The sequence below is a fragment of the Erpetoichthys calabaricus genome, chromosome 6, assembly GCF_900747795.2.
Source record: "Erpetoichthys calabaricus chromosome 6, fErpCal1.3, whole genome shotgun sequence".
In the NCBI taxonomy this organism is placed as follows: Eukaryota; Metazoa; Chordata; class Cladistia; order Polypteriformes; family Polypteridae; genus Erpetoichthys; species Erpetoichthys calabaricus.
In genome coordinates, this window is record NC_041399.2 from 73,234,187 (window position 1) to 73,522,544 (window position 288,358).

Below are 288,358 nucleotides of genomic sequence, written 5' to 3' on the forward strand. Positions count from 1 at the left end.
TAAAAGATTTTCCATCTTAAAATGCTTTCTAAGTTGGTTCCATATTCTGAGTGAGTAAAGCACAATTGGGTTATTAGTATATTTGCGATAACTTGCATTTATTGGAGCACAGAGCAGGGAGTATAAAGAAGTACTACAGGATTTTACTTCTATTGCAAACCAAGCCTGTGTATGTTCATTTTTTTGTGTGCAGGTTTTTATGGCTTGTATGTTTGCTGCCCAGTAATAAAACTGAAAGTTAGGTAAAACCATGCCACCTTCTGCCTGAGCTCTTTGTAGGGTCGCTCTTCAGATATGTGGGTGTTTTGAGTTCCAAATGAATGAGGTTATTGTTGAATCTAATTGCTTAAAAAATGATTTATTGATGTATATTGGAATGTTTTGAAATAAAAAAAGAAGTTTAGGAAGGATATTCATCTTAACAACGTTAATTCTTCCGGCTAGAGAGAGATGACCATCTATGCAAGTCTTGCTTAATTTTTTCCATACAGACGGCAAAATTTTGTTGATAAAGAGCTTTATGTTTACTTGTGATATTTACCCCTAGGTATTTAAACTGATCTGCTATGGTAAAAGGTAGGGTGTCCAATCTAATATTATATGCTTGTGAATTCACTGGAAAGAGTATACTTTTATTCAGATTAATTCTGAGACCAGATATCTTTTGAAATTCTGTGAGTGCTGTTAAAACTGCAGGCACAGTGTTTTCTGGGTCTGATATATATAAAACCATATCATCTGCATAAAGAGAATTTTTCTGTTCCAGTCCTTCTCTGATAATCCCCTTTATCTGATAAGAAGTTTGACATTGAACCACTAGCGGTTCAATGGCGATTGCAAACAGCAGTGGTGACAAAGGACATCCTTGTCTGGTACCACGTTGTAGCTTAAAGTAGTCTGAACAAATGTTGTTAATACAAACTAAAGCTTCTGGATTGGTATACAGTAGTTTGATCCATGCACAAATATTCTGGCCAAACCCAAATTTCTCCAATGCAGTGAAAAGGTAGTTCCATTCAATCATATCAACTGCTTTTTCTGCATCTAATGATAGTAATATCTCTGGGGTGTTTGATTTTGCTGGTGAATATATTACATTAAACAGGCATCGGAGATTGGAAGATAGGTGTCGGCCTTAAATAAATCCAGTTTGATCCTGTGATATTACTGAGGGCAGCACTTTCTCCATCCTTCTAGCTAGAATTTTTGAGAGTATCTTAACATCATTATTCAGGAGTGAAATTGGTCTGTATGATGCACATTGTAACAAGTCCTTATTTTGTTTAGGAAAGACGGTGATTAATGATTGACGAAATGTTTGAGGTAGTATTTGGTTGTCTCTAGCTTCTGTAAATGTTGCCAATAAAAGGGGAGCTAGTTGAGTGGAGAATTTCTTATAAAATTCTACGGTGTAACCATCAGGTGCTGATTTCACGCTTTGAAGTGACTTTATAGCATTTAGTATTTCTGATAGCACCAGAGGTTTATCCAGTTCCTCCGCACTAAAAGTATCTATTAGATATTGTGTGTTGTCTTCTTTGAACTCAGTAGAATATAAGGATTTATCATAATCTCTAAATGCGTGCATTATATTTTTATGGTCAATGATTTCTTCTCCATTCGTGTTGGTGATTGCTGGTATTGCATTGCAAACTTCTTGTTTGTGAATTTGTTGAGGTAAAAGCTTATTAGCTTTTTCTCCGTGTTCATAGTAATGATGTCTTGACTTATAAATAAGTTGTTCAGTTTCTTTAGTTGTCAAGATGTTGAGTTCTGTATGCAGGGCCTGCCTTTTCCTATGAAGAGCCTCACTTGGACGCCTGGCTTGTTCTTCATCTATTCTAGTAATTTCGCTTCTTAGATCTGACAATTTCTTGGTTTCTAATTTATTTCTGTGGGAAAGATATGAAATAATCTGTCCTCTTAAGAAGGCCTTTAGAGTTTCCCAGAGTGTTCCTGCAGAAACCTCTGAGGGTGTGTTTGTCTCTAGGAAGAAGCTTATTTGTTTGGATATAAATTCTGTGCAGTTCTCATCTGCTAATAGAAGAGGGTTAAGACACCATCTGCGAGGTGAGTGTGAGGGGCTTAATGATTTTAGCTCCAAGACTAGAGGGGCATGGTCGGAGATAACAATTGTGTCGTATTTGCACGATTTAATCGTAGGCAGGAAATTATTATCTATAAAAAAAATAATCAATTCTTGAGTAGCTATGATGCAGTGGTGAGTAGAATGAATATGTTCTTGAGTTTGGGATAAGAAACCTCCTTCCTGTTCTGATCTTCCATTTCAATACACCAGCTTTAGTCCTATATACTGTACCCATTAAACTTAATACTCTTACAAAATGCTTCCTCCACTAGTGACTTATTAATTGAATTAAAGTTATTGCCCTATAACCAATATTATGGTACTCTTCATATACTAAAAGAAAGATTTATCTGCTAGAATAGTTAACCTTATTAGTTCAGCTTCATATAGTTTGAAAACAGCTGCTTTCGGGTGACATACAGTACCTATATTTTGATTGATAGCTGTCTGTACTGTTAATCTAAGATTCCTGAATGTACAGAACAGGAGTTGTAATCCCACCCATCCTAAGCAGCAGATGTCAGTGAACACAACGATGCATACTGTACATATCACACATGCTAGGCAAATCTGAAAGAATTTGTTCTCAAATACAGAAAGTGGCTTTAGGAATTATAGTCACTCCTGTGAAGCCCAAAGCCTGAATTAGTCACAGACCACAAAATACAAGGAACAATTGAACACCCAAGGATGGCTGGAACCCCCTTTGCAGCTGCTAGGTTACTGTAATGGTTGTCAACATTAGGGACCTTTAAAATATTAAAAAGCCAGTGTTAAGTTATTTACAAAGAATGAGAATTACAGCACATCTTATCTGTTGCCATCACTTGAAAAATTATCCATTACCAGTCATGAACTACAGTATTATGTATATGCGAAAGCCAGCAAGAAAAGGCCAGAGTCCAGGGTATTGCATTGCTATTGTCTGAAGCTTGTAAAGATGAGAGCCAGTGTCCCAGTGTTTGAGAAAACCATCATAATGAAAATGTTCTGCCCTCAAAACTTTTAAAATTCATTATGTTATATCAAATGGCAAATAGGCAAAGGGATCAAGTGAAATCTCAAACAAATTACCAAAAGACAATATGTGAAGCAGCAATGTTTTTTAAACTATACTTAATTTTTTGAATATATCTGAAAATAAAATATTTTTCTTTTTTTCTATTTTTTAAATTATAATGAATGCAAACAATACAAACTAATTGCTAAATGCATAGTATAACAATGTACTGTACAACAAATTACATTTTCAGCAGTGTTAAATGTAGAAAGTTTAAAAGTAACCGAGTACACAGTAAAGTACACTGGATTGTAGGCAAAAACATATGTTAATTAGTCACACTGGTCTGCAAAAATGAATTATTTTTTTCACTACTGTCAAAGATATTAGGTGTTCTTGATTGACTTGACAATGTTGAATTCAAAACTAGCAACAAAATTGCTCTATCATGTCCAGTTTTTGAGAGATTAAGTTTTTTTAGAGAACAAAATATGTTTTAAAAATTATTTAGACTTGAAAAAATTGCACATGTCATTGTGTTTCAATATAATTATTACTTACAAAAAGTAGTCACTTGGCCATTTTTTTTCTTTTGTAATCCTCTCCAGGTGTTTCATGGTGGAAAGACCCCCAGACATCTGCTAACATAGACTTGCTCAACTTTCCACTATAATGCGCCTCCATTTGAGCGACGTCTCGGTGGAAGCTCTCCCCACGTTCGTCACAGACGGCTCCCATGATCTTGGGGAAAAAATCTAGAAGAGAGTGTAGAGAATGGATTTTTAAAGATGTGCTGCACCCAAGTGCTAAGTAGAAAGTGAAAACTCTTCAACTAGTTCCTAGTAGTTTTCTATCTTTGTATTCCCAAGAAAATTGTGGCACAGATTTCTTTTTCAGTTAAGGAAGGGTGTGATTTCTTTTACTGTTTGCTTACTTGTTAATTAGGATAATGGATGGATCACTCAAACGTAGACATTTCTCTACAAAACATTTAAACAACAACTTTCTTTCTTCTGGGCAATGAAAAAGCATCTTTCTAACCTTCTAAATATAAGAGAAAAAAATGCAAACTGAAAGTAAAAATTATGTGGCAAATACTCGATTTTGGGTTGTTTTCACCTTAATTAATGTTAAGAATGAGGAAGATTGCCTTTTTCCAGCTCAAATAATACTTCAAATAACATTCTAAGAATGACCAATACTAATACCATAAGTAAAACAACTTACTTTAAAAATAAACATTTTTTTTCAATACAACATTTTTCACTGAATCCAGTATCTCTTGAAAATGATTTATAACAGAGAAATTCCACTTTCATAAATGGATTCAGCACATCTAAATCTATGAAGTACACTGTTTTTTTATGTGGAGTGATTTTGGTACAGACCATAGCAACTAATCATATTTATATAGTAACTTTATTTCTAGAGGGTCAATGTCTGTGACATACTGAATAAAAATGTTTTACTGTAATTTTGCAGTCTTCTTTCATCCAAGGAGGCTTTGTGTAGGACTAAATAGATTCAGAAAATTCAAGCAAGAGGAATTTGTTTTTTGAGCCGTTAAATGCTACATGAAGTTTACATGAGCATACTGAATGCTGCCCTGTGTTTTGCTTGTTTTACCTGGCCAGTGTAAGAGTTTCCACCAGTCCTTACATTAACAGAAAAACAAAGTATATGGCCACTCAAAGAAGTCCAATGCATATCAGCTCTGACAAATCTAGATGCATTGTCAGATCAAAAAAAAAGCAAAAAGAAAGTTATATCCTATAACAAAAACAAAACCTTTGTGTTTGGGAAAAACAAAATTCCAAACATCCGCTTAGGGACTGACTTCAAAGTTAATTAGCTGGGCACTTTCAATAAAAGAGCTAAGTGGAAACAAAGGAAGGGGGACCGAACCTAACTCTGCATCAGGGTTTGCTTTGCAATGTTTCCTGAACTTTGAGGACTTGCCTAATATAATTAGTCCTCAACGTCATTCCTCAGTGCGCAAGTATTCTAAAATATTAGACAGTGTGAGGCTGGCTGACTACATGACTTCTGAACTGTTAGAATTATGTCTTGTAACAAAATGGAAGCAACACTATAGATCAAGGTCACAAAGACCTGAATGTTGCCTTCAAAAAGTTAATCCAAGTGATTGAAGATAACTTTTGATAATTAGAAAGCAAGTTCTTTTCGTGGTACAGTTCCTGATGAGATAAAATAGAAAAAAATTAAAATACTTAACTGACAAAAGTAGAACTTAAAAAAATGTAAGATGATTTACAAGAGAAAGAACAATTCTTGAATGTGACACTTTTCAAATAGATATGTGAGCAGCATTTTCTCCAATGATGATAAATGAAAGTTAAAATGTACCATGCAGACGTAACCAGTAATTTTGGAGGACCACTGCAGTTGTTTGAATAAGTCAAAGTTTTCATATAATGAACATTCTAGGCTGGAGAAGCCACAATCAATCAACTGCAGTACGCTTTAACTATTTACACCTGGTGAAACCCTCTCCACATCCGTTCCCAGTTCCTGTAATCATTCCTCCAGACTCATCATGGCCTCTACTGCAGCAGCAGCAACTTCCTGATCACAAGGAAGAGGACTCAATATCTTCTGCCTGTGATCTGACTATTACCTACAACAAAGACAGTTTCTGTCTTACAAATGTTCAAGACCTTCATCATTATTAGTCCTCCTTTACATCATTGTAGATCTTTTAAATCTGTTGCATAACATTCTATGGCAATGTAATGACTCCAAAAGGTGTATATCATATTATTTGTGTGCCTTTTTTGTGTCCTAAAAATTATTTTTGGAACTCTTTTATTTATTCTTCTTCTATGTTGTGAACTGTAGGGAGCATATTTTTATGTTATTCCCAAATCCAAATAATAACAAAGGAAACCAAAAGATAAGAACAAGAAGGGATACATTATTAGGGAAAAGTAATGAGAAATTGAACATTTAAAAACAGAAGAAAAATGCAAACATTACAAAGACAGAATGTCTCACAGAAACCACCTATCAGTAGTCAAATCAGTTTTATTTTGTATAGTGCCCTTCACAGAGTATAGGGTCAGAGCACTGTTAAAAAAAAAAAAACTCTCACAGGTGAAATACAAATATGTGAAGTATTACATTTTGATATACTTCATTATCATGTGTAACATCTGACCTTCTTTCCACAAGTACAAAACATTCCCTGCTCACTTTCCTTTATATAACTCAGTGGTATCCTCTTTTACATCCTAGATTCTTTTCCTTCAGCCAGTTGAACCCTTTCCAATAATTCACCTTATTCAAAATCCACTTGCCCTGTGGGCAAAAGGAACGTTTTAAGCCCTAGCCAGTAAGTACTTCCAGGTATGTCTCCAGAATCGGTTCTGCATCAGTTCTGCTCTGTATCTTTATGTGTACTAATTCTGTATTTAGTAATATGCTAAATTTATAATTGCATTTCACCTGAGATCTTGTCACAGCACTCTGCAACAGTAATCACTGAAGATCATTATACAAAAATAAACTGCACTTTGTTGAGTAATTTTTGGCAATGATACTTTTTATTTTTACACTAGCATATTTCTTATAAATACAATTTAGCTCTGTTACATTTATGTCACCCTCATTACAATTAAATGTGAAAAAAGTACAGTACATTTATTTTTTTAATTTCCTCAATTCTCTCCTACCATGAACAACTAGCAAGAACTCCATACCATCAAATCTTGTATTCTGCGGATATCATTGGTTGTTTTTAGCGATCAGTTAGTTTTTTTGCTTCTAGTATTGATAGACAATAATGAATCTCTATTGCTTTTGATTACTTATTCTGTAGATTTTATTGACAATAATTGGCTGTAAGTCACAGATGACCCACTAGTTTTCAGCAAGATGCAACTTTGACCATTCTTTGAAAAAGAAGTTCTCAAACACATGCTACCTGTTATTTGCATGATCCAGCTAAGTTATGGCACATTGTGGCATACAGTGTGATGTTTGTACTGGGAGCACAGAGAAATGTAGAGAGCTCTAGGTGTTTCAGAGAGTTTTTTTTCTTTTCCTCAAACTCTGGCCATAAGTTGCTGCAGAACACATGAGGGTCAAGAAAATGTCCAATGAGAAGGTCCACAGAACAGCATACCAGGACTACTCCTTTCATTCACATGACCTGAGAAACCCCTTTAAAAGAGCAACCTAAGAAGAGGAAAGTAGTTCACCTCCAGCTTCAACTAGAGTAGAAACTGTTGTGGAATCAAGCCTATAATGACCTGGGCAACCATCTTTGGCTAAAAAACAAGACTTTTGGAAAGTCTGAATACTAACTTGAGAGACTATAAGAAGCCTGGTAGGCTAGTTTTAAACTGCTTCATTTTATTAACAAGGGATAGCCTAACTGTGGAGTTTCTTTTTGTTCTATTGGCTACAGCACCCCCACAAGGTGGCATTAATTAGAAAATTACAGCCATGGGGAATTTGCCAAGTAACATGAATGAACATGCCTGGGGCCTAATGTATAAACAATGCGTATGCACAAAAATGTTACGTACACCCATTTCCGCGCTCACATCGTGATGTATAAAAACTAAACTTGACGTAAAGCCATGCACATTTTCATGCCAGTTCAATCCCTGCCGTAAACAAGTTCTCCGCTCGGTTTTGCAAACTGGCATCACCCAGCATCAAAGCAGTGATACTGTTTCTGTGTGGTTTCCCTTTATTTTTTAGATTCACATCCCTGACACGGCTTTATCAAATGCACTGAAATTAACCGCATATCATTTATTAGTTTAAGGCATCTGATTGTAATCAACCCGTAACCATATAATGGTGCACAGAATGGCCAAACTATTCCAAATACTATAGCTGCTTTAGTGTTGTTACTCTCGGTGCACCGCTGAGTATTTAACCCACCATATCTGAGTGTGGAATCACAGCTGTACAGCAGCTGATCGAATTATCGGAATACAGCATCTAGCACACGCTGTCTCAGCCATGCGCACAGTTTACTTTAACTTCGCCCATACAGTACGATAAATGCTTTAGAGCCTTTCCTGTAGGGACCTCACGCTTCCGAAACAGTTTCATCCCAAGTGTTCTAAACACGCTCAATTAGTCCATCAAGTGTTCCTTGTAGAACTGTTTGTACTTATAAGTACAATCACTTCACTGTAAACTTGCATTCCAGTTATAATATTGCACAACCTGAGCCACTTTATAAAGCACGTATTTACTTATGAAGACGACTGGCTTCTAAGACGATTTAGATTTCCAAGCGCTATCTTCTTGAAGCTATTGATATCATTTTTAAGATGAAATGCAGTAAAGCATGTTTATTACATTATACAGATAAGTTTTAAAATTCATTAAAATAATGTATATTGTTAATAATTAAACATGTGAGGACATGGTGGACAGTGGCACTGACGAGACTGGCGCCCCGTTCAGGGATTGTTCCTGCCGTGTTCTATATGCTTGCTGGGATTGGTGCGACCCTGGATGCATAGATGGAAGGAGTAATTAAACATGTACTATGAAGATATTTCAATATTTCATAAAACTTTTGAAGAATCTGCATTCTAAGCTTACAGATGGCTTGGCATCTATTACACAGCTGATCGTGTGGCGATTGGTTACTTGGAGAAAGAAAAGGAAGGACAGGAATTGGAGGTTAGTACATTTGAGAGAGACAGTACTGCTGCAGTAAATTATTTCATTGAAGGTCGTGCACAGTGCAGCAAGCATGTTGCAGGAGGCTGTAACAATCTCTGGACTGGGCACCAGCTCATCGCTAATACTGCACCACCATGTCCCCATGTTTAATACATGCTTTAATTCCTATCATTATGAAAATGATATCAAGTATACATTTAATATTTAAATTGTTCAGAGAGCTGTAATATCATGAATTTAATGTATTCTGTGTCCTGTTTAAGAAGCACATAGTGATTCACACACATAGAGCACTTAAAAGAATACATAGAAAGAAGCATGTAACCTGCTACTTTAGTTACGATGTGATCTGAGAAACTAGTAAATTAAGCGATTTTAAGATGAAGCTTATGACGTTCTACTTTAATGACACAGTGGTGCAGTGGTAGTGCTGCTGCCTCGCAGTAAGGAGACCCAGGTTCACTTCCCGGGTCCCCCCTGCGTGGAGTTTGCATGTTCTCCCTGTGTCTGCATGGGTTTCCTCTGGGTGCTTCGGTTTCCTCCCACAGTCCAAAGACATGTAGGTTAGGTGCATTGGCGATCCTAAATTGTCCCTGGTGTGTGTATGTGTGTGCCCAGCAGTGGGCTGGTGCCCTGCCCGGGGTTTGTTCCTGCCTTGCACCCTGTGCTGGCTGAGATTGGCACCAGCAGAAACCCCCATGACCCTGTGTTAGGATATAGCAGGTAGGACAATAACTGACTGACTTTAATGACAAAATAAACTATGTGATTAAAAGTGGAAATTTCGAGACTAAAGTTGACATTTGGACATTTTTTCAACTGTGTCCCTATTTTGTCGTTCTTTTCTCTGTACCCTAATACGCTTCCATATGACACTCAGACGGTGGGCTATGACTTGCCTTTTCATGGCGACTATGATATCTGACCACTTCTTAGTTATTTTGGGCACTTTGTGACTTTCTGAACTTGAACTTTCAAGTTTCTCCACCACTCTATTACTCGATCAACTTCCTTTTGTTGTTTATATCACTGCTGAAATCAACAAATAGTATGATTTTCCTTGTCTCCACTTGGTATTCGCTGAAATTCTTCTTTTTCCCCATGTTTTTGCCATTGTCTTTTCACAGAACACAAAACATAAGGGGCTATTTATTTGCATATTCAAAGAGACATAATTCTAGGAGTAGTCTGAAAGGGGCGGCAGGCACATGCATGAGTGTTACATTTCATGCAAACCAAGATTTATGTAGCCGAAGAACGTGGAAATTGGCGTGCGCACTGATTTATGCATCTGAATTTTTTTGTGTGTACGCACAGTTCCGCTTTTGTCCGTACGCCATGTTTAACTGTGAATTCCACACACGGCGTTATGCATGAGGCCCCTGATCTCAAATTTTGAGTTTAGAATGAAAATAAGAAAAACAGAGTACTGTATGTCACGTGTTGTCATCTTTGCAAACCAAAAGAAGTAGAAATTTAAGACTATGGAAACTCTGCCATCAGCTTATGAATACATGTAGCTGTGATTGTTTATCTTCTGTTATGTAGCTAACTTCTCAAATTATTTTCTACACAGATATCAACCTCTTTTTGCTTTCTGAATAGCACTTCAGTGTCAACAATAGCCCTGGAATATCACAGATTCACAGGCTTTGCTAGTTGCAAAGTCAATGAAAGTAACCACCTGAGTTTGTTGTACTAAATAAATTACCCTGTATGATTATGATTATTATTATTAAATAAGCTTTGACTGATCAAGTGAAAGGTGATCAGAGCATAGTATCTAGCTATTAGATGGCAACAAAAGGTTAATCTTGTCAATCTTTGTCAAGTTTGACTTGCTTGTATGGAATGTTACTTGCTTGTAATAAATTCAACAAAATGTTAAAAAAAATGTAATTACTGTATATTATTTCACAAAGGTATTTCCTGCTTGCCACCAGTAGCATTGTACATGGTTTTGTCTTCTAGAGACAGATAGAGAGAGATTAAACAAAACATGGGGCATGCTGTCAATGCACTTAATTGCCCCAATGTTAATCATACATATTCAGTTTTAATCAAGAGTTTTAGTACATATGTTTTAACATCGGCAAAGCAGTAGTGCCATTTCTACATCACACTGCTAGGAGCTCAGGTTTGACTGCTTAGTCAGAGTATTTGCACAATCTCCCCGTATGTGTGGACTGATTAGTATGAGTAAGTGTAACTTTTATAATTGGAAATAGGAAATGTGTCAGTAATTAATTTCAATTCCCTATATATATATATATATATATATTTATATATATATTACTACACAGTTTAGGGACACAGGGAGAAACCCTGCAGGACAGGGCACCAGTGTTTCACAGGACACAAGAACACACACATACCTAAGCAGGAAAGAGATTCAGCAAAGCAGCTCTGGGCAATCCAGTAACAGAAACTTTAAAGAATATAATCTTAGTTTTAATTCAGAATCTTACTTCAGATAATATTTTGAAACAAGGTGTCTTAGTGGAACAATGGCTAGTATTCATGTCTCAAAACATCAGGGACTCAGGTTTAATTTTGAGCTTTCTAAATGTATTGCCTTGAGGTGTTTGCACAGGTTGATTACTATGTGTGTGGGTGTCCTGTGAAATACAGGGCCTTTTTCCAGCACTGTTTCTTGCCCCAGGATTTTTGGAGAGCAAACTTGCATGCAACCAGTAGCACCACATGCATGAGAACTTCTGCTCTATGAGAAGACATCCTATAATATACATATAATTACTATATTTTTTACACAGAAGTACATTTTTACAGAATTATTTTGACATAAGTATTTTTAAAGCAACAGTACTTTTACTTGATTAAAAGTATTGCCTACTCTATCTCTGGACACCCTACATATGAATTTAAGTAACTAACTTTAAAGTCTTAAAAGTTTTTTTTACTACTTAATGACACCTAAGAATTGGTTAAAAGAATAAAGATTATTGCTTTAATAAAGACTGTTTTGAAATGTAATATCTGTAATTGTATGTATATGTATGATCTCATTCTTCTGTTCAGTTATAAATTCAGGGACCATTGGATGAGCATGGGAAGAGGCACAAGATCAGTGTGAACACAATGGGGTATTTTATGCTTTATTTAAATGTAATGGACTAATTTAACACAATGTTAAAATAAATATATTATTATATTATTACATACATTTTGAATTCATAAATGAACCCAGAAAACAACTGATGCACCAGTTTGGTGAAATTGCAACATTTAATGAACAGTTACTGAAAAATAAACTTTCAAAAATAATTTCAGATTAGGGATTCCTTAGCCTAGAACCAGTCGTTTTGTTACTAGGTTTGGAACATACTGTAAAACCAAAAAAATGGCACACTGAATACACTTCTAGAAGCCTTTAAAGTAATTCCAAGATTGTTTTCAGAAAGGAACAAAAGATGACTTCACTACATATATTTGCGCGCACACCAAGATTTCAATTAATAGCTTTTTTTTTGAGGTACAATTCACAATTTTATTATATGGCACAAGCTTAGTATACACAAATATAAATATAACTAAGAATTCTTGTGCACAATGGACAAGGAGCACATATAACCAGATTACCATGCTTAGATTGTACACAGATAGAAAAGTGTTCAGGTTCATACAACAGTCATTCTCCTTAATTATCCTTCTTTAGCTGTCAAGGTCAAATATGTCCACCAGTGCTCTTCATCAAACATACATGCTATTTAGTCCCAAACAGTCAGTCTCTAACGCAGCTCTCTCTCTGACTGACTCTGACTAACTCAGTTTTCTCTCAGTCTCTCTCTCTCATTCACTCACATGGAACATGTTTATTTGAGAGTTATTACAAATATGAGTTATTTGTTATTATTATTTACTACTTTTATATTTTATTGTTTATTTTGTGATGTTACTGTGGAACCATTTTTTGAATATTGTTGCCATTTTAAGTTAATTTACAATGCTGTGGCAATGTTATTTTTGACAGTGATGATCACTTCAAGTTACATTTCCATCCATCCATCCCTTATGCAACCTGCGATATCCTAACTACAGGGTCACAGGGGGTCTGCTGGAGCAAATCCCAGCCAACACTGGGCGCAAGGCAGAAAACAAACCCCGGGCAGGGGGCCAGCCCACCACAGGTTACATTTTCATGGCAACATTCAATGTAATTATGTAATCTTGTTTAAGAGGTAAAATTTGGGATTAAAACACAAATAAATCTTCATCAATGCACATAGCTAAATAATGAAAGCTAATCTTGCTCTTACTATAATTTTTTGCATCACGTATTGAATTTTGATAATCGGTCTTTCATGTGCTTTCTTGGTTTTTGACCCCTTGCTACTCTAAGGACCATTCTTTTTATTTTACCCTTTTTGTTCTGAACTAATTTCCAGGTCTAGAAAAATTCTAATCGCAGTGCTTCGGATAAGCATTTCCTCCTTGCTCGCAACATCTGTGAGTCATCATTTTCAAATACTGGTTGGTCCTTATACTGGATTAAGCGGAATTTAATAAATGATTGAATAATTTGCTGTCATGGATAAAATTTCCATGTTATGCAGATGACTCACAAATGTATATTCTTACTAAACCTTCCTTTACATTACCCTTTACTGATTTGATTTTCTATAAAAAAAATGAATGACTTGATGGCAGCTAAATTTCTGAAGCATAATGGTGAAACAACTAAGATTCTTCTTAATGCCACACCAAACATCTTGAGGAAGGTTAAAAGTTTAGACAATCTTCCAGGTTTTGTTACATCTCCCTCTATAGACGTGAGGATTCTTGATGTTACTGCATATTTCATATTTTCTTCTGAATCTCACATCAAACACATCACTTGGACATATTTCTTTCATGTAAAAACATATCCAAGCTAAGTTCTTAATTGACAGAAGTGCTGCAAAAAAGCCTATACATCATTTGTTACATCCCACGTAAGTTATTATAATGGTGTTCTATTTGGTGTTTCATTCCAGAAAATTAGGAGACCACAGTACATATGGAATTACATGCTATAATCCATACCATCACAAGATCTGGGTGACATTTTGGTCAACATCTGCATTGATTTCAGGTACATTTCAAATACAGAAGATTATTTAACTTACTTTTAAACTAATACCTACTTGTGTTTGTTTTCTCAGTCATTTATACAAATCATCGCATTCATGCTCAAGCTCCATCTTCCTTTGTATACTTACACCATACTTCACTCAAGGGGTGACAGAGAATTTACTTTTACTGGTCCAATTCCACAGAGTGCATGGCCGTTTAATATGTGTGCCAATAAAAACTTAAGTTCCTTTAAGTGGCACCTCAAACGTCTTTGTCCTAATTGGTGCATTTCGCATCTTTAATTTTTTATAGTTTAATTACATATGTACTATGACATTCCCAAACCCACTTAATCCAATTTAGGATCACAGAGGACCAATGTCTGTGCCGGCAGCACTGGGTATAAACCAGCACAAGTCTTTCTCAGAGCCCAGGACTGCCTGGACTGTGTAAACTGGGGCATGTTTAGACACTCCTGGAAGTGTATTCAAATATCATAACAAGATTCATCAAAAAATGTGTGGATGACTTTGTACCAATGAAAACAATTCAGATATTTCCTAATAAGATACTGTGCGTCACCAGCACCCAGCGGTGTATTTTGAAATGGTGATATGGAAACATACAAGAAATGTAGTGGAGAAAAGTACTCATAGACACCAAGTATAGCAGGGGCCAGGGTTAAGCAAGTCAGTAGCTTTTATCCTCAAACATGTCGGAGGTTCACTGGTTATAGGGTTCTCAAGTTTCAAGGTGTGCTAACACCTTTTATAATTGTTTTGATTATACTGTAATGAAATAGAGAAACAATTAATTGTATGTACAATTGACCATGGATCTTACAGGGGTTTACTTTACCCAAGGAGGCTGCTGACTGGAGTTTTTGTTTTATTTTCCTCTGTTGTCAACTGTCCATAGTTCAATAATTACTTAGTGGGCACATACTGTTGAATTCCATTAATGTTAATCAGTTTCTACTTTATTTCTGTGTGTTTTATCAGATCTGCGTATTTATGTGCACTAATTATGTATTTAGTAATTTGAAAAGCCTATACTTTCATTATACCCAAGAACCTGTCACAGCACTCTGTGTCTGCACTCAGTGAAGAATGCTGTACAAAAGTAAACTGAACTGAACTAGGAGTTTTGCTCCTTTTTTCTGGAAACTTCTGAAAAAAAGAACTTTCTCTCATTTCTCCAGAGTCCATGAAATTCCTTCTAAGAGACACAACACAACAGTGACAACAAATAAGTAAGAATGTATAATATAGAACATATAAATATGAAAAGCAAGCACTCTAACACAATAATAATATTTAAACATATATATTGTATATGAAAGCATAATCTTTAATAAACAGGTTATGTATATTCATGCCAAGCGTATTAAATACACACACCACAGTGTCATATTGAATACTGATTCAACTTCCCTGCTGCCTACAGGGGTTTACAATAAAGCGGTGTAATATTTTGACAGTTAAAATCTCAAAGAAAACAATACATTAATCTCTAAAAATGTACAAATATGGCATTGATTTACTCAAAAATGAAGTTTAAAAACTCAACTTTCAAAGCACAGTCAACATAATTTAAACAGAAAGCTATAGCCTTATTATATGTATATTAACCAGACAAATCTAATTTTGTCATTTTCAATTTTTAAACTTAATATTCATTATCATGGTGGCCTCACAGTAAGGAGACCAGAGTCTGCATGTTCTCTTTGTGTCTGCGTGGGTTTCCACCGGGTGCTCAGGTTTCCTTACACAGTCTAAAGATGTGCAGGCTAGGTAGATTGGTGACACTAAATTGGCCCTAGAGTGTGTGTGGTGTGTTCATATGTATGAGTGGGTTCCCCTATAATAAACTGGTGTTCTGTCCAGGGGAGTATTCCTACCTCATACCTATGCTTTCTGGGAATGGTTCCAGCTCAGTATGAAGAATACCTGGAACTGGAAGATCTCTTCTACAGATTATTATAGGAACACCTTCCTGATTATGCTAGTGACTGGAACATTCACAGCATCTATATATACAGTGTATATATAATACAAAGTTTACTTACTCATTCACTCACTCATAAACAAAAGCATTATTTCCCGTTCAGTTAAAAAGCTAAAATTTGGCAGGATGGCACATCTAGGCCAGTAGGTATTTGCTAAGAAAGTACATTTCAATATGTACAATATTTAGGGGTTAAACCCGACATTAGAAAAACTAAATACCCCAAAATCTCAAAAATGCTTTAAATGTTTTGATTAAAATTTGGCATTGATTAAATAGGGGCATATAGTTAATGCAAATGAATGCCAAAAGAAGAGTGCCAGTTTTCATCTCACATCTGCAAAGATATGACTGTTAAATGACTATATAGATTTGAAACCAGTTCCTGTTTGGCGTTTCCACATTCTCCCTCAATCTGCATGTGTTTTTTTTTATCTATAAGGATTCTAGCTATCCCTGTTTTTTTGTGGAATCACATGACAATCTGTTCCAATTCAAACATGTGCATTGTGGTAACTGCTGACAGCCATCTGGGATCCAAGTTACAGAGGCACTTAAAATCCTTTAACACTGTGAGCTCCTATGTTAACTCCTATGCATGTGTGTGCATAGAAGGACTGCCTCTAAACACTGCGAGCCGAGTATTTCCTGGTGGTGTGAACTCTCTCTCTTTCTCAGTTCCTACCTTGTTGTACCCCACTGCCACTGTACTCTACCAGTCCATCATACACATCCTGCTGAAAACGCCAAGTATTTTGTTTTGTCTTGGGATCTGCCACAATCTGCCCCAGTTTAGAAATTTAAACTAAATTAACTTCTGACAGTTACCTGGAAATCCACAACTTCTGGATTACAAATGCCCTCCGATGCAGCTCCTTTTACATCATGAACGAATACAAGAACTCCTATGCTTGTGCATGAAGGGTGCCTCTAAGCCCAGCAGCTAAGCTCTCTCTCACTTAGCCTTTTTGAATAGCACTGCCAATACATTCTTCCACAACAAGGATACTCAGGTTAGGCTGTACTGGTGACTTCAAATTGATCCCATTTTAAATGTGGACTTGAATGTCAGTATGCTTTCTAATGAACTGGCACATTGTCCATGGTTGGCCCCTGCACCTTCCGCCCAATGACCCTAAATTCAAAAAAGAAGACTTTAATAAGATTTACCATTGCTGTCTGTTAGTATGAAGTATTACTAAATCGAGGAAAATGTGTTTAACATAAATAAGAAAGGTTTCCCTTGATTGTCTTCTTTCATTCTGCACAAAAGAGTTTTGATTTAGTGTAAGCCTTAGGAATAATTCCCTTTAATTAAATCCATGTGCATAATGCAAACCTATCACTGCAAAGAATAACCCTTTAACAAGAATCAGAAGAAGTCTGTACAGTCTATCCTACATATGTGAACTTTAGTGAATTAATAAATTGTAGTAAATAAGGATCTAAGATTGCAGAATTCTCAACGCATTCCGTTTCAAACTATTCTACAGTGGAATTCTCACATTAAAGAACAAATGAATACCTTCTTATTTACATTATTTTATTATTCAAAGTACAAAATATTTATGCTAAACGAAAAGTTTTCGTATTTGCTGAGCCTTTCATCTCATCACACACATGCCACTGAATAGAATATCAGCAATGATTGTCTGAAAATGTTCAACGTGAGGAGGCAGGGCAGTCCAGGAGGTTTGTAAATTAAATTCCAACACTCTCATGCAATCAGACTGATGGCCTACATTCGGAGCTCCATCAGCTCCTCATCAGCCAAGTTGAATGTTAGTAACTCAACATGTTTCTCATTATGCCTTGGTTACAATCTGGATTGTTTAAAAAAGGTTTTTACCTCCACATCACAAATTCACTTGCAGAGAATAGTATTTACAAATGTAATCTGTATAGACTTTGTCATTTTCTCTTTTAATAAAACTACATACAATACAGCATATATGTTAGTTTGTATGTATTCATTTAAGGACTCAGGATTATTAGTTATAGAACTTTCAGGACACCTACTCCCTAATGTAAGCTATTCTAATGTAACATCTACATAGACCAATGAAGATATTCTGGGACATTTAACCAGAAAAAGAAGTACAACACAAATTATTAAAATTGAAAGCAGTAATTGTGCAGAAAATATACAGTAGATCTTATTCTCTAACCACAAACATGCAAAAAATTAAATAAATAATGACCATTTAATAAAAGAGATTATAAACTAAAACACTAAGCTTCCAGCTGTATGTGCAAAAATAGACTGTTGATCCTGTCTAGAAAGGGTGTTGTAACTATATTATGAGGCATTTCTAAAGTGGAGCTCAAAGGAACAGGTTAATTTTAACTCTCATTTCCATTGACCTTCACTTAAAAAACTGCAACCGCCATCTGATCACATTTTCCATCCTCCTGGCCAGATTAGCACAATGCTGGTGGTAACAGACTGAATGGGATGACCAGATTTCCCTATCACTAGGAAACAATCCTCATATCCTACTAGGGAAATCTCAAGTGCATGCAGACCATCTGAGAGATTTAAGCCCTTACTGAATCTAGACAAGGTCAGGGCTGGAATTATAATATTTTGGCCAATGTCCCAGTCTATCCCGCCACCCTCCCCTTACAGGTCTCAGAAATAATGGTTTAGTGATAAATGGCCAGTTAGGTATACAAAATGAGATGCTGTTCATCGCCATGGACAACAGATGTTAGCAGTAGCAGGATGCTGTACAAGAGCCTATTTCAGGGAAAAATGACTGAAGAGATTGCAGGGATACCTGGGGCCACTAGGAGGAGCTCTGGTAGTATGGCTCCAGGAATTTATCTGAGCCAAGTACAGCCCTAAAATGGTGCTGGGCTAGCATTTAAAAGGATCTCCTAATCATTGTCATGGTTTTGTCAGGATTATTAATTTTTTCTTGCATTTATCCTATGAAAGTTTATTACCATAATTCAAAAAATGTATCTTAATTTTACAGACGAATTGCATTATTTTGCATAATTATTACATTATTTCACAAAAGTATTGTTATGTCACAATATTTATTACACTATCTTGCATTAATAATTGTATTATTATGCAAAAGATATTGCCTGATGTTGTTGGTATCATCATGCACACGAGTGCTCTAAATGTCCTGTGACAGCTAGTGAGGGATAGACTAAGAATGGGCATGACATGCAATCAACAAAGAAGAACTGAACAAAAGTCATAACTATAAATTAAATCCTGCCTGAACTGACAAGTAAATATAGGATCACAGAGCCAGTAATTATCTTAGTAGCACTGAATGTAACACATGAAGAAACATGGAGGACTGTACGCCTGTCCTTTGCAGGGCACAATCACAAAGCCATGCAGAAAAGAGAGTGCTTTGTGTAGTCCACTAACAGAAACATTTAAATAAGTATCTGTTTATTATTTTTTACTTATTTTCTATAGCTATCTTGAAACAATATAAACTGGGGGATAGTGGTCATACCATTAAACATTCAAGGGCTGAGGGTGGGGATAGACACGAAGATGGATATTATTTACTTAACAGCACATAAAGGACTAAATGTTTTTTGTTCAGATGTATTCCTAACACATTTGCAGCATTCAAAGATCTTGCCTGCTGGTGCTGATAAGATTTTGCAGGCACATGGAGAGATAGGTTAAGAACACATGTAGCATGCAATCAACTAACATTCACAAGGGGAATGTGCAAACCCCATGCAGACCCTAGAGTCTTGAGTCAGGAATGCTAGCTCTGCATTACCACTCTTCTGATGTTAAAGCATAAGTACTACATTTACTAAACTTTAATCTGATTAAAATTAAATGTACAGTATGCCTATAACTTTTGCTCAGTTATTGTCACTTGACTGCAAGCTACATTCTTCCTTAACCTCTCCCTCCATGTACATGCCCAATGTTACCGGCAGCAGTAGGTGCCTTCTTGACTTACACTCAGTGGGGCTGCAATGATCACGGACTCCCTGTGACTCTAAACTGTGCCAATTCAATTTACCCCTCACTACATGCAGGATTAAATGTATCAGGAGCACACGTGTGCACAATGATACTGACCACAGCGGAAAATATCTTTTGTGTAATAATGCAATACTTCTGGAGTAGCAAAAATAAGCCCCCATACATTTTCACACATTAATGCTTTGTTAATTCAGCTGTTCTTTAATTTTGTCATTGTGATTGTGCTGTTTTGATGTGGAATTTTGGCAGAAACATTGTCTTTTCACATTTGGTTTTTAAGTTTTGTATGATTCCTATTCTAGTGACTGCCACATGGTCACTAACACACATTTTTGGTTAGTGATTTATTTTTTTAATGAAGAGACTTTTAGATAGTCAGAACTTTTATTTGTATTTTTAAGTCTGATTTTTGCTTCTCATTTTGAGGCATGATGCAAAATTTTGATCCTAATAGTTTTTATCCTATGTCTGCTTTTGGATCTCTCTAAAACCAGATTAATTTCCTGCTCTTTTGTCATATCTTTTCTCACATTTCTCAGCTCCTAGAAGCTCATTACAGACACAGGCAAGACTAGCTTAGAAGAGGAGAGACGATATGGCAAGAGTGTGTCTGACAGGGAGAAAGAGAGGCCAAAGACATGGTGGAAGGTAAAAACGGATGTACATTATGTGTGGTGAGTGTTACATTTGAGTGCTAGTGAACTGCTCATCCCACGAGGATAATGAGGGACACTGCAGTGTATAGGTAGGCCCAGAGGGGTTCTAGTCTTTTTGTGTTCATGTGCAATTAGCATTCCTTGTGTTGACCTATCCTTGGTTTATTTTTTGTTTAAATTAAATCCATTTTCTTTTTACCTGGATCTCCTTAATTATTATAGGTTCAGACTCCATAACCTATCATAGAAAGTAAGCTCTACCCCCTTCTGAAACACTGCAATGAACAAGTTCACAAGTAAAATGAAACTACAATTTTATAAATTAATAACTACATAATATATATGCATGAAGATACAGATTTGTTTAAACACAGAGTGAATCAATAAATTTCCAAATCTGACAATTAATATTATCATTGAACTATGGCCAGTGACAATGGTGGGGAGGAAAACAAAACTCAATTCAGCAGCATCCGTAGAGAAAATAAACCTCTGGGGGTCTACAGTCAATTATACTGTAAGGTCAAAAGACAAAGCCAGACAAATTCACAACCCACAAAACCTAGGCCAATTGGTCAGCCACCCCTTTCCTGAGCATTCTACAGTGTAAGTCAATACTGGGTCATCTAATATTATGAGATAATATTCCATATGTTGATTTCAAGGTTCAAAACCTCAAATGTCTTTCTTTTGGACAGGAAAACAGCTTAAACGTAGAGCAGCAGCACTAAGTACCACAGCAGAGCACCATGAAGTGAAAAAGAACAGAGAAGGTTTAGTAACTGTTTATATTTATTGTATTATATTTTTATACAAATGACTAAAAAACAGAGATAAAATATGTACAGTTAATCAGCAGCTCTAATCAGCGTATGCTAAACTAAAGTAATAAACCTTCAGTCATGATTTAAAAGAGGAGACTGAAGGATCATCTCTTACTGTATGTAAGCAGGCAGATCATTCCATAGCTTTAGGGCCCTGTAACTAAAGGCTCAGCCTCCCACTGTTCTTTTATTGATCCTTGGAATCTTTAGTAGGTCAGCATCTTCTTTAAGTAATGATAAGTTCAGATAGGTAAACAGGGCCTTAGTGAATTAAAGCTTTACATGTAAAAATGAGAATTTTGAGGTCTGCCCTAAGCTTAACTGGAAGCTGGTGTAAAGAATTAATGACAGCAGTTATGTGGTTGTACTTTCTACTTCTTGTAATGATTCTTGCAGTGCATTTTGAATTAACTGACATTGCACAAAGAATGGTTTGAAAAGCCTGTGAATAACACATGTATGAAGTCAATCCTACTAGAAATAAAGGCATGAATGTATTTCTTAGTATCCTCCAAATTTGGGAAACCATCTTGATTTTCCACATTTTTAAAATAGAAAAAAAGGCTTTGGATTGTTTTGTAATATGTGTTTTAAAAGACATTCTACAGTAAAAAAAAATCCCTAAGTAGCATTTTGATTTAATAAACATTAATAAAATTAATGTTTGGAATAACAGATTGAATGTGATAAAATATTGTTGTATTCATAGCTCAGAAACAAAATGAGAGAATCAAAACAGAGTGCTGAGAATCAAAACAGAAAAAGGCATATAAGGATGCAAAATATAGCAATGTGCTGTTAATACATTAAAAGAGTCGCTTCTGAGTTAAAACTAACTCCTTCATTGGCCTCTGGGGTTTAATGTAGTGAGCCAGAAGCAGCAAGGCTGCACTGGTAGAATGGAAAATTAGGCCACTTGTCATCTGGCAGGCAAGCACCTGAACTGCGGGTGAAATGAAAAGGCTGCACTCTCTCTGCTCTGGGTGTTAATGCTTACCTTTGTGAAGCCCTGAGGGTGTCTCCTAATCACACGTGCTTGAAAGTAAACACAAAGTTATCATCCATCTAATATTTCAATTCATTGACACAAATAATTAAGTGTATTATGTGAGAAAAATCATTTGGAATAAAAGTTTTAAACATAAGGGCCCTTTGATGGACTGGTACCTCATCCACAGTTGGCTTCTTCCTTGTTCTCGGTGCTTTCATGGTTGACTCTGGCACCCCTGTGATACTGATATAAATTAACCAACTTTGAGAATGTTATGTTGTATATGCAATTCATGCACATTAACTCCATAGGAGTGGGTTGGCCTGCTATTAGGCCAAGAGGAAGGTTTAGGATGGTTAAAGATAAGTTACTACTGAGTGAAAATAGCAGTTCTCATGTACATCAAAATCAAGAGTCTTGAATGTCATAGATTCTGAAGAAACAAATTAAATACAAAAGTGTAAATGAATGCCATGTTGAAATAGTTTTATGAAAATAAAGAAAAAAATATGTATAGATTTTAATTTTACCAGCAAATATATTTTCTTAATTACATTTAATTTTCAAATACAGTTAATGTTAGGCCTGGATTAAGATTAGCCCTTAAAGTTGTAATGTTTCTTATAAAATCACTCTTTAACACCAATATCATGAAACAAAATTAAAATTATATGTAGTAGTTTATATTTGGTAAATAGTCGACTTACTCTTAACAGACATGAGTATTGTTATCAGTCATTAAATATCTGGCAATAAGCCTCCTGAAACTCCAAAGAATGGAAGCCATTGAATTTGAGTGAACTAAAGTTCAGAACAAGGAATGACTATAAATCCCAGCATAATGGTGCCAGATAACTCAAAGGGTGCAATGTGGAAAGCAATATAAGTATGAACAAAAAAGAAATAACACTCAGACAAATGCCTACTGACTTTTACAAAAAGGAAAAAATACCATTCTACTAGGAATGTATTATTTATTGTGTTTTACTAAAATGTGTGCTATCAGGTGAGTATAGTTCTTTCCTAAAATATTTCCTCAAATTTAATATGTGAGGAATATTAGGCAGGTTTGCATTATGATTGCTGCAGGTCAATCTCCCCCTTAACTTTACATGCAAGTCATCATGCTTCAAAGGTCAGAAGCAGAGTGAAAATATGAGTAACTAAGGCTGATGCGCACTATAACAATAAATTATCCTAGTCCTTCTATTTCTAAACCTGTCTATTTTATTACGTGATTACAGAGTGCTAGTGACTGTGCTTGGGTGCAAAGCAGTAACCATCCCTGGATAGGATACTTACCAACTGAAGAGCTCACTTGCATTCACAAACACACAAGCAAAATGTATGATTTGGGATGTGGAATTATAGTATATGGAGAAATCCAATGCCAAATCCAGACACACTGTAACAAAGCTCAGAATAGAACTCAGATTCCTAGAGCTGTGAAATACCAATGCTAGCGATTGCATTGCTAATGCTAAGTAAGGTAGCATACACTATATTTTAATAATGAATACTTGTGACATCTAATTTATTCTCTTTTATTTTTGAACCCATTGTATCCAATTCAGGGCCACAGAGGAATGGATCCTATTTCAGCAACACTGGAATCAATAACCAACACCAGAAACGGCACCCACCAATCCATTGCAGGAGCCTCTTAGTATTGCAACATCTGTAGAAAAGACCTCAGAGGAACGAGGTGCTCAGGTGCATGTGGACTATCAGAAGGGGTAGAGCCTTTTGGAGATGCTGGACAAAAGAGGGGCCTGTGCAGACTTTGAAAGTAAGATGTGAGGGTTGCAGAGAAAGAACACTTACTGCAAATACTTCAGAGATGCATCTCTACTGCTGAAATCAATTGGTATGGGTGAGTGGCCACTGGTGACTATTAGGAATGATCCTGTTTTGGATCAGCGAGCAGAGATTGTACTGTCTCAGACCCCAAGTAAGCGGTGTGAAGTGGAGTAAGCAGAGAACAAAGCAGATGACAGTGCATATATTTACATTGAAGGAGACATGTAAGGTCAGGGTGGCAGCAGCAGTGTCGGTGGACAGCTGAGAAAGGAAGCTGCAACAGTTCTCTTTTGGTCCTCCTGCCACCAACATTGCCTGAATGCTGTCTCTAAAACACAATCTCTTGGTCATTAAACGTATGTCAGGAGTAGGAAAGGAATTGATTAATAACCCACAGTCAAGGACCGGTTGTGCACTAATCTTGGTGGCTATCGAATGGAGATGTATCCCTCAATCACATTCACAATGGCCTGCATCAGGCTAGGTCACCTGGAAAGGACGACAGGGAGACATCAATCAGTGCTCTTCCTCTCTAGTCATCACAGCCTAAAGTGAGCCATTGTGTAGTGAGACAAAAAATAACCTGCTGCACTGGGTGCAATGCAAGAGCCATAATTACTGTATAAGAGATGGCAACCTATCGAAGGACGCACTCGTTCACACAATACCCACACAGTAGTTGATTTAATCCAATTGTGGATTTACAGATAGCCTGGCAGCACTAGGCACAAGGCAGCATGAGGTGCAACAACAGGGCACACACACTTTTCCTCATACAGGGCCAAATTAGACTTACAACACAGTATGAAACATAGTGGCACAGGGGTTGCAGTTTATTCATGGACCACTTGCAGTTTGTCTGTTATCCCTTTGTCTAAGAGATGTTTCTACCATATAATCCAATCTAGCTTATATGGTCTGGACACATGCTGCCTTGGTTAATTGGTGTCTCATAATGGCCTGGTGTGAGAGTACCCAGTGATGGACTGCCACCCACCGGCAAGGGTCTGTTTCTGCTACCTTGTGCCCAGTGCTGCTAGGACTAGCTTTGCCTTCCAGTGTACCACACATGGCATTAAACTGTTATAGTAAATAAATAGTAAATAAAATAAAAATAGTAAATAAAATTTATAACACATTATTAAGATGCTATTTACAACAATCTCACGAGAAGCTTAAAACTGTTATTAACTGTTGATTTATTGGAGAATAATCTGCAGATAAATATAGGTACCTAATAATAAAGTATTGCTGAATAATTTTTAAGTGAAAAAATTTGATATTGTCTAGAAAAGAAAATGGTAATGAAGGTATTACATTGCATTTAAATAGAATTTAACGTTCTCAAACCTACTTAATCCAATTCATGGCTGATGTGGACTGCAGCCTATTCTCTGCCTCACTGAACCTAAGGCAGGAACTAAACTCGGACTGAGCACCAGCACATTGTAGTGCCAACTTATGCACAGACACACGCCTTCACATGGTGTTCAATTCAGAATTATCAATTATCCTAACGCGCAAATCTTTGGGAAAGTGAGAGGCAACCAGTTACATGCACTGAACACCCACACACCAGGAGAACTTGCAAACTCCACACAGACAAGGAAAGGGGATAACCACTGCGGCAATCACACTTTTAAGAAAATAAATTAGGAGACCTTCAGACAATACTAAAATAAACAGTCAAATTTAATGATTTTAGAACTTTCTGATGCTTGTTAAACTTCCATCCATCCATCCATTTTCCAACCCGCTGAATCCGAACACAGAGTCACGGGGGTCTGCTGGAGCCAATCCCAGCCAACACAGGGCACAAGGCAGGAACCAATCCCGGGCAGGGTGCCAACCCACCGCAGGACACACACAAACACACCCACACACCAAGCACACACTAGGGCCAATTTAGAATCGCCAATCCACCTAACCTGCATGTCTTTGGACTGTGGGAGGAAACCCACGCAGACACGGGGAGAACATGCAAACTCCACGCAGGGAGTTGTTAAACTTTGTGAATTGCAAACATTATTTTAATAAGATGTGTTATTAATAGTAATTAATTAACCTTAATATCATAAGTAATTCGAATTCTTTTTAATGAATTTAATGATAAAAAAAAAACTAAAATTATGTTGTGGTAACTTTAGTCAAATTTGTTGTGTTTCTCCCAGTCTTCCCTTGAAACAGGATTTCTGATTTCCCACCCACTTAATATGTCTGCGCAAGTTCATGGCACATGGTTTTGCAAGTTGAACACACTGACTGTAGTGCAGAAACACTCGCTTAAAGTGAGGATTGCTTTATGCACAAGCTTTCTTATTTTCAAAGCAATGTCTGTATACAGGCTTTGGATTGTGATATAACGGATAAAGGTTTTATGTTGATGTCACAATATAACTTGGAAATGCTAGCAAAAAATGAGACAAAACTATGTGGAACACTTTAAATGTGTGAAATGTCATCCTAAAAACATAACAATATTGATATTTATATTTACAAAGTTTATAATATATAAATGAGTGACACAGAAGCACTGCTGCCAGAGTCAGTGTGAGTTTCTTCCAAAAGTCCAAAGATATGCAGGCTAGGTGAATTGGCATTGATAAATGTACCCGTGTGTGTATGTGTGTGTGTCCAAGGGTTGTTCCTGCCTGTCTTGGTTGTTTGTCAGAATAGGCTCCAGCTGCTCTGTGACCCTGCCCCAGATTACTAAAACACCCTTAAACATTGAGAAAGAAGCACTTTGGAACAACTAGCTTTTGTGTAGCCAACTTAAAAACTTGGGGTTATACTCCTAATTATTAAGTACAGTGAAATTAAAAACACTTTTAAAGTTAAGGAAAAGATTATTCACTTTACTCATTGCAATGTGTTGGATCTACTTAATTGTAACAGAAGTTCACATTACTCATAAAGCTAGCTGCAAACTTTTTTTCTTGATCTGAAGCATTTATTTTACAGTGCGTGTCGCCTTTTTAAAATGTATATATTTACCTATTTAATCCTTTTTTTAATTTTAATTGTTCGAAAGGAAAATCCTATACAAAACTACATTCAATAAAAATACTTTAGCCGATATGTAATTGCTGTAAAAAAAAATAAAGCCGACGTACTTATTCTTGTCCGTCTTAGCTTAACTGAGTGACAGGCAGGTGAATGCGCCCACATAAAAGAAAAATGACATGAAATAAATATCGAAATTAAAAAAGAAAGCAGTAATACATAAAAGATGTCTAGTTTTAGTCCAGCCAACAAATCCAAAGCCAGCAGCAGTCCTGGCGCTCGTCCAATACGCTCCCTTATAAACTTCACTGCGTGCAGGCGAGCGCAACAGGATTTGTGATTTCGTGATTTCAGTCCGGTCTGTAACTGGGCAATGGAATCCCACAACCACTAAAGCCACCTACACTGGAAGCCCCACACAGTCTCTTCCTGAAGTGTTTAATGTCTAATCCCTTGCGCCAACTTCAGATTCGGATTTCAACAGTGGAAATCTTTCATCAGTTTGATGGAAAGCTGCGAGTCCCCACCCCAAGCCCTCCTCCTCCTCCTCCCCCTCTTCCTCCTCCTCCTCCCGAGGAGCTTCATGTGGGTCTATGTGAATATGAGCCGTGAGGGATCACACACAGAAAGAAATACAAAAGGATCGGGACACGCAGAAGAGGTCGTGTAAACAAGAATGTCGTGTCAGAGTGGCAGTGCCGCACACGCGTAGCTCGGTACGGCCGAGAGGCGCTAACTGCCTGTGCCTGAGGCTTCCTTGGATTTAACATCACTGCTATTTGGACGAACGCTGTGCGTGAATAAAATCGCGCGGACTTCAAAGAAACTTTTAAAAGTGTCAGCTGCTCGATTCGTGAAACGAATGCTACGATAGCTTAGCGAGTCCTGTGGACCTTGAATACCTCTGGCGGGTTGGTCTTTGGCAAAGCGACCTTCTCGTCCTTTAATTCTGGAAGAGCAGTTCGTGTAAAGACAGTACGTTATCTGTCGCTTTGGTGTTCTCTCAAAAATAAGGTCTTCGGCGTGTTTTGTTGTACAGAACTCCCAGAGCTGCTGTCAAGTGCTTTCCCGAGGGATTCTCCAGGAGGCGCAGCGAGGTTATATATTAACTCGGGAAAAGCGACGTGCCGCCCGTACAGTAGAACGGACAGCCAGTGTTTGGAAACGGCGAGAACCATAATAGGATTTTTAAAATGTTACCTTCTTCCTCGCGGTGGATTTGCAACTATTTTGTCGTATTTATACTTGTCATCTATGGTAAGCGTCCTTTTACACTTTACTTTCTTAAGATCATAGCACGAATTTACATTGTGACTAAACGAGGGTGCGTGCGCGTGAGCTTGCTGTGTTCTGTCATTTGTATCATCTTTAGTTGTTTCCCTGCATCCGATGCGACAGGGAGAGACACCGGCTACCCGCCACCCCGTAATGGAATAAACGCTCAGATAATGGGATGACATACTTATGAATTCTATTTATGTATTATGAGAGCAGCAAGTTGGCAGTGTTATGTTACCTTTTCCCTACTGTATATATCTTAAATCAAATCCCAGCCTGAGCGCAGTCTGTGTGTTCATGTGAGTTTTCGGCGCTTACCGAGTTCTCCACAATCTCAAGGACAGCTGCTTAGGTTGGCTGGTGACATTAAACTGACCCAGTAATTTGGTCTTTACCGGGCCAACGCAAATGGATTAATGCAAATTATGAGTAAAAATATGATGGAAGAAAGAGGTCACGGATGAGTTCTGCTGTGATCCTGTTAAATGAAGGCAGAGCTATGCTCAGGCTCTCTGCGACCCTGAAGTTGAAATGTTGAGTTTGTGATATCAATGGTTGAAAGAATAAGTACATACACGTAACCTGACTATCCAATGGTTATCGACTGCAGCGAGGCAGACGCCATAGCACCTTGCCTTGTTGAAAGCAGGCATGATGTCGGGCTGACTCGCAGCAGTAAGTCCAGCTGTTGGTCCCCGGGTTTAATGTGTCTGCAAAACTGCCTTTTAAGTATTAGACGCTGCACGCATTGTCTATCTGCAGCCATGAACTGGAAGATCTTAAGTTCAGAAAATGTGAAGAAAAATAGCTGCGGTAATCTAAAATTATACAGTGTGACTGTTAGAGAGAGAAAAAAAGAAATACATCCATGTAAACACGACTGAACACAAATTCGTAGTTTAGTTAAATATTCACGAAAAAGATAATGTGTTAACCAAAGTCAACGTTTACAGTTTACCATGCTTTTTAAAAATGAACAGGTAATTGCCCTGGCGTATTAGGTAACTGCTAGTATTGCACGAATGAAAATGGTAACTGAAAATTAAAAGCACCTGAAACGTCCGTGAAATTAGCAATAGGAATATAAGAAAGATGATATTTGTTAAAAAAATGTCACATGCCTTCTTGTTCATATAGTTCATAGCTCAGTTAAAAGTAATGCACTAATATAGCGTCTTTGTCAATAGATCGCATCAGACGGTTTAGTAGCAGTTACACAATTCATATTTTTCTCTTTGTTAGCCCAAGAGATTGATAAAACAAGTCGATTAACCTAATCATTTTCAACTGTAGTAGCACGGCAAGGAAGAAATAAAATGCATTAACTAGTAGAGTGAAAGCAAAAAAAAAAAAAACTGCAAATAAATATAAATACGCACACAAACACATAGAAACCTAGAAAGGATTCGGTAAAGCGTTCATCCCCCACAAATTTTGTTGGTATTGTATATAAAAGTGCCTGTATTGAAAGTTAATACCGCGATCATTGATTGTTATTTTACAATTGAATGACCAAGAAAAAAAAGAGCACAATTGGCTGATCAGGTTTATTTGCAGAGGTACAGCAATCGGATAAACCAAAGAAGCTCTCAGTTAATGTAAGAATATTAACTGTAAATAGTATGCCTACGTCACAAAACAATTAGCATTCCACCTTTGAGCAAGAACGTGAGGTTAGTGGAGCAAAACACAGGCTTTCCGCGATCGCTTGGTGCGTTGCCAGTTTCATGGGGCGCATTGAGTAATGCGCTGGCAAAATTGCCAGGATAAATGAATTAGATGCTTTGCACGACTTATTGTGTGGGAAATGAAAAGTGCACGTTTTCGGAACAATTTCTCAGCATTATTATTATTCAAGGGTGAACTCCTGTGTATGCTTTCCATAAAGTTGTCAGTCAAGTAAAGCACTTTTATACGCAAAAGGGACAGGCAATCACGCACGATTAGCCATGGATATATTACACAGATCATGTACAGCAAGACGCCAAGATACTGTACCCAAGTGAATTTGTGACAACATGAGAAAGATTCGTAGATAAGCGGTGAAGCTGGAACATATTCAATCAACCATTGCTGTACTTCTTTTTGTTTTAAGAAACATCTACCACTCTTTCAATTTCACATCCGCCTGGTCTAATGAGGGATCGCATCTGCAAGGTAAAAACTCAACCCTTGAGCAAGTTCCAGTCCATCGCATGCACGCACACTCACGCACACAATCTATCTAGACCTACTCATATAACGGTTACTTGCTAATAATTATCGTTTTCTAGCATATATACGTTTGAAGAATAACTTTAGTGCTTCCGTGCTGTAGTTACGTATTCTCGCCGCAGTCTAGCAGAAACAGAGCATGTACTCCCAAGCACCAAGTGCCCAAAGATATTAGGCAGCCGTAAGCCTAAAGTGTCATTTTCACTTTTAGCACTTCACAGCAGTGACTATACGTACAACGGATAGCCCCTATTCTGAAGTACTAGGTCCATTCATTGATAAGTGTAATCTTTTAGAAGCAACGATATCATCGGTGTAGCGCTTAGAATTATTATTTTATTCCGCTTCTTGTTTATAATATTAATTGAAGTGTTGTGATATCTGCTGACACCGTAACAGGCTGGCCAAGGAACAGCGCATACATATCTTAAAATTAAAATATGCGTATGTATAGCTTTATTGGTGTAAACGTACCGTGGCCCACTGATCGACGTATTTACATTATTACATATATTTATTTATACCATTAACTGATAAGATACGTGGTTCCGAGCGCCTAAACGACAGGGTCAAGTGGGTTTAGGATTTGCATGCATAGTTATTATTGTTGTTCTCATTAAGATACTCACAGTTGCCATACAAATAAACACGCGGTTAAATTATACACTTGACTGAAACATCTGGTTACTAAATACTGTACATGCAAGCATTATTCTTTTGTAGTTTAAAGTGTGCATTTCATTCACATTTCGTTGGAAAGTAACGTCAGTTTTGTCCTAGTCTTTCTCTTCCAAATGCTGCTTGGTCCAGGATTCTAAACTGTTAACTGCATTTGAATTTTAACTAATATGTTTTTTCTGTACCCACAGTCACTTTCTTCTTATTTTTAGTCTTAGGATTCTTCTCCTTTAAACCTTTTAATTAGGGTAAGAACAACAGTTATTTGGACGCACCCCTTCAGTCTAAAGTGTCTCTTGAGTAGATTGAAGAAATCAAGATGCCTTTGAACTTTACATATGATACAGAAAAACAGTAAGCAGGAGAAGTAAACATTACAATAAAACCAGCATCAAACATATTAACTTAGTTATTTTTAGAAAAGGATTTCTGAAATGTAATTTCAAGACGTATTCAAGATGTCTTATTGCTTATAATGAGGAAGGACAATTTAAGACACGCTGCCTTTTAGTTTTGTTTAATTTAAGCACTTGACAATCCGGCTTGTTCAACTGAACATGTAGCCTTCAATTAACTCTTCCTTTGGTCTTAAAACCAGAGCTCAGTCCTGGTTGTCCCTGATCTTACATGGCAGCAGCAGTTAATTGATTTCATTGCAACTAATCTCCTAATCAGAGGAATATGGCACAGGTAACACATGCTTAATTCGAAATATTTCCCCATATGTAACCATCGAATTTTGCCTTGTGGCTAATACTTCAAAGATAGGTTGTGGCCCGTCATGACCTTAAATGGATTAAGCTTGTTTGAAAATGGATGGATGCTTTCCATTTGTGGATTCAAAACTTAAATTATTCAAGACGTGTAATAACTACAAGGAAATGTAGTGCAAATAATGTCTTTCATACTGTTTTTCATATTTCCTTTGATCTTGTTTTATTTTAAACCGAGTGGCACAATTTTTAGTACTTCTGCCTCACATTTTTCGAGACCAAGGCTCAGATTTTACAGTATACAGTATGTTCATCAGATGTCCATGCGGGATTCCTCTTTGTACTCCAGTTTCCTTGCACTTTCAAAGTAAATTGGTCTGCTATAATGGAGTGTGGATGTGTGTGCAAATATACCACCAATTAATCCTGGGTGTTTTCCTTATACATTCTGTGCTCCATGTCTTGCAGATAAGCTGTGTCTTCCCTAGTAATGGGTAAGACAGATTCAGAAAATGGATAGATGCCCTTTATTGACTATGAGAAAAGCAGTCAGTCTTCAAGGAATATGTTTATGTTCATGTGCATTTGAGTCAGTAAACCTTTCAGAAATTGATTTGGTCTTATTACTGATTTTAACGGATATACTGCAGCAAAAGTAGACATGATCAATCCAAAAAAGCTGCATTTTATTCCAGCTGAAATAACCATCAAAAACTAAGATAACATCAAATGAGCTTCCTGCTTACTCACATTTGTTTTGAGTTATTTTCATGTAGGTCTTTTAACCAACACTAGCATGACACTTGTCTGTGTCCAGTTTAATTAGTTTCTGAACTTTTTGGAATATCTGCCTAGAAGAATACAACACAAGTGACATCATTGTAATGCATTGTAATGTGTTTTGGTGTTTTGCAAAAGCTCACAAATAACATAACAATAATGTAAACTTCATATGAAGCAGTGAAGTTCAGGTGAGTAGACACATTTTAACATGTTAGTCAGTACACAATATTCATTCTACTACATGTTAACCAGAAGTGATCTCGCCATAAAACCTGCAGTCAGTATATCTCACTGTGCTTGACCAGCCATCAATTATAGAGACAGAATTTATCCATTTATCTATTATGTCTACAGATTTGTCTGGTAAACTGTTCCAGCAAAAGATGTAAAACAAGTACCCAAGCTCTACATTTGTAAATATGGACACTTTAACACCACAGTCTTTATAGTGTGGCATAAACAAGTCAATAAAAAATATTGGGAAAGAACAACAGTCACCAGATAAAACTGTGCAAATATGCAGACAGCATACAAACTACACATAGAAAAAGGTTGGTGTATAGGTGTGCCTTGACTGCAGCACTGTCAGAATTTATAAATGTAACTACTTAGACATGTTATGGAGACCATTAAATAGGTGACACAGATTTTGTGCAAAACATGTAAGAAAAAAGGGTTAGTATTAAAACAGTTAACATCACAAAATAGACTCAATAATTTTCATTATTGCAATGAAAATGTACACGTTTGCACTCTCCAGGGCTGCCAAACCTAGCAAATAAACTGTGAATTACTTGCACTTTTCAAGTCTTAATCTATTGAAGGCAGTGGCCAGCTGATGTGCTTTATCTGAGCAAATACTTTGGTTTGATCAGACAAATTTAACTGCAGATTTGTAATGTCAAAAAAATCTTTTTTACTTGAATAAGCCAATGGTTTACACACTTTCAAAGTCCGCAGTAATCATTACAAATTTCAAGACAAATACTATGATTCAATTCTTTATAAACATTCCAGGTGCACATACTGTAAAACTATTTATAAGAACTGGCATTTTTCTTTTTTGTAATCCTTACTTGCTCATTCCCTGAGTATCTTGTGTTTTTATTCGGTATCTAGAACACACCTGAATTTGCAAAGCACATATCAAAATGTAAGTTAGGTTTGAATGAAAATGAACACAGCAAGTCATTAAATATTGTATGGCCAGCATTTCATTTGTAAGTCATTAACTGATAAATAAAATAGGCAAAAATAAATCATTACATAGTGTTTAAAACTGTTAAGATAACCCTGGAATTTTTTAATTGTATTATGATACCACTTGTTAAAGAGAGTCTTACAAACCACTAGTCATATCAGATGATGGACTAAAGCCTAAAAGATTGTTTGAACGCTCATTTATTAATAGGATTTTTGTAAAACCCGTAGAATCCAAATGTGTACAGTAGTGCTTCAAACAGATATAAATGGGATGTGTGCTCTATTAAAAAATAAAATTAGAAATATATATATAAACTGTAGCTACATTTCTTTAATGTGTCTCTTTCTGGAAATTTCCTGAATTGTCCCATTACCGAAAAGGCAAAGGTTGAAACACTGAGTATAACCAGTAACATGAACAATTTCACAGTCTAAGTGGAACACTTAGCTTGAAATTTTACTATAGGTTTGAAAGTAACAGAAAAAAATCATACAAGGTGAAGAGAAAATTTCATAAAACACAGCAAAATACATTTCTCTATGACAGGGATTCCCAAATTCAATCCTGGGGACCCACTGTGGCTGCAGGTTTTTGTTCCGACCAACTTCTGTTTTTCATTGGACTCTTTGCCTAATTAAGTGAGTCATTAATTCCTAGTTTCTGTGTTTTGGAGTTAATGTAGAAATTACAAACTAAGTTTGGAAGATTTTTATTTAAATGTAATAAGCAGTTATATGGGGAATATGTATTTTTTGTTTCAGTCGTTAACAGTATTTTCAACCTAATTTTCATTCTGCTTTTCCAGGTGTTCTGGTTATTTAATTTATTATTTACTAATTAGCGAGTCTGACACTGAAGTCATTGCTGCTTTCATCATCCTGGGTGTCTGCTGTCTGGTTGTTAATGGTCACTATTAGGGTTTAATGAAGGGAGCAAAGTACACAGGAAAAAGGGAAAATAATAGGAAAACAACAAAAGAGAGTTAACCATTTATAGCTTGAGAAGAAACAGAAATATTTCTGTCTTATAAATGTATATAAATCCATTCATCCGTTCCCAAACCAGATTAATCCAATTCATACTCTTTGTGTGTGTGTTGAATAGATCGATATAGTAATTGCTGTTCTATAAATACAATGTTTCTTTAAAAAAGATGCGGGAGGGATTTGAACTATCATATAAAATTAACCTAAAGTAATAAACCTTTTCTAACAAAGGATCTAACAAAGCTGCATCGTTTGGCAGTAACATTTTGTGCTTCCCTTACTTACAGAGGTGAGTCATGCAAACACAAAGCCACTTTGATTAGATCATGCAAAGCATGTAAAAGTGAAAGCAGGTGTATTCCTACAGTATGCTATGTCAATCACAGGCTTGTGCTGAAGCTTGTGGATACATACCTCTTCTGTTACTCACTGCATACGTACTAATAATCACATAAAACTCTTTTTACATTGAACAATATGCATATGCTATTTTCATTTCAGCATGAGATGGAGCAAGGAACAGAAGATTTGGACACTAGTCCATTGCAAGACATCTTACCCAGAAAAATTCTGATGATGATGATGATAATAATACAAGATAGAATGTGCAGACAGGGTGGTTAAGCTAATGAACTTTGAACCCTGAAATTGTGAATTCAGTTCCAGCATCTGACGCTGTTTGACTTTAAACAAGTCACTTCCTCTGCCTGTGCTCCAATTGGAAAAATAAGAGAAATGGAGCCAATTTTGTCTCTGAAATGATGGATAAAGGTGTTATCCAAATAAGTAAATAAATAAGATGTGCTTGTCCATGGCCAGAAAATTAGGACTATCTTTGTGAAAACACTTATTTTGCAAACATGTAAATTCCACAGAGAAAGTATCTGCACAGAAACTGACCCATCATTATAAGGGGAAAATTCTTCTTGCTACATCTCTGTCACCATCATAGCACAATAAATATTAATGGCACAGCTGGTCCCCTTAACATATGATACCAATGCAGACTAAGAATAAACTGTGCCATACCACAGTCAATTACACAAGAGTTAAGTTATAAAATGGGCAAAACACAAACCATAAAGAAAACAAACAGCAGCCTCATTCAGATTCACTTGGATGGCTGCTTTAGCTATAAAGGAAACTGTAATGATCTCTTTTTGACTATACCAATTGTTCCTCTTAACTTTATCAATCTCTTTTCACATTGCTCTTGCTACATTCAAAGTTTTAGCACTTAGAGAACCTACCAACGTCTGTGGGAACTAGCCCATTACATACACAGCAGGTCCAGAGGACCATCTTCTTTGTTATGATAAAGTTCATGTAAGGCTCATCTCAGTCAAGAAATTTGTTTTTGATTACTGTCATCACTTATTGTTATTAGGGTATAAGTAGCACAAAGTTTGTTTTTGTATAATAAAACAAACACAAATATACAACATAAGGACAACAGCAATGATCACTCCGCAAAAACTACAGTCATCAATCTTAAAAAAAACACTTTGATGTACTGTATATTACTTTCAGAATTTCAATTATATAAATCAAGGATACAGTCAAAGCAGCACTATGAATGAGTTTGAGGCTCATTTTTAGAAGTCCATCCAGGCATACTATGCATAGGAAGTAAAACAATAAATCTAATGTATGGTCATACTGTAAAATTTAAGTACAGGCATCTGTGAGTAGACGCCCTTGTTGACATTTTGTGGTGTAAAGGAGCATGGCACACAGACGAGACACATATCCATTTTCTTTGCAGAAAGAAACTAACTGCCTAGTGACATTTCTGAGGATACTTTAATTAAATACAAATCAGTACCCGAAGGGTGGGATTATTCACTTATCAATAATTTGCATCCATCCTTAAGCAGCAGCCTAACAACTCTTTTCCTGACATTTAACGCAGCATGATAAATATAGCACACTAAAATTTTCATTCAAGGTTTCAAGATTATGTTCCATTTATTTGTTTATTTCTTTGGTAGCCCACATTTACATTTATTCTTTGCATTTTGTATAGGTCTTGTGGAGTGTGCCATGTTACGCAGTCCAGAAAATCGAGGAAATCCTTTATCTCTACAAAAACATGCAGGAAGGATGCCAAAGGACTCTCACTGCCATCACATGTTAAAGCATCTTCACAATGGTGCCCGGATCACAGTACAGATGCCCCCAAACATTGAGGGCCACTGGGTTTCTACAAGGTAAGAAGAGCCCACATGGAAGGAGCTATCATTTGTAAGCTGATGTAAACATGCAGCTGAATGAGGATTATATAGGATATAATTATTGTAATGATCTAACTGGTCTTCAGTTTGTTTATGCATTTTGTTTTTACATAGGACTAAAAGAGTATTTTAAGAAGACTTTAAGGACAATAGTTCAATGAAAATAATGCACTGAATAGAAGCAGTGTAAATGCGGATTGTATGCGAATACAGATAAGACACATTAGCCATTTAGGTATGAATATCAAAAGTAATGGACTTTTGAATACAAAAGATGTCTTCTCATTTTATGTCATTGACTTATATCCATACTCCTCAAGTTCAGTCTATGTGATGCATTGTGTATAATTATAGTTTTGACTACTGAATAATTTAGTTAATTAAAATAAGAGTTTTTGAGTGGACTTTTTAGTTTTATTATTGTTACTCATGAAACAAAAAGATATGCATCTGAATTAAAAAAAAAGAATGAGTGGAGCACAACATTGATTGCTAAAGATTGGTTTATGATTTTTGTGGTTGTGATGAATCTGCAGAGCATCACTGTTGAAAACCACAGAGAAAAGCCTAAAGAGGGTCCAATAGCTCAGTTAATTAAATGAAGTATGGCCATTTGAGAATTTGGTCCAGTTTTAAAACTAACATTCTTCTAATTGGAGAGTCTACCTTGTTTTTTGCCAATTTACCAATATTTTCTTGTCTTTTGGGCTATTGTACACTTGCACATCCAGTATACGGGCTAATAACCCCATTAAGAAATCAAAGGATACCTTTCAGGTCCAACAGCCTATGAGCACAGTCTCCAACTGAATTCCTTTTTAATTTATGCTGTCATTTATAATAAGGTTGGCACAGTAGTTAGTGCAGCTACCACTCTTATCTTTCAGTTTAGTCAGTGTGTGTGTACATACATTGTCTGTGTTAATTTGGGTATATTATAATACTCTCTTTGTCTACTATACCTCAAAAATAATAATTTTAGATTAATTGTCAACTCAGAATTGCCTAGGTATCAGTAAGTTTGAGTGTGTGTGAGGGCTAGATTGAACCAACAAACGTTGTGGTGCACACTAGGGCCTGTCAAATCAAATTCATTTGAATATAATTCATATTTATTTAATAAAAGATCTTATTCAAAGGCACAAACTGACATTCATTTGTAAAAGTACAGTTGTTTATTTTACCTGCACTAATTCTTGCAACGAGTTACTCTACAACAACATTTATTTATATAGCACATTTTCATACAAATGATGTAGCTCAAAGTGCTTTACATAATGGAGAAAGAGAAAAAAGTCTAAATAAATAAGAAAATAGAATTAGGGAACACTAATTGACATAGAATAAAAGTATGGTCCAATGGCCAGGGAGGACAGAAAAAACAAAAATTAATAAAATCTGCAGGGGTTCCAGGCCACGAGACCGCCCAGCGCCCTCTAGGCATTCTACCTAACATAAATGACCTCAATCAGTCCTCATTATATTCAGGGTTCACATGGAAGATGATGACGGTCATGTGGACTTCTGGCCTTTAATCCATCAATGTAGGGACATCACGGTGCTTTGATCAGGTGGTGGTGGCACAGATCACCACCACAGAAAACCAGAAAAAGAACAGAAGAGAAAGTAGGGGTTAGTATGGATTACAGAGCCACCAGGAACGATATCGATAATTAAATGCATATACAGAGTATCAGGATTAAACTAAAATGAAGCTATGAGAAAGCCATGTTAAAATAATGAGTTTTTAGCAGTTTTTTGAAGTGCTCCACAGTATTAGCCTGGCGAATTTCTCTCGGTAAACTATTCCAGATTTTAAGTGCATAACAGCAGAAGGCTGCCTCGCCACTTCTAGATATGCTGTGCAAAGCTGCAGTGTTTTATCAGTCAGTTTTGCACTTTACTTCCCTGATTAGCCTATTCGTAATTTTAACAAATATTATACAAAATATATAGCCAGACCACTTCACGATGTTTTTTTTCTTTTGTTTTGTTTTTTAAAACCATCCCACTGCTCTACACTACAAGTGTACTCAGAGCAGTTTTCCTAAACTATTCTCCGGTACCCTTAAAGTATCATTTTGTATCTGATTCTATCCCATTCACTCTTAAACCTCAGAACCCAGAATATTACTGCACATGTAAAGAAGAAAAAAAGTAGATAGATTGTTTGGACCCTGACTTGATACTGTGACAATGTCGCTTTACTTGGTGAATTCAAAGGTGCTCACTAGATTATATTCTGAATTTATTGTCCCTGCCTCTACACACTGGACCCCTCCAAAATAATACAAGTCCGTCTTCATCCTCATGTCTTCACTTTCATATTGCTTGCTATTCTCAACATGTTGTTGTCTTACTTAATAACTTGTATTCCTCCTGATCCTTATCAGGACAGCAAGCTATAAAAGCAGCCACAAAAAGGAGTTTAAATCCTTACAAGCCACACAGACTGGCACCACACTTTGCTACAGCCATCCATCCATTATCTAACCCGCTGTGTCCTAACTACAGGGTCACAGGGGTCTGCTGGAGGCAATCCCAGCCAACACAGGGCGCAAGGCAGGAAACAAACCCTGGGCAGGGCACCAGCCCACCGCAGACTTTGCTACATTATTTTTAATTTTATCAAAGCATTAAGTGCATATGACAATGTTGCACGGGTCTCATCTGTATCACTCAGTTGGTGTCCTGCACTAAAAACATATTGTAACATGTCTTGCTGCTGCTGTGAGGAATTTGAAGCAAGGCTGGGGTAGAGGACAAGGGAAGCATCTTTTGTTAAGGCACAGGAAACCTCCATAGTTAGAGTTGAGTAACTGGGGTGAGGGATAGTGCTTTTGTGCCCAACAGGTACAGCAGTTTAAGATTTACCTAGCCATACCAGCACCTAGCCATCAGTGCTAGACTGAAAACAAGATGTCAGTGCAGATGCTTTCCTTTTATAGGGTGCAGCTGCTCTGGAATTTGATGGCTCTTATATACTGTATAAAGAACATTGTCTGCCTGTTTATAACTGAAGACATTAATATTAATAGTTTTATGTCAAATATGTCCACTTTTCTTACTGCCTTTATGCCTAGCATTAAGTATATGAAAACTTTTGATGAATGTAACCTGCAACCAGTTATCAGAACAGAATTCAATATTACTTTTAAAAAAAGGCGCATTTAAAAAAGATTATTTTGTGGAGCCAGATAAAATAATGTAAAACATAGAATTTTGAAGGAATTTATGATGAACCAAGACCAGATGGTCAGAAGGAATGCATTGCCTCATAGTGTCGCATCGTGCAGATACAAATTCCTCCACACCAGATGTACCAAAGCCCTGCCCCTAATAAAGACACAATTCAAACACAGGAGGTTTGTCCTTATCCCTGGTCCATCTATCTAAAATAGGTCTGTTCTTTTAGATAAGTTGTACATATGGGAGCTGCCAAGGGTTTCTTTGTATTTTAGCATACTTTTGTAATTCTAAGATAGAAATCTATAAGGTAAATGACAATACATCAGGACAAAGGAGTGCACACACGTTACCTTATTTTTGTGTGTATCCCCTGCATTTCAGCTAGTCAACTAGGTTTTTCACAACACTACATGGAATAAGCCTTGTCAGAACACATACATTGATAAACATTAAGAAGAAACCTTGTAAATGTCCACCTGCATTAAATGGGCAATGAATACAATATCTTAAGAGTAAATCAGGTCGTAAAACACCATTTCCTTGTGTTTATTAACATGGCTTAATCTGGTGCAGTTTCCCGCAAAACATTTAGTCCAAAGTCATTATAAAAGTGGTTATTCCAGTATTTCTGTCTGTGGCATTTTAATAAAACTGATCCCCGAAAATGTGATCCATCCAGTCTCTTTAAGCTTGCACAGAAATGTACTATTATTATGATTATTGTCATTTTTATTGCTAAGGTTAAGCACCTTACTAATAATTTGAACTTCAGACATGCAATGTTTTATTTAAACCTGTCCCGGCCATTTCCATCCATCCATCCATCCATGTTCCATACCTGCTCTTTCTATTTCAGGTTCACTTGGACAGAAGCTTAACCCAGGGGTATGAGCTGAGGCAGGAACCAACCCAGATTGCATATGCCAGTTCATTACAGGGCACACACACACAGCCCCAACCATTTACACTAGACCAATTTAGAGCCATCGGTTAAGCTAATTTGCACACCTTTGGATGTAGGAGGACAATTCTACGTAGCTGGAGAAAACTCAAAGGCCTCGGGAAGAATGTGTAAATTCCAAACAGATGTAGGTTGGCCTGGTCTCCAGGAGCTAAAATTCAGTTGCACTAAACAGTGTGCCTCCTTTCTTTCCACTATAATATTTGCCTTTTAATCCTCTTTTAATATTAAGTTATGGAAATAATTGTTTCTGTGAAAATTACCTTAAACTGTAAAGAGTATTAAGGAAGTTGAATTAAAGATGACAGTGCTGCACATTTTTATAGGACAACAAATAAAACATTTGTACATTTCAGACTGTGCTGCCTTCTCTGTAAAAAAGCAACTAACAGTTATGTGCTATGTAAAATTCACAAAAGGAAAACCTTTCTGACAAGGCAAAAATATAGTCGCATAATGAGAGTTTCAAACTTAACATGGACTGTAAAGTAAAATATTTAAACAAGCAATAATACTTGAAATTCATTAAAATTAGTTTAGTTAGAGGCCACTAAGTCACTCCAACCCAAATAAAAGTGCTAAAACAAATCAAAGAGCTGCTCATAGAACCAAAGACACAGGGAGATATTAACAAAAGGAGAAAACAGAAATCAAAGGAAAGCAAAGTGTAATAGGTTGACAGGTATGCAAAAGGTTCCCAGGGTTGGAGAGGGCTAAGCAGTGCCACGGGCCAGAGGATGGGACCTTCTGACAGCAAAAGTTAAAGGAAGATCCCACACCGATGCCTTAAGCATCCTTTAAGCCAGTGCCATATTACATGATATCTATTTGGGTGGAATCTCAAACTTGGCAACTGCAGTTAGTGATCTTGATGCAAGAGCATGTTAGTTTAGGCAACTAGAGGTTTAAGAGAAACTTTGGAAGATGACCAATAGTGTGTCTGTGGTGCTTAGGCCAAGTGGGTACACCACCACAGCTGTTAGATAGGAACTAGACAGTGTGATATCAAGCCTAGTTCTTCCTTTGATCATATTCTCTTGAGTTTATTTTAAATACTTTTGAATATTGTGACAATCTTGGTTCTGGGTCAAGGTTGCACTTGTGTCTTATAAAAAATGATGAAAAGTTTACAAATACTAAACTTCTTGTAAAAGTCTCAGTGAAAATAATAGAAGCAGGTGATGTGTACAATATGGGTGAGTAAGAAAATCACAGTTCTATACTTACTTGGTAATTATGTGTTTACAATAAGAATATTATAAAAATTGAGAACTAAAATATGTTAATATCATAAATAATATTTTTGGATGCATTGCAGGCAATAAGTACACTTAAAGGGAAATTTTGCAAATATTATTGCGTTTGACTTTAGCTGTTCTCATATGTGTAAAGGCTTGCAAACAGTCAACTCTGATTTGCTTTTGTTCAGGATATACTAATCTCAACAATTCTGTTCCTTTCTTTGCAGTTGTGAAGTGAGACCAGGCCCTGAATTTATTACCAGGTCATACAAATTCTATCACAACAATACTTTTGAAGCATACCAGTTTTACTATGGAGATAATCACTGCACAACTCCTAGGTATACATTAGTGATTCGGGGAAAGCTGCGTCTACGCCAGGCATCTTGGATCATTCGGGGAGGCACTGAAGCCGACTACCAGCTACATCGAATCCAGATAATCTGTCACAGTGAAACTGTGGTTAAAGAGATTAGCCAGAGACTGAACCGTAGTTGCCGTGGTGTGGTGACTCGGGATGAACCCTGGAAGCCGAATGTTAGCTACGACCTGTGGACTGAGGACATGGGTTGTGATTGCTCACGGGCCCTCAATTTTGCAATGCATGAGCTGCAATTGATGCGTGTTGAGAAGCAGTACCTACATCACAACTTAGACAACCTTGTGGAGGAACTGTTTTTGGGGGATATACACACTGAGCCAGCTCAAAGGATGTATTACAGGCCTTCAAGCTACCAGGCAGCCTTACAGAATGCAAAGGTAAGGCATTCTTTCTATATAAATGCTATTTTCTTTATATTTCTCATGATAATATTCATTTGTGTAAGTTGATCCCTGCTTCAGGAAGGGAGCTTTCCGAGATTTAACAATAACTGTCTTTTTGTCAAGGCTATTTATCCATTTATCGATTTTCTGAATAAGATACCATGTTGAGAAGCAAATAGGCACCTTTGCTAAAATGAACTTTTAAGTGTCAGGAATATATAATTGATTAGTTTAATTGGTTGGTTCTTTCTCTCTAAACTTTAATTTCCATTTGTTTTCACAATGGTCAGGAAAGATTCTGACACTTTCATTTTGTTCTGATGTGTTATTCATTTGTACTTTTTTTTTTTAACTGTTCTCAGCGTTTTTCAATGGTCACTGCCATTTTGTGGACATGACACGTTGCAAAGCTTTGTAGTGCACATCATAAAACAAAGCAATGCACATAACAAAGCATCCAAACTTTACCCACTTGAAAGAAAAACTTAGAGTGTAGTGCTCAAAATAAAAAAAACAAGAATGAAAGCATAGGGAAATATAAAGCCAGTTTTGACTCATGTCTTTTGTTTTGTGACTTTGATTTTGATTCATTCTTAATAATGTTAAGGAAAGCTACCGTATATAATAATTTCTATGTACCAGCTTTGCTGATGTTCCCAACTACTTGCAAACTCTACCACTCACAAAATACTTTCCTTCCTAGGGACTCCCAGCTTTTACCATTGAACACGCGAGTCTGAAGCTTAATATGGCTGAAACACAATAAAATAATTAAAACATAACAACACATCCATATCCATTATGCACAGATTGTCTACACTTCACTTACAAATGACAGTTGCTTGGTAATTGCAGTTACCCGGAAGACACATGAGGTCCTTATAAAGTCATTACCAGCAAATCTAAACTGATTCTTCACCTCTTGTTGCTAAACCATTTTGATCTCTCAGGTCCTTTCTCTGTCTTTTCTCTTTCTTTTTTTTAACTTTCCCTTCCATTTTACTTAACTCTGTGATTTTGTTTGTGCTTTTCTTATCTTATATCAGATGATATTTGGTATTAGATCTTTTTGCCTATTTTTGAATTTGTAGTTGCACACTAGTTTAATATAGTTTTGCCATGATCAGATTAATGATCTTTGCTCTCCTTGACCATGTCTCCTAAAGTGCTGCTTTTAAAAATGCTTCAGGCAACTTTCAATATCCAATGTTCAGCCAACAGTAACTGTAAAAGAGGTGATAAACATCCATATTGAGCTACACTGAGAGCACAGAGATGAGAGGAAATTATGAACTGCATACTTGAAATGATGTTTTACAGGGAGAGCTAAAGGCAGAATTGCATAAGGTTAGTTAAACCCATTAGTGACCCTGATTAGCCAGGTAACGGAAAAAGTTGTATCAAGATTGTGTGGTTATTTACTAGTTCAGTAATATTCAAATAAAATCATTTCACTGAATGCAATAGGCTATGTAAGTTGCCATTAGCCATTGGTTAAGATTTGTTAAGGTAGTTTTTAATATTTGACAGTATAGAATATTGGGTTGATGGCTCAGACAATGGTTGGATGGATAAAAATGAAAAATTTTATTTACATAAGGAGGTATATTATTTATTTATTTGTGGTAACGTTTAACTGAAGCTGAATATATTATAATTAGGAGTGTGCCTCATCATTACCTCAGTTATTAGCACCCTGGAAGCTTTCAGAATAAGCCCTGTTGATAGAGTCATCAATGTCAAATTTTTATTCAAAGGGAGTATGCACCAACATCATGTAGGGAGGGAAAGAAGTCAATAATGGCATACAAAGAGGAATCATTTTCTTCAGTTCAAAATGGATAGAGTCCACACATTCTTTAATACTGACATGGTCTGTGTTGTTTTACTCAATTCTGGAAATTAAAGGCAAAGCTAAACACAGTATAATATCATAACATTAAGTCATCAAGTATTTGATACTAGCAAAATTAGTTGGCTGTTACTGGAAGAAACTTTTAGCTTCAATTTCAATGAATGAAATTTTGGTGCCTCTATTGTGAAACGTTATTCATGATGAAAATAGTATTTGTGGCTTGCAAGAGGGAAATTTTCCATATGTCCTGCGAAAATTAAAAATGCTATAAAATAACATGTACAAATGCTTAAACGTATTTGAAAAGTACCTTGGCTTTTAATGCATATACGTTAGTCTTTGAAAAGTAGACGTAAAGTAAAAATGTCTGAGTCCCAACCCTGCTGATTTTTTTCATATTCAAAATGGTTCGTGACAGTTGGTGTCATGGATGAACCAGGGCCTGTTCAGACACAAGGAGGGATTTACACTGGCCTAAATGCTATATCAATCACAGGACTTTAATGGATTATATTCAATTCAATTCAGTTTACTTTTGTTTAGTGTTCTTCGCTGAATGCAGGCTCAGGACTCTGTGACAATTTCAGGTGAAATGCAAATACAAACTTTACAAAATATTAATTACATAATCTGTACACTTAAAGAGATAGATTTGTTTTGAAAAGGAAGGAAAACAAAGCAGTTTGAAACTGATTAACATACATGAAGCCCAGCAACATCTGTTCATTAATTAATTGCTGAACAATGCCCATTTGACAACAGAGGTAGTAATTATTTTTGCTCCAAATAACGTTACATAGAATAGTGGAAAACATTTGCATAACAAAGTATAATGTCATGTAAAACTCTTGTGGTAATTTGAATAAATAACATTTTTACAACCTCAAGTGTCCTAGTCTTGTACTTGCAGTCCTATCTCAGTTTGTAAGTTGAGGAAAATGCTTTTCTAGTTGAAAGCGTTTATTTCTTGTTTCAGGCTTTTATTAGCCTGGGACAATTGATTCAATTCATATTATTACAAGATTCAGTTACATTATAAATATTCACACCAGGCATAAATTACATATTGCGTTACTTGGCTGGCAGGGAGTGGCTGGGTCAGAACAAGCACAGAAATGGCGCCCTACAAGAATAGCATGGGTGCCAGTGTGAGTAAGCAGCCACCAGGCACATATGCTTAAAGGGTGCCCTGGAAACAATTACTCTGTGGGCACGAACATAAAAATTTACAAAAGATTATGGGGGTCCATCAGATGACTCGAAGAAGTACAAAAGATTTGTAGATGGCAACAATGGTGTACTTCTGGAAATAAATGAGCTCCCACTGCGTATTATATTGGGATGGCAACATGGGATCAGCTATGGGTGCATCTCCTCTTAATTAGTAATTGGGGATAACAAGGATAACTAAAGACACCAGAGGGAGCTCTTAGGGTGTCTTTAGGATTTAAAAATGTTGTACCTGACCTTAGAAATGGTTCCAACGATTGCCACAGAAGTAATTTCTGGGTGGTATTGAAAGACTGCTTTCTGACATGTGTCTAATATGCTTAGACTTAAGAGGTAAGTTGGGGCAAGGGTCCATCTAGCAAGGAGCTAGTGAGACCAGAGTGTTGACAGACAGGTTGAGAGGCAAATGGGAGAGAACTATGGGTCTTGATGCAATTAATGTAATTGGGTAGTAAAATGACAACATCTGCTAGTTATGGACCAAACCTACAATAGTCAGACCCTTTAATCAGTCAGCCTCCCATTGATCATTCACCAGTAGTATGTTTTGATAAATAAATCCACCAATTCTGATCAAAAGATTGACTTTAGTATATGTTGTATCTCATTAGAGTGGCACAAAGAAGTGAATACCATTTCAAAATATATTTGAGTTATGAAAATTATTTAAAAAGATTCCTTTAGGAAATTAAGAACACTTGAATTTTTAAGATAATGTGTACAAAATCTCAGGATTTATTGTCATACTATACTTTAATAGGAACTAACAGGAACCTATGTCAGGACCATGTGTAGCTTCACAAGCATTAGCATAGCTAAACCTGTATTTCAGAGAGCATTACATTGCAACAGTTTCAACATCTGCTGCACAGGTGCAGGGAGTGGAGGAGCTGGAGGGGCCAGTCCTCCTTTTCTTTCTTTTATTTGCGGGGAAAAGGGATGTTGATTTGTGTTAATTTCAATGTGGAGCCACTTTATATCTTATGTGAGAGTGTTCAACATTTGGAATTAGAACTGAATAACAACTAATCGAATAATGCAGATCAGCAACCAGTGAGGCACTGCTGTTGTTCAGGAAGTGTGTAGATAAAAAGTTTTAGAGCTTTCATGTATAATTTAAATACAGATACCAATGCTGTATTTAATTGAAATTGTTTTTGTATTAAGCCCTAGAAGCCTAGGATATAAACATATTTTACATATCTTTTAAGACATTCAACTTCAGTGCAATCATTTGACCTTGGATAGGTACTGGCATCATTTCATTATGTCAGTTTCTGAAAAATTTCACCAGACATATCACACACAGAGATTAGTGGACCCCCCTCACCTCCTCTTTATCTACATAAAAAGAAGGATGACATCTGCTGATCCCAATGAATTTAGCCAACTGTCAAACAGATAAAATCAAACTGCTTAATGCATGGAGCAATATCAAAGTTTATTAATCCAATGTGTTGAGTCAGTTTAAAATATTTTCATTTTTTAAGTGCATATTTTAATGTATGTGAACTTCAATTCTCAATTTATACTAAACACATGGATATCTTTTAAAAGAAAGGAAAACACATTATAAATGAGAAGGTTTGTTTTATATTTTTTTCATGTTTGCTTTCTCAGCCCCACATTTTCACTCTAATAATGTTGATCTCCTGAATTCCATTAGCTCTTGTCCTGCTGGTACTTCTGTTTTACAAAACATGTCTATTCTTTCCAAAAGTATTAAATTTCTATCCAGTATCTTTTATCCAAACTACGTGACAACACGGATTAAAATATAAAAATGTTTAAGGAAGGAAGAGGTGCACATTTCATGTATGTTCTTAAATCTCTGAAACAAGCATGGATAAATATATAATTATAAGTGTATAATCAAACTTACCAAGGCTTAAGTTAAGCAATCATTTTTTATTTGCTCCAAATCTATGCATTACAGAAAAAAATATAATATAACAACCAAACATATATTTCAGAAAAACAAAATGTAATGATTTAAAAAGTCTATTCAATCAGAAATACAATCAATCCCACATATAACAAAACAATTAAGATTTGCAATCGTAAACCCCACTAAAACCCCCAACCTCAGCCAAAATTAAAACATGGAATGAATGTAAATCCTACACTAGCTAACTAGTAGGAAAAAATATTTTCCCAAAAAGGCTTTAATTTTGGACAGTGTCAAAACATATGCCCAAGTCAGGCCAGGGCTACCTGGCATTGTTCACAACTAGGGTGCTCACCCTGATATATTTTAGATTATTTTAATTGTAATTTTGATAAGTGTGTCAGGTAAATGGTTATCTGCTGAATTACAATATCAAGGTTTTACACAAATTTAAGAAAAATGAATGTTGTGAATTCCACTCCTTTCCTGAGATAGGTCTATTAATGAGTACCATAATAATATTTAGAGATGTCATGATACTGAATGGGCGGCACGGTGGCGCAGTGGTAGCGCTGCTGCCTTGCAGTTAGGAGACCTGGGTTCGCTTCCCGGGTCCTCCCTGCGTGGAGTTTGCATGTTCTCCCCGTGTCTGCATGGGTTTCCTCTGGGCGCTCCAGTTTCCTCCCACAGTCTAAAGACATGCAGGTTAGGTGGATTGACGATTCTAAATTGGCCCTAGTGTGTGCTTGGTGTTTGTGTGTGTCCTGCGGTGGGTTGGCACCCTGCCCGGGATTGGTTCTTGCAGACCCCCATGACCCTGTGTTTGGATTCAGCGGGTTGGAAAATGGATGGATGATACTGAATTTTTTGTATTTGATACCAATACCTGTGAATTTTACAATATACCTTTTGATACCATGGCAAAAAAAGAAATTCTATTCAATGGTTTTTATACAAATACCTCCATTACTGAAGTGAACAATATTGTGCCTTTTCTGTAATATACCATAATATAAAATATACAAATACTGTCAGTAACAACAGCTTTAAATTACTGTTATATCCATCAAGTAGTTACTCAGCTTTTCATTTAGGTAAATAAGTATTGGCATTCATAAATATCAAAATACAATGTAAGCCTTAAATGTTACTGTGTGTCAGAGATGGGGATACCCCCATTGTAATAACAAATGGGGAATTTGTAATCTTGGGGGGATATTCAGGATAGGGTTTATAAAAAACAGCAGATATATCATGAACTGCCAGATTTATCTAAGCATGTGCACATTCTAAATTTATTCTCTGACATTTTCTGTCTTATCTAACTGAAAAAAAACTTAAAAGCCATACTATGTATAAAAATTCAAATATTATTATGTACTATTGAATTAGTGAATTCCAAGATAATTCCAGATACTTCAATTTCAACAATCTCTTCAAAGTGTTTTTTGTAATAACATGTTTTTAAAGTTTGGTTTGTCAGTGAACCACTCTTGTTAGGTTTGAGACATCTTCTATTGTAAGATTTTAGATTGGCATCATTAGCGGGTTAAAATAATATTACTAAAGGGTAATATTTAAGAGATTAGTCAAATTAAATTCAAATTTCAGAAACTCATTGTTCTTTAATTTTCCAAATCAGTCTGTCCTTTTTACCATTGCTCTTAATTTTAAAGCTTCCTCTGTGAAATAATTTTTGTCAGTTTTACATTAATCCTTGGGCGGCACGGTGGCGCAGTGGGTAGCGCTGCTGCCTTGCAGTTGGGGGACCTGGAGACCTGGGTTCGCTTCCCGGGTCCTCCCTGCGTGGAGTTTGCATGTTCTCCCCGTGTCTGTGTGGGTTTCCTCCAGGCGCTCCGGTTTCCTCCCACAGTCCAAAGACATGCAGGTTAGGTGGATTGGCGATTCTAAATTGGCCCTAGTGTGTGCTTGGTGTGTGGGTGTGTTTGTGTGTGTCCTGCGGTGGGTTGGCACCCTGCCCAGGATTGGTTTCCTGCCTTGTGCCCTGTGTTGGCTGGGATTGGCTCCAGCAGTCCCCCGTGACCTTGTGTTCGGATTCAGTGGGTTGGAAAATGGATGGATGGACATTAATCCTTTATTTCAGAACTCCGGTTAAACAGTCTTTGTTTTACTGCTTTCAAGATTTTTTATGTGAATGATCAGACTTTGTTACTTCCTATGCCTGTGTACAAATTCAGAATTTGAAAATTACTTGGACTGTTTTTACCTGTATACAATAATTTATAACTATGAGACAACATTACATTCTTCAATGAACCATTCAAATATATGATGTGTGCTTTTATTTATGGATTATACTAACAAATATTAGTTTACCTTAAAAAGACAAATGAATGACACAAACTTAGCATTTGCAGATTTTGTATTTAGCCATGAAGTATGCTGTTTTATTTGTCCTGCTAACTGTGTGTTCCTGTGATTACGGGTCCCTGTTAATACAGTACATGTCATTTTAATAGGCAGATGTCTCTTGTCCTTCAAAGTATTAAATACTAAGTAATTTTTGTTTTGATATTAACAAATGATTCAACTCATGTCATCACTGTTGTAAACAAGCCAAATAGCCACTTTGTTTTATGATTGTTGTCTCAATGTTTACTTGCTGCAACTATTCTTAGTGCTGACAGTCCTCCCACATCCCACAGTCCTATATGCTTAACTATGGATGCATGTGAGGTCTCCCTCCTCCACAACTCTGAATTTTATACTCCTGTTAGAAAATGGATGGATGTGTTCATTACAGTCAGAGAATGAATGCAAAGCCTTCATTCATACATCTGGACTGTGTAGGACTCTATTAAAAGTAATTAATCTTGTTATCTTTTCACCTACCCTTACAAATGTGTGGACAATATGATTACACCTTATCTTATCGGTAACATTATTTTGCTGTCAAAGCTTGCACAAATCTGTTTTTGAACTAATTCCATAATGGGGTAAAAGTGGCAGTAAATACCAAATAATTTGTACTGAAGTATTGGTTCTTATGACATTTGATAAAGTTTAGAAATGCTGACAATAATCTCCTTACAATTTAAAATATTTTCAAGCATAGGCATTGGTGGTGGGTTAAGAAAGTTAGGTGACTTTTTTTTTTTTTACAAAGTACCTAATTTTGGAAAAGAAAGTAAGTGCTTTAAAAGAATTCCATACTTAAAACAGAGCTGATCAAAAGATGCAAACATATTATCAATATAAAGATCTATTAAGGTGAAAATGCCTAGTACCTTTGAAGACTTAAATGCTAAATAATTGACAGAGGGCTGTAAATCAAAGTTATTCTGTAATGAAGCAGTAGACAGCAATGTCTTTCCCTTGAGGCATTTTTTACATTGATCCACAATTTCATTGAGTGGAGCACTATCTGATCATTAGTAAATTCATGATAATTGTTAATGACCTTAGCACAAACAAAAGCATACAGTGGGGAATTTCTACAAGAGTTTCTTTCCATTTCTAACAAATCAGGTGCATACTCAGCACTAACTTCTTTCCATTATAAATTATGAATATTATTAAATAAAGCCTTATATGTAGGCTTTTTGTTTTCCATATAAATGATCCGATAATGGACTTGAGCTTTTGAAAAAAAAAAGATTTAGTAAATGTTATAGGAATAATGTGAAATAGTAATAAAAATTTTACATTTAAAAATTTAAATTTGAACTATATTAACTCCGGCCAGTAGAGAGAGATGAAGCGTTAACCATCTATTAACATCTTCTTTAGTGCTTTCCATCAAATTGCCAACATTGTGCTTGAAAAGATCTTTAAGCTTCCTTGTCGCTGTAACTCCCAAATACTTGAACTGTTCTTTAAGAGTCGGTGGAAAGCCTTCTAATATATTATTACTATTCGAAATTAATTCTAAATCCAGAGACCTTGTAAAAGTAATTTAATACATTTGTTGAGATACATGTGGGTCAATGATGAACAGAATCATATTGTTCATGTGAAAAGCTATTCCTTCCCTTATAATTCCCAGTATTTCTGAGTGTTGATGAAGAAAAAAGGCTAGTGTTTCAATAGCAGTTGTAAATAATTTTGGAGATAGTGGGCACCCTTGTCTGGTTCCATGTTCTAATCTGAAATAATAGGAGTTTATATTGTTTATTCACACAGAAGCTTCTGACCTTGAGTAAAGTAATTTAATCCAGGTGACAAACCTAAATTTTCAGAAACTAAAGAGATAAAACCAGTCAACTTTGTCAAAAGCTTTTTCTGCATCTGGAGACACTAAAACGTCTGGGATCCCCATTGCTAAGAGAATGTACAGTACATTCAACAGGCGATGAACATTTCGGAATAGGAATGGAATATTAAGATTTTGTTTAGCTTTATTGTTCTAATGCTTTAATACTGATGATATTATAAATACAGTGCATTTATATGTATTATTTTGAAAATGGAGTTAGGCCATATCCTGTCAGAAACATGTACAGTGCAGGAACAATGTCTGAAAGGAGAAGCAGCAGTACATTAATGAGCAAACAAATTAATCACACCCTTACCAATTTTCTTGGTGGCGCAGTGGTAGTGCTGCTGCCTCGCAGTTAGGAGACCTGGGTTCGCTTCCCGGATCATCCTTGGGTGGAGTTTGCCTGTTCTCCCCGTGTCTGCATGGGTTTCCTCCGGGTACTCTGGTTTCCTTCCACAGTCCAAAGATATGCAGGTTAGGTGCACTGGCGATCCTAAATTGTCCCTAGTGTGTGCTTGGTGTGTGGGTGTGTGCCCTGCGGTGGGCTAGTGCCCTGCTGGGGTTTGTTCCTGCCTTGCGCCCTGTGTTGGCTGGGATTGGCTCCAGGAGACCCCCATGACCATGTTAGGATATAGCAGGTTGGACAATGACTGACTGACTGACTGACCAATTTTCTTTCCTAGCCAAGAACAGTGTGTCTTTTGAATGTCTGAAGTAAACTAGAGTTCCTGAAAGAATACTATGTAAGCATATCCAAATATTTAAATTTCACTTTAGTTTCATTCAAGATAACTTCCCAACTCTTCTTGTTACTGACCTTTTTTCTGGTCAGCCTTTGTTTGTTTCAACAAACTTTCCAATTGTGAGTTGACCCATGTAAGTAATAAGAAGAGTATTGTATGTGGAATTTATCATTTGACAAGCAATGCAGAACAATCCAAACACCTAACTTCTGCTTGGCATTTTTTTTAATCACTTATCATACAATTTTCCCAACAACTGACTGAACAACAACAACATTTATTTATAGAGAGCCTTTTCATACACAGAATCTAGTTCAAATGTAGTTTAAAATTCTCTCCCTATACATATTTGAAGTAAGTTATTAATATTCGGTCTGTAATGTTTCTTCTAAAACCTGTATTAGTATATTCTTATCACTTAATTAGGAGAATGATAAATTTTAGTATGTAACTAAACACCTGGGTTTAAAAAAATGAGAACGGTACCCCAGGTAGTTGTAGTGTGAAGTCATCTGTTTACTAAGTCTTGGATTTAAATAGGCAATCCAACTGTGTGCGAAGCTTTCCGCAGTGTAGCTACTGCCATGTAGTTGTACATTATTTGTCAATCAATCATCTACTGTATTTACAGAACCTCTTCACATGAATTGCTTTTAGAATCTGGAACAAATGACTCAGTTATTTAATTGATGTGGAAATTTAATTCACTGAAGGAGACAGTAAGACATCACATCAGTTCTCAATGAAGACAATAAATCTGATGGCGCAAACAGTTTCTAGTCATTTAAAAAAAAAAAATGATAGTCCTAATAATCATTTCAAGTTATTTGTACAGTAAGCTATCTGAAGAAAAGAAAATGCTTTTAAAAGTACATATACTTAAATATTAAGATTACTTTTATAGCACTATTGTGTTTTATTTCTGTCTTTTGTTTTCACTTTGCTCCTTCTTGGTGTTCTTAGTAGTAAGCACTACTGCCTCATATCTCTAGGAGATTAGTTTAAAGTCCCATTCTGGTCACTGAAAGCAGAATTTTCACATCCTACCTGTGTATATGTGTGTTTTTCTCCAATATCCAACATCTGATGGAGTAATAGCCAGCTCTTTGTGTGTGTGTGTGTGTGTGTGTGTGTGAGAGAGAATGTGCCTGAAAATGGACTGATGAAACTTGGCAGAGCTGGTGCTTACTGTACACACTAAATTGGGTTAAGAAGGTTAAAAAACTCAGCCATAGATGATAAATGAATACTTCCCCCCGGCCACGTAACATTGTTTTCTTAACCAGGAAGTGATTTCTTAGTAAATGTAAGAACATTTTAATATTACTTTGTTTTAATACCTCAGGATTTCGTAGAGAGAGCCTTTACAAAAACAAAAAAAACAACAACACACGTCTCTGTAAACTGTATTAGTTTTCTTCACTGAAGTATTATTTTCAACTTTAATAAACAAGTGCTTTATAGTAATTGATGAACAAGGAACAAATCATCCTTGTCTACCTGATTTTTTAGACACTTATGCCAAGAACTTTGCAATTTTTTTAATTATCAAATTAAGCCATCTGCTTATTATTTTAGTACACTATTTTTGTCTTATAAATATGTGACATGATTTGCTCAAAAATGCTTTATCATGATCTTGTCATATGATCATATGGAAAGTTCAGTTACCTGTTTCTCTTTAAAAACTATAAGCCCAGACAGTTTACAAAACAAAAACCAAACTGTTTATACTCTGTAGCCAGGAAGAAAATGTGAAAGTATTTAAAAAGACGAAAAACATCTCGATCAACAGTTCCCTAATTGCTGTTATGTTAAAATGTAAATACCCATTTTTCTTCTGTAATTTCCACAACCTGTTTTAAATTGAACTCCAACCATTTTTTTTTCTTTTTGCACATTTGCTTCTTTGTAGATCCAAGTGACTTTTTACAGCCCAGCTTTGGGGATCTTGTATACTGCATTTTTTACTGGAGAATGTAAAACTTGACAAGAAAATATGTCCGGGACTGGGAGATTTCACCATAGCAGCAAAACAGCTAAATGGTTGCTTCCCTGGGGATGGACAGAAAATCTGCCTAAAGATGTCTTTTTTCATACTGCCCCAATGGGCCATGTGGCCTCTAGGATTGTAAATGATTATATTCTGGGGCACTTGAAGGTACCAAGGCGTGTAGATGATTGGCGATGTCTGAAAAGTAATCTGATTTACAGGTACATTGCATGACAAAGGAATGCAATTGTAAATCCTTCCATTTGTTTTTGGAACACATTTTCAAGTAGAGGAATAATTATAGTGGATATAAAACAAGAACCATCCAAAGTGGTGTTCCATGAAAAAACACATTTACAAATACATTCACATAATGATCATCAGTAAACCTAATAGCACACCTCTGGACAGTCGGAGAACACTCACTCACTCAAAATATCCATGCGCACATCCAGTCAATCGGGAACTGAACCAGGATCCAAGTGCTGTGAGGAGTCAAAGCCACACATTGTGTACATCTTTAGCCAGTTTCCCAAATTCACATCGTTTAGCATTCAGAGCTAGGTCATGTGGCATTAAGGGTCTTTAACTGAGCCTGTAACGCCCTGTTGTCATGGTTTTGTATTTATTATTTTTGTTGGTACTGTGAAAAAAGCCACATTAGATATTTATGTGTTGTGAACAAACTTTAATTAGAAGCAAACAAAAATTGAAGAATGAAGCTGTTGCCAAAGCCATAAGATCTAAATTTAAAGCAATAAAACCCAAGGAACATCAAAACATTTTTAAAATCTACCACAGTGTTCGCAAATAAAATGTGTAAAACCAAACAACAGACAAAGTCCAACAAGATGGGAAGCCCAAACCAAGCAACAGCGGATTCCAGTCCTTTGTTAGGATTGCCAGAAGGAGAGAGGGGAGATTAGCAGAGAGAATGATGTCTGTATGTTGGAGAAGAGTACCTTCTGTGGGAAAGTACAGGGAGGCTGTTCCTGACTTGCAGCCCATATGGAGTTTAAAATTATTAATGTTCTCAGGGTGCATTAAGTTAACGTTAAATAACAATGTAACTGATCAAAAGATTGGTGTCGTGGATGAATCACTATGTGCGTTTGTGAGTATGAGAGAAAAAGAGGGTGGGCAAGTTCAAATTAGATCCCGTCTCAACAGTGTTTAATCACATCTGTTGAGAAGGTATTTTATGCCATTGCTATGAAATCAGAGAGAAAAAATACATATATTAGTATTTAGAGCCAAATGGTTATGGGAACCGCAAGGCGGTATATATCCCAGGCAGGATAGTCTTAACCAACCATGCCAAAAGGTCCTAGGCTGGGAATGAGATCTCCAGGAGCAATAATCCCTTTGGCTGCTAAGTAGCAGCAGTATTATTTCACTGCCGTGGTTAAGGTTCATGCAAAGACTTCTAAAAACTGCAGTATTTGCTTTAGTCTTTGTAGGTTGAGGTGGCAATAGAAGCACTCAGAAGAATACCCTTATAAGAACCTCCATCCCCACAGGCAGGCGAGACTGGAGTTGCAAGAGAGGCAGAGGCAAAGCTGGACTCGACTTGTGTCTGCTCTGGATTACCCCATTTTTTGTGGATTTGTAACATTTTAAAAACAAGAGAAATAATGACCTGCCAGATTAGTCATAAACACATGACAAATAAATTTACTGCATTAATAACATAACCCAGCCCAGCATGTTACATTTGGTGCATTTTTTTTAAAGAAAGATGCTAAAGAATTTATCAAAAACAGACTGTTTTTTTGAATTCTGTATGAAGAATGCAAATGAAATATGGGTGACCCCAAATTGAGCAGATCAGCTTCAGGATTTCAGTGCTGGGTAACAACTAGCTACATCTAAAATATACCTATACTATTAGTCACCTGTTTGTCCATTTCCATTTTGTAGAATACAGGGTTATGGAAGTGAAGTAGAGTCAATCCTGGCAACAATAGGTGGTACAAGAAACACATGAGTACCCAGAAAACAAATTTGCGCAGACATGGGGCCAAAGTACAAGCTTCTTGCAGGCTGGAATTAGAGCTGAGTGATAAAACGATAAAGATAATTATCGCGAAATAACTTTTCCTGAATAAAAACATAAGACATTGTCGATGGAAAGTCAATATAACTCATTCCATCTGTGTTTTGACAGACAACACCAAAAGCCAATGCTAATGAGAATTAGCACAGCACCAAACCAATCATATGTCTGGAACAGAGTTACAGACATGTCAGGTTAGGTTGACGCATAGAGCTGGCAGCAGCACACATGCTAATGTTTGGGTTGCAGAAGCCGTGCGCACTAATAGGTCAGGAATGGTAGAGAGATAAAAGAGAATATAATGACAGAAAATTCAGCTTTACCGAAGAAGATGTCTCCAAAGGGTACAAGTGTAGAGATATATTGGTTATTTAAAGTCTGACGAGAAGCAGAGTAGTGTGCACAACAAACTGTGTCAAAATCATGTTCCCATAAAGACAGGTAGTACCAATAATCTTTTATACCATCTGAAGCAGTACCATCTGAGCATGCACAATGCAAGACTTTACAGTCCCAGATCCAAGCAAGTGATGCACTAGTGGGGATTTCTTGTGCCTTTTTTGCCTTGGAGCAGAAGCTATTAAGCTATGTTCTACTATTAAGCTACTATTGAGTGAATATGTCAGTTTTGTTTATGTTGTCCTTCATTTACATTTGAAAGCTGCTTGAATTTTTATTGAGGATATATACAGAATGTTTTTGTCTATTTATTTGTAGGTTTGTTTCTAAACCATTTAAAATAGTTAAATCTATGCAAAGGGAAGGATGCAGTATAGAGGTTGTTTTTTTTTTTTGAGATTTTATTTTTTATTAATACCCACTTTATTTATTTATTTGGAAATGACCAAAGAATTTACTTTGTCAGGTCAGGTCAGGTTGGGGAGCATGCACCGGTATAGCATGTTGCCACACCCACGACATGACGAAACAGTTCGGGATCCTGGTTGGCAACCTCCCAGGCAGACACGTGGTCCAGTCCCACCCTCTGGAAATGACCATCTATCTGTCGCAGCCAGGTGTTACGTGGGCATCCCCTTGGCCTGGTCCAGCCACTTGGGTCTTCAACAATTAGGATCCTGTAGGCTGGATCACCCCCGGGGAATCTCGTCACATGGCCGTAGTGCCGTAATGTGCCTCATTTGGGACTCTGTGAGCAACTGCCCATTTGACAAAAAGTCAAACCAGCAGTACCCAAGAATTCTCTGAAGAGACACAGTACCGAAGGAGTACAGTCTTCATCTCAGGTCACTGGATAGTGTTCATGTCTTGCAACCATATAGCAAGACAGGAAGCACCAGGACTCTAAAGATTTGGATCTTGGTCCTTTTGCATAGGTATCAGGAGTGCCACACACCTGTTTCCAATGACCTCATGACTCCCCATGCTCTCCCAATCCGTCTACTGACTTCATAGGAAGAGTCATCAAAGACATGAATGCCACTGCTGAGGTAGGTAGACCTCTCTTCAAGCTCGACACTCTATCCACAGACAGACACACTGCTGATGGCTGTGCCTAAGAGGTCATTCAAGGCCTAGATCTTGGTTTTTATCCAGGACACTTGCAGCCCAGACACTCTGACTCCTCCCTCAGTTTCTCAAGAGTCCTGCTCAGAGCCTCCATTGACTCCCCAGCATCGTCAGCAAAGCCAAGATCAGTGAATCGTCACCAACAGATGCCCCACAGCCACTGGACCCCACAACCTTCCCGAACACCCAGTCCATGAAAACATTAAACAGAGTAGGAGCAAGAACAAAACCCTGATGAACCCTAGAATCAACTGGGAAAAACACAGAGGTTCTGCCTCCACTATGCATAGCACTCACAGTACCAGTGTACAGGCCAGATATGATATCTAGCAACCTTAAGGTGATCCTGTGAAGTCCCAGGATGTCCCATAGGGCATCTCAATCAACTCAGTCGAATACTTTGCGAAAAAAATCGACACAGGCTGCAAAAAAAACGTCTGCTGATATGAGAACCCACAGTGTCAGGATGCGGTAGATGGTAGACTTTTTAGGCATAAAACCAGACTGCCACAGTCGCTGGTAGGTGAGAAAGTGATCATGGATCCTATTGAGGATGACCCTAGCAAGGACCTTACCCAGCGTAAAGAGCATTGTTATCCCCCTGTAGATGCCACAATCCAGGTGATCACCCTTCCCTTTCCAGAAAGGGATGACAAGTCCCGTTTTCCAGTCAGCTTGCAATACCAGGCAGACAGCCATACCACCAGCCTGTAGAAGTTCGCCCCGGCTACCACAGATCCCTGAAGCTTAATATACTTTGTGTTCTACTGTAAAACTTAAAAGCTTTAAGATTTTAGTTTTAGATTTAAGATTTTAGAAGTTTAGAATTAAGATTGTATTTTATTTGTTTGAAGTTGACCAACAAATTTAGTGTGTTCTCCTGTAAAACATGAAAGCTTTTGACTGGACAGAATGTAGATTTTTTTTATTTTGTATTACCTATTTTATTAATTTGGATTTGAGCAAAAAATTTAGTTGTGCATTTTGTTTCTGTTCTCCTGTAACACCTGAAGCTTTTGACTGGTTAGAATTAAGATTTTAGTTTTATTATACAATATATACCTATTTTATTTATTTGAAATACAGTTGTATAATGTTCTACAGTACATTTGTCATGTTCAACTTTTGACAGAAAATAATATTTAAACCAAAATTAGCTTTTTTATATCTTCACATCTCACTTAGGAGTGAAAAGGAAACTTTATGCTTGACAGATTTGATTTGATTTACTGTATATCGTCATATATCTCTATATCTACTTATATGAAAAAAATTATTGTGATAAATTTTTTTTTTCCATATCTTCCACCCCTTGCTGGAATTTAAATATACAGTGGAACCTTGGGTCACGAACATCTTGGACCACATACAAATCGGGTTACGACCAAAAAGTTCGCCAAATTTTTGCATCTGTTCACAACCACACACTCGGGTGAACTTTCCGGTTCGTATGCGCTGACGATTTCCGCACGTGTTCAGTCTATCCCTATGCATTTCCTGTGCAGCAAGCAAGAGAGAGAGAGAGAGCGACCGAGCGAGAGAGAGAGAGCGTGAGCGCAAGCAAGCGAGAGAGAGAGAGAGAGAGAGAGAGAGAGTGAGAGAGAGAGAAAGAGAGGGCTGGCTGCGTAAGGCCGAGAAGGCAGTTAAAGACTACACCAGGCTTGTTTTTAAAGAGACTGATTCGAGCATTGTTTTAACCTTGTTGTATTTAATGAAGATATTTTTCTATTGGATTTTAACCTCTACTTCACTTCTGTTTACAGCAATCGGTTCATAGCGTGCATTGTTGCAATGTTACTTTTCTTGGTTGTTTATTAAATTATGGATTTTTCAAATGTTCACGTTTTCCCTGTGCTTAAAACTCATTTAAAAAAGTGTTTACAGAGATCGGTTCGTAGCGTGCATTATTGCAATGTTACTTTTCTTGGTTGTTTATTAAATTACAGATTTTTCAAATGTTCGTGTTTTTCCCTGTGCTTAAAACTCATTAACAAAAAGTGTTTACAGCTAGCGGTTCATAAGGCTATAGTGTGAATTCTTGGAAAGTTACTTTTCTCTGTTCAAGGTTTTCTCAGTGTTATTCAATGTTTTTACATTTAGTTTACTATTACACTGTGCATTCTATGGTATAATTAACTATTTTTCTGCTTAAAAATCTTAAAAAATATATATTTACATACAGTTTGTACGGTCTGGAACGGATTAATTGCATTTACATACAATCCTATGGGGGAAATTACTTTGGGTCACAACCAAATCGGGTTACGACCAGAGTTTTGGAACGAATTACGGTCATAACCCAAGGTTCCACTGTATACAGAAGTTCTGGAGTGGAGATGCAGCAGTGCCAACCACTGACGTGTTAAGTGAGATGGAATGGCACCATGTCGAAGGCTGGCTCCTGCCTTGTACTCAGTTGCAGGAATATTATTACTATTATCATTATTGATTGTGAAAAGTGGACTTAGTACAAATACTTTTTGCTAATGAAAAGTAAAATTTACTTTTCTGTGCACAGTTATCTTTCTCACCAATTTTATATGGTAACTCTACTGTATACATCATTAGACTTTAAAGAAAACAAACTTTCTTTCACTGTAGAAAACAACAATGGAGAAATTTATTTAGTTCTGTCTGAAAGTTTTCATTTTATCTGGACAAAGTTTCTCTAGTGCCATAAGTGCTGGAAAAGATGGTCGGGCAGTATTAGTTTCTTTCTTTTTTATTAATAAATTTCTTAATTAAGACAGGATTTAAAAATCTATAAAATTGTATACTTGTATGAGCAAAATTAATTTTAAAGCTGTACCTTTTGTCAGCTGTTCTAAGTGAAGCATTTCTTGGAGCAATTTTGTTCTTTATACTTCAGTGGAAGCAGGTTAGCTTAAACAAAAATTTGTGTTAATTTATATTAGATTATATTATTAATTTATATTAAATATATATTGTGATACCTTTTGATGATATTTGTTTGAAAATAAAAGCAATGGCCTTTTGTAGGTTATATTTGAAAACATTCCCAAAATAAATACATGCATAAACTATCAAGAAGGAAAATTTAGAAAAAAGCTTATTACAGAAATGAGACCCCTGATGTGGGCAGAGTTGTACATTTTTTACTTTTTTTATTCTGTCTAAATATAATTCTATTTTTTTACATTGGCCAGAGTATTTTAAAATGCATTTGTACGCTGATTATTCCCTAGTGTTTCTTTAGTGATCCTGTTCTTGACAAAAAAAAATAATGGGCTGCTTTTAAAAGATTCCACCAGTGCAGGAGACGGTGAGCTTATTAGAAAAACAAAGCATCAGTGATGTGGCTTCTGTTTTTCATCTAATTCAGTGAGGAAACACTTGGCCTGAAGATGATTTTTGAGATAGCTTTCTGGATACTCTCTGGTTTAATAAATGAGTCTGGTTATGTTTTTTAAAATGTAAATCAGACAACAACATTAGCAGTCTTTCCTTTCCACTGTTCTAAGACAAACATCAGTGTACTAAATGAGCTTAAACAAGTCATTCTCCTGGAGTCAGCATAGATTTTCTATAGGTTCTCTGGTTTTCTTTCCACATCTCACATACATTAAACCTAGATTATCTGGTGAGTTTGAATTTCAGTGAGTAGGCAGAGTGTGTGTTCTGATACTGGTAAAAAGTTCAGATATGGATGGCTAACACAGCATACTATTGATTGTGTTAGTGTTATTTATTCATGTTTTGTACCATTGCTCATATTTATTTTATGGAATTTCAATGTAATTATTGCAATTAATTTATAAGGCATTTTACAGATCCAGTGGTTGTTAGTTAATGATGTTTCATTTTGTCAAACATTCTAGTAATGGTTTACATGCTTTGAGAGAATTGGACGTTTCTAGCTGTACTTTGATGCATAATTCATTTTCCCAAAAAATTTGTGCAGCAGTCCTCAGCTTATCAATCATGAGTCAATTTTTCTGGCAGTTCCAAGTGTGTTTCATGGGGTAGAGAGCTACAGGACTATGTAAAGCCACAAGGAAAGAGCTAGCCAAATGTGTGTTTAAAGCAGTGACTTCCTGAAGGTTGGTTTGGGATACGTGGGTACCATTTTAATTAACAATTTTGATTAAAACGTTATCCATCCATCCATCCATTATCCAACCCGCTGAATCCGAACACAGGGTCACGGGGGTCTGCTGGAGCCAATCCCAGCCAACACAGGGCACAAGGCAGGAACCAATCCCGGGCAGGGTGCCAACCCACTGCAGGACACATACAAACACACCCACACACCAAGCACACACTAGGGCCAATTTAGAATCGCCAATCCACCTAACCTGCATGTCTTTGGACTGTGGGAGGAAACCGGAGCGCCCGGAGGAAACCCACGCAGACATGGGGAGAACATGCAAACTCCACGCAGGGAGGATTAAAACGTTATGTTTTTTTTAAATAAAGGGAATATGTATCTGGCTTCTACTTGACTACTCTACACTATGTATTTATAACGAAGTTACAAAAAAGAATATAGACAAATTATACACCACTAGAAACTGGGAAATATTTAATTTTTTAAATTGACTAAAAATCACAATTAAAAAATTATATTCGATTATGTCAGTCAGGTTTTTTGTATGTGTGCTTTCAGTGAGGCAATTCTATTATTATTAATGAAAGTCTTTTATTGGAAAACAATATCACTGACAACTATTTACAGAAATACTTATCAAATTAGTACAGTTAAATCTTATATATAAATTAAGTTTTGTAGAAGGTTTTTTCTTCTGTCTACAAAATGTTTTATTTGTTTTCAAATACAGTACATTATTTTATATATTATATTTATTAATATGGTATACTGTGGCAACGCACTATCAGCACGTGCTCCCAATCTATAGTGAAATGCCTTACAGTAGGTGACTGAAGTAAATGACCCCTGGTGAGACTTGATTCCAGCTTTGTAGCATCACTACTGCACTGAATCACTGAAAACAAAGTGAGTTTTTAAATTAAGAATTTAAAAATGCTATGTAAAATGCAGAATCTTTAATTTAAGATTGTGAAGAAGCCAAAGGACCACTGAACAGCATTAAGGGAAGATGTTGTGGGTAGGGACCCATTCTTTAGATAAGAAGTTGGTTTAAAGTCATTTTAAAGATAGTTTTCCATAGGTCTATTTTAATAATTCTACTTTTAGTCTTTTGATTTGTAGCAGGGGTAATGACAGCAGTGATGAGCTCACCATAGAAACTGACTCAGAGCAGCAGAATAGTCTGTCACAGAGTACATACAAACACCCCAATACCAAGGCACCGGACAGTTTCCAGTTGGTTGTAACAACAAGTCTTGGGAAAAATTTATTGAAACCTGCTAGGTACTGGCAAGACTTAAATAATCTACACAAAAGGTGGTGCTCCAGACTTTAGCCTTCCAGTACAAAATAATTCAACCATTATATACATCCCATTAAATTCATATCTGTTTTACTGTGCATTTAATTTAAATTGTGCTATATGTATGGAAATGTTGTATTCTTTAATAATGTATTATTATTTTATTATAGCTCTAAGTATTTGTAAGTATTCTGTGTGTGTACTTAGTGAAAAAGGTGGCATGATGGCACCGTGGCTAATGCTGCTGCCACATGTATTTTTAAGTTCCAGTCCTAATGTAAAAGTATTTCTGAGTTTTCTCAAGCAACTTCAGATTTATCCTAAAGATATATAAAGCAGGTTGACTGGCAGCCCAAAATGTGTCCAGTGTGTGTCTCCTGCCTTGTTCCAAGTGCTGCTGGTGTACACTCCCAGCTGTCAGAGTCCTCTATTGGAATAATCAGCTTTTGGAAATGAAAGAAGGAAAATATTTCTTTTTATTTACTGACTAAAAGCCTGTCTTCTGTTAGGCAGCTCCTTTTCTGTATCCATTGAGACATACCCTATAATGTATCCTCATAAAATGCTGTCACCTAATGTTTTCTTGTCATTACAGCCAACTTAACTTTTTTATTGCTATCCACTCCTATACAAGCAGGACAAAGTGTATATTATTTATTTAGTGGTAGCTTTCTGCACACCATTGCTTCTGAAGTAGCATTTTTAGCATTGATTCTGTGTGTGTCTGTGAGTGTGCGCATGCATAAACAGTATGCAATATGATTTCATATATATTTATACATACATACACAAACATACACATTTAATATTCACCAGCTACATATGAATAAGTGTGTTGTATATATACAGTTTTTTAATATCAGTACATTTTTCCATATATAATATACTAGTTGCATTACCCAGCTCCAGCCAGGAAATCTGCTAAGAACGTGTTCCTCAGTTATAGTGGCAACGTAAATTGGATATACCACATCTAAATAATTTTGTTTATACATTATTTGTAATTTTTATACAGGGTAATATTATTAGTTTACTTGTGCTCCTAACTCTTGAATATGCTAAATACAATTGCTCATTAGTAAAATATTTGTGCTGTAGAACGATTGATATTGAACGATATATACCGTATATATATATATATATATATATATATATATATATATATATATATATACACACATATACATACACACACACACATGTACACATATGAATATATATAACAAGTTGATAATTCCTTTTGTTTGCTGTTTTTGTCATGTTCACTTATTGGATGCCTTCATTAATCACATCAATTTCTCCAGTGCAAATTTTTGAGTCTGAACACCTCACTGACCAGTATTGCCACTTTGTATATAGAAACACTGCCATGTTTTTAATAGCTCTAATTTGAAGTGATTAAGAGTTATTGAGAAATGGATTTATCTATCAGGGACAGTTTTCTTTTTCTCTTCTAGTTATGGGTAATTTTTGTTACAGCCATTTAATTTTGTTTTCTGTACCTAAATAAACTTTAGTGTCCTATAAACAAAAGTGTGACAGGTTTGTCTAGTGCCGATCATGTGTTTAGATAAGGATGGGCTATTAAGTTGTTATTAATAAGTTGCCATATATTTTATACTCTAAAATATATTTTAAATAATATTTGTGTCTGTTCAGACAAGTCCAGAAAAGCACTCTGTGTGTTTTCAGACAGACAATAAAAGTGTCTAGACAACGTATTACCTTTACGGATTAACTTGAAGACCAAAGTCAAAGGAGTTCTTGCAGCTTGACACCTGTGCTGTATTTAGATTTTCTCTGCCTAGATCTCTCGAGTTGTCAGTTCAGCCTTATTATGAACTGAGATTAAAGTTGGAATGACCCTAATATTCATATTTTTGCTCTCTGAATATGAAAGGTGAAGCCAAGATTATTGGTACCTTGCCAATGATTGAGTGGCAATGTTTTCAACTTTTACGACAGACACCTGCAATTATTATTGACTTCATGTTTTGGAGCATGTTGTGAAACAGGACTAAAAGGCAGTAAAGCCTATAGTTTCCTCTTTTTGGTTCCTTTTGATTTGCCCTTTTCCCATTTTGTTATTTCCCATGTTTTTTGTTCCTTATTTACTGTTTTAAAGTGGGAATTATGTAGTAGTGCCTATCCAGCTTTTCTGTGGAACACTGTAGATATATGTATGTGTATGTTTCACTCAGGTTTTTTTCCCAATTATTTTTCCCATCCGTTCTTTTTTTAAATTATTTTTACATTAAAGCATAGCGAAATGATGAGTGCTAAATTAACACTTAAATTGAAAATACACTACAACTGCTGTGAGGGTTATAGGGCCCCCTGAAAACTGTTTTAGCTGCCTCAGTTCTAAGGCAGGAAATTTATTTTTAAAACAGTCACTGGCCAATGAACAATGAGACATCTTCAATATCAATTTTTGTTTTACTACATAAAGCAACAGATACAAGACAGAAAAACTTTACAATAAAAACTAAACTATTAACATATAAAAATGTATGATTATACTGTATATGATAAAGGCCCACAGCAATATCTTTTCTTATCCTTTTGTAATTATATTTATTTATATTTTGACATCGCAGGGACTGCACCTAATTTCGTTGTATTTGTTACAATGAGAATAAAAATATTCTGATTCCGAATATGAATAATTTAATTCAACTCAAATTATGTTGTATAAACTTCACTGTTTACAGTTACTGTATTTACAAGTATAACATGATAACAGTACAGTACAAAACGTTTCAACATTTATGTACACGAACACATAAGTCTTTGCCATTCTGTTAACATTAGATTAGATTAGATTAGATATGAGAGATTGCTATTTAATGTTGAAGGAGAGGTGAGATAAAAATCCAGTTAGCAGCAGTCCTAGATAAAATTTACCACTGGGTGTCCACAATCATTTACAAAAGGTGAAGTCTTAGATATGTTGGCTTAAGCCAATTGACTGCTCTTCCTCTTCTGAGTATTTTTAAAATTAATAAAGAACATTCTAAAATCCAAGTGTTGCAAAATTGTATTGTGACAGCAAACATTGTATCGAAAGGTTCTTAAACAGCCTGTCTCATTCCACTGAGAGATGTACAGGTCAGCCCTTGTGATTTGTGGGTTTATGATTCGCGGATCCACCTATCTGTGGGTTTGTCACCAATAATTTAAATGGACATTATTTTGCAGTTTTTCAGCCTATTTTAGCAAACTGCAGACAATTCTATAGCAGTGCTACATAAATGGACTACAAATCCCAGTAGCCCTGGCAGTACTGCAACATTAGGCAGCTTCAGCAGTAGCTGCAAGAGTGAAATAAGATGAAGCACAACGTTTAAAAGGAAGTCATAAGATCATTGGGTGACATTTTGTGTCACTGCACAATTGGATTAAATTACACTTATTGGATTACTATTTTCTCTGGATGTATGCTCTTGTCCTGTACTTGCTTGTTTGTGTGATGTGTGTGAATCTTTACTTACATTGGCATCACAGTTAAGGACAAAACTTTCAGGACGCTATTCACATTAGATTGCATTTCATAACTATATCATCATCATCTGCACCTGTGAGACTTGACTTAGTGGCTTAGTGTTTTTTTTAGATTTCTTTTGTATGTGTAATATATTGTTTATTACCATAAATTTACACACACAGAGACATTTATTATAAGTTACATTTTGTAAAAAGTTTCAGTTTACTGAAGAACTATGGAACTATACACTTTGTCTAGGGGACGCCACACATCTTTGTCTCAGCAGCCAGCCTCACACACATGATTTGCTTGTGCTGTGATCATTCTAACTCACATTTCACGCAACGTTTTGCATCTTAGTCAGTGCAATAAATTTAGAGTACTGTATAATTATAAGCGTATTCGCGGATTTTCACATTCGTGGGGGTCCTGTGCCCCAACTCCAGCGAATCGCAAGGAATAACTGTAGTAGCATGACAAAGAAGCAGTGGCACAAATTGAGACAGTGAGATACATGATAAGACAAAATATAATTAACAGATCTCATTGTGAACATTATTAATCACACAAAAACCTGCCCATCTATTTATTTTTTAAACTTGCTTTTTTCATTTGTGGATCATGACCGTATATGGCAACAACTAACCCTAGAAGGAATTGCCAATCATACAGTGGCTCAAAATCTTAAGTGCAAAATAAACTGGGAACAAAATGAATAAGCAAGTGGAGAGACACTTGTGAATAAGAAGACAATACAAATGCATGAAATACATGTCCAGAAGTAAATCCTATACAGCTTTGTCTAGAGACTCTGAGCAGAATGAATGTGCCATGTCCAGTGTAATAAGAAATTCAGAGAAACACCAAACATGGTCCTAGGGGAGTTACCAGTGCTCCACCTAACCTTTGACATGATAAACAGGTTAGGTGGAGCACTGGTAATTCTCCTAGGACCATGTTTACAAACTCTCTGCACTATGTGGTTTGAAGAAATAACTTCATCTCCATAAGATAAAACAATAAAGCAAAAAAAAGACATATTGAGAGAAAGTCAGGGGTAGCCTTCATGTTTTATTCAAGGAGGCAGCTCAGACTAGCGATACAGTAATTTTCCATTTCTTATCAGTTTATTAGTGTCTTTACATGACATCATGATGACTGAAATCACTACTCAAGGAAAATAAGGCATATTGCCAAAACGATCCTTCATTACATGTGGAAGAAAAAATGTGCATCCAGAAAAAAAGGAAAAAGCAAATTCAAATGTGTGCAGTAATCCATTTTAAGGAAATATGTAGTGAACTCAATGTAACTATTCATTTAAAAGCCTTCATTATGAATTACTATTAACCAACAATAAATCAATTTTAACTGGTTTGTAAATTGTAACAAATTATATGTAACCAATGATGTAGAACATTTCACCATAATCTATTGTAAGAACGTTCTCAAACTACAGTTTTCTACCTGATTTCTCCATTTGCCCAATGAGAATTCTTTCAAAATATGTAAATGTATTTTAAGTGTATAAATGAAATGCACAGTATATTTTATATAGTGTGAGCTGTGTAAAAACAACAAAAAAGATCACATACATTTGAGAGACACAGGCAGCCATGTTTAATGTTAAAATAAAATTATAGGCAAAAGTGGTACCGGCTAGTGCAGCATACAGGTGTCTTGGTTCTGTACTTGTCAAATGACCCTGAAGTCTTGAGTATGTGTCTTTTACATGGTGGATGGACTGGAAGTGGCAAGTGTGGAGGCATGTTCTTCCAGACTAAGGGCAAAAGTGAAGGACAGTAAGCAGGTGGGCAAACCGGTAGTCCTTTCAGCATGTGCCCTTTATATCACACCCCAGAAGAAATAGATCAATATCATGTGTGTGACAATACTGTTTATACAAATTGCAGGACTTAAAATGAAAAAGGTAATGGCAGCTGTGGTAAAATTGTCACTTTTTATCAGAAAAAGCTTCCAAGATAATTAAATTTACTACATCTTTAAAAAATTATAAAAGTGTTTAGTTCCTAAGTAATATGTATATTTGTGTAAATTGAAAATGGAGCATTATAAAATTATGACTGACATATTTCAATCAAGATCTAATCAAGTCAGTTTTTTTTTCCTTCTATTGTGAATGTACTAATCAAATGTGTGTACTCAGAATGTTTCAGACCCCAGAGAAATATAATAGTAGCACTATTGTCACGTAAAAAAAAAATTTGCGAAATATTTAACTTATATACGGGAATGGGAAAAGCATCATCAGAAATTGAATAGATGGATGACCATGTGTAGAAGTTTTATTTTATAAATATATACAGTACATATATGAAATCAATTATTGCACATGTAAAATAAAGGAAAAATAATACTAAATTGCATTAAGTAACACATATTCAGCACATTGCAGTAGAAAAAAATGAACATATCTAAAGGTATAACTCTGCAAAAAGTATATATTTTAAAACTCTCTAAAACGTTTTAAATATACACATACTTAGGTGTGAAACTTATAACATTCTATTTAGATTGTCTTGTGCGTATTATTTGTGTTTATTTTAAGAAACTTGAACTTGTTCAAAAAATGGATCGATGGATATATCAGTGGGCAGCACAGTGGTAGTGCTACTGCCTCCCTGCATGGAGTGTGCATGCTGTCCAAGTGTTTGAGTGGGTTTCCTCCCACAGTCCAAAGACATGCAAGTTAGGTGGATTGGCAATTCTAAATTAGCTGTGGGGTGTGTGTGTGTGTGTGTGTGTGTATGTGCATTCACCTTGCAATGGGCTGGCACCCTGTCCAGGGATTGTTTCTGCTTTGTGCCCTGCTCTTGCGGGTAGGCTCTAGCTCTTCCACAACCCTGCTCAAGATAAAGCAGTTTTTGAAAATGGTATGGTATGGATTTACCAGCGATATTGTATATTTCGTACTAAGAGATTGATAAAATGGTAATGCACAATACAATACAGAATCACGACAGCCAGAGCCTTTATCCAATAGAACTGAGTACAGTGGAACCTCGGTTTGCGAGTAACTTGGTTTACGAGTGTTTTGCAAGACGAGCAAAAATTTTTGATAAATTTTGACTTGATAAACGAGCAAGGCCTTGCAGTACGAGTAGTATGTATATGCTTTGTCTGCTGAGCATCATGTGATCACAACTGAGCTGATGGTTCTTCTCTCTCTCTCGCTGTGGGATTGTGGGCAATCGTCTCCTATTCTCTGTCTGAGTCGGCGTGCCTCACTCATATAGTCAACATCCATACAAGTGTATACTGTTTACTACAGCATTGGCGTTGTGACTGTGTGTGCGCACGCGTATGTGTGTGTCCTCGCTCGCGTGTGTGCATATGTGCGAGTCCCCGTCTTGCACCCTAAAACACAAAGCTGAGTCTCAGTACTTTAGCAAAACCAGCTTTATTCAGCTTGAAACAGCAACAGTGTGGTTATTTATACACAGACACAGCAGTCAGGTAGGGCCCTGCACATTTATAATGTTCCTTGTTCCTTGTATCACCCATCAATGGCAGGCGCATATAGCATGTCCGCGATCTTTTCGGATTCGCTTTTACCGTGAACTGCTACAGCGCTGGGAGACTGCGATTGCTTTGGGACGCTCTTCTGCGTGTCGTCCCGTTGGGTGCAATCCCACAAGAGTTTAGAAACTCACTCACACCAGCCATGATTCTTTTCAAAGGTAAAGTGCAGGTTAATTTGTTTTATGTATTTTTACTTTATATTTTGTATTAATCATTTTATATGAATAGTTTTGGGTTGTGGAACAAATCTTCTGAGTTTCCATTATTTCTTATGGGGAAATTCACTTTAATATACGAGTGCTTTGGACTACGAGCACGTTTCCGGAACGAATTATGCTCGCAAACCGAGGTTCCACTGTACTTTCATCCATGCATTCAACTTCATATACCAAAAACTCTGTTCCAGTTCAAAATAGACATATAAGATGAACTCAGTAGCAACTGGGAAAAGTTAAGAATCAGCTCAGGATGAGGCCCTATCAATTGATTGCACTTGCAAGTACTCATTTCTTACATTCACTCTTCTATGCATCTCCACTTTTCTCACAAAGGTGTTGACATGAGCCTAAGGCTCTCACAATGACAAATGCGGGCAACCCTGGAGTGGTTTCCAGTTGATCATGGGGCACACTTAAACTTAGCTGATTTAAATATAACCAAACAACTCATCGTTGGAAGGTGGAGGGATAATGTGCAAACTCCACACAATGACCAGACCTGATTTGAACCCATGAGACTAAAGCTATATGGTAACAGTGCCATCCACTGCACAAACTATGATACTTATAATATACAATAATTAATGCAATATGAACAGGAAAAAAAAGTAAAGACTATGGAAAATTCTCTCATAAAATCTCAGAGAGGATCAGAGTAAAGAGCTGTACAGCTGATTGCGAATACTTTAAGATGTCTTACAGTAAAAGAAGTAAACAAAAAAATGGAGTCAGTGTAATTGAGATGCATGAGTTTTTGTACATTTTGCTGCCTGCACTTGCAAATGTTGTTTAAAATCTAGCCTCTTTTTATCCCAATGTTCACTTCATGCCCTAAGGTTAATATGAAGAGGTCTCTTCTGTTTTCGATACAAAATGGAATTTTTTTTTTATTGCTTAGCCTGGCAGGTCTGAGCTGCCTGCACTTGATATCTATATCAGGATCATCCTGCAGGTACTTCTTAGATTGGCACAGTAAGCCCCCCAAGAATGTTGATGCTATCAGCCAGTCACTCATTCTTACTTTACCGGCCTCTCCTTGACAGAGAGATGGATTAAACTCTCAGGATGAACCTGTGATTGAAATCCAAGTACAGAGTCATTGTGAAACTTTCCTTCTGGGGTCTTTGTTAACCTCTTGAATGGGCAGCAAGTGCGCAAGGCGGCATTAATAAAAAAAAAAGTTTTAAAACTTCAGGTAGCAAGGAGCTGAACATCTGGAATGATTATATTTTGTTCTCCTTTGTTTCTTTGTGATGGCACAGTCTCTGCCCGGTGCAGGTTTGACTGAAGTTTCAGCAGCTCGGGGGACATACTATAACTGCAAATGCAGACTTTTTATTTTAATGAAGAAAGTTGAGCATAGTGAGCAATGTGATTGTTTGATACTTAATAAATAATTAGGATCTGTAGTGGAAATTAACTTGGAACCACACAAGCACATAAGCAACACTGGGAAAATTTGAGAGTCGTCACACATGGCAATCTGCGCATACCAGTAACAAACTTTTATGAATTAAAAGCATTTTTGTAAAAGAGTTCAACATAAACTGGCAAACTCAGTATTGCTCTATGCAGAAAATCAGAAATGGCTAGCCATTTAATGTACCTAGTTTTACATGTATAGTGGTGTGGGAAGAAGGGCCTGCCCTGGCAACACCTAACTTGTTAAGGGTTACCAATTTTTCTAAGGCCATTCTCTCAAGCATATACAGTACATTCATTCATTCATTTATACTGGATCAGGTTAGAATTACCAGATAACCTAAAATGTTTATTTCTGAGTTGAAACAAAAGTATTTGGAGAAAAATCCACACAGAGGTTAAGACAATGTGCAGCTTGGCACAGACCATGGTCAGGATGAGGCTGAGGTTTGAACCCAGGACCTGTAAAACCTGTAAACCCGTAGAACCTGTAAAAAACAGAAATTTTAAACACTGCAGCACCGATCAGCAAAACAACCCTCTATATGTGACAATAAATACTCATTGCAATTGGATTTCCTCCGTTCATCCATTACTGTGTCCATGATAATTAATTTCCGGGACACAACCTATCCTAGGATAAGGCAATAAGTAAAACCAAACAAGGCGCCAGTTCATTAATGGGCAAACTTACTTGCTCATGTCCACCCTTAATTACCCTTAATTATATGAGCTAAATTTACAGTCAATAATCAATCTAACCAGAGTAAAATTTTTTTAAAAAGATAAAGACCTCAGGAGAATTTAAAAGCTCTAAAAGTAAATTGTGCAATTTTTGGCAAATCTTCCAGTCTTGCTATATTTTACCAATGTTATTACAAGAGGAATAATAGTCATTTAAATTGCTCAATTTAGCCAATAAAAGTGTTGCATTATACAGTATAACATAGCTAAAAATTAAGGAAGATCATTTAAAGAATCTCCTTTAAGATCGTGTCACATTTAACACCTTCATAGCGGTTTTCAGTCATAGCCTTCATTTACATAATCTTCCACTCATGAAGGCCATCACATAGTTTGACATACCCAGCAACTCACTCCAATACTATCAACAGGTTAGTTATAGGGGCGAGCTCTGTGTGTCCCTTAAAGCTCACCTAGAAGTACAGTGAAGCAGTGAGAACATGCGTGTTTTGGACCTAGAAAATAGAAGAGAGGTTCACCTGTCTGATGTTTTGTGCATTACATACCACAAGAAAATGGAAAAATGAAAAAGTGGATGAGATTTTGGCTAAACTTGCCATACATGTTAACTCTTTGTACAGCACTGGCTTAGTTAGTCGGCACACTATTGGCAGTCAAGAAACAGTGGTGAGCATGGCTGTGCTGGAAAGTCGTCACACGGTCACTATACTTGACATGCCCAGTGTTTTTCGGTCATGTAAATTAACATGGTCCAGAAACAAAATCAGCAACTGCAGCTGACAAATCTGACAATTACTCTGATTAGAAGTCACATAATGTGATGTCAGCTTTACCTGTTTTTTGGTTTTTTTTTTACTTTTAATTGTATTATTAAGCACAATAGTTATCCCTGCTTTCTCATAACTACAAGGTTTTGGGCTAATTCATAGCATGGTCCCAGTCAAGATAAAGTTTACTATCATGGTTTACTGTACAATAAGATTTGTGCCTGCATATTCTTTACAGAATACTGACAGTAGCATAAAATGTGTGACCACAAAATAAATCCAAATGCAGATAATAAATATAACAAGCATTAAATGCAACATCACACTATATACAATATATGAAAGTTTGCACAGAGTGCTTTTTCTCCAGACACCTTGGAATCCTCAAAAATCCCCACAGACATGCTCATTATGTTATTTCTTGACTCTGAATTGGCCAAGCATGGGACAGTGTGACCTTTGATGAGATGGCATTGAGTCAGGGCTGATTGCCACTTTGTCCCCCTTGGGCTAAGGTGCCCTACGCCCTGTTATAGGAAAAAGCCAGTTCAAAAATTGGATTGCTAGATGAACTGGATCATGTGAATGAACATGGCAGTCAGTTGTGGTTAAGTGCGCACTTATCATGCAGCCAGTGGAAAGTCCTTAGAATTTCCACAACTATGCCAGATCTTTATTGTTTTCCATTCTGCTCAGTTTTTCCCAAAGGTCTGCATTTTGCTGCTGCTGTTGTTTTTAATTATTACAATCTAAACAAATGCAAATTACAAAGTTTGCCACTGCAAAGAACAATAATAATAATAGCACTAAAAAAGACAAACAGTTGTGGATTCTTTTTGTTTTTACTTAGAAACTACAAGCCATATGCAACCCACAGCAGTAAACTGACAGCCTAAAATTATGCAGTACATTTACAAAGTTTATGCACGCAACAGACCACAGGAACTCCACAGTGAGTTTGTTCCATATTTGGAAAGCACAATGAGTGGAAAAAACTTTTTGTGGGAGCTTGTCTATGGGTCTGAGCTTTGCGTTTTGTTCAGAAGGCTGTGATCATGAGAAGGGGAAATTAGTTGTCAGTAATTCTTGTTGTGTGTGTACCTTTGTGTCTCATTGTATGGCATGGTGATAGAAAGAGATAAAACTGAAGACTGATTTTTCTTAGATTTAATACAGGCTAACTAGACAAGCTTTGCATTCAAATATCTTGTTGTATTTGTATTTCACATGCCTGAGTGTGAATATCTGCAAGCACTTCATTAGTTACCATTTTATCTTCATTAGTTACCATTTGATTGGGTAATTTATAAAGATGCTTAACTTTGCCCCAGTATGTTCACACTTGCTGAAAGCTTTCAATGCAACAGATCTAGTTTTTGATATCTAGCATTAATTTGCTACCCATTTACTAGTAATAATAATAATAATAATAATAATTTTTTGCATTTATATAGAGCTTTTCTCACTACTCAAAGCGCTCAGCAATTGCAGGTTAAGGGCCTTGCTTAAGGGCCCAACAGAGCAGAGTCCCTAATGGCATTGACGGGATTCGAACCGGCAACCTTCCGATTGCCAGTGCAGATCTCTAGCCTCAGCAATTACTAAGGTTTTACTACACTTCTTTGTTTTCTCACAGCATGAGTTAAACCTGGGAATTTTGTAAACAGAACTTGAAAAAAAAATTCAGTTTAAATAGTGTCAGAACTGGTGTGGATCATGACAATTAGCTTTCATTATTACACATAGCTGTTCTTGTTCAATACTGAACCTACCTGTTCATTTTGGCAAAAGTTAAAAAGCACAATATAAAAAACTCCAGCAAAACGTTTGAAGCTAAAGAAGTGAATAACAATACACATATTCCAGCAATCAATTTTCTGATCCACTTTTGCCGTTTAGAAGCGCAGAAAGCCAGTGTCTTTGGCACCAGCCCTAACTTCTTGTTTAATTCAACATACAGTTGATGTAAAACCAGCTGGTCACCCAGCTTTGCGTTGTGTAACAACAGAGTTCACTGACAAATATCTTCAGGTAAGTATCCAAAGCAAGGCTGCATAACATGAAGAAGCAGGATGTAGATTGTTATGATTCAACTTCTGTTTTCATTGAAATAATATTGTGCCCAAGTGTTGCAGATTCTGGCCCATAAAACTAATGAAAAGGCTCAAAAACTAGGCCTGGCTGTAGCACGAAAAACGTAGAGGATAACTATAAAAACCCCTGACCTAAATAACAACAACAGTAAATGACAATATTTTACTCAAAAGGAAATTCAAAAACACAACTAGAAGTGAATTCAAAAATAAAAAATAGGTAACCAAAAATGGACACAATAAAAATTCATAATCCACAGAACAAAAAAAGCAAACACCAAAGAATTAATACCAAAAGAAAAAACTTACAAAGAACTTCACAAGGAATATCCAAAAATAAGTACTAACACCACAAACAGGAGAAAATGGCCCAGCACAGAACTGAGGCACATAGAAGGAATATATAGGGTACTTTATTATAGGTTACACCTGAAGGCAGTAACTGCAAAGAGGTGAAAAATGGAACTGGGGCAAAACTACTAACTATATATTAAAAGAATGGAAAAATAATGAAACTACAAAAAATTTTAAAAAATGTATACACTTTTGTACTTGAAGAAATCAGAATAAAAAGGACCAGTATAGCTTTAGAGGAATACATACAGGACGTTACACATCCTGTCACATGACAGCAACTGGCCTAACAACTGCAAAACAAGATGAGCAAAAAAAAAAATTAAAAACACACAAAATGGAGGAGCTCATGAAAATAACATTAAACAAAATAGCATAGCTAGAACTTTAACAAAATATTGTAAAAAATTAATTATTGCATAACCAATATTATCAAGTATCAACAATATCAAGAATAACATGGAACAAACCCTAGCTGGTAAGCCAGTCAATCACAGGCTAGGAAGTCCCTTTGCCCAGAATGAAAGTGGTACCCAGAAGCATGAGAATTAGACATAATACAGTGGTACCTCAGTATACGTCCTGTTTGAGACATGAAACATTTTGCTTGGTATACGACCTTTGTTTGGAATACGACTCACGTGCTAGAACACCACGCGCTACCCTTGTTTACCTCTCTCGAGACAAAGCCACGACTGCCCACGAGCATCAGTACGCTAGTTGCTAGCATTCAGTGAACAACCCGCGCTATAACTCTCTGTGAATTTCCATGTGATTTTGTGTTTTTTCGCGTAGATTTGAATTGTTTGTAGAAAAGTATGAAGGTGGCATGCTTATACGGGACTTGGCTGCTGCATACCGTATGCCGAGAACGACAGTATCTACAATTGTGAAAAACAAAGACGTTATTAAAAAGTAAAGTGAGGTTAAATTTTCATTTATTTCATCTAATTGCTTTTGTATTTATGTATTTTAGTATTAAGCAGTCAACCCCATCAATGTATAAAATTCCAATAACAATAGGATTTTTTTCATGGGAACGGATTAATCATTTTCCCTTTATTTCTTATGGGAAAAATTTGTTTGGTATACGTCTTGTTTGGTATAAGTCCAAGGATCTGGAACGGATTAAGGACATACTGTATACCGAGGTACGACTGTATAACAAACTCAAATTCTAATGCTGCGTCATGAGGGATGGAACCAATTTTGGCTGCATTAGCTACAAGTCCATCGAAAGCTATCATTACGGCTATCATCATAGATATGTTAGCCATAATTTTAATGATGCCTTCTGTAAAGAATGGGCAAGCACAGTAGTTCCTTTGTCTCACACCTTCATGAATGTGTGTTCAGTTACCTCTCTAATCACAACATGGTGGATTTTTTTTACATTCTCTCATATCCACAAGCATTTACTATGGTACTCCTTTCCCCCATTCACCCTTCTTCTTCAAGGTATGCAGGTTAAGCAGAAGTGAGGCCCATAATTCTAACAACATAAAATGCTTAATTTTCTAGACATACCTAAGACAATTCAAGGTCAGAAGAAGCAGAACAATGTATTGAAATTGTCATATTACAGACAACTGATACCTGGCTTGTTGTTCTTGTTTGTGGGACTCCACTTCTGGCAATTCTAAGTCACCTGAAGTTGTACGTAATACCTCCAGATGCACATATTCCCGATTAATAGCACCTGGGAAAAGAAGCACTATCTGTTCCCACAGAGTATTTCCCAGCATAGTAAAGGTCAAGGTCTGTCTCTTGACTAGATATTCTCATTGGCACCAACTATGGGGTGTCCAAGGCTGGCTATCACACTCCCAAGGATTCACGTAAACAGAACACAGATGTTGCAAAAGAGAGCAGCTATGGCATTTATAAATGGAGAAGTCGAACAAAAACAAAATTTACATTTCTTTCTCCCAGAGGCTATATTTTAAAAATAATGAAAAAAACAAAGGAAGAGATAAAAGCATTTTTTTAGACAGCTGCTAAATGAAAAGAGGCAGCTTCAAGGAAATCTGCAAGTAAACTTGGCTACAAGGAGGACTAGCAAGTTTATAAACAGTAAAGCAGAATGAATCATTGGAATAGACACAAATGTCGAAGTGATGAAATGCCCTTCATTGAAAGGTTTGTATTATTGGTTAAAGTGTAACCAGCAAGGTAGCACTGCCCTCGCATAGTTCCAGGGAATGGGGTTCAATTCCCAGCCGGTTACTCTTTGTCCATGTTGTACCCCTTGGGGTTGAGATAGAGAGACTCAGCGGACATCACAGGAAGTGCTCTGTTTGCAGTGCTTAGAACCAGTCCCTGCACGCACAAGCATAGGAATTCTTCTATTATTCATCCATCCATCCATTTTTCAACCTGCTGAATCCGAACACAGGGTCACGGGGGTCTGCTGGAGCCAATCCCAGCTAACACAGGGCACAAGGCAGGAACCAATCCCACGCAGGGTGCCAACCCACCGCAGGACACACACAAACACACCCACACACCAAGCACACACTAGGGCCAATTTAGAATTGCCAATCCACCTAACCTGCATGTCTTTGGACTGTGGGAGTAAACCAGAGCACCCGGAGGAAATCCAGGCAGACACGGGGAGAACATGCAAACTCCACACAGGGAGGACCTGGGAAGCGAACCCAGGTCCCCAGATCTCCCAACTGCGAGGCAGCAGCGCTACCCACTTCGCCACCGTGCCGCCTATTCTCCTATCATTCAGTATAAAAATGTAGCTGCTTCTAAGGGTCTTTGTAATCTAGGTTTTGCATGTTCATGGCTGAACATTGGCAGTTACTACAGTGTAAAATTTGTGACCTTAGATGTACCATGAAGCAATTCTACAACAAAACACTTGGTGTAGTCAGCAGGATTTGCATTGTGGATGCATGGAGTATCGTGGTGGTGCTATGCAGAAGATGGTAGCAGAGAGAAGGGGAGAGCTCTGCTGGCATCATCAGGAAGCACTGTGCTTGCAGTGCCTACAGGCAGTCTCTGTGTGCCTGGGGATAACAGTTTGTTTATTGCTCATGACATAGAAGAAGCTGCTTCTGATTATCTTTGTAATGCAGATGTTGCAGGTTTGCAGATGAATACCATCAGTTATAGTGCAAAATGTGAGACCTGGATGATTCATGGTGTAATATCATAACAAACCACCCCAACCCCACAAAAAACTCCAAAAACCATATAAGGTCATGTTAATCGTCACTTTGAAATTGGTGTACTTTTTATTTTTTTTGGATTGTGTTTTTGTCAACAGTTCTTAGGAGACATGCAAGTAGAAATTTCATTGTGCTATTTACACATGACAGTAAACTTGATTTGACTTGACTTGAACCCATCCTACCTAGCTCCATATGTTAAGATCATTTTGCCACCCGTATATGGATGTATGAAAGTTAAAGTGCAAAAATCATTCAGCAAGGTGACAAAAGTAGAGAAAAGTTATTATTTCTATTGTTAAGTTATCACAGTAAATATGTGCTCTCAAAACAAAGTAAAGCAACCTTTAGAAAAAGGTTCATTCATAGTCAGTCTTGCATTCTGGCAAATAAATGCTCCTATAACACCATATGGCACTTTGGTAGAAATATGCACTCATGGACACAAAGATGAAGGTCTCCACCACTCAGCAATAGTAGTAGTAGTAGTAAAGACCATGGCTCAAGAACTTCAATGGAATCTTATTTGCCTTTAAGACTATTATGCAGAACCAGTACAGGACCCATTGAAACGGGTTTTAGAGATTTTGCTTTATGTGTAAGCAGTATTTCAATAGAAATGTTATTTTTGCCCAATACTGTTAGCAACATATCCTGATATGTCATTTATGTCTCTTTTCCTCTGCTCTCCCAGAACCATGATCATGCCTGCAGAGCATGCCGGATCATCTACCGTTCTGATGAGTATCATCCACCCATCCTGCCCCCTAAGGCTGACCTGGCCATTGGACTACATGGCCAGTGGGTGAGCCAGCGCTGTGAAGTACGCCCTGAAGTGCTTTTCCTCACCCGGCATTTTGTGTTCCACGACAGCAACAACACATGGGAAGGAAACTACTATCACTACTCTGACCCGGTCTGTAAGCACCCAACATTCACCATCTATGCCAAAGGACGGTACAGCCGTGGAGTGCATTCCACCAAGGTCATGGGAGGAACAGAGTTTGTTTTTAAAGGTAAATTACTTTCATAAATTGATGTTAAAAGATGAAGGGAAACAAGTTTGCTTTAGTGTGCCCCCTTTAAAACACCATATTCTGTATGAGAGTTTCAAATATCTAAGAGCAATATGGTCGTGTGAAGGCTACCATTGTTGTTTCATAGCTCTGGGGATCTAGGGTTAACTCTTGCTTGTTATGAAGTTTACATATTCCCTCTGTGTCTGCATGCTCTTCTCTCCTGACCTGGTTTTCTCCCACACAGTAAAGTGTAATATCATTTATTTATTTCTTTTGTATAAGCTTACTTTTTATTTTATCAAAATGAAATATGTAAATGGGAAAAAATATATATATAAAAAGTCAGGTTACATTATGAAGGTGCAGCAGTTAGTGGTGCTGCTGTACAGACCCAGCATTTTAAGATTAAATTACATACTTAATCACTGTCTTTGTGGAATTTATCTCTAACTATTTTGCTTGCCTTTGCACTTCCTAAAAATGCGGTTATGAGATTGGTGTTTCTAAATTGGACAGATGATAGTGTGTGTGTAGGTGTGAGTGTGTCGAGGATAGGCTAAAGGACCGTGCAACACTGATTTGGCTTGAGTGGTAAGCAGTTTGGTGTAATGTATAAGGCACTAGACCTCAAACTGAAAGCTTATTGGTTCATTTCAAGGCTTTGACTTACTGTGTAACTTGGTCTACCACCTATTTGAGCCAACTCATCCCCTTGGAATAGCTTGTAATATTGTTGCAGGTTAACAAAAAGGTTTTTACTGTGCTTCCAAAGGGATAACACAAAATATAAGAAGTAAAATAATTTTGTATAGGCACCACCTGCTGTGATTAAAGCAGCAATAGAGAGAGTTAGGAAGAAGTCAGCACAGTGGGACAAACCTGCAAGAGATGTGAATATGGTGGCTGTATTGGGAGCCTGTAAGTATTTGCCTACTTAGTATGAATCATCTACTCATGAGCACAAAAAAGGAATACCTAACATAAAGGCATAAGACTATGAAAAATAATAAGAAATGTGTTCAAACATTAATGTGTGAGACATAACAACAGCTAAACTACAACAGTATCAAAAACAGAAAGAGGAAAAAAAAAATCACAGCAACCTTGCCAGACAACCCCAAAGTTGAGCATTTACCTAGATTTTTGAGATCTTTTAAGAAAAAGAATGGCTTTTAAGTCCTCAGAGACACATTAATTATTTTGTGGTTTTAGTTTTTTGTAATGTTATTTTATGACTTTGGTGGCAGAGCAGCATGCGGTGCCAGCTGTCTTGAGCTTTGGATCATTTGAAAAGGAAATAAAAAAAAAAATTGAAAACAAGTTAGCACAATTAAAGTCTTGTTAGGCAGATTACTGTTCTGGTTTGAGCTGTGGTATTGTTTTTACTGTCTTGCAAAATAATTATTATTTGCGACTGATCAGTTTCTACCCCCTTTCTATTCTGAATGCTCCTTCACGTGAAACTCATGAGCAGTGTGCTGTTTGAATATAAAACACCAACATTGTGATTTTGAGCATGATTGGAGTTAAAACTACACACAAGCACACACAAATCACACATTTGCTAAATTCATGCATATACGTGACCCATAACTTTCATGAGCATAATGATTGCCACCATTTTGTCACAACAGCACAGCCATCTTAGAACCTCAGGAGACTTTGGACTGCTAATCAGAAAGATGTAGAGACAACAGAAATTATAACATAAACATAAAACATGAAAATGTGCTAAACCCTTTGTGAACCTATCGGTGTAAATGCAACTATATACAGTATAGTAGTCTAATGTTATCTAACAAGTGGAGGTACGTGATTTAATGTTGATCATTTTTCTAGAAGGTATAATTTGAAAGCATATTTAGGTGATAAAATATCCCTAAAAAGTGACAAGGGCAGGATTACTGTTATATATATTTTTTTAGTCAGCTGGGGGGATCGCTGGTAGGACATAGGGGCTGTCTTTCAAAATGTATGCAATAAAATCAGATTAATTAACATAATAGCTGGGATAATAGAAAAAACAGGAAAATAATCATCACTCAAATCATCACTCAGTTTCTGTTTCTAAATGTTTTTCATCACAAACTGGCTTGAATGCTTCAGTATTATTCACACATATAAATTACCAGCAGGCTCCCAGTCACACACTGTTACATGCAGTGAAGCACTTGGTATGTAAAGATGCAAGTGTAAAAACATGCAAGATTATGTTGGACAAACTATAGTGACTGCTACTCAAAGCATTGTGGGATGTTTAATATTCTTATGCTGAAAAAGGTAAAGAAGATTACAGACTCGTATTATGTTTTGGTGTTTTGACACATGTAGATTATAGATCTGTCCTTGTCTTTTGTGCATCTGTTCATTATCAGCTTATCAATATTTTTTGCAGTTTTGTTTATTAAATTTCTGCATTGCTATCATGGATTGTATTTTTTTTGTCATAGGCACTGCAATTTAATGTATTTTTGCATGGACATGGCCGTATTGTTTACAGACAATATGCTGCTTGCCAGTCACATGGCACATTCCATTCTTGCACAATGGTCTATATACAGTGGTGGTGTGCTACTTCAGTGTCCAAGTTTCTGAATATTGTGATCAGCCAATGCTGTGCATTTAGCTTTCCAAAAATAATTTGGGGAGTTAGGACTTTGTGTGTGTTCCTCAATATTTTTTTTGTTTGCATATTGGGCTCTGGTGTTTGGTTTAATGATTTTCTTGGCTGCAAACCTTGGCACATATCTGACAATGCTTCTCTCTTTTATACAGTGGTCCTTAAGCAAGAAGTTTTGTCTGCCATTTTTCCATAGGCGGCAGAACAGACTCTTCAGATGTAATGTGAAAAGTGCACAAATACAATATTAAGTCTCTAGCCTTCTTTTCCTTTTTTCAGTGTGGGAATGACCCTTACTAGTCTTCCTTTGACCAACATATGTTGACTGAGCCTTTCACTAACTTCATTCTGCTTAATATTTGTCTTTTCCAGTCAACCACATGCGAGTAACGGCGATGGACTTGGCCACAGCATCTCTTCTCAATGTTTTCAATGGCAACGAATGTGGAGCAGAAGGTTCGTGGCAAGTCGGTGTAGAACAAGACGTGACACATACCAATGGCTGCGTGGCACTGGGTATACGCCTCCCTCACACAGAGTATGAGCTTTTTCGCATGGAGCAGGACACCCATGGCCGCTATCTGCTATTTAATGGCCAGCGGCCCAGTGATGGCTCCAGCCCTGACCGGCCTGAAAAGAGAGCCACATCTTACCAGACTCCACTAGTACAATGTGCATCCAGCAGCTATGGCTCAGAGGGTGGTTTGGAAGAGGCCGACAGACCTCTTCGGATCAACAGCAGGTCACACAGCAGTAGCCAGCCTCAACTCAACTCATTTTTCTGCCTCACCATGATCTGCCTCCTCCTGTTTTTAAGCTAAATAAGAAAAATAAGACAGATGGCCGTTTTCTTTAAATACTGTTTATTATCCAAAGGAAGTAAAAAAAAAAAAATCAACAAGGGGCAAGCCAGGAAACCCCATGGTGTACTATCCTATGTCTTCAAAGGGAGTTTATTTACTTGATGCACTTGAATGCCATGAAACTGTTGGCATTGTTCGAGGAAAAGCTCCAAGAGCAAGAGGAAGGACATTCCTTTCACTTTCCCATTTTTTTTCTCTCTTTAACAAATAAAACTGTATTTTGTTGGGCTGAGAAATGAAACAACTCCACAACAGCAACTGCACTTTAAATGACCAATGTATAAGTGTATACATAAAGAAATTTTGGAAAAAATAAATCAGCCCTGGAGAAAGAGGGTGAGAGAGAAGAAAATTCAAAAGCAAAAAACAAAACTTAGACTTGCAGTTTTTGCCCTCCTTAACATACAGCACTGTGATATTGACACAAACAGAACAAAATTCAAATGACTTAGCCTGCCACTTAAAAAAAAAAAAAGAAAGAAAGAAAAACGTGAATTTGCTTCAGTGTACATATCTGACTGTTATAATGAATGATGGTTTGGAAAAGGGTTGTCGTCATTAAAGTGTTTTCTTATTTTTAGAAAAAAATCGATTGTACAGTGTGGACTACGGGTGTTTATGATGAAGCAAAATGATGCTCAGAAATTTATGGCACTTTTTGTTTGCTTTTTTTTTCTATATAAAATGTGCTCCTGTGGCTTTTTTATTTTGCATTCACTTTTATTTGCTATAGGTCACAAGTTCAATGGATTAATTGAGCACATTGTCAAAATTTTCTAGAAGCTTCCTTTGTAAATCTTAAAGCAAGACGAAGCATTTTTGTGAAAAGCACTACCTAGACCCCATGTCTGTTGTTATGTCTTGGCCTGATGCAGATGTCTTTGTATGGTGTTTGTCTGAAGAACTGGATTGGTTATATAAATCAAATATTTTATATTGTATTTTGAGCTAAAGAAACCTTTGAAGTCTTGTCGTTATTTTGCTTCCAAAAAAAAAAAATCTGGAAGGTAAGTCATGGATTCATATACTGGCCCATGCAACGTGCGGGTTTCAAATGTTCTACCTTTGTCTAGATGAGTTATATACCCCCAACACAGCAAAGACACATAGGTGAGCTTGGTTGGTGTCTCTGAACTGATCCTATGGTGAGCTGGCTGCCATCAGGGTTGATTCCTGCCTTTCACCCAATGCTGCACATGACCCCGAACTGGAGTTTCATAATGAATTGTAATTAATTACGAGGAGATTAAAATAAAGAGAGACTATGTGAAAATTCACTACAGAGCATAATAAAGATAAAAAGTGCTTTGCAGCACTCTTAGCTTGAGGCCTATAACTCAATTAAAATTAAGAAAGTTGCTGGAATGCTAAACAACAGTCACTGTGGCCCTTGAAGAAGTGAGTTTGAGACTGACTGTGAAAAGTGCCCGAGTGGTACTGAAGTCCAGTGTCATATGATATTATTAATCGTAGATCTGTCAATGGAGGTCACAGTAAATTCTATAGGTCTGATCAGTTGATGTCTGATCCAACAGGATTATGAAAATATATTTACAAAATACGTATGTATGATTAAAAATGTACTAAAAACAAAAGAAAGTAGTTCCTATCCAAACATGTCAAATCAAACCTGATTTGTAGTCCTATAGCACAACTGACAGAAACGCAACAGGTCACTTCCAACAAGCCAGAGTCTGACGAGCAGTGGTCACTCACAAACAAAAATCCTTCTTGCTTTCTTTGTTTTCACATACACAGCATGTCCTTTGCATGGTTTAATGTGGACTAATATATACTGTATGTATATATATATATATCCCAGCCCCAGACAGGTAGAGGACACACAGAAGTCACAATTTATTTTCTTCTCACAATGCACAGAATCACCAACAGTACAGTATTGCTTTTCTTTCTTTCTTTCTTTCTCTTTTCTTCTCTGCTGCCTCCACTCCTCTCCACAAGCTCCGTCCTCTGCCTCCGCCTCTCCGAGTACTATCTGCTGGCTGCTTTTATGTGGTAGCTGGAAGTGCTCCAGGTGCTTGATGACCTACTTCCGGCAGCACTTCCGGGTGTGGTGAAAGGATCACCCATACGGGCTCTGGAGCAGCTGCAGCTCACACTGTTGGCCCCCCCGGATCCCAACAGGGCTATAGACAACTCCATCTCCCATGAAGCCCTGCAGTAGTCTGAGGCACCACTGCAACCCTGGGCTGGGAATCAATTTGAAAAAAATTAGGGTTGGGAATTGATCAAAAAAAATAACTAATTAATTGCATAAATGTATGTACTGTACTTAATTGTGATTAATCACATTTAGCATTAAAACATGCATTTGTAAAATGAATACATAAACCATGAAGTAAATACACACTGAATCACACTCTTTCGGGTTTCTTTCCTATTTATCATAAACAATATTATGTATTAATATGCATAACAGTGCCATAATAAACATGTAAGTAATGCTAATATACAAATCATATATACAGTTAGGTCCATAAATATTTGAACAGAGACAACTTTTTTTCTAATTTTGGTTCTGTACATTACCACAATGAATTTTAAATGAAATAACTCGGATGCAGTTGAAGTGCAGACTTTCAGCTTTAATTCATTGGTTTGAACAAAACAATTGCATAAAAATGTGAGGCAACAAAAGCATTTTTTAACACAATCCCTTCATTTCAGGGGCTCAAAAGTAACTGGACAATTGACTCAAAGGCTATTTCATGGGCAGGTGTGGGCAAGTCCGTCGTTATGTCATTATCAATTAAGCAGATAAAAGGCCTGGAGTTGACTTGAGGTGTGGTGCTTGCATGTGGAAGATTTTGCTGTGAACAGATAACATGCGGTCAAAGGAGCTTTCCACGCAGGTGAAAGAAGCCATCCTTAAGCTTCAAAAACAGAAAAAAACCCATCTGAGAAATTGCTACAATATTACGAGTGGCAAACTCTACAGTTTGGTACATCCTGAGAAAGAAAGCAAGCACTGGTGAACTCAGCAACGCAAAAAGACCTGGATGTCCACGGAAGACAACAGTGGTGGATGATCGCAGAATCATTTCCATGGTGAAGAGAAACCCCTTCACAACAGCCAACCAAGTGAACAACACTCTCCAGGGGGTAGGCGTATCGATATCCAAGTCTACCATAAAGAGAAGACTGCATGAAAGTAAATACAGAGGGTGCACTGCAAGGTGCAAGCCACTCATAAGCCTCAAGAATAGAAAGACTAGATTGGACTTTGCTAAAGAACATCTAAAAAAGCCAGCACAGTTCTGGAAAAACATTCTTTGGACAGATGAAACCAAGATCAACCTCTACCAGAATGATGGCAACAAAAAAGTATGGAGAAGGTGTGGAACAGCTCATTATCCAAAGCATACCACATCATCTGTAAAACACGGTGGAGGCAGTGTGATGGCTTGGGCGTGCATGGCTGCAAGTGGCACTGGGACACTAGTGTTTATTAATGATGTGACACAGGACAGAAGCAGGCGAATGAATTCTGAGATGTTCAGAGACATACTGTCTGCTCACATCCAGCTAAATGCAGTCAAATTGATTGGGTGGCGTTTCATGATACAGATGGACAATGACCCAAAATATACAGCCAAAGCAACCCAGGAGTTTATTAAAGCAAAGAAGTGGAAACTTCTTGAATGGCCAAGTCAGTCACCTGAACTTAACCCAATTGAGCATGCATTTCACTTGTTGAAGACTAAACTTCAGACAGAAAGGCCCACAAACAGCAACTGAAAGCTGCTGCAGTAAAGGCCTGGCAGAGCAATAAAAAGGAGGAAACCCAGCATCTGGTGATGTCCATGAGTTCAAGACTTCAGGCTGTCATTGCCAGCAAAGGGTTTTCAACCAAGTATTAGAAATGAACATTTCCAGTTATTTAATTTGTCCAATTACTTTTGAGCCCCTGAAATGAAGGGATTGTGTTAAAAAATGCTTTTGTTGCCTCACATTTTTATGCAATCGTTTTGTTCACCCCACTGAATTAAAGCTGAAAGTCTGCACTTCAACTGCATCTGAGTGGTTTCATTTAAAATTCATTGTGGTAATGTACAGAACAAAAATTAGAAAAAAGTTGTGTCTGTCCAAATATTTATGGACCTAACTGTAGAAACATACTCCCAGTAAGACATAAAAAAATATACAAACATGAACATAAAAGAATATTAAGGGCATTCTGTTATAATATTCTTAACAAGAGACCGTCACTTTTATTTTATTTTTGAAGTTTTTCTGTTAAACATTACAATATTTCAACAGTAAATCTTTAAAATCAACCCACTGCTTTAATAACAGGCTCCTCTCAAATGCAAACTGAAGTAACTTTATGGGCAGCCATATACAAACAATGCATAACTTGGAAATTTCTACATTACTGACTGGCAGCACTACAAACTCATTTCATATTCTTTCTCTTTTTTTTTTTCTTTACAAAAGTGGAAGGTAACACTTTTCCTATATTACAACTAAAGGTCTGCCATGTTAAACATCATGCAATGCCATCAACACCTTAGGCTAGGGCATGGTTTTGCATCCAAACTCTAAAGTACCAGACCATTAACATCTTTTTCACATAATTTGTTAGCATAATGTCTAGAACCATGTCGACAACATGACTCATAGTTACTAGTTTATTATACAAATTAAGGTAGTACCTCACTAACCAGTTAAACAAGGCAATACATTTGTGTCTTGCAGGTCTAGAAGGCCCATAGAGACTAACAAGTTATGAAGACAGAATTAGAATCCTTGCTATAGGATGTTGTTGTGGCAAATATAATTTTATGTGTAGAATGCAGAAGAAGAGTATTGTTACTGCCAGGAGCCGAATGTCGAGTAGGGAGGGAAATGTCAAGTGGGAGGGGACATAATTGTTGATGTACTTGGTATAAAACTCCCATTCGACTCCTGGCTGCAGGGATACATACTTGGAATGCAGAGCTACTCAGACCAGAAAATCTCTAGTACTGCTGGGGGTGCTACTGTGCATGGCGATTACGGTGGCAGGTAAAAATGCAGACAAAGGAGTGGCTGGAGGTGAAGCTCCAGGCATATTCCGATAGACTGCAATTGACTCCTTTAGTTTAAGACAACACTGACTCTCAAAATGTAAAATAAAGAGTGGAGACTGTAATATAAAACAGCAATGAACGTTTTGTGTTAATTTTTATGTAGCGTGAGTCCAAAAGATTTTTGCATGCTTCTTTTTAAAAATATTTTACATATTTGAGCACTGCTCCATGTCCAGGGATTATTCCTACCTTGAGCTCTGTGCTTACTGGGATAGCCTCCAGCATTTCCAGCTCAGTTTAAAGGAGGGTTTGGAAAATAACAACACACACAATTCCAAAGATAAACAGGCACAAGAGCATAACAGATCAGCATTGTGGAGTATGTCAGACTGGTGTCCTATGACTAGTTTTTAAATCAATCGACTTATAAAGAACCAACTGCAATGAAGCTACAGTATTTAATTTTAAAATTAAGTTCTACCATTCATTTATGATTGCATATTTTAATTTAATAATAAACATTAAGGGAAAAAAAGTTATTCCATTAACGAGTGATTTGTGGATGAAATGATACAGCAGAGTATCACGTTAGCGCCAAAATCACAGGTTTAAGTCTTAGCCCTGACACAGTTTGTGTACAGTCTGCATGCTCTCTCTGACAGTATTTTTACATGCAGTTCCCCAAGTCACCCAACTTATATTGACTGGTGACTCTCCATTGGCTTTGTGTGTGTGTGTGTGTGTGTGTGTGAGAAACCATGATATGCAACAGCATGGCACCTGGTTTGGATAACAAGGTATTCAAGTATCTAAACATACTCAATAATTATCCAAATGTACAGGTGCTGGTCATAAAATTAGAATATCATGACAAAGTTGATTTATTTCAGTAATTCCATTCAAAAAGTGAAACTTGTATATTAGATTCATTCATTACACACAGACTGATGTATTTCAAATGTTTATTTCTTTTAATGTTGATGATTATAACTGACAACTAATGAAAGTCCCAAATTCAGTATCTTGGAAAATTAGAATGACCAATGCAAAAAAAGGATTTTTAGAAATGTTGGCCAACTGAAAGGTATGAACATGAAAAGTATGTACAGCACTCAATATTTAGTTGAGGCTCCTTTGGCCTGGATTACTGCAGCAATGCGGCGTGGCATGGAGTCGATCAGTCTGTGGCACTGCTCAGGTGTTATGAGAGCCCATGTTGCTCTGATAGTGGCCTTCAGCTCTTCTGAATTGTTGGGTCTGGCGTATTGCATCTTCCTCTTCACAATACCCCATAGATTTTCTATGGGGTTAAGGTCAGGCGAGTTTTCTGGCCAATCAGGAACAGGGATACCATGGTCCTTAAACCAGGTACTGGTAGCTTTGGCGCTGTGTGCAGGTGCCAGGTCCTGTTGGAAAATGAAATCTGAATCTCCACAAAGTTCGTTAGTAGCAGGAAGCATGAAGTGCTCTAAAACTTCCTGGTAGAAAAGCTGTGTTGACCTTGGACCTCAGAAAACACAATGGACCAACACCAGCAGATGACATGGCACCCCAAACCATCACTGACTGTGGAAACTTTACACTGGACCTCACGCAACATGGATTCTGTGCCTCCCCTCTCTTCCTCCAAACTCTGGGACCTTGATTTCCAAAGGAAATGCAAAATTCATCAGAGAACATAACTTTGGACCACTCAGCAGCAGTCCAGTCCTTTTTGTCTTTAGCCCAGGCGAGACACTTCTGACGCTGTCTCTTGTTCAAGAGTGGCTTGACACAAGGAATGCGACAGCTGAAACCCATGTCTTGCATACGTCTGTGCGTGGTGGTTCTTGAAGCACTGACTCCAGCTGCAGTCCACTCTTTGTGAATCTCCCCCACATTTTAGAATGGGTTTTGTTTCACAATCCTCTCCAGGGTGCGGTTATCCCTATTGCTTGTACACTTTTTTCTTGTCCTTCCCTTCGCCTCTCTATTAATGTGCTTGGACACAGAGCTCTGTGAACAGCCAGCCTCTTTAGCAATGACCTTTTGTGTCTTGCCCTCCTTGTGCAAGGTGTCAATGGTCGTCTTTTGGACAACTGTCAAGTCAGCAGTCTTCCCCATGATTGTGTAGCCTACAGAACTAGACTGAGAGACCATTTAAAGGCTTTTGCAGGTGAGTTAATTAACTGATTAGAGTGTGGCACCAGGTGTCTTCAATATTGAACCTTTTCACAATATTCTAATTTTCTGAGATACTGAATTTGGGAGTTTCATTAGTTGTCAGTTATAATCATAAACATTAAAAGAAATAAACATTTGAAATACATCAGTCTGTGTGTAATGAATGAATCTAATATACAAGTTTCACTTTTTGAATGGAATTACTGAAATAAATCAACTTTGTCATGATATTCTAATTTTATGACCAGCACCTGTAAATGGCAATTATTCAGTTGAATAATTTCACAAGTGTGAAATGTTTTAACCCCCTTAGCGTTGTGTGCCCCTGTTAAAACATGTCAAAAATGTAGAATAAAATTTTTTTCAACAAGAAAAAAATGTTACGTGCAAAAGAAACATGTAAATACCATAACATCAACATAAATACAGTAGGAAAGTATGTTGCATATCCACTGCTGTACTGATGCAGATTTAGTACACATCCTTTGTATGACAGGTTTTGAGACCACCACCAATGCCCTGCCCGACATCCCAATCGGGACAATAGAAGTGTGTTTCTTTGCGCACTTTTCTTAAATTTTTTTTGTTGCTTGCATATGAGAGGGTAGAATGTCAGTGCCTGATCTGCACAATAGTTGTACCCCTTGTGTTATTGTAGGCTATCACAGTGCACGGTTTAGTGACATCCAACAACAGTTGGTGCATTGCTAACAGTGCTTAGGGGACTAGCATCTTTCTTGTCTTCCCAACTGATTGCAATCATTTGTCTTTTTTGCCATGAAGCTACTAGTACCATGATGAAGCTTCAATGGACCAAATTCACTATCACTTGATAAACTGCATAGCACTCTCTCATAATTAGAAGGACAGAATTTATGCTTTCAGCAAGTGAGGTGGAAAAGTAATGTCCTTTACTTATAACAGATGTAATGGATATTTAATATATCGTAATTTTATTTTCTGAATGTGTTTTTTTCCAGATGTTCTGGTCTTCTCTATTACACCTCAAAAACATGTATGTTAGGTTAATTTTAGGGTTGAAATCAGACCAGTCTAAGTATTAGTGTAAGAGTGGGTGTCTTGAATTCATAGAGACAGGTAAACTTTTTCAATGGGAAAATATAGTTAAAAATCAAAACAGAACCAATAAACAAGACGAAAGGTAAACAAGACGAAAGGCAAGAATCAAAGTCAAAAACCATACAAGTTAAAACCAAGAAACACGTGAAGAGTAGCAATTATTAGATTACTTATTTTTCTGTTATTGTATCCTCAGATAGGATAAGGAAATGAGCTCCTAGCTAACCTATTATCCCCCTATAGGAGGTGGTGAGCCACAGATCAAGACCTCATAGGTCGCTCCCCTAGAATCCCAGGATGTGACCCTAATAAAGGGTCCAACATTATTGTTGATAGGAAGACCTCAATGTACAATCGAAGATGGTAAAATACATCACAAAAATTAAACCTGATCATGACTGTGCGTGTGAGTGTGTCAAATACTGGACTGACTCACCATCTAGGATGACTCCTCCTCCTCCTCTGTGCTTGATGCTGCCAAAACATTCTCCATTTCCCTTCCAAATTTGTGACTGGATGACTGAAGAGATGCATATGTCACACTGTGAGGGAGCAGAATATGGAATCCATATTTCTCCGTATATTATATTGTTATGTTTGTGATGTTTACAATATACTTTACTCGTGCCTGACATGTTGTTTGATGGAAAATTTCTCCATGCTGACCTCTACCTCCATATACCTTGTTCTCCATCCAAATCCCAAACATATGCAGCATAGGTTGAGCAGGTGGTCTAACTTTGTTTGAGTGAGTGAGTGAGTGAGTGTGGGTGACGTTGGGACGCTTAGCAGTGCTGCTGCCTCATAGCCCCGAGTTTGATGCCCAGTACAGTTACTGACTGTGGAGAGAGTCCACATGTCCCTGGAAGTCTTTCTCCTGCATTCCAAATATATCCTAACTAGGCTAATCACTCAACATAGGTCTTGAATGGCTGAGTGTAAATATGTGTGTACAAGTATCCTACTACGAACTGGTATCCTGTGCAGGGCTAGCATGTGCCAATAAGCTGTGATTCCTGTTAACCATATATGTGAAGTGGAGCTGGTGGCATGAATGTGCATGCACTAGATGCAGCAGAGAAAAGATCTTTGGAGCTGCATGGAAGGAGCTTTGGAAGATCAGACTAGCAGCAGCAACATTATTGGAGGGAAGTCAAAAAACAGGTGGTCTCCAGTAAATTTCGCATGAAGAAGCAAGATACAGATGTTATGCTTCAAATTGTATTAGGCTACCAGCACACTAGTGATGATAAAATATCAACCAAATAAATGTTATAAATATAAATCTATCAAACATATAGCACAACCGCTAAAGAACAGCACTGAAAGATATCTCAACATCAACTTCAAATACTGAGCCTGAAAGCAGAAAAAAAAAAAAAAAAAACAGGTGGTCTCCAGTAAATTTCGCATGAAGAAGCAAGATACAGATGTTATGCTTCAAATTGTATTAGGCTACCAGCACACTAGTGATGATAAAATATCAACCAAATAAATGTTATAAATATAAATCTATCAAACATATAGCACAACCGCTAAAGAACAGCACTGAAAGATATCTCAACATCAACTTCAAATACTGAGCCTGAAAGCAGAAAAAAAAAAAAAAAAAAAAAAGAGGATTCATAAATTTCCAATTTTTGCTCAATGAGAAAAATGCTAAGTTGCATCAAAAATAAACTTGGTGATTCATACTAATCATCACAACTACTCCAAAACAGCCAGATGTTTAAGTTTTCCCCCCCTATCAATTGCCTAACCAAAAAAAAAAAAAAAAAAAAACTAAGATGTTTGGGCTGCATATGTGCACACCTGAGCAAAAGTATGGTAGAACACTGCAGGGTCAAAGGGCCTTCCCCAACAATCCAACATTAGGCTACTGGCACCATGTAAACAAATTTCACGTAAGTCCAAAAACAAGTATTTTTATATGTAATATAAGAAACTGCATTGAGCAGATCTTGGAAACCAAAAAACAAATGATGACTAACGAATAACTTGAATTTGCTATGAACATTTTAACAATGCATTAAAGTACTGAGGATGAAAATAACCACAAAATAGCATTATTTTTTGAAGTTAGTTTTATGTTTGTTTAAATATAGTTAAAAAACCTGTGTGTTACAATTAACTTCAAAAAATAATTCAGTAGCAACAAAAATAACAACATAGTCAGTCAGTCATTGTCCAACCCGTTATATCCTAACACAGGGTCACGGGGGTCTGCCGGAGCCAATCCCAGCCAACACAGGGTGCAAGGCAGGAACAAACCCCGGGCAGGGTACCTGCCCACCGCAGGGCAGACACACCCACACACCAAGCACACACTAGGGACAATTTAGGACCGCCAATGCACCTAACCTGCATGTGTTTGGACTGTGGGAGGAAACCGGAGCACCCGGAGGAAACTCACGCAGACACGGGGAGAACATGCAACCTCCACGCAGAGAGGACCCGGGAAGCAAACCCAGGTCTCCTTAATGCAAGGCAGCAGTGCTACCACTGCACCACCGTGCCGCCTAACAACATACAGTAGGTCTTAAAAGAAATCAATATAAGGAAAGAGAAAAAAATTAATAAAGCACAATCACAACATCAACATGTCACATAACCGGGAACAGACAATAAAGTAGTGCACCATCTTAAATAGTGATGACCGTCAAATGGTACCAACAAAACACAGTGTAGTGGGGCAAATGATGAGGCAGGACAAAAGCTAAACGCTTGGGGTCAAAACCCTATTCATTTCCAACAAACAAAAAGGAAAAATGTAACGAAAACACACGCTTATAGATGCTTTTTCCATTTCCCAAAGGTGCAGTAAAAAGAAATCTCACAGATAATTTGCCACAATGTTTTTTAGGAAAAGGTGCATGTTCTTGATGGTGTCAAAATAAAGATATGAATTATCACACATTTTGCATGACTGCATCTGCTTCAGGAAGTAATCCAATGCTGGTTTCACAGGCATGTCAAACACAATATACTATATTGTAAAGGCAATCTGAGGTCTAATCTTTCTTTTTATACGCAACAGTAGTTTGATAACTGTATAAACAAAATAGTCCTGCTTTTTCTCGTATCTTGGACTTGATGTTCTATCTAATGCTTGGCTCTAAAACATTTTGGCAGGAGTTACTATGACTGTAAATTTCCTTCCTTCTCCTAAGAAGGATATCAAATTTTCAGAGATTAAAATCATTGTGTGCAAAGTGTCTTTGTGCATAAGGGTATCCTTCATTGAATTAGCATCCCATCCAGGGTGTTGGTCCCTTTCTTTGTTACTACAAGGATCAGCTTTGGCTCTCTGTACTTCTAAACTGGTAAATTGCTTGATGATGGAAATATCAAGGTAGTTTTATTTTAGCAATAATCTTCAAAGAGGGCATTGGCTGCAGAGACATATTGTTTATGTACAAATTCTTGCTATTCACGTATGGTAATGGGCCTAACTCACACATTACAACCTTTCTTCTTATTTAGCAGAAGAAAAGGCAACATGACACTTTCATCCATCCATCCATCCATTATCCAACCTGCTATATCCTAACTACAGGGTCACGGTCTGCTGGAGCCAATCCCAGCCAACACAGGGCACAAGGCAGGAAACAAACCCCAGGCAGGGCGCCAGCCCACCACAGGGCGCGCGCACACACACACATACACACACACACACACACCAAACACACACTAGGGTCAATTTAGGATCACCAATGCACCTAACCTGCATGTCTTTGGACTGTGTGTGCAGTCATATCAGCGGTGTAGCACTACACCTTACTGGCAGTCCCAGCAGTACATTGCTGCGGAGGCCTATGTGGCTTCATGTGCAGCTCAGTTCCTTGCCAGCAGTTCATCAGCACCCACTGCTGAAGTAAAAGGAAAGAGGTGTGAAGCAGAAAGTAGAAGGGATCACAGAGGTTAATCCAATTGTAGGATTAGATAGAGAGGTATTAAATTAAGTTAGATGCGGGAAAGTGTTCGAGCTTCATTTTTGTTTGTGTTTTGACTGCATTGTTATTTAGGAATAATGCCACATTTTTGTTTATACATTTATTGTTTTGTTTTTTCCTTTTCATTGGGGGACTTGCAATACAAACTGTAAATATTATAGTTTCATTATTTTTGGGACATTGCTTCTTTGTGTTTTGTGTATCCGTTGCGGTGAGGACTGTGTAAAAAAGCCCACCTGATGCTATTTTACATGCACCTGTAAATAAAAACCCACTTTATTTTTGCAATATAACCTTTTTGTGTCTGAACCTCCCTGTATAACACCTCTTACTTCTGATCCTGAACTCGTCCCAAACTACAAGACTCCCAGTGTGTATCTTTCCCAATACACAAGGTGTCACATCACATTCTTTTATCTTGCATGAGATATTATTGCTGCATATTTTGGAATATTTATGTGAAATACTGCAGTACAAATAGTGTCTATTGAAAATATGGTGTAGTCATTGTCTTTACATTAACAGATACTGGGGGCAGACTTTCAGCTAGAGTTATGCAAGATGTTTAAATCTTTAGTATCTTTATAGACAGCCAAGAATACATTTTAAGTTTTGTTAGATTAAATGTCATATAAAAATTTTGGTAATAGCACAAATGTGTCGGTTTAAAGAGATAGACAACTTCATTTTAATGAATTCACGTTAACAAAATTTGGCCTAACGGTAATATTAAGTCAAAACATGGTGAAAATTCAAAAGCAAAAGGATTAAGAGTCAGAAACACTAATTTACCCGAATGCATACAAAAAAATCTGTTTGTATCCACAATCTTGGACACCCAAGCCTTGAATAGTAGTGCAGTTGTAGTGCAAACAAACAACATACAAAAAGGCAACTTCCAATAATTCAAACTATTCAGAATGAAACCCAAACTAAATGACTACATAAAAAAAAATACAAACACTCCAAAAGGAACCAAGGGAAACAAAAAATAAATTAAACCATTTGGAAAGCATTCTGAAACAAAAAACTGGGCTTAATGATCCAAAGGCATTGCATTGACCAGTAGATCATGGAGTACGCCTTTAATTGTGTCATCATACAGTATGTGACATTCAGCTGGTCCCTGGCATGTCTTAAACTGTAGATAAATTGCCTCAATTGGCAATATGTAGAAATAATTATTTGTATTTACTTTAGAATAGTTATGTTTGCACTAATATAGCAGATTCAGAAAATATTCAGAACTCTTTACTTTCTGCACAATTGATATATTGTAGACATAAATTTCAATGGATATATTTGCTGATTTTGTCCACATATCTGCACTCAGTTATCCATAATGATGAAGTGGAAGCATGTTTTCAGAAAAGCATTCAAATATTTTGAAAACCAAAAACTAAAAGCTGTCATTGTGGTCAGGTGTATTCTGTTTGCTTTAATTATCCTTGAGATGAGTCTGGAACTTAACTGGTCCACCAGTGGCAAATTGATTTAGAAGAAGCTTGGAACTACCAGGACTCTTCCTAGAGGTGACTGTCTAACCGAGAGAGAATGGTGTTGGTCAGGGAGGTGACCAAGAACTCAATGGTTATTCCAATAGTGTTTCAGAAGTCCTCTGCTGAAATCGTGAGGACTTGTTGAAAGGACAACCATCTCAGCAGCACTCCATCGATTAGGCTTCATGGTAGACTATAGACTTGGAGTTTGTTAAAAGAATTTAAAAGACTCCAGACCCATGAGAAAAAAAAAATTCTCTGATCTGATGAAACAAAATTTCTCTCTTTGGGCAAAGGTACAAGTACTATGCCTGGCAAAGAAGTACTAGCCATTGTGAAAAAACACTTTTAAAAAAAATGGTTTTCTTATGCTCCTGCAGGTACAAATGTCTGAAATGCTATTTATAACTTGATGAAGAGACATGCAAATATTAGGATGTTATTAATGACAATATGGACGCTGTTTTCTTTAGAAAAAAATCAAGAGGTAGGTGACAGGATTTCAGACAGAGATGCTCAAGACTCTTACTTTTGAGGTATGAGTGCTGTTTATCCAGATGGCAGGCAGACTGTGAAAACAGATAGGCTTCCTCCAATGATATTTCGTTTACTTCTGGTCCTGGAATGTGGGCTTATTGGTGGACATTGCCTATGTAGACAGTTTCATAATGTCTGGGGCATGTTACATTCAATATAGTCACAGAGATGAATTGACATGTGGAACAATATATGTTAGCGACTATAAAGGCATCAAAATAATTCTGCAATTTAAATCTTACATTTGTGACCAGGAAAGCAAAAATAAAAATGTGGATTTCAAAATTCAAAAGTGTTGAAATAATAAATTAAATTTAAGTGACTACTAGAATGACCAAGCGCTGCGTTTACAAGTGGTGCACAACAAATGTAAACACAGCAAGATTAACTTCTATTTCACTTTAGTAGGTAAGTAAAATTTTATTTATAAACCACATTTAAAGACACATCGAAAGTGCTTTAAGACATTAAGAAAACCTAAACTATAAAGCAAAATTAATACATGGTCCGAACAAATATAATTTCAAGAGAGACCATGCTTGTCATTCCACTACACTCTATGACTTTAAGACAATTTATCATTATTTAAATGCTATTAAAAAAATGTAAGTCTTAAACTTGGACAGAACTGCAACTGATGTTACAGATCTATTTTCAAAGGGAAGTCTATTCCAGAGTCTAGGGGCCATGACACAAGTTTGGTCATCTTTACGCATAAACCTGGCTTGAGGCACAGCAGAAGCTGATTTGAAGACTTAAGGGAAACATGACAAGATTTGTAGTTGGAGCAGATCAGTAATACGAGAAGGTGCCAAGACACTAACAGCTTTAAAACCAACCACAAGATGGAGAACTGTAGCCTAAACGTAACTGGAAGCCAGTGGAGGCGAACACTGGAGTGATATACTCTCCTTTTTCTACATTCTGAATCACTTACTTTTTTTTTTTTTTAAAAAAACTTTTGTGCAGGCATCACAATTTCTTTAATGTGTTATCTTTTTATTTTTTATTACTTTTTTCATATGTTTATGCATATCACAGGACACAAATTAGGTTTAGCAGTTAAATATTAGTATTTATTTACAGTTCATACATTGTAAGGGACACCCCAGTAACAGAAGGATTGCGGAAGACAGCTTATCAGGGACACTGCCTCCCCCAAGACGATACATAGCAGCTTCCCTGGACTGCAGCGGTGCCCCAGATGTCCACAGGGCACTATTGGACTTGGAGTTCAGCAGCACAGCCCTGCTGGGTTCCGCGGGTGCCGCCAGGGGATGCTGTGGGAAGCTGGTGGGAAAACAAATTCTCACCTAGCCCGGAAGTACTATTGGACTATGACAACAGAAGCCCCAAATTATTTCCAGGCTGATTAAAACCCAAATTCTCCAGCTGACCCAGAAGTGCTGGCAAGTCACATGGGAGGAAGAACAGAAGCACTTCCGGGTCAATGACTATATAAAGGACTGGTGGAGACCCAGCAGGCAAGCTGGAAGGTTTTTGACAGAGCTTGCTGGGAGGAGTGGAGGATAAATATTGTGCTTTATTGTGTGTATTACTGCTATTATGGACTGATTATTGTGGTGGAGGTGCTTTGGGCACTGTACAAGAATTCAAAGGAAATTAAACAACTTCTTGGTGCTTTTAACTCGTGTTGTCAGTGTCTATGTGTTGGGTTAAGTGCTGTTATAGCGCCACCTAGTGTTACAACATTTATACCTTTTTCTTTGGCCAAAAGGTTTAGAAGTCATCAAAAAAAATGTGCAGTGTCCTGGTCCTTCATGTTATGTAGTTCCCATTATGTTGGTCCATATATATGTGTCAACGAGTTGGGTCCAGTGGTCTATACTCTACTCATTCACTGAGGGTGTTTCTGTCTTCCCAGGTTTATTTTTCGCAACCTGTGCCTTTTTCCATCCCAATACTCTAGCTCTTCTCAAGGTAATGCAGCAAGTATTTGACTTGTTGTTGGAGGCAGAGGGGAACAGTTTATTATCCGGTTGACTGGAAGGATTTTGGTACCATAGTAATATTTATCCTGAGTGTTCGCAAAAGACTTACACGCCTCAGCCCTTTCACATGCACTTTTTTTCTGGCTGCTGTGGTGTGATGTTCTCTGGCTCCGAGACATATATTGTCATTGGGTAATACACATTCAATCATTTTTTACTACCAATTTGATTTAAATGTTTATACCATAAGACTGTTTGTTAAAGAATTACATTTTAATTTTGTTGTCACAAAAAGAACCTCAGCAAGAGTAGGAAAAGGAGAGTCATTATAATTAACAATTTCTAACCTTTGGTTTTCATGACTGGGTGTCTACTCTCTAACATCCTGGACATATGAACCAAGTAATGTTGGATTAGGGCAAAGAGAATTATCAATGATTCCAGCCATTCCAACAATGGCCCCTTCTCTGTGCTGTGCTCATGTAAATGTTACTGCTTCCTACAGTCAGTTCAGTGACACTGAGGAGGAGCTTCCTGAATAAGGAAAGCATCTACAACTACAAGATGCCCTATTGCTAATTCTCATATTATAATTTATGGTGTCAGACAAAAATTTTTTCTCAAAGTATCCTAAACATTTTTAATAATAATAATACAATACATTTATATAGCGCTTTTCTCAGTACTCAAAGCGCTATCTACACAGGGAGGAACCGGGAAGCGAACCCACAATCTTCCACAGTCTCCTTACTGCAAAGCAGCAGCACTACCACTGCGGCACCCGTTCTTCTCTTAAAAGCTACATCTTCACACTACTCCAAGTGCATGACATCATGAAATGTAAGTAGTCAGAGGAGTGCAGGAGGCTATGCTGGATCACTCACTGTGAGCCAATCACGGTGGGATGTCAGGGCTTTGCAGGCCAGTCTTGACGAAGCCGTGAATAGTGGGTTTAGCTAAGAAGAGAGCTGTCAAATCAATTTGTGATACCGCAGAGAGAGCCACAAGGTGGCTCTGGCTGAAGAGGGAGGCTCTTTGGTCAATTACTGCTGAGATGCAAGCTGGGGTCTGATCAACCCCAGCTGGGTCGCCAGGGTGAGGGTGTATGATGTTTTAACAGACCCAAAACACCCCAAGATACATCACTGATGATGCATCCCAGTGCTTCTGTGGAAGTTTTTTTTTTTTTTTTTTTTTTTTTAAAGTAGTTCTAAGGAGCATCAGCCACACTCATTCTGCTAGTGCATCTAATGTGTCTTTGTTGGATTTTCATGGTTACCACAGCCGAAAGCTTTTTGATTGAAGGAAAAAAAAAAAAAAAAAAAAAACCTGAGATGTGAGTGTCACCTATGCACCCATTCCAGAATCCAACAGGTGGCGTGGAAATAAAATGACCGATGTGCTAAACTAGATAAAAATTAAATACTGCTCCAATAAGCTCTCTCAGATACAATTTTGGCTAGGCCCATAGGAAAATTTTACTGCTCAAAGGTTGATCTCTGATGGCTCATGAGACTTAAAAGAAATGCTAATTTATGTTTCATTTAAGAATCAACTTTGTCACAGATGTTTCTCCTAAAATTCCTTAGGTGAAACAGCTTTACACAAATAGGAGACATGTGATACACCAGAGGTAAAAGGAGACAAAATGGAGAATTTGGATTGAAAAGCATGGTCTATATTGTGAGATCTCTTTCTAGTCTTGTTGTGATTTACAACATTTGAGATATGACTGGTTACATTTTGTTTGTTTTTCCATTTGGAGAACAAGCAGATGAAGTGACTTGTTAAGGGTCACATGGTGTTAGGACAAGGATTTCAGTCCACAACCTTAGGATTTGAAGCCCAAGTCTTAACCACTATGCCCACCTTTTCTTTCAGTGACTATGATCTTTTTACAGCAGAGAAATATAAATTAAAGCAACTAATAGTATTATTCAGAAGCAAGGACTACATGGTAATCATAGTAAAGTGTTTTATCACCACACACAACTGTCCATATATTTCACCATTTATTATAGAGCTCACAACGCAAATACTTTTAAATTCAAAAATAAAAATGTGAAGACACTTGCCTGAGCCCATCGTATGACTTTGCCGAGATCACTGCAGAAACTCAATAGGTGACACCGGTGAGGATGCCAAGATGTTTATTTATAAGGAGAAAAATCTGTCAAAGCATGAGTCAGGAGTCCCCGTGGACTGGGAGGTTTGCTGATGACATTGTGATCTGTAGCGATAGTAGGGAGCAGGTTGAGGAGACCCTGGAGAGGTGGAGATATGCTCTAGAGAAGAGAGGAATGAAGGTCAGTAGGAACAAGACAGAATACATGTGTGTAAATGAGAGGGAGGTAAGTGCAATGGTGAGGATGCAGGGAGTAGAGTTGGCGAAGGTGGATGAGTTTAAATACTTGGGATCAACAGTACAGAGTAATGGGGATTGTGGAAAAGAGGTGAAAAAGAGTGCAGGCAGGGTGGAATGGGTGGAGAAGAGCGTCAGGACTAATTTGTGACAGATGGATATCAGCAAGCGTAAAAGGAAAGGTCTACAGGACGGTAGTGAGACCAGCTATGGTATATGGGTTGGAGATGGTGACACTGACCAGAAAGCAGGAGACAGAGCTGGAGGTAGCAGAGTTAAAGATGCTAAGATTTGCACTGGGTATGATGAGGATGGATAGGATTAGAAATGATGACATTAGAGGGTCAGCTCAGGTTGGATGGTTGGGTGACAAAGTCAGAGAAGCGAGATTACATTGTTTTGGATATGTGCAGAGAAGAGATGCTGGGTATATTGGGAGAAGGATGCGAAGGATAGAGCTGCCAGGGAAGAGGAAAAGAGAAAGGCCTAAGTGAAGGTTTATGGATGGTGAGAGAGGACATGCAGGTGATGGGTGTAACAGACCAAGATGCAGAGGACAGGAAGATATGGAAGAAGATGATCCGCTGTGGCAACCCCTAACGGGAGCAGCCGAAAGAAGAAGATGAGTCAAAAGAAAATGTCTCCATTTTATTTCTCTCTGATGTTGTTATTGTCTAGGAGAAATCAAAGATATTAAGGTGACCTCTTTTTTGATTTTATATTCCTTTGGAGGTGAAACCCCCCCCCCCCCCCCCAAATATTACAAAAAAGTCAGGCATCCATGTACAGTGACCAATCATAAAAGAATAGGGTTTCACTTGTAGTTTTGGACCAAGGAATAACAAGAGTGATATACATTTAAAATAATCAATAATTAACTGACATTTTTCAGATTATAAAAATTGTAATATTTGTGAGAAGGAGCTGTAAGCCATGTTTATGTCTGAATAGGTAAATTTATTATATGGTAGACAGACAGACAGAGATAGATTTTATTTGTCCCCAGCGGGAACTTTGGTATTAATGGAGAGGTTTTCCCAAACCCAGATTTCTAAAGCTTCTCCTGCTACACAGTAGGTGTTATCATTTTAAGGACAAGAATGTTGATCAGAGCTTAAATGTCAAAGTCGCCTTTGAACTCCCACAGTGAAACTTTGAACAAAATATTTTAAAGATTGCACAGCCAGCACTCTGTTCATTGTTTGCTTAGGCCTAATGCAGAGGTGGATTCCTACATTCAACTGAAGGAGGCAAAAAACTTTATAAATAATGCTTTGCAATTGTTTAAAATGTCATTACATAAATGTAATATGTGGAGGCGGATGTTCTATAGCTGCAGTTGCAGCCAAAAGTCAATTATTTCAAACAAAAACACAATTAAAAAAAGACAACCAATGAATTTTTCACTAAATCAAACCTAATAATATCAAGACTGTGGGAAAGAATTTGTTTTGTGCAAGTATCATGGAAAAAAGATTTGTTTTGACTCAATTCAGGCAGAGAGGCCAATAAGACAAACCTGAAAATCCACTGTTATATGAGAATATTCCATCCATCCATCCATTGTCCAACCCGCTGAATCCAAACATAGGGTCACGGGGGTCTGCTGGAGCCAATCCCAGCCAACACAGGGCACAAGGCAGGGAACCAATCCTGGGCAGGGTGCCAACCCACCACAGGACACACACAAACACACCCACACACCAAGCACACACTAGGGCCAATTTAGAATCACCAATCCACCTAACCTGCATGTCTTTGGACTGTGGGAGGAAACCGGAGCGCCCGGAGGAAACCCACGCAGACACGGGGAGAACATGCAAACTCCACGCAGGGAGGACCCGGGAAGTGAACCCAGGTCTCCTAACTGCGAGGCAGCAGCGCTACCACTGCGCCACCGTGCCGCCCTATATGAGAATATTAATTTTTAAAAGTTGCGTTGAGCTATTCATGCAAGTTTCTTTGGCTAGATAGATAGATATATTGAAAGAAAATCAGTCATATGCATCATCTGTCAGAAAAAATCATTGCAATCCAAGCAGTCATCACAACTTGTATGACTGGCAGTGCATGGAAAGAAGTAGGACAACATTCTGGTTTATGTCAAGTGACATATGATTCTCAAATCATATCTGAAAGCAGTCTTGCATATTATTTTCATGAAAAGATTATTGTGTTTAATGTTTACTAACCTATGAAATTGTTGCATGTTTTTTATGGATAACACATATATAAAATGGTATTTATAACTGGTATTTGCAAAGCAAAAGCATTTTCCATCAAAAGCAGTGTGGCATAATGGGTAAAGCTTTGGACTTCAAAACCTGAGGTTCTGGGTTCAAGTCCCCCTATTGTGTGACTGTGAGCGAGTCACTTTACCAGCCTCTGTTCCACTTACAAAAATAAAAGAAATGGAATCAATTAGTCACCTTGAATAAAGGAGTCAGTCAAGTAATAAAACTAACTTTTAAAATTCCCTGTCTATAGTAACATCATTTCAAAGCAGTGTAGCACAAGGTCCTGCACAGGCAGGTTCATTTTCTCAAAGTCATTTTCATATTTTATATACATTGCTCAACTGTTAAAATGTAGATATCCTGTTAAGTGAGAATGTAATCAAAGTATGTCTGTTCCACACGTATCTTCATATGAAAGTTCTCAGCAATTAAGATTTGTTCACAAAATTTAAAAAAAAAGGCAGCTTAGGTGCTCAAAAATGCCAGGATGGATTGTAAACTGAATCTGATACTCTGCTTATGTAAAGCTGTAATAGAAGGACATGCTTAACTGCTTTTGAGAAGATATTTTATGGAATAACACTGCCCCCTATATATCACTTTTAATATACCAGGAAAAATCTGGCAGTACTGCAGATGATAAATATGCTGAATGTTCCACCAAGGGAATCTGCTAAAACTGTTTTGGAGGTGTCTGCTCCGTGTCCTCTCCCAGCAGGCAGTGATTATGACCTGGCAGTGTCAACAGGGTATTTTAATCATTATTTGAAACTATTTTATTAAAGGTTACTAAATTTAGAGAAATTTACATTTTTATGCAAATAAACATTTACATAATATCATGCAAGTCAATTTGAATAAAACAAACATTATTTTGGTGGTTGTGAGTTAAACAAGGCTCCTGTTAGGAAGAGCAGCAATTTTCAAACCATACACTGCTAGAAGTTTGGCTGACCAATAAATGAGAAGATCTGACAAAACAAACAACTTCCTCTGAATGGCTCTAGAACCAGTTTCATTCTATTTGCAGATTGCATGATCATGGATCTTCCTTGAGCCATGATCTGTAGCTAACACTGCTCAAAGTCCTACGTTTGAGTCATCCCTGGGTTGCTACCTGTGTAGAGTTTATACATTTTTTCCATGCCTACAAAGTTAGGTCTTGCACATGAAAATGTAGTATGTGCTGTAATGGACTTTTAGTATGGCTTCTGCTTTGCACTCAGTGTTACCTTGAGGTTCATACTCCGCACATGCCTGAATTAGTTGAACAGGTTACAAAATGGATGACCCTTTCACTGTAAAAGGCTACCCTTCTCCAATTCACAGATGTCCAAGTGAGTCGAGATCTAGTAACTATAAAGGACACTGCATTGAAGAATTCATTACTAAATTCCTGAAGCCATCTTAGAGCATTCTGCAATGGAGCATTAACTATCTTAATAATCCACTAGCAGAAAGAAGAAGTTCTGCCATAAAAGAATTTATCTGCTTGCCAGTGAAGTTCAGCAATGCTGTGGCATTCAAACATTTTTCAATTCATACCATGGAATGCAAGTTGTGAGAACACAAGTCTCACCAGTACATCAGTAAAAGCCTTTATTGTTGACACCCGGTAGGATGGATCCATTCTCATGGGACTTTTGACTCATCCTGCTTTTCAGCCTGAACCAGGACTTGTGAAACCAACAAATGTTTTTCACTCCTACAAGTATCCAGAGTGCATGTTCATCAGGTCACTGTGACCTCAGCTTCTTTTCCACTACTGACCTGTTCAGCACACTTTGGCTCTCAACTTCCATAAAAAAACTCTTGCTCGCATTTGCCAAGCTGTTCATTCTAACATGACTTTTTGCACTCAACTATTTAAATGGTTGCAGCCTGTTTGTTAAATGGCAACATTTGTGTCAACCACATCTGGGGGCTCATGTATAAACGGTTTGTATGCACAGAAATGTTGCGTACAAACGTTTCCACGCTCAAATCGCGATGTATAAAACCTAAACTTGGCGTAAAGCCATGCACATTTCCACGGTACCTCATTCCCTGGCGTACGCAAGTTCTCTGCTGGGTTTTGCGGACTGGCGGCACCCAGCGTCAAAGCAGTGCTACTGTTCCTGTGTGGTTACCCTTTCATTCTTAGATCCACATTCCTGACGCAGCTTTATAAATACACTGAAACTAACTGCATATTGTTTATTAGTGTAATGCATCTGATTGTAATTAGTCTGTAACAATATAATGGTCCAGAGAATAGCCATAGTATTCCAAATACCATAACTGCTTTAGCGTTGTTACTCTCACTGCACCTTCTTTTTCTTCTTTTAGCTGCTCCCGTTAAGGGTTGCCACAGCAGATCATCTTTTTCCATATTACTCTCACTGCACCACTCGGAGTATTTATATCACTATATCTAAGTTTGGAATCATAGCAGCAGCTGATCGGAAACAGAATTATCGGTATACAGCATCAAGCACACGCTGCATCAGCCACAGCAAAACACTTCCCTGTACGGACACCGTGGTTCAGAAACAGTTTCATCCCAAGAACTTTAAACGCACTCAATCAGTCCATCATGTGCTCCTTGTAGAACTGTCTGTACTTATTAGTACAATCACCTCACTGTAAACTTGCACTAGTTATAATATTGCACAACCTGAGCCACTTTATAGTGCGTATTTACACATGATGAAAGATATCATTTTTAAGATGAAATGCAGCAAAATATGTTGATTATATTATACAGATAAAACTTTAGTTATTAACAATATAGATTATTTAAATGAAGTTAAACATGTGAGGACACGGTGCCGCAGCACTAGCTAGTTCATGGATTGTTCCTACCTCGTGCTATATTCTTGCTGGGTTGGCGCGACACTGGAAGGATAGATGGATAGAATAATTAAACACGTACTACGAAGATATTTCAATGTTCCTTAAACGTTCTGAAGAATCGGCGTTCAAAGCTTACAGATGGCTTAACGTCTATGTTGTTGTGGCGATTGGGTATTTGGAGAAAGAAAAGTAAGGACAGGAATTGGAGGTTAGTACGTTTGAAAGAGATAGTATTGCTGCAATAAATTATTTCATCAAAGGTCGCGCGTGGCACAGCAAGCATCTTGCGTGAGACATGAACAATCACTGCGCCACTGTGTTCCCATGTTTAATAACATGCTTTCATTCCTATCATCATGAAAAATATCACATATACATCTCAGTATTTTAATTATTCAGAGAGCTGTAATATTACGAATGTAATGGATTGTGTCCTGTTGGAGGAAGAGAAAGCGCAGAAGCACGTAGTGATTCACACACAAAGCACATAGAAGATCAAATACCAAAACAAAGCATTTAACATGCTACCTTAGTTACGATGGGATTTGAGAAACTACTAAATTAAAATGATTTTAAGATGAAGTTTATGATGTTCTACTTTAATGACAAAATAAACTACGTGATTAAAGTGGAAATTCCAAGATTAAAGTTGACATTTAGAGCTTTTTTCCCCCCCACTGTGTGCATATTTTTTTTCTCTGTACCCTAATAAGCTTTCATATGACACTCAGACGGTGGGCTACGACTTGCCTTTTCATGGCGGCTTTGATACGTGACAACTTCTTTTTTTTTCGGGCACCATGCGACTTTGTGAACTTGAGCTTTCGAGTTTCTCAGACACTATATGTCACTCTATCAACTTTCTTTTGTTGATTATATCACTGTTTAAACCAACAAATAGTAAGTTTTTCCTTGCCTCCAGTTGGTATTCGCTGAAATTCTTCTATTTTCCCATTGTCTTTTCACAGAACGCTGAGCTTAAGGGCTATTTATATTGATTTGCATATTCAAAGAGGCGTAATTCTGGATGGAGTTGGGGTGGGGCAGCAGGCACGTGCGTTACTTTTCACGCTGACCGAGATTTATGTAGCGGAAGAACGTGGAAGTTGGCGAATGCACAGATTTATGCATCTGGATTTTTCTGTGCGTACACAAATTCCCGTTTTTGTGCTTATGCCATGTTATAGTGCAAGTTCTATGCACACTGTTATACAGGAGGTCCCTGGTAAGGTTGTCTTTTTTTTTTTTTTTTTTTTTTTTATTCATTCCATATATTGGTTGCTCATGCCAGACTGTCTCAGGCCCAAAATTAGCCCTCATTCAAAGCTATTTTAGATGTTTAGTCTTTCCAGTTTCCCTGGTGTTTTGTGAGCACACAGGCATTAGCCTACATGGTTTCAACACAACCATCTGAACATGGACACCATACTCAAATATTAGAACAATCTAGACAAGAACAGGTCATTCAGCCCAACAAAGCTTGTTAGTCCTACTTCTTCTAAAATAACATCAGTTCTAGTTTTGAAAGTTTTACTTGGTAACTTATTCCATGTGTCTAAGGTTTGATTTTTTAATCTTTTTGATTGGATACATTTTGTTAATCCTCAAAAGGGAAATGGTCCTTTTCCATGACCTATTGAGGGTCAGAGCACGGCGTTAACCATTGCACAGAGCCTCTGGAGCCAGTCTCAGGTTAAGAGTCTTGCTCAAGGGCCCAAAAGATTAAGATCTCTTCTGGCAGTAAAGCGATCTGAACTGGCAACTTTCTAGATACCAGTGTAGATCCTTACCCACAGAGCCACCACTACGCAACTTCCTAATGTTTTTGTAACATTTGCCCTTTACAGGTTTCCAACTTTGGCCCAGTATTCTTGGTGAATTCATTTTAAAGTAACAGTCTCGATCTATTGTACTAATTCCTTTCATAATTGTAAACACTTCAATCATGTTTCATCTTAATAGTCTTTTTCCCCCAAAATTAAAAGGCTCAGCTCTTTTAATCTTTGTTCATAACTCATCTCCTGTAGTCCTGGAATGAGCATAGTCACTCTTCTCTGGACCTTTTAGGCCAGGTTTATACTTCACGCGACACAAGGCATGCTCCAGCAGACACTCCGCCTACGCAAGTGTTTTACTGTTTACTGCTGTCTTGCAGGGAGTCACGTCGCTGATATTCCCTTCCTGAAGTTTACATGTTTTCCTGCTGGGTTTCCTCAGTGTGCTCCAGTTTCCCTCCAAAGATATGAAGATTTGGTTACACTAAAATGGTGCTAATATACAGTATGTGAGTACTTGTATTCACCTTGCGATGAACTGATGCCTCGTCCAGGGATTATTTCTGCCTCACGCCCAATGCTAGCTGAAATGGACAAATCCCTGGACTGATGGATTTAATCATTAAACATCCTTTTCAGAGATATTGTGGTAAGGTGTCATCGGAATTTGATGGGTGTTCCAGGCAATTCACAACACAGCGATGCCGAACCTGTTCTCACCGTGATAATATCTTGCACTGCCACCTGGTGGATTCTTCCAAATGCACGCAAAGTATTAACAGTACAACGCTTGCGTAGCAGGAGCGTCCGCTGCAGCATGCGTCGCGTCGAGTATAAACCTGGCCTTACAGTACTGCTATGTCCTTTTTGTAGCCTGGAGACCAAAACTGTACACAGTGCTCCAGATGAGGCCTTCCCAGGGCATTATAAAGCTTGAGCATAACCTCCTACAACTTGTACTCTACAAATTCTGCTTAATAACCTATCATTCTGTTAGAGTTTTTAATGGCTTCTGAACACTGGCATTTCATAGTGGCGAGTCCACTATGACTCCTTGGCTCTTCTCATAAGGTATACTTTCAATTTTCAGACTGCCCTTTGTGTATTCAAACCTAACATATTTACTTAATAAGTGTAATATTTTACAATTACATTAAATTTCATCTGCTACAAATCTGCTCAAACCTGTATGCTGTCTCCTTCTCTGGGGTGGGATTTGATTTGTCTTCAATTTTGTTTGGTTATAACTTGATCTATTTGTATGGAATGATTACAATAAAAATTAATAAAAAAAATAAAAAAACCTGTATGCTGTCCAAGTTCCTCTGTGATGACTCAACGGATTCTTTATTATCCATCAGATTCAAGATTATATGGGATGAGCAAGTGTACCTGAAACACCAGGTGAAGTGGAGCTTTAATATTAAAGTTGTACTAGTGGCAGATTAAAAATATAAAATGTAACAAGTGCAACTTTATATTTACACAGCTGCAAGGCCAAGTGTGGTAATCCGCCTACTAGGCATTACCACTTTAATGAAGTACAGTAGTCCTATGAATAAGGTAAAGGCGACTTCTCAAAATTCATTAAAAGCACTTCACCTGTGTAAGTCATTAAGTGCAGGGTGCGCTTTCGCGATCATTTTAACTGTCTCCTGCAGGTTTACACAGCGGGACGCCGGCGCCTCCAGGTCAGGCCTGCAGGAGGACGCTTCGCGTACCCCGTCATAAAGGCGAGCGTCTCTCTAGTCCTGCCGTTGGCAAAGAGACGTGCGACGCGTTTTTAATTAAGAACATGCATGCAAAAGTGCGAGGAGAGAATTCCCAAAGAAAATAAGTACTTACTTTTGTAGTGCGTATCGGCACTTCGGACGGAGCGCGTAGGGATGCGCTCAAGCTCGCGCCAGCGAGGCCGCTACCGCCAGCCCTAATCATTACAAGCCTTTTAAAGGTTGAGAGGAGCACCTGTGCAGAAAACACCTGCGTCTGCCGCGATTGCATAAAGGGAGCAACGTGTCGCGGGATTGGGTGAAGATTTGTGCCCAGACTGTAAGAGCGACTTCTTGCCACGTAAAGGGGGGTTTTTAGGCCAGGTGGTGTGGTTGGTATAGCTTGTTTCATTTAGTTTACCAAACAGCGGCTTGTGTCTTATTTTTGTAAATTTCTTGTAAATATATTATAGCTCTCTCCTAGTTTAGCTTTATTTTGGTGGAGTTATTTATATAGATTTTGGGTTTTGGTGCACTTTGCTTTTGTTCTATACACTTTCTTTTCCCCTTTGTCATTTGTGTAGCTTCTTCCTGAACTCCTTTTCTTCATTTAGGAAGAGTATCAATTTTTTTGTGTGTGTATACAATTTTGTCTGTACAGTATTTTTTATTTTTGGCACTTGAAACTTCACTGTATGTATACTGCTCAGTATTTTTGATTGGGACGTTATTTTTGTTGTTTTGTTGCACCTGTAAATAAACCCACTCATGTTACGAAATACATTACCACCTTTTTGTGTCTGTGTCTCCATGTCTGACTTCTCACAGATCTGATCCCGGTCAGTCCTGCACTACAAGAAACTCACTGTGTGGTCTGGTGCCAACCTTTCCACTACACGGAGTATCGCACCAAGTTTTTCACTGTTAGGGCTGGGATATACTTCACATGATGCAACATGGGTGCTTAAGGACGCTGCTGCTACACAAGCAGTGTATTGACTATACAGTACTTGTGTATGTACTTTATGTAAAACCAGGTGGCAGTGCGAGAAATCATCACTGTCAGAAAGTCCTTTGTCAGGTTGAATTTGAACCTCTAATGGCAGAATATTAAAAATCACTTGTGGCGCCTTTCCTACATATTTCCGGGTGAAAGTTCAGGCTTCGCACGTCTTTCGTCCCTTTGTTTGCTTGCTGCACGTTGTGGGAATAGTTTGTCCTTTTCTCTTATCACTTGAGCCATGCTGTGCGTCCTTGCGGAAAAACCACAGCCACAGGAATTAAAGTACTTTCAGACTTCAGATTGTGCTTGCAATTAATCTTTACCTCGATATTAGAAAGGGGAGTTTACAAACAAAGTTGTACCACCGTGGAGTTAATAGCGACACCTCCCGTGACCAGACATCTGATCGTGTCTAAGGTCGTTTGGACTTTATCTCACCCGCATCTATTACACCAGCCTGTTGTACCGAGATCAGTTCTCATTTTTAATCACGGTGAGAAAACAATATTCAATTTCACTGTGTTATGAGTTGAGGAAAACTTTGCATTCTGATGCTGTTGCAAAGGTGCAAAAAAGATGGCAGCACAGACACAGAAGATGGTATGTGAGACCTTTAAATGTTTAGTGTCAATAAATGATTCTTGTATTGCCTGTGTAAGAAATGGAAGAAGAAATGCACCACAAATACATTCACATGTGTGCAGTTAAGTTTGATGATTTGCTTCAACACCTTGAACCATTCATCAAACACTGAAGCACACAGATTTATTCTGTTGAGAGTGGCACTGCGGCCTGCTGTTACATTCTTATAGTAAACAACAGTGCTGATGTCACATGCCAAAATTTGCATATTTTTTCTGGTACTGAAACTCGTGCACACATCATGTTAATTTCTGATAATGTCCTCAGAGAATATGTCAAAAGAACACTGGGAACATGTGGCAGTCTTGCTGCGTGCATGTACACATTCTGTGCTTGAAGTATATACCGGCCCTTAACTGGGTTTGTCAACATACTAGTCGATTTAACTGGCTCGTAGTATCTTCATTTATTTTCAAAGCTCCCCAAAAGTGCACTAATTAAATCCACACAGGCTTACCCCTAAAGATATTCAATATCTCTAAACTTGCAGGAGAAGAAGACAGGAGGGTGAGATAAATAAAACGCATACATCCTTAATACTCATTTAAGAAAATAATTCTATGGACGGGGAAAACAAGAGAATCAAATTAAGACCCCTGTACACTTAAAAATAACTTTCCACATAAACAACCTGGGAAAGTTTCAGGTTAAAGGGTACATTAAAGATTTTTCAAGTCAAAGTTATTTCTTTACAATCTTGGTATATATTAATTTGCCACAAGAAATTGTGTTTTAAAGTTAAACATTTCTCCCTATTATAAAAAATAATCTTGGAAGGAGACAAGACAAGATTTTCTCGGAGAGACACTTATGCGTCCCGCGAGATGAGTCCATGCCCGGGGGCCGGAAATAAAGGACAAAGAGTAGATGACAAAGTAGAACGTTGTAAAGAATTCAAAAATGTTGGCACAGCATACATGCAGAGCAGGTTAGAGATAATGGAAGTACGAAAATTCGAAAGTCTGAACAAAAAAGGATAGGAAAGATCGCATTAGCGCAAACAAACGGAAATTATTACTCGGTGAAATAACGGAACAGCAAAAAGAGATCAAATATATTGTTCGGATTTAAACTTTAAGTTGGAGACTTGTAGACTGTCTAATTCGTGTTGCCAGCGAGAATTAAAAGATTTCAAAAACATTAGTGCAGTATGAAGTCCCATGAGACGGAAACTTTTAACATGAGATTCTTTCAAGTTACGCCCTACCTACAACTATTTTCAAACAAGACCACAGTCATCTAACCTCAGTTGTGTGAAGGCTTTAGTCAAACACACTTCCTGCGCTCTCAGCTCTTAGTCGTGTGAATGCTTTTGGCAGACACACTTCCTGCGCTCTCAGCTCATAAATTTTATCAAGACAATAATTGTATACGTTCTAGATGACACATCAACGATGAAACAAAGAAGAAAGAGCATGGACAAACATTCAAAAAAGTGATTTTATTTATTAGCGAGAAAGAAGCGATATTCACTCACAGGCAGTTATACGTTGCGTTGTCACAATGCATGTCCAAACACGGAATCAAAATTCAATGCGATCTTGAAAAAAAGTTAATTCCAAATATTGTTTTTACTGAAGTTTAAAAGTAAATGTGAAAATAATGCATATGTAACAATTCCCACGAAAATAACAATCTCTTAAAATTGTATATCCAGTTAACCAAACCCAGGGGTGGGCAAGTGCAGCGAGCAGGGAGCAGAGCCCCCTAGTTTTATAAACTTAAAAAAACACCTTGCCTCTTCTTGAACTTTAACATGGAGGACACACATTTGAAAACAACAGCCATAAAACTGCATATTATCCTACTTTTCTCTCTGCAGTTCTGTTTCTTCAACTGTTCTGTTTTGCAATGGTTTGTAACAGATGACATGCTACACAAAGGTGTGACATCTGTCTGACAGAGCGGCACATCTGCCAGTATGTCCTGAAATCATCTGATATGATATGCATCTTTTGTGATTCACAGTGTGTGTCAGCGGCACTTGCACCCTCAAGTCATATTTCCTTATGCCATATACTTAAAAATATATTTAGATACTGAATACTGTACATACAGTCTTAATGTGTTTTGATTGAATATTCAAAATGTGTGACTTATTCTGATTACTTTATAAATACTTTCTGAATTCTTTCAGGAATTGATGTATAGCCTAACTCATAAAAATGGTATAACAAGTTAAAGATATTTAAATGAAATTGTGACATTTACTTCAACCTCACATGAAACAGAAGCTCTGTTTTTTACTACTCATCAAAAAAGGGAAATCAACATTTTCAGGAAATTTTAATTAATGAAAGCTGAATATTACAAAGTTGGCACCCTGCCCGGGATTGGTTCCTGCCTTGTGCCCTGTGTTGGCTGGGATTGGCTCCAGCAGACCCCCGTGACCCTGTGTTCGGATTCAGCGGGTTGGAAAATGGATGGATGGATGGATGAATATTAAAAAAAAATGACTGTAGCGGGAAGTGTGTTTTAGCCATTTCACATTCTTGAGTTGTTCCTCTTTTAAGAAACAAATGTAACAAACAAAATTATCATTAAAAAAACAAAGTTGTTATGCATTTTTCATGCGGCATACTTAAAACTTCACTAACCTGCCAACTATGTAATTCACTAAAATATTAGTATTTGCATGTAACCTACACACCTCCTCACATATATTTAAATCAAGTCACGCCACATCTAAGATTTTTATTTTCATGTTGAGGGATAGCACTTTACGGTCTCTTTTAGCATTTAAAGGATTGCTTTGACTACTTGTTTTTTTTTTAAGCCATTTTCTCACAGAAACAAAGGGTGCAAATGTAACCCCCCTTTAACACGCACATGTATGTAAACTCCAGATGGTGTAGCAGTCAACCACAACCACAGATCATCATTCAAATCACCTTTTTCACTTTATTGCCCCTTTCAAGCTGCAATTAGGTTCAAGAAGCGAAGAAGCAAACAGAACACCCAGAATCGACAGTGAGTCGCAAACCGCTTCACAGCTTCTCTGCATCTGTAGCACTGCTGCTTAAAATATCAAATAATAACTGCTACTTGTTGAAGCACAATCAAATATGAAGCAACAACAAACACTTTAAGAAAACTGAGTAGAGAGAACCAAATTTAGCAATGAATCTAGCTCATCTCAAAAGCAAACAGAAACAGCCAGAATCAGTAGCATGTTGCCAACTGTTTTCCATCTACAGTGCTGCTGCTTCCAGTACGAGAGACAGAGAAAATCCAAGCAAAATGACACCTTTTATTGGCTAACTAAAAAGATTACAATATGCAAGCTTTCAAGGCAACTCAGGCCCCTTCTTCATGCAAGATGATACATTCATAATGGCTAACACGGTACAACACCCTAGTATGAGAGACAGAGAGAAAGCAGGCACTAGGCTTCCTAATAGAAAACATTTAGAACCCAATCTCTCAATGCTTGAACATTAAATTAACCAGCCACACAAACAAACAACACACAAGGCGAACAATGCTCAAACAGCAAGAGCTGGACAGAGACTGAGGAGCTGTAAAATTTCTGGAGACTACAGTATGGTATGCCTACAAATTAGTTCATTTGCATGGATTCAGCATAGAGCTGAAATCAAGTTTTGCCTTTTGAAACTTTATGGATTTTTTGTAAAATTTTTTGATCCGTTGTTGATTAAATCCATGAATGTGGAGAACCGACTATTTTTTTAGGAGATGTAGTTTAAAAAAATTCAGTATTAAATACTATGGGGCTTTGCCCCCCCCCCCCCAAAAAAAACCCCCAAGGCCTGTGCTACACGTTAGCTACTTTACTCTGCTGCTCACGTATGTGGATTTTATATAAACCAAGCAACAAATCTTTTAATTCTCACAGATACACTTCTTCATTGAGAAGAAACACTACTTTTCCCTGATGGCAACACGATTTAGACAATCTACAAGTCTCCGACATAAAATTTAAATCCGAGTAATATATTCAATCTCTTTTCACTGTTCCATTATTTCACTGAGTAATAATTTCTGTTTGTTTGCACCAATGTGATCTTTACTATCATTTTTTTTTTGAGACTTTCGAATTTTAGTACTTTCATAATCTCTAACCTGCTCTGCATGTGTATTGTGCCAACATTTTTGAATTCTTTATGACGTTCTACTTTGTCATCTACTCTGTCTTTTAATTCTGGCCCCGGGCATGATTAGATCTCTTTGTACAGTCTCATCTCGCGGGGCATGAAAGTATCTCTGAAAAAGTCTCGTCTCGTCTCGTCCCAGGATTTTTTATTATAATAGAGAGATTATCGAGTAATGATATTCTTGAAAACATCTTTAGAAACCTACTGCAAGCTGAATCCTGAAAATGTATTTTGTTTTCTGAATATGTAATACTGGTACTTGTATTCCAGTACATCCCCACCCAATGCCGACACACACACACTGAGTCACATAGAGACACAGTGGATTAATGATCGATGCAAACTCAGATTATAAAATTGTTTCCTAAACAGCACATTTTTTCACCTATTGCACTCAGTGCTCTTTTACGTGGCCTACTGAGTAAGATTCACAAATGGCAGTGTGTTGCATGTTGGTAAAGTGTGCATAAAAGAGTTTCATTGTACTTTGCACATATAATAAATATGAAATTAACTGATTACACTACATTGCATTTTTTCTATGAAAGCCTTAGATTTTTTGAGAGTCAAGGCCACTCGGACTTCCATACTAAGTTCACACTGCCAATCAGCACACCAACATTACACACATTACCTGCTGTGTTGTGTGCACACACAAAAAAAAAAAATTAAAACAATATGAGCCAAACCACAATGAAACAGACTGATGTGCCACAAATTATTGAATTTTATATTGCATGCTGAGTCACTCTTCCCGAGTATCAACCATAATAAAAAGATGATAGTCTGCATGTCTGTCTGATGTCTCTGTCATTCCAAATAAAAGTAAGGGTATTGCATAGGTCATTCCAAAAGACGGCACATCACAAACATTTACACTGCTTTTATGAATCCCATAACAAATGGCATATAACCGACATGCATTGCATGGTGTGTTGCAAACCTTACTGCTGAGGTCTACATTGATTACTTCAATTTCAACCCGTATTAGACAGTGTGGCCTGCTAAGGGCATGCCAGCTTCCCAAACCCAACACAGACAGACACAAGGTCCAGTACAACACAGGCGTTTTATTTTGCCATGGGAAACTCTTCCCAATCGTTTTCCCCACAATAAGCACAGTATAAAGCACAATACAACACTTTCTCTTCTCTGTCTCTTCTCTCTGTCCACCTCCACTCCTCTTCCATCAAGCTTCATCACCTTCCTCCCGACTCTTGCTCCTGGAGTAGTGGCAGGCAGCTCCTTTTAAGTAATCCCTAGAAGTACTGTACAGTACTTCCGGTGTCCCAGAGGCCCAGGAGCACTTCCGGGTAAGACATGGAGCCCCATAAAGTAGGGTTCTCCAGTTCTCACAGCACCCCATGGCAGTATTCTACCAGCTCAGTCAAAGAACTCCAATTCCCATGATGCTCTATGGGAAACCGTGACACCAATGCAACCCATGTTTGAACACCAGCCCTATCGCCTCCATTTTAAAATGCAAGAACGGGTTATTGTATTTCTTAAAATTTATAAAGAATGCTTCACTTTAGAAAACAATTCCACATGTTAAATCACTATAAACCATGACTATAGATAAATAACTTACTTGAAAAATACCAAACCTATAATTTTAAGTAAAACTGGAAATTGATATATGTTTTTTACACAGATTTACATGTGAACATTGTGGTGCCAAAAAACAGGGCCAAGATTGTAACAAAAATGGTCTGTGATTTAATCTGAGAACAAAAAATAAACTACAAAGCAGCGTAGATTTTGTGCTTTGTTTTATGATTTTGCACACTTTAGTAAAGTCACACAATTATATTTATTTACTGTAAACTCTGTTATAAGAAAATATAAAAGGTAAAACCATATGCAATCATTACTCGGGCAACAGCATCCCGACTATTAATGCCACGCTTTAATGGCAGAGCTTCAATTGAGATACAATAAATGAAATGACACAAAGGCACGTCCCTGTGTTCTGCTGGCACGTGGTTAGACTAGATGTACTGAATGCAGCAACATAGACGTGGTTCTTTAAATGTTGAAAATGACACCAGACACATAGGCCCACCCTTGCCCCCTTAATATGCATCAATTTGCTTAACAACCAAATCCATCCATCCATCCATTTTCCAACCCACTGAATCCGAACACAGGGTCACAGGGGTCTACTGGAGCCAATCCCAGCCAACACAGGGCACAAAGCAGGAACCAATCGCGGGCAGGGTGCCAACCCACCGCAAAACAACCAAATCGAGTAATGACAATCTGGTCAAAACCATATACTGTCATTAAGTGAGACACGACTGAACTTTAGAACCGAGAAAGACCAAGATCAGCTAGATCCTAGCAATGGAGACCAACTTTGAGAACTTGAAAAATTATCTCTTATGTAGAGAAAGAGCCTGAGCTGGAGCAGGAGGTGTAAACTAGATGTAATTGGCGTCTCCTCCACACATACCATGCGTTCTTGGTATCTCTCCTCCTCTGGAGTTCCTATGTGTGAAAGACCTTGGGCGGGTATGGGGGATGCTCACAAGCCCTCAGCTGCAATAGGAGTTCTTTCCAGTGGAGGAGAAGGTTAACTTAATGTGGCTTCAAATCACAGAGAGGAATACTGACTACTGTTTGTGTGTTTGCAACAAACAGCTGCTCAGAGTATTCAGCCTTCTTAGAGAAGGTGTATGAGGTACTCGACTCACAAATTGATAGACTGGGGAAGCCTACACAAGCAGTTAGGACTTACTGGGAAAGTTTGGCTGAGGCTTCTGTTCATGACTTGTTCAACTCTTACCTCACCATGTGCAGAGTGATATCGGGACATTGAGCCTGAATGGACACTGTTCAAGACCTCAGTTGAGGAAGCAGCTGCTAAAAGTTGTGCTCTTAAAGTGGTCAGAGCACCTCATGGTGGCAAACCTAGGACCTTATGGTGGACACCAACTGTAAGGGAAGCTGTCAGGCTGAATAAGCTGTACTTCATGGAACTGCTCTCTGTGGAATCTCCTCACTTGTTTGACAGGCTAAGAGGACTGCTGCAAAAGAGGTCATGGAAGCAACAGTTCAAGCCTGGGAGGAGTCTGGAGAGCCCATAGAGAAGGACTATCTGATGGTCTCAAGATTGTTCTGAAAAACTGACACTTAGAGGTGGAAGGTGTGACCTTACCCAAACTAGGGTTAAGTAGGGATCTGGAGGTGCTGACCTCTTCAGATAAACTGTGGAGTGGTGGAAGGAACAAACTGAGGAACTCCTTAAACCAGTGAACATAATCTCTTACCAGGAGGCAGTCTTGGAAACGTCTGGTATGGGATCCTATCACATTTACTGAAGTCAATATGGTGGTGCAAGGACTCCACAGTAGTAAGGCGGCTGGGGTGGATGCAAGGCAGGTAATGGCAGACTGTTGGAATTTTAGACTGTTGTGGTAATCCCCAAATTTAAGAAGAGGGACAAGAGGATGTGCTCCAACTACAGAAGGATCACACTTCTCCGCATTAGCTAGGCTCCTACTAGGTGCTTCACCAGTCTTGTTTAATGTACCTTTGTACACTAAACAGCTCCCTGTACATTTATTGCATATATATCAAGTTTTGTGTTGCAATTATGCTTCCAAAATGTAGTTCAAGTCCTTCAGGCTCTAAGCCCAAGTGGGCAAAGACAGTGATGTGGCTTAAGAAGAAAATAAAGGCACTCAATAAACTTCATGCTAGAATGTTGGCAGTCACCATTGGCCATGACCAGGGGGGATAGGGCTGGCAATACAGAAAAAAAATTTAATCACGATCATTTTTTTCATATCAGAATATCACAATATAAATCAAATCACTATTTCTGTTAAGCTTAAGGTTTCCTTTTTACTCTTAAGTGAGATGTGAAGATATCATAGGGTTAATTTTGGTGTAAATATTTATTTTCTGTCAGATGTTGAACATAACAAATGTATTGTAGAACATTATACAACTGTATTTCAAATAGATAAAACAGGTATATATAATAAACTCAAATCTCAATTATGACCAGATAAAAGCTTCAAGTGTTACAATTAGAACACGAAAAAAATGCACAACTAAATTCTTTTTTCAATTCCAAGTAAATAGGTAATACAAAATAAAAAGTCTCAATTCTGACCAGTCAAAAGCTTTCAAGTTTTACAGAAGAACACACTAAATTTGTTGGTCAAATAAAAAAAAAAAAAAAATCTTATTTACAAAATTCTAAAATCTTAAATCTCAAACAAAAATTTTAAGCTTTCAAGTGTTACAGGAGAACACAAAGTAAACTCTTTGGTCATTTCAAAACAAATAAAGTAGGTATTAGTACAAAATAAAATCTAAACTACCTCTGTACTGTGTCCTCTTTGTATAGATTCAAACGGTTTTAAATGGCTGGGAAACAAACCCACACAAATAGACAAAACACATTCTGTATATATCCTCAGTACAAATTCAGGCAGCTTTCAAAATGTAAACGAAGAAGAACATAAACCAAACTGACATATATTGTAGTCAGCTTATGCTCCAAGGCAAATGATGGCATGGCTTCATTCAGATGGTACAAAAAATTAGTGGTATTACCTGTCTTTGTGGGAACATGCTTTCGAAACAATTTGAAGTGCACGCTACTCAGGTTTTTCTCAGAGTTTAAATATCCAAAATATCTCCACACTACCGAATTCCTTGGAATCTTCTTTTCAACAAGGTCCTCGTCTTTGGATCCTTGGTTCGTGTCTGTTGGGGTGTCTTCTTCTGCAACACCGAGTTTTTTCGAGTTTTCGTTCACATTTTCAGTCATCATTTTCTCTTTTATCTTGCTCCCAATTCCTGACGTACTGATGTAAGCGGTTGCTGCCAGCTCCGTGATGTGTGTGTCAGCCTAACCTGACATGGCTGTAACTCTATTCTAGACACAAGATTGGATCGGTCTGGTGGTATTGGTATTTTGTGACATCTTTTATCATTTTATTGCCCAATCCTACCAGAATGATAGGGAGACTGAGGCTGCCAATCACAAAATTGATTGCAGCCTCTAGATGAAATATTAGCTTACCTATGCTATGCTCACATTAGTCCAAGGCCATTACACATGAAGCAGGCCGTGTGGATGTATAATTTGAGGCTGGTGTGATCTTCATGATGTCCAATGCCATCCACCAACCATAAAGGACAAAGTATCAGAGGTGATGTCGAGATTTCACCAGTCTCGGTATTTTCTGACAAAAGTGACTGAAGTTTTTTTTAATTGCGATATTAGCACAACAGGTCACATAATTCTAGGGAATGGCTTGCGAGAAAAAAAGTTTTGCGTGTTACAGATTTTATTTTGTGTACTGCATTTTATGGGTTATTTCATTGTAACTGTTAAGGAAAAGTGCATATTATCAGGAATGTTTTCTTTTAAAGAATTATGTGCAGAAGTGTATTTTAAGCCATTTCTAGCAAAAGATTACATTTTTTGATGGTCACTAGAACCGCTGGTATAATGAATTAATAATACAGTAATCCCTCGCTATATCGCGCTTCGCCTTTCGCGGCTTCACTCCATCGCGGATTTTATATGTAAGCATATTTAAATATATATCGCGGATTTTTCGCTGCTTCGTGGATTTCTGCGGACAATGGGTCTTTTAATTTCTGGTACATGCTTCCTCAGTTGGTTTGCCCAGTTGATTTCATACAAGGGACGCTATTGGCAGATGGCTGAGAAGCTACCCAGCTTACATTTCTCTTTCTCTTGCGCTGACTTTCTCCGATCCTGACGTAGGGGGATTGAGCAGGGGGGCTGTTCGCACACCTAGACGATACGGACACTTGTCTAAAAATGCTGAAAGATTATCTTCACGTTGTTATCTTTTGTGCAGCTGCTTCCTGAAACGACATGCTGCACCGTGCTTCGCATACTTAAAAGCTCGAAGGGTACGTATTGATTTTTGCTTGCTTGTTTTTCTGTCTCTCTCTCTTTCTGTGCTCCTGACGGAGGGGGTGTGAGCTGCTGCCTTCAACAGCTTTGTGCCGCGGTGCTTCGCATACTTAAAAGCCAAACAGCCCTATTGATTTTCCTCTGCCTTTATGACAGTCTCTGCTCCTGACTCCTTTGAAGAGGAAGATATGTTTGCATTCTTTTAATTGTGAGACAGAACTGTCATCTCTGTCTTGTCATGGAGCACAGTTTAAACTTTTGAAAAAGAGACAAATGTTTGTTTGCAGTGTTTGAATAACGTTCCTGTCTCTCTACAACCTCCTGTGTTTCTGCGCAAATCTGTGACCCAAGCATGACAATATAAAAATAACCATATAAACATATGGTTTCTACTTCGCGGATTTTCTTATTTCGCGGGTGGCTCTGGAACGCAACCCCCGCGATGGAGGAGGGATTACTGTATTGCTGTCTTTAACTTATGCACTGATTTCTAGCAACGTTACCTACACGAAAGTTGAGGATTTACTGTAATACCTTAGTGTATGTAAAGTCTGACATAGCGATTAAAAGTTGAAATAAATGGGTCTCAAACTCATTACTTTGTGGAAAATCTCTTATGGAAAACAAGTACATAGACTAATTGACTTGACATACAAATTGCTGGGTAAAACAATGTGTGGATTTGTGGAATTTTAAGTTTGAAAGTTTTTAGCGAAGGTGTATGTAAACTTATGGCCTCAACTATATGAACTGTAAAGGACAAATGGCTTACACTAACTGCAATTTATGGTTCCCAATAGCTGCACAAAGCTAAGTTTGTAGAAATGAGCGCACATGAGCACAGTGCAAACACTGGCTGTGAAGTGTCAGTTTGTAGGCAGTAACCAAGGTTAATTTGCTTCTCAGTTTGGATTGAGAAGGATTCTAGATACTATTATCACCTTTCCCAACAGTTTTCAAAAGGCTTATCTTAGTAAATAAAACTGTTAAATAGTAAAGCTAGTGATTCAGGTCACTCATTACTGGATTGTGTCTGTTTTCTATGCTTTACCTTGCAATTCCCTGGCTTTTTCCACATATTAACCAAGGAAATTTCTAGGGCCCGTGATTCTTGACTTTGGTTTCTTAATACATGTATGTGACCCAGAGAACTTCAGTAAACTCTTGTGAAAGTAAGCATCTAATTTTGTTTGCCAAATGTCACTTTCATGACATGTCAATGAATCATTGTCCTATCCAATGTTTTTTTTTTACCCTTACAGAATGCAATATGCATTTCTAAAACACTAAAATTAAGATTTCTTTAATTTTATCTCAACCTATTCCCATGCTGTGGGTAGAGGGAAGTTAGGTGAATGGGAGGGTTTTGGGGCAACGAAACACTTTTGTTTATTTGCTGGCACTCCTGCCCTATGGCCTGTGGCACTGTACCGTTGAAACAATACATGAAAATTCTGCCTGTAGCCAGCAGGCCATACCTGTGTATCCAAGGCTCGGAAAAAATTCCATTTAGTTCCAAATCAACAATAACTCTAAGCCTAGCTAGAATTTACAAACTTTCTCAAATGTATGCAGTACAGGTTGAGAATTCAAAAAGGACAAAAAAAACTACCAAGCAGAATATTTTTGTTTAACTTCTTTAATGTTAAATACCATGGGACAGGATTGTAAGAATGAATAGCTTTTATTCAGTCAACAATTGCCTCACAAAGGATATATAACCAGTGGCAAGAAAGAAAAAAAGTCTGCATTGACAGGAGTAGAAAGGAATAAGGTGAGCAATTTACAATGAAGGAGGCACCATTTTCCCCGGCATACCTCTTGACATTCCCAGAGAAAGATTACAAAGTGGACTAACAAATTGAATATCAAGAGGCAAATCCAGCAACAGGTAGCAAAATTTGTTTTTAAAAGGATTAAAATAACATTTACAAGACACTTAACATTTCAATCAACTCTTATTAAAACCACAGAAAGAGAGGACGATTCTTTATTTACGACTTTCACCAAGGTCTTTGTATAACCTTGACATTCTGGTAACTGATGTTTGACAATGTACATCTTTTAGAATTTCCCCTATCCAGAACTGAAAAAAGAATACCTTTATCTTTTTCTGTGTTTAACTAACCGTGTGAGATCGTTAAAGGCAAGGCCTGTTGATGATGCTGTACACAAACATGTCACTGTGGGCCATACTACCAATGATATGGCAGATCAAAGAGGAATAAAGAAAAAAATCCCAGGCCCAATGACCACAGTTGCATGCTTTTTCCTCTACAAAATGAACTTCCCTAGGAAGAATCCAATGAAAATGGCCGCAATTACAACAAGGAGAGAAGGGAGTGAGTTACTGCTGTTGTCTCTACCCATCAATCCTCCTGTATTTGGTACCATGTTGTCCTGTCGGGTTACCTTCCTCATTCTCAAGCCTTCATCCTAAAAAAAAGAAAAAACATTATCATCAATTTTCATATCCTTAGGTATTTTATCATTACCTGGATTTTGATACACCACCACGTCAATGATCACCAAGTCTTCTAAAAGGAACTATCCTTAGCATGATTGAAGATGACAAATTTGAAATCTTAATCCGTTTTCAGGCAGTAACAAAAAGCAAACTGAACAAATACAATAAGTTTAGTTTATTAAAAAACACAGAACAGTAAATGACACTGTTTAAAATGAATACAAATAAAAAATACTCAATTGTCACTGTTTACCAAGCACATAAATACATGATCTGTGCATTAATTCTACTACATATAGCACACCTTGGCAATATTAAACAAATCATTTATGTATTGGGATAGCTTGATTGTTTGCCTTAATAAACTAATTGAATTGAAGAACCTTAACTGTATCAAACCACCATTTTGGAGTCAATTTTTTCAACCTAAAATATTCCCTCCGAAAAATAACTAAGTTACTGTAGTCTGATACATTGTCCATAAGGCTATAATAGTTCATAAAAACAAGGCTGCATCATATAAAAACTGGATATAAATGTATGAAAGTGCATGAATACCATACTTAAGCATCAGAAAGACCTATAATGGATATCTATAAATGGGTTGTAAAATTTACAATGGTGTGTGTTTACTGTATTATGTATAAAAAAACATGTTGTAGGCTATCACAATCACCTTGTTTTACTTCTGCTATTTCACTTCATTACAAATCAAAAGGCAAAATTGATTAAACATAATGTGTAATTCCATTAGCAAAGTTTGTATGCATACTTTAGTATTCATTTTGGACAATTTGAACTTTTCAAATCTAAACTAATATTATTCTTATACCATTTTTGTCACATTATTGTTGCTTTCATGTTTACTTCTTTCTTGCAATAAAAATCTGATTTCAAATTTTGGGAAAATCTGAATCCTTTTTACCTCACTCATTGCACAGACTGCCCTAGGCAGCTACAGGTAGCATGCATGCCTGTTACACACAGGGAATAAAGGATACAGTTATGTATCAGGCTCAAATGCTGAACAATGTTATATTATACTGCCCATAATGGCTGGAAGATGATTAAGTATAGTTGACTGGACTAGTAAGCAAAAAGTTGACCCATTAAGTAAAACATTTTTAAGATTTTACTTGTGTAGAAGTATGATGCATGAGGCAGCATACAAGGATGCTGTTAAGAATCTATACTTCTTAGTTTAGATGATGCAAGAGGGTCATGTCCAGCTCTTCTTTCTATGAATAATCTTGTTTTATTTATATAAAATGTTTTAGTAGATCACTTTACATTTTTTAGCTGCTAGTTTAAGATCATATCAGCTCCTTTCAAATACAGCATTCAGAGATTCTTGTGCTCATCATTCAAAAAATTCACCTAGATTTGCAATTTAACTTTTTGGGACAACTTTGTTATATCCTACATTTGATAAAAAGCTCAGAAAAAACATCCTGTTGTAAGTTGATACTTGAGACATAGCTTGAAGACTACCTGTACACTTTTCTGGGACCATCTCATGTCTTTCCCCACCCCACCTCCTGAAAAAGACCAAGGAGCCTAAAATGTCTGGAAAACATAGGACAGTAAACTTGATGTCCAATGAGTCATTCAAGGAGTAAAATTACAGATCAGAAAATATAAAGCAACAGAGCCAAACATGATGAAACGAAAACATAACGACTCACATAACGGCATTCAAGTGAGTCAGAATAATTAATATGTGGTAGATCATCAAATGGAAATGTACTGCCTTGAACAAAATGATAAATTCAACTGCTCTTGCAAGCTTCAGTCTGCCAAAGATTTTTTTCAACAAGAATGCATTTAGCAGTGGTGCAGATAAAGACTAGATTACAGAACTTCCTCCCGACTATAACAGAATGACTGAATTGTGTGGGAGAATTGGTGATGGTTGTTTTAAAAGCATTTAAAGTGCATAACTTGAATGGTGTCAGCCTATGCAAACACGTCATTTCACTTTAAATTATATGCATTTCATTCCTTTTCTACAGCCATTTCAAGTTCAAAATTAAAAGGTGCATCCCATGAGAGAAGAACAATTAATCAGATCATTGTGGCATAGTGTGCATTTCAGTCTAGGATAAATAAAATACTTATTAAAATAAGCCCACACTAATATTTTATTATTTTAGTAAAATGGGTTTGCAAAGCGAATTAAATAATTCATATAAACTAATGGAGTTTTTTAAATTACTTTTTTTTTTTTTTTTTTTTAATAAAAACTTCCACATATATGAGGCACAGAATGTTTTGCTATTAGTAATACCAAAAACATTTTTCCTCACTACCTATACTGGTATATCTACCCTTCACATATGCTGGCAGGTTTTAGTTCATGTAATGTGCAATGTGAGTAACTTGCAAGTAACTTCTGGGATCCTAGGCATCTGTTTAGGGAGAAGCCTCCACGTGAAAGACCCTCCTGTCCCTGGCTTTCCAAAGCACTACTCAATCAATGGACTAAGTGCAAGACAGCCGAAAGGAAATGGAGGAAGTCAATAAGTATCAATCCCTTCTTGCATCTTTTTCTTTTGACACCACCAATGCTAAGAATGGACTACTCGATACTAACCAGTCCAGCTTCAACAGGAACCACTCGACTGAGAAGACTCCACTAAATGTGGACAACCAGTTATGACTTGCTACAGCTACTAATATGATATCGATCCTGATCCTGCTGGACCTCTCCTCTGCCTTTGACACAGTCAACCATGACATCCTTCTTGCCACCCTTTCTGGCCTAGGCATTATTGGAACTGCTCTCAGATGGTTCGAGTCCTACATCTCAGACAGAATACTACAGTGTGCCCTGGTGAGGAGAGCTGTTAAAGGCACACCAGACATGCACAGGTATACCCCCATGTATTGATGCTGGGTCCTCTACTTTCCTCTCTGTACACCAGCTCACTGGGCTCCATCATTCAATTGCATGGTTTCTCTTATCAGTGCTATGTGGATGATACATAGCTGTACCTGTCATTCCCTTTGGAGGACAATACGGTATCAGTTATTATTTCTGCATATCTTACTGATATCACAATCTGGATGAAGGACGACCATCAACAGCTCAAACTAGCAAAAACCCGAGCTTCTTGTGATGCCAGCCAGCCAGTCTCCTCAACTCCCCATCTCTGTACAGCTTGGCTCACTGCTGCTAATGGGGCTGGGTGTCCCAAATCGATCTGATTCTGATTCACAATGTCCCAAATCAATTTCGATTTTATCTTGACTAAATAAGAATGCACCGATATATTTGAAGTGGTGGCTTTTTCAGAAATTACTTAATCATTCATAGAGAACATTAATATAAATGTGACAAATTTCAGTAACACTTTATTTGAAGGGTGTCCACATAGTCACTTCATAACATATGCCTAAGCATGGAATTACATTTAAGAAGAAATAATTGATTAGTAATGAACAGTTAACCAGTATTTGGAATAAAATAATATTTACTCTTTAAGAGAGAAAAAAAACACAAAACAAAAGTTTTCAAAGCACTGAACTCATTCAAATTCATCATAATTTAACATATGTATTGCCACATCAGAGTCCACACGTATTATGGGGGACTGCTTGTTTTAATACAATGTAATGGCATTTTCTTTATAAAACATCTATATCATCTTGGAAATAAAGTTTCATTATAAAATAATCAAATACTGCTTTTTAAACGTTATTAAATAGCTTATTTGTGGTTATGAATCTCCATGTAGACACCCTTCAACTAAATTGTTAGCTAAATTTATACCCCTATTGTACATTTAAAATAACCCTGAATTAGTAGAAATTAAAATTTCAGTGGGAAGACTTGTGTCTTTTTATAATTCTATAAGTTACACATATCTTCAGTTGCTAACTTGTAACAGTCATGTTAATCAGTCTTGAAAATGTACCCTGAAAATCCTCAGACAAAAAGGGAGAATTTAAAAACAGGAATCTAGACCTGATGCTTGTTGACAGAGGTAACGAATAAACGCAACATAAAAGAAAAAGAACTGACCATTGTGTCTGAAAATGTAACTATTATGGAGCTACTTCAAGTCGGCTGTTTGGAGCACATGCTCACTTTTGTATCACAGGCTTCTCTGAAAAATCTAATAATCACCTGCTTCTTTGCCAGGTGAGGCAAATTGTAGGGTCTCTCGTCTTTACAGATAAAACTGCTATACATTCTATTATTTTTTGGGCATGATGCGAATTAAACCGAAGCTGGGATCTAAAAGCAACCTCCAGTGTACATCATTAAGGCCCCACTCGTTTGGATGTGAACCGAGATTATGTTTATGGGTGACAAAGGGATAAATGATTTCTCAAATATGTTGTGTTACAACAATAATTAATTTCTGTGCTGCACAGTTTACATACGTATTATCCAGTTGTTCTTTACCAAAGCACTGTTTGAAATTGCAGTAAGTCCACACATCTGATTTAAGGGTCTAAGATTTCATTTAAAGAGGACACACCATTTTATGTGCAATAGTAAAACGCTTTTCCCATAGAAAGCCTTAACAGGTGCATTCGTGCCATCTACTGGATTGGACGGCAAAAACGATGATATGCAAAAATCTGTATATAGTAATTGAGCAGGATTGAGATTCACAAGATTAATCTTGAGACTTAAGAACTGATATCGAATTATTTAAATGAAAAATGATTAATCAGAAAATCTATTTTCACCCAGGCCTAATCGCAAACACCTGCCAAGTCAGTATTCAATCTTAAGGTGGTAATTGATGAGCAGCTACCTTTTTCTGACCACATTTCTATGGTTTCTCGTTCATGCAGGTTCATTCTGTGCAACATCTGCAAGATCAGACCTTTTCTGACAGAGTACACAGTACAACTTCTGGTTCAGGCTTTAGTCTTCTTGCGTCTGGACTTCTGCAAATCGCTTCAGGCAGGAGAATCCGCATGTGCTATCAAGCCCCTGCAGATTGTCCAGAATGTGGCAGTGCGTCTTGTATTTAACCAGCCAAGACGGGCACATGTTTCTCTTGAGATCACTGCACTGGCTCCCTGTAGCAGAACGCATTAAGTTCAAATCTCTGATGCTTGCCTACAGAGTATTCAATGACTCAGCACCTGAGTATATGAAGACACAAGTGAAGTCCTATACTCCTTGCTACTTGAATGCAATGAGATAACCCATCTCTTCTGCAAATATCTGAGTAATTGAGGGAATTAAACCTTTACTCTGATATTTTATATGGTTGTTTAATTTGTTGTTAGACTAAGTTTAATTGCTTTATTGATTGTAATCCATGGTTGTATGTTTTTTACTTGTGGCAAACAACATTGTTACCTGTCCTACTAAACTTGCTGAAGAGACAGTCCCCTAGTTTAAAGTTACTCGATTGTTTTCCTTATTTGTAATTCGCTTTGGATAAAAGTGCCTGCTAAGTGAATAAATGTAAATGACATGGGAATGCAATATTGCTGTTGTTATCCAAACATTCTACAGTTCCATACAAATTTTGTCATGAATGCATAAAATCAAAGGGTTAGGACATCACTTAAATAATAGCAAAGAACTTTGTGCAATTTATGGTGAAATGAATTTTAAATTCTCAAGATCACAAAGCAGTAGAAAAGAGCTCATTGTGCTGTAAGTAGGTAATGAAGGCAATTTTACCAGCTATTTATGTACAGAGAAAAATTATTATTCTCAGAAAAATAAAAATAAAGGATTGCAGTGTCAACATTTCAGCTGTGTGGTCTTCATTAGCGTATACAGAATAAGAATCAGATTTACTGGCCAAGTAGACACGCATACAAGGATTTTGACTCTGGTTTGGGTGATTCTCCAATTATAAGTTACATAATTGACATACACACAACAGTTTATCACACAACTAAGATGCTTTTCTCTTGAAGTTAGTAACCTATACATCTTTTCTTTTACTGATGCACACTGATCCAGCCATTCACTATTTCAGTATATCAGAAAGTTTTGCCTCCATACCCAAAGTATGGAATAAAAAAAAATAAAACTCAAATTTTTATACTTTAACTTGCAGTTGTCTTGAACAATCACAAGACCTAAAGTATACAGTGTAATCCTCAAGACAAAAGGTGGAAAAAATAATTTCAGGTTACCTTCAGTTGCCGGTTTTCATCTGACAATTTAACTACTTCTGACTGGAGCCGCTTGCACTCTTCCACAAGTTTCCTCATCTCAGTGTCATCCAGTGACATACTGGTTGGTTTTGGCATAGAAGGGCCATCTTGTTTAGAGGAGTTGAGTACTGGTGTTGCTTTACTAGGTTCAATATCGTTCTATTAAAAAGACACACAATGCAAATTAACAATTTTTGCAATTACATAAGAATATCTTCTGTATAAAAGTTGAGATAGCCTCTGTACATATGTATATGTGCATGTTTATTAAAATTGAACAATAACTCAGGCATAGCAGTAGAATATCAGCTAAAGGGCAATACAACAGTATAGGAATATTTTACATTAATATATAATTTGAATGGGCGGCACGGTGGCGCAGTGGGTAGCGCTGCTGCCTCACAGTTGGGAGATCTGGGGACCTGGGTTCGCTTCCCGGGTCCTCCCTGCGTGGAGTTTGCATGTTCTCCCCGTGTCTGCGTGGGTTTCCTCCGGGCGCTCCGGTTTCCTCCCACAGTCCAAAGACATGCAGGTTAGGTGGATTGGCGATTCTAAATTGGCCCCAGTGTGTGCTTGGTGTGTGGGTGTGTTTGTGTGTGTCCTGCGGTGGGTTGGCACCCTGCCCAGGATTGGTTCCTGCCTTGTGCCCTGTGTTGGCTGGGATTGGCTCCAGCAGACCCCCGTGACCCTGTGTTCGGATTCAGCGGGTTGGAAAATGGATGGATGGATGGATGGATATAATTTGAATGAAATAAAAACAACTTGCTTAAATGCAAAAACTGACACTCGGATGTAAAACAGTAGCTGCTTGTTTACTTTACACTAACTCTGTCTTCACATTATTTCACATACGCTGTGGAGTACTGGAGTTTTATAGATCTTTTTCATATCACTTCCAGGATCTATTCTGTCTAGGTTTATTTATAATTCTGAATGGTTTCCTTGTATAATCACTGGTAAAACAGACAGACAGGCTTTTGCTTCTTACAGTACACCTCTTCACAACACATTTTGGGCTTATTTTTCAAACTCACTGTCTGCTGTTGGATCTACAGTTGTGAAATAAATATGAAGGTCACATATATTACATTTGTGCTATAACCATAAAACAGGAAAAAAAAAGAAAAAAAAAAAAGAGTTTATTTAATCCTATATGTTATTCTTTGACTGGGTTCTTCTGCCCACAGCTCTCAACTGGCACCCTAACACTACAGTATCACTTTGGGTTCCATACATCCTGTCATCCACCTGCAACATTGTTTTCCCATTAGTTATGTCCATTTGTACACACAGGTATTTTGGTTTGTGAAGTGCAGTGCTTTTGAAATGTTACCATTTAACAGCTGCAGTTTTCACTGGCTGTTTTTTTAAACATGGAAAAAAAACAAAAAAAAAAAAAAAACACATTTACACTTAAGTTATATGAACTTGTTTCAGGATGGATGTGTGAATTTTTAAAGTCTTGGTGATATACCCAACATATAGGTTACAGTACATGTTAAAGCTTTCAGACAACATTTAATAATAAGAAAAATAATCATGGATTAATTAACTGTGCAAACCACAATTCAATAATAAAACTATATATACATAATATGTATCTATCTATACATACATTAGCACTTTATATGGAATATCTTTCTTTCTTCAGCAGAAGCTTTAAAATTAGCAAGTCTTTAACATTTCCAGATAACCTCTTATTTCAAAACAATGTTTTCTTTAATACAAATATCATTAATATGAATTATTTTTAAACCTAAATGTATAGTGATTTTAGTTGTTAATTTCAACTTACATTGACTATTTTACACTTCTGACAGAAGGGCATTTACTATCTATGTAGAACAGGCTACGATTTATCCTGAAATTCTATTACTTTACAAATTCACTTACCTACAGTATATTCTAACTTACTGTTTGTTCCTCTTTATTAAATATTTGTTTGTTTTGTAAAATGTCAGAAACTGGTTATTTAACAAAATGAAGATATAGTTTGAGTTCCACTGAGAAAATACAGGTTTGTTCCTCTACCTTGCAATTTACTTGAGTAGAATAATTCATGCGACAGCCCATAAGCTTATATAAAAAACAATGAAAGCTTTACTAAATGGCTGAAACTAATATATTACTCACCACTTTCTCATTTTCAGAAGGCAGCTCAAAAATGCATCTTAGTTTGGAATCCATTAAGTCATCAGACTTTGCATCTTTCCACTAGAGGACATGAAATACATGCAAAGAATACAATTTAAAAGTTGCACTGATATATATTAAGTTATATAAACTTAAAATGATCTTATATGTCTGTCCCATGTAGATGAACCTAACAAATAGCTGAAAATACTATCCAGGTCCATACTAAACAAACTAAACATCTGTTCCTTTAATAAGCATATTATTACATTCTTGAACATGGGATCATGTATATGAAACCAAGCAAAATACTTCAGCTACTAACATTGTGTATTATTTCACCACTGGCTCAACAGTTCTACAGTTTACTTGTCCTTCACTTTTTCTTACCCCTTAAACTTATCTTAGGAGTTAAGTGGAACAGAAGTGCACCACAGAAAATTTTACCTCTTAATTTACCAGTCCATGGTTTACAAATAAACAGTAAAAAAACAAAAAGAATATTACAAATACAAATGTTAGAAACCTTAATTTGGAACAATTATATATAACTACAACCCCCTAAAGACATACGGGTACTGACACAGTTCTAAGAGAACTGACATAATGTAATGAGCTTCTGGTCACACATCACTGCTATAATTTACAAAAATTGCATTAATTCCTCATTAAATGCAAATGTTTGTACATCCTTTGTCAAAAATGATTCTTGAACTTATTTTGAAATGCTGTTCTACTCTTCCTATATTTTTTAATAGTTTTCAAACTATATTAATAGGCCACCTCATTTCTTTCTACAGATTAAAAAAATCTCACCATATCAGAATGCAACTGTCTAAAGTCTTCAGTAACATCTTCAGTCTATTATTGGCCCAAGCTGTTGTTTCTGCACGTCTCAAATCCACAACAATTGTACCAGTGCCTAACTTATCCTCACCAGGTAGTCTGAACGACCACTGACCTGTTGTAGTGACCCCTATCGTCGCCAAGTGCTTTAAGAGACTGCTTCTGGCCCATCTCAAATCTACTCTACCTCCCACACTAAATCCCTACCAGTTTGCCTATCGTACCAAAAGGTCAATGGTGGATGCCATATCCTTGGTTCTTCACTCTACCCCAACAGACCTGAATAACAACAACTCCTATATCAGGATGTTACTGTTGTTCATTTTAGCTCCGCATTTAACACCATCATTCCCTCCAATCTGGGAAATAAACTCAGCAACCTCAGCATCAGCTACTCTCTTTGTAATTGGACACTGGACTTTCTAACCAACAGAACCCTGGTCTGTCAGGTTAAACAACCAGACATCCTCTACCCTGATCCTGAATACTGGCATTCTGCAGGGCTGTGTACTCAGCCCACTCCTCTACACCCATGACTGCATCCCTTTATATGGCTCCAGTTCCATCAAACTTCACAGATGACACGATACCACAGTAATAGGACTGATCACTGGCAATGGCGAGTCAGCCTACAAAAAGGCGGTTCAGCACCTAGCAATATGGTGTGCAGACAATAACCTTGCCCTCAACACCAAGAAGACCAAAGCGCTCGTTGTGGATTACTGGAAAACTAAAGGCAGTAGACATGCTCCCATCTACATAAATGAGACTGAGGTGGAGTGTGCTTCCAGCTTCAAATTCCTGGGCAGCCACATTTCTGTGGATATTTCTTGGACAATAAACACTTCCGGTCCGGTTGAAAAAGCACAACAGCAACTTTACATCTAAAGGCTAAAGAAAGCCTTCCTGTCTCTTCAGATTCTGTTGAACTTTTACCACTGCACTGCAGAGAGCATATTGACTACAGTGCATTACGGTGTGGTATGACAACTGCTCTGTAGCTGACAGGAAGACCATGCAGGGAGTGGTGAAAACTGACCAGCACATCACCAGCATCCCGATGCCGACTATCACTGACCGACCTGCAGCACAAACAGTATCTGTGATGAGCTTGTAGCATCATCAAGGATGCCTTGCACTTCAAACATGGGCTGTTGGTAGCCACTATAGGAGCCTTTAGTACCACATCAGCAGGCTCAGAAACAGTTTCTTTCATAACACCATTGTGAACCCTTGCCATTCAATAGCTGACCTTTCTAAATATCAATAACTTCTAATTGTACTCTATATTTTCACCCGTTTACATATATGTATTCTGTACATAAACTAATATATTACTCTACTATTTGCACTGTTTAGCATCTAAACTGCATTTCATTGTACCTGTTCAACAACAATAAATTTGATTCAAATGTAACCTAATGCCAAACAAGACTAATGCTGTGCTACTAAATAGAACCGAGATTGAAAAAAAGCACTATAATCTGAAATGTGGTGGGAATGTGTGGTATTGCTTTTACAGCCAATGGCTATACATATGCATAAATCTTTGGAGCAGACTGCTTAAACACTGTAGCATATCTACTTGAACAATCAAACAAAATATACAAATGGCAGATTGCACATTGAATCAAATGAATTCAATGAAAATTATTAATTAGCCATCTTTATAATTTTCTTAATTACTTCTTAAAAATAAAATATTCATATATGACAATATCGTTTATATCGATATAGTCTTTTGCATTAAAATTACACTCGTACAGTCACCAGTTCACCTTTCTTTTCTCCCAGTTTGTCTCTCACACTTCTCCCTACTCCACCTCTTTCTCACTCTGAACACAACTCACCCCTCCACCACCGCTTCAAGGTAAGTCCTGCCAGCAGCGACAGGACGGAGTGCCTCAGCACCATGCAACTCCATGTGGAGCTGGGTGAAGGTTTTTACGGTGGCTGAAGTGCCAATTCTGCCACCAACTCCCAAGTTTTCCCTGAAAGTTGGAGGACTGCTTGCAGGGCCGGATGCAGGTTAATGTCATACCCAGGATGAAGCAATTGCGGTTAAGGGTCTTGCTGAAGTACCCAAAGAAGTGTTCTGGCAGTTGCAGGATTCGAACCAGTGACCGCCAGCGAATCCTTACCACCAGAGCCACCACTCCACTTAAGAAGAGATAGGGATGCATTTTAACTTCAGAAGTGTTACTACTATCCCATCCTCTCCCACGGCTGGAGCCAAATCTTATGCAAAATTTTCAGAGCTCAGGTCTCTTTATCCAAGAGTGAGGGGCTTGTAGTTGTATAGGGTAAATAATAATCATTATTTGGAATGCATAAATTTCATGTGTATTCTGTGTCTACGACGATCTGTGCAAGTGTAGGACGACAGGAACTGCTGAACACATAGCTAAAACAGAAAAACATTTTCCATGTTATACTAAAAATGACGTGAAATGTATAATGTGAGAAGACTTTAGTCCAAATATTAAATAAACACGTGCGCTTTTATTCAAGAATATAACCAAAGAAAAAAAAAATTATTTGATTTACATTTTGCTGTCAATGAGTTAAAAACCCAAGCTCAAATGTCAATTTTCAATCTTTGAGCATGATACTGAAAATGCAGTACAAGCAATATCGGGGGGGCGGGGGGGTGTTTGGTAATGTTCAAATGAGAACTCATGTTCAAATGGCACAGCGTTTTCAAATAGTGACGTTTTCATGAATGAATGTGTGTGTGCATGCGTGAGAGAGGCAGAGACAGATTCAGTCTCATTCAAGTGGTTAGTAGAATATAAAATAAACACTTTCGCAAAGATATAACAAAACAAGTGTGCTTTTATTCAAGAATATAAAGTGAATAACAAAAAAATTAAAGTGACACCAAGATGACATGATTCACCAGCATTTGTGTGTCTACTTATGCTTATAGAAGTATTCACAGCGCATCACTTTTTCCACATTTTATTATGTTACAGCCTTATTCCAAAATGGATTAAATTCATTTTTTTCCCTCAGAATTCTACACACTACACCCCATAATGACAATGTGAAAAAAGTTTACTTGAGGATTTTGCAAATTTATTAAAAATAAAAAAATTGAGAAAGCACATGTACGTAAGTATTCACAGCCTTTGCCATGAAGCTCAAAATTGAGCTCAGGTGCATCCTGTTTCCCCTGATCATCTTTGAGATGTTTCTGCAGCTTAATTGGAGTCCACCTGTGGTAAATTCAGTTGACTGGACATGATTTGGAAAGGCACACACCTGTCTATATAAGGTCCCACAGTTGACAGTTCATGTCAGAGCACAAACCAAGCATGAAGTCAAAGGAACTGTCTGCAGACCTCCGAGACAGGATTGTCTTGAGGGACATATCTGGGGAAGGTTACAGAAAAATTTCTGCTGCTTTGAAGGTCCCAATGAGCATAGTGGCCTCCATCACCCGTAAGTGGAAGAAGTTCGAAACCACCAGGACTCTTCCTAGAGCTGGCTGACCATCTAAACTGAGCGATCGGGGGAGAAGGGCCTTAGTCAGGGAGGTGACCAAGAACCTGATGGTCACTCTGTCAGAGCTCCAGAGGTCCCCTCATCTCTGCAGCAATCCACCAATCAGGCCTGTATGGTAGAGTGGCCAGACGGAAGCCACTCCTTAGTAAAAGGCACATGGCAGCCCGCCTGGAGTTTGCCAAAAGGCACCTGAAGGACTCTCAGACCATGAGAAAGAAAATTCTCTGGTCTGATGAGACAAAGATTGAACTCTTTGATGTGAATGCCAGGCGTCACGTTTGGAGGAAACCTGGCACCATCCCTACAGTGAAGCATGGTGGTGGTGGCAGCATCATGCTGTGAGGATGTTTTTCAGCGGCAGGAACTGGGAGACTAGTCAGTATAAAGGGAAAGATGACTGAAGCAATGTACAGAGAAATCCTGGATGAAAACCTGCTCCAGAGCGCTCTTGACCTCAGACTGGGGCAACGGTTCATCTTTCAGCAGGACAATGACCCTAAGCACACAGCCAAGATATCAAAGGAGTGGCTTCAGGACAGCTCTGTGAATATCCTTGAGTGGTCCAGCCAGAGCCCAGACTTGAATCTGATTGAACATCTCTGGAGAGATCTTAAAATGGCTGTGCACTGACACTTCCCATCCAACCTGATGGAGCTTGAGAGGTGCTGCAAAGAGGAATGGGCGAGACTGGCCAAGGATAGGTGTGCCAAGCTTGTGGCATCATATTCAAAAAGACTTGAGGCTGTAATTGCTGCCAAAGGTGCATCGACAAAGTATTGAGCAAAGGCTGTGAATACTTCTGTACATGTGATTTCTCAGTTTCTTTATTGTTAATAAATTTGCAAAAACCTCAAGTAAACTTTTTTCACGTTGTCATTATGGGGTGTTGTGTGCAGAATTCTGAGGAAAAAATTAATTTAATCCATTTTGGAATAAGGCTGTAACATAACAAAAGGTGGAAAAAGTGATGCACTGTGAATACTTTCTGGATGCACTGTATGCCTTCAGTTATATCTTTTACAGGTAGCAAAACTTTACACCGGCTGTAACAGACTGAAATCAAATGGTATATGCACCCAAAAAGAAGCGTCAGCACGGAATTGCCAGATCGAAACACTGCTGTGGCAAATTGCTCATGTACTGAAGTGACTTTAGCTGCAGGTTGAAGTCCCAATTTTGCTTATGGTACCAAGAAGAGTTGTGTCGTGGCGTAGAAGTCTATTAGCCAGCGAAATCACTGTGAAGAAGCTGTCTGTTTTTACTGTTCTACCTTTGTCAAGAAACGGCTCCATAAGCTTTAAGACCACAGACTCGGAAAGTCTTTGCCCTGTGTTGTAACTCAAAACATAGTTCACAACAAAACCTTGCGAGATGTCCGAGATCGCAGCAAATTTGCCGTTTTTCACATGTTCTGCACGGGTGTCTTGGTTGTCAAAGCCAACTGCCTTTAAAGGACATGCTTTTGCATTGCATCAAAGATCTTTAAAACAGTTTCGTACTTCGTAAATGACGGCAGGGTAACTAAGCTAGAATCTTTTATGTATTAACGCGAGATAGAAGCAAGCAAGAAAAACACAGACTGAGCTCATTTTTATATCTGTCATGCGATGTATGAAGATAACTGTAATAAACACTCCAAACTGAACTTGGCCCACAGATCCCTTGCTCCAAATTCAAAGTGAGATGAAAGATTATACTTATATATGGCTGAGCAGCGATGTTAACAATGGTTATTTCTTTAACTTGCATTTAAATGGAACAATATTGTCCAATATACAGTAAATATAAAATGAGAAATTAAATTACTTTTATGCATTGCAATAGCTTCAGGATAACATTAAGAAATAGTTTTCCATCTATGACAATAGGGCAATATTTAAGTAAAGCCTGAAATTGACCGGGGTGGATTCATAACCCCACTCTGAAACTGCTGGAGTAGGCTTCAGCTCTTGAAAACCCTGAACTGGATTAAGCAAATTTGATCATTTTTTTTGTTGTTGTTGGTTTACTGTTAAATTACATGGTCACTTTCAACTACTTGTTATTAGATATTAGTGTTTGATCAAAGTTAAACACGCATATTAAACTAACAGAATGAAGCTTTTCAGATATGACAAGTTTGGTGGAGCCATTGCCTGGGCAGTTACAGAAGGCTACTGTACTCTTCATTAAAATAAGTCTACCCAGCATGTGTCTGCATGGGCTCAGGAATAGAGAGGATTATTTTCTACTTGTTTTCCTAACACCACAAAGGATGAAGGGACAAAAAGTAATGGGAAACGGAAGGTAAATGTCAAAAAGCTATTTCAATTTCACCTTTACAGAGGACTGTAGTTTTATAGTCTTTATACACTGAGAATTACACTGGATGGCTTGGCATCCCGACCAGGATGGAAGTTGGTTCCTTACCAGGGAAGGCACCATAATGGAGGGACAGAGATGGACTGGCATTCCACCAGAGATGGATGCTCGTTCCTTGCCAGGATTGGAGGCCTGCTCGGAAGGACAGTGAGTGGCTAATTTCTGGGGCTATGTTATTCCCCTGTGCACACAACAGCAGAACCCCACTGGTGGAATTCCAAAAAGGAATACCCACAGGGAAGGCTGGGACTTGCGGGTCCCGACAGTGTTTCTGATTGCCACCAGTGGGTGCTGCAGGGTAACACTGTACCTTCTTTGAAGGGTTTCTACCTGAAGTGCTTCTGACATGCAAAGCTGTGGGACCAGAAGTATTTTGATATGAGGATTTGAAAGCCTGGTAATGTACTGTTGTAAATGAAAACATCTTTTACTTGAACCTGGGACTGTGTTTATGTAGTTGTGTCTGGGGCTTGGCATGCTGCTACTCCCCCAGATGGTCACAATATACAAAAGTACATCATCTAGCTCCACAAAAATTTCCACAGAAAAGATTTAATGTATATTGTTCATATAAGATTTTTGAATGCTTTTAAAGCATTTCATTGCTTTTTTTTGTTTTTTGTCTGGTGCCTACAGGTCTCTCCGGTATGAAATATCTCCCATATGTGATATACTATTCAACTGACCCGGATGTCAAATTTTGCAAGACATCGAGATTGTAGGGTTGCCCCTATTTGTGTTTCTCTAGACTCAAGGAAAACCATCGTATTTTGCAAAGGAAATTTCATCCTTAGAGTAAACCAATAGGTGTCTTAAGCAAAAATGACTACAAGGATTTAAAGTTGTACATGCCATATCAATAGACTCCTTGGGTTCGTCACCTAATGGGATACAAGGGGCCAAAGTTGCTCCTTTTCACAAAACTTTGAAAAAATGGGGATTAGTAATATAGGCATGTGGAGTGTTGTTTTATGGCAGTTTGAGGATGCGCATCATAAACATGACATTACTTTTGATATTGGATTCTTCACTGATGGTCCTGATCCTTTAAGAGCCACTCGAACAAAGTTAAACACAACAATTTTCAAACATTAGGTGGTATAAATATAATTTCAGACTATTTCAAGGCCAGTGATTATAACTGTTATTTTTCATTTCTGGTCTTTTACTAGGGATCTAGCCTTCTATGAACCTCTATCAGAAGATGAAAAATGTATTACAATCGAGAATAGTTAACATTTAAGCACACATTTTTACATTAACTTAAAATACCACTTTTTTAAATTTTACTGTCATTTATACTGTTTCAAGATAAGAATAACATTCCAATAGTGTAATCTGCTTGCATAACAGACTGCAGAAGGGCACACACACTTCTTAAAAAAATTCTGCTGAGCCAGTACTGAAGGGAGTATTTTGCTTAAAAAAATAAATACATAAAAATCAGATATGCACGTCACTGTTGTACCATGGGTTTTGAGTATACCTATGCCTATTACCAATCAAATCAATATAAACAGAGAGAAAAACAGACAGAACTATTATGCTTATGAGCTAATATTTCAAAAGCCTCAGGCTCGTTCACAGGAAAATAGAAGGTAGTATATGCATTTTTTTTTTTTAGTTTTTAACCTATCAGTAATTTTAAAGCCGACACTGCTTTTAAATAAACTAATTTGAAAGTGAGTAAACACATCTACTCAGGTCTGTGCTAGCCATTCTTAACCTGGCCATGTATTGCTTATCCACAGATTTTTTTTTTTTTTTAAGCAGTCCTTATGACTGCAGATTACTTAAAAACTAAAAAAACAACATGAATATACTGCATCCACCATCAATCAATAATGTATTTTTTTTCCTTTACAAAGCAACAGTTATTTTTGACCTGATGAGGCGGTGGTTAATACCTTCACTTATTATGGAACTAGCTATTGGCAGACTAACCTTTCTATCATTTTGGTATTCCTATCCACTGCTACTTTTATAAAATTATAGTTTGTTAACTTTGTCTTTAGGGGTAGAGATCAACACAGGCACTAAGTTTATGCAAAATTTTTAGGGCACCTCTGGAAGAATCACAAAAAAAAAAAAAAAAACACATGAGGGGACAAATTTTTTACTCTTCTTACAAGAGAAAGATATACATTCACACAGTCACGCTTCTAGTTCAGGCTACCACTCTAAGCTTTGTCATCAAACAAGACCTGCACTTGGCAGGAAGAATACTGTTATACTAACTGCCCCTCTGACTGAGTTGGAAGTTTTGAAAATCCTAAATGTATCCTTAAATACAAAAAAAAAAACAAAAAAAAAACAAACTGTTTATTGCACTGTACAGAAAAAAAAAGTATGAAGTCTCAATGACACCTCAAATGGTTAATTGGAAAATTATTGATACCAGAAACGAAACCCTGCATGATTACGTGCAGTGAATACACTTGACTTCAAGCATTCATAGTTTTCATACTCTCTCTGTACGTTTAACATTCGTTTGCTCAGAGGTTGATGCGCTTGCTGCTTCCTGAGGAGATCTTCTTTTCTCCACCATTGCAGCCCGCTTCTTGTCTTCTTTCGTTTGCATCTTTTTGTGTTAAAACTGATTAAGTCAGTGTTTGTGTTGCAATAAGCCTTCAATCTGCCTCAAGAATGATTTAAGATATGAAGAGGCAGGGGAAGTGTCAGAGAAGGTGGTAGGGATAAGAATGGCACCCATAAAAAGAGGAATAACCTTGGAGGTCAATCATCACCCCTAAAGCAGACAGTAGACATCACATAGTATATGTGTGTACCAAATTTCAGGTCAATAGGTCAAACGATTTGCGAGCTACGGGTGATTTAATATCCTGGACAGACAAATGAACAGCCACGGTAGTGTATTACATATAAAGATAATGTTTCTATTAAAAACAAAACACTTCAATTATATAACAACCTGGGTAATTCCATAAATTCTGGCAACTGCTATTCAGTCTCGTAACAAAATAATCACCATGCATCTTAGCATCTTATACACAGTAAAAGTGTTCTATTTAAAAAAAAAAAAAAAAGCTCCCAATCCTGGATTTAGTTCAGAACAGCTAAAAACAAAAATACAGTATACAGAAATTCTAGAAAATGAACGGCATAATTAGTGCCAGTTTTGAACTGTTCACCATTAAGTGTAATTTAGCTTATATATCAAATATTTAAAAATGAAAAGGTAAATGCACAATTATTTTACCTAGAAAAACACAATTCCTTTAAATGTACCATGTTCCAAAAATGTATTTATTTTTTTAGGAAGTTAAATAAAATGTACTCACCACTGCCTCCATGTCTGTAATATTAGGAGGAGCAAAAATAGTCTGTACCATAAATTTATGTTTACTTTTTTCATTGGGATCATAGTCGAATGGCTGTAGCATCACTAAGGGGGAAAGTATCAGAATATTATAATGTTAATAAGTGTAAACTGTTGAAAGATTTGGAAAAAGCATTTATTAGCACAATTTATCTTCAAAACTCGAAGAGCAAAAACACCATACTACCATTTCACCGTTAACTGCTAAGCTCCCTTGACAAAATCGTTTGAAGATTTTCTGTCAATACCTTGGGACAGTAATGTTACAGATAGTATTTGAAGAAATTCTTTGTTTTATGTCAGGTCAGACTGGTTTTCTACATTAATACTAAAGCCACCACCACTACAAAGGCAACTTATACAGCTTTTAATGTTCCTCTTCACTGGTTCACACCTCTGGATCATACAAGACTACACTTGAAAATAAAATGGGTTAAATACTTGTTACACTGGTCCAACTGGTGAGACATAAGCAGCATTTTTACATACCCAAGAAGGTCTTCTTTCAAACAAATCACATTTTTTCGTGTAGTCTGCTCTCTTTCATTATTAAAATATGAGCTGTGCACAGGTATATATGTCGTGTCTAGAGTAACTTATGTATATACATTTTCATTCCAGGTTGTTCTAGTGCTGGGTTAAAAGGGTGGGAACAATGCCTTTGCTGGTGTAAGGCGGAAAACAGCCCTGGACAGGACCCACAGCTAGTTATACACTTAAACCATCCACTTTTCGGTTGCAGGTGGCCATTGCTGGATTGCAAGCACACAAGACTTGTTCACAGTATAACATGCACCCGCTGCCAAAGGAATCGACAATGCATCTAGTTTGCTTTAATTATCCTTGATATATGACTAGAATTTGACTGGAGTTCACCTGTGGAAAACTGAATTAACAGGACATATTTCCGAAAGGCAAACACTTTTCTACGTACAATTCACACTGCAAGTCAGAACAAAACCAAGCATAAGAAAATTTTACAACAAAACACAAAATGACTAGCCCTTAGTAAGTAACAAGGCTAGATAAAAATTCACACTCTACCAATTCAAAAGGTGAATGATGATTCGTAAGGGTTAGTACAGGTGCAGATCCAGTGGGACAGAAAGCTGAAGTGGTCCCAAGGTGCTCTGCAAAGGGTACTTTAAACAGATGCCAATCATTTACATCCATTTGATTTTTTTCAAGATATTTTTGATGTCCGTCTTTAACCTAATTAAATCGTTTTTTTCCTCCCAAAAATATGTTTACTGCGCATTTTAGTTCAACAAGAGATAGATAGAGAGATAGATAGAGATAGATAGATAGATAAAAATCACCTGAGACAACAACCGTGGTCCCTGGGTCAATTATTCCACTGTTTGGTCGTACACAATATCGACGTGGTGCTGTTGTCTTCACTTTAAAACATACTTTTCTGTCCGAGGGGTTTTTCAACTTTAAGTTTGTAGTAACAACATCTGTAAAGGGTCCTGTAAATTGAAGTATAAGAGTACAAGTGATCAATACAAAGAAAAAAAGCAAAATCTCCTTTCAACTATAGATTTTAAACGAAAAAGGGCAAATTCTAAAACTTTCTCACTGGTCATAACTGAAGTAGTGGTGCAGTAAATGGATTTTAAGGGTCACGGGGAATAAGAGCATACACTAGAAGCAGCAGGCGCAAAAAGGAAATTGGAATGGAAACCTATTCAGGGCTAGTACACTGCACACATAGCCTCACAAATATACGGTGAAGTAAACGTTTTAAAGAACAGAGATGGACAAATTGTAAGTGCACAAGTCAGACTGCTGGGCTACCACCACTGCAAACCTAGTAGTCCAGGTACGCTTTCTAATAGCCCAGGTTTTATATATGGGGTGGATGATACCTGCAACCTTTTACAGCAATGCTCATTTGTAAAGTTTTGTTGTACATGAGTGCATAGCACCCTTCTGTCACATATAAATAGCTTAATAGAGAATAATTTAGCAAACAGATGATTTTGAAAGGATTATGTCATACTAATGCATGGTCTTTCCAATATAAACAAAAATAATTTATTAAAAATAAAAAAATTACTGCTGGACCACTTATTACTAGGACAATGCAAGAAATAAACTATCAAAATTCATAAAGAAATTAGAAAGCAAAGGTTTCATCAACAGTAATTCTGTCAAAAATATAAAGAAAACTTTATTTTCATCAGAAATTTTTCTAAATGTCTCCATTTGAATGAGAGTTCTAGAAGCACTGCACCATGCAGAATACAGGCTTAGAACATTTTCCACAAACAACAGGTATCTTTGTGTTGTCCACACTTGTTTAACACAACACATTTGGAAGTTGGTGGCTGTTCGCAGTCAGTGAGTGGCAAAATGTCCATGTAGTGCTGTCCTGACAGCTGTGACAAGTCAGACATCTTACGATGAGGAAATGCCTTTGGGGTAGCTATCTGCATCAGTACCAGTGCCTATAAGTTCCACTTTATCTAGCTGATTGCCACTCTCTCATATACTGTCATGATCACCAAAATACAGCTTACCTTTTTAGTAAGGCTGTCAACTTGGAACACTATATTCCACAAGTTGGAGCCAACAAAAAAAAAAAAAAATTCTATAGCTATGGCTAGTATTTTAATACTAAAGGTGAGAGCCACTGCTGACAGTCACACCTGAAAAGACAGATAAAAAAAATCTAGCATTGTTATACCAGGGAAAACCCAAATAGTGTCAGATTGAAAGAGAGCATGTCGGAGAAAAACTAAAACTAACTATCCACTATGAGATACTGAAGGTTAAAATAACAGAATACAACAACATAGTCCAACTTGAGAGGTGCTGCTACTTCTCTAGAATTATAAATAACAATGCTGGTAATCGCAGTCTCTTATTCTCTACAATTGATCGTCTGCTAAACACAGGGCACTTAATGGAATGCCTCCAAAATACTTCCAGTGAAACTTGAGGCTATTGTTGTATTTTTTAATCAAAAAATTAATGATATTAGAAACAATATTGTACATCTCCCCAACACTGATCCTCTTAATCCCCAGTACTCCATTATAAACAAATTCAATTCTTTCACCAGGATAGATTTACCTGATTTATATTAAATAATTTCTCAACTGAGACCCTCCACCTGCGTCCTTGACCCAATACCAACAAGTTTTTCAAAGAAGTATCCGGCGTGCTAATTGACAGTATTCTTGACATAGTAAACTTGTCATTAGATACGGGGGTCTTCCCAGACTATCTTAAGACTGCTGTAGTTAAACCCCTACTCCAAGAAAAATAATTTTGACTCCTCTGCTTTTGAAAATTTTAGACCTCTCTCTAACTTTCCTTAAGTAAAATTCTAGAGAAGACAGTAATTATGCAGCTAAATGACACCTCAATAAACATGCTATTCTTGATGAGTTTCAGTCAGGTTTCAGAGCAAATCACAGTACAGACTGTACTCATTAAAGTAGTAAATGACTTGCAGGTAAATGCAAACAGAAGCAGTTTATCTGTTCTCATCCTCTTAAATCTGAGTGCCGCATTTGATACCATTGATCACAATATTCTTTAGAAATCACCTTAGTCAGTGGGTGGGCCTTTCTGGCAGTCTTAAATTGGTTTGAATGCTACCTGGCAGGTAGAAAATTCTGTGTTAGTTGTGGAAATTATACTTTGATATTCTATATGGTGTTCCAGAAGGCTCTATCCTGGGTCCGCTGCTCTTTTCGATTTACATGCTTCCATTAGGATTCCATTAGGATTATCTCAGGGCATAACGTGAGCTACCACAGCTATGCTGATGACACGCAACTGTACTTGTCAACAACACCTGATGACCCCGACTCTGTTGATTCACTGACACAATGTCTTACTTGTGTTTCTAAATGGATGAGTAGTAATTTTCTCAAACTAAAAGAGAAAACTGAAATTTTAGTGATTGGCAATAATGGATATAATGAGGTTATTAGAAATATACTTGAGCATTAGGATTAAAAGTCAAGAAGGAGGTAAAGAACTTAGGGATAACTGTTGACTGTGACCTGCATTTTAAAATCGCATATCAATCAGATAATTAGGACAGCATTTTTTCCACTTAAGAAATATAGCAAAAGTTAGACCTCTTATATCATTGAAAGATGCAGAGAAATTAGTTCACATTTTTGTTTTCATTCGACTAGATTACTGTAACGCACTCCTCTCAGGACTACCCAAAAAAAGACATAAATCGATTGCAACTAGTGCAGAATGCAGCTGCTAGATTCTTAACTAGGAAAAGAAAATCTGAGCACATTTCTCCAGTTTTGATGTCACTACACTGGTTACCTGTGTCATTCAGGATTGACTTTAAAATACTGTTTATGGTTTATAAGGCCTTAAATAATCACGCTCCATCTTATATTCCGGAATGTCTGACATCTTAACACTCCAAATCGTAACCTTAGATCTTCAAATGAGTGTCTGCTTAGAATTCCAAGAGCTAAACTTAAAAGAAGTGGTGAGGCAGCCTTCTGCTGTTATGCAACTAAAATCTGGAATAGCTTACCAATAGGAATCTGCCAGGCTAATACAGTGGAGCACTTTAAAACACTGCTGAAAACACATTACTTTAACATGGCTTTCTCATAGCTTCATTTTAGTTTAATCCTGATGCTCTGTATATTCAATTAATCATCATTATTATTCATGGTGGCTCCAAAATCCGTACTAACCCCTACTCTCTCTTCTGTTCTTTTTCTGGTTTTCTGTGGTGGCGATCTGCGCCACCACCACCTAGTCAAAGCACCATGATGTCCCTACATTGATGGATTAAATACCAGAAATCCACATGACCGTCATCATCAAGTCCTTCCATGAGAACCCTGAATACAATGAGGACTGACTGATGTCATTTATGTTAGGTAGAATGCCTAGAGGGGGCTGGGCGGTCTTATGGCATGGTAGCCCTGCAGATTTTATTTTTTCTCCAGCCATCTGGAGTTTTTTTTTTTGTTTTTTCTGTCCTCCCTGGCCATCAGACCTTACTTTTATTCTATGTTAGTGTTCTCTTATTTTAATTCTTATTTTGTCTTTTTTTTCCCCCTTTCTTCATCATGTAAAGCACTTTGAGCTGCATTATTTGTATGAAAATGTGCTATATAAATAAATGTTGTTGTTGTTATCCACTAGATGGCAGCACTGTAGTAGGTAACTGCCAAAACAGTAAAATCTCTAGTAAGCCTGAGGTGTCTACATTGGCTGTATGGCGTGTCCCCTACATTTGAACGAGTTCCATTTTGAGAAAATGTCCGCCAGTCCCATTTGTTCGTAAACCCAGGAAAGTTAGCCTAGGCACTCAGCGAACATAATGCAACCCTCAACACCTATTTGTACACAAGAAAGTACTTTTAAAAGTTAATTTGTATTTTTTGTTATAGATTTCTTGTGCATTTTAATAGCAAACCACTGAAAGTTATTTTTTATTCCCATTGTTTTCCATCAGCTGAACTTGGTACAGTAGACTTGCTCACCGCTAGCGAACGAGCCTACGTATGAGGACTTAGCAGATCTTTTTCTCTTCAACTTACATCGAAAACATTATTTGAACTATACGTACAGTACAAATAGCTTTTAAAAGTCAATACTTTTACTGTGAGATTTGAGACCCCAACAATCAAACTAACCGAGATGTGCACCAAAACTCTGTTAATACACGCAGGAACATTTAAAACCAGCCACTGACTTGGCTGTGTGTTCACCAGCTGTTTTCTCACTTGTGAATGAAGTCTGAGAAGGGAGCGACTGCAAGATGATGACAGCGTCACTGCATACATGCTGTAGTTTTTTGTGAGTGCTCAAGAGACGGCTCCTGTTTCGATAACTGAGATGACAATAAAACTGATCTTTGTTTTTAGAAATCTGGACTCCCCTTCTTTCTTGTGCAAATTTGTGACCCACATATTGCTTACACATAGTATTTTTGTACAACAACCACCAACCAAATGTTTTTTCCCCCCATTTTTTCAGTCAGCTGATCTCGGCAGACTCGCTTATGCCTAGCAAACTGGCATATTTAGCAAAAATACTTTCCTCGATCTTGTCCTTGTTCGTTATAATCATGCCGATAGTTGAACAGTTTATGTTATACAAACGAGCGACAAACACCTTTTCGCCTCGCTCTACTCTCTCAATTATGTTCACTTTGTTTCCATCATTACCACCTCCGCTTCTTAGCAGCACATCACTGCTGCTTTTACGCTAAACTGGGCTTGAAATAAAGCGTGCAAACAGAGATACAGTCAAAAGCACAAACAACTGAAGAGGATGCATGTACGTGACTGAGAATGTAATTAATAATAGTGTTGGTTTTTCAGAAGACACACAAACCGACCTGCGCACTGCCTAGAAATTTGAAGTCATGCTTAGATCATTAAGAGGGTCATCATGTTATTAAAGATGAGGTTTAGGCCTGAAAATGCATGTTCACACTGCAGTTTTTACTTGTTACAACCCCAAAGTACACAGTTAATGGTGACAATCTAATGGTGACAATCTTATATTTATTCCTTTCATTGCCTTTCTGTGACTGCACAAGACATAAGATCTTTTTCTAATGGAGTATATAGCATTCCAATTTCCAAAGGTTGATGTCCACTGCCTAAGGCTGAACATGAACACTTCAAACATTTGTGAAAGGAGCATTGTTTGAACATTCAAGCCATCACAAGTGATTAAAAAGCTGCTCTATATTTTATCTTATTTACTTAGAAGTAGTAAGCCCTGTCAGTTGAAAAGACATACCCATTGCTTCAGTGTACATCTTTGTTTCCAAGTTGTACATTTCATGGAATGACTAAGCACTGCACATGTTAGATATTGTGTAGGTTTATTAGTATATTTTTACTGTCTTAATGTTTCTTTTAACTGATTCCTTTCACTTGTAAATGATACTGAAGCAGTAGTAAAATAGTTTGCCATGTCCTCTTCTCTCTCCCCCCCCCCCCCCCCCCAATATTTAACAAAGTACATGTTAATTACTATTTTACATATATCATGATAAATGATGAAAGGATATGATTAACTTTTGCCATTCTTCTCCTAACTGCTAAAACTGTTTTTCTTGCCTGCTTTATACACTTGTTGCACAATGTAACTATATTGCTCACTGGTATATGTGTGTGTGTGTGTGTGTGTGTGTGTGTGTGTGTGTGTGTGCAGACCCATTAAACAAATGCAGCCAAGGGAGGGCAAGTACAAGATTTTCTTGAGTGGGTTTTTTACATGAGGAGATGCACTTCAAATAATTTTGCAGGTCTTCCTTGGACTTTGATAACCTATTGCATCATTTTCAGCCTTTTGCTCATCATTCTGGACCCAACATAAGCCTTCTCCTTGAAATTAACCATTTAGGGTAAACACTGCCACACCCATGTCACTGGGCAATTAATAAAAATCCAATGAAAACCTATGGCTTGTAACTATATTCAACATCATTTCTGACACGCAGCCCTTTCAACCAGCAAAGACATGTCAAGTAAACAAGGCTTTAGACTAGGGTTAAGGCAGTCTGGTGCCTTATAAGCAGAGATCTTTAAAAGTGACATCAAAGTTAAGAATGCGTAAAGAGCTGAACCTTTTTTTATTAAATTATTTTTGATTAGGAAAATATTGCATGGACCAAACATCTGGAAGTCTGCTGGGTTTTGACAGTCAGTAGTTTGGTTGCCTGGAATTAAACACTGGTAGTCCTAGGTGTTTATTCTACCAATTTGTCCCGAAGAGGCATTATGTACTAAGACAGACAATTATCACTAGAGGGTCCAAAAAGGGATATATAAAATCAAACCAACACAATAGTATTAAGAAATCCGTCTAATGCCACTTTATTGTCTGAGGAGAGGAAAAGAGTAGGCCAAGAATAAATCTTTCCAAAAAAAGCATATGTGAATAAATAAAAAAAATTATCACATTAAAAATGTGATGCATTTAGTGTGACAGATTAGAAGCAGTATCTTTTAAAAGCATTTTGGACAACTGAACAATGAATCTGCATTAAATAACTAGCTTTTTTTTTTTTTTAACCCAGACTGTACAATAAAGCAATGCATGTTACTATCACAATAGACTTCTTAAGCACGTTTTTTCAGGTAACTAACTAGTCTTACATGACTAGTAAAGCTCCCTCATTGATTCAATATTTTCAGAACAATGCCAACACTTTCTAAGAACACTCTAATTCTTCTTCTCAGCCAGTGCTTTGTTCTCAGGTGCATTCTGAACTTTGGAAAACATCCTTTCATATTTTCTTTCAGAAATACCAGGAGATGGCGATGAACCAACAGATGCAATGAATCAAATTATGCACTGAATTGCAGGTAAGGTCTCGCATACAAAGTTTCAATCATGCCATTAAATGTGAGTGAAGATAGATGTACAGTCAAAAAAAAAAATCTTCATTTAGCAAAAAACCAAACTGGTCCCTTCTGTGTTTCACACAAATATTAAAGAGAAAAAATCCAGGCAACGGATAATGTGCTATAAAATCCTACACCATCCTTCCTGATTATTTGATTAATAATCAATATGACACCCAACTCGGGACAGCAAATTAATGCAGGTAATGGGGTGTAGGATCTCTGTTTCATATTCCAGCCAGAATACCAGAAATATGAAGACAATTGTGTACAATTGTATGTGTACAATTGATGACAAAATAAGGTTTTGTCATAACAAGGTTCATAAATCAGCAAAAGTCTACATTAACACTTTGGCTTAGGAATGTGAGGTTCTGTGTCCTGGAATGATGGATCAAGCCAAAGCCAAATTCCTGATCTGAATCCTATTGAAATGTTGTGTCAGGACCTGAAAGGAGATAATCATGCAAGATATCCTTCAACAATTACAGACTTGGTGGAGTTTTACAAACAGGAATGGATAAAAAGACTGATAATTAGTTATTGACAGAATCAGTAGTGCAAGGTACAGTGATAGATACAAGACACAATTAAAAATTTGTCAACCTTAAAAAAATTCATATATACTTTTTGCCATAGTTTAGCACAACAGAAGCGACACACGTGTTGCAGTAGCATGGTGGGGAGTTGGTGTCCTGTTATCTTCTGATGTAATGTGACATATGAAGGTACAACTTTGGAAACATGGTTAAGCAAAGACGGAGCACCCGAGGTTGCCTCACATTCACACGACAAACAAAATGAAGAGAAGGTTAGGAAAACAGGAATGTTTCAGCACACACAGGCTTCAATTTTCTATAGCTAAACTTGAATATTTACAGTTAAAAGTTATATCCACACAATCTTTTGGTTTATGGTATTTTTAAGGATTCAATTGTGCAAAATATATATTTTTTGTTTAAAAATAGACTATTGTAATTAATCCTGCTTAATAAAAAATGCAAGCTTATTTATAGCAAATCTTTGATTTAATACAGTAGGTATTTTCCATAAGCAGTGTAACATCATATGCACAGAATGCTATTAAGCATTCTTTTTCTCTAGTTAGTAACCAGTTAAAATGAAATAAGAGTGGTTAAATGCTAGAGTAGGAATGTAAAAATGCCCTTTCTGTTAAGAGTGAACCAAAATGAAATTGTTTCAAATCCCCAAATACATTACATTTTTTTCCTCATCAAAAGTTCAAAGTATCGATTTTTGAAGGGGTGGATTCAAATTCATGTGTGACTATCACATTATCAAATAAACTTCCAGCAGAATGCTCACATATGCACTTTACAAATGTTAAACAACTGAGCAAATAAAAATAACATAGGAAAAAATGGGGAAAAATCAAGTTCTTCATAGCAATGATAATTAAAATATTGTTAGGTAGGGCTCTGCCAACAAAAAATACATTTGTGATGAGATTTAATGTATGCTTACAGATACTTTGAAAGTCTATGATAATGATAAGCTGGCCCTGGTTTAACCATTAAGCACCACCAAGTGAAAGGGGGCACAACAGAGTTTTTAGAAGGAAGGCGTAAACCAAGTATAACAAAAGCATTAAGTAGGCAACAGTAAGCATTATTTTTACATCTTATGAACTATGTATATTTAAATGCTATAAATCTTCAAGGTTAGAAAGCAATCGAACCTATGAGTTTTAGTACAAATAATTATATTTCTTCAGTAAACATTTAAAAACTTGTTCACCAACATCAACTTCTTTAGAAAAAGAATTTTGAAAATTAGAAAGTATGCTTTCAGTATCACTTAATTTTAGTAGTGATTTTTTGCCTATCAGCTTTGTGAACATGACGGAAAATTATATAAAATCTAGTTATGCTTGCTTGTTTTTTTCCCCCCAATGTGGAAGCAAAGGAACTGGGAAGAATAACTGACTACTTATGTTTTACTGTCAATATTGTTACATTTTTACAGTATAGTCCATACACTTAAGATTCTATGTATTAAAAGGCATGTCCAATATATGTTTATTTCTTTTGTGTTCATTTATTTTACACAATAAAGATGTTTTGGAATTGCTTCAGTTGATTAAAGTGGCCCTTATGAAAAGAAACATCCAAGTAGAACTACCCACTGTTATTCAATGAAATTAGAATAATAGAAATACCTAAACAGGATTTAGTTTAAAAAGTGCACAGGCACAAATATTATGCCGTCATACATACCATAACCGTGATGATTTTCAATTTTATTGTAATAGACATTTTTGGTAATAGTGCCACTCCTGACTTGTTCTATTTAAAGGGAGGTACCACAAGTTACTGACTAAAAAGTGCTAATTTACACTTACCCACAAGAATCCAGTGATTTGCTAAATATCAGTCTAATCAGTCAAATTTCCCCTTGGGGACAATAAAGTAAAAAAATCTTAACAGTTCAGGTTCATTATCTTCATAACATCTAAAATAATAGGCCAACTTAAGAATTAAACTTTTATGTATGATTATAAACACACAGTATACAATACAATGCAACACACAAGAAACATTGAATATACAGTATCTCACAAAAGATAATCAAGTATCTTCATTAGGTCCTGCCATATTTTCTAAAAGTTTTGAACAGATCCTCTAAGTGAGAATTTGATTTTTTCAACTTTCATGTAGTATAGAACATTGGTTACCCACTGATTGGGTGGGGGATTTCTCTCTCAGGTTCTTATATAGTAAGCTAGGCTCTTCCCTAGTTAAAAAAAAAATACCATTGTTGCTTAATATTTGTTTTTTGTTTGTGAGAAAGCTTTAATGTTAATCTGATTACCATCAGTCTACGACACCACCCATTGTCTTCATCCATCCATCCATCCATCCCCTTCCGCTTATCCGAGGTCGGGTCGTGGGGGCAGCAGCTTGAGCAGAGATGCCCAGACTTCCCTCTCCCTGGCCACTTCTTCTAGCTCTTCCGGGAGAATCCCAAGGCGTTCCCAGGCCAGCCGAGAGACATAGTCCCTCCAGCGTGTCCTGGGTCTTCCCCGGGGCCTCCTCCCGGTTAGACGTACCCAAAACACCTCACCAGGGAGGCGTCCAGGAGGCATCCTGATCAGATGCCCGAGCCACCTCATCTGACTCCTCTCGATGCGGAGGAGCAGCGGCTCTACTCTGAGCCCCTCCCGGATGACTGAGCTTCTCACCTCATCTTTAAGGGAGAGCCCAGACACCCTGCAGAGGAAACTCATTTCAGCCACTTGTATTCGCAATCTCGTTCTTTCGGTCACTACCCATAGCTCATGACCATAGGTGAGGGTAGGAACATAGATCAACTGGTAAATTGAGAGCTTCGCCTTGCGGCTCAGCTCCTTTTTCACCACGACAGACCGATGCAGCGCTCGCATTACTGCGGATGCCGCACCGATCCGCCTGTTGATCTCACGCTCCATTCTTCCCTCTCTCGTGAACAAGACCCCGAGATACTTGAACTCCTCCACTTGGGGCAGGATCTCGCCACCAACCCGGAGAGAGGGCACTCCACCCTTTTCTGGCTGAGGACCATGGTCTCGGATTTGGAGGTGCCGATTCCCATCCCAGCCGCTGCATACTCGGCTGCGAACCGATCCAGAGAGAGCTGAAGATCACGGCCTGATGAAGCAAACAGGACATCATCATCTGCAAAAAGCAGTGAACCAATCCTGAGTCCACCAAACCGGACCCCCTCAACGCCCTGGCTGCACTTAGAAATTCTGTCCATAAAAGTTATGAACAGAACCGGTGACAAAGGGCAGCCCTGGCGGAGTCCAACTCTCACTGGAAACGGGTTCGACTTACTGCCGGCAATGCGGACCAAGCTCTGGCACCGATCATACAGGGACCGAACAGCCCTTATCAGGGGGTCCGGTACCCCATACTCTCGGAGTACCCCCCCCAGGATTCCCCGAGGGACATGGTTGAATGCCTTTTCCAAGTCCACAAAACACATGTAGACTGGTTGGGCAAACTCCCATGCACCCTCCAGGACCCTGCTAAAGGTGTAGAGCTGGTCCACTGTTCCGCGACCAGGATAAAAACCACACTGTTCCTCCTGAATCCGAGGTTCGACTATCTGACGGACCCTCCTCTCCAGGACCCCCGAATAGACTTTTCCAGGGAGACTGAGGAGTGTGATCCCTCTGTAGTTGGAACACACCCTCCGGTCCCCTTTCTTAAAGAGGGGGACCACCACCCAGTCTGCCAATCCAGAGGCACTGTCCCTGATGTCCATGCGATGTTGCAGAGGCGTGTCAACCAAGACAGTCCTACAACATCCAGAACCTTGAGGAACTCCGGGCATATCTCATCCACCCCCGGGGCCCTGCCACCAAGGAGTTTTTTGACCACCTCGGTGACCTCAGTCCCAGAGATGGGGGACCCCACCTCTGAGTCCCCAGGCTCTGCTTCCTCATTCGAGGGAATGTTAGTGGGATTGAGGAGGTCTTCGAAATACTCCCCCCACCGACCCACAACATCCCGAGTCGAGGTCAGCAGCGCACCATCCCCACCATATACAGTGTTGGCACTGCACTGCTTCCCCTTCCTGAGACGCCGGACGGTGGACCAGAATCTCCTTGAAGCCATACGAAAGTCGTTCTCCATGGCTTCCCCAAACTCCTCCCACGCCCGAGTTTTTGCCTCAGCAACCACCAAAGCCGCATTCCGCTTGGCCTGCTGGTACCTATCAGCTGCCTCCAGAGTCCCACAGGACAAAAGGGACTGGTAGGACTCCTTCTTCAGCTTGACGGCATCCTTCACCGCCGGTGTCCACCAACGGGTTCGGGGATTGCCACCATGACAGTCACCGACCACCTTACGGCCACAGCGCCGGTCAGCTACCTCAACAATAGAGGCACGGAACATGGCCCATTCGGACTCAATGTCCCCCACCTCCCTCGGGATGTGGTCGAAGTTCTGCCGGAGGTGGGAGTTGAAGCTACTTCTGACAGGGGGCTCTGCCAGACGTTCTCAGCAGACCCTCACAACACGTTTGGGCCTACCAGGCCTGACCGGCATCCTCCCCCACCATCGAAGCCAACTCACCACCAGGTGGTGATCAGTTGACAGCTCCGCCCCTCTCTTCACCCGAGTGTCCAAGACATGTGGCCGCAAGTCCGACGACACGACCACAAAGTTGATCATCGAAATGAGTCCTAGAGTGTCCTGGTGCCAAGTGCACATATGAACACCTCTATGCTTGAACATGGTGTTCGTAATGGACAATCCGTGATGAGCACAGAAGTCCAATAACAAAACACCACTCTGGTTCAGATCGGGGGGGCCATTCCTCCCAATCATGCCCTTCCAGGTCTCACTGTCATTGCCCATGTGAGTATTGAAATCTCCCAGCAGTACGAGGGAGTCCCCAGAAGGTATGCCCTCTAGCACTCCGTCCAGGGACTCCAAAAAGGGTGGATACTCCGAACTGCTGTTCGGTGCATACGCACAAACAGTTAGGACCCGTCCCCCCACCCGAAGGCGAAGGGAGGCTACCCTCTCGTCCACCAGGGTAAACCTCAATGAACAGGCTCCAAGTCGTGGGGCAATAAGTATACCCACACCTGCTCGGCGCCTCTCACCGGGGGCAACTCCAGAGTGGTAGAGTCCAGCCCCTCTCAAGGAGATTGGTTCCAGAGTCCACGATGTGCATCGAGGGGAGTCAGACTATATCTAGCTGGAACCTCTCGACCTCGCGCACAAGCTCAGGCTCCTTCCCCTTCAGAGAGGTGACATTCCACGTCCCAAGAGCCAGCTTCTGTAGCCGAGGATCGGACCGCCAAGGTCCCCGCCTTCGGCCACTACCCAACTCACACTGCACCCGACCTCCTTGGCCCCTCCCATAGGTGGTGAGCCCATGGGAAGGGGGACCGACGTTGCCTCTTCAGGCTGTGCCTTTCTTTCTATCTAATAAACTGAATAAGTTATAGTGTAATAAAAATCGCATAATTAGATCTGGACCACCCTATACATCAGACGTGTTGACGACTGGTGCCTAATCTGCTGTGATAGCGTGTACAGTGCTGTACAGAAGAGCTCATCTTAACCTTCTCTCTTCACCCTTCAAGAATGTCTCTGAAACACAAATCTGATGCAAGTACTGGTGCCACAGTAAAGAAGACAAAAACCATCACCATTGAAAATAAAGTAGAAATAATAAGGTCAAAAAGAGGTGAAACTCCATCATTCATTGGCAGAGCACTTGGTTACAGTCGGTCAACAATAACATTTATTAAAGTAATGTACCCGTTTCAACTTACACACAAATTCAACTTAAGTACAAACCTACAGTCCCCATCTCGTACGTAACCCAGGGACTGCCTGTATATAAAATTTGTTTTTGTGTTAATGAAATGGTGAAAACTATTTTTAATTAAGCCTGGTTTCAGATAGGTACATTACAGAAAAAAAATTAAAAAATTAAAAAATGACTATTTTCTTTTATGCAATATGTATTATTTTTTGTACATATTTTATTAAAGTATGCATTGTATTTTAAGGAACACCTATGGTCTACAGTTTAATTTTAAAAATACCAAAGGTAACACTAATATAAAACAGAAGGCTTTTATGCACCTGGTTATGCAGTAGCTTAGTGTAAAGTGACATGAAATGGGCGACTGGTAATGGCCTTAAAAAACCTGATTTGAGCATTCCTATTATGTTTAAAGGCACAGTCGCTATTTATCCAAAATATATACTTCATAAAATAAAATGCTTCTCATAATTACAAATTATATGTATTTTTAGTATTTACAGTATATTATATACACACACACACACACACATATATACACACACACACACAAAGTACTGTGCAAAAGTTTTAGGCAGGTGTGAAAAAATGCTGTAAACAAAATACTTTCAGAAATATAAATAATGATTGTTTATTGTTATTAATTTACAAAATGCAAAGTGAGCGAACAAAAGAAAAATCTAAATCAAATCAATATTTGGTGTTACTACCTTTTGCCTTCAAACCAGCATCAATTCTTATAGGTACACTTGCAAAGTCGGAGACTTTGTAGGATTATAGTCAGGTGTGTGATCAACCAATTATACCAAACAGGTGCTAATGATCATCAATGTCACACGTAGGTTGAAACACAGTCATTAACTGAAACAGAAACAGCTGTGTAGGAGGCTTAAAACTGGGTGAGGAACAGCCAAACTCTGCTACCAAGTTTCATGTCATGGCAAGACTGAGCACAGCAACAAGACACAAGGTAGTTATGCTGCATCAGCAAGGTCTCTCCCAGACAAAAATTTCAAAGCAGACTGGGGTTTCAAGATGTGCTGTTCAAGCTCTTTTGAAGAAGCACAAAGAAACGGGCAACGCTGAGGATCGTAGACGCAGTGGTCAGCCAAGGAATCTTAGTGCAGCAGATGAAAGACACATCAAGCTTATTACCCTTCGAAATCGGAAGATATCCAGCAGTGCCATCAGCTCAGAACTAGCAGAAACCAGTGGACCCAGGTACACCCATCTACTGTCCGGAGAAGTCTGGCCAGAAGTGGTCTTCATGGAAGAGTTGCAGCCAAAAAGCCATACTTCCGACGTGGAAACAAGGCCAAGCGACTCAAGTATGCACGAAAACATAGGAAATGGGGTGCAGAAAAATGGTAGCAGGTGCTCTGGACTGATGAGTCAAAATTTGAAATATCTGGCTGTAACAGAAGGCAGTTTGTTTGTCGAAGGGCTGGACAGCGGTACAATAACGAGTGTCTGCAGGCAACAATGAAGCATGGTGGAGGTTCCTTGAACGTTTGGGGCTGTATTTCTGCAAATGGAGTTGGCGATTTGGTCAGGATTAATGGTGTTCTCAATGCTGAGAAATACAGGTAGATACTTATCCATCATGCAATACCATCAGGGAGGCGTATGATTGGCCCCAAATTTATTCTGCAGCAGGACAACGGCCCCAAACATACAGCCAAAGTGATTAAGAACTATCTTCAGCGTAAAGAAGAACAAGAAGTCCTGGAAGTGATGGTATGGCCCCCACAGAGCCCTGATCTCAACATCGAGTATGTCTGGAATTACAGGAAGAGACAGAAGGATGTGAGGAAGCCTACATCCACAGAAGATCTGTGGTTAGTTCTCCAAGATGTTTGGAACCACCTACCAGCCGAGTTCCTTCAAAAACTGTGTGCAAGTGTACCTAGAAGAATTGATGCTGTTTTGAAGGCAAAGGGTGGTCACACCAAATATTGATTTGATTTAGATCTCTTTTGTTCATTCACTACATTTTGTTGATTGATGAAAATAAATGATTAACACTTCCATTTTTGAAAGCATTCTATGTTTACAGCATTTTTTCACAGTACTGTATGTGTATATTTTTTTTTTTATACATTATATATATATATACATATATACATACATATATATACACACACACACACAGTGCATCCGGAAAGTATTCACAGCGCATCACTTTTTCCACATTTTGTTATGTTACAGCCTTATTCCAAAATGGATTAAATTCATTTTTTTCCTCAGAATTCTACACACAACACCCCATATAATGACAATGTGAAAAAAGTTTACTTGAGATTTTTGCAAATTTATTAAAAATAAAAAAATTGAGAAAGCATGTGTACAGAAATATTCACAGCCTTTGCCATGAAGCTCAAAATTGAGCTCAGGTGCATCCTGTTTCCCCTGATCATCCTTGAGATGTTTCTGCAGCTTAATTGGAGTCCACCTGTGATAAATTCAGTTGATTGGACATGATTTGGAAAGGCACACACCTGTCTATATAAGGTCCCACAGTTGACAGTTCATGTCAGAGCACAAACCAAGCATGAAGTCAAAGGAATTGTCTGTAGACCTCCGAGACAGGATTGTCTCGAAGCACAAATCTGGGGAAGGTTACAGAAAAATTTCTGCTGCTTTGAAGGTCCCAAGGAGCACAGTGGCCTCCATCATCTAAGTGGAAGAAGTTCGAACCCCCCAGGACTCTTCCTAGAGCTAGCCGGCCATCTAAACTGAGCGATCGGGGGAGAAGGGCCTTAGTCAGTGAGGTGACCAAGAACCCGATGGTCACTCTGTCAGAGCTCCAGAGGTCCTCTGTGGAGAGAGGAGAACCTTCCAGAAGGACAACCATCTCTGCAGCAATCCACCAATCAGGCCTGTATGGTAGAGTGGCCAGATGGAAGCCACTCCTTAGTAAAAGGCACATGGCAGCCCGCCTGGAGTTTGCCAAAAGGCACCTGAAGGACTCTCAGACCATGAGAAAAAAAATTCTCTGGTCTGATGAGACAAAGATTGAACTCTTTGGTGTGAATGACAGGTGTCACGTTTGGAGGAAACCAGGCACTGCTCATCACCAGGCCAATACCATCCCTACAGTGAAGCATGGTGGTGGCAGCATCATGCTGTGGGGATGTTTTTCAGCGGCAGGGACTGGGAGACTAGTCAGGATAAAGGGAAAGATGACTGCAGCAATGTACAGAGAAATCCTGGATGAAAACCTGCTCCAGAGCGCTCTTGACCTCAGACTGGGGCGACGGTTCATCTTTCAGCAGGACAACGACCCTAAGCACATAGCCAAGATATCAAAGGAGTGGCTTCAGGACAACTCTGTGAATGTCCTTGAGTGGCCCAGCCAGAGCCCAGACTTGAATCCGATTGAACATCTCTGGAGAGATCTTAAAATGGCTGTGCACCGACGCTTCCCATCCAACCTGATGGAGCTTCAGAGATGCTGCAAAGAGGAATGGGCGAAACTGGCCAAGGATAGGTGTGCCAAGCTTGTGGCATCATATTCAAAAAAGACTTGAGGCTGTAATTGCTGCCAAAGGTGCATCAACAAAGTATTGAGTAAAGGCTGTGAATACTTATGTACATGGGATTTCTCAGTTTTTTTAATAAATTTGCAAAAACCTCAAGTAAACTTTATTCATGTTGTCATTATGGGGTGTTGTGTGTAGAATTCTGAGGAAAAAAATTTATTTAATCCATTTTGGAATAAGGCTGTGACATAACAAAATGTGGAAAAAGTGATGCGCTGTGAATACTTTCCGGATGCACTGTATGTCCTTTAGAATGAGTGGGAACATCAGTATGCTGCTGGAATCCAAAACTCTCAAGGCAGGATGTAAATTCTCTAGTAATAGGGACACTGATATTATCCCTATGTATATTGAAATCACCTAGACGGGGGAGGAATATGATGTCCGGGTGGAGATACAGCCCAGTCAGCAGAGGCTCAGACATGTGGAAGCACAGTTGGAGCAGCTCGGCAACGGAGTACTGAAGCAGGCCCGCCGCAGGTTGGATAGCGAGCGACAAGAGGGATCAAACAAACATGAACCAAATAAATATCCTACCGGTCCACATTGTAAGATGCAGACAACTCAGATGTCCGGAGAACAGAGCCAGGTAAGTCTCAAAGCAGGGTTAGGCTTAAAATAGTCCATACACAGCCAAATCACCAGTCGAGCTACAAATCAGTCTAGCTTTATATGACTGAAAAATAGAACTCAATGAATAAATCTGCCGAAAAATGAAAACAGTTGCTTAGTCCAATAGATCATAAATTAATCGTGAAAAAGTTAGTGGCGAGCAGCGGCAACCAGTCCCACCATCGTTTGCTCAACTGGATACAGTTCACCAAGGACAATCAACAGTACAGTTTTAGTTAGCTATCATATCAAACTAAGGCTGGGCGATACGGAAAAAAACTAATAATTATTTTTATATCCGCCAAATATAAAAAAAAAAAAAAAAAAAAAAAAAAAAATCACTATTTCTGTCAAGCTTAAAGGTCCCATTTTATTCCTACATGAGATGTGAAGATATCACAAGGTTAACTTTTGGCTAAAATAGCATTTATTTCCTGCCAGAAGTTGAATATATAGATTATAAAACTATTTCAAAATAAAAAAAAATAGGTATATACAGTTAGGTTTATAAATATTTGGACAGACAACTTTTTTTCTAATTTTGGTTCTGTACATTACCACAATGAATTTTAAATGAAAACTCCGATGCAGTTGAAGTGCAGACTTTGAGCTTTGATTCAGTGGGGTGAAAAAAACGATTGCATAAAAATGTGAGGCAACTAATGCATTTTTTTTTTTTTTTTATAAAAACCACAATCCCTTCATTTCAGAGGCTCAAAAGTAATTGGACAAATTAAATAACTGGAAATAAAATGTTCATTTCTAATACTTGGTTGAAAACCCTTTTCAGGCTGGCAATGACAGCCTGAAGTCTTGAACTCATGGACATCACCAGATGCTGGGTTTCCTCCTATTTAATGCTCTGCCAGGCCTTTACTGCAACGGCTTTCAGTTGCTGTTTGTTTGTGGGTCTTTCTGTCTGAAGTTTAGTCTTCAACAAGTGAAATGCATGCTCAATTGGGTTAAGATGAGATGACTGACTTGGCCATTCAAGAATTTTCCACTTCTTTGCTTTAATAAACTCCTGGGTTGCTTTGGCTGTATGCTTTGGGTCATTGTCCATCTGTATAATGAAACGCCGCCCAATCAATTTGACTGCATTTAGCTGGATTTGAGCGGACAGTACGTCTCTGAACACCTCAGAATTCATTCGCCCGCTTCTGTCCTGTGTCACATCAATAAACACTAGTGTCTACTGGCAGCCATGCACGCCCAAGCCATCACACTGCCTCCACCGTGTTTTACAGATGAGGTGGTATGCTTTGGATAATGAGCTGTTCCACGCCTTCTCCATACTTTTTTCTTGCCATCATTCTGGTAGAGGTTGAGCTTGGTTTCATCTGTCCAAAGAATGTTTTTCCAGAACTGTGCTGGCTTTTTTAGATGTTCTTTAGCAAAGTCCAATCTAGTCTTTCTATTCTTGAGGCATATAAGTGGCTTGCACCTTGCAGTGCACCCTCCGTATTTACTTTCATGCAGTCTTCTCTTTACGGTAGACTTGGATATCGATACGCCTACCCCCTGGAGAGTGTTGTTCACTTGGTTGGCTGTTGTGAAGGGGTTTCTCTTCACCATGGAAAGGATTCTGTGATCATCCACCACTGTTGTCTTCCGTGGACGTCCAGGTCTTTTTGCGTTGCCGAGTTCACCAGTGCTTGCTTTCTTTCTCAGGATGTACCAAACTGTACATTTTGCCACTCGTAATATTGTAGCAATTTCTCAGATGGGTTTTTTCTGATTTTGCAGCTTAAGGATGGCTTCTTTCACCTGCCTGGAGAGCTCCTTTGACCGCATGTTGTCTGTTCACAGCAAAATCTTCCACATGCAAGCACCACACCTCAAATCAACTCCAGGCATTTTATCTGCTTAATTGATAATGACATAACGACGGACTTGCCCACACCTGCCCATGACATAGCCTTTGAATCAACTGTCCAATTACATTTGAGCCCCTGAAATGAAGGGACTGTGTTAAAAAAAAAAAATGCTTCAGTTGCTTCACATTTTTATGCAATAGTTTTGTTCACCCCACTGAATTAAAGCTGAAAGTCTGCACTTCAACTGTATCAGAGTTGTTTCATTTAAAATTCATTGTGGTAATGTACAGAACCAAAATTAGAAAAAAGTTGTCTGTCCAAATATTTATGGACCTAACTGTATAATAAACTAAAATCTTAAATCTGACCAGTCAAAAGCTTTCAGGTTTTATAGGAGAACACACTAAATTTATTGGTCAAATAAATAAAATAAAAATCTTATTTCTAAAATTCTAAAATTAAAATCTTAGAATTTACTTTGTGTTCTCCTGTAAAACTAGAAAGCTTTAAGGTCAGTTCCGAACAAATAAAGTAGGTATTAATACAAAATAATCTCAGTATAAATACTGAATTGATTCAAACCGTTTTAAATGGTTGAGAAACAAAAAGTAGACAAAAAACATTCTGTACGTACCCTCAGTACAAATTCTAGCAACTTTCTAATGTAAACGAAGGAGAACACAAACAAAATCAACATATTCCCTCAATTGTAGTCAGCTTATGCTCCAAGGCAAAAAAAAGACAAGAAATCCTCATTAGTGCAGCACCTGCTTAGGTCTGGGACTGTAAAGTCTTGCATTATGCGTACTGTAAAGGATGGCACTGCTTCAGTGGGTACAAATGATTTGGGGTGTTTCCCCATCTTTCTGGGAACTTGCCTTCAACACAATTTGTAGTGCATTCTACTCTATTTCTTATCAGACTTTAAATAGCCAAAATATCTCCACATTATTGAAAAGAAGGGTCTAAGAAATTTGGTAATGTACTCATCTTTTGAGCCTTGGACTATATTCATTGATATGTCTTCTTTGGCAACGCTGATGATTTTTTTTTTTTTTCTCTCTCTCTCTCTCTCTCTCCGAGTTTTCATTAACATTTTCTGTTGTCATTATCTCGCTCCCACTCCTGTTGTACTGATATTCTAATGTTTGGGCTGCAGCAACCATGCAAATGTGCTGCTACTGCACTCAGTATTGTGTGTTACAATCTAACCTAATTATCATGTTATCACCCAGCCCTATATCAAAAGGTACCACTTTTGTAAACTATACATTTAGAAAAGCAACAGTCAGATGTGCGTCAAATGAGTCAAAGTGTACAGGTCATTGCAACTGAGGCCCTGTGGGTCTCAGGTGGGTCACCCATGGGGATACTTTTAACTGCCAGTACAGAGCAGCACGAATCAATGTTTGAGTCAGCAAAGTGGTGTCAGTTTGCCGGATCCATGTAAGACAGTGTTCCTTAACCACTGACAGATCGCGGTCTACCGGTCACAGTTTGCTGTTGCTGGTTTGCGAGTTGGTCAAGGTGGGATGCAATGAAAGGTGTGGAGGGATACATTTCCCAGTTTCTAAGTGAGCTTGTTTCACCAAGGGGGACCACCCCAGTCACATTCATTTCACCAAAGGAGCAGTTTACAATTGCTTTTAGTGGGTCACCAATGAACTAAAAAAGGCAAATATGAGTCATAAAGGTTAAGAAACACTGGTGTAAGGGAAGGTGGTGTGGGCTGAATACATTAGCCACGTGGAGCAGCACCAATCAAAACAAACCTTAAAGAGCCCTCAGAGTCAGAACACATGAAACCCTGCGAAATACAGTAGAAACTAAAAAGATTTAAATACTATGGCTGGTTTTGGCAATTTTTAGAACATTACAACACTACTGCTTTCCTATGGCCCTCGGCCAAAAAGCACAAATCGCCTTAACTTGGTCAGCTGTAAATCAGGGCATGACTGTAATTCAAATCAAATCTTGACTGTGTCATTTCAAATCCACTGTGGTGGCATAAAGAACCAAAATAATGAACACTGTGTCAATGTCCAAATATTTATGAACCTAACTGTATATACAGTTTCAAATATTTTCAAATGAAAAAACTAAGGACTACATTTGTACTGTATTGACTGTATTCTAAGCTTTTTTTATTTTTACTGTTTTGATTGGAGTGTATCAGAAAAGCACAAAGTGTTTATGACTTGTGCGGTATTATTTAAGAGACTGCATTCCTTTAATGCTAGTAGTGATATACTTTACATAATCTATAACTTTGTAATAGCCAATGTGATTTCCTATGTTGTGGCATGCCGGGCTGGTAAAACCTCTTCAAGAGAGGTCCATAAAAATTAAGTTGATTAAGAGGGCAGTTATAGAATGCATTTTTGACCCACTGGAATATATACAGTGATCCCTCGCTATATCGCGCTTCGCCTTTCGCGGCTTCACTCCATCGCGGATTTTATATGTAAGCATATTTAAATATATATCGCGGATTTTTTGCTGGTTTGCGGATTTCTGCAGACAATGGGTCTTTTAATTTCTGGTACATGCTTCCTCAGTTGGTTTGCCCAGTTGATTTCATACAAGGGACGCTATTGGCAGATGGCTGAGAAGCTAGATTGCTTACTTTTCTCTCTCTCTCTCTCTCTCTCGCGCCGACTTTCTCTGATCCTGACGTATGGGGATTGAGCAGGGGGGCTGTTCGCACACCTAGACGATACGGACGCTCGTCTAAAAATGCTGAAAGATTATCTTCACGTTGCTATCTTTTGTGCAGCTGCTTCCTGAAACGACATGCTGCACCGTGCTTCGCATACTTAAAAGCTCGAAGGGCACGTATTGATTTTTGACTGAACAACAAACTCACTCTGTCTCTCTCTCTCTCTCTCTCTCCCTGCTCCTGACGGAGGGGGTGTGAGCTGCCGCCTTCAACAGCTTTGTGCCGCGGTGCTTCGCATACTTAAAAGCCAAACAGCCCTATTGATTTGTTTGCTAGAGATTGTTTTCTCTATCTATGTGACATTCTGTGCTCCTGATACGCACTCCTTTGAAGAGGAAGATATGTTTGCATTCTTTTAATTGTGAGACAGAACTGTCATCTCTGTCTTGTCATGGAGCACAGTTTAAACTTTTGAAAAAGAGACAAATGTTTGTTTGCAGTGTTTGAATAATGTTCCTGTCTCTCTACAACCTCCTGTGTTTCTGCGCAAATCTGTGACCCAAGCATGACAATATAAAAATAACCATATAAACATATGGTTTCTGCTTCGCGGATTTTCTTATTTCGCGGGTGGCTCTGGAACGCAACCCCTGCGATGGAGAAGGGATTACTGTACATCCTCTCTCTAAAACACTATTTACAGGTGGAATCCTGTTGTAATGAAATTCATTACCCCATAAAAATTACACTATAATGGAAATTTAGTTATAACGAATATGGGGAAAATACATATACCATTGTGACCAGGATTGCCAGCGATTCACCATTACTCATTGCAAGAAGAGCTCCATAGCTGCTCTGCGGTGTCTGATAAACAGTTAACCAGTGACAAAAGTAATTGTCCTCTGCAGGATCAGGCTTACCACGTAGCAATCTTGTCGCATGTTTTGAACATTTAACACCAGATTTTGACTTACTCTTCCTCGCACTCTCCTGGGGCCTCATGCATAACACCGTGCGTAGAATTCACACTATAACATAACATAAGCACAAAACCTGAAATGTGCTTACGTACAGAAAAATCCAGATGCAGGAATCTGTGCGTTCGCCAACTTCTGCTACATAAATCCCGCTCAGCGTGGAAATAAACGCATGTGCACACGCCTGCTGTCCCGCCCCAACTCCTCCCAGAATTAGGCCTCTTTGAATATGCAAATCAATATAAATAGCCTGTAAGCCAAGCGTTCTGTGAAAAGGCAATGGCAAAAGTACGAGGAAAAATAGAAGAAATTCAGCGAATACTAAATGGAGGCAAAGAAAAACGTACCATTTGTTGATTTAAACAGTTATATAAGCAACAAAAGGAAGTTGATCGAGTGACATAGCGTGTTGGAGAAACTCGAAAGCTCAAGTTCACAAAGTCGCACTGTGCCCGAAGTAAAAAAGTTGTCAGATATCAAAATCGATGTGAAAAGGCGACTCGCAGCCCACCGTCTGAGTGTTATATGAAAGCTTATTAGGGTACAGTGGAAAAAAAAGAAAAAAAAAAAGCGCACAGTGGGGAAAAAAGAACGAAATGTCAACTTTAATCTTGAAATTTCCACTTTAATCACGTAGTTTATTTTGTCATTAAAGTAGATCATCATAAACTTCATCTTAAAATCGTTTAATTTACTAGTTTCTCAAATCCCATTGTAACTAAAGTAGCACGTTAAATGCTTTGTTTTGTATTTGATCTTATATGTGCTCTATGTGCCTGAATCACTACTTGCTCTTCCTCCGACAGGACACAGAATCCATTACGTTTGTAATATTACAGCTCTCCGAGTAATTAAAACACGGAGAAGTATACATGATATCCTTTTCCTGATGATATGCGTTAAAGCAGGTTATTAAACATGGGAACACGGTGGCGCAGTGATTGTTCATGTCTTACAGCAACAAGATGCTTGCTGCGCCATGCGCGACCTTCAATGAAATGCTTTATTTCAGAAGTACTGTCTTTTTCAAACATACTAACCTCCAATTCCTGTCCTTACTTTTCTTTCTCCAAATACCCAATCGCCACACAATCAGCTCTGTAATAGACATTAAGCCATCTGTAACCTTAGAACGCAGATTTTTCAAAACTTTTAAGGAACATTGAAATATCTTCGTAATGTTTAATTATTCTATCCATCTATCCTTCCAGTGTCGCACCAGCCACAGCATGAAAACAGCACGAGGCAGGAAAAAACCATGAACAAAGCTCAAGCTCGCTAGCGCTGCGGCACCGTGCAGTTAAAGTTTTCTATGTATAATATAATAAACATATTTTGCTGCATTTCATCTTAAAAATGATACCGTCATCATATGTAAATACGCACTTTATAAAGTGGCTCAGGTTGTGCAATATTATAACTATCATAAGTACAATTACCTCACGGTAACTTGCAAGTACAAACAGTTCTAGAAGGAGCACTTGATGGACTGATTGAGTGCGTGTATAGTTCTTGGGATGAAACCGTTTGTGAACTGCGAGGTCCGAACAGGAAAGGCTGTGAAGCGTTGGTCGGATGAGAGCATTTCAAATAGCGAATGGCTGAGGCAGAGAGTGCTTGATGCTGTATACCAATAATTCTCTTTCTAAATCGCTGTAGATCTGTGATTCACACTCGGATACAGGGATATAAATAATCCGAGTGGTGCAGTGAGAGGAATATGGAAAAAGATGATCCACTGTGGCAACCCCTAACGGAAGCAGCTGACAGAAGAAGGTGCAGTGACAGTAACAATGCTAAAGCAGTTATGGTATTTAGAATAGTTTGACGAATTCTGTGGACCACTGTATTGTTACTGGTTAATTACAATCAGATGCATTAAATTTATGAATGATATGCGGTTAATTTCAGTGTATTTGATAAAGCCGCCGTCGTGGATGTGGATCTAAGAAAGGGTAACCACACAGGAACAGTAGCACTGCTTTGACGCTGGGTGCCGCCAGTCTGCAAAACCGAGCAGAGAACTTGCGTACGACAGGGTATGAGATACCGTGGAAAAGTGCGTGGCTTAACGCCAAGTGTAGGTTTTATACATCGCGATTTGAACGTGGAAACGTTCTTACGCAACATTTCTGTGCGTACGCACCATTTATACATGAGGCCCCTGGTCTGCCACAGCAGTGATTCCAAGATACTGATGTACTTCTAATCTGAAGAAGGGAGGTAAAGCAGGATGATTACCCGTGTCACAGCTCCTATCTTGAGTGCTGAAGTAACAGCTCCTATTGGTAAATTAAGTATTGAGACTGTACAGTGATCCCTTCTCAATTGTGGGGGTTGCGTTCCAGAACCCCCTGCGAAAGGTGAAAATCCACGAAGTAAAAACCATATGTTTATATGGTTATTTTTATATATTTTAAGCCCTCTCCCACACTCTTATAAACATTTCCCGCACAGTTATACAGCATAAACCCTTTGTATTCTCTTAGATATTAGGTAAGATTCATTGAAATTATGTATGTAAACACTGTTTATATATAGTAAAACCTAAATATTTTAAAGATATCGAGCGTCCCCGATATCACATATGTTACAGCCATTACGATACAGGCCACCAGCAATAAATACGTACAATGCAAGAAAAATTGTATGCAGTAAAATGTGTGTACAGTGAAACTAAACGTAAGTAAATGTACTAAGTACTGTACGTAGAAAATTAATTATGGTTACTCACCAACAATGACACGACGACTTGTCCAATAATGAGGAGTTTAATTTTACTGCACAACAAAGGAGAGCGTTACAGCTCTTCTAAAGAAGCCTCTTCAGGCGACTGTGTACGTAGCACCCCCGTTGCTGTTCTTCCAGCAGTCTTCAATCCAAATCCCTAAAGCAGATTCCATCCAGACTATCGCCTTATTACGTCCATTTACAACTCATTTTGCGCCCTGGTTAAAGGACATTGCTGCCGTAGATCTTATATTCTTTTCCTCCTTTTTAAATAAAAAGAATCGTGGACTCATTGATGCCATAATAGCGTCCTACAGCGGTGTAGCTGTTCCCTTCCTTCAATATATCCAAAACTTTTACCTTTTCGGCAATCGTTAGCATCTTCCGTTGGCGCTTGGGCACGGCCCCTGAAGCAGTAGCAGATTGTTTTGGAGCCATAATGAAGGGCTTGACTATGCACAAAGATAAACACAAAAGAGCACAAAAGTTAACTCTTTACACAGCGAAACACGTCGATGCTGAATGAGCGAGATGAGACTTCCTGGTTAACGCTGCAGAATTTAATTCAGCACTCCGTCGCTGAGCCAATCAGCACACAGGAACTTAACTGCATGCTCTGATTGGGTAGCTTCTCAGCCATCTGCCAATAGCATCCCTTGAATGAAATCAACTGGGCAAACCAACTGAGGAAGCATGTACCATAAGTAAAAAGACCCATTGTCCGCAGAAACCCACGAAGCAGTGAAAAATCCGCATTATATATTTAGATATGCTTACATATAAAATCCGCCATAGAGTGAAGCTGCAAAAGTCAAAGCGCGATATAGCGAGGGATTACTGTACCTGCCTTCGCTATACAATGATAAAGTACCTACATTTTATTTAATTTGAAAATGAAACATTAAATTAACTATAACAGAAACACAGGTATGAATACAGAACATTACAGCATCTGCAAACCACAACTGTAGTAGTACTCAGTACTCTTTCAACCTCTGCTAAGCAAGGATACGAAAAACAAAATCTCGGCACATAACACAAGACCAACTTTAATTCTAACTCAATTTATGCTACTCACTGTTATAAGATGTGTAACACCTTACTTGAAACAACTTTAGAATAAAATCTGCCTGTGTAAGCAACTGTATTTCTATTTCAGAGCAAGAGTGTGTGTATGCTGAAATCCATCTTTAGCATAACTGTCCCTGACCTTGTTTTTATCTTGTCAACTCCACTGCTCAGCAGTTGCAGAAATTAAAATGTTCTTCAGTGAGAAAAACTTTAAAACATGCCAACCGCACAGACTGAAACACTTAAGTGACCTACTGCCATATAATATGATACTCAACTGAAATGTTTGCATTAAGAACATAAAACCTTAAACCAGAATAAAAAAATGCCATCATCTGCTTATTCCAACTCAGGATTACGGGAACAGAAGCCTCAAGCTTAACAGCCATTTTTCAAGACTACCCAGATTAGCCTGATGCCCACATACTTCCAACATCACTCCACACCATTGTTCCTTCAACCAGGTCTTCTTTGGCCTTCCTCTGAGGAACATCCCCTTCACTCAATCATTCGCCACTTTTCATTCCACATGCCAGAATTAATTTGTTTCTCCACAAAAAAATTTCTCTAATCTACACATATTAAGTCTCTCTCCTCTGCTCAGAAATTCATCTTCATTGCTCTCTGTGGCATTACAAATATCAACCTCATGATTCTCATCTCCTGTGCTTTCCAGCTTTGCTTCAAATTCCAGCTTCATCTGCCAGGACTCATATGTGTAGTGCATTCTACTCATGTGACTAATACAAATTATCCTTTAATGCTACAGACTCCTTTAGGGGGCAGAACTGGGAACAGCACCCAGAATATCTTCTGTGCATCTCAAACTTTCGTTGCCACTTCTGTGCCCAAACCTTGGTCTGCATTCAACGTGCAATAGCACTGCTGATTTTTTTAAAATTACACTTACTCCATAAGCATTTTGATCTTTCACACACTTCTACAAACAAATGTTGTACTCTCTGCCTGCAGACCACCCTTCATACCACTACAAATTTTATGTGCCCACTTCAGACAACCCATATATTGAATGGAGTTTCCCTCAACGCTACTGCCACACACACCATACAACCCCACACCCACCTCTTCCATGCCACCTGCACCTTAGCCTTCAACCACCACCATGGTACTTCTTAAAATTACCTTAAGACCTTTTGCTTGCGAACTGTCTCCTCTTTTGATGATTTTCACTTCTGCCATAGACGAGGTTATCAGTGGATGGGAGCCCCCACAGAATCCTTCACATTTTTCTGGTCAGCACCTCCAGTACAATCAAAAAAACAATGAACTCAGAAGGCCTCTCTGGTGCAGGCCTACATTCACCTCATATCCCCTCCACTGTCCTGAAAAATATTTGCGCTTCTTCATATACCAACAACGCTAAAGACACTAACGCTCATCTACACCTAGCTTTCTCAATGCCAACATTACCATCTTTCATGGCAGCCTAACACTTTTGCTGTATCTACAGTTGCATAATGCAGCTTCTTTGCCTTTATCTGATGTTTTTCCCATATTTGCTTAATAATAAGGCCAACATCTGACATTTCCTTCTGAAGCATGAAACCAAACTGCATTTTGCTAACCTAAACAAGGTTTAAATATTACACTACCTGTTGTGTTATAAAAGGCAACTAAATCAGACTAAGGTCAGGAAGGGCATTCAGCCTTAATTTCTGCTCCAATATCCCCTTGTTGTTGGTACTGTATACACAAACTACCTTACTCATTTTAGTACGGAAAAATCTGAGGATTAGAATAAATATTTTTGCTTCATTTGAAACACTGCACATCCCCCACCAACAAAAGGAAGTGAAAGTGCTATAACAAAGAAAGTGCAATCATAAATCAAGCAGGTCTGGTTCACAAGATCTCACCCCAAGATCTTTTACCTTGCACTCACAAAATAGAATAGCACAATAACATACAGTCCAAACATTCAATACTAAGCAACACAGATACTTTGGGGGGAATCAACCTCAACACCTTATTTTCACAAAAAAGTAAAACATAAGGTCCAAATAAGTTGACAAACAGTATACCAAACATGAGTGCTTTAACCCTTACAATACCTTCATATGCTGTGACTTTCAGGTCTTTTTCAAGCAGATTCTGACACTTCCTCTTAGGTGCCCTGGACATCAATCAATATGAAGTAGTTTTCGGGTGAAAAAGGTGATCATCTTAACCAGCAGTCACAATGAACACTTTTTAGAACAAATGACATTTAGAATAATTTTATGAAATGAACAGATGACACTTAAGGTGCTTTTATGGATTTCAAACCCAAAACCGAGTTACTTTTGATGTAAATATGTGGCAAAAGTTACAACAACTAACAAATGGTTCATGATAGATATAAAGATAGATAAACTGATGGAGGGCTAAAGAATCACCTATAGGAGAATAATGCAGACTAGTCAAATTTAAGAAACTAAAATTTCATGATGGGGAACCCCTTTTGAAAAATTAACCATTTCAAAATTAATGATATCCTGCTAAGTAATCATGAAAGAAAAACCCTTTCCTGAGAAAATTCTATTATCAGAAGTGACAATCGGTTTAAAAGATGAAAAAAAGTGCCTCATGTACGGTTTCTTTACAATATGGAAAGTTGTATGCATTTCTCTCTATGAATAGATGCTTGAGAGTCAACATATGAGTTGATAGAAGTATCCATTAATAATCTGCTAAAAGATTAATCATCTCAAAAGTCTGGCAATCTCATCAAATTGGGCATATCAGCTCAGTCAAGTCACTCAGGTTCCGATTCTGTAGTGGGGGCACAACGTAAACCAATTTAAGTCCATGCTATATAGAACATTCTCATACATGTAAAGTAATAAACCATTAAATACTAGGAGGTACTAGTTTTAACCAAATCAGTCCAGTTTCTGTAAAGAAAATCTAAAAAAATGAAATAAGGACAAAAGAAATTCTCATGACCGAAGTACCCCTCGACCTACATTCAAGAGTAGTTGTATCACAAGCAGGTGAAAAGAGCCATATACTGTAGAAATGCACATCTATAACTTGCTACTAATTTAAATGTTAAGTTTTAACTCAAGTTTATTGTCATTTCTACTTAGTACATTGAAATTATCACTTCCAGGTCTCCTCAAAACAGAAGATAATAAAACAGTACCAACAAAAGACGTACACAAAATGTATACACACAGCATGCTTCAAACTCACACACACACTGTATACACATACTATGCACTATACATACTGTTTATGCTGCAGTGTTTGTTCTTATGATTGAGTGCTTAGCAACCTTACAACATAACATACATTGGTAGGAACTGTCCCTAAATCTACTGGTTTGAGTGTCAAAGGTCCAGTACCATTTGCCAGAAACGAGAAAAATGGTTGAGTGGGATTGCTGAGGTCCTTAATTAACCGGTTTGCCCTTTTAAAGCAATGTGTTGTATAGGTTATGAACAGAAGGAATCTGGGTGCCAATAATATTCTAAATCACGTTCAGCAATCTCTGAAGTGCTTTACAATCTTAAACGCAGCAGGTGATATGCCAGGATGTGATGTAGCCAGTGAGGATGGACTATACCATGCACCTGTAGAGTTTTGTGAAAATAGAGAAATATGAGCTGTACTCAAAATGTCTTAGAAAGCAGAGGCGCTGGTGAGCCTTTTTGACAAGGGCCAAAATGTGTTGTGCCCACTCCGGCTAATTGAGTACTGAATTACAGTACCCAGTGAAGTGCCCACATTCAGCATTAAGTGTGGAAGTTGTGATGCTTCCTGTCTGCTCATGCGGAGGTCAGTAAGGAAGTCCAAAATCCAGATGTAGGGTGTGGTGCAGATTCCTAAATTGAGGAATCTGGTGGTCAGCTTTGAAGGCACAACAATGTTAAATGCTGAGCTGCAGTCTATAAACAGGACTCTGCTATAACAGAAAAGCTTTTATCATCTATACTTGTATATGCTAGGATGGTATGGAGGGCAAAGGATATGGCATCATCTCTGGACTAGCAGTAATTACTGTATATGCAAACCGGAGGTGATCATGACTACCTGAAATATTCTGTTTAATGTGTTTCAGCATCAGTCTCTCAAAACACCATCAAAATTGAAGTTTTCATAGGCACATGGACAACGGTTGACTTTTAAAAGCAAAAAGAAAACACAGACTCTGCAATAGATATTATTAAAGATGTCACTGAAGATGCCAGCTAGTTGGTTGCTACTGGTTTTTGAAAGGCATCAAAATTCCACACAGACTGATACTAGTTAATGTCCAAATTCATCCGAAGTCCTCTTTCTGGCTCATACAGAAACAAAGAAGGCTGAATCATAAGGTGCTGCAGGCTACTTGTTATCGAGGTAGAAAGATACAGAAAGTATTAATCTGGTCAGGAATTAAATGTGCAGATGAGACTATTAGGTTTTAGTTTGTAGTCCAGAAGCATCCCAATTACTTCCAAAGCTTGAGGGAATCATTACAGCTACTAAATTCCATCTCTAGTTTACTCTTGTACTGACATTCAGTCACTTACAATACTTTTCTCATATGTTTCCATATCAGTGTTTTGAAATATATCGCTGAATGTTTTCAGTAAATTCCAGATATCAGCTGTGAATCCACAGTTTCTTATTACGAAACAATGCAGATTGATTATATTGGCTCGCATTCATCGATGCATTTTGTTATGTATCCTGTTTTGCTTACTGGATACTCATTCTCGCACTGTACCACTTTTCTCGTGGGCTGCTCTTGTTTTATTCTCTGCTTGTATGCTGCCACCAGGAGAACCTCAGATGATCACAGGTGTGGGCAAAGTAGCCAGCGATAGGCATCTTTCATCAGAATGTAACAGTGATCAAAAGCATTAGCACCCCTTTGTGGTGCAGGCGATAAGCTGATGATACGTAGGATAAAAATTCCTTAAGGTCTGCATTGTTGAGTTTTCTGAAAAACCTAAAAACAAACCAGTTTCTGCAAGTAGCCAGCCTAGCCTGAATTTGGTCTAGTTTATTATCCAGCAACATCATACTGGGCTGAAAAATGCTGGGCAGAGAGGATAGGCTGCTGCAGTGTTTTGCCCTCACTCTGAGCACATACCCTTCCCCCTTATTTCATACTCCTTGTCCAGTTATTCTTAGTAGAGTTAAGCCATTTTTGTTCTCTGGATACATCTGCAGTGCTGTATTTAAACAGGCAAAGTGTCAAATTCTGAATACTTGGTCTGCAATTTAGAGGCATTTGTCAATCATAATAAAATATCACTGCACAAACAACAAAAACAAAATTGCATTAGCTTTGGGATACAATCCTCAGCAAATGTTGGATTACAGGAGTTAACATTTTCAAAAAAATATTTACAGTTATTGTAAAGTTCGCTTAACCAACTACACTCCTAAAAAAAACATGCTCATTGTAAAAATATCTATCCAACATGGAATCCTAATAAAACATAAAATGATCAAAGCTCAGCACTAATTTAAATAAATAACAAAAAGGCTTCACTTAGCCACTACTAAACGCTCTCAAAGCAAGGCTGACACCAAACAAAACTACCTGATGTAGAGAGTTCTTTCACAGTAAACTAGGCACTACAATATTACGCAGTTATATTTTTATGATGCCTATCAATTTCTAATTTAAAAGCATTCATATGATTTACCCATCATTAAAATAGCAGTTAACAGAGCTTAAGTATGGCATAATGTCAGTTTCTGTAGCTTTTGCAAAACCTCAATTTTTCTCTACAACTATTTGAAATAATGTAAATAAAACCTACCCAACTTTGTATTCAAAACCATTCAATTTTTGTAACATGCAACCTGAAAAATCTTAAAATCTTATTTTGCCTGAATATATAGAACATACAAAAATAAATACAAACAAGTAAGTTTATTGTGAAATAATTACAATAAAATAGAACACAAGTCCATCCTCTATCTATCTATCTATCTATCTATCTAAAAGCAAAATCACATTGGGAAACTTCAAAACCAAACATTTTTATTGACAAGTCTATTATTCCCACACCATTTTCTTTTCTTAAGGAAATGAAAATGAGCATACTCTCAGCTTTCTCAGTATGAATAATTAAACAAAACACTTAACACATTTTAATGTACTGTATCTACTCTACGTTTTTAAACAGCACACAAAATCTTGTATTTACTTTACATTTTTACAAATACTTTCAAATTACTAAATATTTCCACTTATAAACAGGCAATATTCATCATGATTACTGCATTAAGTTTTACAAAGTTCTCCTATTGGTTATCTTTCAGAGATTGTTCAGGTTTCACATTATTCTCTACAGATATAGTGGGAAAACCTCTCTGCAGATGATTAGACTAGCTATGTGCAATGACAGCCATTGTAACAAAAAATACTCAGTATTAACCTTCTTGACACTTTTGTCCTCTTGCTCAAGAAATGTACACATTTATTCAATTATCTTGTCTTTACAGCTCTGATCAATCTTTTCACATAACTGTCCAACAAAACTGAGCTCATGTCCAATTTTCTTAATACTTTACAACATTGGTTGTAAATATACCTCAGATCACAACTAGAAAAAAAATACATAGAAATCTCAGTAATTAACATTTCAACCACAACTTCTTGTAATTGTTTTCTTAGTTAGACAACTGTTTTACAGGAAGAAACGGGGGGATGGAACTGCTCCATATAATCATGAGCTCTACAATATGTAAAGTGTGCATTCCAAAATGCAGTAGGAAAAGTAATAGAGTAGTATTTGAGACAACTAAAATGGGGTAGGTGGGTTGGGGGCTACAGGTAGAGGCAGAATTTGCAAATGACAGACACTTCCTACCAACAACACACATTCACTGGAACACAATGAGAATGCTCATATCATTTCAATTCAAGCAGACAAGGCAAAACTAACTTCTTGTAGCTAACAAGCAATGCATTAACAGTATCAAAGGCTAAAACTTATGAGAATTAAATACTGTATGTAATCTTGTCTGATGTATTGAATACATTCAAATATTTAGACTCCAATAACTAATACAAAATTTCTTCACAGGTGGTACAACAGTGTATCGCCCCTTCCTGGACATCCCTCTGATAAACGGGAATTTCACTATCATAGTCTGTTTCCAAGATTTACTGACCACAGTCACAAGGGTATGAAAACAAATACCTACAAGATTTTCCATCTGAATAATGAAAAAGAATATGCTACAGAAAACAAATATTTTTAATTGGGATGTTAAGATTTTTTTATAGCAGAATCATATTTTGAGGAACACATGCTCAAGCCAGACCAATGAAACTTTACAAGAGAGTTAAGTCACAGCCTAAAGTTAAAAATGAGTTAATTAGTAAGAATCTGGTCATCATGCGTCAGAGGCTCTATGAAGGACAAAACAGGAACACGCCTTGAACTGGACATCAGCTTATACAAGGCACTGGCAAACCATGGCCACACGCACACAGTGGATTTTCATACAATTCTGATTCTACATATGATTTGGCAGCATGTTCTGGAACACCTAGCCATGTTAATGTCAATAACTGGATACTACAAAGAAAGCGTCTGATCCAGTAAAGGTGCTTAGAGTAAATGAGATCAATAAAATACCTATGAATAATCAACATGACCCTCTTTTGAGTAGTTGCTCAAAGGAAAGTGCGGCTTTCCATTTTAAAACAAGAGTTGTGTACTTAAGAAACGATTCATCTTATTTGTTTAAAGAAGTTGCAAAAGCCACATGTCTAAAACAAAATACGGAACACTGTCAAGAATTGCGAAAACTGCCTCCAGGTTAAGTTGTTTCAAAGTTGAACGCATGTACTCTGCGGTATTTACTGGTGTGTCTTTGAAAACCACGTGCAAATGGTATATTTGTGCAAACTGAAAACCCTCAGTATGGAAAGAAATGCGTTCCCTGAGCATTCACGCGCATTATCGGCGCACCTTCACCTTTATACAGGATATCCAACCCAGCAAAAACGAGGGCGTGCAAGGCAGTGGCGCTCAAAGCCAACGTGGAAGACGGACGACGCTACGCGTTAAAGGAAAAACAAGTGTCCTCTTCCCGGTGTTATTTTGCAATGAACACAATTGCAAACTCGGAATAGGGTGGGCACAAGTCTGCGGCCAACTCCCGATTGCCAATTCATTCAATCGAAAGAGTGTAACAACCACACACTATGTGTGGGACGATGCAAGGCGCTCGTTAAGGTTTTAATGTCCCCTTTAAGGCCTCTGCTAATCTCAATTTGGAGACGGGACGCGAGGATAATCGCCTGCAAATATAGCCGACTCTCATATCACACGCCAACAGTGCTGAATGAGAGGTTTCTAGTTTAGCGGTGGCCTGTCACCTAAACTGCCACCTCGTGTGTCAAATGCACCAACTGGCACTGCAACGCCTCCCTCTTGGCCGCTTGCTAAACTGCCCGTTCTCGAACTACACCGTCAAATCCTCTGGAGATTAGGGTATCCTTGGCGGCCTGCTCACGGTTCCCTTGCTTCACCCGAGTCCGAGGCTTCCATGCGGCCCACTAACTGTCGCTCCCCTGTTCAAAATGGCGACGGAGGCTTACCCGGAGTAACCGGTGGGGGGCTTTACATTCCTCCCCACTTTCGGGTACCGAGGCCAAGGTAACTGTTGTGTCGTGACAGCTCCTGTAGTCGCTTACCTTTGAATTTGAGATCGTTCGGTGGGTCAAGAATAAGGATTTGCTCCAGTTTGGACATTCTTTTCAATTAATTCTTCACGCCGGGAAGAGTCGCTAAATGTAGTGCCGAAAGTGCAGAGCAACCGATCCCGAGAGCAGTACTGAGTCACTGAACACGCGGGGCCCCGCAAGGACGAGCACACGCGCACAACTCGAAGGGATGCGCAGCAAAGAGGTGTGCACAAGACAACTGGGACGCGCGCCACCGCCTATGCCATAAAGCGTACGCAGACGTCCACGAATGCGTCTAGAGAGGCGGGGCTTCCGTGTACGCGCGTTGAGGAAGAAATAGGCAGCCTGAAAAAGAGATTGGAGAAGCGCGTACTCGTGACAGCCCCAGGAATTACTAGCCCAAGTTAGAAATGGCCTTGTTATAGAGAAAAATAATTACGTGTAATCACGTTTTCTCTGTCATTTATTTTAATTCATGCAGTAACACAGCTAGGATTTGTTTTACAAGGTATTCAAATCGAACGTTACTTTTTATTTATCAGTAAGCTATTTAAATTATTTTCATATCACTGGCAGTTTAAAAATGAGTGTATCACTTCAAATTAAAATATTTATTTCTGTAATTCGAGTAGAGTTGGATTAACAAATTTGCTGCACTGCACAAAGTCAGATTTTATAGTTACTTTTTTCGCTATTGGCTATTCTTACTATTTATTTGAAGTCTTTACACGTTTTGCTCTTATACTCTACGTGCTTTTGTATTTTGCAATGATCAGGATATTCATTTTAGCTGCATTTGAGAGCTGCCCTGTTTCCTGAATACCAAGGCATACATGAGCAAAGAGTTCAACTGAGGGTCACAATGAATTGTAAATTTAATTTTCGGCGTCTGTTTTCTGCTGTGCAGAAAAAAAAAGTAATACAGTGTTGCTTACTTTTGTTGAAAGTCCAGTTTTGCTATTGTAGCAACAGAACTATCAGTAAGGCTCACACTACTTTATAATTTATTTTTGTTTAGATTTCATTTTTGTTGGGTTTGTAATTTAAAGTGCTTTAATGTTATTCACCAAGTGTTAATGAGAGTGTTATATCTTTGCTTCATGGCATACAGCAGGGAGTTTAGCCTCAAGGGAAAAAAGTTTGAGTAAGAGTGCATTGAACATAATAGGCTATGATGATATAGATTCAACTTTAAAATCAGTTAAATGTTTTGGAAAAGTAAACTTTAGGTTTTAATTGTACACTAGAAATATCTTCCTTTTGAGTACAGACAAGTGAACTGACTCACTTTTATAAAATTTTAATAATTATAATAATAATTCTTTGCATTTATATAGAGCTTTTCTCACTACTCAAAGCGCTTTTGTTGTGTGTCACATGGCACTGTGACTATGACTGAGCCAATGAGCCTATGATTTTAACCCACCTTCTCTTCCTGTCTATTAAGTTTTTGCTGAGGTATTTTTAAGACATCTGCCCTTACAAGGAATAAAAGCCATCTTATTGGATTGCTCATTCTATTGTATATTTGGCTGACTCAATTTATAAGATTACTTCATGCAAGTTTAGTAACATGCTCAAGGTCACACATCAATGTAATAGTGACCTCATGGTTTAAAGTTCAATGTCTACAGTATACATTCAGCTGAATTAACAATCCCTCTGAATTGATATAATGTGGGTGTGTTTGTCAGTGTTCCTAACAATGGAACAATGTCCTGTCCAGGAATAGTGTACCTTCCTTGTGTAAAAGTGCTTCCTGGCTTCCATTTTGAAAACCCATCTCCTTGTCTTCAAACAGTGTCACTGAGTATGCAATTCTCTATGTAACTGAAAGAATTCTACTTGATGAACTTTATCGATGCCCCTTAGCAATTCTGAAGAACCTTTCCTCTTTAGGAGTAAAGTCTTTTAATTAACCTGTTGTCACGCCAACACAGACACAGACAGGCAGGAGACAGGTTTTGCCACAGTACACCCATTTATTTACATAATACAATGCCCAAATTACCAGTCCTGCAACACATCACACCATAATTCCACCTTGTTGCCAGTCCTTCTACCTCCACTCCTCCTCTGGCATTTCTCTTCCTCCCGACTCTGGCCAACTAATGGAGTGAGGTGGCTCCTTTTTATAGGGCACCTGGAAGGACTCCACGTGTCCAACGAGGTGTGGCGGAAGAGTGACCAAATAAGGCTCTGGAAAGGTCCATGCACCCCCTGGTGGTGGCCATGAGTTCCAACAGGGTTGAGCTCCCATGCTTATAACCTGTGGCCCCACTTGAAACCAAGGGGGCTGCCCTCTATTGCTCCTGGGGAGAAACTGTCCCGATAATACTCTCACCCCTGGTCCTTCCACACTTTGGGTATCCTGGCCAGGTAAGGATTCCAGCCACCCGCCACACTGTCAAAGTAGAGTATTCCCTTTAGTCTCAGGATGATATGGCTGCAGTTCTCTTTGTGGACTCAGGGCCTGATGGTGAGCAGAACTATAGCACAGTGATCACAACTGTAAACACAACTCCAGATGTGGTTTCAATGGAAATTTCTGGGTTTAACAGAGCATCCATGTTTTTATACAGAGAGATATATTTGCCAGAGCTTGTGGAATAAGTCTTCACTTCCAGCTTACTCATAATTTGGAATAAGCAGGTATATAAAATTGATGGATGAATATATTTTAATAACAAAAAATAGTTCAGGATGCAGCAGTTAGATTAGATGCCACAACTGATCTTTTAATGGAAAAGTATGTCATTTCTGTGACATTCTGAGGTTTCTCTGGTTAAGGAACAGGAAAGGCATATGGCATACATAGCTATGCAGGGTAGACTTTACCATTTTTTGGTACATCTCTTTAAACCAGTTCTTAAATTTGACCAAAACACAATTCTAACAAACATCCCAGCATCATCACAAAAGGAGACACATACCTGTTCTACCTGAAGTCCACTTATCCAGTCCAGGATCACAGTGAGCAGGTGTTTGTGTAAATCCTATGGGAATAAAACACTCTGTCTGGTAGATAGGTAGGTCCAAGTACTAAGCAGAAGTATCATTTTATAAAAATGAAATATCTTTATATTGAAAATAATTGTATTGCAAATTTTAAACAATCATTTAATTGAGCTTCTCCTCCTCGAGCCGCCACCTTATCGTGGTGGATGGGTTTACGTGTCCCAGTGATCCTAGGAGCTCTGTTGTCGGGGGCTTTATGCCCCTGGTAGGGTCACCCAAGGCAAACTGGTCCTAGGTGAGGGACAAGACAAAGAGCGGTTCAGAAAACCTACTATGTAGAATAAAAACTTTGACGGCGTTTTCCCTCGCCCAGATGCGGGTCACCGGGGCCCCCCTCTGGAGCCAGGCTTGGAGGTGGGGCTCGGTGGCAAGTGCCTGGTGGCCAGGCCTACACCCATGGGGCTCAGCCGGACACAGCCCGAAGAGGTAACGTGGGTCCCCCTTCCCATGGGCTCACCACCTGTAGGAGGGGCCAAGGAGGTTGGGTGCTGTGTGAGTCGGGTGGTGGCTGAAGGCGGGGACCTTGGTGATCCTATCCTCAGCTACAGAAGCTGGCTCTTGGGACGGGGAATGTCACCTCTCTGAAGGGGAAGGAGCCTGAGCTAGTGTGTGAGGTCGAGAGGTTCCGGCTAGATATAGTTGGGCTCACCTCGACGTACAGTGTGGACTCTGGAACCAATCTCCTTGAGAGGGGCTGGACTCTCTACCACTCTGCAGTTGCTCCTGGTGAGAGTCGCCGAGCGGGTGTGGGCATACTTATTGTCCCCCGACTTGGAGCCTGTTCATTGGGGTTCACTCCAGTGGACGAGAGGGTAGCCTCCCTCCGCCTTCGGATGGGGGGACGGGTCCTAACTGTTGTTTGCGCATATGCAAACCACCCTTTTTGGAGTCCCTGGAGGGGGTGCCAGAGGGCACACCTTCTGGGGACTCCCTCATTCTGCTGGGAGACTTCAGTGCTCATGTGGGCAATGACAGTGAGACCTGGAAGGGCGTGATTGGGAGGAATGGCCCCCCCAATCTGAACCGAGCGGTGTTTTGTTATTGGACTTCTGTGCTCATCACGGATTGTCCATAACGAACACCATGTTCAAGCATAGGGGTGTCCATACGTGCACCTGGCACCAGGACTCCCTAGGCCTCAGTTCGATGATTGACTTCGTGGTCGTTTCGTCGGACTTGCAGCCACATGTCATGGACACTCAGGCAAAGAGAGGGGCGGAGCTGTCAACTGATCACCACCTGGTGGTTAGTTGGTTTCGATGGTGGGGGAAGATGCCATTCAGGCCTGGTAGGCCCAAACGTATTGTGAGGGTCTGCTGGGAACGTCTGGCAGAGTCCCCTGTCAGAAGTAGCTTCAACTCCCACCTCCGGCAGAACTTTGACCACGTCCCGAGGGAGGTGGGGGACATTGAGTCTGAATGGGCCATGTTCTGTACCTCTATTGTTGAGGCAGCTGACCGGAGCTGTGGCCAGAAGGTGGTCGGTGCCTGTCGTGCCGGCAATCCCCAAACCCTTTGGTGGACACCGGCGGTGAGGGATGCCGTCAAGCTGAAGAAGGAGTCCTACAGGACCCTTTTGTCCTGTGGGACTCCGGAGGCATCTAATAGGTACCGGCTTGCCAAGCGGAATGTGGCTTCGGTGGTTGCTGAGGCAAAAACTTGGGCATGGGAGGAGCTTAGGGAGGCCATGGAGAACGACTTCTGGACAGCTTCGAGGAGATTCTGGTCCACCATCCGGCATCTCAGGAGGGGAAAGTGATGCAGTGTCAACACTGTGTATGGTGGGGATGGTGCACTGCTGACCTTGACTCGGGATGTTGTGGGTCGGTGGGGGGAGTACTTCGAAGACCTCCTCAAACCTACTAACATGCCTTCCAATGAGGAAGCAGAGCCTGGGGACTCGGAGGTGGGCCCTCCCATCTCTGGGACTGAGGTCACCAAGGTGGTCAAAAACCTCCTTGGTGGCAGGGCCCCGGGGGTGGATGAGATACGCCCGGAGTTTCATAAGGCTCTGGATGTTGTAGGACTGTCTTGGTTGACACGCCTCTGCAACATCGCAACATCGAGGGACAGTGGCTCTGGATTGGCAGACCGGGGTGGTGGTCCCCCTCTTTTAAGAAGGGGACCAGAGGTATGTTCTAACTACAGAGGGATCACACTCCTCAGCCTCCCTGGAAATGTCTATTCAGGGGTCCTGGAGAGGAGGGTCCATCAGATAGTCGAACCTCAGATTCAGGAGGAACAATGTGCTTTTCATCCTAGTCACAGAACAGTGGATCAGCTGTACACCCTTGGCAGGGTCCTGGAGGGTGCATGGTAGTTTGCCCAACCAGTCTACATGTGTTTTGTGGACTTGGAAAAAGCATTCGACTATGTCCCTCAGGGATTCCTGTGGGGGGTGCTCCGAGAGTATGGGGTACAGGACCCCCTGATAAGGGCTGTTCAGTCCCTGTACAACCGGTGTCAGAACTTGGTCCGCATTGCCGGCAGTAAGTGGAACCCGTTTCCGGTGAGAGTTGGACTCCGCCAGGTCTGCCCTTTGTCACCGATTCTGTTCATAACTTTTTTGAACAAATTTCTAGGCCTTGATCTTCAGCTCTCTCTGAAGCAGTTCACAGGCGAGTGTGAAGTGGCTGGGATGGGAATCAGCACCTCCAAATCTGAGACCATGGTCCTCAGCCGGAAAAGGGTGGAGTGCCCTCTCAGGGCTGGGAGCAAGATCCTGCCCCAAGTGGAGGAGTTCAAGTATCTCTTGAGTCTTGTTCACAAGTGAGGGAAGAATGGAGCGGGAGATCGACAGGTGGATCGGTGCATCGTCCAGAGTGATGTGGGCTCTGCATCGGTCTGTCGCGGCAAAAAAGGAGCTGAGCCGTAAGGCAAAGCTCTCAATTTACCGGTTGATCTACGTTCCTACCCTAACCTATGGTCATGAGCTGTGGGTAGTGACCGAAAGAACGAGATCACAAATACAAGCACCTGATGTGAGTTTCCTCCGCAGGGTGTCTGGGCTTTCCCTTAAAGATAGGGTGAGAAGCTTGGTCATCTGGGAGGAGCTCAGAGTAAAGCCACTACTCCTCCGCATCAAGAGGAGTCAGACGAGGTGGCTCGGGCATCTGATCAGTATGCCTCCTGGACGCCTCTCTGGTGAGGTGTTCCAGGCACGTCTAACCAGGAGGAGGCCACGGAGAAGACCCAGGACACAGTGGAGGGACTATGTCTTTTGGCTGGCCTGGGAGTGCCTCGGGATTCCCCCGGAAGAGCTAGTAAAAGTGGCCAGGGAGAGAGAAGTCTGGGCATCTCTGCTCAAGCTGCTGCCCCCGTGACTCGATCTCGGATAAGCGGAAGTGGATGAATGGATGGATGGATGGATGGATTAATTGAGCCTACAGGCTTTCAACACTATTATATTTTAGCACACTGGTTTCCATATTATACCTTTATTTCACATTTTGAACAGTAGATGGCTCAGGTAATTGTTGATATATCAAACATTTGTAAAGCCACAATATCAACAGGAACCTGTTAAAAGATGAACGATTAACATATTTTTTATGTCTCTCTCATGTCCCCAAAACTACCATTTCTTCTACAACAGACATTAACATACTTAAAATACATAAATAGATCTAATCTCTTTAAAATCCTGAAAATTCCTGTATGCTCAAAATAGGATATTCACATTTTAGATGTAAGAATTAAATGATCTCACAATCTTCAAAATATCAAACACACTCCTGAAATGTCCAGAAACATTCTGAAGATAACCAGTTTGACTTCTAAATCTAAACTGAAGACCATCTATTCAAACTCAATTTAATCCAGATTTACCAGGTGCAACAATAATCCAAAAATTAAGAAAGTATTAAAACCCAAATTACCTCACTTATGTTAATACACATCATTAACTGAAAAGGATTGCACCACTACACAGTATATGCTTATACTCTAATAGAATTAAATATATTGTAATTGTGTTAGATAATACCAAAAAGAACAATGGAAACAGTCCAACTGACAGAGCCATCAACATTCATACAAACCATCATTCTTAAATCAAGAAATGTAATAAAAGCATATGTGAAACAGAGGTTGGGTGGTCGTTCTTTTTCAGTATTGCAGCACTGTGCAGTGCATGTCAGCACTGACTCATTGGATTATTGTATTTTGAATTGCTCTTTTATGAAGTTTGCTATCCTAAAAATGACGGTTTACTTTTGCCACATTAGGATTGTAACTGTGGCATGATTGCTCTTTTTATAGACAAGCCGCTCATTTAAATAATGGAATGCCAGCTCATGCTACTCCTGCTGCTGTCTAAGTGCTGATACTGGTCTTCTTCCTGATTTCTCTTGCAGACACAGGAGTCTGAGCTGCTACAATATAAAGACATCTTCATGCTTCAGCCAGGAAACAACCACGAAATGCCATTATGGAAGTAGGTACAATTGCATCCCTGCCAAGACAGGGGGAAACAACCTGTCAGGACCACATGTTCCCTGATACGTTAGAAGGCAACATCCCTGGGCTAGAATTCCCACATGGACACCTGAAAAGAATGCTTGGACTTGTAGTCCCATGGCGCAGCCCTGTTGGTTTTTAATGGGTGCCACTGGGGGAGCTGCTTGGACTAGTCACCTGTACTTTTTAAGATTTCTGTTTCACCCAGAAATCATTCCATTAGACTATCCCCTAGCACCAGAAGTACTCCTGGGTCCAAAATAAATGAAGCTGCTCATCCTCATCTAAGCCAATTGGAGTCAGGTGGAAGAAGGTAAAAGCTCACCTGGATAAGTGGAAGGAGATAGAAGAACACAACTGTGGTATTTGTGATCTTCAAAGTATTTTTTATAAGGTATTTGTACAAATAAATCTTCTTATTGTACTGGGATTTGTGCTGTGGTGGTTGTGTCTGAGGTGTGGGGTGCTGCCACACCTCCTAGTGGTCACAGTTGATTTAAGCATGACTGCAGCAGGTCTCAGTTTATGAATGATGGTTTGTATGATGTGGTGGATTGTTAGAGTCATCATCCAGTTGGAGTCTAATGATCACCTCCTTGAACTTTATTCAGTAGATGACAGTAGTGTATTGATAGAGGAAAAGGTGTAGAATGATGGCACCAAGAGTGATTGCCAATTGATTTGGAGTGAGCAATGCACATATTGTTTGGTCAGTTTATAAGATTATGGTGAATAGAGTCTCCAAGATCTGAATGAGGAGAGCAGATATTTTCATATTTCTGTGCAACACCTTTTATAATGTCTGCATCAGAATTGCAAAACACTGAATCTTTTCCCTTACCACCTTTGGAAATTTATTGATAGAGGGACGTAATTGTTTTCTTTTATGAGTGGAGATTTACTAATCTTTTTTCCCTTTGCTGTTTTAATTTTGTATATCTGTTTCAGTACAATTTACTGGCATCATTAACCACTGGTCACCAAATTAACAAAGCAATGTATGCTACGTAGGCTACCCAATGTGCTGCTCAAATAAACAAAGAATCAACAACCTTCTCTGTACATCAGCCTTACATCCTTCAGTATAACATGGCTCCTTCAGCAGCTCCCACACTCCTGATCCTCATACTTAAAAGTACCCATAGCCCTACATTTCCTATGTATACTGCAGTGCCTGCTCATTTATTCTGTTGCCCCAATCTAAACAGATACCAGCCAATTTGCTGACACAGCCCCATAATCCTGCCATATCCCTTTGTAAGTGAGACTGCACTTTTATTACATTAACAGCAGTTATTCATAGATACATCAGGTATTACAGGGCATTAGAAAAATCATCACAGTAAAGAAAATAAGTGAATTATAGAATAATTTAAAAAAAATAAATTGGATAACTTTTTAAATAAAGGGGGGAAAGCAAACATCCTGTATTGTTTATTCCAGGATATTTCACATGTTGCATATTTGACTAAAGCAAAGCCAAGCAAAATGACACCTTTTATTGGCTAACTAGAAAGATTACAATATGCAAGCTTTCGAGGCAACTCAGGCCCCTTCTTCAGGCAAGATGACTAAAGCAAGCTATCCAGGTGAGTACAGAGACTTACTCATGAATTTTCCAATAACAGGATGATGTTGGTGATACATTGTCATACATTGATGTACCAACAAGACAGTGTATGTAACAAAATGCATAGTGCATTGCCAGCATAATTAAATTTGTTGATAAATTAGTCTGAAATAAAATAGACAAAATTAAAGATTTTTTTTAGGAAAAAGTTGCAGCTGATGTATTGGACTCACAAAACACATAACAATTCTTCAGCCACTACACAGTATAAATAGTGGATTTGCATTGTTTTGTTTTTACAAATTGTCTTCTGTAATAATTCAAGTCTAGGTTTACAGCATAATCCCATCCATATACTGGTCACTTGCATACTTCAAATCTTTGATGTATGTAGTATCAGCCATTTAACTGTAATACTGTATATAATGGCTCAACTAAAGAAATTTTGTCCTGCTGACTTTAAGTTAGTTCAGTTTTGACCTTTCTGTCTAACACAACTGTGTTCTGAGGAGCTATATTATGAGCAGAAAAATGACCCTGTATCCTTATCCATGGCTGGATTGTTTTTTAATGTGTGTGGTTTTCACTTACTGCACATGACTCTTAAGCAGTGGAGTGTCTCTAACTTATCATACACACTGGCATTTTACATTAAATGTTTAGAGGTGTGGTATATGTAAAGCCAGGATAATGTCTAAGAGAATGCAATGCCAAAGAGAAGAGATTTACTACAGAAAAAAATACACGGAAAGTGTAAAAAAAATGAAACATCCTTGTGAGAGCAGGGGGATATGATGAGCATGGCATGCCTCCTGAGGCCTTCCAGCACAGATCTTCTGTGGGTCAAACTGGGCATTACCCTACTTTGTTAGAAAACAGAACAGACTTAACAAAGATCCAGAAAGCCAGTTTCCTTGTCCCTGTCTGCATTCTGTTTTTAGTTCCTGAAAAATCTTGTGGCTCTACCTGCACTTTACCAGCTTGATTTCTGAGTTTTATCTCTTAACAAGAAGTGTTAATCAAGGATGAGTTAACATGTCTGCAGAGACTCCTTCTAGCAAAAGGGCCGTTAAAAATGGACAAATCATTTTAACTTTGTAACCATAAGATTAACAACCTGATGGATAAAATAGGCAAGTGATTAGTTTGGCAAAAAGATTGTTAACATGGACAGACTGGAGTGTAAAGGAGGTTAACTAATATAGTCTGGTTCAAAATCATTAAAAAGTTTATAGGTTAACTACTGGTTCCTGCGCTAAATTCTAGAAAATTCAAAGATACAGCAAAGATTGAACAGATGAAGTATAAAGTACTTGCTGCTGTAAGTCCAAGTGAGAACTCTTGCAGCAGTCTCTTTACAAATTGGAACTAAGATAACATAATAATTGTTGGTTCTCTTTGCATTAATTTTCCTGCCTTTGATCTCTTATTTAAACTTACATTTAATTGCAGTACTCGAATAGTACTCATGGGGAAAAAGTGTATGAATTGAATATTTCCTCTTATTTGATAATTCAATAAGATTTATATTAAAAAGGGCTGAATTAGCTGTATTCTTGGTTATTTTCCAGATAGGCTCAATATATATTATATGATTCACAATGCTGAATTTTAGTTTGTGCAAATGGTGTCACAAATGCATGAATGGGAGACAACTTCGGGGCTTATTATCCTGTAATTCCACTCCATGTTGAGGGTTGTTAAATCTTAATGTCCCTAGTTTTTAATTTCCCTCAAAGTAACAGATCCACTGCACAAAGAACAGTGACATCACTTTCAGTTCAACTTCTTTAGTACCAGCCCTTCCTCCTGGGCCAATATAAATAGCACATCATCACCAGCAGCTCAGTGTCAGGAAAGACCTCACCTGAAGAAGACACGATATTGCAGTGCTAGCTGTAGTTCTTGTTTTTGTAACCAACGTTTTTTGCTGTTTATTCAATTAATTAAATAGGTTTCACCTTTGGTTCCCCAACTCATTATGGTTGTCTTGACTTTTTATTATAGTGGCATAGTTGACAGGATTTTCACGGGAAATGTTGGATCTAGTAGACTTGACAATGGTGGTGGTGGCCCAATCAGAACAGCTTCAAGCTCCCTGGGTCAGGTCACCAACCAAAAGATTAACTTTGCAGAATCGAAGGTTTGAAGGACACCAAGGCAGGCTCTGTCGGAAGAATGCACATTTGGACCATCTCAGGTACTTGTTCTGCTTTGACCGAAGGAAGCTCAACTCTTAATATTTGGGCACATAGCCACTAGACATCATTGAGAATGAGTGGACTGAGCAAATACTGTATTATTGCACCATTCCTGAGTGTGTGAACTCCTAGAAATTGAGCAATAAAGTATACAGAAACTGGAAAATGGCTCCAAACTTGTTATGTTTTGCTATTTTCTTTACTTTACATTTCAAAATTGATCTTTTTGTTACATTGCACTCTTTCTGTTTTAAGTAACAGTTTTTCTTTATGCAAAATAATGGATGAAGCACTGCGCCAAGCTTGATACTGTCTGTTTTTATTGAGACTTTGAAACCAATTAATTTTTAAGTATACAAAAAACAAAGTGAGGTATGTAGGGCACCCCAAGGTTATCATCATCCTGTCCAGCCACTTTCACACATTCTTTTCCCATTTAGTTTTCTTTACCTTTACAGTATTATTTCCTTTATGAAAGCTTGCTGGTCCGAGCTCGTTCCTACTTTATTCTCTCCTTTGGGACTGTTACCTACCTACAGTGTATTCATGGATTGATAGATTCTCTATTTTCCGCTCATGTAATTTTTTAGTTTAAAAGTGCATTACTTCTAGTTCCACTGTAATTTAATGTATTTATTCATCTGTTTTCTTTTTTTTATTTATTAATTTTTATTGTAATAATTCCATACAAATAGATCAATTTATAACAAAACAAAATTGAAGACAAATCAAACCCCACCCCTGAGAAGGAGAGCTTAGCCAAAGGAGAATTGCTTAGGGCTTTTTAATAAGGCAACAATAAACAAAAGAAAGGGAGAAATATATATAGGTAAATAAGAAATGGAGAAAGGAATTAAATGCGGTAGTAGCTATTTCTCTTATTCTAAAATAATATTGATTAGATCCTACCAGGTTTTGAAAAAAGTTTGTACAGATCCTCTAACTGAGAATTAGATTTTTTCCAATTTCAAATAATATAAAACATCGGTTTCCCACTGACTTATCAGAGGAGAGTTAGGATTCTTCCAATTTAACAGAATAAGTCTGCGTGCCAAAAGTGTAGTGAATGCAATCACCGTTTGCTTGTCCTTCTCCACTTCAAGTCCGTCTGGAAGAACACCAAACACAGCTGTTAATGGGTTAGGAGGGATTGTGATACCAACGCTGTCTGAGAGGCACTTAAAAATTTTGGTCCAAAATGATGTTAGTTTGGTGCAGGCCCAGAACATGTGACCCAGTGAGGCAGGAGCTTGGTTGCAGCGTTCGCAGGTTGGATCTTGCCCTGGAAACATTTTGGACAGTTTTAAGCGAGACAGATGAGCTCGATATATAATTTTTAGTTGAACAATTCTTTGCTTTGCTACCTTCCACTACTTTTCTGATATATTGATTAAGAGATCTTCTTCCCAATGTCCTCTTGAATCTTTGAAAGGTAGGGACTCTAATAGGATTTTATATAATGCGGAAATGGTGTTTAATTCCTTGAAATTGAGCAGTATTTTTTCCAGCATTGTGGAGGGTACGAGGTGAGGAAAATCGGGCAGTTTCTGTTTAACAAAATTTCTAATTTGAAGATAGTGATAGAAATGTGTAGCTGGGAGGTTGAATTTTGAACGTAATTGTTGAAAAGATGCAAATATGTTGTCTATATAAAGATCTCTGAGCAGTTTAATCCCAAAACTTTTCCAGGTATTAAAAACTGGATATGTTTGCGAGGGTTGAAAGAGGTGGTTCTCTTGCAGAGGTGCCACAGATAAAAGATTTTCCATCTTAAAATGCTTTCTAAGTTGGTTCCATATTCTGAGTGAGTAAAGCACAATTGGGTTATTAGTATATTTGCGAAAACTTGCATTTATTGGAGAGCAGAGCAGGGAGTATAAAGAAGTGCTACAGGATTTTACTTCTTAATAAAGTATCTATCTATCTATCTATCTATCTATCTATCTATCTATCTATCTATCTATCTATCTATCTATCTATCTATCTATCTATCTATCTATCTATCTATTGCACCTGTGTACACCATACACCAAGCCTGTGTATGTTCATATATTTGTGTCCAGGTTTTTATGGCTTGTATGTTTGCTGCCCAGTAATAAAACTGAAAATTAGGTAAAGCCATGCCACCTTCTGCCTGAGGTCTTTGTAGGGTCACTCTTCGGATACGTGGGTGTTTTGAGTTTCAAATGAATGAGGTTATTGTTGAATCTAACTGTTTAAAAAACGATTTATTGATATATTTTGGAATGTTTTGAAGTAAAAAAAGAAGTTTAGGAAGGATATTCATCTTAACAACGTTAATTCTTCCGGCTAGAGTGAGATGAAGGGTTGACCATCTATGCAAATCTTGCTTAATTTTTTCCATACAGACGGCAACATTTTGTTGATAAAGAGCTTTATGTTTACTTGTGATATTTACCCCTAGGTATTTAAAATGATCTGCTATGGTAAAAGGTAGGGTGACCAATCTAATATTATATGCTTGTGAATTCACTGGAAAGAGTATACTTTTATTCAGATTAATTCTAAGACCAGATATCTTTTGAAATTCTGTTAGTGCTGTTAAAACTGCAGGGACAGTGTTTTCTGGGTCTGATATATATAAAACCATATCATCTGCATATAGAGAAATTTTCTGTTCCATTCCTTCTCTGATAATCCCCTTTATCTGATAAGAATTTCGACAGTGAACCGCCAGTGGTTCAATGGCGATTGCAAACAGCAGTGGCGACAAGGGACATCCTTGTCTGGTACCACGTTCTAGCTTAAAGTAGTCTGAACAAATGTTATTAATACAAACTGAAGCTTCTGGATTGGTATACAGTAGTTTGATCCATGCACACATATTCGGGCCAAACCCAAATTTCTCCAATATAGTGAAAAGGTAGTTCCATTCAATTATATCAAATGCTTTTTCTGCGTCTAATGATAGTAATATCTCTGGGGTGTTTGATTTTGCTGGTGAATATAAAACATTAAACAAGCGTCAGAGATTGGAAGATAGGTGTCGGCCTTTAATAAATTCAGTTTGATCATGTGATATTACCGAGGGCAGCACTTTCTCCATCCTTCTAGCTAGAATTTTTGAGAGTATCTTAACATCATTATTCAGGAGTGAAATTGGTCTGTATGATGCACATTGTAACAAGTCCTTATTTTGTTTAGGAAAGATGGTGATTAATGCTTGACGAAATGTTTGAGGTAGTATTTAGTTGTCTCTAGCTTCTGTAAATGTTGCCAATAAGAGGGGAGCTAGCTGAGTAGTGAATTTCTTATAAAATTCTACGGGGTAACCATCAGGGCCTGCTGATTTCCCGCTTTGAAGTGACTTTATAGCATCTAGTAATTCTGTTAGCGTCAGAGGTTTATCCAGTTCCTCAGCACTTAAAGCATCTATTTGTGGTGTCTGTAATGTATCCAGAAATGCATTAGATTGTGTGTTGTCTTCTTTGAGCTCAGTAGAATATAAGGATCTATAATAATTAAAGGCAAAGCCCTCACTGACTGACTGACTCACTGACTGACTGACTCACTCATCACTAATTGTCCAACTTCCCATGTAGGTGGAAGGCTGAAATTTGGCAGGCTCATTCCTTACAGCTTACTTACAAAAGTTAGGCAGGTTTCATTTCGAAATTCAAAGCGTAACGGTCATAACTGGAACCTGTTTTTTGTCCATATACTCTAATGGAGGAGGCGGAGTCACGTATCGCGTCATCACGTATTACGCCTCCTACGTAATCACGTGAAGTGAAAACAAGGAAGAGATTTACAGCACGAGTCAAATGCGGAAACGAAGGTAAATGACGTTAATTGTTGAGTGTCTTTTAATACTGTGTAAGCATACATACTAACACATGTGCAATTAAACATGTGCATTTACAGGGTGATTTCTCAGGCTTAAAAGCTCGCCTTTTATTAAAAAGGTAAATGCTAACTGTTTTCATTCTGAAGGGCACAAACCACGTTAGATTTCATGCTCAAGAGTAAGCTCAGCACACAGCTTGGTCATATTACAACCGGAAGGGCGAACTGACAATATGGTATACAAAGAGATCCTTAAGAAATAATTATTGATTCATTTTCCCTCAGTTTAAAAAGGTTTACTTTTCTTCTTAATAAAAATTTTAAAGCAGTACTTCGCCGCTGCCAAGCGCGGGTATTTTGATATATATCAAAATATATCGCGTCATCACGCCTCCCATGTAAGCACGTGAACTGATCCGCTGCCGTTTGCAATGCCATATTCGCGAGATACAAGTTTAATGACAAGACACGAGGTATAAACGACAGTTTGGATCACTTTGTGACAGAGTTAAAATTGCTGTAGCCAGAAACTTTTAACTGCCAAGTCTTAGCTAACATTAAATAAACCCGTGGACATCGCAACATCACACAAGACAGCGGCTCACGTGAAGTGACTGAACGCAGCAGGAGTGATCACTTCAATGAATCAAACCTATTCAAAAAACACATTTCACAATTGATAAGGTACGAAAACAATAGATAGATAGATAGATAGATAGATAGATAGATAGATAGATAGATAGATAGATAGATAGATAGATAGATAGATAGATAGATAGATAGATAGATAGATAGATAGATAGATAGATAGATAGATAGATAGATAGATAGATAGATACTTTATTAATCCCAATGGGAAATTCACAATATGAAACCGATTGTGGATTTCCGTACAGCCACTGAAACTTTGTGACGGCACGAGACTTCAGGTCACGTGTCTGCAAAAGAACCTCATTCAGGCAACTATTTTTACTGGCAGTGGCTCAGAGGAGAGAGTTTTTATTCCTCGCATCCCCGTTATACCCTCTGATCTCCCATTTCAATTCAAACGCCTCCAATTTACACTAAGGCTCTGCTTCGCAATGACAATTAATAAGTCTCCGTTGTTGAGTGTCTTTTAATACTGTGTAAGCATAGATATTAACACATGTGCAATTAAACGTGTGCATTTACGGGGTGATTTCTCAGGCTTAAAAGCTTGCCTTTTATTAAAAAGGTGAATGCAAACTGTTTTCATTCTGAAGGGCACAAACCACGTTAGATTTCATGCTCAAGTGTAAGCTCAGCACACATCTTGGTCATATTAGAACCGGAAGGGCGAACTGACAACATGGTATACAAAGAGATCCTTAAGAAATAATTATTGATTCATTTTCCCTCAGTTTAAAAAGGTTTACTTTTCTTCTTAATAAAAATTTTAAAGCAGTACTTCGCCGCTGCCAAGCGCGGGTATTTTGATATATATCAAAATATATCGCGTCATCACGCCTCCCATGTAAGCACGTGAACTGACCCGCTGCCGTTTGCAATGCCATATTCGTGAGATACAAGTTTAATGAGAAGACACGAGGTTTAAACGACAGTTTGGATCACTTTGTGACAGAGTTAAAATTGCTGTAGCGAGAAACTTTTAACTGCCGGGTCTTAGCTAACATTAAATAAACCCGTGGACATCGCAACATCACACAAGAGAGCGGCTCACGTGAAGTGACTGAACGCAGCAGGAGTGATCACTTCGATGAATCAAACCTGTTCAAAAAACACATTACACAATTGCTAACGTGCGAAAACAATATGAAACCGATTGTGGATTTGCGTACAGCCACTGAAACTTGTGACGGCACAAGACTTCAGGTCACGTGTCTGCAAAAGAACCTCATTCAGGCAACTATTTTTACTGGCGGTGGCTCAGGGGAGAGAGTTTTTATTCCTCGCATCCCCGTTATACCCTCTGATCTCCCATTTCAAATCAAACGCCTCCAATTTCCACTAAGGCTCTGCTTCGCAATGACAATTAATAAGTCTCAGGGGCAGACCCTACAAAAGGTTGATATTCATTTGATATATATATATATATAATATATATATATATATATATATATATATATATATATATATATATATATATATATATATATATATATATATATATATATATATATATATATACATATACATATATATGTCAATGTATGTATGTATATATGTATGTCTAGATATATGTTGATATGTATATATATGTGTATATATGTGTAGATATGTATATATATATGTGTATATATGTAGATATGTATATATATATGTGTATATATATGTAGATATGTAAATATATATATATGTGTGTGTATGTATGTATGTATGTATGTGTGTATATATATATGTATGTGTATGTATGTATATGTATATGTATATATGTATATGTGTGTATATGTATGTGTATATATATGTGTGATATGTGTATATATATATGTATATATATATATGTAGATGTGTATATGTATATATATATATGTATACATGTGTATATGTACATATATGTATATATATGTTTATGTGTGTGTGTGTATATTATATATATATATATATATATGACAGCAACACTCATAACAGTGACAACACAATTACATATATATATATATGTAGATATGTATATATATATATATATCTGTCAATGTATTTTTGTATGTATGTCTACATATATATGTAGATATGTATATATATGTGTATATATATGTAGATGTATATATATATATGTAGATATGTGTATATATGTAGATATGTAAATATATATGTATATATATATGTCTGTGTATATATATATATATATATATATATATATATATATATATATATATATATATATATATATATATATATATATATATATGTGTGTGTGTGTGTGTGTATCTATGTATGTATGTGTGTGTGTATATATATGTATGTGTGTGTATCTGTATCTATGTATGTGTATATGTATATATGTATATGTGTGTGTATGTATGTGCGTATATATATGTTGATATATATATATATATATATGTGGATGTGTATATGTATATATATATGTAGATATGTGTATATGTAGATATGTATATATGTATATATATGTTTATGTGTGTGTGTGTGTGTGTATAGCAACACTCATAACAATGACAACACAATTACATTGACAATCATGTTACGTTATTTTTAAAATGTTTCCTTTTCTTTTTCATAACCTCTTTAACACACTACTTCTCCGCTGCGAAGCGCGGGTATTTTGCTAGTTTATAATAATCTCTAAATGCGTGCATTATATTTTTATGGTCAATAATTTCTTCTCCATTCGTGTTGGTGATTACTGGTATTGCATTGCGAACTTCTTGTTTGTGAATTTGTTGAGCTAAAAGCTTATTAGCTTTTTCTCCGTGTTCATAGTAATGATGTCTTGACTTATAAATAAGTTGTTCAGTTTCTTTAGTTGTTAAGATGTTAAGTTCTGTATGCAGGGCCTGCCTTTTCCTGTGAAGAGCCTCACTTGGACGCCTGGCTTGTTCTTCATCTATTCTAGTAATTTTGCTTCTTAGCTGTGACACTTTCTTGGTTTCTAATTTATTTCTGTGGGAAAGATATGAAATAATCTGTCCTCTTAAGAAGGCCTTTAGAGTTTCCCAGAGTGTTCCTGCAGAAACCTCTGTGTGTGTGTTTGTCTCTAGGAAGAAGCTGATTTGTTTGGATATAAATTCTGTGCAGTTCTCGTCTGCCAGTAGAAGAGGGTTAAGACGCCATCTGCGAGGTGAGTGTGATGGGCTTAATGACTTTAGCTCCAAGACTAGAGGGGCATGGTCAGAGATAACAATTGTGCCGTATTTGCATGATTTAATCGTAGGCAGGAAATTATTATCTATAAAAAAATAATCAATTCTTGAGTAGCTATAATGCACTGGTGAGTAGAACAAATATGTTCTTGAGTTTGGGTTAAGAAACCTCCAGGGGTCTGATAAGTTGTTGTCATTTAAAAACTGTGTAATTGTCTTTGCAGTATTAGATGTCATCCCCCCTGTCACAGGAGTCCCATCTAAGAGTGGATTTAAAACACAAAGTCCCCAGCCATTATAATTTTATGAGTGTTCACATTGGGAATGGATGCAAATAGATTTTGCATGAATTCCTCATCATCGACATTGGGTGCATAAACATTTATCAAAATCATTTTACTGTTAGGCGGCACGGTGGCGCAGTGGGTAGCGATGCTGCCTCGCAATTGAGAGACCTGGGGACCTATGTTCGCTTCCCAGGTCCTCCCTGCCTGGAGTTTGCATGTTCTCCCTGTGTCTGCGTGGGTTTCCTCCAGGCACTCCGGTTTCCTCCCACAGTCCAAAGACATGCAGGTTAGGTGGATTGGCGATTCTAAATTGGCCCTAGTGTGTGCTTGGTGTGTGGATGTGTTTGTGTGTGTCCTGCGGTGGGTTGGCACCCTGCCCGGGATTGGTTCCTGCCTTGTGCCCTGTGTTGGCTGGGATTGGCTCCAGCAGACCCCCGTGACCCTGTGTTCGGATTCAGCGGGTTGGAAAATGGATGGATGGATGGATTTTACTGTTAAGTAAGTTGCCCATGAGCATCACATATCTCCCTTCAGGGTCCGATACTACATCTGATGCTACAAATGGAACTGTTCTGTGTATGAGAATTCCCACCCCTCTAGTTTTCTTTATAAAGCTAGAATGGAACATTTGGCCAGTCCAGTCTTTTTGTAGTCTGAACTGATCCATGCTTAGTAAGTGGGTCTCCTGTAAAAATATTATTTTAGCGTTTAAGCCTGTTAGGTGAGAGTATACTTTCTTTCCCTTTAATTCGTGATTCAGGCCTTTAACATTCCAGCTCACAAAGTTAACTGTCCCATCATAGAGACATTTATTCTGAGTTTTTAATGTCATTTTATAGTCTTAACTGGTAGTGAGGCAGTTTTAATCTTAATTTCAAAATTCATCTGTTTTCTAATGGAATTAGCCACATTCTCCAATCTAATTTTTTGTTTAATGATTACCCTTCAATTCATCCTACGCTATGTTCATCTTGTCTTTTTGGTTGCTACTCAGAGTGGTTTCTTTACTTAATTCCTAAAAATCCTTACATTTTTCCGACCTGTAAAGTTCTTCCATTTGATACTTCCTTCAGTTCATAAAGTTGTATTTTATTTGTACATTATTGACTCTACATTTATTTTTTTCCCATTTTCTTACTACCCCATTCCTTGCCTACATGAAAGCTCTCTTGTCATTTTTCATTTCCTCAGGTTCTCTCTATTTACCTCTTTCCATCTTCAACAATTACTCTGCCTCAGATTGTTTCTACATTATGCAACACTCCCAGGGGTCTTATATAAGGGTCTTTTCTGCTGATTTCTTATATAGGGGTCTTTTCTGCTGATTTCTTCTCTCAACATTTTTACATTTTGGTCTTTTTGCCAATCTCCTTTTACGTTGTGTTGACAATTCTTCATGAAAAGTCAATCACCCTCTATCTTTATAAACATACTTTAATGTTTTTGTCTGTTGTTTGATGACATTTTTAATGATTCTGTACAGAAAGTCACTTTTTATTATTAGTACATACTCTTCCATTTTGTTAACTTTTTCAGATTTCAAAATATACCTTTTTGTTGACTTTTCCTGTTATAGATTTTCAAAAATATACTTTTATATTGATTAAATATTTCATAAGCAATCGGCTTATCTCTGGCTGGATTATACAGCTGTCTCTTCTTAATATATCCCAATTAAATATGTTGACATACTCACTGATTTCCCATTTCCGTTTTTATAGCTTGTTTACGACTGTGCTATGTATGATTTGATCTTTTCATAAACATTTGATTATTTATTGTGAGTGAACGATTTCTTTGAAATGGCTAAGGTAGATATTGTATATAGTGTGCCACATGGATCAATTCTCAGCCTGCTGTTATTTATTAGACCAGATGACCATGAGGTTCTAATGCTGTATTCATGTGCTACTGGACAGATCAGAAAGTTGGAAATTTCTTGTGAATGCATTTACTATGAAGAGCTCTGAGCTGGACAGTTCAGAGAAAATAATGCTACCTGATTCTTTGAGTTCAAAATAATAATAATACATTTTATTTATATATCTTGTGATGTAACACTAACATTTCACTTTGATGAATTGCATAAAATGAAAAATATAACAAGGTTAGCCAGAAATGGCCTAATTGCATTAGAAGTGACATGATACCCCTTTAATTTGTTTAGTTTGCTTTTTATTTTCATGCATGCAAAATATGGTTTAACATGTATGTGTTTTAATTAATTTTTTTTTTTTGCAGCGACCTTACCAATTCCTTACCATTGTTTTTCTTCCTGCCCTCTTCTAAGTAAACCTGTATCTCTTCTCATTACATTTTCTCTCCATATGTATTCTTTAGTTCACCAAACTTAAGAATGGTAAAAAACAATTTTGAGGGTTTTGTCTTTTTTGTCCCCACTTACATTATTATCTCCCCTCATTATGAACCACTACTGGAGACAAATATACTATATGTATCAATCTATTTATTAAAAATTATTAAAAAAGATACAAATAATAAGCTAACCAATATAAATATATCTGTCTTCATATTTGGTTACAAATTACTAGAATGTAATATTTAATTTTATTTAACATATTTGCTTTTGAGAATACATTATAGTAGATTATTTGGAAATCTGTATATTAATTTATTTGATGATTTTGAATGCAGCGGTGGGCTGGCGACCTGCCTGGGGTTTGTTTCCTGCCTTGCGCCCTGTGTTGGCTGGGATTGGCTCCAGCAGACCCCCATGACCCTGTAGTTAGGATACAGCAGATTGGATAATGGATGGATGGATGGATTTTGAATGGTTCTTATCACCATAAGAAGATTATACTTTGTTAATTTACAGGTTCCCTTTTTCTCTTACTTTTTGTTGTTATTACTGCATTTTAAAAATAAACAACTGCTCATTGTGGAAGTTTAATCTGGAAATAACTAATCCATACACTAATTAAGTGATTAGGATAAGGAAAGTCTGGCTACAAAGAAAAATTAGACTCTTGCTAGAAAACAGGAGTTCTATGTAGTAGTCCTTAAAATGCATGATGGCTCAAAAAGTGAAACCTTAAGGGCACCAAAGAAAATGTTACAGCGGCAGAAGGAGAATAGCACTCTGCGAACAGATGATTCAACAGATGTCAGAGATGACTGACCCTCTGCCATATTCAATAGCAGATCAGTTATTTAAGTTTTACATTTCAGAAATTATTTTACTCATTTTAGTCTGGATCAGTTTAAAACATGACCCATGTTAAATTACAGAAGTGTGCAATTTTATCTGAAGGGCAAGCTGAAATAGAAACATGGACTTTGACCTTAGGTAAGTGGAAATTAGCCAGCCTTCTGTAGCCTGTCATTTTTGTTATCTTTCACTTTCATTGACAGTTCTAACTTAGCATTTTTTATTTGTTCCTACCCATTATAAAACAAATGTTTGCAGTGCCCATAAAAAGTATTCATATCCTTAGAAGTTTTCAAGTTTTCAATTCGCAGTGGATACAATGTTGTTTTTTAATATTGGTTGAAAGAAAAAAAGATTCTTTAATGTCAAAGTGCAAACATATCTCTACAAAGTTAATTAAAATATAAAACACAAAATTATTCATCACATAAATATTCACTACTAAATCACCACTGATACATCCATTTGGTTTCAGAAGTCACATAATTAGTGTGAGAAGAAGAGATAAGAGACATGGCAAGGTTTGGGGCAGCCACCCATATAATTCAGTGTCCTGGCTGAAAAAGTAAATGATTCTTTTGTTGAGTCAAGTTTACAAGACAGAGTCCAAAACAGAACTGACTTCCAGGGAAAAGGTGTGAGGCTTTATAGGAAGTTTGGGGGAAGTGATGTCGTCCTCGGGACCGGGACCGGAAGTGATGTCGTCCTCGGGGCCAGGACCGGAAGTGATGTGTCCCAAGTCGAGGCAGTGGCTCCTGGTGGGATTTCCCGGGAATGGCCTGCAGGGAACTCAGAAAGAGCATCAGTGCACCCCGCCCCCCCTGGGCAGATGTATTATCATTCATCTCTAAGCCCTTCAGCTGCCTCCTATGCACACGTGTGTGACAAGACTCCCCCCTCAACACAGACCCGTCGGGTAGGGCGTCCTGCACCGAGAGGTCGTGAGCCCGGGAGAGGGCATCAGCATTGGCATGAAGAGACCCCTGGCGATGAACAAGCGAAAACTTATATCGCTGCAGGTCAAGAAACCACCTGGTGACTTGCAGATTCGACTCCCTGTGAAGGGCCATCCACTTCAGAGGTGCATGGTCTGTCACCAGAGTGAAAACCCGACCCAAAAGGTAGTACCGCAGCTGCGTAACCACCCATTTAATCGCCAGAGCTACCTTCTCCACCGCTGCATACCTGGTTTCCCAGTCCAACAGTTTCCGGCTTAGGTACATTACGGGGTGTTCAACACTGTCAACGCTTTGGCTCAACACGGCTCCCAAGCCTGTGTCCGAAGCGTTCGTCTGGAGGACAAATGGAAGAAAAAAGTTAGGGGCGATTAATATAGGTGCTTAAGTCAGGGCCTTTTTTAAGTCACTGAATGCAGTCCCCGCTTTGTCAGACCATACCACTTGGTTGGAAGCTCTTTTCTTCGTCAAGTCGGTCAAGGGCGCCGCTCTCTCGGAGAAGCGAGGCACAAACCGGTGGTAGTACCCGGCCAAACCGAGAAAGGATCGGACTTGCTGCTTGGTTTGCGGATGGGGCCATGTCAGTATGGCATGTCACAGTACCCCAGCCCACCAGGTAGCCCAAATACTTGGCTTCTCTCAACCTGAAGAAACATTTCTTGGGATTGATTCGAAGCCCGGCCTCTCCTAGTGCCCGCAATACCGCTGTGACCTGCTGTATGTGCGTCTTCCATGTGCTGGAATAGATGACAACGTCATCCAGGTAGGCAGCACAATACGAGTTATGGGGTCAGAGCACTTTGTCCACCAGATGCTGGAAAGTTGCAGGCACCCCATGTAACCCGAATGGAAGGACACGATACTGCCAATGTACGCTAGGAGTGCTAAATGCATTTTTTTCCTTTGCGAACCTGCCAGTACCCCTTCATCATGTCAAGTGTGGTCAGGAATTTAGCTGGTCCCAGCCTCTCGAGGAGGTCGTCCATACGAGGCATGGGATAAGCATCAAATCGGGAAACCTGATTAAGCCGACGGAAGTCATTGCAAAACCTCCAACTAACGTCTGGCTTAGCAATCAAGACGATGGGACTGGACCAGGGACTAAAACTCTCCTCAATCACTCCTAGTTCCAGCATTTGCTTGATTTCCAGTTCCACCTCAGCTTTCTTTGCCTCCAGGAGTCTATAGGGCCTCTCTCGGATGATCACCCCAGGGTCAGTCAATATGTCATGCGCAACCAGAGAGGTCCGGCCATGTTGTTCACTCACCACCTCTGGGACGTAGCTGATAGCTGCTTCCAACTCCTGCCTCTGCCGGGGAGATAACTGCTCACCGAAATTAAGGGAACTAGTTTGAGCGAAGAGTGAGCGGGGCTGACCGGAGGAGGGATCGGGTTCCCTCTCCTTCCACAGTTTCAGCAGGTTCACATGATACATCTGCTAGCTTGGTCGACAATTGGGTTGTTTCACCAAATAGTCCACCAAATCCTTCTTCTCCTTAATTTCATAAGGGCCTGGCCAATAAGCGAGCAATTTGGAGTGAGAAGTAGGCACCAACACCATGACACGATCCCCGGGACGGAACTCCCAGAAAGTCGTGCCACGGTCATAAAGGCGGGCCTGTGCTGCTTGCGCCTCATCCATATGACTCTTTAGAATGGGTCTAATTGTATCAAATCTATCGCGCAACTGGGCGATATATTCCAGAATATTTGTCGAGGGAAGAGCCTCTCCTTCCCAGCCCTCTTTTAAGATATCTAATATACCCGGGGCTGTCGTCCGTATAACAACTCAAACAGTGAGAAGGCCGTAGAGGCTTGAGGGACCTCCCGGTAGGCAAAGAGGACGAGGGGGAGGAGTTGATCCCAGTTCCTCCCATCCTCGCTGACCACCTTACGAAGCCATCTGCTTGAGAGTCTGATTGAATCTCTTCACTAACCTGTCGATTTGAGGATGATACACCGTGGTTTTTAAATGCTTTATCTTCAGTAACTTGGCAGTCTCCTTGAACGTTTCCGAGGTAAAAGGTGTCCCTTGGTCCATTAGAACTTCTCTAGGGATGCCAACACGCGCATAGACTCCTACTAGTTCCCGTGCAATTGTTTTGGAAGTAGCCAAGTGCAAGGGAACGGCCTCAGGGTATTGGGTCGCGTAATCCACGAGGATGAGTATATATTTATGTCCTCGGGCTGAGGGTTCCAAGGGTCCTACTATGTCGACCCCAATCCGGTCAAAAGGGACGTCAATCAGGGGAAGGGGGACAAGAGGAGCGCGGTCCTTCCTGGGAATTTGCCGCAGTTGACACTCCGGACAGGAAATGCAAAAACGGCGAACCTCCTCATTAATCCCCGGCCAAAAAAAACGGAGCTTGATTCGCTCTAGTGTTTTCTTCAGAGCTGAGATGGCCCCCAAGAAGGTGGGAGTGTGCTAACTTGCAGACCTGCCGCCGGTTGGTTCGCGGGACTAACAGCAACTTCCGCTGCTTCCCCTCATGCTCCGCGACCCGATATAACAAGTCATTTTCAATGACGAAGCGAGGTCCCTGTGGCATGGGCTGATGCGTGCGTTGGCCGTTAACGAGGACCACTGCATTCTTTGCATGTTACAGAGAATCGTCATTCCATTGTTCTCTCTTGAAAGAAGCCGGCGTTGCTCTAAACTGAAAGTGCAACTCAGAGAGTGGGTCCGGTCTGACCTCAATGGGCAGAGATTCCTCCCGAGCTGTCGGGGCGCTGGTAGATGACGTAGCAGCCCTCAACGGTCCAGGAGTCTCTGCGTCACTTTCTTGACCTTCCGTCCCACTCCCTGTCCAGTTGAATCTTCTGATTACACGGCGTGGAGGCAGCTTGAGACAAGTTTTTCTCACCTATAACTAGGCCCAAAGCTTTTCCGGGAATACTCACTAGTTTACCACTGTTACTTTCAGACCAGTCCCGCCCTAGGATTATTGAAAACGGAGGATCCGGAAGAACCACCACGGTGAGTCTTTTAAGGGTTCCTTCCAGACATACGTAACACCGGGCGGATTTATACACGCGGACATCTCCGTGTATACATCTAATACTGGTCTTTCTTTTAACCCACTGTTGCGGTAAAACATAACTGCGAGCAACAACAGACACGTTACTGCCAGAGTCATACAAGGCCGTCACTTTATATCCATTAATGAGTAGCTCCCCAGTATGGTTATCTGCCAGAGGGTTGCTAAGGGCACACAAACAACACTGCCGTGTCCCCCTGCAGTCCACCTCGTTCCCAGACAAGTCACAGGCCAGGCGGTCCGGTGACTTCGGAACAGGCTCCGGAGGGAGCGGGAGGGACGTCCTAAGTGGGACGTAGTCCCCAGAGATTCTCCTAAGGGGCCGTTCTGCCCCCCCAGGTTTCAAGGCCGGCCATGGGGTCTTTAGGAGTTGTAACAGCTCCTGTATGGAATGGAAGTCCTCCCAGGCTGGCTGGGCAAAGTCCTGGGGTAGATGCTGCAGCAGCAAAAAACAGGCAACCTGCTGAACAATTTGTAGTGGGGTCCCTTCGAATGGCCGTATCCACAGTCCCACCTGCTGCCAGAGAGCCATAGCTTGTTCTGGGAGTGCTCTTTTTGGGTTAAGCTCCCAGGTCTGCAATTCCTTCACCTGCTGGCCTGGGGAAAGCCTATCTGAATCAGAGACCTTGGTCCCGATGGGCGGCTCAGCTCTCCCCCACCGGAGAGCATAATGAGCCCCTTTTGCGTCCTCCCCAGAAACCAGCCCACGCCTGTGTGTCCCTTCAACACTCTCCACCAGATAGGGCTTCAGCCCAAGGTTGCCCTTGTGGAACGGAGCCTGCGCCGGGTCCTTCCTGACCCCCCGACGCACTCCCCGCCCAGAAACTCGGCCCCGGTACTTTCCTACCTGGTTTGTTTTAGGGTCCTGTCCCGGGTTCTTCAGGGACAGCATCCTGCCAACTATGCCACTGTGAGAAGAAGAGACAAGAGACATGGCAAGGTTTGGGGCAGCCACCCGTATAATTCAGTGTCCTGGCTGCAAAAGTAAATGATTCTTTTTTTGAGTCAAGTTTACAAGACAGAGTCCAAAACAGAACTGACTTCCAGGGAAAAGGTGTGAGGCTTTATAGGAAGTTTTTGGGGAAGTGATGTCGTCCTCGGGGACGGGACTGGAAGTGATGTCGTCCTCGGGGCCGGGACCAGAAGTGATGTGTCCCGAGTCGAGGCAGTGGCTCCTGGTGGGATTTCCCGGGAAAGGCCTGCAGGGAACTCAGAAAGAGCATCAGTGCACCCCACCCCACCCCCGGGCAGACGTATTATCATTCATCTCTAAGCCCTTCAGCTGCCTCCTATGCACACATGTGTGACATTAGTTACATTGAAATCATCTGTCTGGAGTATTAATTGATTATAGTATAAATGCACCTATATCTGGAAGGTCCAACTTTGGTCAGTCAGTATTGTGGCCTACCCTACACAGTGAAGACAAAAGAACACTCCAAGCAACTCTGTGAAAAGGGGGTTACAAAACACAATTCAGGGGATGGATACAAGAAAGTAAACAATCACTGACTATCCCTTGGAGTCCAGTTAAATCAATCAACAGAAAAGAAAAGAATATGGTGCAGCTGTACATCTGCCTACAGTAGGTGTCCACAAAAACTGAAGTGCTCATGCAAGAAGAAGAGTAATGAGGATAGTGCTCAAGTAGTTACAAGCTACAGTGGATGAGACTGGACAGAAGGTAAATAAACAAACTATTGCCTGGGTGTTTCACCAGTTACAGCTTTTTGGAAGGGGCAAAGAGAAAGCCACTGTAAATAAATGCACAACATCTTGACTAGAGCTTGCCAGAATGCACACAAGAGGCTCTGAAGTCATCTGGATGATGAAATATTGCTTTTTGGCTATCAGACCTATTTCCTCCCCATCCACATGTTTGAACACTGCATATTATCAAAAACACATCATTCCTACTGTGAAGCATGGTGTTGGTAGCCTCATGCTGTGGGGTCCTTCTTTACAGCAGACACCGGAAGGCATGTGGGGATGGACGGTAAAGTGAATGCAGCAAAATACAGAGAAATCCTGGAGGTAAACCTGATACAGTCTGCAAGAAATCTTCACCTTGAGAGATTTCTTTACCTGCAAGACAATGACCCCAAGCATAAAGCCAAACCTACACAGGAACAGCTTAAAAACATCAATGTTAATGTACTGGAGTGGCTGGGTCGGAGCCCAGCTTTCAACTGAATGAAGAATTTGTGACTGGACTTGAAAAAGGCATTTCACTCCCAATCCCCATGCAACCTGACAGTGCTTGAAACATTTTGAAAAAAGAATGGGGAAAAATTGTAGTGTCTAGTTGTGCAAAGCTGATAGAGAGAAACCTGTACACACAGACTCAAGACTGTCATGTCTGCCAAAGATGCATCTACTAATAGTGACTGGAAGGGGGTGAGTATTTATCCAGTCAATTATTTAATGTTTTATATTTGTAATAAGTTCAGACCACTTGCAAAGATCTTTTTTAACATTAAACAGCCCTTTACTGTTGATCAATGTTTTATATATATAGTTTTATATATAAAGTTGACTGACTGATTCACTCATCAACAAAAATGCTAGTTCTTGATTAGCTAAAATACTGAAATTAAGTAGCATAGTACAATTAGAACAATAGGCATCCAGTAAGAAAGGACAATTTGACGCATTAATATTATGGGGTAATCCACCCAACAATAGAAAAACTAAATACCTCAAAATCTCAAAAATGCCTTGACAGATTTGACTGAAATTTAGTGACATTGCAGAAAAGAGAAAATTAGCCATCATGTTTGTTTTTTTAATTTGTTGATATTTGTTGTTAATAATGCTTTAACATGTGAGACATTCTAGTGCACTACATCCCCTTTAAGAAACAGCCCTGACAGTGATTGCACAGAGAAATGAGGTACTGGTTTATGCAAAAGAAGGCCACCTGTAGAAGCAAAGTGAAAGAGGCGAAGCTTGAAAAAGACAGCCCTATAAAGCTCAAGTGCTTGCTAGGTCATGTTGCTACCTTGTAACAGTAGCCACTGTTAAAAGAGAGAGAGAAGGGATTACAGTAGAAGGAAATGAGTGCTTTAGTGGGGTACTGTGGATGTTAGCCACCCCACCAGATACACAGGTGTCAAATATCTGTTTGTTAGGCCCAGAGGGTAACTAGTTTTGTTATTTTATCTCTGTAAATTTTTATGCTGAGCTTACATTTTATGTATTTTTCTTTGCAGTTATTTTTTTATAAAGGTTTCTTTTTTTTGCACCTTTTCCTTCTTTCATGTGCTCTGTGTATGAAAACCTGTTATTAGGATATCCGTTAATATTTTTTCTTTCTTATAAATGTTATAGATTCTGCAGTTTCTTTTTTTTAAATCATATGATTCCCACACAGAGTATAGCTGTGTTATCCTGCTCCTAGCACAAAATTGTTCTGCATTTTATGAAGTACTTTTTTAAATCAATACAATTATCTCTAATATATCTATTGTATTGTATTACTTTTCCACATTCCCTCAATGATTTGCATTTTTAAAATTACATTTTACATATTTTTCTCCAGTTCAAACTGTCAGGAATGTGGAACTTATAACAGGACAGGTATCATTTCTTCACAGATTTATAATCTATGTATTTTGACACAATACTGGAACATCACAATGAACAGTCCTGTCACCTTTTCTGTTCAACCTGTACACCTTGGTCTACAGATATAACACCAGGTCAAGTAACTTGTAGAAATTCTCATATTATTCTGCACTTACGGGAAGTGTTTGTAAGGAGGATGAAATAGATCATAGGAATCAAGTAATGAATTTGTTTCTTGTTGCAGACATTTGTTGCAACTAACAAAACCACAAAACCAAGTACTGGATATTGAATTTCACCACAGCAGAGAGCCTCCACACCTGATCACTCTTCAAGTGGGGGGCATGTGAAAGTGGTTTACTGCTTCGGGTACTTTTGGGTTCATATCAATGACAGGCTCAACTGGTCTATTAACATAGAACAACATAAAAGATGATCTATCTAATCACATCCTGAAGGACAAAAATAGTATGCAAGAAAGTGAAGGTACAGAAATATACAAAGTAAAGAATGATTAATGAAAACTGCAGTCTAAACCATGAAGTCAAAGGCATTTTTTTTCATATTTCAAGTGTCCATTGAAGATGACCAGGTAAACTTTCTTTGTGCTGTTATTATGGCATTTTTAGTTTACACTTTATTACATATATATATATATATATTGTGATATATGGCTGGCAATTTATCCCGGCCAATACCCCCAAGCCGACAGATGACTTTTTGAATTTGAGATGACTCAAATTCCAGCAGGGCATCATGGACCTTGGAGTTTTCCTTCACAGCCCTCCTGGATACCATGGGGGCCACCAGAGGACGCTACAGGGAGGCATAAGGATTTATAATAGCACTACAACCCGGAAGTACGTCCTAGTCACAGGGACAGAGGAAATGACGTACTTCCGGGCTGAAGAAAAAGAGGAGTTTTCACCTGACCCGGAAGTGCTGGGGAGTCATATGGACTGGGGAATCAGAAGCACTTCCGGGTTAAGATATATAAAAGGACTCGGGGAGATCCCAGCAGTGAGCTGAGTTGGGAGGAAGGGTAACTGAGCTGCTGGGAGTGGAGGATTGTGATTATTGTGTTTGATTATTGATTGTTTATTGGAGAATTGTGGAGTGGCGGGTGCTTTGTGCACTGTTATTATAATAAAGTCAATATTTGGACTTTTATCTGGTGTCTGACGAGTGGTCTGAGGGTTCAAGGGGACAACAGCGCCCCCTATCTGTCACTATATATATATATATATATATATATATATATATATATATATATATATATATATATATATATATAAAATCCCTATGTGCGTCCAAGTGTCCGTGTGTGGGTGTCTTCTGGTGAAGTGCGCATGCGCAGGGCACGGTGCTATGCGCGATATTACTGTCAGAGAAAGTTAGAGGCGTTTTACGGAAATACAAACCAGTATTACTGCGAGAGGAAATTAAAGGTACACAATACAGTGACGCATATTACAGCCACATACAAGCCAGTATTACTGTCAGAGGAGATTAAAGGCATATTACCGACGCGCACGCCTGTATTACCACCAGAGAAAATTAAAGGTATATTACGGACGAACGAACGTATATTACGGACGTACAAGCCAGCGGACGTACAATACGGTATCCTTCAATAAGGGCGCACACAAAAAGGCGAGCCTCAAAAGGACGACCTCAATTGGGCGCAGCGAATAAAGGCGCGCGTAAATAAAGATCTGCACCTGTTGCTCTTCACATATTCCAGAGCCATTTGAACTAAATTATCTACGCGCCCTTATTGAATAGAGCCGTACAAGACAGTATTACTGTCACAGAAAATTAAAGACACACAATACACGGCGGCAGCCCACGAAGAACGGTCAGCTCAGCAAGTAAACATCAACAAAAGAAAGGCTGAAAGAAAGAAAAATACGACCAACAAAAAGAATGAGGTCAAAGTCCCTTGCCATTTAATATAGACTGTTCCTACTAATGTTTATGCACTACTGTTCTAGCGCCCGTTATTGTAACGGGCTAAATGACTAGTATATATATATATATATATATATATATATATATATATATATATATATATATATATATATATATACAGTGGAACCTCTAGATATGAGTTTAATTCGTTCCAGCACTGAGCTTGTATAGCGAATTTCTCGTATCTAGAACAAACTTCCCCATTGAAAATAATGGAAATCCAGTTAATCCGTTCCGCACCCCAAATATATTAACATAAAAATCAATTTTCCTAACAAATAACACTGATAAATTATATATACTGTAGTCTACCTTTAATAAATAACACTGGTAAATAATATAACTGATTATTAAAAGAATCAAAACAGGTGTCCAAAGTGCAGTAGAGCATTCAATAAATCTTTAAATAAATAATCCTTAAAACAGTTGTGAAGTGGAGGTTTAAAATACACAAGAATAACAATCCTTTAACACGAGGTTAAAACGTCAAAAGGATGCAGTCTTTAAAAAACAGACGACAATCCCCGGTGCTTCTTCTCTGTTAGCGTCTCACCTGCGGGCTCTGCAACAGGCGAGACACTCTTAATGCAGCTGACCTTCTCTACACCGTCCTGCTTCAGCTGTTTGGCTCGCCTGTTCAGCTCACTGTTCAGCTACACGCGAGCCTGCTCTCCTGCCTGCCTGCCTGCCTTCGCGCGCTCTCTCTCTCTCTTTTCTTTTACTTCTTCTCCCCCTTAACCGCTGCAGCCCATCAGCCACAGGAACAATCATGGATGTGGGCAGTTTCCCACCTGTGCACTTAAGTGAGAAACGCAGACACCGCAGATCGCGGCTCGCAACTGCTACCACGCCCCCTCGCTAAGCTGAGAGCTATACCCACAGCCTGGCTCGTGGCTCGTTACGCGAGCCAATGCTCGCATTTAGATCAGAAATTTTCGCTCATACTTTCCTCGTATTTTGAATTTCTCGTATACAGAGGTGATCGTATCTCGAGGTTCCACTGTATATATATATATATGAAGAAATAACAGAATTAATTATTAAGGAAAAGGATTGCATGTAACTCAAGGGTTAACTAAATGTAACTTAAACTTTAAGCGCCTGAGGTTTTCTGATTGTTTTAGAGAAGCTACCAACGTAATATTCATAGGTTAAACTGAGGTTAATGAGTATAGGACACCCCTCCAGAAAGCAGAGATAAACTGAAAGCCCCCTCCTATGAAGCGGTGCTAAAATCAATCTGCTAAGCACCCCTCTTAACGAAGTGGTGTTGTGAATAATGGGAGAATCGACATGAGTCACATGTTATTGGTGGCTTTAGTTGATTGCAGGAGGTGATAAAATTCTGCATATTGAAAGTCAGATGACATGATGTAATTAGGAAAAAGTATAAAAGCAGATGAATTGTTTAATTGCTCACTCCGTGGACTGAGACATTTGTGGATAACTGTGTGCAAATAAAGAAATGTTCTGCATTCTCATCTGGACTCTGTCACTACCTTCTTTGAAGATGGGGTAAAGTTTTTTCCATAACATTATCAACCAAAGAGAAATGCTTCATCCTTCTAAGAAGCTGGAGAAGAAAAACTGTTCCTTGTAATAATGTTTATGAAGTATGTTTTTTATGACAAATCACTAAGAAGATGGACTAATTTTTTGATTGTGCATATTAAGAGTTGGTGGAAGTTAGCTGACTCTTGATGTTGATTGTTATAGTGCACATGCTTATAAACTTCCTCACATTGTTAAACTGGACACAACAATAAGAATAGGGCAAGAAGCAATAAAGTTAACAGTTATCTGAACATCAAAAGGTGGATTTACATCCAGTGTCTTTGTAGTGCTATTTGTTCTTTTAACATTCCAGAGTGCATTGAAATGGTCGAAAGTAGCCCATTCATCCACATACAGTATAGTCTAATTGTTATGATCTTAGACAGCATGATTTTTTTCAAGAATTAACCCTACCTCAACACCTGAAAAATGTATTTTTAGATGAAATGAATGTTTATAGTTCCTTAAAGGCAACTGGTGTTTTAGAGAGGTGGGTTTCATTAGTCAACATTTTTACAGCCCTTCTGGAAGTTAAAGATGACAGAACTATACTACAGTACTCACTCTCTTACACATTTTGTGTTGAGTGTTACTATAATTTTAACCAAAATAAGCTTTTAACCAATGTAGGAAGTATTTTAAGATAGAGAAACTTTTGTCTGTGGCTCCTCTGCACGAGAACCACCATTTTCCATCCACTTAAACGTATGCAGTTTTAAATGTCTGGAAAACATTCGGGATTAAATCACTTAGAGATCTGTACATAGACAACGTCTTTGCATCCTATGAGCAATTACACTCCAAATTTAACTTTCCAGGACATTTCTTTCACTACCTTTAAATTAGAAACTTTGTTAAACAGAACCTGTCCAATTTTCTTCATCTCCCACCTACATCTATGCTGGAAAAAAAACTTATCAGTCTTGAGGATTCAGACAGCATTTCCGTAATATATAAAATCATTTTACTATCCCTCCCTTTCAAAGATCCAATAGTACAATGGGAAAAGGATCTCTCACTCAGCATCTCAGAAAAGGAGTGGAAGGTAGCAATGTACAGAATTCACTTGAGCTCCATATGTGCAAAGCATATAATTAGTCAGTCAGTCACTGTCCAACTGGCTATATCCTAACACACGGTCATGGGGGTCTGCTGGAGCCAATCCCAGCCAACACAGGGCACAAGGCAGGAACAAATACCAGGCAGGGCGCCAGCCCACTGCAGGACAGACAGACACACACCAAGCACACACTAGGGACAATTTAGGATCGCCAATGCACCTAACCTGCATGTCTTTGGACTGTGGGAGGAAACCGGAGCACCCAGAGGAAACCCACGCAGACACAGGGAGACCATGCAAAATCCATGCAGGGAGGACCCGGGAAGCGAACCCAGGTATCCTTACTGCAAGGCAGCAGCACTACCACTGCACCACCGTGCCGCCCCAACCATAGAATTATTCAACTCAAAATTATATATCGAGCACACCTATCTCGCTTAAAATTGTCCAAAATGTTTCCAGGGCAAGATCCAACCTGCGAACGCTGCAATCAAGTTCCAGCCTCACTGGGTCACATTTTGGGCATGCACCAAATTAGAATCATTCTGGACCAAAATCTTTAAATACCTTTCAGACAGCCTTGGTGTCACAATCACTCCTAATCCACTAACAACTGTGTTTGGTGTACTTCCAGATGGGCTTAAAGTGAAGAAGGACAAACAAACTGTAATTGCCTTTACTATACTATTGGCACATATACTTGCTCAGCTGGAAGAATCCTAACTCTCCTATTCTCAGTCAGTGGGTAACTGATGTTATATACTATTTAAAAATGGAAACAATCAAATTTGCAAATTTGCACTTAGAAGATCTGTACAAACTTTTTCATTATATTTTGCCCTTTCTCTGTGTAGTTTTTCCCCTTCGTTGAATCTTATTAATGACAATTAAAAACGAGCAGAGCAGACACGCTGGCAAACAACACTGAATAATCAAAGGCTGCAGCTACTTTAGCATCAGACCCACTAATTAGTAAATAATGGATTAATCAAACAATTAGAACACCTAGAAAAGTAGAATGGAAATGAAGATGAAAATATTGTTAAAAAGAAAAAAATACATTATTCCCATATAACTCCTTGGTACATTTTAATATATATATATATATATATATATATATATATATATATATATATATATATATATATATATATATATATATATATATATATATATATAAATATATATATATATATATATATATATTTTCCGGCGGCACGGTGGCGCAGTGGGTAGCGCTGCTGCCTCGCAGTTGGGAGACCTGGGGACCTGGGTTCGATTCCCGGGTCCTACCTGCGTGGAGTTTGCATGTTCTCCCCGTGTCTGCGTGGGTTTCCTCCGGGTGCTCCGGTTTCCTCCCACAATCCAAAGACATGCAGGTTAGGTGGATTGGCGATTCTAAATTGGCCCTAGTGTGTGCTTGGTGTGTGGGTGTGTTTGTGTGTGTCCTGTGGTGGGTTGGCACCCTGCCTGGGATTGGTTCCCTGCCTTGTGCCCTGTGTTGGCTGGGATTGGCTCCAGCAGACCCCCGTGACCCTGTTTGGATTCAGCGGGTTGGAAAATGGATGGATGGATGGATATATTTTCCAAACTTAGTTTTCTAATTTCTGTCAGTCAATCAGTCATTGTCCAACCCGCTACATCCTAACACTCTGTAAAACATAGAACTTGGGAAATAACACATCACTTAATTAGCCCAGGAGTCCAATTAAAAACAGAAGCTGGTTGGAACAAAAACCTGCAGCCACAGGGGGTCCCCAGGATCGAGGTTGGGAAACACTGCATTACATAACTCAGTTAATCTCACTTTTTTGGTGTGACAGATTTTGCTGTTGCTAGATGTATTTTTAAATGATTATTTTTGTATTATGTATACAATTTTGAGTCAACCTATGTACAGTATATGCTGAAAACATTTCTTGTGGATTTTCATCAATATTGACATGATAGCATCACACAGTTGCTGACGGTTTGTTGGCTGCACATCCATGATGTGAATCTCCCATTCTACTACATCCCAAAGGTGCCCTTTTAGATTGAGATGTGGTGACTGTGGAAGCCATTTGAGAACAGTGACATCATTGTGAAGTTCAACAAACCAGTTTGAGATGATATGAGCTTTGGGACAAGGTGAGTTATAATACTGGAAGCAGCCGTCAGAAGATGGGTACACTGCACTCATAAAGGGATGGACATGGTCAACAACAACACTCAGGCACATTGTGGCATTTAAACTATGCTAAGCTGGTACTAAGGGCCTAAAGTGTCCCAAGAAAATAACACCCACACCATTACACCACCACCAGAAGGTGAAACCATTGATACAAGTTAGGATGGATCCATACATTCATGTTGTTGAAGTGACTCTCTGACCCTACCATCCGATTATTGCAACAGAAATGAAGAGTTATCAGACCAGGCAACATTTTTCAATCTTCTATTATCCAATTTTGGTGAGGCAGTGGAAATGGTAACATCAGTTGCTAGATCTTAGGTGACAGGAGTGGCACCCGGTGTGGTCTCCTGCTGCTGTAGCCCATCTGCTTCAAGGGTGTTGTGCATTCAGAGATGCTCTTCTACATACCTCACCTGTAACAAGTGGTTATTTGACTAACTGCTGCCATTCTATCAGCACAAACCATTCTCCAACAAGTCATTTTCACTGAGAGAACTGTTGCTCACTTGAAATTTTCCCACTTTCGGAACATACTCCGTAAAACTAAAGATAATTGTGCGTGGAAATCCCAGTACGTCACCAGTTTCTGAAATACTGAGACCAGCCTTCCTGATTGCGATTAATGTGGCCTGTTTAATATTTTTGTATCCTGGTCCGGCAGTTATTTGATCAGGGTGTCATTTTCATGTTTTTTTTTCTAAACATTACAAAATAATAATACAGATTAGTTAAGTGTGTACCTACACCTCAGTACCACATCCTAGATAGATAGATAGATAGATAGATAGATAGATAGATAGATAGATAGATAGATAGATAGATAGATAGATAGATAGATAGATAGATAGATAGATAGATAGATAGATAGATACTTTATTAATCCCAAGGGGAAATGCACATACTCCAGCAGCAGCATACTGATACAAAAACAATATTAAATTAAAGAGTAATAGAAATGCAGGTAAAAACAGACAATAACTTTGAATAATGTTAATGTTTACCCCCCCCCCCCCCCCCCCCCCCCCCCCCACCGGGTGGAATTGAAGAGTCGCATAGTGTGGGGGAGGAACGATCTCCTCAGTCTGTTAGTGGAGCAGGACGGTGACAGCAGTCTGTCGCTGAAGCTGCTCCTCTGTCTGGAGATAACACTGTTTAGTGGATGCAGTGGATTCTCCATAATTGATAGGAGCGTGCTGAGCGCCCGTCTCTCTGCCATGGATGTCAAACTGTCCAGCTCCATGCCCACAATAGAGCTTGCCTTCCTCACCAGTTTGTCCAGGTGTGAGGCGTCCTTCTTTATGCTGCCTCCCCAGCACACCACCGTGTAGAAGAGGGCACTCACCACAACCATCTGATAGAACATCTGCAGCATCTTATTGCAGATGTTGAAGGACACCAGTCTTCTAAGGAAGTATAGCCGGCTCTGTCCTCTCTTGCACAGAGCATCAGTATTGGCATTCCAGTCCAATTTATCATCCAGCTGCACTCCCAGGTATTTATAGCTCTGTATCCTCTGATAATCACGGGGTCCAGGAGGGGCCTGGGTCTGATAAAATCCACCACCAGTTCCTTGGTTTTGCTGGTGTTCAGTTGTAAGTGGTTTGAGTTGCACCATTTAACAAAGTCCTTGATTAGGTTCCTATACTCCTCCTCCTGCCCATTCCTGATGCACCCCACAATAGCAGTGTCATCAGCGAACTTTTGCACGTGGCAGGACTCCGAGTTGTATTGGAAGTCCGATGTATATAGGCTGAACAGGATCGGAGAAAGTACAGTCCCCTGTGGCGCTCCTGTGTTGCTGACCACAATGTCTGTCTATCTATCTATCTATCTATCTATCTATCTATCTATCTATCTATCTATCTATCTATCTATCTATCTATCTATCTATCTATCTATCTATCTATCTATCTATCTATCTATCTATCTATCTATCTATCTATCCAATAAATTATTTGTGTCTCTTTCTTTTATTAATGTGTGTCAGAGATGAGAAAAGGAGCATTCCTTGGCACAAGCTTCATTGTGCTCCAATTAATAAAGCTTATCTGTTTTTAAAAAATAAGAACTCTAGGTCAGAGTAGGTCATGCAGTCCATATGGGCTAGCACTGTGTTGTCCAGATTATTTCCCAACTGTGTGTCCATCTGCTAGTTGTAGTACAGCCAGTATGAGCTCTCTGGAGGTGAAATTACAAATTCCTACATTAATTGTAGGGAAACCCTTTTCGGAAGTCCTGAGCAACAGATTCCCCTGTTTTTGAACCTCTGAAGAGTTTTTTTCTTTCTTTTGCTCACTATTTTGCATTCTCACACAATCCCTGTCAATGTGCACCTATATGACTAAATGTGTCATGAAAAAATACAGTTTGTTTAATTTGTATATGGCTTTTAATTGGCTCATAGTTAAATGTATGTTTGGGTAAAATGATAAATAGTGGCAGTTGTTTTTTCACAACTGGAAATGACAATGAGCACAACAATTTATATATATTGTGATACTGCCTTTCTCTTGATTCCTCTCAGGTCCTAGAATAAACAGTGTCAGGCACTGTGTATGAAAACAACATGGCTCTGTATTATGAGACAGATAAAGTAGTAGGTGTGGGTTAAAGTGACATACAATGCCAGTGGGGGAACAGACAAAGAACGTGAACACCACCAAGATGGACTAGGGTACCATTAGGTCACTGTTCTTCTCTGAATCCTCTTATATGTGAACATTTCTTGACTGTTGTAATTAAAAATTTTCTTTTCCTGACAGAGAAGGCTCAACATGCAGACCTACGTGATGACATATCCCTTAAACAGTAAACAGAAAATAAGGAAAGACACAACAAATGAAAACCAACAGGAACGATAGCATTCTACTTGAATTCCTGATGTCTTTTTAGGCATTTGTATTTAAAATATGTTAGAAGAAGGTCAAGCCCTTGACTGATATTTTGTTTGAAGTTATTTAGACATAGGCTTTTGTACAGGCTGTTACTTTTGGATGTGCAGTGTAACATTTGAGCTCTGAACATTCTTGTCTTATCTTGTATCATTAAGGAGCCTACAGCAAAAATATTTCAGATGTGAGAGCTGACACAGAAAATGTTACAATGGCTAAGGACAAGGACCTGTAATTGTAACGTCTATACAAGACATACTGAGCATTTGGCTCACTTAACCTGCCAGTCCTTTAATTTGGTAATTTTAATTTTCTTTCTTTATACAGTATGCATATTATATGTACTGTATATTGGTTTTGAATCACAGAGATTACAAATATACAGTATTTTCATTTTATAATTATATATTTTCATTTGAGCTTTGTTGGGTGGTGCAGTGGTAGCTCTGCTGCCTCGTAGTTAGGAGACCCGGGTTCGCTTCCCAGGTCCGCCCTGCGTGGAGTTTGCATGTTCTCCTCATTTCTGCGTGGGTTTCCTCCCACAGTCCAAAGACATGCAGGTTAGGTGCATTGGCGATTCTAAATTGTCCCTAGTGTGTGTGCCCAGCGGTGGGTTGGCTCCCTACGCAGGGTCTGCTTCCTGCCTTACGCGCTGGGTTGGGCTCCAGCAGACCCCCGTGACCCTGTAGTTAGGATATAGCGGGTTGGATAATGGATGGATGGATTGAGCTTTGTTAATTAAATTTACTACTGTAGTTTGACATTCATTATAATTACACTATTGTTTAAGCAGACACTGGCCTTTGGAAGTCTCATTGCTCTGACAAGAGGAAACCAATAAATTCTCCATTACCTTTTTACGAGTTCTTTGTTTTGACTCCTTGTTTATTAACCAAATTATAAATCTTTGACTCTAAGTATTGGTTGCCATTTTGGCTCTATTGCATTGTAATTAAGTCTTTCTAATTTTGACCCTCTGCTTGTTTATAAATAAACATTTCACCTCCAAGTCCACTGTGCTCACCACCCACTGCCAGTTCCTCACTGTGACAGTACAGACATTCTGACCAATTGAAATGAGCAAACCCAAGTTAAAACATGTTTTCAAAGAAATTAGACATTCTCATTCCAAGGTTAAAATATAAAATCAGGTCTCTGATGTAAATTAGTTGAAAAGTTTAATCACTTAAGGAATTAGCCAAACCAATGGAATTAGGGAAGATGAGCCTAAGTCATAAAGAATGTAGGAGAAACACTGAGGAAGATTTTTTTTCTATGTATGTGGCAGTTCAGGGCACATGGTGTCTAGCTGTCTGAAGCTTCAGGGAAAATAAAACACTCACCTTAATTTGGTATTGATAGGGTATTTGTTGTCAAATCTATTGTGATAATTCAGTAGATGTGCCAGTAAATATTTATTCCCAAGATACTTCCACTCTTGTTGATTTTGGTGCAGAAGATTTTTTTTCAGGTCTATGTTATAAGAATTAAGAATTAAAATCATTCCTTTAAAATACTAAACTAGGAATTTTATCTATTGATGGAAAACCCATTAGGACTGAAACTGTTATATCAACCCCCTTGACTTTACATGTTGGCCTACTTCATTCAGAACAAACAGCATTTTTTCTTCATCAGTATCACCTCTCACTAATCATATTAAGTTATTCTTGGCTCAAAATCCATAACCCCTGTACAACTTGAATTATGAAAGAATGTTGGAGTATTTAATTCACTGTCCCATTATAATTTGCCTTTTGATAATTCCTTGTCTAACCATAAACTTGTTACCCATCTACTATCCAGGATTTGCTCGTGTTTTAGTAAGCAAGATTCCCAAAAGCATCATCCAAGTAAAGATTGAGACTGTTCTATTGAATCATTGTGTAAGGATAAATTATGTATCAGATTTCATCCATAGTCTAGAAATTGAAGATTACATTCAGGAAAATTTAAAAGATGGTTTTATCAAACATTTCAATAGTGATCCAATTACCAGAATTACTAACCATGTTTCAACAAAATTCTGCTAATTAATCAAATAACAAGCTTCTTGTCCCCTTAAAATTTAGGGATGAAGTCTTGATCAGTCTTGATTGGTCACCATTTATTGTTACTACCAAAGAATTATAACAATTTAATGGCAAAACATGTATCAGGATGTCTCTGATAATGTATTTGCTCATAAAATAAAATGCTTTATTATTATTATTATTATTATTATTATTATTATTAAAATGTGCACCTGAGCCAAACCTGTCCATAGTTGTTCAATTGGCTTTTATAGGTTATTTCTCCTGCAAGTTAACCTTAGTAATCTGCATGAATTTTATAAAGGATCTTCCCCCATCTCAGTACTATACTACCATTTTGATAATTGTGGATTGCATCTCCAAATGTACACCTCTTTCCTTTGAAGAATTTACCCATCACTAAGGAACTGGTGGATATTTTGATTCCTGAAATACTTCACCTTGATGATTTTCCTTCTGGGGATTCTTCTGTGTAAAATCAGTTTGCTCCCTTAGTTTTGCCTTATGTAATGGAATGTAATAGTCAGATGGAAAGGGTTAATAGTGACTTAAAAAATGTTCATGTTGTAATGTTCATTGTTAAATGTTTATTGCTTCTCAGGACAATTGGAAATACATTTTACAACTGGTGGAATTTGCGCACAATATGTTCTATCATTCTTCTCCTAAGATGTCCCTATTCAAATGCCAGTATGGGGTTAAACCTCCATTGCTGGAATTAGGCTCAAGTTCTTCTTTGGAATCTACTCTGACACAGTTCCTTTCTGGGCTGCACTTTAATGGAAAGACTGTTAGAAAATCAGTAGTCATACCACATGCAATTCAGAATATGTCATCTACCTGAAGCTAAGCATGTTTGGGGGTAGTCAGTACTTGAATGGGAGAACTTCTAGGAAATGCTTGGGCTGCTGCTGGAAGAGGTATTGGTGAGGCCAGCAGTTGGCACTTACACTGTGGTCTGAATGTGGATCCCAATGCCCCAGTGCAGTTATAGGGACACTGTGCTGTAAATATGTTGCCATCCTTTAGATGAAATGTAAAACTGAAGTCCTGACTTTCTGTAGTCTTTAGAGATCCCTGGGCATCTTTCAAAAAGAGCAGAGTTTAACCTGATGTCCTGGCTAAATTGCCCTCCATGGCCTAGTCATTTTAGCCCCCTAATCACCCCCTTTCTCTAATTGGCTATCTCTTTTTCACCACTTCACCACCTAATAGCTCAAGTGTGGTGAGTGTACTGGCACAATAATGGCTGCCATCGCATCAGGTGGGTGCTACACATTTGGTGGTGGTTACTTTGCGCATCACCACTCCACAGATTTTGATTTTATTTTCTGCTATAATCTTCAACAGACTTCAACAAAGAGCATGTTATGAAGTGATTAGAAAGTGTGGCCTTAGGTATTGTGGGTAGAGAGCTGAAACTATGTATACTTTTGAGTATTGTATACTCTACAAGACAACACCCATGACCATGATAACTTGTTGCTCCAACATATACTGTACACTTAAAAGAGGAATTGTGTTTAGGAATTGTATGTCTCTTTTGTTTTGTTGGAAGTTACTATTGTAGCTTATAATAATTTCCCCCTGTTCCTTGAGTGGGGTGGGGCTGGTCTGGTCTGTATCATGTCACTCCAGGGCTGAATCTATTTCACTGGACCCTGTGAAATAAAACTAATAATGATGATAAAAGATTTATAACTAAGGCTGGTTTTTGGAATTTCTAGAACATTATTACCATATTGTTCTTGTATGGCCCTTGTCTGTATGTACAAATCACCTCAACTCAGTCCGGTGTAAATTAGCGCATGGCAGATTTTATATGATATCCAAATCCAAATTATATTATCCAAATGTATTTTTCATTTCATAAGGTTTGCATTTCCAAAGGGGCAATGTGAACCCAATTGTCTCCATAACTAAAATAGTGAATCCTGGATCTTATCTTCCCACCTGCCTTTCCTGTGAATTTTGCATCATAAAATTATAATCTCTTTGAATTTATATTTAGGAAAGAGTTAACCTCCTAAAGTTCAGAAAAACCTAAGGCATATACATTTGCTTTTCTGATAAATACATTTTTAATTAAAATGTTTGTAAACTGTTATACTTTTAGAAATATTTTTATTTGTTTGAAACTTGTATATTTTTGGAGAAACTTGACAACATGAGCATGTAAACTTATAATCCTGTTTAAAATCCACTTATTGTAAAACAATTAGAAATCACATATCTATAACTTTTAACTTTTTCATATTACTACCCCATCTGGGTCCCATCCCCCAGTGGTTTTGCTATTTGCATGCAATGACCTACCTATTCATTCATTGGTTGAATCAATAACGACATCTGAACCAGTTGACTGAGGTGATTTTACCATATGAGCTGTGCATGGTCTCTATATACAGTAGTTACCATGCTCTGGTGTGTTTTCTCTGGAATATTTTATTCGTCCCACGTGGTCGAATGGCAATTTTAACTTAAGCATTTATTAAATTAGGTGGTAGTATTCAAATAAATTAGAAAATCTGCCTTAAACATTTCAATTACTTACTTAAATATTTCTGGCAATGTCTATTCAATGTTAACAAATCAATCCATTATTCAAATTACCACAATCTACTTCAGAGTAAGAGGGCTGAGAGCCTTTCTGTATTTCATCAAGTCTAAATCACATACCATATCCTGGATGTCGGTCTTCCGACCTTCATAGTGTTCTGCTTCTGAATAGCAGTGGAATTTAATTGGGAACCAGATGAGAAAAGTAACCAAAGTCAAAATATCTAGTTGTTAATCCCAAAACTCTTAGTCAAAACCTATGTAGCAAAATGTTTCTTAAAGCAAGAAAATCTAAATTAATAGTTACAAGTAAAGTTCATGGGATTCTGTATAATTTGGATGACCAGAAAGCTAACTTTTTATTCTGTTGTGTGTGACATCACACTTTGGTCTGAATTCCGTGGTGACACAATGTGCCCACCACAAAATTGTGTTTGGTCAATCATTATAAACCAAATGACATTAGTAGAAGACAAAATATTTGACAACTTTATCAAAATGATCTTTGACAAAAAACTAATGGTAGGAGTGAATTCTGTGGCACAAAATAAATACACATAAAAATGTAGACTAAAACTTGTTTGTGTAAAAATGAGTAAAACATTAATAAAGTAACACAATCAGAACACACACACTCACCCACTTGAGGCCATTTTAGAGTTGATGATTAACTTAATATATGCTGCTTCAAGATATAAGAGAAAATAGGTGGACCTGAAAGGGAAAAAATATTCAGATACGATGAGAATGTAAAGACAATGAAGGTGTGAGGCAGCCTTGATGACAAATACAGGTTTTTTTTTTAAACCTTGCTCAGCTGAAACTTGGCAAAAGTTACTTCATTAAGTTAATGTTTAATAAATTATTGTTTGTTACATTGACGTGCTAGGCAGATATGTTGATAAGACTTTAAAATTACATGTAATTGAATTTGGCAAAATATGCAGTAGAGAGCACCAAATAATAAAAAGTGTACAACGTGAATAAATCTTCAAGTCCACATGGGCCAAACCTTGGGGCTGGTCTAGTTTCCATAAACAGTGTCACACACGTGCGCTTAGGAGGCAGTCAACAAGCCCAAAGGTAAGCAATTTATTGACAGATGGGGGGTTGTATTATGGTACTGATGCCTCTCTCTCTGACCTTGTAGAAATAAGGACGACCAATAATACAAACTTACCTACAATAATCCAGCAACCTGAAAACGACTTACCAACTACTTCCTTATTCTTGTCATCACTTCCGGCTTCTGATTATGACGTCACTTTTTCCCGGTCCTCCAATGATGACGTCACTTCCGGCTTCTGATGATGATGATGCCACTTCCGGTCCTCCAATGATGATGTCACTTCCGGCTTCTGATGATGACGTCACTGCCAGTCCTCCAATGATGACATCACTTCCGCTTTAATCATTTCCTGTAGCCATTTTGTTTTCTGTATAAAAGCCACCATCACAAATAGCAGTTTGTCGAATGTCTGATATTTTTTCTTCTATTTTGACCAAACATATTGCATCAAAGCAATATATGGGGCAATTCCCCAGCTCTTTAAAGTTGTCTGAAACGTTTATTTATCACAACAGCTATTGCAGCCTTTCATAAATTATGTTTAACACCTCATAGTGATACAGCTGCTGGCGGTTTAAAATGCATTACTCATAACTCATACTATAAAAGATACAGCAGAACAGTTATCCTTTGCATACTTTGGAGAATAGACAGCATGCCATAAAACAAATTCTGGTGCACAGAGTTTGCTTATATTTTTGAAGGTCATTTATTCCTCAACTGAATCACTTGTAAGTCAATCCTAAGTTTGTATAACATCTCTTATGTCAAGTCAGAAACGTCTTTGCATGTTCTGAACATCTGATTCAGTGGGGGGTCTTATAACATTTGGTTACTTAGATGATGCCCAGCATAGCAGACAAAAAAAAACTGTTTCAGCCAGGCTTGAAGCCTTTAAATAACCACGCCTGATGTTTAATGTTCAGTAAATGAAAATCATAAAACAAAGACGCAATACTAATAGAAACGTTATTTAGTTCTACAGTTTCTTAGTATTAGGAATGGTTATTACTCATTTTGAGTGTTTGCTTTTTTATGTATTTTGTTTAGATGTTTTTCCATTTTGCCTACATCATTATTTCTGCAGCACTGCCATTTTGTGTGCTAGCGTTCATGTGTGTCACCATTTTGAAACAGAGTCATGGTACATTTCTGGGCACACAATACATACATTGCATGATACAGGACATCATCATCAGATATACTTTAAAAGATAGCTGTGCATATTATGTATCTGTCATGTTGCAGCAGACACCTTTCCTAACCTCAACCATTTTTTTTTGTATTTTTCTGTTTTTTTAATTAACTGTTACTTGTGTTCCTGTGTGTCTTGTTTCATTTTCATAATAAGGGTATGGGGCGTTTAGTTAGCCAGTCTTTCTCAGTTGCTGCAGCAATTAGGAATGCAGTCACCTGAGGAAGGTTTAAGGAATGTCCTCCTTGATAAGAAATTTCACTTTAAACGCCATTTTAGTGGTGGATGATTTACACTGTGGGCGGCACGGTGGCGCAGTGGGTAGCGCTGCTGCCTCGCAGTTGAGAGATCTGGGGACCTGGGTTCGCTTCCCGGGTCCTCCCTGCGTGGAGTTTGCATGTTCTCCCCGTGTCTGCGTGGGTTTCCTCCGGGCGCTCCGGTTTCCTCCCACAGTCCAAAGACGTGCAGGTTAGGTGGATTGGCGATTCTAAATTGGCCCTAGTGTGTGCTTGGTGTGTTTGTGTGTGTCCTGCGGTGGGTTGGCACCCTGCCCTGGATTGGTTCCTGCCTTGTGCCCTGTGTTGGCTGGGTTTGGCTCCAGCAGACCCCCGTGACCCTGTGTTCGGATTCAGCGGGTTGGAAAATGGATGGATGGATGGATGGATGATTTACACTTCAGGCAGGGGCCAAGGCCCATGCAATTAGACCCAGAGCAGCAGTAGAGACTGTGGATAAACATTGTAGTTTTGGTCTTTCTTTGTTTTTTTTATATAATTAATACACCATTTTTATTGAGTCTGGCCTTGTTAGGACCATAATATGTTTGGGGGGGTTGCCATAAGGATGCTGTCTATTGTTGCAACACCAAATGAGGAAGCATAAAATTGTTGTTGCTCATCCTCAATAATTATAGGCTCATTTTATTCAACTGATAGAAATAACTAATGTAATGACTCAAAAAATATGCTAACTATTGGTCACAGAGTCCTAGCTCATGTATAAGCACAAAACATCAGAATTGGAGGACTGCTGGCAGGAAGTGGTACTGAACAGTTTTGTAATCGACCTACTCTTATTAACAGCTGAAAATAAAAATAAGTTTTGCTTTTTATTGAAAACAATAACTGATACATCTTAAGTTTATAGAAAAATTCTTTCTGAATCAGAGAGCTGGAAGGTTGGAAAATGCACTCAGAACTAAACTGGAAACCCTAGACACTAAGTGATGGAAACCTTATTATTTTTCATATGTGCAATGTCTCTGCACATTATTTTTAATATTTATCTTGCTTTTGCATTGCCTTTTTTTATACCATTCTGCCACCATTTTGATGATCTTTTTTCTGTTGCTTCCATATATCAGTGTTGTTGTCATGTGATTGGCACAATCATTGAGTAATTTTTTAAAATGGTATTGTGCTTTGCTCACTATCCTAGTCTTGAGATATTTTGAAAAACAAACTATGTGACATCTTGTTAATTTTGGTTAGAGCTCCATTTTTGTTTTGTTTGAGATAAGCAATTCTGTGTGATTCTGACAACGATTCCCTCTTTCTCATAGAAAACAGTTTCACTAGTTTGTTTGTTTTCAAATCCTTTAACTTTCTGCCCACTTTATTGTGTTGGAAATTTAATTATAGATTAATAATATTTTGACCATCAATCTACACTCAATAACCCCTAATAACAAAGTGAAAACAAGTTTTCAGCAAGGTTTCCACATTTATTAAAAATCAAAAACTGAAATCTCTCAATTATAAAAGCATTTAGACCCTCCTTTATAACAGATTCCTTAAAAATAGATTGCAAATTCAGTTTTCGGTTCTGATTCCACTATATCACAACATTTTACTTCTTATGCCAAATGTATTTGCCATCAACTAATTGCAGTACAGAAATGAATAATTCTAATTTCTAAAACATAGTCCACCCTTTTGATGTATTTTCTGAAATACATGTTTTTTGTGTGTAAGGGGTTGGCAGGACCATTATAAAGACATATGGCAAGAGACACTGCCAAAAGAGACTTCATTAAAGAGAGAAACTTTGAGAACTTGATTTATTCCTAAATAATGATGTTTCCTTTTGTAAATGAAATGTTTCAGTAAGTTAACAGCAGACCAGTTAATCTTTATATTTCAATAGTGGGTGGAAATACCATAAAATAAGGTAATACAGTCAATTACAAACTCAGATGTGACAAATCTGTCCAGACTTGCAGTAATTTCTTCAACACTGATATAATCCTAAATTTCAATGACAACAACAACATTTAATTCTATAGTACATTTTCATACACAGGGTGTAGCTCAAAATACAATGTCAAAGAAACATTAACATAGCACAAAAATAAAATTAGGTAAGAATAAAAATAGTGAATAAATAAAAAATAAATCAAGACAGGCTTCTATAACATACATATATAATTACCAGAACAGTAGAGTTGTAAAATATTGTGCTATAATTCTCTGAAATGATGATAAGGTCAGCTGGCCAGGAGGGCAGAAAAACCAAAATAAACAAAAAAAAAAAAAACAAAAAAACAAACAGATAAGCTGGAGAACAAAACATAATCTGCAGGGGTTCATAAATAGCTGTCTCACTTTTAGCAAACTAATCATTCAAATGAATGCTTGTGTCAAGACATTCATGCAGATCTATTGATCTTTAAATGTATTCTAAGAGGTTACTTGAACATAACTTGTGATATCTAGATCAATTAATCTGCATTGCTGGCTGCCTACACAGAACACAGCGTGTTCTAATAGGTCAATGTCATCATTCAGTCATCAGGGATTATGAGAAAAAGGTCACTGAAGTGGAAAAATGGAACCTAACAATGTGAGTGACGATGACAATCCCCCCAAGAAAGTTAAGACAGTACTCGTTTCAGTCAGTTTGGACAAAGAACCGTGAATTTTTGCAATGGATACGATTAGAAAAGCAAAACAGTAAAAGTGCATTCTGAATATGGTGCAAAAAATAATTTTCTGTTGCATCTGGTGGTGTGAGAGATGTGCATAGCCACACTAGTAGTATGATGCATTACACAATTGCAAAGGCCAGGACCCAGCAATCGGGAAAAATTAATTTTCTTGCAAAAGAGCACCCTAAAAAGAATGACACTTTGAAGCACAAGGTAACAAAGACAGAACTGAAGATAGTCAACTTTGTTATACAGAACAGTTTACGTTTCAGTGTAATGGATGACCTCAGTGGATGTTTTGGTAACTGGTTTCCTGACTCAGAAATAGCTAAGAATGCGAAGTGTTAATGCACCAAGTCCTCCATGCTAGTAAAGAATGTGATTTAGCAAAAATGCTCAGAAAGTGGCCGTTTACAGTACTCTTCTATTGGATGAATATATAGATATTAGTACATTACAGAAACTTGCAGTGGTTGTATTTTTTTTTTTTTACCATGAACCAGATAAAGTGCAATATTGCTTTTATTGTATGATAGATGCTGAAACAGCTTACTCTGAAAACATTTTCAATGAGATATTGATATGTTTTCAGGAAGACACTATTCCATGAACAAATATTATTGTAATTGGAACTGATGGAGCTAATGTGATGATATGGACGTAAAACTCGGTACTTGCACAATTGAAGACTATGCAACCCAGTGTGTTTCACATACAGTACACTGCTGATGTCATGTTGCAGCACTAAGCTCATCTGATGCATGTAAAGCTTTGCCCTAAACATTAGAGCAGCTCTGTACAGATATATTCAACCACTTTTCAAACAGTTGCAAATAAAAGAAGCTTTACAGAGAGTTGCAGGCTTTCACAAAGGCATATGAACTGAAAATACTGAAGCCTTGCTTCAATAGATGACTCAGTTATCTTGATTTTGTGCAAAGAATCAGTATAATGTCCTAATAAGTTACTTTAATTCATCAGATGAAAATGACAGATTGGTTACCATAGAACAAATATCTCAGCAACTGTTTGATCCAATGACAAAATGTTAATTACTTCATTTACTCTCAGTGCTAACTTCTACATGATTTGCCAACAGAACTCTTGTACTATCCCTGAATTATATGATGAGTGTGATTACCTTACTGAAACCATTGCTCTCATATTTAATTAAACATTATACAATAGGGACGGCACGGTGGCGCAGTGGGTAGCGCTGCTGCCTCGCAGTTGGGAGATCTGGGGACCTGGGTTCGATTCCCGGGTCCTCCCTGCGTGGAGTTTGCATGTTCTCCCCGTGTCTGTGTGGGTTTCCTCCGGGCGCTCTGGTTTCCTCCCACATTCCAAAGACATGCAGGTTAGGTGGATTGGCGATTCTAAATTGGCCCTAGTGTGTGCTTGGTGTGTGGGTGTGTTTGTGTGTGTCCTGCGGTGGGTTGGCACCCTGCCCAGGATTGTTTCCTGCCTTGTGCCCTGTGTTGGCTGGGATTGGCTCCAGCAGACCCCCGTGACCCTGTGTTCGGATTCAGCGGGTTGGAAACTGGATGGATGGATGGATGGATAATACAATAGCTAATCTGTCTGCTGAAGATTGTACAGACTTCGACATCACAGACTCAAAAAAACTATAAGGAGAAGCAATGCATTCTTGTTGGAATACAAACCAGAAGAGCCACTACTGGAGGTTCAGGATAAGCAAGCAGTTGATAGGTATATGGATGTTCTAATACAGTTCTATGTCAATTCAGTGACCAGTATGGGAAAAAGTATGCCAGTCAACAATGAAGTATTGAAGCTAGCAAGTGCCTTTCAACCACATCTCAGAGTTTCTACAAACTTAAGTGATGTTGTTCAGCTTGGATGCTTCTTCCCATAGATTGCAAATGAAAAAGAACTTCACCAACAGGGAAGGGAATCCCTGGAGAATCAAGTCATAGACATATCAACCAAGATGTGACAGTTGACCAGTACTAGCACCTTGTATCTCTTGTCCAAACCTTTGGTGTGGAAACACGTTTTCCCACTCTGTCAAGGTTTACAAAGAGTGTTCTTCCTTTACCACACAGCACAGCTGAAGTGGAATGTATATTTTCACAGATGAATTTGGAAAATACTGACATTAGAAATCAATTGTCAGCTGAAATGTGGAATAGGATACTGGCAGTGAAGACAACAATTAAAGACAGTTAAAGCTTTCACCCCTCTGAAAACATGATTGATGCTATAAATGTGACCATGTACGACCATAAATGCCAAACTTGCAGCTCCGCACGACAGAGTACATTCATATTTTAAACTTACTTAACATCAAAAAATGGTGCCAGTAAAAAATATGGCATGTCAGTAAAACTACAAATGTAAGGTTTGCAACCCTGATTCTACCAAACATAAATTGGGGTTTGTCCAAGAAGATTCAAAGCAGAAGATATTGTGGATAGAAAGGGCACCCACATTCATTTCAGCATCATAAGTGGCTGCACAGTGCAATGGTGAGCAGGTGGTGGAACAAAACACCACCACAAAAAAAAGCAGAAAAGAAAGCAGAGAAATGTAGAGATTAGTAAAGATTGCAAATTCATGGGAAATATGATAAATCTGTGCATGTACAGTCTATTAGGAGTATTACTAAAATGTAGCTATGAAAAAGCCAAATCAAAATATATTAGCTTGGTGTATCTCTATCGGTAAAGCATTCCAAATTTGTAGTGCATAACAGGAAAAGGCCGCCACACAACTTCTTTGCTGCTTGGTTCTTGAAGTAATAAGCAAACTACTATTAGAAGATCTAAAGTTACAACTTGAAATGTAAGGGGACAGGCGCTTCAAAATAAAGGAAGGAGCAAGATTATTTAAAGTTTTATATACCATTAGTAGTATTTTAAAGTCAGTTCTACATGAAACAAGTAACCAATGTAATGATGACAACACTGGTGAGAAGAGCTCAGATTTTCTTTTTTTAGACTGGGGGCTCTGCCCCCTGCTCACTTCGCTCGCCAACCCCCAGGCGGGTGCTATGTGCCAGCCACTTCACGTCTCTGCTGCTTGCATATGTGGATTTCACTTTCACCTAACAACTTTCATAATCTCCAACCTTCTCTGCAAGTGTATCGTGCCAACGTTTTTGAACCTCTTTACGACGTTCTACTTTTATTCTACTTTTCTCTTTTATTTCTGACATCGTCTGGCAATAGCATTCACACGAATGAGAAGTGTTGGACCGTGGGCGTGGCCAACCTCCAGGGAGGAAATAGTCATGTAATAAATTGAAAGAAAAATATGTTTCATGTTGTGTTAGAGGTATTTGTTGATTTACTTCTGTTTGGCACTGAAATTAACACGCAAATACCTAAACTTACACTTTTACTGTAACACTTCAGTAAAAACAATATTTGGAATTAACTTTTCGTCAATATCGCATTGAATTTTGATTCAGTGTTTGGACTTACATCGTGACAATGCAATGTATATGCCCCACGCTACTATTCTATTATTATTTTATTGTATTTCAGGGAAAAAATAATTGCTGTCTGAATATGTTTTTCAGGGTTACTTTTTTGTATTACAGTAATCATAAACTTTTTCAGGGCAGGTGTCAAATTTTGCCAAGAGGAGTGGTTAAGGGTGGTAATCAACTGTAAACGGTGACCAAACCTGCTGTTATGTTTTAATTCAACTCTATTTGATAGAAGGAAAGTTAACTTCATTGGTTTGACTGAGATTCCCTGTGTGATATACAATTTAAAGAGATTGTTATTTTCATGGGAATTGTTACAAATTCATTATTTTCACTTTTAATTTAAAATATCAGTAAAACAATATTTGAAATTAACTTTTCGTCAATATTGCATTGAATTTTGATTCAGTGTTTGGACTTGGGCGGCACGGTGGCACAGTGGGTAGCGCTGCTGCCTCGCAGTTGGGAGACCTGGGGACCCGGGTTCGCTTCCCGGGTCCTCCCTGCGTGGAGTTTGCATGTTCTCCCCGTGTCTGCGTGGGTTTCCTCTGGGCGCTCCGGTTTCCTCCCACAGTCCAAAGACATGCAGGTTAGGTGGATTGGCGATTCTAAATTGGCCCTAGTGTGTGCTTGGTGTGTGGGTGTGTTTGTGTGTGTCCTGCGGTGGGTTGGCACCCTGCCCAGGATTGTTTCCTGCCTTGTGCCCTGTGTTGGCTGGGATTGGCTCCAGCAGACCCCCGTGACCCTGTGTTCGGATTCAGCGGGTTGGAAAATGGATGGATGGATGGATGGATGTTTGGACTTACATCGTGACAACGCAACGTATAACTGCCTGTGAGTGAATATCGTTTCTTTCTCTCTAATAAATAAACTGACTTTTTTGAATGTTTGACCCTGTGATTTGTTGTCATTGCAAAAGCTATTCTAACGGGAAACTGTAAACATTTTAATATGAATGGCATAATCAAGATCTCCTTGTGTGTCTAATTTATTTGTGGAATATGTACTACATTACATTTCTTGTTGCTTGTTAAAATTTTACATGTTAGAATTGTTCGACCAATTTTCAATACAACTAATCTTGTCCCATTGCATAGCCCATCGCTCATACATAAATTACGCAATAACTTTATGATACATCCTTCTTTCAACAGTAATTCGGCCGGTAAAAAACAAACAGTGTTAACGCTCGTAGATATTCTACGGGATATTGTAAGTTAATGTTTTCAACTTCCTCACTATCACCACCAACTGCTTCAGCATAATCTATTGATACGCATTGTCACAAAAGCCACAAAGAGCCATAGCAAGGTTTGGGGCAGCCACCCGTATATTTGGTTTCCAGGCTGCAAATTGTCGTTTGAAATTATAGCACTGCTGTGCACAAAACCGAGTCCAAAACAGAACTGAGGGAATAGGGAAAAGGTGGAGGCTTTTAAAGGGGAAGACAGGAAGTGAGATCAAAGGGGTCGGGCTCATGAAGGTCTTCAGCCATAGGTTCGAGCCCGGACGTGAAATCACAGGGGCCGGAGCTGGCAAGGTCTTCTTCCATAGGCTCGATCCCGGAAGTGACATCAAGAGGGCCAGGTGGAATCTCTGCAGGCAATGGAGAAAAAGAGACAGTGCACTCTGCCACATCCTGGTATGATTCGGAACTGCCATTCCTCAAGCCCTTTAGCTGCCTCCCATGTGCACATGTGTGACAGCATGTAATCAATTTGCCCTATAACCAATTGACAATTTTCTTGTTAGTTTGTTTGACTTCATCGTTTCTCATTGCTAGGACTGCTTGTATACTCATTTCTTCTGTTAATAACCCCTCGGGATAAACGTCTTCAGTAAGATTTGGACATAATAAGGGATTTGTTAAAACCTCTTTGCAAAAAGTCTTGTCTCGCGGAACTTGAAATTATCCCTGAGAAAGTCTCGTCTGAGATCAAAATATCTTGGCCAAAAGTCTTGTCTCGCAGGACTGGAAATTATCTCAGAGAATGTCTCGTCTCAGGATTTCCTTTTATAATAGAAAGATAAGATTCTTGCTGCTGCAGTCTGGACTAATTGTAGCCGGTTGATGTCTTTTTTAGGTAGTCCCATTAACGAGTGCATTACAGTTGACTATAAGTGTAAATTAATTTTTCAGCATCTTACCATATTCAGCATCTAGCATATTAATGCCTTACAATAAACCTGTATGTTAAGTTTTTTTTTTGTACACTGTACTCTTGTTTCTCCTTTGTTTTTGTATGATCCACATTTTAGTATGTTTTGTCAGTTAATGGGCAGATTCACATCGTAAAGACACTGGTGAGCAAAGTAAACCTTTGAGGGTTAGTCTTAGGCCAACTACTTTTTTCAAAATGTTTAGGCCCTGACCAAAATATCCCTGCCACTATAGCACATAAGAAGACTCAACAGCATGCCTAGCACTTTTATAAAATGATGTTTATTTGTACCAAATCATGATAAATTGCATTTTGTTAGGTTTATTATGCTAAGCTAAGATGGTTTACTTCAACATTCTTTTATAGTAGATAAGGTGTGGGAAACCTTTCTCCCATCAAGGGCCATTTCATTTTTATAATATCCTTCAATTAAATTACACAGAAATTACACTAAACACATATCACACTACCTTCTCTAATGTGATGGCTGGAACTGCTTTTCTTTGGTGGGGCATCAGATGTCAGATGACACTGATGATGATGCTACTCGCAGGTGATTTTCCAGGTTTTGGTCAGTCGTGACTTTGCAAGAGTCAGTTTTGAAAAGAACTGCTCACAGGAGTAGGTTGTCCCAAACAGAGATGGAAATTTCAGAGCATGTCTCCTCAGAATGGGAAAATCCTCGGGGCATACATACAGTTTATAGAACTCAAGCAGGGGGATGTTGTCATACCTAGCTTTGAGCTTGTCATTGCTTTGCAGCTCAATGATTTCATGTTGCATGTTGTCAGGTACATCAACTGGTTCCACATTAAATGGCACAGCAAATATGTTTAGTTTGTTGTGTTTACTTTTTATGTCCTAAAACCTCTCACCAAATGCCTGATGGGGTTTGGCACAATTTTACCTGAAGTCTTAGCAGACTTTTGTTCTTGCAGAGTAGGAAAATGCACAGTGTTACTCTTTTCCAGTTGCACTTGCCAACAGCTTTAATTTCAGTTCAAATTATTTCATATTTGAAAACAGAGAGCTGAGAAGCTGGCTGGGACCTTAGAGCTTGACATTCAGCTCTATGAGGTACTGTGTAATGCCCACCATGAAGGCCAAATCACATAGCCACTTTCTTTCTTTGAGTTCCATGACAGACCTTCCCTTCATTTCCATGAACTCTTTTACTTCTTCCCTCAGTTTGTAAAACTGTGACAGCATACCTGCAAGACTCAGTCATTAAACCTCACAATGGTAGACCAGATCTCCATACTTTGACTCATGCTCACTGAGTAGCTCCTTGAACTGATAGCTATTTAAACCTATGCTTTTGATTAAATTTATGGCGGAAACAACAGTTGTCATTAAATTGTTGAGCTTCAGAGAATGTGCACACAAGCTTTCATGATGTATGATGCAGTGGCATACAAATAAATCACTTGGATCGAGACTGAAACAACTCATTTCATTTTTAACCAATGCAGTCAATCCTTTTGGCAAACCAGCCATGGCAGGGTCTCTATTTGTGGCAAGGCCACTTAATTTCTCAAATGGTAGTTCAAATTTGCTAATCACTAAAACAACTTGCTCAAACAAATCCTCACCTTTAATAGTGCTATGCATAGCTTGCAAAGACAGCAATTCCTCCCTCGTATCAAACTCATGATTAATCCCTTGCACAAAAATGGCTAATTGGGCACTCTCTGGTATGTCTATTGTTTCGTTGCAGAGGAGAGAGAAGTTGGAGGCATGTATTGAAAATGCATTGCCACACCTACCATATGACAAACCACCTGGACTAGGACCCAAGTGCAGCCATGGGTGACACCTCAGAATCCATGAGGTGCTGGAACAGCATGAGGTTTTTTACAGTGACTGGAGTGCCATTCCTGCCACCAGCCCTCAAGTTTTCCTGGTAAATTGGAGGACCTGCTTGCAGGGCTGGAAGCAGATTAACATAATACCCAAAACAAAACAATTGCAGGTTAAGGGCCTTGCTCAAGGGCCCAACAGAGTAGAGACACTTCTGATGTTTACAGCAATCAAACCAGCATAGACCTCTAGCCTCAGAGCCACCACTCTTCGTCATAGGTCGGAGAAAAAAATGGAAATTTTTTGCACTGTCCTTCAGTGAGTTTTCAATATCTTCTGCAATATCACTAATACACTTTGCAACGGTTCTTCGAGACTAATTGACACTTTGGAACAATTTTACTTTGCCTAGTGTTAGCAGCTCCACAGCAGCAACAAGGCACTCCTTCACAAATTCTCCTTCTGAATGAGGTTTCAGCTTCTTAGCAATTAGCTTGCTTACCACAAAACTTGCCTACATGACAGTGTCCTTGTCAGAATGCGGTCTAGTGAAAGCGGACTGCTGGGCATCCAAACTCAGCCAAAAAGTATTAACTTTGCCCAAGTGTTTGTCCTTTCAGCTCATCCAGTTTAGTATATTTCAACCTGTAATGACACTAGATATTGGCCTTTTACATCACTGTGAGCACATCCCCACAAACTAGATACACTGGCTTTCCTTTTACTTTAACAAAAAAAGTAATTTTTGTCCATTTCTCTTTAAAAGCTCAACATTCAGCACCTACGTTTCTTTTCTTGACTGATGTCATGATATGTCAGCGATTAACAGTGATGTTGCGTTCACTTTTACCATGATCTGGACTGGCACATAGCCTGAACGTGGCATACAGATGCCCCACGCTACTATTCTATTATTATTTTATTGTATTTCAGGGAAAAAATAATTGCTGTCTGAATATGTTTTTCTGGGTTACTTTTTTGTATTAATCATAAACTTTTTCAGGGCATGTGTCAAATTTTGCCAAGAGGAGTGGTTAAGGGTGGTAATCAACTGTAAACGGTGACCAAACCTGCTGTTATGTTTTAGTTCAACTCTATTTGATAGAAGGAAAATTCACTTCATTGGTTTGACTGAGATTCCCTGTGTGATGTACAATTTAAAGAGATTGTTATTTTCATGGGAATTGTTCCAAATTCATTATTTTCACTTTTACTTTAAAATATCAGTAAAACAATATTTGGAATTAACTTTTCTTCAAGATCGGATTGAATTTTGATTCCATGTTTGGACTTACATCGTGACAGCACAACGTATGACTGCCCTTGAGTGAATATTGTTTCTTTCTCTCTAATAAATAAACTGACTTTTTTGAATGTTTGTCCCTGTGATTTGTTAATTGTCATAGCAAAATCTATTCTAACGGGAAACTGTAAACGTTTTAATACAAATGGCATATCAAGATCTCCTTTTGTGTCTAATGTTATGTACTACGTTACCTTTCTTGTTGCCTGTTAGAATTGTTCGACCAATTTTTAATACAACTAATCTTGTCCCATTGCATAGTCCATCACTCATACATAAATTACGCAATAATTATGATACTTCCTTCTTTCAACAGTAATTCAGCCGGTGGGAGACCGGATGGTGTTAACGCTTGTAGATATTCTATGGGATATTGTAAACTGATGTTTTCATCTTCTGTTGTAGCCGGTGGCATTGTTCTGAAGAATCGACGGATTTCTGGCCATTGTGGATTGCATGTCATTGTAAAAAAAAAAATCTGGCCAACCAATACTTTGGGATATTCCCATTGCATCATGATATAACTGTTGCAATGCTCTTGAACTACCTTGATATGATGATGGTAATATTACTGCTTTACCTAATTTGAATTTGTCTGAACTATTGAATTTTGAACGTGATCAATGAGACTTTGCATATGTTCCATTCTAAGCTTTGCTTGATTCGATTTAATAAAGAAGAGACTATTAGCTTCAACTTTTAGTTACGCATTAATAATGTAATGTTGCGATGGACATTGAGATGACAGAAGTGGGTTAAATACATTGGAACATATCGGTAATTTTGACCAGAAATATTGTGTGGGTGTTATTCGTTTTCCTGAATTTGTGTGTTTCATATTGTACGACCATCTTGTTTTGCCATCAGCGAAAAGCAAAGGAAAGAGTAAAGGATCGGAATGTGGCGATTTATTTGACAGAAATGACGAATCGTGGTTTGCTTTTGGATATTCATGAATATCTACTCTGTCTTTGATATCTCCCTCTTTCAAAACTATTATTGCTCACAATTTGTCACATGTTGGTTTATAATAAATGCAACCGTGATCTTTCGGATTCATATAGAAATCCAAGAAAATTTCTTTGTCCGTGCTTTGTAGATGAATTTTGTGTAAAGTGCAATACCTTTGGATGTATGGATTTGTATCCATTATTTGCTGTATAATTTCTAATACGTCCGATCGTTTAACTCTTTCAATTCTATTTTGCATCGCTTCTCCATGATCAATAATATACACCTGACCGAATTGTGGTTTCTTCGAAATTAAACTTGGTCAATTATTGTGTAAATCTACGTTTTAAGCATTGAATGATGCGAACACGAAAAGATTATTGTAGACTCGGATATTTTGCTTGTAGTGCTTGTGGATTTCACTTCCACCAAACAACAAATCTTTTAATTCTCGTGGATACACTTCTTCATTGGGAAGAAACACTACATTTCCCGGATGGCAACACAAATTAGACGATCTACAAGTCTCTGACTTAAACTTTAAAGCCTTAGAATATCTACATGCTTCTAACATATCACTTATGTCCATATATTCGATCTCTATTCGCTGTTCCATTATTTTACTGGGTAATAATTTCCACTTGTTAGCGCTAATGCGATCCTTAATATCACATTCTACTTTGTCTTCTACTCTTTGTCTTTTATTTCTGACCTTGCTTGGACCTGTTAGGTTTTCAATTCCAACTGGTCCGGGATGATTATTACCTTCCTTTGTTTCACAGAGTAATAATTTCCATTTGTTAGCGCTAATGTGATCTTTACTATCTTTTTTCTGATACTTTCGAATTTTACTACTTTCATATTCTTTAACTTGCTCTGCATGTGTATCGTGCCAACATTTTTTTTGATATTCCACTGCTTTCATAATCTCTAAACTGCTCTGCATGTGTATCACGCCAACGTGTTTGAATGTCTTTATGAAGTTCTACTTTGTCTTTTATTCTGTCTTTTATTTCTGACCCCAATTGGACCTGTGAGGTTTTCAATTCCACTTGGTCTGGGCTGATTATTACTTTCTTTATTTTCAGAATTTGCACATAGATTATTATTGTTCTTTTTTGCATTCTTTTCTCTCCAACGCTTTTGGGTCTCTTTCCGATGCACTGCTCTTTCTTCTGCGCTTAGTCGTTGATGTGTTATTTAGAATGTATAAAATTATTACCCTGATAAAATTTATAAGAGCACAGAGTGAAGGCTGGAGGTTACCCACACCTGCACTAGAGTATGCATTTGAAAACATCATAAGCAAATGACTGCAGCATACAATCAAGATTGAAAAAAAATGTCAGCATGAAGAGAAGTTTGAATGGTGCAAGTTTGAAATCAACATGCGCTTTGGTCCAATGTTTAAAACGGGCTTACGCAGGGAGCCTTTGCCTATGCCAATTCTTATGCAGGTGGGCATTCATGAAGCCGATGCGCAAAAATACTAAGCATAGCTTATGCAAAAAAAGGTAGTGAGCAGAGTGGCGCATGCTATTGGCATTAAGCTTATCATTGCGTAGCTTGCTGTAAGTGCAGGACCTAAGTGCTGGCTTGCAATCCCAGCCCAAGAATTGCCTGTGCAAAGGGGTGCTGAAATAAAGAAACACATTTACCGTGAGTTCTTGTTGTTGTTGTTTTTTTATTCTTTTGTTTTCCTTAACGATCTATCCATTCACGTGTAAAAAGCAAAATGGCACACCAGGGGCCTCATGTATAAACAGTGCGTAAGCCCATTTCTATGCTCAAATCGCGATGTATAAAACCTAAACTTGACGTAAAGCCACACTTTTTTTCACAGTAGCTCCAACCCTGGCGTACGCCGGTTCTCCACTCGGTTTTGCAAACTGGTGGCACCCAGCATCAAAGCAGTGCTACTGTTCCATTGTGGCTTTCCTTTCTTTTTTAGATCCACATCCCTGACACGGCTTTATAAATACACTGAAATTAACCTCATATTGTTTATTAGTTTAATGTATCTGATTGTAATTAACCTGTAACAATATAATGGTCAAACTATTCTAAATACCATAGTTGCTTTAGCATTGTTACTCTCACTGCACCTTCTGCTTCTTCTTTCAGCTGTTCCCGTTAGGCGTTGCCACAGCTGATCATCTTTTTCCATATTACTCTCACTGCACCACTCGGAGTGTTTATATCACTGTATCTGAGTGGGTAATCACAGCTCTACAGCAGATGATTGGAAAGAGATTATCGGTATACAGTATCAAGAACACACTGCCTCATCCAAGCTGTCTATTGAACTGCTCTCATACAGCAAACGCTTCAGAGCCTTTCCTCGCGGTTCAGAAACAGTTTCATCCCAAGAACTATTAACACACTCAATCAATCCATCAAGTGCTCCTTGTAGAATGCTTTTGCACTTATAAGTACAATTACCTCACTGCAAACTTGCGATATAGTTATAATATTGCACAACCTTAGCCACTTTATAAAGCGCGTATTTACATATGATGACGATATCATTTTTACAAATGCAGGAAAATATGTTTATTATATTATACAGATAAAATGTTTAACTTCATTTAAATAGTCTATATTGTTAATAATTAAACATATGAGGACACGGTGCTGCAGCACTAGCGAGGTGCTGGCGCTCTGTTCACGGATTGTTCCTTCCTCACGCTGTATTCTTGCTGGGGCTGGCGTGACAATGGAAGGATAGATGGATAGAATAGTTAAACATGTACTATGAAGATATTTCAATGTTCCTTAAAAGTTTTGAAGAATCGGCATTCTAAGCTTACAGCTGGCTTAATGTCTATTACAGAGCTGATTGTGTGGTGATTGGGTATTTGGAGAAAGAAAAGTAAGGACAGGAATTGGAGGTTAGTACGTTTGAAAGAGACAGTACTGCTGCAATAAATTATTTCATTGAAGCTCGCGCATGGCGCAGCAAGCATCTTGCGTGAGGCAGGAACAATCATTGTGCCACCATGTTCCCATGTTTAATAACATGCTTTAACTCCTATCATCATGAAAATGATATCAAGTATACAGGTGCTGGTCATAAAATTAGAATATCATGACAAAGTTGATTTATTTCAGTAATTCCATTCAAAAAGTGAAACTTGTATATGAGATTCATTCATTACACACAGACAGATGTATTTCAAATGTTTATTTCTTTTAATGTTGATGATTATAACTGACAACTAATGAAATGATATTTTATGACCAGCACCTGTACATCTCAGTATTTTAATTATTCAGAGAGCTGTTAATATCACGAATGTAATGGCTTCTGTGTCCTGTTGGAGGAAGAGAAAGCCCGGAAGCACGTAGTGATTCACACACACAGAGCACATAGAAGGTCAAATACAAAACAAAGCATGTAACGTGCTACTTTAGTTACGATGGGATTTGAGAAACTAGTAAATTTAAACAATTTTAAGATGAAGTTTATGATATTCTGCTTTAATGGCAAAATAAACTACGTGATTAAAGTTGACATTTCTTGCTTTTTTCCCACTGTGTGCCTATTTTTTTTCTCTGTATCCTAATAAGCTTTCATATGACACTCAGACGGTGGGCTACGACTCGCCTTTTCACGGCAACTTTTATATCTGACAATTTCTTTGTTATTTCGGGCACTGTGCGACTTTGTGAACTTCAGCTTTTGAGTTTCGAGAGTCCGACACTCTGTCACTCGATCAACTTCTTTTTGTTGATTATACCACTGTTTAAACCAACAAATAGTACGTTTTTCCTTGCCTCCACTTGGTATTCGCTGAAATTCTTCTATTTTCCCCGTGCTTTTGCCATTGCCTTTTCACAGAAGGCTGAGCTTAAGGGCTATTTATATTTGATTTGCATATTCAAAAAGGCGTAATTCTGGGTGGAGTTGGGGTGGGACAGGCGCGTGCATTATTTTTCACGCTGACCGGGACTTATGTAGCAGAAGAACTTGGAAGTTGGCGTACGCATAGATTTATGCATCTGGATTTTTTTATGCATAAGCACATTTCCGCTTTTGTCCGTACGCCAAGTTATAGTGTGAATTCTACACACAGCGTTATGCATGAGGCCCCAGAAGTTTTGGCCACCTGTCAGTTGAGGCTGACAGTGCCAATCGTTCAAGTATTTCAAACGGTGTTACTCTGTAGTGGAAGGGATGGCCTTCGTTTCAAGTGTAAGCTTACTGATCTGAAGAACTGTCTGCTAAGTGTATAGCACTATATCTTCTAGCTGAAAAGCAACAGTGGTTCACTGGGAGGCTGCTCACTGTGGACACAAATGATATACTGTACTGAAATGTAGAGAGTGAAAGGAGGAATCGGAAGGGAGCACGTAAAGGGAAGAGAAAATGAAGGCATGAAATGAACAGTACAAGCATAGAACGTAGAATGAAGAAACTGGCACAAGGCAAAAGTGACATTAAAAGTGCAGAATGTGAGATAAAGAATTGGCTTTCAAAATGAATTGTTAGAAATGAAGTCCGGACGGAGAACGCAGCAGACACAATGCTGGATGCTTTGAACCACAAGCAGCAGCGGTCGCTCGTTGCCACACAGCGACTGTGGCTGCACTCGCTGGCAGGACATAAAGAGTAATCTTTGAGAACGTGAACTTGATATTAGAGCGTGCATTTGAAATGGTGATTTAAAGATGACTGCTGCATTTCATCAAGATTGAAAAAATATCCCCATGAAGTATAGTTTAAAACATGTCAGCTCAAACTGAACAGGCTCTGTGCAGTGGCATCCTGCTGTCCGAAGTCTTCAACGGCCTTACGTAGGGAGCCTTGGGAGCCTGTTTAAATTATTTTTGACCAACGTTTGCGGGTTTCTCTGAGGATAAATTTAAAGAAGGTAGTTTTGCTGGACCTCATAGTAGAACACAGATTTCAAATGCAGAACTAGATGGTTCAATAAATGATGGAGATGAAAGGGGGATTGCGTGTGTCCCGTCTGCAGATCCAGTCACACACACGGATTGCTCAGGTGTCCCCATATAAATCAATGGTGTTCAATTACTTCAGAGCAACAACACTGCCAATGCAGTGTAATGCAGTGAGGAGTGAAAACATCTGTACATGGGAGAGATGAAACAACCACTAAGCAAATTCATGGCCCATAAATAGGAGGACTAAATCCTGCAGTCCACACTCCTTTCAGCCTAGTAAAGTTGCTGTCACCCTACTTAAGCTGAAATGAATTAGAGTTGGAGGGCCTGTCATATTTAATGATGGCAACTGCTGAATCTTTCAACCTCTGACAGTGTTGAACTATATGACTAGGAATCGCCGGGAGTGACTGATGGCATGATTCCCACACAGAAAGCATTTTTATTACAACTCCAAGTGTCCTATTTACGCCACAAAAGTATCACAGCTTGGTCTCGTTTTGACAGACAATCAGAGACAACTTCAATAGATAGCCTGGGCCCAGTTGTTCAAAAGTAATCCAATGGGATTTGGGATAACAGATTGGAATGAATCTTGAAAATGGGTTGTTCAAAGGGAAATGAGGGATTCTGGAATCAGATCAGATCACCTAATCCAATCTCAGTTTTAAACAGGATCAAACAGTCTTTTGTGTTGTTCAAAAGTTTGTGTATGAATTGGGACACAGAGGTGGATTCACTGTGGATTTCTGGCACACAATAAAATAAAACCTGAAAATTGATCAAAAAAGCTATGTTTGCAGGTGATGTATACATCTATTTATATTTTGTACAATTGTTGAACTAGGACAGTGACAATGTAAATAAAGTAGGGAATAAGATGTGAAACCTTTTGGTATAGTCAAAGGAAAAAAATCCCTGTGAAATATCAGTACTCAAACAAAATCTCAAAGCTCAAAAAGCTCTACTGTCCATTGTATTTTAATGAAAATGACAATTACTATTACTCAACATCAGTCAGAAGTAATGTCTTACAATTGCATCCCTGATCACAGATCCAGTCTGGCCGTCATTTGGAGCGAACATTGGAGGTTGGTCTGGTTGCACTTCATCAGGCTCAGGTCCATCATATATGTCATCAAGAGGAACATTACGCCTGGTGGCAATGTTATGCAAGACAATACAGGCTAGTATTATATTGCATGCCACCTTGGGTTCCACCCGCAAATAGTTATGGCATGCAAAGGGCCTCTTCAGGACTCCATTTAAGCGCTCAATTGCGCATCTTGTTTTGCAATGTGCAGAGTTGAAGCCTGCCTGCTCAGGTGTGTTTGCAACTGGAAAAAGGTCATCAGCCATGGTAGGAGTGGATAAGCACTGTCTCCCAATATTTTGCTATTTGGTCGGTTGGACTGGAGCTTTCTGTATAGTGCGCTCTCCCTCAGGATTCGTGCATCATGGACAGACCCTGGCCACTTGACAACACAGTTTGTGATGATGAGGTCAGCGTTGGCCACAAGTTGGACATTGATGCTGTGCCTCCCTTTTCAGTTCACATACTGCCACTCCCTTTCATGAGGCGCTTGAATGTGCACATGAGTACAATCAATAACACCAATAGTATTAGGCATGTTCCCCAAAAGAAAGAAACTTCGCTTAGTTTGCACCATCTGGTCATCCTTGGGAAATGAAACAAATTCATTGACCAGACTGGCCAATTCAACTGAGACAGCTTTCACCACATTACTAACAGTTGATTTGTCCACTCCCATATTGTCACCAACAACCTGGTAGAAAGTCCCAGAGGCATAAAAGCGCAGTGCAATTAGGCACTGTTCCTCCACAGACAGAGCATGACTCCTTTAGGTTTTGTGCTGTAACTTTGGTCTGACAAGGTCTGCAATGTACTTGATATCATCCCTCCCAAAGCGAAAACGGGCATACAGTTCCTCTGTAGTGTATTGCACAAGTGGTTTGGCACGCTCAGCATACATTCTTTCACGGTATTTTCTCCTTCCCAACCTGTGGTAGCGATGAATAACACCGGCCATGTCAATGCCTCTGTAAACCTATGACCGAGGTGTGTAAGAAATTGGTGATTTTATTTGGTCACACACCAATTAAGCAACAACGAACTGACTGGTTTGTCATGTGTTGAATTACCCCAATCAAGCACAGGGCCTATAAAATCAGTGTTAGCTTCACAAAAGAGATGGAACCATGGACTCAAAAGGGCCTAATTTCACAGTGGCAGAAAACCATGCACTGTTGGAGTGTGTTAGGTGCCATTATTCCTAGTAGGACACTTCCGCTCATTAAAGGGGAGAGAAGTGACCAAGAAATGCAAACAGAATATTTGGGAGGACATCACCAAGAATGTGAATGCTATAGGGGCTGGTCAGAAAAGGACCACAAAACAAGTCATATTAAGATGGAAGAACCTTAAAGCCAAGGCAACTAAGGACCTTGCTGAGGCCAAAATCCCCACAACGGGTAACAAGCCTTTCAAGAGGGGTGAGTATATTGACATTGTCCTTGACATTATTGGTGGTGACAAATCAGAAGCTCTGCATGGAATTGATGGTGTTGAAGTCGATGGTGAGCCCACAGTTACAGAGGAGGGTGGGCCTGGTCCTCCTAATGAAGAGGAAATATTTGTCCTCAATCTCAGTCAAGTGGTTGAGGAAGAAGGTGGATCCTCACAGATAGAGCCAGCTGTTGTCACAGAACCTTTAAAAAGAAAGCGTAAGCATTCTCCAAACCTGGATGGTGACACATATGAGGTGCTTCTTACAAGAGAAACTGAAAGAGCAGAAGTGTAGATTCTTCTGGCAAAGGAACAACTCCTCCTTACCCAACTACAACAAACTAAAGTCAGAATGGAAATCCAACTTCTAAAAGCAGAAATTGAAAGAGCTGGTCTCTGTACCAATGAGGAACTGTAAATGTTCCTTATTTTGTTGACTATTGGACTTTTTTGTTTTACAAGTATATAAAAATAACCACAGTGCATATGTGGGGAAATATTTTATTCTTTCAGTCATTCATTCATTTATTCTTGTGAGATTGAAATGGAATCTGGCTGTTTATAAATGAAATGGAAAAATATTTGTTTATTGTGGTGTTTTCTGTTTCTCCCCAGTAACACACATGATGGCTATTTGGCTACTGGTATTTTTGGTCCGCCTGTTGTTCTTTACATAGCCAGTAGGCTACACTGTGGGTTCCATTTAAAGCACTAGTAAACTGGATTTGGTAATCCTGAATATTCTATATCTGGATAACAGTGATCCAATCTAGTGTTGCTTTGAAAAACCAGCATGAAAGTAAAATGAATTACCAGATCCTGGATAGCAAAACAAGGGATTTCAAAATCCAGATCATTTTTATCCCGATTAAGTAGTTTGAACAACTGGGCCCTGCACTCAAAAAAATAATTCATTGGATGAACGTAATTTTATCTTGCCACTTATATTCCATCTAAATAAATCATGTTATATCAATCCATCTTGATAGTGTTGTTTCAACACCACCCATGTTTGTAAGTGTAACATAATATTAACATTTACATTCAATTAATTTGGCTTTTATTAAATTAACATGTTTGTACCAAGTTAGTCTAATTAAATTCATTTAAATTGATTTTATATTGATTAAACATTTTGGCACAACAAAAGTCAGCCATGTTATATGAACTAGTAAATGTTTTGTCTGTTACACCAATGTTAATCTTGTTGAATGAAGTAATGTGAGTATTACAGACAAAAGCTACATCAAACTTGTTTCAGTTAGTGTTTTTTATTGCTTATGTAAACAATTTTAATTCAATTACTGAAACATACATAAAGGATAGCTTGCAAAACCATCTCTTTTATTTTGCTCTATTATTCTTAAAACAACTGTAAGGATCCCAGTTCAGCCCAGCTTTCTCCCCTTCAACCATCTCATACTAAACTTATTAGCACCAACCAATTGGGCTCAATAACTTTCTTCATACCACCCAAGAATTTAAATCAACAGTCCAAATTGCAACCACACTCTTCTTAGGGGTGGTTCAAAGCTAAGAGATCAAGCTGAGCTGAGTAAATAACGGGTACATTTAGAATCTTTCATTAACAGCAATGCATGTAGGAGATTACAGAACTTCCAGAACAATGAAGACATGCTGACTTCCCGTGGACTAAACATTACACCAGATCTTAACTATCATCGTCATGTCAATGCTGCCATATTGTGGAAATGTGTGGGAAATAATAGTTCAGAAATAGTCCTTCAAAATGTGGGCACTTCTGTCATATAAGGTTTAACGTTCAACAAATGCAGAATATTTTGCCAACAAAAAAATAACAGCCCTAAAGCAATCTTTTGGGATTTGTGCGCAACTTGTCATTTTAAGTTTAAAAATTCTAAGTGCAACAATTCAGATTAAACTTACTTGTAAAAATGTAATAAAATATGCATTGGAACCAACAATATGCATTTTAACACCATTTTAAGCACTGTTATAACATTCAACACTTGCATTGCAAAAAATAAATCAAAAGAATATGAAACATTATTGTAATGTTGCTTGCATACCTTTTGCTAACTTGAGATGTCAAATCTTTGTAAATTAGTGCTCCGTTTTAATCAGGCTGTATCCATTAATGTAGTCTATTTACATGTGCAGAAAGCATTCAATGTGTGTTCAAGTTCGAGTATGACTGCTCCACTTAGAAACAATTTTTGAAAACCAGTGTGTACATTTGACTTTGTAACAATTGTCGATGTGGTAAAATCGCTGTTTACACTGTAAGTGTATGAGACTTTAACTTATGAGCCAACAATCTTTGTCTCAAGTCTACTGAGCAAACCAAATAGTGCTTCTAAACATTTTTATAATTTTGTAATTTTGAACTTTCAAAGTTAAACACAAAACAATCTGCATTGCAGAGATATGGAAAAATATCTGGCTTCCATGAGTCTGTTTCAAGCTCATTCACCCCATTAGCTTGTTTTTTAGGAACTGTGCCTTGGATGACAACCTCTGCCCATCCAAATTCATGATAATTTTTTGCAAGACTTCAAAAGTGCATTTGAGCTCCGGTGGGTAGCTTAGGTTCAGACAGTATATCAGTCCAAATAACAGAGCACAAGCAATCGCGATGCTCCTCAAACCGGTGAGAACCTCCACACCTTCAATCAGGACACCAATATTCTCTGGGTCATCTCCAGGCTCTGCACCCTCCTGCTGTATGACATACACTCCCATCACAGTTTGCTCCATGGCTTCAGTGTTGGCCTCAGTGTTCTGTGAAGTAAAATATGATAATAAATACATTTGTTTGAGACTAGATATTGGTGCAAAAAAAATGCTGATTGCTAATCATAACATTATAAAAACATTTCCAATTTTATGACTAAAAAAATTTACTCAGTTCAATTAGAGATGTACAAGAATAACACAGATGCACCAAATAGTAAAAAGTGAAATCTAAGCTTGGACATCCCAGGGCGCAATGAGAGAATTAACTGTAGAAACAAAGAAGGAAGTAACAGAGACCAATGATCGCTATAAAAGAGCTCAGTCAACCACATCAAGACAATTGCATACAAGTACCCTACCATTGCCTACACAACATTCAAAGCCCATCTGCAATTTCCTAGAGGAACTAGGTGGGGCATTTTATCCATATGCATGAATTATTTACAACACTTACCCAGCTCTGTACAAAATATATTAAAATAATATTGTTTTAGAAACTGATATGTTTACCAAATTCTAAATTCTATGTCTCTAATTTCAAACCTCAGAAATTTGACATGAAACAAAAACAAGGACAAATTACATTATGTTTTAGTCGTACAGGGTTTCACATTTTGCTGCTTCATATTTCAAATTTATTACCCATTAACTCCTGCAGTTAATTACATAACACACAAGTAAATGTGTGAATGAAATGTGCTGTAAGTCTACATCTTTGTCACACGTTGTGAATGTAACTCACTGTGTATTCCTTCACAAGTTTCTCGTGGTCTTCGTTCAGGTAGACGCACAAGGACTTGAGGATGCATGCTCGTCTTGAATGTATTGTGTCATCCTGGGGTAAAAAGGGAATCCATTATGAGAATATTTAGCTTTTAGGCAGCAGTTTGAAAAAAGAACTATGGTAGACAATACTTAGGTCGGAGGAGACCAAAAGGCAAGTACTCATCTATCTCAACCACATCAGACACAAAATACGGCAACCACACACACTACTGTTTTAAAATTAACCATATGATTTTATCAATTCCTTATTAATCTCAGACTGACGCTTATGCAATTGGTATAACAATATGATTAAGTGTTTGATTAGGTAAAAACATCTTAGGACTTTTGCCTACCATATGTATAGATATTTTTGCTCATGAAACTTTCGTGATATGGGCCTAAAAAGAACTTCATAAGCACAGGTCTAACCATTTTAACACAAACCTTGGAGACGGCCATCATGATGTGTCTCATTTTTCTTCCAGCCACCCCACCTTTACATTGAAAGATCTCCATCATGCGTGGAGTGTACCTGTCTATCTCAAAAAAGAATGTAGATAGCAGTGGTACAGTCGATATGCGCAGGAATTCCTTGTCGATCTGAAAAACATGAACAATGCACTTATGACTTGCACTGTTAGAACACAACATGCAACAGAGAAAGGACATACCAGGAATTATTAGCTGTTTGATCACAATATTATATCAATATTAGTGAAGAAACAAACAACTGGTCATCACTATATAACACATTCTTGGGGCATAAAGCCTTACATATAGGACATGCACCTCTTTCTGAGTGAACAGAGATGGCCATCTGCTTTTGAAGTCTGCAATCAAGGGCTGTCCTTGAATAACTTCTTGCCTTCTGTATGAGAAAGTCTTCTCCATTTTCATTGTCACTATATGGTCATTGTTTCTCTTCTGAATCTCTGAAAGCAGTGCAATTCTCTCCTTTTCCAGACTGTCAGTGGTTTCTCCTTTTGGATACTGCGGACAATAATTGGCTTCTGCCCTTCTAGGCTTTTCACATTCAACGCTGCCTGACTTTTGTCTTGGGCCTTGTTCTTTAGTGAATTTACCATCACCTCAGCACAGCCCAGGCCTCTGAGTTTGGTCCGGAGATTGGCCATTTTATACTTGAGGCTAATCTTCCAACCATAACAGCCATTGAAGGATCCCTGCTCCCTCAGACAAGGATGCTTTTTCACAAAGGCTTCTGCAACTTCATTCAGGTCATTGTCAGTTGGATAGACTTTAAATTTAATTATTTCTTCAGCCAGTCTTTCTAAAAGGTGGGATTTCAGTTTTGGTGAGGGGGTCAAATGAGTTCCACCAGGCACTGAACTCAGCGTTGGCCTTTTCAAGTTGCAGTTCGGCCTCATAGCTAAAACGAGGGACTGTGAAGACACTTGGCCACACTGACAGTCTTGTAGATGGCGATGAACCCGACGATGAAGCAGGTTTTGTATTATCCGTGTCTGCTGAAGAGCTTGAAAAGGAATGTGTTGGACTCTGGACTGCAACAGGTTGACCTGTCACTGCTTCATCTTCTGTAAACCTTTGTAACTGTAGAGTATATAAGTATACAACCTTTAAAGTTGCTTTATCATTGATTTCAGAGATCGAAGTGAGGTTTATGAACTCATTTCCGAAATCAGGATCTTGATATTGAAGGCGAAAATCTTGTTCCACTCCAAAATTAGTCTTTATTTCCTGGCACAATTCCTCAATGGAGTCTGATATCCCCGCTGGTAAAATTAGTTTCCTGGCATCATCTTCTCCAAGTATGATCCTCAGTCTTATGGGCTGGACCTGGAAAATTATTTAAAAAATAAATAAAGATGCACTCATTGAATATTGTGTGAGTGTGTGTATATATGGGTCAAATTTGTCAACAATTAAGGCAATCAACAATAATTTGATGATGTCACCTAGGACATTGTAACTGGAAAAGGACAGGTGAATAGTGCATTTTCCAGATTTGTCTTGGATTCTTTAAGTTAATGACATTAGTTTAAAAAAATCAACAGTCAATTCTCAATAAATTAAGTAGCAGCTGGTCTGCAAAGCATGATTTATTATTTACAGTACCAGGTGATACAGTAGGAAAATACTTACAAACATTACTCCTGTTTACCCTGCAAGTTAGTGTGTCTCTTCAGAGTAACTAGACGCAGGCCTCCCACTGAATAGGCAGCTAACGGGTAGTCATCGAGTAGTTCCCCATGCTCAATCAGAGACACCTCTGTCACATGTGACATGTCAAGTTCAAAAGCTCTGAAGTGCTCTCGATACCAAGCAGAGAACTTTTTCACAAAAAAGTATATCCTACCAGTCAAAATAAAAATCTGCAGAATTTCTGCAAACTCTGGCAGACCAAATAATTGCCCATGGACAACTATCATTCCTTTGTTGTAGTTCATGCCATTGTATGACACACTTTTTGTAATATGGACATCAGTTTCATCTGGTAATCTTTGCTTAATAGCTATTGCAATGTCACTTTGCAGAATATCAATTGGTACTGATGAGACAGCAGTTACCATTAAAGGTGTCCTATGGTCAGAAGAGTGCAAGTCAGAGGCAATCATGAGCTGATGTTTTCTGGCAAGTGTGAGGGGTATGTTTTTAAAACAGTTGGTATGGCGAGCAATCTGTTTAAAAAAACTATGTTTCGCCTCAAATCTCATTGTCCATTTGTGGACAAGAGGCCCAAAGAGCCGAATCAGAGCAGGGTAGTGCTCCAAATAATGATGTTTAGGGAGAAGACTGTTGTTTGGAAAAAGTTCTTGGTATTTCTGGCGATGTTCACTGATTTTACACTCAAGGTATGAAATCGACTCATCAGACTGGACAGGGGCTACAACAAGCTCCACAATGTCCTTCAGATCCAAAACAATATGCCATGCAGGTTCATCCTCTGGAACAAGTGGACCAATAATTAGAGGCAACAATTGAAGTAGAAACCAATTTTCGTGTGCATTTCCACCAATGTTTTTTTTTACTGAGAAAGCCTGTGGTATTGCGTGAGGCCGATTGGTTTTATCTGCCCATTTGTACTCAAAATTTTGGATCAAGTTGTTAAGTTTTTCTAAGGTTAAATACTTTTTAGAGATTAAAAGAGAAAAACAATGAGCAAGCTCCACGGGTATTATGCCCTCTAACAGATCATGTGCTACATCTGGAGGGTAGCCTGCAGTGACATGAAAATGGCTCAGATTCTTACTCAAAATACAATCCCGTTTAACTCCACAACACGCACTTGCTGTTTCTAGTGCACGCTTCAAATGGGCTTCATGAAGTTCCAGTGTTCTACGCTCAAAAACACCAGCAGTCACTGATTTTATTTCAGATTTTTTAGCTGTACAGAATCTGCAGATGTATTCAGCAGAAAAATTTTCCACAAAACCTCCCAGCCCATGGGCTCCTAGGTTGTCAGCTATGACGCAACTCACAGTTCCTTTAATACACTCGTTCAAGTGACTGATGAACACACCATGTTGCTCCAAAATCACCAGATCTTTCAAAAGTGGATCCAAGACTTTTTCAAACCCAAATGTCCTCAAATCTGCACTTTTACAAAGGACTGCCAGATAAATGGATGAGAGGGCTGAATGAGAGCCTGGAGGTAAATTGCCCAAGACCCAATATACACCACAAAGCTTATGCTTTTTGCGTGAGGTCCCAAGAGGATTACAAACCTCAAAATCGTCAATATAAAGGTTTATGGAAATTCTCAACTTCTCAACAGCTAGAAAGCTATTTCTTTTATAATGCTCACCATCTCGAAAAGATCTGTAAACCCACTGATTCAGATTCTCTCTGTTTTCTTGAGCTATTTGTTCTTCAATCACTCTATCCAATAATTTATTGTGACTCAGTATTTCCTGCAATAACTGTAATAAAGGGATGTACTGAAATGACTTCCTTTGGTCTTTAGATAAAAAATACTCAACAGGCTCTACAACCCTAAAATTTAGTGTGTAGTATAGTTTTCTTTTATAAGAACTGGTAAGAGGACCACACTTTCCCAAAATTTTAGCCACAGGGTTAGAAACACACACAGAATCGGCAAGTTCTTCAATAACAGCCTGACCAATATGGAGGTTATGGCTTTTGAAAATTTCTGTAATTGTACGCTTTGTGAGAGGCGCACTAGCTGAACTTAACAGAAAATGTAACTCCTCTAATAACTCATCTACTCCTTTTGCTGGAACATGAAATATATGTTCTAATTTCAACAATATTACTGCTACTTTCCGTTCAATTAGTTCTGGCTGATTTTCAACAGCACTATAATCACTTTCTGTCACTGACTCACTTTCAAATTCACCATAGGATACATCTGCAGAACAGCTAGCCCTTACGTTATCAGAGGACTGACACTTGAACCGGGTCCACAAGTGTAACTACACTGTCTTTAAAATCTTTAAGTGTGTGTGGATGATGCTTCCTCTTTTTGTGTGTATAAAATGTATTGTAAATATTTGTCTTGAAAGGGCAACCAAGAAACACACAACTAACTGTCTCGTTACTTCGCAGATGTGTTCCAATGTGGACAAAAAAATCTTTCTCCGAGAAGACGTCACTGCATTTACATAACTCACATTTAAAAGTTACTGAACTGGAAGCTGTCTGCGTAAACTGAGATGAATGAGCTTTATAGACATGAGTGTTCAGTCCACTCCACGTCTTGAATGTGCATGGACAATTTACATATGCACAGATAATGTTGGCCTATTCCATAATGATGATGTAGTTTATAATGCTGAAGTAATTTGTACCTACTTCTCTCTCTGGTGACACAATGTTTGCACTGCCACATACACGTCACTGATAGAAAAAGAAATATGCATTAGCAAACGATAATATACCAAACACAGGCCGGGTTTGGGTCAGGGGGATTAAACTTCTGCATAATGCCAACTAAATAACAGATACAAAATAATAGGACAAACATATGAACTTACCATGTATTGTTGAGGAGGTGCAAAAGAATCTCAGAGCATGGGATGTGGCTTTATTTTGTGATGTATTTCTGGTGGGAAAAAAATATAGAGAGATTAAAGTAGTTATTACTCTGATGAATTTGTGTTAATATCTACATACACTGAAATGTGAAGACTGTTAGCCTTAATGCAGAGCACCAGAGAGCACAGAAACAATGACCCGAACAATATTCCACTTAAATAATTCTGAATTCAAAAACTAAGTGCGGATATTATAGAAAAAGAAAATGCACATGAAATTAATGCTGTTGTCCCCCACTATAATGCACTCCTCAAAGGCACCAAACTCCACTGACAAAAACAGCAATTTCAGGTAGACCATCATAAAACTCTTCAAAATCACCAAAATCGTTTAGAAGAAATTGACGGCTCTACGCAGCTTTCCCACCGACATCGTGCTCCTCAAAGTCAGCACACGCCATAAGTAAACCCCAGAGATAAAACAGTCCTAACCACGCAGATAACCATGAAACACATCTCATTCAAAGTCCACAGAAACGAAAAACAAAACTTACCAAAATCTCCTCGTTTGTCTTTGCACTGTTGCAACAATTTGCGAAATTCTAATTCACCGAATTACATGTGAAAACATTCTGGCTCACTCTCCGCTATATCGTGCTCCTCAAAGTCACCAAACTCCACTGGTAAATCATTTTATCAAACCATGCAGATAACGAAGAAACACACCTCATTCAAAGTCGACAGCAACAAAATAAAACTTACTAAAATAACTCAGATATTTCTAAAAACTACTATTTATCTCTCACACTACTAATCTAAAAGAGATATGTGAATTACTTACTTCACTGTCAAGTATGCCAAAGGATTCACTCCACGCGCGCTCGTTAACGTCTCAATGAACTTTTCCGCATCCGGTGAGCGTGGAGCATGCGCAATAGCTGACGATATCAGAGTCATTGGTTTGATGGACCTCATTCTCATTGGATTGCCATGAATGAATTTAAGTCATCAGAATTTTCTTTGAGTCATGTTCAACAAAAAAGAAAGAAGCATTTAATGAACATAAAAATGATTTATTCATGTAATGTAAACATATTACTACTTTGCTAATCAAACACATGCCCTAGTTGATTTTTTTGAGTGTGGAGACTAAACGGCATATACCGGATATGCTGAGTTCAGCCACTGTCTCAGCCAAACTCTTGACAGCCCCAAAGTCCAATTAATTCTGTTTGTTCCTTCTTTTCTTGTAGCCATTCCTCTTCTTCCCCGTTTATGGGAACTGCATACATTCCAGTTCCAGTTCAGTTCTCCCTCTCCATCGTGTTTGGCACACACAGGAGCCCACCTCTGTGTCCAGCAACTCGACACCATTACGTTGAATCAGACTGGTTTTGCCGTAGTGAGTCACGGAGCCCTATGAGTGGGGTGCTCGGGGTGCCTCACTTCCCAAAGGAGCTTGCGCAGTGGCCGTCCATGACAAGATATAATTTTCTTATATAAATGAAGCCTACGACAGAAAAGCGGTATGGTGACGTGGGCTTAAGGAACGCAGTAGGGACTGTTTAAAAGCGTTTACACCCTCGGTTCACTGGAGTTTTTTTTAAGATCTGTGGAGAAATTTCCCTGCACTTAGGTTTAATTCGGCAGATGTGAACACAACATTCGCTCTCTAGTGTGTTTGTATCTATATTAATAAAAGGCAAAGCCCTCACTGACTCACTCACTCACTCACTCACTCATCACTAATTCTCCAACTTCCTGTGTAGGTGGAAGGCTGAAATTTGGCAGGCTCATTCCTTACAGCTTACTTACAAAAGTTAGGCAGGTTTCATTTCGAAATTGTACACGTAATGGTCATAACTGGAACCTCTTTTTTGTCCATATACTGTAATGGAGTGCAGTTCGATGGCCGTGGAAGGCGGAGTCGCGTATCGCGTCATCACGCCTCCTACGTAATCACGTGAACTGAAAACAAGGAACAGCCACAAAGAGCGCTGAAGAAAACATTCATTACACAATTGAGAAGGCAGCGAAACAATAAGAAGCGAGCGAGTGACTGACTGAACACAGCACGAGTGATCACTTCGATGAATCAAACCTGTTCAAAAAACACATTACACAATTGATAAGGTACGAAAAGAATATGAAGCGACTGACTGACGCATACAGGCATAAATTAAGTTCATAGACCTACAAAAGATTGCCATTTTTCTCCTGTACAACTATACGTTACATTCTCAACAGTAAGCTTCCATGGCTTGATTATATTCCAACCGGAGTGCACAACTGACAACGTGGTATACAAAGACAACTATAACAATCGTAATAAACGAACAATGAAACAACGGAGAACCCGTGCATTAAATAAAAAGGCTGCTTCCTTGGCAAAGCAAGGAAAAAGGATGGCCTTATATGGCGTTCGTTTATAAAAACAATTGTAATAGACGAACAATATACCACTACAGAACCATGAAGCAAGCAGAAAGGACGGACTTATATGGCGTTCGTTTATAAAACAGCGGAGAAGCTGTGTAAAGACAGCTTCACAGAAAAACAGATCCTTAACAAATTGTTATTGGTATATTTTCCCTCAGTTTAAAAAGGTTTTCTTTTCTTCTTAATAAAAATTTAAAAGCAGAATTTCGCCGCTGCAAAGCGCGCCTGACTTTATATAAAAGAAACTAAACTTGCAACGCCGCTATTCAATGACACTTGCCTAACGCCTGACTTTATTGAAAAGAAACTAAACTTGCAGTGCCGCTATTCAATGACGCGCCGCTATTCAATTACACTTGCCTAACGCCTGACTTTATTGAAAAGAAACTAAACTTGCAGCGCCTCTATTCGATAACACTTGCCTAACACCTGACTTTATTGAAAAGAAACTAAACTTGCAGTGCCACTATTCAATGACACTTGCCTAACGCCTGACTTTATTGAAAAGAAACTAAACTTGCAGCGCCGCTATTCAATTACACTTGCCTAACGCCTCTCCTAAGGGGAGATACTGTGGGATCTAGGCATCAGTCAAAGCACCAATCACAGGCCCGATTAGAAAGCGGGAAGCTGTGATTTGTCGTCTCCCTCCAATGTAACAATCACAGCCCGTGTTACAATGCACTTAGTCACCGAATATGTATATATGTATATATATGTATATGTAGATGTGTATATGTAGATATGTATATATATGTATGTATATGTATATATATGTTTACATAACCTCTTTAACACACTACTTCTCCACTGCGAAGCGCGGGTATTTTGCTAGTACAGTATAAAAGGGGCACGCTCTTCTGGACACTTTTACGTGCCTGCCCCTTCCTGTACGTGGGTTGAGAGTTTCTTATATAGGTAGCTTTGACCTGCAGAATTTCCAAATTCTGAAAGGGTCAACCTCCCCTTTAACTTATTTGTCACAATCTCTGGAGAGAAGAGGACAGTGTCCGGTCATAGTCCTTAAGCAGACCTAGACAAAGTCTCACAGAAGTTTACTTCTCCATGCTACTGTCGTAATCCTTGAAGGGCCGACAAATGGAAACCATTTAACTGGAGACAGAGGTCGTACCGTTCGCTCACTTCATACTATACGCATGGCTCGTCATCTTGGTATCCGTCAATAAGGGCGCGCACATAAAGGCGACCTTCAAAAGGGCGACCTCAATTGGGCGCGGTGAATAAAACCGCACATAAATAAAAGCGATCTTCAAAAGGGCGACCTCAATTGAGCGCCGATAAAGGCGCGCGTAAATAAAGGAGTGCTTCAAAAGGGTGACGTCAATTGGCGCAGCGAATAAAGGCAAACGCAACAAAATTACAGAAAATTTATTAGATAAAAGCAATGATTGAACGTATAAAAAGGTGAAAGCAAGAATATTAAAACATCCAATTAATTAATGCATGAACTTCTAACGAACTACTTCTAACGAACTATTTCTAAAGCTCTCTATATTTCCTTGTTTTCAAAATTACAGAAAATTAGATTAAGACAATGACTGAATGTATAAAAAGGTGAAAGCAAGTTACACTTGAAGCTGTAGATTATGTGCAATGCCACGTAGATATTCGAGATGCGGTCTATTAGCATAATCAAGGACAATTAATTTAATTCGCTCCGAAGTCATCCTTTTGAAGCGCTCCTTTATTTACGCGCGCCTTTATTCGGCGCTCAATTGAGGTCGCCCCTTTGAAGATCGCTTTTATTTATGTGCGCTTTTATTCTCCGCGCCCAATTGAGGTCGCCCTTTTGAAGGTCGCCTTTTTGTGCGCGCCCTTATTGAATAGAACCCGTCATCTTCCTTGTCATTAAGTAGTCTTTAATGAGACCGTGGATGGTTTATGTTGGTTTTCCAAGCTGCCGGTCCCTTAATGATCAGCAATTAGTTGACACATCGATACTTTGAGAAGTGTCTCTCTGAGAGGTGCTGGTTTAAATCCCACATCATTGTCCAGTAGTGATTCATAAACATCTCTCAGAATCTCCTTTCGTGCTCCAATGGCGATTCTGACACAGTCTACACACAACTGACTGGGAAAGAGTGCGAACTGGTTAAATCTCCTTCAATATGACCAACCTTGAAATGGAAGAAGAGAAAAAGAAAGGTTTTTGTGAGCATTTGAGAATTCACTCCTTCGATCCGTGCTTTATATTACAGAGCATCGCTATGCCAGGCTCACGCTACACAACATCCCTTCTTGCGATCAATTGCCTTGTCCTGGTGGGAGAGTGCACGCTACACAATAAAGTGCAGATGCCTTCATGAACTGCAACATCTTTCCCCAAAAAAGAGCACCCGATTTCAAAACTCTATTGTTTCAGGAAAACGCAAGTGAGACATGACTGTTCCTGTTGACGTGACTTTTCTAATATGCAGCCAGGAAAGAGGCTTGCAGCACGAGCTGTCCGTGCTCTCAGTAGTAGAGAGAGAAGATGCATGACAAAAAGGAAATTAGGGAACAGGCGTGATTTAATCAAAGACAGGTAGATATTATCAGTAAAGAATAAGTCAAGTCGTTAATTCTATATGATTTGGAGGACACTTGCGGACATCCAGACGCTGAGGTTATAAACTTTGTCAGCTTTTCTGAGACGGTTGCGCACTGAGCGGCGCTATCCTTGTAAACGAGGGTGTCTCAAGTGAATGGCTTTCAAGAGTATTACAACATCCATCCATCCATCCATCCATTTTCCAACCCGCTGAATCCGAACACAGGGTCACGGGGGTCTGCTGGAGCCAATCCCAGCCAACACAGGGCACAAGGCAGGAACCAATCCCGGGCAGGGTGCCAACCCACCGCAGGTATTACAACATATAATTCTCAAAGCCACTTTTTAACACAACATTCTCAAATTCAAATTTGGAGTTGGGTGGTAATGGGAAGCACATCCAGTCAGCACTGGGTGCAAGGAAGGAAGCAGTATAGGATAGGGGACCACTTCATTGCAGGACGCATACATGCAGGCGCTGAAATTCACGCAAAGCTGCTTTGCTTTCACTCATGTAACCTACTTACCCATGCAGACTCAGGGACATGGAAGAGTGTAAGTGACAGCTTTAAATTCAAGCCCTATTTTTCTGGCAGCCTTTGGAGGAATATTACAGAGAAAATTAAATATAGTAAGTGAATTAAAAAATAAACAAACAAAAATCATATTCTGTGGCACATGTATTTATTACGTTCAGATCTAATGCCCTTCTTTTGATTTATTGTCACTTTTATCATTAATTTTATTATTTGCGTATTTGCTTATGTATTTATTCACATTTTCCCTGAAATATTCATACATACAAGGAGAGGTTCCGAAAACACTTAAGTCCCAATTCGAGTGGGTGGGGGATGAAGACTCGGTTTCTGTCGTTTCAGTGAACAGGTGTCAGCAATATAAGAAATAAGAAAATAAAACAGAAAAGATAATGAACAAATGATAAAGGAAGGAGAAGTAACGAAACATTGTGGTAAACTGGCAGAAAGCAACACAAGGTAGAAGCTCGGGCGGTGTATTCAAAAGAGATGCCCCCTCACAAAGCAATTCTTAAAAAAAAAATCATAGACGTATATGTATTTTAACGAACGTGTTTTGCATTACAAAAATCAAGTAACAAACGTGATCGGACTGAAAATTGCTTCTTGACGATGGGTGAATGTGACATTTTTTTACCTGGTGAGAATCTTCCCGGGATTTTGGGGAGGGCACGATTAAAGAAGTATTTGGTTTTATGTGCTACTGCTATTATGGCGGTCGAATATCCGTTGCATGTGAATGAGAAAAAGAAAAAAATAATTTGAGATGGAAAGTACCGATAGAAAAAAGATATCACACTACAATCCTTACTCAATCATATAGTTTTCTTTAAACCTCTAATGTCTCAAATGAATGTTTCTGGTAAATGTAGCGTTGAAGCAAAGCAGCGCCATTCTGCAGTAATCCCGCAGAGCTCCTGGACTTTTTCAAAAGAGGAAAGGAAGAGACGTCGGAGCTTCACACTTGAGATCGGCCTTTAAAGCCCCGTCCTGACAGTCCCGTCCTTCCTCATCTGCTGTGGTGCGCGCTATAGCATGGAAGCCGCTTCTGTTGTCACGCCTGGAAGAGATTTCGCGAGACAGAACAGAATTCAATACAAACAAGGGAGATGCGTGGAAAATCGGTCGTGTGACAAAAATTGAACCCAATACAAATGTAACAAGGTTTATCTTCTAAGATGGATGGTTGAAGCGCCTTGAGCATGGGAAAGCCGCTATATAAATAAAATGTATTATTATTATTATTATTGTTATCCTTTTTGGGTACAAAAAGAACTGGATGGAGGCAGATTTCTGTTTCAAATACACGCTGTATTCTCTGCAGTTGCTAGCACGTGGTCAGGCCAAAACAGAAAAACAATAACAATCTTAACTTCCTCTCACATATCCTCCCAGATCTTGAATGCTTAACTTTATAAACACTACTTTCTAACATATTACAACTTAACAGGGAAATGAACATTGCAAATACTAAATGTAGGTATACTGTATTCCTATTCCCATTCTAATATAATGAATAGGCCTATTTACTTCTCTAATGTAATGCTTAAGTGACAACAAAACTTTACACAAACAATAGGGACGCGTTTAAAAACATTACAACATATAATTCTCAAAATTTATTGCCGAGACAAAATTGAACCCCCTGTTAATGCACACCAGCTGCGTCAAAAAAAAAAAAAAAAAAACGTGCCAGAAAATCGAAAGACCTTCTAGTAATCTTCGCTTGCGCCAGTAGGAATACTTGTATGGAGGATGATGATGTATGAATGGCTGGCCCACATGTGTACAGGTGCCACTAAGTAGCTAATTCAGAGTTTGCTCTCAGGCTGTGCCAGTTACTCCTGCTCTTTTTTGTCTTCAGTGCATCAGACGTTAGTAGAGGTTTCGAAAACACTAAGGACCAAATTCGAGATGATGACGGATGAAGACTCAGTTTCAGTTGTATCACTAAACAGGTAACACTGAGTGTTTTAAAAGGAAAACCAAGAAAGTGTATATAGAGTATGGAAGGAGAATAAATAAAACTACATCGTCAAATAACATAAAGCAATGCAAGGCAAAAGTTCAGTAGGTGTCTTTGGGTGGACTTCTTGGCCCATATCCAAACAAATTTGCCCACCAAACCAATTTGTAAAACATCACATTCCACATAAGTTTATAGGCTTTTACTGAACATGTTTTACATATGAAAACTTAAAATAAATAAATAACCTGACTCGAATTTACTTTTTGTCAGTAAGAGTGAAATGTGTCATTTGCTTTACGCGCTCCCTTCCGATTCCTCCTTTCACTCTCTACATTTCATTATATCCTTTGTGTCCACAGCGAGCAGCCTCCCAGTGAACCACTGCTTTGCTTTTCAGCTAGAAGATGCAGTGCTATGGCATGACTTAAAGAGTACACTTTAAAAGCGTGATTTTAACACCAAAGCGTGCCTTTGATAGTGTCATTAAAGATGACTTCAGCGTGTGATCAGAATCGAACAAAATGTCAGCCTGAAGCGAACTTTAAAACGTGTCAACTTGATATCAACGGGCACTTCGCAGGCGCTTCCTGCAGTCCCAAGTTTAAAACGGGCTTACGCTAGGAGTCTTTGACTGTGCCAATTCTTACGCAGGCAGGTATTCACGTTACCTTTGTGTCAAGATGCTAAGCGTAGCGTACGCAAAAAAAGTTACTGAGCACTGAAAGGGGAGCACAGGGGACACGAACCGGGCTCGCACAGACCCGCGGAGAAGCAGCGTTTGCTGGCAGCCACGGAGCGTCTGTAATGCACATCCCTAGCGTGACTTAAAGAGTACACTTTGAGAGCGTGATCTTGACACTAGAGCGTGCCTTTGAAAGTGTCATTAAAGATGACTTCTGCGTGCGATCAAAATCGAACAAAATGTCAGCTTGACGCGAACTTTAAAACGTATCAGCTTGATATCAACGGGCACTTTGCAGGCGCCTCCTGCGGTCCCAAGTTTAAAATTGGCTTATGGTGTAAGGCAGGGGTGTCAAACTCTAGTCCAGGAGGGCCGCAGTGGCTGCAGGTTTTCATTCTAACCATCTTCTTAATTAGTGACCTGTTTTTGCTGCTAATTCACTTCTTTTGCCTTCATTTTAATTAACTTGACCCAGGCCCCTTAGTTGTTTCTTTTTCCTTAATTAGCAGCCAAACAATAATGAGACACAAAAGGAGCCACCACATGACCAGCTCATCTGTGTCTGTCGCGCAATATCTGAAAATAAAGGTGAAGGTCTCGGTAAGATTGATCTCTCAGGTCTTAGAAAAAAACAGAAAATCAATGTCTACTGTGGCAGAATGAGAGCAGCAACAAACCATGGAATAATGAGTTTAATTAACAGCAAGATCTGGCTTCTCTTTAAGAAACTGGATGGAGTGAAATTGGTTGGCATTTGAAGCCCCAAATTAGCTGGTCAAACGTTGATTTGTTTCACATCTCATTTGTGTTTGGCTGCCATTTAATGATGAAAATATTCAATTGGGAGGACTGAATCCTTAAAAACTGGGCTATTAAAATGAAGGGAAAAGAAGTTAATTAGCAGTGAAAACTGGTCACTGATTAGGAAAAGGGTTAGAATGAAAACCTGCAGCCACTGTGGCCCTCCAGGCCTGGAGTTCGACACCCGTGGTGTAAGGGAGCCTTTGCCTACGCCAATTCTTACGCATGCAGGTATTCACGTTATCTTTGCGCCAAGATACTAAGCGTAGTTTATGCAAAAAAGTTACTGAGCATGCGTGTGGCTGAGGCTGACTCTTCAGGCGTTAAAAGGGAATAGTGAAACACTTGTCATTGCGTAGCTTTGTGGCCACACACTCATGTCCGAGGTGCATTTATCGACTGTGCAAAGAGGATGCTGAAATAAAGATTCTGCACACATTTACTGTGTTTTTTTCTTGTCTTTATTCCTTTATTATATATCGATGGACATAATAACAGAAATAATGTTTTTTTCTAAAGTACATTTTAATAAAAATTGTAGCTCTGAGTGCTTTACGAATAATGAAACGATTAATTTAAAAAATACACAAAACAAACATACAAAGTGCTACTGTATAGACATCATCAGAAAAACTATTAAGACTTTTTGCTTTTACCTTGAAAATTCAGTGTTGATCATTTTTGTGGTCCGTATGATTGACACTATCGTGATATGTAACTTTATCACAGAATCAATATTTAAGATGTTGTCATGACAATGACAGTGTCATCACTTTGGGATAAATAAAAATAGAGAGATTTACATGTCTACTCAGTCTTTGTTGTTTGAGCTTTTTAATTTGAAGTCTGGTTATTGACCTCAGTGCTTCTTTCTACCAACTGCATTATTAATTTTTTTTATTAAACTTTTTAGCGGTTCTCATCTTTTAGTTTATTTTCTCCTTTCCACTTTGTCAATACCTCACTTGCATGTTGATTCTTAATAAAGAGGCTAGAAATATAAACAAAAAAACTAAAATTACTAATGTTTTAAAGCAAAAAGCAGATTATATAAACAAATGAATAACAAATCCTGACAACGCCTGTCTATCACAGGGCCTGCTAGTGCACATGGCAACATTCATACAGGGCCAGTTCAGCATCACTCGTTAAGCTAACCTTCACACCTTTGAGATGTGGCAGAAAAGGAGGGTACAGAAAACAGACTGATATGAATTGAGCAAGAAGACTCCATGCTGATTGTGGTTAAGCCAGGGAACGTACTCAGGCTTCAACAGCTGTGAGGCAGCACCACCATTCCACCCTTCAGATTTTCCAGATTGAATATACTGTAGAATGGAGAGTATATACTGCCAAATACTATTTGTACTTTCTTCAGAAAGAGCACCTGAAAAATTCAGTTCAGTTCAGTTTAGATACATTCAAAACACCAAATTTTTATAATAAAATCATCTCTTTATTATAAAAGGAAATTCTGGGACGAGACTTTGTCGGAGATAATTTCAACTCCCGTGAGAGATAATTTCAGGTCCCACAAGACGAGACTTTTTGCCAAGAGATTTTGACAAGTCCCGCACTCCTCTCAAACATTTACAACCACGCCCACGGTCCAATCACTTCTCATTCATGTGAATGCTATTGTCAGACACAGTTCCTGTGGTCTCAGCTCCAAGCAGGGTCGGAAATAAAAGACAAAGAGTAGAAGACAAAGTAGAATGTCGTAAAGAGGTTCAAAAACGTTGGAACAGAGCAGGTTAGAGATTATGAAAGTGCTAAAATTCGAAAGACTCAAAAAACTGCCAGTAAAGATCGCATTACTGCTAACAAATGGAAATTATTACTCTGTGAAATAAGAGAACAGCAAAAAGAGATCGAATATATGGACATAGGTGATATGACAGAAGTATGCAGATATTGTTTTGCTATAAACTTTAAGTCGGAGTTTTGTAGATTGTCTAATTCGTGTTGCCATCAGGGAAAAGTAGAGAGGCCTATCTACGAGAATTAAAAGATTTGTTGTTTGGTGAAAGTGAAATCCACATATGCGAGTGACAGAGACGTGAAGTGGCTGGTGCGTAGCGCAGGCTGGGGGGTTGGCGAGCGAAGCGAACAGGGGTCAAAGCCCCCTAGTATTATAAATATAAACTATGAGAAAGCAATTTCTGAGAGGGATTCATATTCATACCATGTTTTCATCCTCTAGACTAGTGTTTCTCAGTCCATTCTAATCGCCCTAAGGTGGGTCGTCAGCTTAAGTTTAAGAAATAACTCAGTAAACCATCCACTGTGCTAATGTTTTATGGGCCTGAAAATTTTAGTTCCACACCCAGTCAATTGGACATTTTATTCCTGCATACTGAGGAACTGAAACGACTGATGTAAGTCCAATTACAAGTAGGTGACAACCTGTTACACACCACACACTTCATTAAAAGAACCCAACAAATGTCCCTTACTCCAAACTCTTCCAACCTCACAAGATTCATCCCAAAAACCTGAGACAAACAAGAATGTTTGAAGAGCTTACAACCCAGATTTTTTTTTTACCGTGAAATGTGTTTAGCAACAACTGTTGTGTGTTATCTGCGGTATGGTACTGTCAAATGAAAGCATGAAGCCTTCAGCTATAAAGAAATTTGGAAAGAATAGATACTACTTACAGAAGTAAACTGTTCAGCCCTTCTAAATGAATAAACGACAATCCTGAGGCTTCACAAAAAACATTCTAGTATGCTTGTACAACAAGCCAGCAGGCACTCAAGGCATCGTCTTCATTGCACGTTGAACTACTAGGTATAAGAAAGCTCTCACACAATCACATAACAGCTCAGCTTACCTTGCGCGATAGATATGTGCACTACAATTCTACGTGAGTCAGCTGCCTGAAAACTAAAACATACTCCTTTCTGCACTCTCTTCGCTTACCCCTGAATTTGACTAACTTGTGAAAATATGACAAGCCCAGGTTTCCAATTAAAAAGATAACTGCATGCTACATTTGATTCAGTATTAAATACCTATGTGACATGGAGTTGCTTTTGGATCAGTACTCTGTATTTTATTTTATCAATTATGAACACTGTTGATTATGTTGATTATGTATTTACTGTTATTTGTTAGTGTGTGCCATTCAGGTTATCATGTTGGCTAGTTAGTTTACAATATCATTACTGCTAATAAAAGGTCATCATTGAACAAATATAGATGAAACTGGGCCTCAAGGCCAACCAGGTTGAGAGCAACTTCTCTAGACTGTTAAGAGATGGTGTCTCCAAGGATTACTGTGAGTAAACAAAAAGACCAGGGATCTCATTTGTAAAGCTTGTGTACGCTGAAACTGTGCATACGCAACATTCCATGTAATCGTCAGGAGTTACATAAAGAAAACTTCATGGAGGAACTTGCTTCTACTTACAGCAACTCTGACACATGCCTGTGCAACATTTCTGCACACCCTTGATCAAGCAGGGAAATGCAGTCAAACCAGCTAAATGACGTCTCATGCATATAAAAATTTGTGCCACTCAGTCATTATTATAATATGCTTTGAAGTGACAAACATATTAAACCTCAAAAACAATTAATATGATACACAGACTGTATTTTAGTTCTTTCTTAAGAGGACCAATGATGCCTATTTGCAATGAAGAACTTTTTGGGTTCTTCTCTGGGAAATAGTTGACAAGTCAGGAATATAATAATAATAATAATACATTTTATTTATAGGGGCACTTTACATTAGCAGTAAATCTCAAAGTGCAACATAAAAAGTTTAAACAAAGGCAAAGCAAGATAAAAACAGAGATAAAACAACAATAATTATAGCAATCTTGTTAATAAGTTTTCCTAAATAGAAAAGTCTTTAGCTGTTTTTTAAAACAGCCCACAATCTGCTGTGTTCTTAGGCTCTCTGGTAGGGCATTCCAGAGCCGTGGAGCAGCGGCTGCAAAGGCTCGGTCTCCCATTGTACGAAGTTTGGTCACAGGGGGGTGAAGGCGGTAGGTATTTGTAAAACGGAGATTTCTTGTAGTGGATTGTAGTATAAGGAGTTCTTTAAGATATTGTGGAGCATTTCCATGGACACACTGGTGAGTAAACAAACAGAGTTTGTATTCGATACAGAGATGGATAGGAAGCCAATGAAGTGATCGAAGGATTTGTGAAATGTGTTCTTATTTACGCACCCTCATCAGGATTCTTGCAACACTTTTTTGAATCTGTTGTAGCTTTTGAAGGCTCTTGTTGGGTATCCCGATGAGGAGTGCATTGACACTGGATGAGACAAAGGCATGAACCAGCTATTCAGCATCACAGAAGGAGAGGTAGGGACGGAGATTGGCTATGTTTCGGAGATGAAGGAATGCAATTTTACAAAGGTGATGGATATGTATATCAAATGACAGATGGCATTCTAACTTGACACCCAGATTTGTAACAGAAGGGGAGAGGGTAATGGTACGGTTAGAAAAGGAAATACAATTTACAGAGGAACAAAATTGATGGGGGGTGCCAATTAAAAAAGCTTCAGTTTTGGTGCTGTTCAGCTTGAGGAAGTTCTTGGACATCCAGGCCTCAATCTCATCCAAGCAAGAGAAAAAAGTTGATGGAGGTATAAAAGATGAAAATGAATATATGAAAATAAATGAAACTCCATGCTTACAGATGATGTGACCCAGGGGTAGCATATAGATATTAAAGAGGGTCAGCCCAAGGACTGATCCTTGTGGGACCCCACAGGTGACAGTGTGGGTATGAGATTTAGCATCCCCCAAATCCACATACTCAGCCCTGTCTGTAAGATAGGACTCAAACCATTCCAAAGCAATGCCAGAAAGTCCAATTGTATAGTGAAGATGATAAAGGAGAATATTATGATCTACCATATCAAATGCAGCTGTAAGGTCCAGGAGGATAAGGAGTGATGGAGAGCCCTGGTCAGCAGTCATCAGGAGGAGAATATCTGGGAATATCTCAGCCAAGCTTCACTCCATCATGCTTGCTGTGCTGGAAGTCACCTGATTTTCATGTGATGTGGGTGCACATACATAAAACTTTTTTTTGTTAACATAAAAAGGTACTTTACAGAAGTATCTTGTTCTCCTAATGTAATCGGAGGAATTTACTGCATTCACATTACAATAAGGGCACCTAGCAAGAATGAAGCTGCTTTCTTTTTTTCTTATAAATTTTATTGATTTTATTGTAATCATTCCATACAAATAGATCAATTTTTACAAAAAAATAGGATTGAAAACAAATCAACCCCCACCCCTGCATGGCCAACGGAATAAAACTTAAAAATAGTAAAAATAAATAAATTGATGAGTTTAATAGTCGGATACAGATAAATGGAGAAGAAAAAAGAAATGGGGAGAGAATCTACTTCCTCAGTGCTTTAAGAGCTTATTCTAAAATATTATTGATTAGATCCTGCCAGGTTTTGAAAAAGTTCTGCACAGATCCTCTAAGTGAGAATTTGATTTTTTCCATTTCAAATAATATAAAACATCAGTTACCCACTGACTTAGAAGAGGAGAGTTAGGATTCTTCCAGTTGAGCAACATAAGTCTACGTGCCAATAGTGAAGTAAAGACGATTACAGTTTGTTTGTCCTTCTCCACTTTAAGACCATCTGGAAGAACACCAAACACAGCTGTTACTGGATTAGGAGGGACTGGGACACCAAGGCTGTCTGAAAGGCACTTAAAAATATTTGTCCAGAATGATGTTAATTTGGTGCAGGCCCAAAACATGTGACCCAGTGAGGCTGGAGCTCGATTGCAGCGTTCGCAGGTTGGATCTTGCCCTGGAAACATTTCGGACAATTTCAAGCGAGACAGATGTGCTCGATATATAATTTTGAGTTGAATAATTGTATGCTTTGCACATATGGAGCTGGAATGAATTCTCTGCATTGCTACCTTCCACTCCTTTTCTGATATGTTGAGTGAGAGATCCTTTTCCCATTGTCCTCTAGGATCTTTGAAAGGGAGGGACTGTAAAATAATTTAATATATTGCAGAAATGCTGTATGAGTCCTCGAGACTGAGCAATATTTTTACCAGCATAGAGGAAGATGGGAGATGAGGAAATTCGGGCAGGTTGTGTTTGACAATGTTTCTAATTTGAAGATAGTGAAAGAAATGTATTGCTGGAAAATTACATTTGAAATGTAATTGTTCATAGGATGCAAAGATGTTGTCTATATAAAGATCTCTAAGCAATTTAATCCCAGAAGCTGCTTTCTTAACCATGAGCAGTTCCTGTTCCATTAACACACAAGTCAGCTGTGATGCCAAGATTAACTAACAGATATTGTGATTCTGTGGAAGGGGTCAACCTGTAATTCATTAATTTTGAGGCAAATAGCTAGGCGAGCCCTGGTTGTTGCAACCATTTTAACGGTTCACAAATTAGCCTATCGAGAACACCAAAAAAACTACTCTAGAGCCCTGACCATCGCCACATCTCAATACTATTCAAATTTAACCAATAACAGTCCTGAAAATTCTAAACAACTTTTTTCTGTGCTAAATCATTTACTCAATCCTCACACCTACGCCTGTAATAATTTTAGAGGAGCAGTGCAATAATTTTATTGAGTATTACACCTCTAAAGTAGATACCATCCGCTCCTCATTGTCTGTCTCCAGCCTTCCATCACTGGATGTTTCTACATCAAAGCCAATGGGCTGCCTTTCCCAGTTCCTCTGTACCATAGTTAAAGAAGTTGAGGGCATCATACAGAGGATGAGGCCTTCAACGTGTTCACTGGACCCTTTTCCTACTCCTCTGGTAAAAGCTAATGTATCAGACATAAGCCTTCTCATTTATGTTATCATTAATCACTCTCTCCAGAGCGACTCAGTCTCACTGGCCTTGAAAACTGCAAAAATTAGACCTCATTTAAAAAAAATCTTCTTTGGATCCTGAAGTGATAGCAAATTATTGTCCGATCTCCAACCTTCCATTTTTGTCTAATGTTTTGGAAAAGGTTGTTTTGGTCCAGCTTCAGGATCACCTCAAAAAATTCAATCTGTTTGAAAAATTTCAATTTGGTTTCTGATCTTCTCGCAGTACAGAGACAGCCCTGGTCAGAGTCACCAATGACATTCTGAAGGCTGCTGTCCAGGGCTCTCCATCACTCCTTATCCTCCTGGACCTCACAGCTGCATTTGATACAGTAGCCCATAATATTCTTCTCTATCGTCTCCACTATATAATTGGACTTTCTGGCACTGCTCTGGAATGGTTTGAGTCCTGTCTCACAGATAGGGCTGAGTATGTGGCCCAGGGGGATGCTAAATCTTGTACCCACACTGTCACCTGTGGGGTCCCACAAGGATCAGTCCTTGGGCTGACCCTTTTTAACATCTATATGCTAACCCTGGGTCACATCATCTGCAAGCATGGAGTTTCATTCCATTGCTATGCTGATGATATGCAGCTCTATGTGAGATTGGATTTGACTTCCCTTATACCTCCATCAACCCTTTCCTCCTGCTTGGATGAGATTGAGGCCTGGATGTCCAAGAACTTCCTTAAGTTGAACAGCACCAAAACTGAAGCTCTTTTAATTGGTACCCCCCATCAACTTTGTTCCTCTGTAAATTGTATTACCTTTTCTGGTCATACCATTACCCACTCCCTCTCTGTTACAAATTTGTGTGTCAAATTAGACTCCCATCTGTCATTTGATACATATATCCATCACCTCTTTAAAATTGCATTCCTTCATCTGCCAAACATGGCCAAACTCCATCCCTACCTCTCCCTCTGTGATGCTGAAAAGCTGGTTCATGCCTTTGTCTCCTCCAGGCTGGACTATTATAATGCACTCCTCCCAACACCCAACAAGAGCCTTCAAAAGCTCCAACAAATTCAAAATAGTGCTGCAAGGATCCCGATGAGGGTGTGGAAATATGAATATATTATATATATAATATGAATATTTCACCAATCCTTCGGTCACTTCATTGGCTCCCTATTCAATTCCGTATTGAATACAAACTCTGTTTGCTCACTCATCAGTGTATTCATGGAAAAGCTCCACAATATCTTAAGGAACTCCTTATATTACAATCCACTAGAAGAAACCTCCGTTTTGCAAATACCTGCCGCCTTCGCCCTCCTATGACCAAACTTCATACAATGGGTGACCGAGCCTTTGCAGTGCTGCTCCACGGCTCTGGAATGCCCTATCAGAGAGCCTGAGAACACATGTTGATTGTGGGCTGTTTTAAAAAACAGCTAAAGACTTTTCTATTTAGGAAAACTTATTAACAAGATTGCTATAATAATTGTTGTTTTATCTCTGTTTTTATCTTGCTTTGCCTTTGTTAACTTTTTTTATGTAGCACTTTGAGATTTACTACAAATGTAAAGTGCCTTATAAATAAAAGGAATTATTATTATTATTATTATTATTATTATAAATAGCTTTGACAGACCGTGATGGTACTGTATGTGGTGACTGGCTTGTTGGTAAGGTAACTGGCTGTACCCTCAGTATTTCACATGGCCTGTACTATTCATTGTAACAGCAATCATGTCATTACTTGTTCCAGGTGATAGTGGCTATACCTGTTCAGACGCTTATGCCTTTCCTGGACCCCCAGAGCACAGAGGAGAGACACTATAGTGCTGCGCATGATCTTGCACTTTCTGTTGCAGACCACAACTAGTCTTGAATGCAAATGGTGGGGTTTCAATGTGTCAGAAAGAAGTTGCTCTACCAGGCAATGAAGATCTCCAGCATCACTGTATATGTATAAAGTTGATTAGCATGCTCAATGTATACTGTAGATGTTTCAATGTATATTGACATATACACATTTCCAAAGTAATTTATAAATGGTAAACTGTGTGGAAATGTGTGTATGCCACGTTTTATAACTCTGATTTTTTTGGACATACACACTTTTTTTGTTTTTGTGCCATGCACATACATTCATGCTCAAACCCACTCAAAGATTTATAACTGATGCCCCAGAAGATAATAAACAAGAGATAAAATTCATAGTGAAAGCCAGGCAAGGTCAAAACCAGAAGAGTAAAGAATGTAATTGAGTCATCGAAGAGCAGGAGCAAACAAAAATTCTAAGTCAAAGTCAAAAAAGGAATTCAATACCAATGTACTTGTACCAGAAGAAAACAAAATGATTCTTATACTTCCTCAGAAAGGCCCACACTGTTAAATGGATCCAAAAATGAGCTTTTAATAACTGTAAAATACTCCAAAAATAAAAAATATTATGTCATTGACAAAATGTATTAGTAACAGTAAAAGGACAGTAAAATAACCAAAAAAGTGTTAGAAATTACTATTAAAATATAAACATTATAAATTAAATCAGCTGAATACTTTGCATTTTGATTGCTACAGTATTGACTGCCACCCTCCAAAAAGCTTTAGTTTTTCCAGAGACTTCATTTTAAAATGTCAACATTTATCTTCTGCCACCATCAATGCTACAATAAGGTTCTACCAGACCAGAATTAACACCACCACTGACATAGGCTGTCTGTTCTCTGCTTTCACTTCCTTTCATAACCCTCCTCTACCTCATCCCCAACCTCCTTGTCTGCTGATGACTTTGCCACCTTTTTCCAGGGTTGGGTGGCTGCCATCAGCAATCAATTTTCATTTTCACTGCCATCAATTATGCCTCCTTCCAAGCAACAACCAACATTCTCCGCATGCTCTCCACTGTCTGCCACTGATGTTTCCAACCTCCTTTCCAATCACCCCACAACCTACTGTACCTGTCCACTTGATCCTATTTCCTCACATACCCTTCAGGCCATCTCCCTCTCATTCATTCCTGCAGTTACAGACATCATTAACACCCCATTCAGGTCAGGAACATTACCTAACATCTTCAAACACGCTCTGATAACCCCACTTCTCAAAATGTCAACACTCGATTAATCCCAAGGTAACAACTATAGGTCTGTCTCTCTCCTGATTTATATGAATATATATATATACAAATTATGTAGTCAGTCAGTCAGTCAGTCATTGTCCAACCCGCTATATCCTAACACAGGGTCACAGGGGTCCGCTGGAGCCAATCCCAGCCAACACAGGGCACAAGGCAGGAACAAATCCCAGGCAGGGCACCACCCCACCGCAGGACACACACACACACACACCAAGCACACACTAGGGACAATTTAGGATCACCAATGCACCTAACCTGCATGTCTTTGGACTGTGGGAGGAAACCCACACAGACACGGGGAGAACATGCAAACTCCACTCAGGGTGGACCCGGGAAGCTAACCCAGGTATCCTTACTGCAAGGCAGCAGCGCTACCACTGCGCCACCGTCCGCCTGAAATGCTTATTATATATAACCCTTTATATACTGTCACACACATGTGCTTGGGAGATCACCTGAAGGCTTATCTAAAAGTAATTCCACCCAAGTCAAAGGTTAGCGCTGTTACCTAATGCTTCTCCTCTTTTCCCCTACAGATCAGACAACCAGCAGTCACAATAACGTCACTTCCAGATTATGGTTTTTTGGCCCTGCCCCTTCAGGTCAGTTTGTATTTTAACTCCAGTCTGAAAAGACAACAACCTATTTGAGATTTTTGTAATTCTTTTTCTATCAGTTATACAGTGTTTGCCTTGAAGTGCCCCAACACTTTTTCCTTATCTTGTCTTATCTTATGATATATACATAAACTCTGTAGTCTAATTATTTTTCAGTTCATGTAATGAAAACAATTTTATCAAGATTTTGTAAAATTCAGAAGTTTTCATTTTTTCCAGTAAGAAGCGACAAGTCCACTTGTAGACGGAGATAAACGGCGATATGAAAATGATTCGCAAGTGCAATTCAAATCAGACAGTGTCATAAAGAAATCACTTTTAGTGAGCAGAGAGCGCATGCGCAGTGCAAATTGGATGGGGACTTGTGTCTTTAACTAAGAAGTGCGGATTGAGCAGTGTCGTGAAAGTGACAGTTCTGCACATGCGTGTGCATGCAGATTGGGCAAGCAATGAAGATCGGATTACCCCAGAAGCATCAGTACAACACTTTAAAGGGCCACCCTAGACTGGATTAATCCTGAAAGTTAGAGTGTGTGTTTCATTAGTTTGACTTTAGCATACTGATCTTTAGACAAGACTTTTCGACTGAATTCTGCTTATTATTTTGGTTTAGATAAAAGATAGAACTGATATTCTAGTAAAAACCTTGGATTACGTGTCATCTTCTGGTCTCTTTCATTAAAAATTTAACCTCCTTCCACTGTGTCATAGTATGCATTATTTCTTAGTAAAAGAATTTTGTTTTCTGGTTTCGACTTTGCTGTGTCTTTGACTCTAATCATTCATGGTTTCCTAGTTTACTTTTATCTAATACTTTTGATCTTTTGTTGTCCCTTTGCTTACACATCTCTATTTTTGCTATAATGTCCCAGTATGTTCTACCTCTCACAAGAACTCCAGCCACTTCATGGTGTTCACAATATTAGTGGATTCATTTTCATTACCATTTTTCTCATTAGTGCCATGTTTCCCCTCTCCTTACTTATACAATATTGATCAAAAGTTAGATGTCTTTTGTCTACTATTTTTTGGAATGATCAGATGGAAAGAGTACTTTGAGAGGCTGATGAATGAAGAGAATGAGAGAGAGAAGAGGTTGGATGATGTGGAGATAGTGAATCAGGAAGTGCAACGGATTAGCAAGGAGGAAGTAAGGACAGCTATGAAGATGATGAAAAATGGAAAGGCCATTGGTCCAGATGACATACCTATTGAAGCATGAAGGTGTTTAGGAGAGATGGCAGTGGAGTTTTTAACTAGAATGTTTACTGGAATCTTGGAAAGTGAGAGGATGCCTGAGGAGTGGAGAAGACGTGTACTGGTGCAGATATTTAAAAATAAGGGGGATGTGCAGGACTGTAGTAACTACAGGGGAACAAAATTGATGAGCCACAGCATGAAGCTATGGGAAAGAGTAGTGGAAGCTAGGTTAAGAAGTGAGGTGATGATTAGTGAGCACCAGTATGGTTTTGTGCCAAGAAAGAGCACCACAGATGCAATGTTTGCTCTGAGGATATTGATGGAGAACTTTAGAGAAGGCCAGAAGGAGTTGCATTGCGTCTTTGTGGACCTGGAGAAAGCATATGACAGGGTACCTCGAGAGGAGCTGTGGTATTGTATGAGGAAGTCGGGAGAGGCAGAGAAGTATGTAAGAGTTGTACAGGATATGTACGAGGTAAGTGTGACAGTGGTGAGGTCTGCAGTAGGAGTGACAGATGCATTCAAGTTGGAGGTGGGATTACATCAGGGATCGGCTCTGAGCCCTTTGTTATTTGCAATGGTGATGGACAGGTTGACAGACGAGATTAGACAGGAGTCCCCGTGGACTATGATGTTTGCTGATGACATTGTGATCTGTAGCGATAGTAGGGAGCAGGTTGAGGAAACCCTGGAGAGGTGGAGATACTGTATGCTCTAGAGAGGAGAGGAATGAAGGTCAGTAGGAACAAGACAGAATACATGTGTGTAGATGAGAGGAAGGTCAGTGGAATGCTGAGGATGCAGGGAGTAGAGTTGGTGAAGGTGGATAAGTTTAAATACTTGAGATCAACAGTACAGAGTAATGGGGATTGTGGAGGAGAGGTGAAAAAGAGAGTACAGGCAGGGTGGAATGGGTGGAGAAGAGTGTCAGGAATAATTTGTGACAGATGGGTATCAGCAAGAGTGAAAGAGAAGGTCTACAGGACGGTAGTGAGACCAGCTATGTTATATGGGTTGGAGACGGTGTCACTGACCAAAAAGCAGGAGACAGAGCTGGAGGTAGCAGAGTTAGAGATGCTAAGATTTGCATTGGGTGTGACGAGGATGGATAGGATTAGAAATGAGTACATTAGAGGGTCAGCTCAAGGTGGACTATTGGGAGACAAAGCCAGAGAGGCAAGATTGCGTTGGTTTGGACATGTGCAGAGGAGAGATACTGTGTATATTGGGAGAAGGATGCTAAGGATAGAGCTACCAGGGAAGAGGAAAAGAGGAAGGCCTAAGCGAAGGTTTATGGATGTGGTGAGATAGGACATGCAGGTGATGGGTGTAACAGAACAAGATGCAGAAGGCAGAAAGATATGGAAGAAGATGATCCGCTTTGGCGACCCCTAACGGGAGCAGCTGAAAGAAGAAGAAGAAGTGACTTTTCATTAAATATACTATTCTGATTCGTGATAGGTCCTTGCCTAATTTTGAATTAATGACCCTGTGCTAGATGAGCTCCAGTACCCCCATGACCCTGTTCAGGTCTAAGCGGGTTAGAATATGAGATATATATATTTATGGTAACTGACAAAAAATTTGATCCCACTTAAGTGAAATTGATGTCACTTGTGTTTAAAAGATTTTTATACACTAGGAAAGACTCTCGATACTGACAGAATGAAACATGGCAGAAGCAATAGTGAACAAATATGAATACATTTTGAATCTTGAAAGTTCATCATTATCTAAGCATTATTTTTAGTACGCTCACTTCATAATAATACACAAGTGAATATCTTTGGTCATCATGTGACTGAGCACAATAAGAGCTTTGTGAAGTTTTTCACAAAACAAAATCCGTGAAAGGCGAGTGTGTCACAAGGGTCAGAGGAACTGATTTGGATTTATCAGGCATCTCATCATCTGATGCTGTGGTTTTAACCTGTTAGGGAAAAGTAAACTTGAAGTCAAGAGAATCCTGTTTCCAAAAATTGTTTCCTAGCATTTGTAAAATGACACTGTATGTAGATTGGACTGTGAAATTTGTATTTTTAAACCGGGCTGTTTAGTATTTTAAATAGCAATGGCTGCATTATTACTGCAGGAGGACGTTGTGTAATTGAGCCACTCTGTCAGGCATGTTTGCCCCAAACTAAATGACCCCAACAGGAAATCAGTTATTTGCAATGAATATTTAAGTCTGCTTTGAGCACAAATATGAGCATGCATAAAATGACATGTTTCTTAACATGTCAATTTTGTAATCTATTTTTAAATTACTGATGCCTCCATTTATGTAAAAACATCTGTGTAGTAAATTTGTGGTCTCAAAGTCCTAATACCATCCTGAGCATTTTGAGAGTCTCCCACGTCTGATTGTGGTGTTCTTCTGGTTCCTTTAATTCTCCTCCCACATACCAAAGGTTTTCATGTTAAGTTTAATCGGCCAGATCTAATCTGGTATGCACGTGCTCCACACTGGCCTAATGCCCTGTCCAGGTTTCTTTTCTGCATTGAAATTGATTCTGTCAGGACAGACTCTGGACTCTCTGATCTTGAAGTAAATTAAGCTGAATATAGAAAATGGATGGATAAGACAAATGAGTATTCATTCATCAAGTGGCACACTGCATGGCTGATACATAACAGCTGACACTCAACACATTCACAACTTCAATCTAAAAACATAGGATATCATTTTTCAGGCCTATCTTGCCCAAATGTTTAACTTCCAGCTTTTTCTTAATAATTAAAAAGCTAGCCATAGTGTAATTAAATAATTAACAAGATTCATGATAATGTTGATGCCAACTATTAGAATGCTGTGAGATGTGCAAGTTTATGCAGCCTTCAAATTGCATCACAGATAATTCATACAATCCTTTAAGTGCCAAGGTGGAGCTGAGAAGTTCAGCCTGCTGTACACGCACAAAATTATGTCTATAGAGTCTGCCCATGCAGTCCGCAGATGGACTAGCAGGGCTAGGTATGAGGGACATTGAAAAGTTTCTGCAGTTTTATATTTTCGTTGGAAACAGTGAAGGTGGGAGGAGTAGTAATTGAGCATTAAAATGTTTTTAGGACACTAGGAAGATTGCATATGAAGGTGACTATGTAGAAAAGTGATGTAATTTGTTTTTGAAATTCTTAATAAATAGAGTTAAAAAAAAAAGTGTGGAAACTTTTTGAACATCTTTCGTACAAACTCCAAAAAAGAAGTACTTTTATAGATAGGAAATTGCAAAAAAGAAGAAGATTAAGTTAGGTTTGCCACTAAGCTACTAAGAATTTTAATAATATGCAAAATTATTGAGATGTTAATTTTTGCAAAACGGCACTATCTACTAGAAATAGGAGGACAATGGTTTGTTCTGATGAAGACATGCCATAGCATGGAACAATATCCTGTCACGAGTGCTTCCATGAAATGCACAATTCAGCAACTGGCGAAGAAATAGTGTACTACTAGTTCAGTGAGCAGTGCATCAAAGCCAAGAAACCCTTCTGCAACCCAGAGGTTGTCACTGACATTGCAAATCATAAGAAGTCCTCATAAGTTGACATGATCATTATCATAACAGGCACACTAAGGTCTGTCTTCATGGAACTTTGCCCTGCTATCGGTGCACACCATTTTCAGCACAGCCTGTAAAATGTGTCATCACTATTTTATAATAGCCTTCTCTAATAATACTAAAATAACAACATAACGTTTCAAGTGTAATATTTGTGACTATTATTAATAAAAATGACATTGATATATACAGCAGATACACTCACTGAGCAAATTATTTGGACAACTATATTAATACTGGTTAAGGTGTCCTTTTGCTCTCAAAACAGCCTCAAAAATTCATGGCATGCATTCCACAAGATCAAATCCTTGATACTTTCCTAGAGATTCTGGTCCAGGTTGCCGTGATTGCATCCTACAATTTTTCCAGATTTGTCAGCCTGCACATTTGTGCTGGGAATCACCTGTTCTACAACAGGTGCCCAAAACATGGTCAGATTCAGATCCTGTGACTGGGAAGGCCATTGAAGAACGTCAAACCCATTGTTATGTTCATTAAACTTTGTAACATGGTGCATTATCATGCTGGAAGCAATGCTTAGAAGGTGGGTAAATTGTGGCCATGATGGGATAAACATGGTCAACAACAATACTCATATAGCCATTCAAGCAATGGATTGATTGGTATTAAATGGCCTAAAGTGTGCTAAGAAAGCATTCCCCACACTATTACACCAGCACCACCACCACCACCACCAGTAGCCAGGAGTATTGACACAAGGCTGGTTCTGTGCATGGATTCTTGCTGTTGCCTTTAAATTCTGACCCTACCATCTGTGTGCCTCAGTATAAATTGAGATTCAGCTGTCCGTTTTGGTGAATCGGTGTTCACTGCAGCCTTGGATTTCTGTTGTTGTGTCAGGAGTGGAACTCGACGTGGTTGTCTGCTGTTGTAACCCATCAACCTCAAAGTTCAGTGTGTTGTGCATTCTGAGATGCTTTTCTGCTCACCAAAGTTGTACAGAGCGGTTATAGGAGTTACTGTCAGCTCAAACCAGTCTAGCCATTCGCCACTGACCCCCGTCATCAACAATACATTTCTGTCTTCAGAACTGCCGCTCACTGGATGTATTCTGCACCATTCTGAGTAAACTCTCCAGCCTATTGTGCATAAAATTCCCAGAAGATCAGCAGTTTACAGAAATACGCAAACCAGCCCATATGGCACCAATAATGCTGCCACAGTTAAAATCATAAAGGTCACATTTTTTTTCCCCATTCTGGTTTTTAATATGAACATTAACAGAAGCCCCTCAACTATATCTATGTGATTTCATGTGTTGCGTTACAGCCACATGACTGGCTGATTAGATAACTGCATGAATAAGCGGGTGTACAGGTGCTCCTAATAACTTGCTCAGCGAGTGTATGTAGTAGACTAAAGAGGTCATTCCTCGGCTGTCTCCATAAAGGAGGTCTACAGAGAGTTCCTTGTTTTTCATGATTGGTTGTTTTTTGTCCTGATATGCTCTGTGAATTGTGGTCCCTCATATACACAGGTGTGTGCCTTTCTAAATGATGTTCAGTCAAATCAGTTTGCCACACGTCGACTCCAATCAGGTTCAAGACACATCTTATGGATAATTAAAGTAAACGGGATGCACCTGAGCGCAAACTGGAGTGTCACAGTAAAGGGATCTGAATACTTACTGTATATACTGTAAATGAGGGATTACAGCTTTTGATTTATAACATATTTGCAAACTTTCTAAAAAAACATGTTTTTACTTTGTGATTGTGAGTGTAGATTGAAGGGCAAAAATGGAAAATTTATCAATTTAAAATTAAATCTACAACACAGTAAAGTGTGAAAAAAATGAAGGGGTCGGAATAATTTGTGAATCCACTGTATGTATATAAATATACGCATCTGGCATTGGTTTGCTCTTAGTCTGATTGTGTTTTTCATGTTCTCTCCATGGCTGCATACATTTTTGTCTGGTTCTCTAGATTCTATCCTCATTAGCCTGTGATAAAATGGCGTCCTATTGATGGTTGTTACTGTGTTGTCCCTGCTGCTCCTACAATAGATCCTGACCCATCTGAGACTAAGCAGGTTCAAAAAGTGCATTATGGATATCAATTATAGACTGAATTAAATGCAAACTGAAGTCATTAAATGGGAAAGGCAATGTATTTATTTCAGAAGTATGAACAGTGTGGATAAATATTTCATATGAAGTACATTTCTGAGAATTCTATGAAAGGCCATTCATCCACCCATTTCTTGCATTTTCTAAAGAGTTGTGCAGAGCTGGAATCTGTCAAAACAGAGCTGGCTGCAAAGGCAGGAAGAAACCCTGGACAGAATGCTCCCTGGACAGAAGTCATCCCATAAACATCTGTCTGAAGGTCAGCAAGTATTTATTTATATTAAATCTTTTACAAGGGTAATTACAAAGCCCAGTGAGGTTGCCTGCTAACAAATACTGCTTCCAACAGGTGAAAAAGAAATGAATGTGCTACAGCAGACTGAGCTAAAAAAGAAACAAACTAACAATTGAAAAAGTTACCACTTATCCAAATTAAAAGAAGAGCAAGATGAAAAACAGGAAAACAAGGATCTGCCCCTGGAGCCAGGCCTAAAGTGTGTGACCACCTAGGAGGTGTTGTCATCACAATAATCTCTAAGATAAGTAGAGTGAAAGTAGCAAATTAGAGTAATTAGTAAAACCTTTGTTAATGGCATCTCATTAACATTATGTGTAATGTGAGGACATTACCTGTAAATTGGGAAATTGAGAGAAGATACCAATTTTACAGTTAACAAGCAATCAAAGCCTTTCACCTTGGCAAGTTGGAAACAAAAGTATGGCCTATAGTCGGAACTCGGATTCAGAGAGAACAATTCGACGCTGGCTATGAAACAGTGAACCAATTCTTTGTCCATTCATCAATACTTGAAGGCTTGGAAAAGTGGAGAATTTGTGACAGAGAGCAGGTGTAGTACACTATCAAAGATGGATCTCATCTCCACTTCTGTTGCTGATTTTTGCACCTATGTCACGCTTAGAAAGTGCACCTCTGTTCGTACATCATTCTGCTCCCTTTGCTTCTACAGGTCAAATTCCGTTATAGCAAATACTGAAGTACAGTAATGAAATTTTCAGAATAATGAATACTTTTTGTTGGCCCAAACAGATGTTAATAATACATCATGTTAAACTAATTTTGTTTTAACAAAATGTTAATTTCAGTATAACAAACATTTTTTCTAACCAAAAATGGCCATCAAAGATAATAATGCGATACAAAATATGATAAATGCTGCATACATTTTCTGCACCAAGTCTCAGGAACCCTACAACAAGCTGTCTCAAAGAAAGAGACAGTCTGTTGTGAAATTTTCAGTCTCGGCAAGGCTCGGTGAGACTACGGTCACGGCATCATACACATAGCTGGATTCTGAGTCAGTACTACATCGAGCATCCATGTGGGTAGTTGTAGTGTGTGCGGATTCTGTAGTGTTCATGTTTCAGAGCAGTCCTCAACCCTTTCTTTCAGATGAACAAAAAAGCAAAAAATAGTGTCAGTTTACACTTAAAGAAAAATGAGCAATCCTGGAAAAAGGATCCAGTTGATACTTTTTGGGCAGCTAGTAAAAATCCTCCTAGGCACCTCCTGTAAGACGGAGGATGTTCTAAGAGTTCAAATTTCACCACCCAGACAATTCAAAAAGTCTTGTCCTGGTCACTTCACGGAACTATGATTTGCCTAAAAAAAAAACAAACAAAAAAAAAAAACGAGAACACAACTTACGGGAAGGTAAAAGAATGTTTTTGAATACTGCAATATTATAATATTAATAATAATTACTATAATTAATATTATTATAATAATAATATACAGATCTTTTTTTATTCTTAGGTTTATGCACAAAATAAAAGTGTTGTGGCACAACATAATGGTGGATGCAAAATATCAGGAGCATCAGCAAATTGTTGAGTATGCAATGATTATCTACTGTATAACCAAAATAAAATTAAAACACAGTGCAAATTTGTTTTGCTGATAGCCTAAAACATGGAGATTTAATCAGGCATTCTTTGTATTCTCATTGAAAATATCAGCTAGATAAAATATGCCATGTTACAATATAAGAATATGTTGAAACAATCCTGAATCTTCCAAAGAAATGAAAAAGTTCAGAGGCTAGTGAATGTGTTATATTATAGCCAGAATTAGTTTGCTTGCTTATGTTTTATTACTGCTTAACAGGGTTTGTGGGGTAGAGATCTTTTGGTTGTATTGGATAATCTGATTTTTTGAATTTTTTGCTGTTGGTTATTAGATCTTTCTAATGGTCTGTGACTTTGAACTTGTTTGCCTTGGATGGCCTTTTTATAGGCACATCCTTTTGTCTCATTTTTCCCTTCCTTTATTTTGTTATATTTTGTTCTTCTTTTCCTTATTTAATAATTTTTTTGAATTTAAACATCATAATTTTTGCCCTTCATGCCAGAAGGCTTCATGGTTTTTCTCTATTGTGAATCACATTTTTGTTTTTGAAACAAACAATGATGCACATCCGGTCTCCGACACACCTACTCTACAGTCTTTCGTCCAACAAATCATTCAACAGAAGTGCATCAAAAAACGCTACTGGGGCTTCTTTATGCCAACAGCAATATGCCTGCATAACGCCTCACTGTGACTTGAACTGCCCCAATGGTGTCTGGGCTTGAAACTAGTGCCCTTTTTCAGCCCTGTGAAGCCATCCAGTTAAGTCTGGGGTCTTGAAGTCTCTGCTGTGGTTCTGCTATTTTATTGTGGCCTTACACCCTTTTTGCCCACTATAAAAAATGCTTTTGTCATCCTCCATTGTTTTAGCCAAAGTAAATTCTCTTGAAACCCTGCACTTCATGTATAGATACATTTACTGCTTAAAGGAGACAGGAATCACAGCAAATGCCTAAAAAGAAATGGTCATAAAATAAGATGCATTAATGAAATCATTTTTTTGTGATGGTTTATTAGATTTATTGCAAGAAATTTTTTTTTTTTTTTTATAAAGGCTGACAATTATTACTAAATAAATATTTAAAGTATACACAGGGTTGTCCTATCATTTTAATGAAATGTAATCTTTCTGAATAATTAAAATATGTATATGTTCTGATATGCAATCTACATGAAGTGCAGGAAATCTGTATTTAATATTTAAAAAAAAAAAATACCTGTTGCTCATCTGTCCTGAATGCATGATTTTCCCTCTCCTGTACACCTTTCAAGTACACGTCCACCATAACAATGTGTTGGTGCTTAAGAGCATCTTGTGATAACCATTCATGGCTCACCCATCTCATAGGTGATCCTAGTTTATCACAATCCTAAATTATATTTTGCAAGTTTATAAAGATGTTAATGGGTATCATTTACAAGTACTTCAATCTGCCAGTATTTCAGTAAACTGAAAATGATAAAGTTTAGTAAGGTAATAACATTAATGAAATTAATTCTCATATCAAAAGAAATCATTAAATCTTGTCTAGGCTGTACCAGTTGATTGTTTGCAGCAATCAACTTTCCTGTTTATACAAAATGGCTTTTCACAATCTTACTATGTACAGTACAGAAGCTCAACAAAAAAAACAATCTAAAATAAATTCTACATTACATTCTCCTTCAGTGGAAAAGTATATTTTGGAAATGTATTTAAAAAAAAAAAAAAACAAAAAACTGAAATTTATGTCTATAAATAAGCTGTAACAAGATGGCAATGTTTAAATAGTATTTTTCTAATGGGACAATTATTAGCTTCATAAAGCATACATGAACAGGGCCCATATTTATCAAGTATCTCAGAATTAATTGTGGGCATTGCAAGAAAAGTCTCACTAGTATAGGAATTTGTCCTACTCCAGAGAAGGAAAGAAGTATTTATGAAGTGTCCTACTCTTAATACCAACTAAAAGTAAGGGTTTATGGTTGAGAATAAATAGTGTCACAGTTTCACAGTACCCTGAGTCACAAAGTGTTATTCACGATGATGTTTTGTAGTTTCCTTGGAAATCATGTTTATGCTTTGTAATTTTCTAACACTGAAACTAAGGCTTCACCACAGATAGTAATAATATTCAAAGAAGAAAAACATAATAAAGTAGGATATTGCTGTAAGCTGCACATAATTGTTACCATCAAGAGTAATACTGGAACAAGCACCAAGATGGAAAGCCTAAGACACACTCGTAATGAAAGTAAAGCCAAGTAACAGGCACATTTATTTAACAATGAATGATCCACAGCTGTACTTTCAGAAGAATCACCTTCCAGCTGTTATGGCCACAGGAAACACTTTGTGAAGCAACAGTTACTGAAAATAGCCAAGGCTTGCAATGTTTCTGAAGTCATATTGATTATTCTTCCAATAATTCAGTTAATGAAAGACAAAATTAGTGTAATCAACTGCTAGTACATTGGACTTTACATAATAAACCTGCCAGTTTAAGCCCTGCCAAATTTTACTGATTAGCTGGTAGCAAGTAATCCCTTCCCTGCAGCACCTCAATTGTGAAATTATGCAAAATGATGTAGTAATTGTTAAGCTGGTGAGTCACCTTGGTTTCAAGAGGCAACTACATAAACAGGTAAATAAGCATATAAATAAATAATAAACAAAATTCCAGCATGTACTTTTTCATTTTTCAGAACTTTTCCCCATCTTCTGTGAGACTTTATTTATCCAGTACCTCCAGAGTCTGTACCTGCCTCCTTCAACATTTGTGGAATGGAAAGCTCAGTATATCTGTTGTGATATAATTAAAGTTGACAACACGTCAAAAAGTGTTAGGGAATTTCCCCGTATATTGTCTTGATAGACCTTGGTCAAAACGCATTGAAATAACTCATTCGACAGAAAACATTGCTGCCATGATCGTTTATAAAAGAAAATGGCTACAGGAAATGAGTTGACAGGAAGTTAAAGGGTAACGGAAGTGATGTCATCTGGGAGGGATGGAAGTGACGTCATCATCAAGGAACTGGAAGTGACGTCATCTGGACTGGCCGCACGTGACATCATCGAGGGACCAGAAAGTGACATCATCTGCAGGAGTCAGGAAGTGACGTCATCTCAGAAGAAGTGGTTGTTGCTGAGCCATTTTCAAATATCAGAAATATTGGTGAGGGTGGATTATTATTATTTTTCCTCTTTGGTTCTGTAAATCTTGTTGACTGCCACCTAAGCGCAGATGTGTGACATGACAAACCCCCAGACCCAACGGGTCGGGCAGCCAGAACCCGAGGTTGTAGATCCGGGAGAGGGCGTCGGGATTGGCCTGAAGAGAACCTCGACGATAAGTGACTCTGAACCTGTAAGGTTGTAATTCCAAAAACCACAGGGTTTGATTCACGATTCAGGGCCATCCACTGTAAAGCGGCACGGTCCATCACCAGAGTAATCGCTTGTCCCAGGAGGTAGTATTGTAGTTGTGTCACAGCCCACTTAATTGCCAAGGCCTCCCGTTCCACTGCCACATACCTGGTCTCCCTATCCAACAGTTTACGGCTTAGGTACATCACGGGGTGTTCAGCCCCATCGATGCATCGGCTGAGCACGGCACCCAGTCCTGTGTCCAATGCATCAGTCTGGAAGATGAATGAATAAGAAAAGTTAAGTGATTTCAAAATAGGTGCCGACGTAAGAGCCATTTTTAAGTTACAAAATGCGGCTTCAGTATTATCATCCCACACCACTTTAAGAGGAGCCCCTTTCTTTGTCAAATTTGTTAGAGGCGTAGCCCTCTCGGAGAAGGGAGGAGCAAAGTGACGATAGTAACCCGCCAACCCCAGTAAAGCCTGTACTTGCCTCTTAGTAAATCGGACGGGGCATCAATTTTAAAACACTGAGGTTGTATCGTACCACCACCCACCAGATAGCTTAAATATTTGGCTTCCGTCAATCCGAAGAAGCATTTCTTCGGGTTGAATCGCAGCCCAGCTTGTGCTAGTGTGGAGAGAACAGCCACCACCTGCCGCACATGGTCCTTCCATGTGCCAGAATAGAGGACTATGACATCCAGGTAGGCAGCACTCTAGGAATTGTGGGGCCATAACAGTGTATCCACCAGACACTGAACTGTCGCTGGTGCCCCGTACAAACCAAAAGGAAGGACCCTGTATTGCCAGTGTCCACTAGGTGTACTAAAGGCGTTTTTTTCCTTCGCGGAGGACGTTAAGGGAATTTGCCAGTACCCTTTTGTCATATCAAGTGTAGTTAGAAATTGAGCATTTCTTAGCCGTTTGAGGAGATCGTCCACTCGAGGCATCGGATAAGCATCAAATTTGGATACCTGATTGAGTCGCCGGAAGTCATTACAGAACCTCCATAGGAACTAAGGAACATAGGAACTAAGATGATTGGACTGGACCAGGGGCTG

General features: G+C 38.5%; 3 protein-coding genes and 1 long non-coding RNA gene across 4 annotated transcripts; 1 reads left to right on the forward strand and 3 right to left on the reverse strand.

The window, feature by feature from the left end:
* Positions 1-27,674: 27,674 nt before the first annotated feature.
* On the forward strand, positions 27,675-85,451 carry LOC114653400 (protein APCDD1-like). Its single transcript, XM_028803692.2, has 5 exons — positions 27,675-28,352; positions 36,978-37,161; positions 42,804-43,335; positions 80,687-81,008; positions 84,004-85,451. The coding sequence occupies exons 1-5, from the start codon at positions 28,289-28,291 to the stop codon at positions 84,450-84,452; spliced, it is 1,551 nt and encodes a 516-aa protein (XP_028659525.1). The 5' UTR covers positions 27,675-28,288; the 3' UTR covers positions 84,453-85,451.
* Positions 48,858-216,675, reverse strand: LOC127528365 (uncharacterized). The gene is made up of 2 exons (XR_007935250.1): positions 216,560-216,675; positions 48,858-48,933 (listed from the first exon to the last, which is right to left on the reverse strand). It is a non-coding gene; the product is annotated as an uncharacterized LOC127528365 (long non-coding RNA).
* LOC114653401 (vesicle-associated membrane protein-associated protein A-like) lies at positions 124,924-181,070 on the reverse strand. The gene is made up of 6 exons (XM_028803694.2): positions 180,823-181,070; positions 145,415-145,567; positions 144,058-144,161; positions 134,042-134,122; positions 131,888-132,067; positions 124,924-125,736 (listed from the first exon to the last, which is right to left on the reverse strand). Exons 1-6 carry the CDS (start codon positions 180,878-180,880, stop codon positions 125,575-125,577), a joined length of 738 nt encoding a protein of 245 aa, XP_028659527.1. The 5' UTR covers positions 180,881-181,070; the 3' UTR covers positions 124,924-125,574.
* Positions 216,676-249,314: 32,639 nt separating the features above from the next.
* Positions 249,315-252,029, reverse strand: LOC127528363 (uncharacterized). The gene is made up of 4 exons (XM_051928877.1): positions 251,496-252,029; positions 251,151-251,306; positions 250,681-250,773; positions 249,315-249,983 (listed from the first exon to the last, which is right to left on the reverse strand). Exons 1-4 carry the CDS (start codon positions 251,601-251,603, stop codon positions 249,672-249,674), a joined length of 669 nt encoding a protein of 222 aa, XP_051784837.1. The 5' UTR covers positions 251,604-252,029; the 3' UTR covers positions 249,315-249,671.
* Positions 252,030-288,358: the final 36,329 nt, after the last annotated feature.

Coding starts and splice junctions, on each gene's coding strand:
- LOC114653400 (XM_028803692.2), top strand. CDS start 28,289: ATGTTACCTTCTTCCTCGCGGTGGATTTGCAACTATTTTGTCGTATTT. Junction 28,353..36,977: donor ATTTATACTTGTCATCTATG/GTAAGCGTCCTT, acceptor CATTTTGTATAG/GTCTTGTGGAGTGTGCCATG. Junction 43,336..80,686: donor CAGCCTTACAGAATGCAAAG/GTAAGGCATTCT, acceptor CTGCTCTCCCAG/AACCATGATCATGCCTGCAG.
- LOC114653401 (XM_028803694.2), bottom strand. CDS start 180,880: ATGTCCAAACTGGAGCAAATCCTTATTCTTGACCCACCGAACGATCTC. Junction 144,162..145,414: donor GACCACGGTTGTTGTCTCAG/GTGATTTTTATC, acceptor TTTCCCCCTTAG/TGATGCTACAGCCATTCGAC. Junction 132,068..134,041: donor CTTCTGAAAATGAGAAAGTG/GTGAGTAATATA, acceptor TCTTTTTAATAG/AACGATATTGAACCTAGTAA.
- LOC127528363 (XM_051928877.1), bottom strand. CDS start 251,603: ATGAAAATGGAGAAGACTTTCTCATACAGAAGGCAAGAAGTTATTCAA. Junction 251,307..251,495: donor CTCTGTTCACTCAGAAAGAG/GTGCATGTCCTA, acceptor CATGTTTTTCAG/ATCGACAAGGAATTCCTGCG. Junction 250,774..251,150: donor TCATGATGGCCGTCTCCAAG/GTTTGTGTTAAA, acceptor TTTTTACCCCAG/GATGACACAATACATTCAAG.